General features: G+C 41.5%; 3 long non-coding RNA genes across 3 annotated transcripts; all 3 read left to right on the forward strand.

Moving 5' to 3' along the window:
- The first annotated feature begins 7,114 nt into the window (after positions 1-7,114).
- Positions 7,115-13,736, forward strand: LOC116993972. Its single transcript, XR_004417396.1, has 4 exons — positions 7,115-7,712; positions 9,032-9,094; positions 12,030-12,075; positions 13,423-13,736. It is a non-coding gene; the product is annotated as an uncharacterized LOC116993972 (long non-coding RNA).
- A 3,358-nt stretch (positions 13,737-17,094) lies between these two features.
- Positions 17,095-201,278, forward strand: LOC116993971. The gene is made up of 12 exons (XR_004417395.1): positions 17,095-17,773; positions 21,431-21,495; positions 21,614-21,698; positions 26,757-26,841; positions 27,789-27,828; positions 29,215-29,373; positions 31,387-31,444; positions 31,672-31,734; positions 33,339-33,454; positions 196,961-198,321; positions 198,733-198,805; positions 200,141-201,278. It is a non-coding gene; the product is annotated as an uncharacterized LOC116993971 (long non-coding RNA).
- Positions 38,581-41,385, forward strand: LOC116993973. The gene is made up of 2 exons (XR_004417397.1): positions 38,581-39,835; positions 40,649-41,385. It is a non-coding gene; the product is annotated as an uncharacterized LOC116993973 (long non-coding RNA).
- Positions 201,279-288,358: the final 87,080 nt, after the last annotated feature.

The raw sequence follows: 288,358 nt of genomic DNA on the forward strand, positions 1-288,358 counted from the left end.
TGGTTTTGTTTGGGTTTTTTTCCCCCCTCCCCACAACTTCTCATTTCTTCTCACCTTTTCTTCACACACACAGAGAGCACTAAGAGACTCAGAGAAGCAGCAGCTTTGACAAGCAATGCTAACATGCCAGCCTGCTCTGAGCAATTCCTTTGGGCGATTTAGCAATGTCACTCTGGCTCTCAGCATTTCTTTCAAGTCAGGAGCCTCACTGCTTACAGCAGCTTGGGAAAGGGAGAGCCCGGTGCAAAGGCAGGGAAAAGTTCCGTCAGTGGCTGGCAGCAACAGGAGAGTCTGGTTGTGCTGGTGAGTCAGCCGAACCACCCGCTCCGCTTGCTTATTCCAGCCACATACAGGCAAGTGCAGGCAGGGAAAATTCCTAGCTTTGATTGTGAGGAAAGGGCCTGCTTATGCCACCACAATAACCTCTGTTTTCCCAGAATGAAATCTCACCAGGCGTAATTGCAAAAATTCTGGGACGAAATACTTCTGCTTAACCCCTGACACATCTCTTTCTTTTCACTGGGAGAAAAGTAGTCATTTATGGTTTGGTGTTTTGGTTTTTTGGGTTTTGTTGGCTTTTTTAAAATTCAATTACCAGTTTTGATGTGTCTAAAATGGGAATAATGGCAGAGAATACAATATCTCCTGTCTGCACTGCTACCTGTACACTTGCATATAAATAGCACTTTTGTTTCATGGGTTGGAGTAGAGGCTGAAGAGACATACTGACAGTGTAGCAGCTCTTTTCCTTTGTAGTGGGTCTGATAGGTCTGCAGTATGAAAAATGCTACTTATGCTTTGCTTTTAGGCTGAGACTCACTCTGTGCAGAGGTCTAACGGAGGGCAGAGGCCCCACTCAAATCCTGCTGAGCCTTCAGAAAGGCTTTCCATGTTCCCCTACACTAGGTACAAGGATTCAGACAGTTTTGCATTCTGTTCATGTGTAAAGGCATGTAAATAATACCTTTATGACTCAGGTATGTCTTGAAATATGCAACCTGATGGCAGACAGTTCTACTTTTTTGTGCAGCTATTTGTTCTGAACCACATGGCTTGTGAGTCATGAAATATTAATGGCCATGCAAATCTTCTCTTCTGTATCACAAGCTTTTCTGTGTTCCTGACCCCTGACTTCCTTTAATCATCTCCTGGGTGTGTGGTCTGTTACTATTCTGAGATATCTTGTGAACAGGGGCAAAGTAATTACTTGATCCTTGCCTGCTGCAAGAATCTTTTTGAAAAGAAAATTGATAACTTCAGAGACACTTCCTCCTTGCATTAAAATCAGCCGCACCACCTTGCTTCACAAGATTTCTCTTTTGGTGGCCTGAATGCAGACCTGCAGTGTTCAGTGCTATTTTCATGACTGTAAAAACAGCATTCTTGGATCTTTTAAGTTGTCACCTGCTCCTCCACAGATTAATTGCAGTTTTTGGTCAGATGTTTTTTCCCCTTCTCTCTCACTCCCCCCTACTGATATTTTTCCTTAAGGCAGCCTTATAAATAGTAGTAGTGCCTGTTAGTTATAGGGTTGTCTTAGCCATCTCCTTAATAATTGGAGGCTGAATTCGTGCCTCAAACGTTATTTTTTTTTTATTTTATTTTTTTTAAGAACCAGGGCATGTATTTTTGGCATGTATATTTGTATCCTTTTCTTTCTCCAACTGTTTTCTAACATCCCAAACAGTAAGGACATTACCAATGTGGGGAAATATGGAAGTGCTCCTTAGCTCCCTGCCAAACATAGGAGAGGTCCGTAGTTTGGTGCCATGCAGGTCTGACAACCAAAGGAGAAGGAGATGTACAAGCTGGGGAATGAAAATGGCTGGGGAAAGAGAAAACCAACCATGAAAATGCATTTCCCATATGGGAGCTATTTTCGTAAACCAGTGTGATGAAAGTACAGACATGAGTAGGTATTTGTACAAGTGAGCTCGTAGAGACTGCCAAGAGCGTGGTGTGGCACATGGGCAATAATGACCACGCAGTTTAATGCAAGGTTAATAAATGTTCACCTACAAGTTTCTGATTTCTGGAGCAATTTTGCCCAAGTTGCAGGAGTCAGCAGTGCAGCACCGAAAACACTGCTTCTGAAGTGGTGGGTTTATACAGATGAGGAGGTGGGGAAGACTAGCTAAGGTCAAAACATTTATTATCAGAGCAGAGATAAAGGAGCTGGGATACCTCAGGTGTTTGTAATGTGCCACATATTAAAACCTGGGGTGACACATAAGAACCTTTCTGAGGCTCTGCAGATCTGTCCTCAGTGTGTTATTTCTGAGCATCAGGTGCCAGCCTGGGAGGAATCTGTGCCCTGGTATTAAAGGTGCAAAGAAAACCCACCTCACCCTTGATTTTATTCAGGAGCAGGTGCCTGTGTGTCTGAGGACATAGATGTCTTTCTTTCACACTTTTCTTGGAGCTTTCCTTCCCCTGAAATGTCCTCGGTGGTTTCCAGGCACTGTGAGAATGGCAGACACACATTTTGGCTCACACAAGTGGCTGTTGTCAAGCAAAGTTATTTGATGGCTTAAAGCCTGGCAGCCTCCAACCTGGGGACCACCCACACAGTGACTGTTTCCTGTGCAGAGAGCTGGAGTTCCTGCTCAGGGTGTGGAAAGCTGATGTGCCACCAGCTGGTGGGAGTCATTCAGAAAGCAGATGGGGCAGAGAAGCCAGAGCATCCCTCTTGGTCCGTCTCCAGCACCGCGGTGTCCCACCACAAGGTGATTTATAGGAGCCTAAATGGTGGTAATGAGCCCTGCTGCAGGTCTGGCTGCCCTGTAGTCTGCAAAGGTGACAATTGCTAACTCAGGTTTTGGAATGAGGTGAGTTCTGATCAGCTGAAGGGAGCAGTGAGTAATCCTCATCTACCTGGCTTTGTATCCAAGCCGTGAGTCATTCTAATGAGCAATACCAAAAGTGCTGACCTGGCCATCTCATGCTTCCTCACTTGAGACTCCAAGCTAACCTGCAGCCTTGGTGAGCCTCGGGGCTGCCTTTTGGGCAGAGGGGAACCTGGGACACTGGTTGTACTGCAAAACTTACCAGTGGAATAAGTGCTGCTGTAGGACGTATGTGTGCCAAAATACTCAGCATAAGTAACTGGGAAGCTTTCAGTGGATTTTCTGTATTTGGCATCCCTGCTAAAGCTGCAGAATTGGTTTTGATTTAAAGAACATTTCCTTACCCCTCGCCATCAAGATTTCAGTTTCACATCACTCTCTCTTGTGCACACCAACCTGGCCAGCTATAGCTGGCTGGACTGGTGTGCAGCGACTGGGTAGAGGAGCATGTGGGAGTATTGCTTTTAGTCCATGTCTCTGTGTTCCTGGGGACAGCATGAACAGCCCCTCCTGTCCTGCCTGCTCTACACTGTGCCCCCACTGCATGGTGGGGTGGTGCCTGTCCTACCTCTTCAAAAGGCTGCTCCTTTGAGTGTAAAGTCCTCACTGTCCTTGCTTGGCTTTAAGCTCCATGTGTGGCACCAGCATGTTGGGGATGGTGAGAGCTGTTTGCCTCTGGTTTGAATGCAAGGCATGGGCTAGCTTGGCTGCATGCAGAAAACTGCACAGGCTTCCCCTGGGTGCACGGCACTATTTAAAGTGAAAGGACTTTGATTTGGAAGAGGCAAGGATGAAGGTGAAGGCTAATAATGGAAGCTTATAAATGCAGCTGACATTCTAGCACCCTGTGTCTTTCATGCTGTCCTTCATTTACTCTCCTGGTGTTCTCTCCTCTTTTAATGCTCTGATTTTTCCCCTGTGAGCAAAGGGCTGCTGAGAGTAACTGGGGTAGCTGAGTTTGATCCATTTACATGCCTGTGGATATAGAGTGGGTAGTTATTTAACTCTGAAATGTGTGAAATGATCCATGAAACCTCCAGGGTGAACTATGCTAAGGGGCTGACTTTTATAATCTGTGGATTATACTCTATAACACGTATATATATATTATAGAGTATATATTTATAGTTCATGACTAATATGGAAACCCCTCTTATAGTTAATAGCTTCTAGTAGAGACCCATCCACATAGCATTCCTATGTGGGTGGGTGGCTGTTGGCACCAGCAGTGGGATGCCTGACTCTAGTCCTGATCTGGGCTTCTCAGCTAGGCTCCTGCTCCTTGTCAGCTGCAGGATGTGGGCAGCAATAAGGGCAGTTCAGCCTAGATTATAATAAAATCTCATACAAACTAGAACTTTTCTCCTCTGTTATCTGCCTGGGCTCTCCATGTGGGTGGCTTGGTTGGATGTGAACCCTTCAGAGAGCAAAACCAGTGTGAGTTTATTGTGACTCATGCTGAACATCTCCTTCAGCCCACAGCAGGTGAAGTAGATGGTGAGATCCTGAGTCCTTTCCCACAGCCTTGAAATGGGACCATTCCTCCTCTTCTGCCTCTGAAGCTTCTCTGTCCCTCCTGCCTTTGCTTTGCCAAGTGAAAGTCCATCTGGGAGGTGTCCAGTAATGTACACACACAGCCAGCTGGTTCATGATGAAACCTCATGTATTTCACAGATAGGCTGAGCTTCCCCAATGTAGCTCACTCATCCCTAGGGCCTTCCTATCTCACAAGAACAGGGGGAACTTCTCTGCCCCAAAATCCTCATCAAAAAGTACTTGCTCAGAGGTAGTGAAAGGCAAAACAGAGTGAGTTCTGCAGCTGAACTCATATTCAAGGAATTATTTCAAGCAGTCTGTACATTCTTTCTACTAATAAATTATTATTAACAGTCTGAGAGGAAGAAAAATAATTCATTAAACAATCAGCAAGGCATTCATAAGACATTATTGAGATCAGGTCTCAGAGAAACACATGAGCTTTCACAAATATTAAGTTTTATCTACTCTGTTAAGTCATTTTACATAGGAAAATGAAACTTAATCCAGCTGCTCTGTCTCTGTAGCTGCTGCTCAAGGGGAAACAAATTCAGATCCACCATAATCTGACTAATAGGTTCAATATCAGCTCCCTCTTATCAGAGGGAAATGAGCAGTTTCATCTCAGTTTTTGCAGTCTGCCCCATGCTTATCTATTCCCCGGTGGCCAGATTTCAGAGTGGACCAGTGAGAGAAATCCCCTGGCTGGAAATTAAAATGCCTTGCTGTGAGACCCTTCTCCCTTGCTGCAGGCAGTTAGCAGGTGCTTTCTTTTCCAGATGGGAGTGGCTTGTACTTGAGAAAAAAGGTTTGGAAAAGTGCAGTTTCTCCCATAGCTCAAGTCTACATTCTTGGTTTAGCCAGCATGGAAAGCAGTAAGGCACTGCTCGGTCTAGCAGCTGCTCAGGAAACCGCTGCTCTCCCTCCACGAAGGGACATTGGCATACTTGCCTCTAACCAGTGCTACATTGTGGTAGGATGATTTGGTTTTGTTGAGAAGATGAAGCTCACCCACATCCTTAGTTCTCACCCCCATATGTTGCTTTCTGAGCCTCTATCACTTGCTTGCACTGTGCAGTGGTGATCCTGTATGGGAAATTACTTGAAAAACATCATAAAGACATTTCTGCGAGCAGTGGAGCCTTCAAAGGAAAATTCTTGGGAAGCTGGAAATATAGTGGGAGGGAAAATATAATCTTTCTCTCATTTCAGATGAACTTCTGCCTTCCTTGAAATTCCTGTGAATTTCAAAGCCTTTGATAGTCGTGAAACATCAGAGGAGCCTTTATGCTAAGCAAAACGTGTGTGAAAGCAGCTCTGCTTCTGATCCCGCCAGGAGCTGCTGCACACCCCCTTCCTCTTCCCTATGTTTGTCTTCCCCCAGCTGATGCAGTCAATTTGCATTTGTCTGGGTGGTCGTGGCTGTGCCCTTACTCAGCTGTGTTGGATAACACCAGCGCAAAACCCAGTACAGGACTTGCCTGCATGGCCAGTGGCCACCACCACCGCTCCCCTGTGGGCCAGCCTTGCTGATCCACAGGGGTGGCTGCACTCAGAGCCCTGGGATGCCCTGCCTACAGCAGAGTGCGCAGTTTGGTCTTGTCCCAGCCTCCCTTTACAGGGTCAGCATCAGGCAGCGAGGCCATGCCACAGGGATTTCCTGGAAGAGCTCAGATGGCACCAGGCACAGGTGGCAGATTTATAGACAGACACAAATCACTGTGAATGCAGGTCACTGAAAAGGACAGCACAACCACCCCAGCTGGGAACAGTCCTTGGAACAGGTACAGCCTGTGGGGTGGGGTGTGGAATTTCTGCCACGTAGAAGACCCAGCCACAGGAGACTGTGCAGGGGATGCTGTAGAAATTGCAAGAGCTGCAGAACTGGAATATGGTCCCCACAAGGCACTCCTGAAGAGGAGCACAGATCTCTGTGAGTAGGTACAGGCCTCCCACTTTCCCACACCTCACTTACCAGCTGCTTCCAGTGGCACTCATGGGTGTTCTATCACAGACTCCTTCCTGAAATGAGGCTGCAGAGAACAGCATCTGGTCAAGCAAAGGGGGAGAGACATGACTGGAGAGCAGAATTCCCAAGCATAATGGGATTTACCTGTTTTTTCTACCTGGGTGATGGTTATCCTGTGAAGACTGATGCGTTCTTGTCTTCTTCATTCAGCTCCAGCATGCTCCCTGCCTGTAGCTGTAAGTTTTCTTTCCAACAGGTGACTTCATTACTCTTAAGCTGAAGAAATATTGGATTACTTTTGGAGTGATGTCATGTGTTCCACAGCAAGTGAAGCTTATGCTTTCTGCTGGAGCAGTGTTGAGAAGAAAATTCCTTTTGATGTGAACCAAATGTAGTTTATGAACATGTGATTGGCACAAAGTACACAGGCAGTGTCTTTCAACAAGGACAAGCTGAACTAAGGAGTAGAACAAGTTGAATATTTTTTAAGCTACCTTGGCTGAGTTGCTGCCTTTGAACAGGGTGGTTAAGTCCCAGGCAGGTGTGGGACACAGCTATGTAAGCATGCAGACACAGGTATGTAGGCAGAGCTGTGAAGCATGTTGTGAATAATCCAAGGCCTTGATGACTTTTGTTAAGATATGCTGCAGAAGGACAATGTTATGATTGGAGCTATATGGACCAAGGTCAGCATGTAACTGGGGCAGAAGGCTGCAATAAAGCAACAGCAACAGCGTTGTTCAGTTCTTCCTGTGAAATGAAACATCACTTGATAATGCTGATTGTCACTGCCAAATACAAGTTTAAGCACAGCTCCTGTTCCCACCCTGCAGCGTTTATCAAGCTGGTCCCCTTCAAAATGGATGCACTTCTGCAGAGCCTGCAGACATGATTTAATGATTAGCCAAGGGCCATGCTGAGGACCAAAGAAGCCATCACCTCAAATTATTCCTCATCCCTTCTGTGGACAACCTGTGACAATTTTTGACTGAACTCTTTGAAACCCAGTGTACTGATTTCAACCCAGAGAAGAGAAAGAGTGCAGTTACCTAATACATGTGAAGCAACAGCAGTAGAGCTGCCTTGACATCACGCTGCTTGTTACTGAGAGTTTTACTAAATATGATTTTCTAGTCTAGTCCAGTGTCTGAGGCAAGTGGACAGATGTGGCAAGAGGAAGGAAAATTATGCTGAGACCTGGCAGTATGGCAGGGTGGTTAGGAAGATAAATCCTCTAGAGGGGAAAGAATTCAGGAAAGCTCTACTGTAAATGAAGAAATGAAAAACTGTGGGCTAGCCAGAAAGTCTCCAAGACAAATTAGATGGCTATGTCATCACCAGCTTTATGAAGTTTAACAAAGGTAAGTGATGGATTCTGCATCTGGGATGGGGCAAACTTGGATGTAAGCACAGAATGGGAGAGTCTGGAGAGCAGTGCTGTGGGAAGAGACCTGCGGATCCTGGTCACTGGCAAGTTGAACATGAGCCAGCAGTGCCCTGGCAGCCAGGAGGGCCAACCCTGTCCTGGGGTGCATCAGGCACAGCATCACAGCCGGGCAAGGGAGGGGATTGTCCTGCTCTGCTCTGAGCTGGGGCAGCCTCACCTCCAGTGCTGGGGGCAGCTCTGTGTGACACAATGTAAGAAGGATATAAAGCTATGAGAGAATGTCCAAACTAGGGCCAGGAAGGTGATTGAGGGCCTTGAGGGGAAGGCGTATGAGAACAGCTGAGGTCACTGGGTCTGTTCAGCCTGGAGGAGACTGAGGACAGACCTCACTGCAGTTACAGCTTCCTTGTGAGGGGGAGAGGGGGGGTGGGCACTGATCTCTGCTCTGTGCTGACCAGTGACAGGACCTGGAATTGTTTCAGGGGAGGTTTAGGTTGGATATCAGGAAAAGGTTTTTCACCCAGAGGATGGTTGGGCACTGGAGCAGCTCCCCAGGGCAGTGGCCACAGCACGAGCCTGACAGTTCAAGAAGTGTTTGGACACTAGGTATGTGGTGGAATTCTTGGGGTTGTCCTGTGCAGGGTGAGAAGTTGCGCTTTGATGATCCTTGTGGGGAACTTTCAACTCGAGGTATTCTATGATTCAAGGAAAAGTCTTCTAAAGAATCTGAATGATTTTGGGACATCGGTCTAGCTGCAGATTAAGACTCAGGTAGAGCTGTAACCCCAAGCTACTATTCTTAAGCAGTAAAAATCAAGGAATTGTTGGCCTTTCAGTACCCAGACAACCACCTAACTGCTGTCAGCTTCCCCATATGCAAGATCATTTCCTTTTCACAAAAACCTCATCTGGGGCTTCTCATTTTTTCCTGACTCTCAAGCAGAGCATGGTTGTCTGATCTGTGTGGTTGCTTTCAGATGTTTTGGATCAGAGGTGTAACTAAAATGCCAAGTATTTAGCAGATCTCTCTATGGAGATGGCTGGACTTGACACTTCTTGCAGAGCTCTAGGAAAGGGAAGGAACAACCCTAGTACAGAGGTGCAGGCAGCTCCTCCAGGACTGGAAACGGAGAAAATCATTTTTAAGATGCAAGAAAAAATTAAGTCCTTTTTTTCATTAATCTAATATGGTTACTTTTCTTCTTCTGCCACACAAGAGATTTCAAAAGCACATGGAGCTAACATGTCTGGGCACCCATTAAACTGGTAGAAATAATTTCTTCACTTTTGTAGGGCAAGGTAAAGCGCGACTGCTGCTTGAAAGAAGAGCTGGTTGAAGAGTGCACCCATCCTGCAGTAAGTTTTAGGGAGATTTCTTCCTTGCCAGACCAAACACATATTTTCAAGTGTTTTTACAGGAGAGATGTTTATTGTCCAAGTCAAGTTTATTTTGATTTGCACCCTTTTTCTCTAGAGTTGCAACCAAGGGAACATCATCTGATCATTAGGCCCCATGGATATCTTTCAGCTCTGGCAAGGGAGTGGATGCAGGTGATCTGCTCCCTTCCACCCCCCACCCCCAAAAGAATTTAATCAGAAATAATCTGTATGATTTCTAGTGCAGCCAGAAAAGATGAGGGAAAGCATTCCCTTAATGGAAAACTTCAGCAACTTCTATTTAGCCAGTAAAATAAAAGTAATTGCAGCTCTAGATTTTCAGGAAATGACCAAATCTGGTAGGTGGTATTTGGAGGAAATGTTAAGGTTTGCCTGTTTTTAAAATCCCTGTATAATATTTATTATGTTTATGCTTCATAATTCCATAGTAAATAACCATAAATTCCCCATTTCACATAGTTAACAGCCCATGTGCCCACTTGCACACAGAAAAATTGATCAAGGTGCAGCCTGAGGAGTTTAGAAAGGTCATTTTCAAGACTAGAGAGAGGTTGAAAATGTTGCTGCTAATCGAAGAAGGGATATTTAATATCTTTTTGACAAGAAATGCAAATAACATTAGTTCCACTAACATCCCTCTGGCCTAGAAGTGCTGTTTAGACAGTTCTTGTATTTAATAGAAATATTATCCACTGCAGTGTCCTCTGTTGTTCTGGCTGGGTTGTGCAGTGTTTGGTAGTGCAAAGTTCCCACTAGTACTAGGGATCACATCACCACTGCAGGTGTTGCTTTTTTGCACTCCTGCTTCTTTCCTGGGAAGCCAGCTGGAGTGACTGCAGGCACTAGTTCCACCTTCTCCTTCCTCCTCCCTGTGTTTTTGAGCAAGCTCACATTTCCTGCAGTCTCTGGATATACCTCCCTCCCTTCTGTCCTGTAAAATCAACAGACATCCCCACCTTCCCCATCCCAGTCCCCCTCCTCTGGATGCTTAGAGACCTGGAAGCTCAGCACTGCTGGTGGGATTTCAAAACCCAGCCCAGGCTCAAGTGCCAGTTTCGGGCTAAACAGCTGCTAGGTACTGTCAGATCTACACATGACAATGATTTGTGCAGCCCATTGCTGAGGCAGTTAGAGCCATTTGTTTAAAAAATAAAGAGACAGATAAATTCAACTCTTCTCCTTCTCCTAGCAAGCTGATATCATGTGCCTATCTTAAAAATGGCTTGCTCCAGAATGCATTAGAGCTAAATTATCATTTATGTTTGTCACAGGGATTGCTAATGTGTAATGAGATTTTAGAGTTAATGTTTTGTACAAAGCACTTAGCAGAGCCAGGATGAAATTGGTTCAGGATTCTGATGTGGTGTTTTAATTAAAGATATTTTCCAATCAGGGCCAAGCAAACAACTTGTCAGAAGATTTTGTGCCCATAAGCCAATATACCAGTGCAATGTTGGTCTCACTTTCTGCTTTCAGATTTTCTTCAGGGAATTAGAGGAGAGAGCCTCTCCAAATCTTATGCAAAAGAACCTTTCTTAGCTGCTACCCTTATAGGAGAAGAAATACCTATTTGATTCTCTGAAATCTTTCACCTGGGTGTGAGTGGTCTGGTTCACTGCAGCATGACACCAGCCTTAGGCTGCCTTGATTTTGTTGAACTTGTAGCTGTAGGCTGGCAAAGGGAAGCCCAGTGCTGTGGGGTGAATTCTTGTCTGCTGTAGCAGCATCCTGCGCTCCTCTGCTCAAGGACTGCAGTTCCTCATCTTTCTCCTCTGCTGTTGGGCATGGTAGCCAGGGAGGAGACAGGAAAATGGGTGATGCAAATCCATTTAAAAAAAAAAAAAAAAAAAGAGGAAGGATTTCCAAAAATTGTACCTGGTAAAACCAGCATAATAATGACTGAGGTATCTCTGGCTTGTATGTATCTTTGGATGTATGATTCAATGTAAACACCAAATACATGTTAATAGGCACGACTTTTATTAATTGTTGTATAGTAAGGATCATTATTACCAAACTAACACATTTTTTTCTTAGCTATCTCTGCTCCATGCAGGGAACTTCAATCACCATCAGTTCTTAGGCTGGGTTATCTGCTTGAAACAAAATCCCACAATTATAACCAGACATGAAGTGCAGCTCTCAGGGCTGGTGCAATGCAAACCTCTGGCAGAAAACCAGCTGCCATCGTCAGCATTTGCTTTGCCCATCCTCCAGCCATGAGAAACTCATCTGGGTAGAGCTGTGGAAGGAGGCTGGGGGGATACAGGGAAGTGACTCCTGCTGGGAAGGGGCAAGAGGGAGGAGTTTCCCTACTCAGCGCTCCTCATTCTTATACCTTCTTCCTTTCTGTTCCACCTCAACAGCTGTGACCAAGACTCCCTTTTTCCCTGCACTCCCTGGTTTTTTTTTGCCCTCCTCCCTGTTCCCCAGGCAAGGAAGGACACTGGCCCCACAGCCTGGGGCAGCTCCTCTGGAGGCTGAGTCAGCTCCATGGATACAGGACAGCACTGCTGGAGACCCACCCTGCGGGGGTGTGCAGCTGTGACACCACAGCATCATTAACTTGGATAATAGGACTGAGCCACAGCAAACCACCCTCGATTTGTATAGCTCCATGCCGTGTTTGTTTTTGCAGTGTTTCTGACATAAACCCCCTCAGAGCTACTTAGCTGAGAACCTTTTGGTAGTATGCATTGAATCCTGCTTGCTATGATAATAGAAAAAAAATCCTTCTCTATACACTCATGATTTCAAGTACATTTGGTTGGTCAGTTTGTTCGCTTGTTTTTCTAAGAAGAGCAAGGAAAAAGCTTTCATTTTATAGACAGTTCTGATGTTTTAGCATATAAATGGATGATTTTTTTTTTTTTTTTGTATTTTCCTTTTCCAGGTTTGCCCATCTACAGGTTCCATGACTGTTTGGAAACAGATGAGCAGTAAGTAGGGATTTTAATCCCAAAAGCAAATTTTAATATAATCTCTTCATTAGGTGAATTCTTTAGCTCAGTATGGAAATGTGCCTGAGTGGTGTAAAAGGGTGCTATTGACTAGAATAGAGAGATGAAAGTGAATTTTGCAGAAAAAAGTCTCATGTTTTTACCTCTACTGTACAGTGAATACATGAATATGCTGGATAGGCTAACATTTTATAATTTCATTTTTTATTATAACATTTTGTTTGCATAAGGCTTACATCACAGGATCTCAAAAAATTACAAAGACAGAAGTAGACCAAGCTGCACATTCAGGTCAGTTCCTCCTCAGTGAAATAGCATCCTACTCCATAAGCCACAATACACACTGCAGCTTCATTGTGCACCTCTTGGCCAGCTGTGTGGGTGCTTTATCCCCGAGAGCACTGACACCCCCTTAATGAGTGGTGTCGACCTTTTCAGAGACAGCGAGGTACAGACATGCATGGGGCATCTTTTTCTGCCAACCCCAAACGTTCCAAAAGCATGAGTCAGATCTCTCTGTCTCGTAAATTATAAGACTAGATGAAAAAAATGTTAATGAAAACACCAGATAAATGTGTTGATGTCCTTCTCTGCCATGAATTTTATTGAGTCTATGGATTTGAGCCCTCAGAGGTCACTCAGGCTAAATTTTAAGTCTTTTGTTCTCCATAAGTGATAGAAAATTCTGCTGATTCACTAAATTACAGGACTAAGTTACAGACACTGGGGAATTATGGTGAACTCTCTAAGAGAGGCACCTTTGTGGTGAACTGTCTGTTGCAAATCTCTGCCAACATGTGCTGAATTGTATGAACTAAATTCTGCAAAATGTTTTGGTAGATACAGAGAGCTGGACTCACATCCAGGGGGACGGTGCTAAAGCTTCTGAGTTTCCTGCTCACTGCTGCCAGGACACTGAACCACTTCATAGGTGTGAGTCCCTGTTGTCGGTGATGCCCTATCTAGAATTGTGGGGTAGACATGAAGAGGAGGTCTGGGTTGGTGCACAGCAAGGATAATGAGCCATGAAGGGATTCCCCATTCTTCTTAGCATCTGAGAAGAAAGAGTATACTCTGTTGGAGCTGACCACTCCAATGGAAAGGCTGAGGTAGTATTTACAGAATTGTTTTGGTAATGCATGAGAAAGACCCACACCTCCTTCACTTTGGAAAAAGAGTGAGTAAGTTTTCTGGTGAAAAGGCACAGGGCAATGGCACCAGCACTACCATAACAGATTCAGCTCTTCTGCAGCAGTCCCAGGCTTGGTGTTTTTGAGAGGAATGATTTCACAGCAACGTGCAGGGAGTATGTGTCTTATTTTACAGTCACGCTTTTATCCAGCCTCTGTTACTGGAAGCTCAGTTCTCCTCTCCTCCTGCTGTCTGCTCCTGAGAGACCTGTCCCTGCCAACACGCCTTTGACACAATTGGTATTCCCAGTGTGAGCGAGGCACCAGCAGCAGCAGGGAGGTGAGTTAAAGCAGCGGGTGTGCTCAGGAACCATCCTCTGAGCATGGCCTCCCACTCTTTGCAGTGATGTTCCTGTGCATGCTGTGGGGTTGAAGCAGGACAAGTTGAGACGGATGTAGCAGGGACAGCTGAGTGCAGGAATTGTCTTCCCTAGCACAAGAAGAGGCTGAACATGAGGATGTGCTCCAGGTACATGTGCGCACATGAACTTTGAGCTGACTCCTGAGGAGTGATTTCAGAGAGCAGCTCAGGGTGAGTATATTAGGCACTTAGTAGGTCTGAAATATGAATAAAATTTCAGTGAGAATCTGCTTTATACTCAGGACTACTTGGAATCAGACCATTTTTTAAGCTGTGGGATAGCTAGTAGCCGCATTGCTGAGTTGTGGTTCTGCTGGACCCATTCAGGCAAGGAAATTTAATTGTATGCCTTCTTTTGAGCTCCCATACCTCATGATGCCTCTGTTCCCAATGCTCCTGTCTATTTTGACTTTATGTTCAGAGTCTTTCATATGTTGCTCACTCCTATAAGATGATTTTTTCCCTCTTCTGCACTGGCTTTATTTGTTCCAAAAGGCTTTGGTAGCTTCAATTTGAGATATCTCTCTCTCATCTGCAGAGACAGGGCTTTCAGACCCTCCAGGTGTCTGGCCTTGAATCCTGCCCCATGTTGGGGTGCCAGCACTGTTTTGGAGGCTGCTGCCATCAATTCCTCAGTATCTCACTGCTTTGGCACTTTTGGCTGTGACCTCTGGCAGCCTTCACTTGGTGCCTTAATACCACAGTTTTGATATTGAAAGTGGTGTTTCCTGAAAGCAAAACTTTGATTCTTCTCTCATTAGTACTAAACTTCTTATTTTACAAGTGGTGCATTTTCCAAGTCTCTGTAGCAGGACTCATCTTGCTCCAGCCATGGATTCACGGGAAGCAGATGCCAGTGGGATGCCCTGGTTCAGCAGCTGCTTGTGCCAGTGTGCCTGTTTAGCAAGTACAGATGGAAAATGCTGTTGTTTTCCTCTCATAGATCACTGTCCAAAGCATCTGAGCAACAGAAGAGCCAGAAGAGAGAAAAGTTTCTGTTCCCACTGTTTTGTTACTTCCTACCACATCTCAATTTCTTTAAAATTTACCACTCTGTACTTAGGCTTGGCATTGTAGCTGTGTTGGCCCCTCATGACAGTTCTGTTTTGGCACAGGGAGGGCTGTAGGGACCTGCAGCAAGCAGTTGAGCTCAGGTGTAGAGGGACACAGATTTGTCCAAGCCAAGAGGTTTGTTCATTCTTTAATTATCCCCTTTTTTTCCTTTCTTTCCTGTTGCTGGTGCAGGTGGCTGGAGTACATTGTGCAGTTCTGTTTCAAGCAGATAAAGACATCTGTAGCTGTCAGTATCTAGCAGCCCTGTCCCTCTGCCATTTTTCTTTTGTTGTTTTAACACTTTTACTAGTGGTTCCTTCTTAAATTTCCAGTGAAAGAAATGATATCAACTGAGCTTGTAAATCTTTCCCTCTGAAGAGGGAGGAAGATACTGTAGGCACGGGAATGCTGCAGGAGGGATTGAGGAAGACAGTTGCAATTAGGCTGAACAAGTACAGCAACTTCCCTCTTCTCCTCCCCCAGCAAGGTGCTCCTCTGCTGCCCACATAGGACTTCAGCTCCCAAATGTGGTTTCCTCCACACTCTGCTCTTTCCAAAAGCAGCTGAGCCATAATGGTGTGTTACCCACACCTTGAGGGTCCCCATCAGTCCTTGGCACCTCATCAGTCCAGGGTCTCATTGCTGCATTGCTCTACTTCATTGTCTAACAGATAAGGTTCCCTCCCCCCACCTTTGCTGGTTTTGCTGTACTAAAGCAGGAGTGATGCCATGGTGTCACTTGCTCCTCCACCACCTTCAGCTGAGATGGCTGAAGGGGACATTGCTGCCACCCAGCCCCCTCAGCTGTCAGTCACAGCACTCCAGCCTCCATGCTGGAGACACATGATGCTCCCTCTCGAGATTTTCTGGACCCCAACCCTGTGCTGGTAGCATTGCCACATCTGCGAGGTGGCAGGGACAGTGAGGTGGCAGGGGTGGCTCTCCTGCTCCTTCCCTTCCTTCCCTTCCTTCCCTTCCTTCCCTTCCTTCCCTTCCTTCCCTTCCTTCCTTCCCTTCCTTCCCTTCCTTCCCTTCCTTCCCTTCCTTCCCTTCCTTCCCTTCCTTCCCTTCCTTCCCTTCCTTCCCTTCCTTCCCTTCCTTCCCTTCCTTCCCTTCCTTCCCTTCCTTCCCTTCCTTCCCTTCCTTCCCTTCCTTCCCTTCCTTCCCTTCCTTCCCTTCCTTCCCTTCCTTCCCTTCCTTCCCTTCCTTCCCTTCCTTCCCTTCCTTCCCTTCCTTCCCTTCCTTCCCTTCCTTCCCTTCCTTCCCTTCCTTCCCTTCCTTCCCTTCCTTCCCTTCCTTTACCCCTGCACCTCATGATGTGTGTGGGCAGAAGTGCTGAGCAGAGGGATGTGCTGGCACAGCTAGAGCACACTCTCAGGAGGCTCCTTAATTGCTGCTTTGGTCACGATCATTCCCCAGAAACCTTCTCTTTGTTTAAAGGCCGCTAAACTTTGCTCAGTAATTGCAGCAGATGCCTTGCCTTCCTTGCTGCCCATCAATAAGTGGCTTTTCTTCTCTCTGCTTGCAATGGGCTTGCTGCTGAGCACTCATGGTGCAGGACGTCATGGAGGGCTGTACCAGAATCCCCCATCCCTGCTGTCCTCCTCTTCCAGCCCTCTGTGCTTGCCCTGGCATGGGCTTTTCTTACAGGAGATGTAGGGAATTTTTTTTTGAAGTGCAAAGCTGCTTCTTTTGAAAACCCATGAATTCCCGACTGCTCACGTGGAGGGGCCCAGCCTGGCTGTGCAGCCAGGAGTGGTTTATTATGAGAAATGGTCTGTCGGCTGCTGCAGACTCACAGCAACATAAATGTGTTGTCTGCAGAAACAGCAGAGCAGTGGGGAGAGGCAGGGAGAGATTAGCTGTGAGTGGGAGGGTGAAGATATGGGGAGTGGAGGTCACAGGAAGTGTGGGTTTGGAAACAAGACCAGAATGTAATGCCAATTGCTTTGTGATTTTTTTTATTTTTTTTAAGTGAAAAGGCAGATATCACTGGCAGGTTTCGACATTGGCAGGTGTCCAGAAACTCCTTCCAACACTATTAACTTATCTGTATCAGTTCTGCAGCCCACCTCCTGTCAGCACTGCTCACAGGGCCATCAGGAGAGTACTGTGGTGGTATTGGGTCACTTGCTTCTCAGCCAATGGATCACAAAACGAGGTTGCTACTTTTTGTGACTGAGAGTAGATTGGAGAAAAATCAGTGGGTCCATGTCTGACCGCTGACCAAATCAAAGCCTCACTTCAGAGTGGGAAGCATCAAAGAGGGTTTTAAGTACTGAATATTTGTCACTGACTTTGCAGGCTCCATCGCTTTTACCCCTAATCTTCCTCACTTGCTCATGCTGTGCATGCAGAGGCAGGGAGGGATGATAATGGACTTGCAGTTGTACTTGCTGTTCCCGTAACAAATGGCAGGATCTTCACATAAATTGTTTGAACATGTAACGCTGCTCTTATTTCTTAACGATAAGGGCTTAGGAGCTGCCCTTTTCCGAAATGAAAGAAATGAACCAAACGTTATCTCTTTGTTTTAAAAAATGATCCCTGCAGCTACAACAACAAAAAGCCATTATGATGATCCGTAAAGGTCTCACAAGCTTTTACAGGAGAGATTTTCTGCTCACCCACTCTGGCTACACTCCCGTTCCCTCTCCCTCTTCCCAACCCACATGGTTCAAGCTTTATAGGGCAGTTTAAGCTCCTAGATACAGCTGAGCTGAATGAACCTGGCCTGGAGGACATGTCAGAGCTCGGATGTATTTCCTCTGGATACTGTGCCTAAAACCAAGTTCTCTAGACCTTGCTCTGGTCTCAAGTGCATCCATCATTAATTATATATCTATACTCACTGTTTACACAGGTTTCTTGTTTATCATGACGTATTTGCTTCGAGGCTCTGCATCTGTTGTTAAGCCCAATAGCAGTGTCTATTTCTTATGCCAAGGAAAAAAAAGTCACCATAACTTTTCAGTACTATGGCACAGATCTATCAGGCGGCTGGTGTTGGACCTCTGGCAAGCCATGGTGAACTGCTTTTGGACTCTATCCTGAACCAGTCGACAGATTAGGGGTGAGTTTAAACTTGAAAATTTCTGACTTTAAAGAAATAACCCCCTCCTTTATCTTGCCTGTAATAGATCTGTGTTTCTAGGGGTAGTGAGGTAAAAAACCATGATGATGTGAAGTCTCTTTGTGACCATCTCATGACAGAGCTTGAGTCCTTGGAGTGGTTTCACGACCTCTGGAACAGGAGGCTTGGAAACCTAACTCCTTTGATTTCTGCAGAGCCCTCCTAGCTTTAACATGCTTATGTAGGCTAATGCACACATCCATTAACTTTCCCTCTGTCAACTGCTGTTAGTGTAGCTGCTTAGCACCCTGCTGGGAGGGAGATGGATGGACTCCTCCAGATGCCGTCTTGCTGCTGCGGCTTTTAGATCAGTCCCAGGGGATGCAGATCCTCTATGGCTCTCCTTGAGCTGTGTGTGGCCAAGCAAAGCAGTCCATACACATGCTCTCTCATATTAGGTTTTCTATTTAACAACACCCCATGCTATTCTCTAGGTATATTAAGTGGAAATAATGTTTTTTTCCAAAGTGGATAAGCATAACTTCTTCCCAGGTGGAGAAAAAAGAGCCACTGAGGGCTTCAGAGATACAGGCTGAGCCAACTGCAAAAGTATGAATTAGCTCCCCAGCTGTAAGAGCTGCCAGTCAACCTCGTACCTAATCCAGTATATCATGGCTAAAAAGTCAGCATGGAGAAGTGCTGGGAGTGGAGGGGGAGTCAAAGGATAAAGGAAGAGGGTGATACATGAATGAGAAAAATGAGACAAAGGCAAAATCCTCATATGTCTGCAGAGGCCTTATGAAATGAATAGCTGGTGGTAAGAGCAACTTCCTTCCATGCATTCTGTATCAGGTATTTAGCATGGCTGTGTCTCAGCAAGATGTTCCCCCACACAAGACAGAAAGGAGATGGTCAGCATCAGTATGCTGCGTATAGTAGAAAGCAGGTGGATTTGCTTAACTCTGTGGGTGGCAAAGAATTGGGAGCATTTTTTACTGCCCAGGCAGGAGTTAATGTATTTTTCACTGTCTTCTTTCGGATGCATCACAAAATCAGTCTGTGGAAGGAGAAGCCAGAGGAGACAGAGAGGGGAGGGAGAGACATCTAGAGCCAGTGCAGATGGGAGGCATGGCTGAGTGATGAAGAGTGAACAATGCTAAGCAGGCTCAGGCCACACACGAAGGGCTGGCTGCCCTTCCTGACCCTCCCTAACCGTGGAGAAAGACAGACCTTGCGGGACTGTGGCTGGAAGGGAGCACGCTCTTTTCCGCTCACATCCTCGTGCGAGTACCGTGAAACCGTGGGGTCAGTGTCATCTTCCAGAAGAAATCCCCTGTTGGCAAGGAAGAGAAATGGATTTTGTTTGGGCCCTTACAGAGCTGATGGGAGTGTTGTTCTCACAACTGAGCTAGACAGTTGGGTGGAAAGCCTTCCAGCTGCTGGACACCTGCTGCTGGAGCAGGTCCACCTTCACCGCTTGAGAAACCAGCCTGTCTTGGAGGTACAACCCATGGGTGGAGACAGGAGAAAGTATATCCAAGTCCTAAGCAACTTCTGCTTTCCTGAGGTGTTGTTGCTTTGTACAATTAATTTCTGATCTCTTGTTGGCAGTTACCCTAAATCAAAATGAATAATCAGCTGGCTGCAGTGCAGGGGTGTGGGGTACAGCCAAGGGTGTTTTGGCAGTGGATGAAGGGGAGGAAAGGGAGAGAGCTGCTGCATTCTGATCCAGACCTCATTGCTGCTGCTTAACTGGGTCTGTAGCAGAGAGAGAAGAGAGCAGTGCTGCCCACCAGCTCAAAGTTCCAAGGTCTCAGTGCAGTCCTTCCCTCTACACAGCCCAGGAGAAGACTTGCCATGGTGTGGGTCATCTACCCACGCTGACCAGAGCAGGCAAGGTGCTTCTCAAGGTACTCAGAGTGGATCTAAACTCCCCCAAGGAGCTGCATCAGGATGGAGGGTTTGACTACTGATCTGGCCATGAGGTGTTGCTGGGCTGCTGTGCCAGATTTTCACGCGCACAGCCTTGGCTGTGCCTTGGGGCTGGCTGGTAGGTGGGTACCACAGGGATGAGAGAAGGAAGACCAGGGGTTCTGCCCCCAGGTCTCTCTCAGGGCTCACAGGGCTCTATGCTGTCTGTCAGAAGCCTACTGTTTTTTAGGAGAGAAGTAGTCATCCTCACATACCCACAGCTGCCCTGTATTTGCCCAGCCACCTCTTCCCCAAGCTGGGAAAAGCAAAGGCTGGACAAATGTGTCTGGACTGATCTGTGGCATCCCAAATCCAGGACTGTGCTCTCTGGGGGGAAGCTCTATGCTGCCTATTTAGGCACTTTATATTGCTTAATTGGAGTTGCTGGGGATTGCATGCATCGATCAGTGGAGCACAAAGTGACATGACAACAGTTGTCATGTGTCTCTGATTTTCCCTCTCTCCCTGAAAGAAATCTAGACAGAAGACTACATGTGTTAGTTGGCCCACAGAAAAGCAGACATAGATGTGTGTTTGTGTGCCCTTGATGGCACATCCTTAGAGGAGACACAGTCGGAGCCCTTTGTGGGCAGCAGGAGAAGGGGCAAACCTGCAGCAGCCTCTCTCTGCAGGCTGAGCTCCGGCTTTGAGGCAGCTCTGACCCCATCCCGCTCCCCTGTGCTCTGAATCCAGTGAGCACAAACACGGGGGTGGGAGGGCAGTCCAGCTTTTATTTGTTTTGCACGGTGGATTTTGCTGTTTTCTGAGCTCAGGAATGCCGCCTGCTTCTCCGCCTCCTCTAGTGCAGCTGCACCTCTCTATCCCAGCCCCAGCTGCCACAGCTTAGCTTTGCCTCCAAACACATTCTTTTGCTGGGTGCAGTGCCTCTGTGCTCTCAGATGGAGATTGGCTTGTAGCTGTCTCTGTCTGCATGGCATCTGCTTCCCTCTGCCTTTTTAATCCTCTGCATTTTCCATAACCTAACATAAACGAGTAACAAATCTGGGATGCACTTCTTCAGCCAAAGGGACAGATCTGGGGCTGTGGCATTTTATACCTACTGTAATTTCTGCAGCAGCCCCTCTTTCTTTTTTTCTCTTTTTTTTCCAATACACATCAGACTTGTGAGAAATGTATTCTTATGTCAGTAACATTCAAAGGCAAAAAAAAAAAAAGCTGCCAGAAGAGAGCTTTAAAAGTCTGATATATTATCATTCAGAGAAGAATTTCAGTACAATTATTCTGGATTTTTTCCAATAAATAAATTGTGCAGACTTTTAGGGGAGAGCTTTTAGGTTAATGGAAATATTACTTAAATTAAAATACATCCCATTCAGCCACCAATTCCACTGACATTGCAGCATGTGTTTAATGTTAATGACATACACAAATAAAAAGGAAGAAACTGATTTGTTTTATTGTGTCCAAGGCTGAGTATGATCTGTTGTGGAAAGTTAAATACAAGCCAGAGGGGGCACAAGGCAGCATCAACAAAAGCATGGTTAAAACGTACATGCAGAAGGTATATTGCACAGTACTGTGCATGGGAATGCTAAGAAATATGTTTGGTCTTGTATTTTCAATGAATTGATTTTTACCTTTTGTTTTTGTTCTCTTGGTGACTTTATGAGGAAGCCTTCTACAGCTTACAGGTTCTGTCCCTTTGTTTTTTGGACCCTGACACAGGGTAGAGCAGATCCCAGACTCCAGCCTGGAGCAGGTTCCATGTTCAGTCTTTCTCCAAGGAAATGGTGAGCAGCTTGGAGGGGAGCTGCCAAGTTCAAATGACATCTTGAACTCTGCAGTTCCCAGATGTGCTCTCACCAGACTAGGTTTCATACCACCTGCATTAAGCCCTTCTGCTTCCAGTTGAGCTGGACAACACGAGGTACAACTCTCTGGGCCTTTGGAACCTGTGCTTCCCATTCTGGCAAGGGAACAAGGACATGGACAGGTGAGTGAGCAAAGAGGAAAAGCTAACTGGCTTCTACCTCATTTTCCTTTTTATTTATGATTTATGCTGGATTGGGAGGGAGAAAGGCAGCAGGAAGGTTTCTACATTTTCTAGCGTGTCACTTGTGAGCAGGGGACAGGACTCCTGCTTGGGAAGGACGTGAGCTTGGCTGCTCACCCACTGTAGAGGTTTGTGTCTTAACCACCCACTGTGGTGCAGATGCGTGTCCTTGGGTTGGTCACCCAGGTGTTGGGGCTCCTGCCCAGGGAACAGCGCATGCAGAAGAAGCCTGGGAAGGAGATCAGTTTCCAGCTCTGGCCCAGGTGATGCACACTGGTGCCATGTTGCATCCCCACTCTGGGACTCCTCTGGAGCCCATCTGCCCTTCTAAAATCCGGGTGCAGATATACCAGGGATTCTCCCTCAATCCTTGCTGGAATGCAAGTGGGCTGCCCACTCAAGGTACAGAGTACAGTATTTAAAACACCAATTATAAACGTAGTGCCCACAAAGTTCAGGCCTGAGGTCTTTAAATGGGCTTGGGAAGGGTTTCAAGGCAGCACCTACACAGGCCCAACTGTAGTGAAGATACTTAGCGGCTCAGGTCAGGCTTGAGTCCATAGACTGAAGCATTTTATTCAACAGAATAAGCCAGCACAGGGATCGAAAGGTGAGAGGGATCATCGTTCATTGGTGTTTTTCATACTCATGGCAACATCCATTATCCGTGTCAGGATAACTCCAGTAAAAGCAGTCTAGGTGATAGCTACTTCCCACCTTTCAGATGACAAACTGACCACTTTATTGAGGACACAGGAGTGCATCTTTGGAAACACTTGACCCTTTGGACAGGAGTGAGCAGGTTTAGCTGGGTTCAAGGGCAATTTTTCCTTGCTGCATTTGTCCTTCACTGAAGGTCTTAGAGCAGGAGAAGCACTTTCAAGTGGAAGGCACTACAAGACCAGGCCTTAGCCTTCTTTGAATCTGTGAGTATTTTACGTGGAGCTTGTTCTCCAAACTTTCCTGACTTCTCCATCCATTAGGCAATATGTTGGGAAAAGTACTGGTTCCAATTTCATGACGCTATGGGGCTTGGAGAATGTTTGTAGCAAAGGGAGAAATTACTCAATTTGGATCTTGAGGTGGCTTTAAGAGAACAGAACTCCCAAGCAAGTCACCAGCATATCCCTGGGCTTCTCATGCTCACTTCCCAGGCTTTGCCATACAAAATGAACAGTGCTTTTCTTGTGGAGACTAAGAATAACTTCCAGGCCAAGTTCCAAGGTCAATCCATCCCTCTGACTTTTTCCATCTATATGAATAACTGTCTTCAGCACAAACTTTAGCAGTGCAAATGCATCACTGCTAGAGCATGTTTAGAGAAAAGCTTCAGGATCACTGAGCACATTGTTACTTGCACAGAGGCAGGATTCCCAGACGTTACAATGCAATTGCTATTTGGGCTCTGTTACTGCTGTGGCTTCCCACTCTCTTTTTTCTTCCAAGGTTACTCGTTTGCCACAGAGAAAATATTTATTTTTCACCAGTAGCAAGGTGTATTTTCCTGGGATTCCCTTGAATACTCCTTGCTTATGACCAGTTGAAGAGATGTTTGTGAATCTGACTGTTGCATGTTGTCATGGCTACTTTTCTATCTTCCTGGGGTATGGGTAGGCTTTCCTGAGGAGCACTGTAGTTCGTGTCAAGTGGGTTTTGTTCCTTTTTTGTCCTTCTGCACATTCACATGAATTTGTTCTTGCTTTCATCTTTCTAGTCTGCTCCTTCCTCTCAGACCCTCTGTCTTGGTTCAAAGGGTCCTTGTGCCAGCAGATTAAGGCACACCTGGTGCGACCTAGGAACAATTCACTCCCAAGGAAACTATGGGCAGTTTGTGCATTCTCATCATCACTAGGGGCTCCTGCAATGGGAAATAGCTCAAGGTTTCTAAGGCTGTCTTCTCCCACAACAAAATAAGCTTGTGGGCAGATGTAAAATCAACACATCTCTATTTGTTTTGGCCTTGAGCCCACAGCTGCCAATATTGTCTTCATTGGGAAGTGAATTCCTTTGTATTACCCTCTGCTGCTTCCCTGTGCTTCCTGCTTTGCAGGACCCTGTCTGCTTAGTGCAGCCCCAGGGTGAAATTAGTGCTTTCCTTTTTTCAAAGTATTTTCTTCATATGACACTGCTTCTTTGGCTGTGTCTACCATTCCTCACACTTGCAGTAAAAGACCGCCTTGGTAAATACTGACTGCTTCCCATATGGGAAATGGGCATGGCAATTCTTCTGTCTCTCCTTGGGGTATTCTGAAGAAGCTGTGTTAAATTATCCTAGCCTCAGGTGTGTATGATTAGTATATGTGATTGCTGCCTGTCATCCAGGTAGATTTATGTAGACAGGCAATGTAGAATGTAAAACGGACCTTCTAAAAATGGGACAACTCATTGTTAACAAATGCTCAGTGGTCACTTTGACCCGAGAGCAGGGGCAGACCTTGTGCTTTCCTGGTTTACCAGGACCACCTGTAGTACCTGAGAGCAGGAAAATTTCTTGGGGGATTCTGCAGTGGTGGGAGGCATACATGCCATGAGGAAAGAGTTTGGACACCATCCAGTGTATCTATGGAGCAGTCACTTGTAATTGTTGCTAATCCGATGAGAGTAGTAAGTAGTTATGGACTCCTATACAGATTTATTGGTCTGCGGTGATATCAACAGGCAGAGATAAAGCAAGGGACAATATTTAGCAGAAATAAATGATTACATTTATGGGAAAAATATTATGTGTGATCACATCTATTTTGAATGTTTTTGGAAGAGATACTTAAAGAGTTTCCATTATGGCTATATCTTCCAAGGGGTACTAAGTTTTTCTCTTAAGCTAATATTCTAAAGGGATAGATTAAATTAAAGGTTCATTTAAAAACTATTTATTTTCTCTTGGAAGGTAAATAATTTTTTTTCACTTACACTGCTGCAGTCCATCATAATATTTTTATTTGAATGTGTAATTTGGTTATCTAGTGCTACTTCACACTCAGTATTATTCATTTCTGATGAATAAAGAACAATTTGAGCTCTGGCCTTTTACATTAAATTATAAATTAAACCCATCAAATAAATTCTTTCCCCCATTAATTTTGACATTAAAAATGCCATGGATGTCCCTGGGGACAGGGTTCTACCCAAAACTCTTATACTTAGTAAAAAACACTCAATAAGTGTTCGCAGAGTCCACATTTTACTGGCCACCTATGTGCCAGAGGCTCTCCTTGTGTTTAACAATTACAAGTGATTCCTGTGAAGACCTTAGTCTTCAAAGTTTTGTTGCAAAAATGCTGACCTGCTTTTCATATTCCAAGAGCAAAACCGGTTGAAGGAGAGAAATCTGGCTGTCCACACTGTTTGTGTGTGGTTGTTACTCAGGGTCAGTGTTTCCCTGTGCAGTCAGGCAGGGATAGATTTTTATTTGCCCAGGTCTATCTCACAGCAACAGAGAAAGACCTTATAAACATGGGAAAAAATTGACAGGGTAAAGCTAGCAAGGAAAACTGTCTGGTCTTTTAGAACTAATATACATGCATGTGGTTAAGGAATGGTATATTATGTAGCTGGGACAAAAATGTGTTGAAACATATCAGAACTGTGAAGTAAAACATTGGGTTATGGATGGATGCTGTTTCCTGACTAAATAAACATCCTTTGTGGTTGGCTTTGGTTTTTCATTTTATCTCTTTTTCACTCTCACTATTCAGTAGGGGGTTTTGGGTTCCTTGGACTCTGCAGAGGCTCTGTCATTTTCTCCCTGTGGCATTCTCAGCAGAGCATCTTCATCTTTTGTCTATTTACAGCTGACTGGGTGCACTGAAGTGTTCTTATTCTTTTTGCTTCCTAAAATCTTAGTTGTAGAGAGAAAAATCAAAAAAGAGAGTCAACTAACTGGGCAGGTCCCTGTAGGGAACTCAAGGACCTTGCTTTTTGTTGAAATTTCTTGGAGCTCCATGATATTAATATTTTCCACCTGATAAGTTAGCCATACACAAGAGGTCATGGCTAGTTTTTACTGAAACGATAGAAGTGCTTTCTTGGGGCTTGTTTGGTTTTGTGTTTTGTTTGTTTTAATAAAAATCCTACCAGAGCCAGAACCAAATGACAGTGTCTGCACCAGCTTTCTGCCAGCACTAGCACAAAATGATAAAGTGGTTGGTTTGTTTGTTTGGGTTTCGGTGCCTTTTTATTTTTTTGTCCTGGGCATAAATTCCCAGTTCTTGTTTCTTTTTTTCTATATTCTCTGCTTCCCTGGAGTATTGCCACTCTGCTGCAGATGCAAGGCCATAACCAGATAATCTCTCCCCTTTGCACCTGCATTTACTTGCAGCATTTAGGATGGAAGAAGTGAAGAGCCCTTCAAGGGCTGTGAGTGCAACTGCATCCAAACAGCAGGAGTCTCTGCACGTGAAACAGAGATCATCTTCCCTGTTTCCAACAGCACCTGCCTACCCTGCAAATTAATCTCTGGGAGCCTGAAAATGGGCACCCAGAAAATGAGGTACAGACAGTGGCAGTGTGTGACAAATTTAGATTAGTAGTGATCTTTCACAGCCAGAGTTGCTACTCATTTCTGAACTCATGGGCAGCAAATACTCATTGACATCAGTGGGAGCACAATGAGGGCTCGCCTTGCCCACACTTACTATATTAAATGACCTATAACTCAAAAGGTCTTGGATGAAATTTATTATTCTACACCAAACACGTCAGTTTACAGTGATGTTTTTTTCAAGACAAACTCTGAAGAATTGATAAGATAGTGGAAATCAGGAAAGGGAGAAAGAAAACGTTAAATCTAGGTTATTTTATAATTGACTTTTTTTTTTTTAGTCTAAACACCTGTGGATAATTTTGTTCCAATTCCACAGAAACAATCCCTCTTTGCAAAAGTAATTCCAGCTCCCACCATTTCCAGAACAAACCATGTGCTTAGAAAGTTTAATCACAGAAACTATGCTCACTGCTGAGTAAAGAGAAATTCCCTCTTATTTCTTGTCATTAATACAGGTCCTTAGGTGACCTGTTGGAATTTCCTAGTAGTCTTGTAGTTGATGGTGCTAGTCAAGAATATTGTGACTTCTGCTGTTTCCAGGTATGTGCCTGAACTGACATGTTTCTGAAATGGATTCTTCAAACACTGTTCCATTGCTTTTTCAGTTAGGGAATCAAAATGGAAAGTGCATTCACTCTTAATATAGAAAGAAAAATGGAAATTATATATTAAAATATTTAAAGTGGTTAAATTAGCAATCAGCACAAAGTGAATTTGGTCCATTTTTTAAAAGCAGCCCCCAATAGCAGGCAAATTACAGGTCATCAGACTCAGATCCATTCTCCCTTCTCATTTTGATGATATTTTGTGGCTCTTTCATTCATTTATGGTAATGCATCAAATTATGCTTTAAGAAAGTTAGAAATGAAGACAAGAGATGCTGCTTGTTTGAAAGTATTTTGCATAATGCAATGACTTTAAGTTTGGGTAATGCCAAAGATTGATAATGCAGTCTAGAAGCAAATAAAATGCTGACATATCCTCTGCAAGCTTTTCATCTGTAGATAAATATCTTTGCTGCCACTGATATATGCATCTTTGTCCAGCTTTGTCCAGCTGTGTGCTGTAGTACAAAGCCATCATTTTATTCTTTAGACAGCTGAAATTCTGAAATGTATAGGCCAGCAATTTGTTATACTTAGTGGCCTGATAGAGATTTCCGAATGTTATGTGGATTTATCCAAGCAAAGAGATAATGTGATGATCAAAATCAACATGTATGGGAGTACTTACCATGCAGTATTTTGGTTGTTTTTTTTCTAGCCTGAAACTAGCTAACCCTTCAGACATGTATATTGGTAATAACAGAGATACGCTTTCATAACTGCAAATGGCAACCCTGCAAGGGTTGTACTGCGCCTTGGCAAATTATGTTTTCACCAAAACCAGTTGTTTAGAAAAATCATTAATTAATTAACCTGTGCTTCCATGAACAAAAGGCCCTTCAATTATTATTTTCCCTTGTCTTTTTGGTGTTTTGTTTACAGGCCTGATTTTTTGTGATATTCTTTCTTCTAACTCTATTTGGTAAGTACATTACCCTCTATCTGACAAGTGATCTATAATACCATTCAGAGAAATGGTGGTTAAAGGAGTCTAGGAAAGAGTGTGTTTCTCTTATTTGCTGGGCCTGCTAGTAGTGAGATGTCAGGACAAAAAGGGAGATTTCACTTCCCTTGTTCCTGTCTGCTTGTAGGAAATTGGAAAGCACAGGCAGAAGTGTCACTGAGCCAGTGCAAAATCCTGTGAGGGCACTAGGACTGAACCCATCCATCCCTATGTAAATGCCTTGGGTCAACTTTTCAGGGAAGCAGGGAGCTAACAGCTCAATAGGAGCAACGGTCCATAGCAGTCCCACACTCTCCAGGTGTGGTGTGTGAGGCACAAGTTCTGTGACCCTTTCCCCATCCCCCCAAAACAAGAGACCCAGCTAAGTGGGTTGGGAGGCTGGCAATCAGTGTCCATGGAGGTTGGGTGACCAACATTCAAGTCTGCTGGTGAAGAAATGCTGCAGTATCCTGGGGTCAAGCACTGACCTAGAATAAGCTGAAGGTCTTGATGTGCCATGGTAGGAGGCCAAAGCACATGCCAGCGTTTAAAAGCAAACATTGCTTGTGGTAGCTCATAAATATTATACTTGTCATCTTTTCCCCTCCCAGTAGACCTAGATACTAGGCAGGTTTAACTTCATTTTAAATCTGCTATGTCTATGACTGAAATCATAATATTTATGCAGGGTAGTTTTTCAAGAAGCTTAGTGAATGTGAAAACAAGTTCCTGGGTTTTCCCCTTTCATGGAAGCAAGCTGAAGGTCAGATTTACAACATCTCAAGCTACATTCTGTGCTCATTTACACAGCTGTAATCTTGAGTTATGCCACTGAGGACAAGCAATCGCTCCAGACTTACAGGATATAACTGACAGCAGAATTTAGCTTGGGGTTGCCAAAGCTTGACAGAAAAGGAGCTGCGAGGGTGGAATTTGGTGCTTGTGAAGTAGCTTGTATATATTCAAAGAATGTATGAGCTCAAAGATTTATTAGTAGTGTTTCAGAGCATTATTGAAATTAGACTTAATTATCTGTGTAATTTGCTGGAACCAGCATTTTAGCATTTTTGATCAAGTATATGCCATTAATTTTAAAGAGATGTACCAGGCTGCTCTCAAAAAGTGAAATAAAACAATTTAAAAAGAAAGCCCATTATTTCTAAATAGTGTTTCATAAATTTCAGAGGTTGTTGTGGATTGAGTCTTTCTTCCCCCTTTGCAAAACAGTCCATTTGCAGTCTAATCATATGGAAAAAAGTTCATGTCAGTCCCGAAGGTTATTCCAGCAAGCAAAGAAAAGAATTGTCTCCATGTTTCCAGACTTGTCTAGCTGTGTCATTCCTCTCCCGCTTGTCCTTGCTGCAGCCCCATTATGGCACTTGGAAATGGTGCTGGCAGACTTTGGAAGCAGGAGCAGAAGACAAAGCTGCGAGCAATAACCAACCTGTTGCTTTGCAATGAAGAAAGTGCAAGGCTCCTGTTCAGACTTGCACCCCGTTCTCTCTGCTCAGACATGCTCCACAGGTACTGCTTGGTTTGAAGGTATCATCTCCATGCCTAAGCCTCTGTTTCTGCAGTGGCTTCTTGCCAGCCTTCTGGTGCCCGTGGTCACCTGAGCTCCTGGAAAAGAGGAATGTTCTTGTGCTGAAAACAACAACCATGCTAAGGTTCAGTGTGCCTAGCTTTTCTGCTGGTTTCTGTGGAAACTTTGGAGAACGTCTTTTGCTTGTCTCTGTCATGCACTTAATAGCAATAATGATGCACACCTCTTTCTGAAAGTGTGCTTTGAGGATACAACCATTATTGTGTATGAATAGCTTGAAGCTTACATGAGCATTAAAGTTGAAGGCAAGAGGAACAGCAACACAGCCAGATTATTAGCTGTCATTTTGCCAAACCTCTGCTCAAAGAAGTCTTTGGTTTGGGACAGATACTGTGTGGTGGTTTTTTTTGTGGTCAGCACTTTTCTAGTTCAGATTTTCACTTCCTTTTTTTTTTTTTTTTTTTTTAATTTATACCTTCTTTACCCCTGCCTTCATGGAGGTCTCCAGCAGCATAAACATGGTCAGCACGTCATTTTGGGAGGCAAGCAGTGGTGAACGTGAATGGGGGGGATGCTCTTATTGAAATGTTGTGCACACTGGCTCAAACGGTGGAGAAGCATCATCTCAGACTTTCCCAGTAAATGATTAACTTTTGTTTGCACAGAGGAGAGAGCCACAGTAAGAATGCAATTAATTACACTGGCAGCCCAGCCAGGCCAGCAGTCAGCAGTGCTCTCGCGTGCAGCTCCCGGCTCTGCAGGTCTGATTTGAGAGTAACTAATTAAACGCAGGTGCAGGCTAGCAGACTTGTTGAATTAATGCAGTGTCTTCTTTTCGGTGTTCCCAGGCATTTGTAGCTCACAAAAATAGAGCAAGTGCTTGATGCTACAAATAATAATAGTGCTGATGATGGAGGTAATTAATCCTTTATTACTGTGGTGTGATAGGCTGCTACTAGGACTGCCATTCAAGTACTTCTTATGCAAAAATATGTCTCAGAGGTGAAAGAACATGTAGGAGAAAGACAGAGGAGCGTTCTAATGGACTTGCTTGTGTTATAGGCAGAGATATATCTTCAGGATTTGGGCAAGATTGTCAAAATCTGGCGGTCAAAACTCAGGACCAGAAATTCACTGCACTATATTCTGGGTTCTACCTTTGACCCACAAGGGCACTTTTAGCAGGAAGCAGCTTAAAATAAAAATTCACATGCAGAACATGAAGGAGAAATGCAAGGCCATAACTGTAGACTTTCTTTTCTCTTTTATTGCTTCCTGAACATCCTCAGTTGGCCATCATCATTAACAGGCTACTGACTCCAGTGGACCCTAGGTTATTCTTTGTGATGGTGCAGGGGTTGATTGTCTTGCTTTAAGGGAGAGTGGCTTTGAGTGGAGATAATGCACGTGTTCAAGGAGCTGCAAAAAGAGCGAATACAGTTTAGGGTTATTTATTTCCAATAACAAATGCTGTTCCCCTTACTGCAGGACTCAAGTATCTCTTCCAGCTAAAACTAAGGCTAAACTATGAAAATGTTATCAGCCTTTTCTCTCCATTGTAATTTACTTGCTTGCAATACCCCTTCTTCCCAGACACGGGAATTTTGGGATTTTATGAGATGTCAAGGAGGAAACAACCTTCTGTGGTAGTGCCCAAGGAGTGCCAAACATTAAGGAACTTCAGCTTCAACACAAGGAAAAACCCCAAAACACCAATGTATGTGTTTACTTTAAAGACAAGGAGTGATTTCATGTTCTTCTTCTTGTTACTTCATGATGAAAATGGTCCAATGCTATTAGGAATGTTTATAGTGGGAAAATAATGCCAAGTCTAATAAATGATCAGATAGGACAGACCATGTTTTATTCAGTGTGGGAACCAAACACTGCCATATTGTACAGATTTGCTGATCTGGAAGAATTGTTCTTGCCTTACAGAATGCAGCTCAAAAGCTGAGTGCATGAATATGACAGTTTTCGCTTTTCAAATGCAGAAATTTTAAGACAGAAACATTGCTTGGAGAGCTTTCTAAGGGATTCTGATCAACTTACGTAAGTTCAGGAAATCAGCAATAGTTCGTTATCCTTCCATATTTTCCAGTGACTTTTGTTTTTCTTGCATCATATTCTTATCCCATTAGAGACATATAGTATTCAAGTATTTGAATGAGGACTAGTATTCTGCTACAAATATTAATGCTAACTCCATGGTAGGAAAATAGCTGAGACCAGTTCTTAGAGCAAGGATAGTTTCTGATTCTTTTCTTCTTCTTTGCTAGCTCCCTGTGGCCCTGTGGGACATTTACATGGTGGAGTGTTCGCCCTCACAGGGCGCATAAAAGGTTTGTAAAAACACTTTTCTATGACCATATGTATTTTACAACAGCAAGAAATGTTGCTGACCTTCTCCTGGCTGTGGGTCGTGATGGGAGAGAGTTGAGGAGGGTGAGGCCCTAATTGACTGCTTAGCTCATAGAAAATTTAGTGTGGAGAGTGTGTGTGTGTGCATAACCATATGTTCTACCTGTGACAAGTGTGATTTTTTCTTTTCTGAACTCCATGCCTCTGAAATTTCCAGGAAGCTTCTCTTTGCTGCTGAGAGTTGCTATAGGGGTGATGGCAGCAGTGAGGTGGTTTTTTTCTTCATGCCTTCTTGTCTTCATTAATTTCCAGTGTGTCATTTCAGCTGAAAATATGCATTTGCTGTTAATGTGTTCAAAAGCATGATGTTGGCTAGGTGGTTATTTAAATCACAGTAAATATTTGATGAGGAGGTGTGTTATTTTTAGCCACAATAACAACATATTATTGAAATTTATAGGCCTGAAGTAGGTCATCTAACACATGATTGTTTGTTACCTTTACCGTTTCCTGAGGGTTTTTTCCACTTTCCTTCACAATTCGAACTGAAAAGGTGCTGATTCACAGTTTTGGTATAGATTGTTGCACATAAGCTGCATAGTGGGGGCAAACATCAAGCCTCAAATGGCAGGACCCATGCTGATGGGGATGCTGCAGCACTGAAGCAATAAACCCACAGAGGCTGTGCAAATACATGAATGTACACATGGATCTCAAAGCTGTGATTTTCATATTCCAGCAATCACTGCCGTAGGAGTGCATGACTGACAGCACAAAAGGCTTAGATTTACTGTAGAGAGATGTAAATTGATAAGCCAGTAGACAGCCATCATTCTTCCTTTATTCTCTCTCTGTATCCCGTGTCTTTCTCTGCTGGTATAATCAAAGCTGACACAGTGCATTCTATAGCAAGTTATATTTTTCGTAATTATAAGACAGTACCTGAGATCTGAAGTTGTTATTCAGGAAATGGCACAAAGCTCACTGAAATACAGGTTTTCAGATTGATCCTCTGATAATATTGTTTTTCACATAGATTCTGGGTACTCAGACTCTACATCTATGTCTTTAAGCTGTCTGGGAGCTTAAAGAAGGGATAAGTACAGGAGAAAAAAGTGAGGGAGCTTTTCCTTTTGTGCAGAGGAAAGAACATACAAAGCACAAGATACTGGCTTTCTTTCTCCTTACCAGCAGCTGAATCTGAAGCATTTTGCCACACTATTTCTAAAAGTTTATAGGGAGCTGACTTGGGGGAGGACTTACGAGAATTCAAGAAACAAAAATAGAGAGATCACCTATGAAGACCTAGATGAGCAGCCAGCCTTCCCTCAGCTGACTGACTGGTGTGGCACACCTCTCCTGTCTTGAGGCCAACGGGTCCTTTTCCACTGATTAATCTCATTAGACTCAGCTGCCTCTGACCCGAATTGCAATGCTTTTAGATCTAAAAAGAACAGACTATGAGATATAATGGAGTTGTTATAATACAGATTCATTTGGAAACCTCAGGTCTGAAAAAGTGTAGTAAAATCTGAAGACTTATATTGCAGCCCTTTGACCTCAAATGTATATGGTGAAATTTCAGATCCCATCTGGACCTAGTGAATGTGTGACTGGAAAGAAGGCAAATGAATAAAGCCTTCCATGCTCTGGAGCTCCAGCAGAGAAGTGCTGCAGATCACCTGGGAAAATCCCAGTGCTGTAAGTAATTTTCCATATAGTTCTATTTTTAAATTCTCTGGTTCTTTAATTGAATTAATAAAAATAGCAAGGAGAAAGAAAAATGGTATTTGGAGAAAGAAAAATTGATTTTTTTATTAAAAGAGATTGAAACTAGTAGGAAAAATGGGATTATCTCACTTGATAGAGATTATTACTTTTCATAAAAAACCTGTTACTTGTTCTCAATGTCAGACTTTCTTTGCACTTCCAGAAACAAACTGAGTTATACTGACTATAACTATAGTTACACTTCATGGATGTTTGTGTGCAGGCCTTGTCTGCTCACTGGGCTCCAGACTCATGATATCTGAAGTCTTGCTTTGCCTCACTGACCTACATGCACAATGACCAGAAGGCAGAAAGCAAGGTCTTTTTCTCCCTTTCATCTTTCATACAGGGAACTTCTTATATCCAGTAGCTCCTCTGCTTAAATATAGTTAACACATAGTTTCAAACAGACAGAAATTTTTTTTCTTTAGCAATTAACTCAGCTTCCAGAATTGGGAGCCTTTTTATGTTAAATTGCTTCTGTAGTTGATGGATAAAGTTGCTTCTGATAGGAGATGTGGATCTTAGCTGTCCTGTGGAAGCACCTGGTCCTTGATGCAGATGGTACCTGATTTCAGCGTCTCAATTTCGAATGCTTTCAGTTAAGCAGGATGGACCTAGAGCTGTTCATGCTGCTGGGAGCTTGCTGGTCATGCACTCCTATCAAAAGACAGTTCCTTGTCTTAGGGCAACTCAGGGAATTACAAAAGAAGGAAAAAAGTCCAAATACTTTTGTCTGGAATTAGTGAGTAAGGCAAATTATTCTAACTACTAATAACTTAAGTGAGAGTGGTTGTCTGAAGTACTCTTAAAGATGAGCCCCAGGTTACTCCCATCAGTCTGATTTTAAACCTTTTGCTTGTATGTGCTGATTGATACATCATTGCTCATGTCAGTGAAGGACTTTTCACCAGAAACCATCTTTTGGGGGTCTTATAAGGAGTATATTGGAAAATACTTGAAATTACTCTGTAATTTGTGCAGTGGATACATAGCTCTGTAAGAGCTGCCCAGTTGGACACTGCCAAAGGATTTTACATAGGTCACTGAAAACCTCTTTGGAATAGCTATGCCAAGTTACTATGAGCACAGATTAGTTTCAGACGTAGAAAGAAAAATGCAAAATCCTATTACTAATTTCCTAGGCCATCCAATTCACAGGACACCCATACCAAAAATGTTTTTACTGGACTATTTTCTTAACAGGGTCATTATGTTTCCTTTAAGGTAATTCTTAAAGAAAGGATTTACTTCTTCTCACTTTTTCATGTCTGTGTCTCTGACAGGAATAGGCCTTTGGGAGCATCTTAGGAGTGAAAGTGTAAGAAACCAGAATGTGTGCTGCATGTTTGTTGCTGCATGTTCCTTCAGAATTTGCTTTTAAAATGCATATTGGTTACAAAATAAACCCGAATGAGCCATTATACTCTGGTGTGTAATTATGTATTTAGGACACATGCTACACACAGCTTTAAAAGAAATCTGTATGGAAACAAATTGCATTACATTTGCAAATAACTGAAGGTAGTTGAGCAGCAACACCTCAAGCCTTTCAAAACACTAAAGTCATTTACACCATTTTCTGAAGTAATTATCTCCCAAGCATCAGAGTCCAGTTATTTCAATGTCTTTGCTGCAGAGGTCTCAGTATAGCATAAAAGACCTGGGCTTGGCTGTCTAACAGCCTTGATGTGGATGTAGTGCTTCGCTGATGTACCATGGCAGAGCAGGACTCTGGCCTTTGGGAGGGAACGCTGCTTGGGACTAACACTGAGAGTGGAGACACGTGCCGAGCAGAGAGGCACTCCTGGGCAAGGGTCAAACCCAACCTCCCATCTCCCCAAAGATTTGTGAGGAGCGGAGATTTAAGTCTTGGTTGAAGAGTTCTGTGATTTAGTGGAGTGATAGATTTACTTATGTGGCCAGCCTAGAGGATGGAGAACCCTCTGGCTTCTTATTTCAGGGTTTTGAACTGCCACTAGAGCAAGACAGCACATCTCCTCAGCTTTGACAGTGTTGTACCACTTATTTTTCCTCTTTAACTGGTGCTTGGCAAAGTACCTGCCTCTCAGGGGGCCAATCCTTGGAAATAGCTGTGTGTGACAGAAATGGCAGCAGGCACCCGTAAGGAAGCTGTGTGCCTGCCTGGGCCGATGATATGGAACAACATCAAGTGTGCTTCCCTGCCTTGAGACAGCAGTTCCTGCATTAAATCTACAAAATGCCTTTCTGTGCACAGTGCAGTTGGAAATGTTAAGAGTCACGCTTATTAGCACTGGCACATATAAAGCAGAGCTGCAGTAAATGAGTTAAGTGTCCTGAGGATTTGAGGACTGGGGTGTTGCTTTTCCTTTTCTGGAGCTGAGTACTCGAGAGACTTTCATTAAACCTGGGACTTGGCAGATCCTCATGCTGATTCTGCCACTTATTTGTTGTTTGGCCTCAGGCTAGTCACTTAACCTCTTGCCGTCCTAATTTCCCCATCTGGAAAATTATATTTACTTACCTCTCCTGGGGATTGCACGGGGCTTAATGAATGCCTGTAAGGGATTTGAAGATCCTCAGATCTGAGATGATACAGAACTGCAAGAGATTCACTGCATGTGCAAGGAGGAGGGGATGTGGGCCCAGGCAGGAGAGCCTGCCTGCACTCCTGGCCTGGAATCAAGTCTGAAAATCTAATCAGCAGGGGAGGATCGTACTCTCTGTTTTAGATTAAATCCTCTTCCTTGTGGCCTTTTCAGATTTGCTGGTAGAAAAAGGAGGCAAGTGACTGAATGGGGAGGAGGGCAGCTGAGGTTAACTGCTTTCTCCTGTTGGTCCCCTGGATCTTTTTGTCAGTGCAATAACAGCTGGATCTCCCAGGAAGGTAATGATCTTCCTGGATACTTCGTCTTGCTGCAGGCTATTAGAGAAGCCAGGCAGCCCTGTTGCTGCCCATTTCTTTAGCAGGAAAAAATGAACCTCTAATAAAAAAAAAGTTCCTCCATATAATTAAGCAGCATTAGAATGAGGCCTGTGCCTTTGCTGATGAACTTGGGTGAAAGCAGATGGTCACAATGGTATTAAAAACTAAAGACTTCAGTCAAGCTTTTAATTGAAAACAATTGGACCCTGCTGGATGGTAATTACCTTGGCTGCTTGCAAATAATATCACAGCACTGCTACCTAGGAAGGAAGAATGAAGACTGAGTTAATAAGAACTGCTTAATCTGCATATAATAAACAAGGAGCATCCAAAACTATTTTCTCTGGTAGGTTCTCCCCTGCAAGAGGCTTTTTAAGTGGTTAGCAGTGTGAAAAGGAACACAGAGTGGCAGAAATTGAAACGTGTGAAACGTTTGCTGGCTTTAAAATAACTTGAAGAGCCCATCTTCCCTCATCTCCCTTCTTTTTTTAACAGCTGAAATTCCAGATGCAGCTGAGAAAAACAGCAAAATATAATAAAGTGGAAAAGCTCTAGATCATCCAGCATTCCTCCTCTTCTGAATGGCAACAGTAATGACAGGCTGTGTTTATCTTGTTTTATCTGCTTTCTTCTTCTCTTGCCTGATTGACTGGAAGGCTGGGGCCCTTCTAAACACCCAGAGTGTTTTTCACCATGTTCTTAATTGGATTTTAATGATCATTAACTTAATATGCCTCAGTGTCTAACAAAGCAAATGTAGTACGTGGCATATTTTGCCTGACAATTTTCTCATTCCTCTGCCTAGTGCTGGGATCAGATGAGGGTTAGAGGGCCAGACCACCTAAAAGGGTCCTGAGTCCTGTTGTACTGTGTATTTGCTGACACAACATGACATTAATCTGCTTTATGGTGTCTTCCCTGCTGTGGAGAAGGACCTGTATTGCTGTGCATGTGTGGGTGGAGAAAACAGTCCCAGCATTGTCTCTTTTAAACACAGGTCCTAGATGTATATAGAATTAACCAAATCTTGTCACCTTCCATGTAAACACTATTTTTCATGTGGCAGTTCTCTTGGGCGTCACTTTTTTGTTCCCCTATGAGCAGGCAAGATGCCTTGCTGCCCTGGTAGACTTCAGAAAGCAGCAGCTACTGCAATTTTGCAAAATTAATGAGTAGCTGTGAACTGCTAGTAAAAGTGATGCAATGATTTTCCATAACATATCATTTTAGAAGCAGTGACTTGAACTGCTTTTTCTTTTCCTATCCAAATATTTGTCTTTTCAAGGCACCAGCCAAGAGTTTGTCTTGTCTTGTCTGGCAGTATGATGAAATGAACTTTTCCAGTGTGTTTCATCTGGATTTGATGATTTTATGCCTGCAGTTCAACTTTCATTCACTTAACGCACCATGATTAACACAGAGTGAGGTCCTGAACCTGTGAAAGCCAGTAGAAGTTTTCACACTGTCTTTGCTATGATTTTGCTAATTTTTATGTAACCAAAATATGCTTAAAGCTTTATTGGTGTAATGCCTCAGAAACTGCTTGCTGACTCAGTCACAAAACATAGGTGTATTTCATAGAATCATTAAAACCGATGGTTTTAATTCCTGTACTGCCATCTAAGTTGAGATATTCTCATTTGTGCTCAGGACTTACCCTTGGTCTTTCCTCTGTCTGTTCTCTTGGTCTGTGGCTGATGGGTCTGGTCTCCTGCTCGGTCTCCTGGCTCTGTTGTTCAAGCTGGTGGCAGGGTATGAGCAGAATTTTTCTGGCAACTTTTCCAGCCCCTCCTTTGTCGAAGAACTTGGGACAAATTTGAAATTAGAAAGGCCGCCTTTCAAAAGTGTCTTATGCTAGTGGCCGTGGTGATTTTATCAATTTTATATCACCTGCTTTTAACTCTACAGAGTACAATCTTACTGTAATTACTGCTTGCAGCTTTAAGGGAGCTGGTGTGGACCATACTATTTTAAAGGTATAAGCTCTATTGATCTAAAGCATTCTGAGCGATAAACAGCTGCTCAGGTTGATTAAAGCTGAAGGGAAGCTGGAGCATTTAATCAATCTCCAAAGCTGCTCCAAGTATATTACAAAGCAATTGTGATTATTGCTATTATATGACAGGCTATATCATAATAAAGAAAGAGGGATCATTTTTCTTAGTAGCATTTAGAGGTGTTGTAGTGCTTCTTCTCAGCCTGCTCATGCTGTCACCTCTGAAGCTTGGCTAAGTGACAGAGCATGCCACTCAAGCAGACTAATCTTGAAGGGAAAATACGAGAGCAGGGCCTTTCAGCTCCCCAGAGCCTTCTCTTCCCTGTGTCTGTCTGTGGCCGACAGCAAGTGCTTGCAGAAGAAAAACAAGAAAGAAGGCCAGTGTAGTGCTGGCCACGTTGCAACCGGCTCTGATCCTTGCATCCTGTGTGGCTTGGGATGTTCTGGGCTACGGGATATGTTTGTGCCTGTCCAAAAGTCCTGAAGGCACCTTTAATTACTTTTTTTTTAATCACTTCTTGAACCTTCCTTTGGACAGCCTTGGGCTTCACACCATCCCATGGTGGTGCATCACACAGTGCTCTCAGGTGGTTTTGTAAAATAGTCCCTTTTTTTTCTTGTTTACCAACTTTCAACCTGATGTTTTCTTTTAGTGCCTTCTTACTCTTGTGTTAAGAAAAGCAATGGATAATAGTTATCTGTTAACCTTTTCTATTTCATACATGCAGAGCTCTCTGCCTCACTCTGCTCTGTTGTCTCCTTTTCCAAGCCTTATTTAGTCTCCCTTTTTCAGAAGGTGACCCATTCCTCTGACCATTCCTTTCACGTCTGCATCTACTGCCCTTCTCATTTTTCTGCATGCTTTTTGAAAGGGTGTAATCAGAATTTAATGTATTACTTTAAGATGTGGGCTTTTCTAAGTTTATTATTTCTTTCTTTTTCAGGTGTTCAGTGATCTGTACTTATTACATAAAACATACATATGTAATGCAATATTGAAGACACAGATATAGGATTTCTGAAAAACTGAGGTGCTGCATGAAATAATCTTAGGTTTAAAATTCATCTTATGTTGCATTTAAAATGTAAAAATGGACAGTATATGAACAGAGTAGGACTTTCCCCTGTAGAAAATATAATATTAAAATAAATTGACACGTTTATTAAACAAAAATTAATAACTAAATTGACAAATTAATAGATAAGTTGATTAAACTTTGTCCTTGTGTAATTGCAACAAAGATATTATAGTACTCTAGCCTGGAGAGGATAGCATTTACAGAGACTAACTTTTGTGGAGGGTGTCCTGTGTCTTTTGTCAGTCGTCTCAGTGCTGTCCTTAGTCTTTCTCCACCAAAACAGTCTCTCAAAACCAAGAAGTCCATGCTGTCTGAAGGGACCTCCAAGGGTATGCTATTGGAGCTTTTGCTTTTACTGAATGCACCCCTACAGGCAAGTCAGACCCCCTTGGGTTAGCAGGCAGAGACAAGATGTCCCTTCTTTTGTTTCTCTGTTATGATATCTCTTTTGAAACTTTGAAACATTTGAAGCCTCTCATGACCTTCATGTGAAACCTTATGCATGGTCCTAGTGTGCTGGAGGCTGAGCCTGGTGTAGTTATCCTTGTTGCATAAGATTTTTATTGCAACAACTGTTAAATCTTATTTATGGTGGTTTCACATGAGAGTCACAAGTCTTCTGGGAAATTTCTCCTGAGTTTCACTTTATAGTGGCATAAGAGTCTTGTGAGTCTTGTGAATGTAGGTTTTTAAGTGAGAGTTTAGGCCAGTAAATAAAATCTTAATTGGGAAATCCATGGATGGATTGTTTGCCCTGTGAGAGGAGGTGGTGGGTCCTGGGCTTGTTCAGCTGGGGGAAGAGAGAGCTACAGGTAAGCCTAGGAGCAGCTCAGGTCCTTGACTTAGCTTGGCTAGGGCAAGTTGCAATGTGCTGAATGGGTTGGATAGCTGAGACTACAGACCTAGCTGTCAGAGGTTTCCCGTTGGAAAGTGGGCCATAGCAGGCTACTGGCGGTAGCCTTCCTTTCCTTAGGATGCCATCTGAGGAGCGTTTCCTTTGCATTTCTGTGTTAATTTAGTGGTGCCAGCAAACCTCTGGTACAGCTACATGGCAAATCATCGGGGAACCAGTTCAGGTTAAAAGTAATCCTTCTTTTTTGTTAATTTGTTTTAACCAGTTTTAAAATTGATTCCTCCCACAGCTCCATGAAAATTCATCTTTGTGCCACTGAAGCACAGGGCAACAGTAGGAACAGCCTTAAGGGAGTGCTTCACCTGGTACTGGGTTTCCAAGAGGCATTTTTCAGACTGTGGCTTTTCAGCCGGTTTTTAAGAGCCCTCTGGAAATATCTCCCAATCCCATGGCTCCACAGGTTGCCAGCTAAAGATGACCATTTGTGTAACTGGACTTCGAGCCAAGTCTATGGCAAAAATAGACTGCAAAAATGATGAATCACAACTAAACACTACTGCACAATACTACATTTACACTGCTCTGTCATTTTCATTTTTTGGATTGCAATCTAACCATCTGTTAATTGGCTACAGGGTGCTGAGATTCGTTGTAGGCCTGTAGGATGATCAGTGTCTCCCAAGCCATTCAGGATGAGCCTTGCAGCTTTTCAGGTCCTGCTGCTGTTTACATCAAGTGCACTAAGACTGGCTGTCCCAGCTGCCATCGTCCCTCTGATTGCCTCAGCCTCACTGCTATTTTATGACCAGAGATTGTGTCTGAGCAGAAGGATGTGAGTGCCTCACCTGCCTTCAAGAAAATAATTTTTTGCCAAGGAGGACAGGATTTTTAGGCATTGGGACTGTCAGTTAACCCCACCTGGAAACAAAGTGTGATGCTTTGCTTGGGGTGGGACTGATCCTGCTCCCCAGCACTCAACTTTGGCATTGCTTTCACAGGGATCAGAATAAATCCTGGTCAAGCTAAGACCTGCTTCTGTTTATGTTCCTTTCTAAAACTTTCTAAAACTAATCTCTCTTTTCTCCACTGCCCATATTTTCACATTTGTGCTAATGAAAGCGCTGGATTGTTCCAGGGGATCACATGGAAAATATCTGTGAGCTTTGGCCATCTCTCTGAAATACTACAGTCAATTTGGTGTTTGCTTTGGCGTGTTGCTGTGAAAGATTGTGGAGTGCTCGTGTTTATACGCACATGGGGAAAGAGGGCTCCTGCTCATTGTGCCTTTGTGAGGCTGCCAGACTGTCTGGCCCCATCTATTCTACTGTAAGTGAAAAGAGCCTCACGAGCGCTCGCTGCGTGCTTGGACCAGGCTCTGCTAGGTACTATGCTTGGAAGCCGTTCTGTCAGCTTGAAAAATATCCTTCTGTCTGAATAGTGTTTACTCCCTGTTGTTACAAGTAACATGTAAGATTGCTTGTCAACGAAGAAATTTTTCCTTCTTCCCTTTGTTTCTTCCATGTACTGGGCAGCTTTGCATATGGTGCATTTTGGTGGCCCTCCTGTACTAGGGCAGCCCTTTGAGAGCAAGAGAGGATTTTCCATACAGAAGAATGAGAACTAATGTGTGAAAACCGGTGGTATGAAGCAACCCTGGTTGAAAGATTTGGACATTGCCCTTGACAAAGGACTTAGTTTCCTCCTGTAGCCCGCTGCCTTCCGAAGTAAGACAAGACAGAGGTCTTCAGGTAGAAGGCTTTTCTGTACAAAGTGGGATTTCTCTGTTCTGTGTAGAGAGATATTGTCCAGCTGAAAGCTCCTACAACACCCATTTAGAAGATGAAGGATGGCTCCAGCAACCCCTCTGGTCATTTTCCTGTCTACAAGAAAGCTTGCTCTAAAATTTAATGATATCTGTAAGCTTCTGCTGAAAAGTCATGGGACTGCACTTGACTAGTAATTATAGAGTGCTTTGATATTGAATTTGGAGTCTGAACAGCAGTTTGTAGAATTCAGGTCTCATTTCCTTTTTCAAGTGACAACAAATATTTATCTCATATTTCCTCTTCTGTAAGGAATACCTGGAAAAGAAATGTGCATTGGTTGGAATTGCCAGGTACCTGGACCCAACCTAGCCCAGCTATCCTCGAGTCCTCTGCGTACCTGCACTGAGTATTTGGAGGAAGATGCAAATACTGCTGGAATGGATGATTGCAACTTAACTGCAAACAAACCTCCCCACTACTTCTCAAAGAGCTCTGTCAGCTTTTGTTTCAAGTAGCAGCTCTGTTAATTTCAGCAGGGGAGGTGCAGTAGCTCTGATACTTAACAATTAATTTACAGTAATTTCATGATTATAAGCTGCACCATTTTGACTAAAATTTTGGTCCAAACCCAGAAGTGCGGCTTATAATCAGGTGTGGCTTATATATGGACAAAGAATGAAAAGTTGCTGTTTTAGTTTGGAGGACAGGTGTCTGCTGAGAAAGGCAGGAGCTTCTCTCTGAAATGGAGAATGTAAACACCCTCCCTCCAGATTATTATAATTTTGAAATAAAGGGACTTTCAGGAAAAGATATGGGAATTAGGAATAACAGTTCTTTTCTAGGGAAATTAAAATAGAAATACAGTACTACAAAGAAACAGACTCCAAACCCTGACAAAGTCAGAGTACAACCTGACACCCCATCAGGCAGGGTGCTGGTAGCAGTCCCATTAAATGGTGGCTGCATCCTCCTGCAGTGACAGATGTGGCTCAGTTGGAGCAGTGCTCCTGTAGAAGGTGCAGTTTCCCTCCAGAGGTCCAGTGGTGATGTGGAGAAATCTGGTTTTCCTCTGGAGTCCAGTGGAGAAAGGGACTGCCTTAGTGTCCCAAAATCTCTGTTTTTATCTTGGTAAGAAATGTTGGGCTCTTCCCCCTGGCTGGAGCAACTTCCAATGGGATGCAGTAATTTTATCAGTCACACAGTGGGACTCAATGGCCATTAGCAGGAAATGACTCACTGGAGGAAGGATGGGTTGTGAAAAGATAAAGAACAATGCCCTGCCTGGTTTCAATGGATGGCCCATTAGCAGAATATCTGCCATTGAGATAAGGATCACTGTCCCCACCCTCAACAGATGGTGATAGAATAGATACCTTTTATCACACTCTGTATTGTAACCCAAGACAGTTGTCAACATCCGGATGTGCGGCTTATAATCAGGTGTGGCTTATATATGGACAAAGAATGAAAAGTTGCAGACTCCTTGAAGTGCGGCTTATAAATAGCAAAATTACTGTATCTTTTTTTCTTTGAACTGTCAAACTTTGCCAGACAGTTTTGCTTTACAAAATCTCTAAGTAAGGAAGATAGGTGTTTTCTTTTGTACAATGGACATGAAGGAATTAAAGGATTCAAGACCAAAACCTTCATGAATAATTTAGGCTGTTTTTCAATACTCACTCCTGCTACATACGCATTGATACTGGGCTCAGATAAAAAGTAAATACACTTTTATTCAGTGTCAGGCATCAATCTCTTTCCAACTTTCAGGACATATTCTTGTCAGTTAGGGACTTCTGCTTGAGAAATCTGACCTGTTAGCTTGCAGTGAAAATAGATAGGATGAGGCACATTACCTGCACAAAGCTCCCCTGTGAAACTCTGTGCAGCTCAGCCTGCCTTGTTCCTCCTACTGCTGTGCTGAACATTGCTCCTGTGAATAAACAGTGCTGCACAACCTTAGACCAATATGCTCAGACACTTGGCTTCTCACTAGAGCGGCTGACTGAACTACCTGAGGCAGGAATAGCAGGAGCCTTCTCAAGAAAACCAGTCAGTGAGCTTCTCTGTGGCTTGGCCTGATGGTTTTGAGGGATATTCATGATATTATGGAAATTGAAGAAAGCCTTGACTGGTAGCCTACATCAGATTCTCTTAGTCCTGCCAGTGTGAGACCTTTAGGCAAGGATTTTCTTTGTTGTAGCCTTTTAGTTTTGTGGTGGGGGAGTTTTGCCTGCTATTTGGAAATACTGAAAACAAACTCTAAGAAGGCTTGCTTCATCAAGAAAGCACCTTGGCAAAGCTCTGCCTAGTACAAATGGATCAATTCCCCTGCTCAAGCGCTGTTTCATACTCTGTGCCTCAAAGCATTGACCACCCTAGCATCAACAACCAGCAGGGTGAGGAAGGATCAGCATGCCCCTAGATTTCACTAGTGCCAGGATTAAACGTTTGTTTCCACTTCTCAAACCACCTTGTCTGAGGGTTCAAAACACTGCTGTGTCTGCTTGCTTCCCCCCTGCCAGGGCATGGGCACATGCTTCTGTAAAACCTGTCAGAGGTAAGCTGCTGCTGAGAGCTACACAGCAGAGTGCAGCCCTGTGCATTTGAGAAGATGAATGAATCCAGAGGAAGAGGCTTTTGCTGTGCTGCTGCTATTTCAATGGGAAAGTGAGACCCTGAAATGTTCTGTTCTACTTCAATAGCTCTAAGAGGAGCCTTTCTCCAGAGGTCTCCAGCACCCAGACTAATTAAAATAACTCCAAAGGGGTCTTCTAATTCTTTACCTGTGTTTTCAGGTTTGGTTTTTTGGGTTTTTTCCCCTCCTGTCTACACCCTCTCTTGAACAAAAAGCTTTAAAACTCTTTTTTTTTTAAGAAAGGATTCAGATGTAATTTGGATGAAGTTAATGTGAAGCCAAGGTTGATTGCTCATCTCCCTGAAACTATCAGCAGTGGCTGAGTGCCGGCAAGTGTGAGACGGGAGTTCAAACATAGCTGGGAAACTTGTGAGCAAGCTGAACAAAGGGTGGCTGGAGGCTGGGGATCGCTGCTCCCCCTCCCCCCGTGTGACTTTCTCAGCTCACACTGAACCCTTTGATCACTGTCCAGCACGGGGTTACGCGGCAGCCTGGGCTGGGGCCAGAGATGTATACATGGGTGGAGGCTGCTGTAATCTTCATATGCCCTTGATCCACCCTGTACCCTTATTTCCACAAACACTGTCGCATATCACAGTGGGGTGCATCACTGCCGGTGCTCCTTCAGCTGAAACACGGGACTGTCCCAGCCAAGCACAGCTCCCTTTTCCAGAAATCTCTCTGATAGCAACATTTTGAAAAGTGTGCCTGTATTTTGTAACCATTACTCTATTTTAGCCGAGCACATTTGTATTTGGCACTGAAATACAACCCTGTGAGTACAATCGTGCTATTCAGCACACAGAGTTCGTGTCTTTCAGAAGTGGCTGTTCTGGGAGAGCTGCACAGGCGAGCATGGCTATCTTGGGAAGGTTCTGCTCATGAAGAGAACACTGCCAGAATCTTACCTCTGGAAGCACATTCTCCAGACCACCTGCTTTAAGACAGTATTTTAGCTCCATATTCCTCTATTAAGGATTTTAGTACTGTGCTTAGTGGCTATTAAGAACTCTTGAGTCCAAGATAAGTTCTTACAGATGTGCTGCCATTATCATTCATACTTAAATGTTGACATAGTAATCTGCAAAATGAGCTGAAGCTCTTGAAGAAAAAGGCTAACTGTCTCTAAAGTGGATGGGAATCGGTGGTGGAGAGGCAAGCTGTGGTCCCTTGTGCTTTTCAGTTGCATTTGTTTGTGGCCATTCACCATCAGAAAGTGGGAAGAGGGACCTGGTTTCTTCTGTCTGACTCTGCCACTGTGTCTTTGGATAAGCTGCCTTCGACACAGTGGCACAAGTAGACTTTAGGTATTTGAAGACTGAAGATCAACATGTGGCATGTCAGATCTTACAAAAACCTCTGATTTCTATTAAAACCTACAACAAAACAGATATGGGTTCCATTCTTCTGTATTATTTCCTATTTATTTTGGGATGGCTAGAAGACCTAAAGGAATTATGCCATTCCCTATCAAAATCTCTTTAGTTAATTCCTATAAGTACTGTTATGTATAGCCCCCCTGTTAAGTGACACCAGGTTTTCCCAGGTGGTGCATCCACTACTCTTAGCAGGTCACACAAAGGATGTTGCAACCCTGCAATTATTTTTCTAGTGCAAATGCTGAAACTGTTTGAATGAGATGTAGAAATCTAGTCCATCTCTCTTCAGCTCCCCTCTCCCACCAAAATACTTCACAGGTCAAAAAGCAGTGTCATGGAGTCTCCTCATTCCTCCACACTTCAGCACAACAGGACCAAAACAACACACAGGTAAGTGTTTGGAGCATGAGACCGTGAAACTGCCATGAGCCTGCCAGTGGTGCAGCAGAGAGTCCATCTGGAGCCACAAAGAGGGGCCAAGATGTGTAGGGGCAATTGCCCAGGGCTTGGGCATGGGTAGTGTTCCATGCTGTGTGATGGTGATGCAGAAAAGCAGGTGTGACTTGGTGCTGCTGCAACTGCCTGGGGACCCATGGGACTTCTGTCCTTCCTGTCTACTGCTTACAGGGAAGCTGTAGCCAGGTGAGCTCAGTCCCTGCTCTGGGACAGTACTGCTTGCTGCTCTGCTATATAAAAGCATATCCTATTCTGTTACTCTGGTGTAGTTACAGAGGTAAAAATCCTGTGTTGTAGATAAAGATAGACTATTTGATGCTCAGCCAGGAATAATCAATCTCTTTGTATCAGGTAGAAGATGAAGCTGAAGAAGCCTGGAGTACCTTTATGCTTATTTACTTATTACTGTATGCACACTGGAAACTGTGGTGCTGCATTAGGACAGAGGACAAATGCCTGGGGCTGCTTCCCCTAGAGTGCCCTGATGTCACCACCGGAGCAGCCCCCAGATTGCTGTGCAGCATCCATCAGCCCCAAAGCCATGGATGAGGATGTGGCCCTTACCCTGAGCCTGAACTGCAAGTCAGCCCTGAGGTGGGATGCTGTGGTGAGCAAGGATTAAGGGAAAAATGGATCTGGTTTAGGAAAGCTACCTGTCTTTAAGATTATTCTGAATGTTCACATTTTTTATGCAGCATTTTAGAACGTTTCAGCTGCTCCCATTTGGAATTCAATTCCTCTCCCTTTTAATCAATAGCAGGCCTTAACAAAACAATATCTCACAGGAGACACAAGCACACGGTGCTGAACAAAGCAAAAGAGCCACTGGCTTACAGCAACAATTGCTGCTACACAATGGGTTTTCAAAGCTCAGTATATATTTTGTCCCTACTGGGAAAACTATAACAAGACTGAATTAGTGGCTAGGCTTGCCAAAGGAGGAAATTAAAGTGTGACGACTTGTCTGACACCTTGAAGTACCTTTATTTATTTTGTGGGAGAGGACAGCATGGGGAAATAAAATGCCTATTAGGGAAAACTATTTTCTGTTGCTTTCCAAAGTGTTCAGCAGATTTGCATGCGTAAGGGCTTAATCCAGGTCAGGGATCAGAAGTACCTTCTGGTGCTCTTGGGAGGAGCTGGCAAGTGTGGGGATGCTGCCCACAGATCTGGGGTGGATGTAAGAGTGTGGCTTTCAAGGGCAGGATAGTCTGGGAGTCCCTTGTGCTTGCCAGGACAGGCTTGGGGTTGGTTTGCAGGTGGCTGTGTGGTGAGGGAGAGAGAAGAGGGAGATGCTATGTGAGAGCAAAGCAAATTCCCTTCCCTGTATGTGGCTGGTCAACCCTGAGCTTGCAAACTTGGCTTCTCATCTGTGGATCTTGACAGCTCCTTGCTCTGGCACTAATGGGTTTCAAGAGCTCCCAGTAGCTGTAATCACCTTGGTTCAGGGCTCAGCTTGCACCTTTACAAGCACCTTCACCCCTTGCTGTTAACCTGTGGTCTCCTCTATTCGGCAGCTAAGCTTGTAAATTCATGTAACCAAATAGCTGTGCTGTTAACTGCCTGCATGAAAGTGAACAACACATCCATCTTCCAGTGCCCAGCCAGCAGCCTAATGACACTGCTCACCGTGCTTGTGGGCAGCCTTTCAGACATAACTAACTCTGGCACTCTAAAAACAATTGTTTCAGTGCTCACACAGGCCACATGGCTCATCTGGGCAGAGGAGGGAGGTTGTGCAGGCAGAAGCCTTCCCACGGACTGTCCCTGTGCACCAGTGCCCTGTGCCATCGTCATCACATTCCATGGTCTGATGGCTGGCTGGGGACAGCTTCACCCTGCTGGTAAATTGTGCCTCACACCCACAGCAGCAGCTGCTTGCAGTGGTTTTGTTTTCGGTTGTGATTGATGTTTGAGGAGTCTTTTTTAAAAAGCAGGCCTCAGTTTTGCTGTCTGTAACCCGAGTGGAATTTTCTAAAGTAAATTGCCGCCAGGAGGACAGCCACTAATGAAACACTAAATGGTGCTGAGGTTTTCTGGCTCTTGCTGAAGTCCATGGCATGAATCCTCAGGTTGTGAGACTGATCTTGTCATGAAGATTATCTGAATGCAGCCCTGGTTTATATGATGGAGCGTGGAGGAGGCTGGTCTGCAAGTTCACCCTTTGCTGGAGACCCCACAAAGGAGCTCAGCTGGGGACACTGCTGAGGGAAACGAGGCATGCTGCTTCCACTGCTGCTTGTGTCACCACTTGCTATTGAAGGAGAAAAAGTGCAGCTTTCTGTCTGCAAGTAACTCGGACCTGCCATTGGCAGAGACCTGGTTTGTTCCGTTCCTCGCCCCAAAGCAATCACAAGCAATCAAATTCGGCAGCACACGAGCTGACAGGGGTTGAATGGTCATCGCTTTCCTTTATTTGCTGGCTGCTTACCTGGTGCAACAGGCAATACAAGAGAATTTCTTAATTAACCGGGCACTGTCCTGGCGGCACATGTACACTGCCAGTGGGCATTATAAAAGCGTAGTTATTGCACTTTGGCTTGGGAAAAGCCCCGGTGCAGCTGTATTGTTAGGGAAACAGTCTTGGAGGAAGGCAGAGAAGGAGACTGGTCTCCACTCCAAAGGCTGTTTGTTGTCTTAAACATCGCTGGGTCTAACCTCGGGGGAGGCGGAGGGTTAATTTGAGCTGCCTTTCAAAACAAATTCGAGCAACGCACAGCAAGATCTCAGGGAAACAATGTTTATAATCTGTATCCTGCTTCAAATTGTATCGGCACCACACTTCGGCCCCACTGCCAAAATTAGCTGCAGTCACCAGGAAGCAGCTGGTGTCCCAAGCCTGAGACCTTGCATTCAGCCATCATTCAGTAGCTTTTATACAGTTTTGAAGAGAGAGCTTTTCCTGGCTATTGAGCATCACCTACTCTTTGCCTTTGCAGCAGCAGCAGGAGGAAACTTCTCATATGTGGAGGCTGATCCAGTGTTCTTAATCATGCACAGTTCCTGCTGATTTTAGCAGAACTGTTTCACAGTGCGTAGTTGAAACGTGTTCCTCGAGAAGTGGACTGTCTTCTGTCCTCTCTGAAGGAGGGTGGGGGATGCATTGCTCTGCCAGCTGTGTGCCTGTGCGTCATTAGAGGCGTGCAGGTTATGATACGCAGCCCTTAAATTTAAACAACAATATCAGGGATTTTGTCAAACCAGGTAATAGTGAATCCAGAGTGGTTGTCGATTGGCTTTGCCATCCATTAAATCCAGGGTGCTATCAGCTTTTAATTCACTCTGCATAAATTAGTGCACTCCTTTCCTTCATCCTTTCGAAAATGAATAGCTGCTTCTCCCTCCAGTCTGGACCATGGAATGTTTGAAAAGTGGCAGTGCATTAATTTCTGCCCCAGCAGAGCTCTGCAGGAGAAACAGCTCTTTAGGTTGTTCTGTGGCCACAATATATTTCAGAGAGTTGGTGTCAGAGCTTTTTGTAATTATTTAAAATATTGAGTAATGCAAGCAAACAGAAACAAAGGAAAATAATTGGGAAGAGAAGGAATTCCTCTTCTCTCTACTGTTGCAGGTTTTACTCTGACAGGCCAGCTTTGCATTCCCCAAGGTAGACACTTTTATCCTGTCTTTGTGACTGTTTTACTTCCCTTTTCTCCTGGGGGAGGGGGAAATGAATAATTTTTGCCTTCCTCCTGTTTCTTCACCTTCATCAGGAAAGAAGAGATGAACAATGCCAGGACCCTGCCCATTTGTTTCTCTTTCCCCTTTTCTTTCTCATCACCAAAAGACAGAAGAGGGAAATGACGGCAGGCACTCGATATCCACTCATCCAACTCTTTAACTGCTTTTGTTATTCAGTGGCATGATGGTCTTTGCCTTGTTATTTACCAGCTGTTTAATTTAAATGTATCCCCATCAGGGAGCAAAAAGATCCAGTCTCAGAGCTCTTTTGCAGGATTTGTCTAAGTACTCTTCTAAATTATTTAACATGGCTCTGAACTGTTTGGAGATTCCCCGCCCCCCCCTCCCCTTTTAAGCACTATGATTTGATTCAAAACATCTGTAAAAAATCACAAATGACCTTACATCTGGGCAACAGCTCAGCTCTGTCTTGAACCTGGGTAGGGTCAAGTGTGCGAGCTGTTTGAAAAGCCTAAAATTCTTGACATGGTGAAATTCTTTTCCTACTTGTTTGTTGACAGAAGATGGGCAGGGAAGGCAAGGCAAGGCAAAGCAAGATCAAAATGCTCTGCTGCTGGGTCAGAAGTGAGTAGAACATCTTGTTACGGAAATAGCCACGAAAATGCTCCTCCCTGCATTAGAAAAGCAGCTATTTAAAGCAGGATCAATTGCCAGTCCTCTTTGCCGCTGTTGTCATTTGGATGTGGCATGTGCAAATAATATTTCCTCATGAGCAAGAACTTCCAGCAATGACAGCACTGCTCTGGCATATCCTCTCCCAAAGGGGAGAAATCAACTGATCCATTGAAATGGCATCTCCCTCTGAAAAGAATCCCCAGGATCTGGGTTTTGTTTTTCCTCTAAAACTTTAGGCAAGTGGATTTTGATCCACCATCAGGGTGGTGCAAATTCTAAGATGCATTTGGACATTGTAGTTATATAGGACAGTGCTCTTGCTAAAGTAAAAATACATGGAGAAAATGAGCAAACCTATGTGAGATAGAGCAAACCCCACTTTCCCCTAAAATATGCATAATTAAACTGGCAGTACATGCCTATGAAAGAGATTGCTTTACCTTTTATGATGTCAGTGAGCAAAAATCCTTTTATTCTCAGCTAATCACAGTGGGGTGTTATCTTTCAAAAAACTGGAATTATCAAACAGGTTTTCCAGGAGGTGAACCCATGCTTGGTTTAAGCACCCTCAAACTTTCCTCTAGTTGAGATTCACATCTGTATCCCTGCTCTACAGCTCAAGCCTGCTGCTGTTTGTTATTGTTTGCATTACTTCAGGGCCCACTTAGGGATTGTACAGAATGTTCTTTTAAAAGAAATAAATATTGAAGTGTCCGTACAGCATTTGAGAGAAACACACTCCTTTTGTAAGGCGCTGCCATCTGATCATTGCAGAAGTACAGAAGAGAAATCTTGGGGGCATGCAGGGTGCTGAGGCTTTGGGGATAAATGTGTTTGCAGTGTTGGGGGCTAGGAGTCATCCTCATTTCCATGTAAGCCCCTGCACCAAGTGAAGGGAGAGCATGAGACCTTTGAGGAGCATTTGTATGTCCTATGTAAGTGAACTTAAAGAATTTACTGGGCACAGGGATTGGAAGAGATTTAGACCACCTGAGCCTGGATTTTAGAGCAAAAGATCTCTTCTTGTTCTAGCAAGTCTTAGCTGAGAAAGGGTTGTTGAGCAACCCTGTTGCTGAGTCCTGAAGGCTGTGAAGATACAGCAGTTGATGGAGATGCCAGAGATACAAATCATCCTCTTGTCTCTCCTATATTTATCTCCTTCCTCCAAACTCCTTGTTTTATTTTTATTGGGATTTTCTTTGGATTAACCCTATTAAACGCATCACTAGCACTGAAATTTGCCGATGCCAATAAACCCATCTGTTTTATTAACTAACCACAGTCTCTGGAGTGTTTCTCACTGGCTGAGACATGAGCAGCCCTTTCTGCTGTCTCCAGCGCTGTGTGTCAGCCCAGGGAACAATGGGAGGGAACCCAGGAGGTCGCTGGCAGGAAGTGCTGCTTCCCCTGGATAATTAACCAACTGGGAGACTGAGGAATGAAGATAGCACATAAGACATACACAGTACAAACTGCTAAAACAATAAACAAACAAACCAACGACCATCACTTCCTTTTCTTATATTGTTAAGGCTGCTTCCTTAACTCAGGTTGCCCCAAACCCACCTCTCAAAAAGGAGCCTTTTAGGCTCATAAATTCTTAACCTCTTCATTGCCAGTTCTTGCTGAAGGCACAAATAAATTTTTGCCAAGGTGATGGCCAGCACAGAGTCCGTGGCTTCTCCCTGGGGCTTGCTGGATAAATTGGAAATTCCTTTTTCTGAAAGTGATAAAGGCACTTTTACCAAAAATTAAATGAAGAGAGACTTAGCTTGGCCATAAGGCTGCGAGGCACTAGGGCTGCTCCTCCTGTAGCTGTCAGCTTCCAGATAAGCAGGTGACACAGTCTAGCTCTGAAGAGGTTAATTTCCACAGAAGCTGGCCTCAGAGCCAAGACCTGGAGGAAATCTGGAACAGGGCTTTGTGTATCGAACCCAGCTTTCATATCAAGCCTCTAATGTGCCATTGTTTCACCATCTCTGTTAGAGGGAGGTCAGCTGCACAACCAGTGCTTGCTATCATCTACACTGGTGAGCATCTAATTGCACACTTCCACTGAGATCTTCTCCTCTGTCTCCAGGTAGACTTATTTGCATGGTTTTCTCCCATATCCAAACCATTCTTTGGAGAAGTTGCTGTTTTGTTTTTGCTGACCTGCTAACACCAGAATTATGAAAGCAGAAATCGGCAGTGGCAATGCCAATCCCCGCCTCCCTCCAGCTAGTTTTTCCAGATGTCTCGTTGAAGAGCAGTCAGAGGTTGTTTTTGTGCAGAGTGTCATGTGTGTATTTATCCCATGGACACCCAGTGCTGAGGTGACTGTGTAGCCCACATCCATCACATCTTGATACCAGTTGGTGGATCTCATTTCACCATGTTGTCAGCAAAACACTGCCAGTGAGAAGGAGCAGCCAAGGATTTCTGGGGATAATTAGGCTGATCCTGCTGGAACTGGGAAATTTGTTTTGCAAAAGAGGTGCTGATGTTTCTCCTCATCAGCCTGCAGATTCAGAGCAAGATGGGAGCAGTGGTACGCAGAACAGGCCCCCTCCTGGCAGCACTAGCAAAGGCTGTCCTGGGGCAGGTCCTGCCTGCTACTGAGGGCTCCCAGCTGGAAGCTTATTTGTTATCACTTTAAATACCTGCTGTTTGTGTTAGGCACAGCAATAAACCTAGCAAACTGAAAAGGCAATATTTAAAAAGTGAAATCTCTCAAGTATATGTTTAATCCCTCTAATAAGGAAATAACCTGTTAAGTATCATGTTTAACAATTATGAAGTAAGTCCATATCATACAATCATAGAATTATACACTTAGATAATCATAGAATCACAGAATTGTTTGGGTCAGAAGGCACCTTAAAGATCATCGAGTTCTACGCACTGTGCCATAGGCAGGGACATCTTCCACCAGACCAGGTTGCTCAAAGCCCCATCCAAGCTGGCCTTGAACATTTCCAGAGATGAGGTATCCACAGCTCTGGGCAAGCTCCCCCAGTGTCTCACCACCCTCACAGTGAAGAAGTTCTTCCTGATATCTAATCTAACTCTACCCTCTTTCAGTTAAAAGCCATTCCCCTTGTCCTGTCACTACACACCCTTGTCAAAAGTCACTCTCCAGCTCTCTTGTAACCTTCTCTTAGGTATTGGAAGGCTGCTGTAAGGTCACCTTGGAGCCTTCTCTTCTCCAGGCTGAGCAATCCCAACTCACTCAGCCTGTCTTCCTAGGAGAGGAGCTCCAGGCTTTTGATCATCTTCATGTCCTGCTGGGCTTGCTCCAGCAGGTTACATCCTTATGTTGGGGGCCCCAGAGCTGGATGCAGAACTTCAGGTGGGGTGTCACAAGTGCAGAGCAGAGGGTCAGTATCCTCCTCCTTACCCTGCATGCAGATGCAGTTGGCTTTCTGGGCTGCAAGTGATCTCTGCCAGATCATGTTGAGCTTCTTGTCAACAGGCAGCCTCAAATCCTTCTCCTCAGGGCTGCTCCCAAGCAATTCCCTGCTCAGCCTTTAGTTGTGCTTGGGATGTCCCTGACCCATGTGCAGGACCTTGCCCTTGTTGCACTTTACAAAATTTGAACAGGCCCATCTCTCAGATCTGCCAAGGTCCCTCTGGATGGCATCTCTTTCCTCCAATGTGTCAACCACACCACCCACACCAAAACATAGCTGGTGAGGCATGATTTGACACTTGGTATTTATTTAATCCATGAAGACTTTCCTACTTAATCTAAATTGCACTTACATTCCACAGATTAAGGAGCAGTGCTGGAAGTTTTGCCAGTAAAACTGTTGCTTTAAGCGCTGTGGCACCTGAGGCTCTGGGGTGGCTGGGAGAATGGGGGTGACTTTGTACATCAGATTGCTGCTCACAAACCCCTCAAGCTGGGTGAGGCCTCCCTTCTCCCCTGCCCTTCTCAACAGAGGAGCTGTGGCTGCTGTTGTCCTGCCTGCCACCTCCTCAGAAGTCCTCCCTGATGGTTTTGTACCCTCATTGAAGCACAGTTACAACATCTGCTATGGCCAGCTCTGGCATGCCATCATGTAGACAAAATAAGGCCTACAATGAAAAGCTTCAAGGCTTCCTGTGTGTCTAGCTGAATAGATGAAGACAGACATGGGACACCACATGGAGAATAATGAAAACTGGTTACAGAGATTAGGGAGTGTGTTAGGAAACCTGCCACCAGTGTGGATTATCACAGAAAAGATCCTCTGTCTTCTGCCGTAGATACTGCTGGATGCCCTTCAGCTCCGCTCAGAGCTGGAGCTCCATAACGCTCTGCATGCTGTCAGCCATGGCAGGCCACCCCAGAGCAGGTCCTCTGCTGCCACACAGGAACTGGGGGCCTGGAGAAATAGTGGGTGGTGGGAAGGGACAAGGGACTGTGGATTCTGCAGCAGACTGATGTCTGCTGTGAGCTTGTGAGATGCTTTTTTGAGACGTGGGGAGGGAGGATGGGGGAAACACCTCTCCCTCTCGGGGAGATCAGCCTTCCTCTCTCAGAGAAATGCCTCTCCTTGGCAGGTTTCCATCCTTAGTGCCTGGTATATATTGGCACGTTTTAGGACTCAGTGGTTTTGAAGCTTTTCTTTTCTATTGCCAAAATTCCTCTGTGTCACAGTGGGTGTCTCCAACAGTGCAGAGTCAAGTGGAGAAGTGATGGATTTGTACATTGAAACTTCAGTGGAAAGGAAGAAATGTGGCACAAACTCTTCCTGAACCAAAGTCCTTCAATTTCAAAGGGCTTCCAGCAGCCAAAGCCACTTGTATGGTGCCATTCTCCTGAATTCTGCAAAATGATGCTGTGTTCAACCCACTGCAGAAGCAAGAGGTGGAAGAGTGGTGATGTGGGAACAGTTTTGAAAGGAGCTGGGAAGGGACAGGTATGCTGCTACATCAGGGAGGTGCTGTAAAGCCCAGTTCCCGTTTTCATGTCATGAATCAATGCTTCCACCTAAATCTCTTTGCTAACTGATTCATTACTCTATGTCAAACTAACAGCAGGCCTTTGCTATATGCCTCTTTTCACAGTGTTATACAAAAAAAGAGGGTTTTACAGTTAAATAACAGTTCAACAGTTTACAGTTTAAATTAAATAGCTTTATTTCTTGCGGAAAAGATAGGATATGTGCTTACACAAGGCATGGATGGATCATTCAGAAGATTATGGAAACTCATTTTTTAGGCACCAGCAGCCCTCTTTTTTCCCTCTTTGTAAATGCTCAGTGATTCTGTGCAGTGAAGATGCTCTGAGAGCCTCAAGGAGCAGCACAATTAGACATGGAAACTAGCTCCCTGTTCTCAGAGGACCAAAACAAAATCCCTAACTGGCTGTGGCACTAAACAATATAAAACCACCTTCACCAGGAGCCCCCAGATTCTCAAAACCCTCTGTATGAAGTGCTTGAGAGACTCCTAAAAGTATCAAAACTTTACTTGCAGTGATTGGATTGGAAAGACAGGCTTCCTTTCTTCCTTCCTTCCTTCCTTAGTCCGTGTGAGTCAGCAAATGCCACTTGGGGAATCATTGGGTTAAGGGGAGCATGCATGTTCTGCTGCTGGATTTTCCACCCCTTGCACCTCTTACCGAAGAGTGGAAAAGGCACCCAACTTCAGAAGCTGAAACAGACACACACACTAATGTGTTTGCCAGTGAGGAGTCTGGCTTTCATACCAGCTCTGGCTGTAAACCTAATGGGATGGCTGAACAGGGGGAGGAATGAAGATTAGAAAATACAGTTGGGAGATGTACGTGGCAACTTGCTTCCCTATGGTTTTGGGCAATGAGACTATCCTGAACATTCCACTTTTGTCTTGTGTTGAGTGAAAGAGAAAAAGGGAGTGCTCAGATGTCATTTCCAAACAGACTAGGCCTCTAGGTGGGCAGGCTGCAGGGCACTGGTCCTATTAGAAAATGTTTGGGAGTATTGTACAGTCCTAGCCACTTGAAAGTTGAAAGTAAATGTCAACTCGTGTGTGGCATGCCAGAGTATTTTGACACAGGTAGAAAGAACATCATAACATGCTTCTTGATTTAGCCACTCTGTTTAAGGTCAATCTGGCCTTTTAATGTCTTGTCCACAGAGGGAAAAACTCATTCATAAGTGGAGAAACTACATTGTCCTGAAGTGCAGTGTCTGATAGAGTTGGGGTAAATTTACACCCCAAAAAATCCTGTTCTAATTGATGGGACTGTCCTTATTCAGAAGAGATTAACCTCATTTTGTGACACTTCTAGCATAAAGAAGACATTTTCCACAAAACGCTCACAAACTAAATTTTACTAGTTGTAAGGCCTTGGACACCTGCATCTTGTGTTTGGTGGAGTCAGGCAAAAAATAAACGACATGGTTTCACAGCCACTGCACTTCTATGGAGGAACCTTCAGGACCAATATTCAGATTTTACACTGCTTCTATGTAGATAACTAGTAATAATGAGTATAATCTCAAAAAACAAAACAGCAATGGAACAGATGTGCCACAGTTGCACTGGTTGGATGGAGGCAGTGGTACACCCCAGCTCTTCCCTGTATCTGCACTGGCACTGTGCCTGGGATTCACGAGAGGTTTTGAAGCTCTTTGACTTTCTTCCCCCAGGGCAGGGCTTGCAGGGTGGGCAGCAGGTGTTGGGTGTTTGCAGGTGCTGAGTAACTGTTATATAATTGAATGGGATGGGGCTGGAAGAGGTTGAAGGTGTTTTCTCATCCTATGTTCCAGCGGCAGGTAAATCATGCTCACACCAGGTCTGGGGTGTAAGGGCACATTGGGGTTAGTGCTCCTGAGAAAAATGGCTCTGTCCTGCTGCTCTTGGCTTCTTCCTAAGCAGTGACAGGGAGGTCTGCTGTAGACTTCTCAAGTAACTCTGACAGCAACCTAAGGTCTATGTGTGTTCAGAGGGATATAGAGGCAAATGTAGAATTTGCCAGAGCTAGTATGTCCACAGACTGTGGTGCAGGAGAGTTGTCAGAGCTGTGAGTGCTGGCAGGTGATTTCAGTTGCTTTCTGCAGCGTGTGTGACCACAGCTGCAGGGTGGTGGACAAGAGAGAGAGGAGACAGAAGTGGAAGAAGACCCCTGTGACTTTCTTGTATTCTACCCCATGAAGACACAGCTTGATTCAACTAATGGCAGTAATTGTAGATAGTACTTTGCTGAGAGTTTCCTATTTCCTTTATAATTAACCCTGGGGAGCTTGTATATATTTTTTACCTACAGCAGGCTATTATGTGTGTGGTGAGAATTTGTAGAGTTTTTCTTCATGTTTTCTTTTTTGCTTTTCTGCCTTGCATGCCCCACCTCCCTCTGTGCTCCAATTCCATGACAACATTTGGCTTTCTCCATTCAAAGATAAGTGGAACATCACTGATGGAAATTGCCACCTCCTATATCTGTGAGCTGATAAAGAGGAAGTGTGTTTTAGGCCCATGGCACCTATGAAGTCACTATTAATAGCTGCTGTGCTAAAGGTGTCACAGACATGTTAAGTGACTTGCTGATACTAGCTGCTAGAATTAGAAACACTTCAGGGTCTTGGTGTGGTCTGAGAAGGAAGCTTTTTAAGTTCTTGTTTTCCTGGCAGGGAGATTAGCTAGGACAGCTAAAGCAGAATTTTGGTTTAGATTTAGATGCTTATGCCAATTAATCATTTGCTCAGATTGCCACTTCCTTACCTGAGCAAGCATTAATGCACACAGGTCCTGATTTGGACCCAGCCAGGGCCCTACTTTTCTTTTGCTATCTGTCCCTGACCCCAACTAGTTCACACCATCTCTGTCCAGTGAGAAGGATGCATACATTGATAGCAGATGTAGGTGGATGTCTGCTCAGTGTCCTTCCTCTAGATATCCTGGATAAGCTTATGAATTTTCTAACTTTAGGTTAGGTCCACATCTTTGTATTTAGCCTCAATTTCTGTCTCTTTTCTGTGAATTTTTATAATTAGCACCTGAAGCTGCTTGTTGTTTTGGTCTTTGTGCTATTGATTGGCAATGAATTCCACAGTTTGACTTGGTCCTGTGTGAAAACGTACTTCTTTTGCTCCTTTGTATCTTGCAGCCTGATGATTTCTATGACAACTCCCACCTTTTGCATTGCAAAGATTAGTGAGTAATATTCCCTGCTGAGTTTTTAGAAGTAATTTTGATAATAATTCTTGACATTCTGCATGATTTTCCTCAATCACATATCTCATTTTTCAAGCTAAGGAGTCATATACTGTTTAATCTTTTCTCACACACCAGCTATATTGCCGATGATAATTCCACAGTTAGTAAAAAAACCCAGGTACTACTATAAGCTAATAAATTGCCTGAACAGACAGAGAGAAAAATCTTGTTTTCCAGCCCGCAGAAGCATCATTCAAGATAGGAGGAGATGCAATGTAAAATGCAACTGAATATTCTTCCAAAAATGGCTGCCTTAGCATAGTATGAAGTCTTGTGCTTTTTAGAAAGTTTTCACTACCAATTCAAAAGCACAGAAATCTAACCAATGGCCCTAAAATTATATCCAAGTTAATTATTTTTGAGCATTGTCCTTTCCCTGTAAGATCAGAAATGAGAATTAGTATTTTTTGATTGCTTCATATGCTACATGCTCATGAGGACAAATTACATGTGTTGTACCTACAAATACCCATGGCCATGTATTTTTAATTTAACTCAGATACTGATGTCAGTAACCAGAGAGACAACACAGATGCTTTGGGTCTCAGACCCAGATGTTTTGGTCGCTGTGACAGCACCTGTGCTGACTCTGTTGGCAGCACAAGCAGCCCCAACACGGCTGCTGTCGCTGCACAGTCCTCAGAGGAGCAAACAAGCCTGGTCCTCTCATGGCAGGGCCCTGGGCAGCAACCTGAGCATGATGCAGAGGTTTATCTTCATTGCAAAGTTACCTCAGAAGCTGAGGGGAAAGCATGAGTGAAGCTGTTAATATCTTACTTCCTTTGCTCTCTGAAGAACAGAGGGAAGAAAGACATAGTTTGTTGCTGCTTAGAACAAAGCAAGTGAGGTTTTTTCTCTATTCGCATTAGAATGTGCAACATGGGAAGGGGCAGAAGTAAGGGCATCTCAGTCAGGCACCTGTGCCAAAGTGGGGAGGAAATGGCAATAGCTCAGATGTTTTGGCAGCTGGTAATATGGGGAATTCATTTAAACTGTGACTTAGTGAGTAGGCTGCCCTGTGTAACCAAATCTTTCTCTGGATCACTGGAGTGATTTAATGTTTCATTTCACACTCGTTAATAAGTTAGTCTTTCTTTCAGTGACTTTGCAAGCGCACCTTAAGAAAGGCAGGATAGAAGCAGAGAAGTGCTTAAAATACTCTATGTATAGCCCAAATGTTTTTATTTGTATTTTTGTAAACAATTTATTTCAGTCTTGATGCATAATATCTGCATGAACACAGATGCCAGGCAGTGATGTTCATACATATATTCTAGAGAGGAGCCGTGCTTGATGGTTTGATGATGTGTCAGTGGCTTGTTAAAATTCTCTGGGTATAATTGGTGACTTTTCTGTAATCAAATGAGTAGGTAGAAGATACAGGGTTTTGTTTTCAGTTAGGTTTCGTTGTTTGTTTTTTGTTGGTTCCCCGCCCTCCCCCCCCCCTTTTTCTCTTTTTCACAGGCAGGTTGTTATTATTGCTGAGAAGATGGGACATATAATGCAAATGACAAAAATCTAGATGATGGCTGTATTACCAAGAAGCAGAAAACAATTAAACGGAAAAGAGAAACACTAGGAGAAGTCTTGACAAGAAGTCTTGACATAGTGCGTGGTAACCAAGAAGATGTATCACCCCTAACCCAATTAACAAGGCTATTTAAATGTGAAAGAAATCATGGCTCAGTCAAGGTTTGACTGAAAGCATTCGAAGAAAGGTAGCCATCAAAGATTAGCAACAGAGAGCAGGGAGGAATACATATATATTTTCTCCTTGTCAGTAAAGTATTTTCCAGTCATAAGAGTGTCTTGTGCCACATGCTGATCTCACAGATGGTGCCGTAAATCACGGCTAACTCTGAAAGTGTCAGTGGAATTATCTGTGTGTAAATGCTATCTGAATTGGTCCCTAGCTGTGAAAGACAGGGATTGCCTTGGGGCAGAAGCACAGATAGGAGAACTAAAGGGTTTGTTTTCCTCTCCTTCCTCCCCCACCATTTTTTTTTTTTTTTGCCAAAGCGAGTCTGACTCACTTTGATTTTGAGCATTTTGCATAATTCTTTTGCCTTGATTTCCTCCCTGCTAAGTCAGCTGATAGTTCCATAGGAGATCTTGAGTGGAAAAGTTTGATTATGGAAATTTCTATGGAAATGCTTGTTTATTACTGTTAATGGAAGCAATATAATACATTGGAAAATTTTAGCTCAGTCAAGGGAGTTTGAGGGCAAAGGGCTCCACAGGTTGACCAGTAGCTGGTTTTTGAAGTACCTGACATCATGACATATGATAAAGAAAACTTTCAGCTTTGAGAAAAAAATACCACCCAAGAGTAAAGGAAAGAATGCAATGCTGTGACTGCATGGGTCAGACTTCAAAATTCAGTAAAAATTGTTCCCTGTGACTCACATGTGAATTCCATGTCAGGCAGTAATGACCACAAGCCTTTCTTCTTTGATGTCTGTTCAGCTAATATTAAATTTGAGGGTGTTCTGCAATATTTCTGTAGATAAATAGGATTTTAGAGGTCTGTTACCTCAAGGAGAGATTCTGGGCTTGTCCAGCCTGTTGCACTCTTTCCCTACCCTTCATTCTTCTTCCAAAAGACACACCTTAATTTTAGCTAAAGATTGAAGGGTGAGATCTGTGCTGATTGTCTGTTCAGTGTCAGGAATATTCATTAAAACATGTGGGCTTGTTACCACAATAATCGTATTTAAATTTGAGGCACCGGATGCTCACACATCAAAAATCCTACCTGTGTATTACATAGGGGCTGATGTGCTGCCAGAAAGGGAGCAAGCTAGCAACCTAGTAGCAATGATAGATCAAAGCCAGTGAGTGATGTTATCCTAATGTCTCAAATAAATTATCAAGTGCTAAGTAAAGAAAAAAGGAGCTTCTGAAATTGTGAATTTAGTTTCTGGAAAGAAAAACTCGGAAGCCTGCTCACTATGAACACATCCTTCAGCTTTCTAATGGAGGAGGCTGGGATGTGCCAGCAACAGAAGTTTTCTGGCCTTTACTATGACTCTGGACATGAAAATGGGATTAATTTTGCCTAAATGTGGCCAGGTGTCTGGCCTCCTTCCACCATCAGTGGAGAAAACGGAGGTGATTTATCCAAGCTCTCCCTGTCCATGAGCTGTGGAGGAAACCTAGTTAGACTGGATAGTAACTTACAGACAGATAAAATTAGCAAGATGAATTGCTCTTTTACTGCTTCATATGTTTAACAAATTGCACTCCCTCCCCACAATTGTGTATAAGGTCTCTGTTTTACACAGAGAGAGGAATGTGAGGCTGAGGTGAACAGGCTTCCCCAAAACACAGAAAGCAGCACAAGTGAGGTTCAAACACAAATGCAACTGAGTTCAGTCCCCACCCTTCTTCCTCTGCCTCCATCCTACTGCCTTTTAAGCTTATACTGCCTCCCAAGGACAGCAAATAACTACTCTGTGCAGGAAACCATTTCCACTTCATGGGCATAAAGAAGGGTCAAAAGATATGGCTGAGTGGACAAACACAGCCAGCTCCATTAGGCGGGTTTAGAGATTTAGGATTTCTTGTGGGACTTATGGGGCTTATTACCGAACCTGGCCAATTTCAGTTTCCTAAGGTAGGGTGAAATTTTCAGAAAATTGGTTTTGTGAAGAATTATGCAGTGATTTACCTGCCTTGCCTGACAACAGCATTGCATTGTTGCTGTTGCTCTTTTTGCCAAGCATATGGAAGCTGAGAGCTCCCTGGCTAGTATCCAGACGTCCAAAATTGATGGGAATTGCCATGAGGGTTCTAGCTAATGGGAGACATAAAAAATGAAGCCTGTTTTATTTTTGCTTGTTTCTTTTCTTATTAGGGTTTTCTTCACAGAACAAACCTAGATATGACTGCATGCAGCATATTTCTTCTGTGTTGTCCCCCTGGGGATGACTTACACCAAGCTGTGATCTGTTCTGCTGTTCCAGCCCATTGGGCTCATCAGTTTAGTCAACTGACTTTTTAAATGACCCTATTCTTCCTGACTTTGGAAAAAGTGGCAGGAATCTAATTGCACTTCTGGGCAGGGGATGTAATGCCAAGGTGGTGGGATGAAGGAATAGGAGGATTCTGCTTCTCAGAAGAGGTCACTGGCCAAACCCAGGGAGGTGGCTTGGTAGATTTGCACGTCAGTCATCAGTATACAGGATATGCTTTAAGTGATGGAGCTGGTGTCTGTACAACCCAGTGTGGGAGGCTCAGTGGTTCCTTATCCACAGGGACAGATGTTACAGAGAAGCTTAGATATGCACCTGTAGCTAGATTAAACATTTGAGGGCCTTCTTCAAACCATTAGAGCCTGGGGTCCCTCTTCACAGACTGCTCTATTTGAACTCCCTGGACCAAACTGTAAATTAATAGCTCTGCAGATGGAGAAATATTTTTTTTCCTAAATCACAGTTCTGTTTCATTTCATGTTGCTTGCTAGATTAAGTTTTAGAGCTCTCTCAGGTTTTTTTTTTTTTTTGGTATGCAAAGTGAGACCAGAAATTTTTACTGTTGTATAGTTTTGAAAGCTTTTTTCCCCCCTTTTTGCCGTAAGCAAAGCTCAGGAAATCGAAGGTGATTCATCTTTAAGCAGCAAGTGATTTAAACCAAACAATGCTTTTTGATTTATGATAATGAAAAAGATTGCAGAGTGATGACAGGTCAGATGAAAACTCACACTGCACCGATTTTATGATAAGTATCATTACATTCCTGCACTCAACTAATGCTGCACTATCAGCTTTATTTGTGCGTTTTATTTATATTAAAAGTTTTTATTTTGAGAATTTATTGCCAGGCTGTGATTGACAGCCTTGGAAAAGGCAGTGTGCTATTCAGGGAATGGATATAAAATTTCCCCTTGCAGCTCTGCCTGTGTGCTGCAGCTCATCAGGACCACAACAAAAAAGTAAAAAAACACAAGACCATCTTTCTCTGGTCAGATTAGAAGTATAACCTGGTATCTTGTCTTCTACAGTGACCCATAAGATCTGCCTGGGGACTACCATGAATTAAAAAAGGAAACACAGGATACTATTTTCTCCCCAAAATTTTCACAGTCACCAAGAATTTGTGGCTCAGAGATTTCCCATGCTGGAGTCACACACAAAAATGGCATGCTCACAGCATTACATTGCACACGCACACAAAGAATGCACAGTATCCTGTGGCAAGATGTTCCCCTTTCTTAGTTTTTTTTTTTTTGTGATAACAGAAGATTTTTGGTGGGGTTGGTTTTTTTCTTTTTGTCTTTTTTTTTTTTTTTTTTTTGTCACCAGCATGTTTCTTCGGGTACTCCCCAGTTTTAGACTGAAAAGGGGATTTCCATATCCTTAGGTCTATGTCACTCTCTCTGGGAGGATCATTTGGTTTCCAAATCTTTCCTTAAGCAACAGAATTTCTTTTTGTGCTAACTTCCTGCCCAGGCTTGTAGACTTGACTTAGAGAATGACCATTAAAAACATTAAATATTACTGAACACTGAGATTTTGAAAATTAAATAATGTGTTTCACTTCTTTTGTGGATTTATGGCTGCTGGAATTACTTCTCTGTCATGCTTTTAATCTGTTTAGTTGGGGTTTTTTCTTGAAACGTAAATTCAGACAGCTTTTTGCTTATTTAAATGTAGCTTTCATGAATCTGTTTGACTGCAGGAGCCAGAGTTTTAAGAAATGGGTCAAGTACACTAAAACTGAAGACAAAGTCATAAGAGCTTTCAGCTTTAGGATATTTACAGTATTGTAGTTGTTGTCTTTTCTGAAAACTCATTCAGGAAACATCTAAACCATGCTGTACTTAAGAAAGTACAGCTCCAGAGAGTCACAGCTGGATTCCATGTTTAGGAAAGAGAATCAGGGAAATATAGGTCTGGAAAGGACCTGTTAATATCATTTGGCTCATACTGCTTTCTGAGATAGGATTTCTGTGCCATTGTTTGTCCAAGCTAAATTTAAATTTTCTTCTGGGACAGAGAAATTGCAACCTTGCACCTATCCTAGTGCTTATCTATCCTTATTGCAAGAAAGTTTGCCTCATGTCTAAACTAAGTCTCTCTTTAAGCTTATTATTTCTTATCCCACCCTCCACAGAGATGAAAACCATTTATTTGCTGGTTCTTAGCAGCAGCCTGTAGAAAAGCATTATGCTTCCTAGGTCATCTGTTGCCTATGCTAAACCACCCCCATCCTCCTCTTTCTTCTCACAGGCCATTGTTTCTAGCTCTCTGACTGTTCACGTTATCACATTTCAATTTCCTTGTTTCGGCACGTGTCTTTATTGAGGCATGAAAGTGGACCCAGGTGCTCCTTTGGGGAGAGCCTGGAGCCTGGGGCAGTGCTGCAGGGAGGAGATGGACCATTTCTCGCATCCTACTAACACAGCCTTTCTGCTTATTCCACAACAAGGTTTTATTTTCCCCACTGCAGGATGCCATCCTGTGCCTGAGCCATGCCCAAGGGCTATTTCTCCTGTTTACCCGTCCCTTTGTGCATTGCTGCCCTGCCAGCCAGTCCCTCCCACGTTCTCCCACCTAAGGACAGCATTTTGTACTTACCCCCACCAATGATGCCTTTATGTGGATCAAGGCCCCACACCTGTCTCATACCTCGACTGGGAGACCTTTGGACTTCAAAATGACCCCTGGGGATGATGCAATGCAGAAGACAGATGTTGCAGGGATCTGTTTAGACACAATCTCTTCATTACTAAAAGCACTTAAAAATACTGGAGGTCTTGACTTCTCCCTGTACCTTATGTTTCTTGCACCTGGTCAGTGCTACAGGATAAAATGTATTGTTTCTCTCCCATGAGACATAATTTCAAATACTGTCCAGTAACTTGTTTTTCTTACAACTACCTGTACCTATGACATGTATCTCTTTGGCTTGTATTCAGTCATGAATTTACAGCTCACATTTCAGTCGAGTTTGTTCCACCTCTGCACAGGGACTCAGCTGATAGTTAAGAGCACCATACTTGTTGTCTTTGGACTGGTGTTACTGCCTTTTAGTGAAAATCATCCAATGTGTTGTAGTATTTTTTGTGGTCCAGCCTTGCATGGAGTGCACTAATAATCACAGTCCTTGCATGTCCTGGACATGGGTCCAATATACCATTAGAGCTGGATTTCACTGATGAGTACCGACATACTGCATTCTTCACAATAATTCAATATGTTTGTAATTTTTTTGCTTCATGAACAGTGACCTTAAATATGTGTTGAAACAGCGTTTTTATTATATTTGTGATGGTGTTGGCAATATCATAAACCTATAATTCCTTCTTTCCTGAACTGGTCAAATCTACCCAGCCCACTGATGTTTGACACACTTTGCAGCTTATAAAAGCAAGGCACTAAAAAGATTTACTCTCATGTCCTTTAAATGAGGTAAGCTGGTTTTGGCAGTCAGTGGTTTTCACCTCTGTCTGACCAGCTTTCATCAGTAACTGCTCCGTGCTTGCCTCACACTGTGGAGCACACGCTGTACTTGGCACCCCTTGCTACTACTGTACAATGCAGATCTCCCTGGGCAGTTGATGAGTCACTTTGGTATGACTTCTCCCTGCTCCTGCAGCTCCCAGATGTCAGCAGAGCCTCCCAGTAGTATGATGTTTGGAGTTTCTGACAAATCTGAAGGAATTAAATGGGGACCTGTTATTACTGTCCATTGCCAGGGCACCATCAAACTGACACGATTGTCTTCCTACACAAGTACAGAGCCTGCAACCTAATGCCAAGGATTAAAGGAAATCCTGGAAAATTAATGTGCTAGTACTGTCTTGCCATTTTCTTCTTGTTACTCCCTACAGCCCTCTCTTCTCATCCTCTTCCCACTCATTCTTCAAAGAGGGCAGGGCAGAGATGAGGAAGATCTGGCCAAGAGATTAAAATGTCTGTTTGAAAGGCACCTGATAAACTTTATTTAGTTAAGCAGATAACCTGTCACTCACAGAAGGAGCATTAATGAGATCCATCTATGTGCTGCTCTTTATGATTAATTGTTTATTTGTTTATTTTGATTTTTTCTGGGAAGACCATAGATCTGGTGCATGGGTAACAGGAAGGGAGACTGGAGGGTGGAAGAGGTATTTGTGTTTAGATAGGGCTACCTGGAGCATACAGGTTAAAAGTTATTTTGTGCAGAGATTGAGACTGAACTGGCTGAGACAGCAGCTGGATTACCTTGATTTAAAACCATCTCATCAACAGTTGTATTCTGCAAGCCTGTCAATTGCTCAGGCTTGTCAAATTACACCATGTCATTTTTATTAGCTTGATATCTGGAGAGCTATTGCAGCCATTAGAAAAGATAGTTAAAATTACATCAAATGATTTGTATGTAACATGAAGTTGCTGTTGGGTTGCCAGCCACTAAAAAACTTTTTGACATCACCTCCAGTGTATCACTTCCTGCTGAGTAACATCTTTTAATATAAAATAGAAGCCACTAGCAATGCTATATGGTAAAGTGCTCAGAAACTGGCCTTACTCATATTTTGTTTGGCTGCCAATAGCTTTAATCAGTGTTACCTTCTCTGAGTCATCAGTGTGACTAGTACCCTTGTGAGGCCACCTAGAACAGACCTTTTCTGAAACTGCTTGTCCTCTTCCCGTAGAGCTACCTCTGATCCATAAAGACAACTTTGGCAAACCCCTTTGGTCTTCCATTGTATCACAGTCTACAGCACATAATTAAATCAAGTAAGTAAAAACATTGGTGTGTTTCCTTGGGGACGTCATTAAGTGTTCTGCTGAAAGGAGAAGTGCTTTTCATTTCTGATACAAAATAAAACTGGTTAGGTGACTTGCCCAAATTCCCATTTTGAAGCGGTGTCAGAGCTAGGATTAGGATCAATCACCTGAATCCCAATAACAAGATTTATTCACTAAAAGTAAGAAAAAAAATCTTAGCTTCTCTAAACCCATTACATTGGATTTTCAGACTCAGTCTAATTGGGAATATTGACATATCATTCCAAACATTCCACTCCCTTTATACCTCCCTCTGCCAGTACACCTCAATTACCACATTTCTGCATGTATGGACCATGGCTTAATTGTCAAAAACCTTTTAATTCAGCAGAATGGCAGCTAGTTTCTAGGTATGGCAAAGAGAAGAGGTGCATTGTACTACCAGACATGGGCCTTTTCTTTAGAGTCAAGAAGATTTAGTCAGAGTCATGACCCTTTCTGTCCTTGGTGTAGAATGCAGTAGAAACCCACAAGCAGGTTGTTTGAATCTTAAGGATATTTTAGGGAATGTTATTTCCCATGGGGTTCAGTTTTTCACGGAGGTGAGTTGTATGTGTTAAACCCAAGGCAGCCCAGCAGATCTTGTTATAGTCAAGGTATTTGCGTACTGTGAGTGGTTTGATAATTTCTGATAGCAACCTATGGATTTATTTAATTTTTAAAATGAATTATGATGAAAAGCTGTCTATGAGCACCGTGGCCTCACATGTCTAGTTGCTTTGATACAAAATTTGCTCACATGGATTACTAAAGCCTTTGAAGACCCATACTTGTGTGTGTAATAGCACTGTTTTACAAGGATCAGTCTTCATAGGAGTATTGTGTTAAGCATCTTTCTCCACACCTTTGTGTGGGTGCCAGCCAGTACAACCTTGGGATTACTAAGGCTAACATCAATTTACTTGTGTTCTGCTATTAATTTGTCAATATTCCCAATTAGACTGCATGTGTTGCATTGGCATGCATGACCTCACAAAATCAGCTGGGCAAGCAATGCTGAGTCGGGGTGCAGGAGAATGAGGACCAGGAGAAAGTGGGAGAGGGAGACAGTCACAGGGGAAGGGACTCATAATGATGGTTAAAGATTCTCCATTCTGTTACTTTGTGGACTCACACTAGAGCAGTTACATCCTATTGTGTTTCAATATTCAAGTGATGCAGGCTCTGGATACCTTGGGTCATGAGTAGGCAGTGTGGCCTGAGAGGCCTCTGTGGCACTTCTGCCACATAAGCCAACATAGCGTGGATCAGTATTCTTTAACTTAAATACTTATTAAAGGATTCCTTAATACTGTCTGATATAGATACACATGTAAGTGTGTATGTACATGTGTATATAGAGATGCCACTTAAAGAAGTTATATGTCTTCAGCTTCACACTCCAACAGAAACCTGCAGGCATGTCTGTCTCTAATTAAATAGTTTCTGATCTAGGATTACATATTTTTAACTTATATTTAATGAGATTTCTTTAGCAAGATCTGGGAAAAAGCTTTTTTCTTTATGTTTTAAGTAACATTTATGCTTCCATATGGATTACATGACTCAGCCTTTATCATTTATAGATTACAAAATTGCAATTAAAGACCTAGATAAGACTAACAAGTTGAGTGTGGCAGACAGAAGCAGTATTTTCTTTTCTCAAATGAGATTCTAACTAAATTTTAAATATGCAAGGAAGGCATAAATTCACAGTGCAATATTGATTACAAAGAGTTAATTTGCCTAATGAGTCAATTCTGAGAAATTCTGCAATGCCTGAAAAATGAAGCTTGCCTGGCTCTGTGTACTCATGTCCTTTTGCACTCTCTGCTCCACCATGCCATGAAAACTGCATTACTCTTGTTATGGATGCTAAATAAGTTTTTCAAGGACTAATTCTTTAAAGCAGGAGATTTTTTGACTGCAATTTACCCTGGATCTTATACATTGTTTATGCAGTTGTCATTCAACAGTTTCGTATTTTCTGCTCATGGTGGGTGATGTTCACCCGGCTCTGTTTTAATATTATTTATAATTAAATTGTGCTGTTCTTCAGTAGAAGAATATATTTTCACAATAGTCATCTAAGACATGCTTTTCACTTTTACCTTAAGCTTTCAGTATCTGAAGTGCAGTAATTCTGACCAGCCAGTTGTCCTTTGGAGCAAAATGAGAGAAGGAGAAAGGGTGTACTGTGATAAATTTCTGATAACCTACTCAGCATTTGTGTGTTTGGTTGAACCAAGATACTTGGAGATTTTCAAATTTTTGTTCTCTTGCTTTTGATGTATGCAACCTTATGTCAGCAGCTGCTCTCAGAATCCACTCCAAACCTTACTAAGTGGCTGAACAGTCTTGCTTGTTTGCTTGTTTATCTGTTTATTTATTTATTTGTTTGTTTGTTTGTTTTTCAATGAGTTCAGATTAGGCAGGGAGAAGGAAAACTCAGAGGAAAAGCTAATGGAAATTCCTGTAGTAGAGAAGGTTTTGTGGTGTGCAAACCTCTGAATTTCTACATGCCCTGGCTTTGGCTCCCCAGAACCACAAAAAGCTCCAACTTAACTTCTAGGAAGAGGTACTACAGAAGAGAAAAAAATCCTTCAGGAAAATGTATGTGTGTGACTCTCCATGCTGCCAATTAGAGGGGAGAGTTCTGCTCTTCTTGCAAGTGCAAATCCCTCTCCTCAGGCCTCTGGAGTGCTGTGGACCATCCATGTGAGATGGTTGTTTCAAAAACTGCTGAAGTTTGACTGCGAATTTCATGTTCTTTCTCCTTCAGATGAGCATGTATTTATTCAGGTTGCTTTAAATTACTTTCCATTGATCCAGATATTTTATACTCAGGATCTGTCATACTCAGGCTAAAATATAGAAAGGTTACATACAGTAATTAAAAATATTCGTCTTGTGAAAACTAAAGGAAAAATGTAAGACTTAATTAAGTTAGAAAAATAAATTGAAAAGCATAATTTTCTTATTCAACAACTTTTCCTTGAATGTATTTTGTTTTAGGCATATGCATTCAAAGATACTGTAATGCATTTGTTTGCTTTTTAAAACAACTATTAAATATTTTACAAATTCTTTATCTCTGTGCGCAATCAGCAGAGCTTTCACCTTGTTCATCTTTGCAAAGTCTTTATTGCTGGTAATGACGTGAGCATGCAGGAACTGTGGTAAGAAATTTGAAAATTGCTGTGATCTAAAGCAAGTGACAGACATTTCATAAAACGTACGTACATGGGATAGGTCAGTATAAAGCAGAGGGATGCCTATTATGTATATGTTTAAAAGGAAGTTCTCAGGTACTTAGTGTGCCGTGTACAGTAATTTCACAATTATAAGCCAGATTGAGTATAAACCACACTTCTGGGTGCCAGCAACTTTTCGTTCTTTATCCATACATAAACCGCACCTGATTATAAGCCGCACGTTACAATACAGAGTGTGATAAAAGGCGTCTATTCTATCACCATCTGTTGAGGGTGGGGGCAGTGATCCTTATCTCAACGGCAGATATTCTGCTAATGGGCCATCCATTGAAACCAGGCAGGGCATTGTTCTTTATCTTTTCACAACCCATCCTTCCTCTAGCGAGTCATTTTCTGCTAATGGCCCATTGAGTCCCACTGTGGGACTGATAAAATTACTGCATCCCATTGGAAGTTGCTCCAGCCAGGGGGAAGAGCCCAACATTTCTTACCAAGATAAAAACAGAGGGTTTGGGACACTAAGGGAGCCCCTTTCTCCACTGGACTCCAGAGGAAAACCGGATTTCTCCACATCACCACTGGACCTCCAGAGGGAAACTGCACCTTCTACAGGAGCACTGCTCCAACTGAATCACATCTGTCACTGCAGGAGGACTACAGCCACCATTTAATGGGACTGCTACCAACACCCTGCCTGACGGGGTGTCAGGCTGTACTCTGACTTTGTCAGGGTTTGGAGTCTGTTTCTTTGTAGTACTGTATTTCTATTTTAATTTCCCTAGAAAAGAACTGTTATTCCTAATTCCCATATTTTTGCCTGAAAGCCCCTTTATTTCAAAATTCTAATAATTTGGAGGGAGGGGGTTTGCATTCTCCATTTCAAAGAGAAGCTCCTGCCTTTCTCAGCAGACACCTGTCCTCCAAACTAAAGCAGCAACTTTTTGTTCTTTGTCCATTTATAAGCTGCACCTGATTATAAGCTGCACTTCAGGTTTGGACCAAAATTTTAGTCAAAATGGTGCAGCTTACAATCGTGACATTACTGTAATTTTTTAAATGTAACTGTATATGACCTGTCTCCAGGAAATGGATGGTCTTAGATTATGTGGAGCCTCAGATGAGCACTCTGCAGTATTTTAAACAAAAAAATGCAAAATTTACCACTCTTTACACCCTCCTAACCTCCTGGGGCCATGTTTCATACCTTTGACAGCCTCCAAATGCACACCTCATTTCTGCAAAACCCAATCGGAGACCTTATCTAGCCCTCTTCCTCATCTGATCAGTTACAAAAACAGGTTGCTAATGCCTGTGCCCCCAGATTTTGTTTTCATAGGTCCTATCCATTTGCTTTGCTCTCAATTTCTGTTGGAAAATGGAAGAACTTGCCTCACACATGAAGGAGATATTTGCTGAAATTCAGCCTAGGGGAATTTCTGAAAGCATCACTTATTCCTTGCCTATGACCCAGGGGCAGCTGTCTTCTTTTCCTTATCTAGGAGTTGACTGGAAAGAATCTGTTGCTTTTACAGCTGTCAAGTGCATCTGACAATATTTGTCCTTGTATTCATGTGCATGCTGCAGAAGGCAGATGCTTCATCCTTTTGTTTTCCTGATCTCAGATTCCCAGGAGGTTAAATAGAATTAAATAAAATGTAGAAAAACTTTAGCATGGGAGGTTTCAACATTATTAAGGAGTCTAATATACTGTAATTATTCAAATCTTTGATGTTTTCTTGTGGGCCTGTTTCTCCCTCACTGTGATTAAGTTCATGGTGAAGTCTAGATAAATATGACATTTAGTGCAAGCTTATTCTTGCTGCTATGGAGACATGCCTTGTTGAGTGTGTCTACTTCACTTTGGTCTGGAAAGCATGATAAGTTCAACATGGTTATGCCAGATCTTCCTGGCTCCTGTCTTTGTTGTTAATAGCTTAACATGCTTGTAAGTATAATGATTGCCAACTTAACACATTTTCATTAAAGCCCTTCACTAGACCTCAGTTAATGAAGCCCTATCATTGTGGGTTTGCAAGGGAAAGGCCTTTTACAATACAGGAAAAATAGTGAAATTGAGGGACAGAGACACTATAAACATACACATCTTTTGAGATGTCCAGCTACCTAAGATATTGGTTTTGTGTTAAGGTCACTCCAGTGGCAAAACCATTTTGAAAATTTTTCTGTTCCTCCCCACAGTTCCACCTGAAGTTTTTTTCCCTCAACCAAAGTTTCTGTGTTTGTGAGTTCTGAAAGGCTGATCATCAGCAATGTGTTGCAAAGAGGATATCCTGGCCCCATCTCCTTATCCAGCCCTTAATGAGGATGGATACCAATGGAAATTTTTCATTACAAAGACGGAAAGAGAACCAAACTAAGACTCAGGTTTTGCTCATGGTGGCAGGGGTCTTTCAAAACAAGCATCTGCTCCTTGCTGTGCATACATAGAGGGAGACAATTTCTCACCCTGCCTAAGGTGAAGAAATGTCATGTAAACAATGCAATCAGACCTTTTCTAATTTCTCTGTGCTTTGTTTGTTTGTTTTTGCCTTTTTTTTCCCCAATCTGCATTTTGTAATGGCCTCCTTAATCCATGAATTCACAAACAGCCAACAGGGAGGAGTAGGGATTAGTTCCTGAGATCAGAGGGAGGACAAGAGCTTTGCCAATAAAGAATTTGTATTTTGGAATAATTTCCATGGAGATTAATAAGACTTTAGTGTAGAAAATCTAGAGGTATTTTGTGTGCATATCTGTCTATAATAAGACAACTTGAATACTAAAGCCGCTGTGTTCTCCAGTTGGTCACAACAGGCTGGAAATGGGGTCTTGCACTTGATTTGCTGTTTAAGAGTGGAAATCCCTGTGTCCACAGGAAAGAAAGGTCAAACTCCCTTCGAGCCAATGTGTCACCTACCTGCACCGTGGGGTCCAGGGTGGTGTCAGCTTTATGCACTCTTTTGCATAATTTTTATTTCTGCCCTCTCTACATAGGTTTTAATAAAGGAGATGTTAATGAGCACTAAGTGACATTTATTATCCAGACAGCTTATCATGGCCAGTTAGCCTGATGGATTGGTAGGAACATGTCTTAGCTCTGTACCATTATTCAGTCCTTAATTAGTAGTTTTTCCTTAGTAAGTGCTGAAAATCATGCAAGGCTTTCAGATTTACCTTGTTATTTGTAAGGAGCAAGTGCTTCTTCTGCACTTGCGCACACTCCAGAGGACACAGTCTTCCACCAATATCCGTGAAGGGCTTTGGTCTAATTTCTCATTTAGAAGAATTCAGTGTGCAGAAGCTGTGTCTGCATGCAGGAGAAGACCCAGGCAAATATAGCTCTGCCAGTCCTTTAAGTCCTTTAATTTTAAAATGTGTTAGAGGTACTTTATTTCTCCAAGTATGGACATCAGGACATGCCTGTCGTTTATACCTAGAACTTACCTTAAATGGGTTCATCTTCTTTATAGCCCTAGTCCTTTTTCCTGGACCAGTACACCTCTAGTTGCATGGTCAGAGACTTGCCAAACTGCTGTAAGAGCTGAGCTCCCTCTTCTAATGGGGTGTGAACAAGATGTTTTTCCTCACAGAAAAACAGTGTGGGCATCTCTGGCCAAAATAAAGCTCTGGTGGCACAGACAATCACTGCATCAGGAAAAACCTCAAAGAGAATTTCTTTCTGCAAGTAGTGGAAGCAGAAGACCATAATTGCAAACTGTTAGCAACCACTCAGTGCCTTCTATCAAGTGAAAGAAAATTGTACTTTGATCCTTTGGGAGATGCATTTGGATGTAGCTAGTCATGGAATATTTAAGGGAGCCTTGGGGAGAACTTCTGGTGAGAGAGTTTACTTTGCAGCCGCTACCTGTGGTAGCTGCAAACTCGTGTTTATTTTTCCTCTCCTGGGGAGATAAAAACCATGCCTGTTTCCAGTGATGATGGGAGCTTGCCCTGTAAAACACCTTTCTCTGTATATTGCTGCAGTGTAGTATTTGTGGGGAGGTAAAACTGAGCAAATCAGCTTTGTTTACAACAAATAGAACTTGCTCCTCAGAGGCTGCTGTGGTGCAGCTTCCCCAGTTCAAAATGATGCTAATTTGCTCTCACCTAGTTACCAAGGGGAGGCTCTGTGATTTCAGATATGTCACCTGCTGGAAATGACTAGAACACTGAAAATATATTCAGTTCCTCAGGGAGTGTTTTTTATCCTTTTAAATGAGTTTTTGTGAGAAGTATTTGATAGGCTATCCCCAGTGTAAGATAAATAGTTTTCCCAAGTTCAGGACTAATTATCCTCAGGGACACAACAGACTGAGGAGCTAGATGAGCCAGAAACAAAATGGTATCTTTTTGCTGTAGTGGGAAGTAGGCATTTACATTCCTACCATCCACAATTAGGTGGCTTTTGAGCTTGTTATTGCTGGAGAGAAAGTGGATGGCTTTCTCCTACAGAGCCTTCACACGTGACAAAGAACACGTCTACTGCAGCAACACCATCTCCCTTGTGCACAGGTACATGTACAGCACTGGCAGCACTTGCTGGCTGTAGGTATTTCTAACTAAACAGGCTCTCAACACAGCCAAAAGAGAGAACTTTTTGTGCATGTGGCATTGCACATGCTTTTCTTGTTTACATAACATACACATTTAAAACACATTTCTTACAGAATGATGAGAGAGTATGCTTTTGTTCTTTAAAAATCCAGGAATAAAATGAGGTTTTGTTGTGTTTCCCCAGTACTTGAGATATTTTTCTGTTTTCTTTATCTCTTCAGTTTTTCTCAGATACTTTTCACTTTGCTCAACACTTGAGGCTGCTGGTTGTGACTGGAAGCAGAAAGGTAAATACACATTGAAATTGTTCTTGTAGTTTGGACCAAACCAACCAAAAATCTCATGAGAATTTCAAAGAAAGTTTAATTTTTGCATCTTAGGGTTAAGATGTTTGGTTTTTTCACCTCCTAAGTAAAAAATCCTCTTAAAGCCAAATGTTGGAGGTGAATTTCCTGAGTGAGTACTGCGAGATCTAGCCAAATTTGGCAGAATAAAAAGTTAGTTTGCTTCTTAGACTCTGAATGAGAATCTGAACTCTGTGCCCATTCCTAAATTAGATAATTCCCTGTGCAAGCCTTGCTCCAGGAGAAACCCAGCCAGGCCATGCTGTGGGCTGTGCTGGGACAGGCTGCCACAAGGTAGAGTTCCATGTGTGGAGCCACAGGGGATGTGTGGGGAGCAACAAGACCTTGCTCCTTGCAACAAGACAAGAGGGGCAGAGGGAAGGGTGAGGGGAGAGGGTGAGAGGCAGAGCACTGGTCCAAGGTGTGCAGTTCAACCTTTTTGTCAGCATTGCCACGTGTCCCCTTGCCCACAAGCAGTGTGGTGTGCAGGCAGGAGGTGAGAGAAACCTGGAGCATGGCAGAGCTGGCCCCAGCCAGGAGGGATGGGTGCAATCTCTTGGCTGGCGAGGGCACACCTCACTGTGGCTGCTATTTATAGCTGGGGGAGATGAAGTGTGATAGCACTCACAGCCCCCATGCTCACCTTAGGTGTTTGAAGGGCAAATGCCTCCAGGGCAGAGGGCAGTTTCTCTGTGAGCTCTTTCAGGTGCTACTCAGAAACTGGTTTTTTTCTAATGAAAGCTCATTTCTATCAGTCTGCTAAAAACTGGGGCTTGGGCGAGATTGTAGCAGTGCTGGAGCAAAGACCTGCTCAGTGGTCCTCCACCCCACCTCCTGGGTAGAGCAAACACATCAGTTCCTCTACATCTCTGTTTGGAAGTGCTCGCTGATGAAGTTGCCAAATAGAGAGACATAAAAAGGAGAAAAGTCATAGCTTTAGTCAGTGGATTTGTGCTTAGCATGGTATATTAACTAACTGTCTGAGAGCTCAGAGTACCTTTGAGAGCAAGGCGTGCCTGGGGAAGTGTGAAAATAGGGCTTGTCTAGCTGAAGGAGGTCTTGATATTATCCATTCTTCAGTGCCCTCCAGGTGCTGTGCTGTCAGCACTGGGGAGCTGTTTGCCAGCATCCCAAGGATTCCTAAATTTTAAATTAGCATTGTGAAAGCAAAGGTAGCATTCATAAATTGGGATTCTTTAAACAGAATGTTTGTGACTTGTGCATTCACAACTTGCAGTCACAAAGCTATGAATTTTCTGATTTTTGTCGCATTCTGATAAGATTAAAAAACTCCACAGTTATATTTGATCCTGCTGACTGGGTTGCAGAAGTAATTGCTTGTTCAATTGGAATCTAAAACTTTGAAGATTTCATGTCCATTGGGATGTAAAGTAATTTATCAATTCCCATTAACTTAAACCACCAATCAGGGAAGTTTTTCTTTTCATTTTAGCAAAAAGGATTATGTACAGCACTGTCAATGTTTACACTAACAGAAATTTCAGAAAGCAAGCAACTAAAGTTAAGCCCTCTGCCTGTTTGGAAAAAAACACCCTTTTTCTAAGAAAATCAGAACTTTGTATTTGGTCTGCAACTTTTACGAGGAGTAGCATTTAAAAGTCAAAATCTGTGTGTTTTGAGATTTGCCCACTTTAAGTAACTTTGTTCAGCTTTATGGGAGCTTTTGGCCTTTCATGCCTCTTGTTTTTGAATGTGCATATCTGCATTTATTTTGGGAGTTGCTCTTCTAAATTGCAAACATTTACTAATGGTCTTAAAATAGCTGCAGATTACATTTTCTCCTGGCCAAGTAGGCAGAAAAGGAGCACTTGTCAATCACTTGCAAAAACAAGAACAGTGACGTGAACTGTGTCCATTTCTTGTAAAGATAAAGAAAGCACAAAGAAGAAACATTTTGAAGGTTAATTCTCTGAAATTCCTACGTTAGAACATTTGAAGGAGAGACTTTCTATCAGTCAACTGTATTGATTTCTGCCACTAAGGGAAGTGGGAGAAAAAATATTTACTGTGCTAAGCAGCTGAAGCTTTCAACCAGTTCACATTGAACAGTGTGTCCTGCTGTCTTCTCTTGGTGTTCCCTCTGTGGAAGACTGAAAGAGACACTACAGTAGAGCAATGAGAGGGAGCTGCTCTGTGCCTGTTAGCCTCCTCAAGGGAAACAATTACCTCTTCTCACTGTTAGCAATGGGTCACAAAATAATTTTCATGATGGTGACAAATCAAGTGCTGCTCCAATTAAAAAGGGGTCATTGATTCTTTTTGGTCTGGTTCCTCTCCATGGCCTTTTCAAGCGCTATGAGTACTTGCAAGTACAGTTACTAACATGGCAAAAAAAATTAGTTCTAGTTGATTTGTTTCAGGTTACTTGATATTTAGGCTGAGTTGCACGACAAATTTTGTTGTTCCGTGTTTGGAAAAACTGTTAGGGTGGTTTTTGTGATTTTCTTCTCTTTTGTTTACAAACATTAAACCTTAAACATGAACTGTTTGCTTCCTTAACAGAAGGCAAAAAAAACAAGCTCAGACTTTTAACTAAACTCTTAAACTTGAAGATTAATAGTTGGCTAGATGTATTTTATAGTAGGGCTCTACTCAGAAAAGTGGCTGGGTAATGATGGTGTCTTCTTCCTCAGCATGACATCTACTTGTGTGCATTCAGTCAGATCTTTAACTTTATGGCTAAAATAAGTCTTGACTGCTTTTTACTCATTAGCCCTGCAGAGGCTACATAGCTAAGCAGCAAATATAGCTAGGAGCTAATGAGCTAGATTTTTCAGTGGTGAGCACTGAAACCTCAGCAGCTGAGACTTCTGCAGACTATTGATTGCTCCTTACAACAAGGCACAGCACCATATTTCTCAAAAGAAATTAATTCCAAATAAACCCAAACTGGCTGCCTGTGCACTTGATTTTTAAGTTTTAATACAATTCTAGGTCTGAAAAATCAAAATGAAAGAGAAGGCTGAACTTGAAAAACCAATTTATGTTTACCTTTTCAACGCTATAGTTTAAGACACATTTATTTTCATCATTATTAATTTTTTGTAACCAATAGTTCTTTAAATGCAAATTAGATTTCACATTAACACTAAATAAATTATATATATAAGACTTCCTAGATTTGATTATTAAAGCTTTTACTGTAAGAGTTCAATGCTGAATCATTAGTGTTTGAAACTGCAGTATGTGGTAAGTTGCTCTAATAGATTTTCTGCAATGTTCCTGAAATTAGTCCATGAATTTGTAATAGATAAAAATGACTGCTGTGACTGCAGAAATCTGAAACAGAAACTGAAAATAAGATGTGATATTTTTGTAATTTTTGAAAATTATGAAAAGTGTGGATGGGAGAGCATGGGGAGCTGTAATGGGAACTGCATATGCTAAGTCCATTTTTATTAATAAAGTAGTGAAGCAGATGTTAAGGTATGAGAGCTGATGAACAATAACACTTTTATACATATATAACATAATCTCTTACATACTGAATTGATAGATATTTTTTAACATTACTGAATTTGTAGTCAATGGTAATGATGGCATGATTGAAATACAGTTATTTCTCAATATTATTAAAGAATTTGACAAAATACCTGCAACCTGAACAATTATTTTTTAGAAACTTGGGTATAAACATTGCCTCATGCATAGAAAGAATCTAAATAAATGGTGGTGATTTGCAGTAAAATATTGAATCCTGGAGGTGCCCAAGTGATGTGGTTCTGGACAGTGTAATGTAGGGTTTTTTTGGTGGTGTTTATTAATTTTTGTAAGAGAAGTGTAAACTGCACACTAATTACATTCCATATGGACTAAATGGGGAGGTGTAGCAGAGGATGGACTAATCACTTTATCACTGAGCTGGCATGATTTAGTATAGTCCAACTAAAAGTGGGAATAAATTCTCCCTGGTAGGAAATTTATGTCCTGAGCTGGTATGTGGATCTGTGCTTTATTTCTTTCAGACACTATATATCTGTTCTTACATGTCAAGCCTACTGGCTTTTTTGTTATTCTGGATGCTAGGAACACTGAATGATTCTTAAACTGCTTGTAGGAGATAACCGCAAATAAAACCATTTTTATTAAGGCTGAAAAGAGGAAGTGGATAAATACTGAGGATCACACAGCGATACAACAGTGATCAGAAAAGGCTGGCAGAGCACGGACAGGTTGCTGCTGAGCCAGACATTATTGTTTGGGTGTTGTATATTTACAGGGTGTGCTCGGGGCCATCCTGAGGAGAATGAGGAGGCTGTACCCACCCATGGAAAAATCTGGCACAAAGGATGTAATCTGATATTTTGTAAGAAAACTTCTCTAGTTATTTTAGTTCTGTTTGACCTGGTAAGGACCCTCAGAAACTGAGGAGAGTCAGCTCTCTCACAGGGCAGAGGGTGAAGGAGGGGAAGACAGAAAATCCCCTGTGTAAGGTAGGCATCAACTTTTTGGGTCTGGAGAGTGGATGTGTGTTTCTCAGTCGGAGCCTTCTAAAAAGGAGGTGTTTTTCTCCCAGAAGGAGTTTTAAGAATTTTAATGCCTGCACGAGAGCTCAGCAGACTTTGGGTGTGACTGGAGGATGGCAGAGCTGAGGTGTGACTTCTGTGAGAGCTGAGCTGGCTTCCATCAGGGTGTCTCAGGTGTCAAATGTACAGAAGTTGCAGGGTAAAATCTTCAGCTATTGCTGAAACTAGCCAAATTAAAATGAGGCAGCTTCTTGTGCTCCAACTGCATGTAGGGCAAGTGCAGGCCAGCACAAGCTTCCTTCCCCTAGATCATGTTTTCATATAAAGGGAAGAGTTTAGAAGGGCAAGTTCAAAGGCAGTCTGGACAGGCAGGGCCGGTGCATCTGAGGCTGTGAGGAATGGTGCCTGTAATTGTAGCAGTATTTATCACATTGCAGTGGAAATGAAAACCCTGTAACATCTTCCATGGACCCTTAAGATGCTTGGAGGCAAGACAAAGTTTTGATTTAAACCATTGGCTTAAGTTACTTAAGGCAAGAAGAGTGCCTTGAAATAACTTAGGTATGGTAACACATTTTTTCCTCTTGCCACTGGTGTCTGCACAAAAACTTTTTGGAGAGTAGGAAATGGGGTGGTGGTAGAAGTGAGTATACAATAAAATTATAGAGGAAGTTCTTGTCTGCCAACTCCTAAAAGGCTCCATGTTATCAGTGGTTTAAGCTAGTGAGATGTCTTATTTATTCCTTTAGAGTTTTCCATATTGATTGGGCCTAAATGTGCTCCTTTTACAAAAATGTCCATGAGGGTGATTAAGTCTTGCATAAAAAGTGCTATAAATTCTTGCAAGCTCTAGGAAACTCTTTAGCAGTCACTCGGCACCAGCACCTCCTTGCCAGGACCCTGTAAATCAGGTGCCATCTGGCAGTTTTGAGTTAGCTCCCCTACTTTGTCTATTCTTTGAGCAAGTGCTGGAGACAGCTGGAGTCATCTGTGATGTCCTCTGTCAATTCAAGGCTGGAAAGTTTGAAAAATTGAGGGCATTGGGATGGGGATTGAAACTCTTCCTCCTGCTACCTCCAGCCTCAAACCCATGGAGAGGCAGCTGCTGGAACAAGCAGTAATAAAAGAGGGTGGATTCCCATTTTGGCAGGTGCAGGATGATGTTACCCTCGCAAAACTTGATTCACATCCACCTAGCAGTGCTGGGAATGTGCCTGGGGTTTTTATATGTACAGGGGAAGTTCATCCTGTATAATACATCCTCTATGGTGTCTTCTGGGCTGCTGGCTCGGATCTAGGGAGGATAAGTGTGATCCACTTGCTCTTGACTGCCATGTGGGACACTACCTAGTGAGGAAGGAGATCTTCATGTCTCAACATGGAGATTGCAATAATTGTTTTTTGGACCTCCCAAGTCTGTAGTTACCTTGTTTCCTCTTTTCTCACAGACAAGATCATCAGACTTTGCCTTTCACTCATGAGAGTGGCATTTAATGGTGGGCCTTGTCTTTTTGTTGATGGAGAACCCATCAACCAAGGTGCCTGTGCCACCCGATTCACTTAGACATCCCTAAGTTACCCTTGACAAGAAATTAGTGTGCTGCCAGCACCTGTCTGATTTGCTTCTGCTTCTCTGCTGCTGCACCATAAATTATATGGCTGAAAATATTACATGGTTCTGAACTCAGATATATTCTCTATGTGTCAAATATGATCTGATTATTAAATGTTGTTAATTAAATGGTCTGATTTGCTCTCTGTTTGGTACACAAACCTCTTGGTGACATTGAATGATTTCTTCAGTGAAGAAAAGTGGGTTTTAGGGGACAAATTGTGTGAAACAATTATTGGGAAGCTAGCTTGAAAATAATGTGTGGAAGACTTTAAATTCCTGACTAAAGTATATAGCAAATTTAATTTAAATTTTTTTCATGTATCTTTAAAAATATGTGTTATATATATACATTTTTTTTCTCCTCTTGAAGACAAGACTTGGGAATTTCAAGACTTGAAACAGTTCTTTCTGTCAAGGGCACATGTCCATAAGTTGTGATTTTTGGATTAGTGTGCTGCTGAGCTAGTCAGGAAGGTGGTAAAAGTTTTAAACTAGCAGGGGTATGCCTGAGGCAAGCTTCAGGCACATTGGCATCATAGCTGCCTCTCTGGTTTGCCAGCAGAAAAGTGGTACCATATAGACTGATTAGAGGAACATGGACAAGGGAAAGAGCAGATTACTCCAGATAAAATAAACAGATGAAACCCTCATGAAGAAGCAAGATTTTTAGCTGATTTTTTTTTCTCCCTGGAAAGGTTTTTTTAGTGCTCTAATTTGAGAGTTTGCTATCAACTGATATGCTATTTTTGCCTGAAATCATGTGACTTGGCAAGTTTTAAATAGGACTGTTCCTGGTTTGCTCCCATGTGAATGATACACCTTGCCTGTGATATCAAAGGCATTTCTTGTGGAAACCATAGATTTATATCAGGTTCTTAATTCCACACAACAAGAGAAGAAAAAGTGCATTTTGTACCTTGTTCTTGATCACATATTGCAGCACAACTCATTTGTGAAACTTATATCCAGATTATGCTTTCCAAAACTTGGTATCTTCTAGACTTCATACTCATTGATTTGGATTTATCTTAGTATTAAACATCAACTTATAATGCTTTGTTTGTGTAAACATATCTTTACCTTTCATTTTCTAGTAACCACAGGGAGGTTATGAACAAGACTGAGCCAAACTCCTCACAGAATTTCCTACTGGGTGGATAAGGGATAATAGACAATAGTTGAAATGAGATGTTCAAGTTAGCACATAGTGAAACAATGGAGCAGGTTGTCCAAAGAGGCTGTTCAGTCTCCACCCTTGAAGGTTTTTGAGATGCAGATTGAGAATGCTCTGGCCTGATACTGTATCTGACCCTGCTTTGAGCATATGGTTGGACCAGAGACTTTCTGGGGTACCTTGCAAGCTGAATTCTTATGATTTTTAATTGCTAGTTTGCCCGGGCTAGTTCCAAATGATATTTTGGACAGTGTTAGATGAAGATGGAGGCCCTTTCCCAAACCAGAAATAATTTATAAATATAGAAGGGCAACTAGGATGTTGCCATTGCTTGATGAAGGTTGTTTAGGAAGACATGATTATAGACCATAAGGATGGGAGCTGAACTCCCTCTGGCACATTGGATTTATACATATTTCTAATGTAGTTCTTTGGTCAGTGACTAGACTTCATTCCTTTTCATTTCATGGTCTGTCCAGAATAGCAGTGCAGTGATGATTCAGTTGTGAGCAGTTTAGTTGGGTTTAAGTGGTAGCAAAAGCAAGCACAAACCAGGTAAGCTGGAGTTTACACTGACAACTCTTTACAGTGTTACAGTCATTCCCCTGGGACTTCTTTCATTACAAAAAAAATCTTACAGCTTTTTGAAGAAGCCTCTCATCCACTTTTGACTCTTTGCTGATTGTGAAAAAGACATTCAGATCCCACTTTTGAGGTTTTCCCCCCTCTCTCATTTCACTTCTGCCATTTGAGCTATGATTTCCCCTTCTCTTAGCAATCTTCCAAGAACTCAAACTCCTTTCTCTGACCCTGCAGGCAACACAAAATGAAGCATTTGCTGAGAACCGCTTTTGCAGCAATCCAGTTGATACTTTCAGGGATACATTCAGGAAGCCCACAACTTTCTTGTTTAGTTGAAAATCCCTGTCCTGAACTCTTGTCCACTTCCAACCTTCACACTAACTTTTTTTTCCAAAGGTCAAGTTGATTCTAGCTCTTACCCCACTGACTTTAGGGGATTTACTGCTGGAACCTGAATATCTCATTGTCTTTCACTTCTGAATACCACTAGTACTGAGAAAACTGCAGATTTATGAGCTTTTTATTTTGAGACTGCCATTAAAAAAACAACTCTTTAGTGCCCTCTGATATTTGAGCTTTACTGTGGTATTTGTAGTATTCTCCTACAGTGAGAACAAGAAGTATTGCTGTATAGACAAAATTTGAGGTACCATAAATGTTACATTTATTTTAAATGACCCATTGCAAGCCCGAAAGAAAGATATACTTAATATTTCAGTCTGTAAATATAAAAATTGATCCAAGACTATGTCCAAGGAAAGTGAGAAAGTAACATTTCTTTCTCTCAGAGAAGTTGCTTCTTGTGTGAATGAGTTACCTCTAGACCTTACAATTTTTAAGTTTTTTCATGATTAGAGACCTTAGGTGGCTTGTTGCTTCTGCCTCAGCTATTTTTTTTCTGACCTTGACACATGGAGGGGAATACCCACCTCTAAACTGTGATGGCTCCAAGCCTGAAGGAAAAGTGAATTGTCTGAGGTTGCCTGAGTCTTTCAACCCAAAGGTCTGAGCAACTGTAACTTCTGCTTACTTAATTCCAAGTATAAATAGGAAAGCCTAAATTGTTAAATCTGCCTACCAACTGAGAGGGACTAATTTTTAAAGCTGCTGACATAGGTGGAAACTTAGAGAAAATTCCCAAGGCTTTTGAAAATTGCAAGGAAGTTTGCAAATGTTCTTCATGGGAGGATTTTTAAAATATATTCCTGTTTTGAAGGGAACACGAAGCGGTTGAGTTAATAAAGGAAAAAGGATCCTGTTTAGGAAGAAATTGCAGCTCAGCCATACAGCTCAGCTCCTCCCTATGTTGACCCAAGAATATGACTGCTTTGGTCAAAAATCCCAGAAGAGTTCCGGTATTTTTCAACCTGTACTGAATGTGTGAGGAAGAAAGAAGGCAGATAGGAGCCCTGTAGCCCTCCCTTTGCTGCTAGTACCTTTGAGAGTCACAAACACCACTCTACTCTGCAATGCAGCTCTAAGTGCAGCTGGGGATGTCCTCTTTTAGATCTTTGCCTTCTGCCTCAGCCTTGTGGCATATTGATATTGCATGGACACGTTGGAAGGATCAGCGTGCTACCATGGACCCACCTGCTCAGCCACAGCCCAAGGCCAGCATCCAGGCAGCCACAACAGCATGTGCTAGCAGCTGGGCAAGTTTAGTAGTGCATGGCAAACCCTGTGATCCATGTTTGTGCTTCTCCTGTGGCATAGGATTTTGCCACCTGTTTTTACCCAGTGCTAAAATGTGATGAGGCAGGGTGTGCATAGAGATGTGAAAAAGCTATTGCAGTGCATCACTGCTTCATGACATGTTTGAGTCATGTCTTTAGCGTGCTAAGAGGTTCTGTGAAAAGCAAATTAAAATAAGTACAAATTGGCTGAAGAGGACATTTTATAAATGGAGTGCTGATTTCTACTTCGCTTTATTTGCAGTGTCAGGAGCAGGACTAAATAAAATAATCTTTCCTGGTTTGAACTAGAAAGGGGCTTCTTTTATGGTGCTTTTGAGCCAAGGTAGTGAAAAGTGACTAGAAAATTTTGGTGCTCAAATGAAGAAAAAGTGGAGAAGTCTAATCTTCAGAATAGCAGTACAGATCTGTTTTGGAAGCTGAACAGTTAGGGGCATCTCAGTAAATGCTGCCATCCTTTCAAGAAAACCTAGACCATAGGCTTTTGAGGAGAGGTGTCTGTGTTTCTTTTGTTTGCATATGCAAGTTGGCTGGTTAAATAAGCTACACAATTTCTCCAGGATTCCTTTTTAAGCATTTGAGACACTGTTTATTCCAAAACTGGTGCAGAGAAATGACAAAGAGCATACTTGGAGGCCAGAGAGACTAGCCAGCTTCTGGAAATGGTTGTTAGGTGAGTGGGCAGTGCAAACTCATCTGAGGAGGTACATGAGTATCCTGGATATAAGCATTGTTGCTTTTTGTAATTAATTATACAGTTATGTGTAAAACTATTTAAATATAGCTATGTGTCCTTGAATTAGGAAACACAATAACTGTAGATGGTATTTGAATTTTACAGTCTGCTTAATAGTCCTCAGTCAATAAGGAAATTCTCTGAGTGTTTCTGTGGGTATGGATGCACATTTAGCTCTTTCTTCATTCCATCTGATTGACTATGTTGTTTCCTCAAAGAGTATAGTGTATCTTTAAATCTCTGTCATGCCACATTTATTGTATTTGCCACTTTAGAAAGGAAACATTCTTCTTCTAAAAACTCTGACTTTTTCAAGTCTCTTTCCATGAAGTTCAAAGGTGGTTTGACATGCTTTAAAAGTTCAAACCAACTGTAACAACAAAAGCAAACGCAGATTTCCCCTGAACTGGAATATAGAGAAAAATATTTTCATTGCAGACACAAATCTCAGGTGTATCGTGTTCTCAGCCCTATTTTTTTTCTTTCCTATTGGATACCTAAGGAAATAAAGGTGATTGTAACATGAAGGAGAGAAAAGATAGTTCAAGTTTATATTAGGAAAACATGGGAAGAGAAGCAGGGAGCGCTTTCTGAAGTCTGAAATTCTTTTTGGAGAGGACAACGACAACTTTGTCACCAGCAAATAGAACACATTTTAACTGGATGGTTCTTCTGACCGAATGCTCCTGTAGCAAGGCAATACCTTGAATAGCAATTTTGCTCTTCTGTCAAAGGTTCTTGGGTTCATGTATTTAGAGGCCAGAAGGGCCCATGATGATTTCCTAAATAAAGCAGGTAACAGAATTCAGTTTGACAATACCTGTATAAAGTCATGAGCTCCTATTCATGTATAGGTTTTAGTAGACATCCTGTTTTGTTGTAAACATATCCTATAATGAGAAATCTACTGCAACCTAAAGGAAACTGCTCACATAGTTATTTCTTTTTCAAAAGCAAGCATTTCATGTTCCATTGAATATTTCTAATTTCAGCTCTCTGGTGTTTCATATCTTATTGTCCAAAGATGTTAACATGTATGCAACATCAGGCTCAGATGAGATCACTGGAGTGATGGCTATCCTATCTCCTCACCCACCCCTTCCCAGAGGCTGCTGCCCACCAGAACAAGGATGGCTAAATGTCTCCTGAAATGACACAGTTTACAGTGATAAACTGGTCCTGGGCAGCGATTAACAAGAAACAAAGACCTAACTGGTTCTTGTTATAGCCACAGAGTTTGATCTTTGGTGGCATGCATATCAATATTTTAATGTACAGTAACTTCATGATTATAAGCCGTACCATTTTGACTAAAATTTTGGTCCAAACCTGAAGTGCAGCTTATAATCAGGTGTGGCTTATATATGGACAAAGAACAAATAGTTGCTGTTTTAGTTTGGAGGACAGGTGTCTGCTGAGAAAGGCAGGAGTTTCTCTTTGAAATGGAGAATGTAAACCCCCCTCTCTCCAAATTATTATACTTTTGAAATCAAGGGGCTTTCAGGCAAAAATATGGAAATTAGGAATAACAATTCTTTACTAGGGAAATTAAAATAGAAATATGGTACTACAAAGAAACAAACTCCAAACCCTGACAAAGTCAGAGTACAACGTGACACCCTGTCAGGCAGGGTGTTGGTAGCAGTCCCATTAAATGGTGGCTGCATCCTCCTGCAGTGACAGATGTGATTCAGTCGGAGCAGTGCTCCTGTACAAGGTGCAGTTTCCCTCCAGAGGTCCAGTGGTGATGTGGAGAAATCTGGTTTTCCTCTGGAGTCCAGTGGAGAAAGGGGCTCCCTTAGTGTCCCAAAACCTCTGTTTTTATTTTGGTAAGAAATGTTGGGCTCTTCCCCCTGGCTGGAGCAACTTCCAATGGGATGCAGTAATTTTATCAGTCCCACAGTGGGACTCAATGGGCCATTAGCAGAAAATGACTCACTGGAGGAAGGATGGGTTGTGAAAAGATAAGGAACAATGCCCTGCCTGGTTTCAATGGATGGCCCGTTAGCAGATAATATCTCCCATGGAGATAAGGATCACTGCCCCCACCCTCAACAGATGGTGATAGAATAGATACCTTTTATCACACTCTGTATTGTAACGTGCGGCTTATATTCAGGTGCAGCTTATGTATGGACAAAGAACAAAATGTTGCCAACATCCGGAAGTGCGGCTTATAATCATGAAATTACTGTACTAGTCTGAGGTTCCTCTTATCTCCATGGATGTAGTTATGATCAAATATCTCCCTAACCTTCTATTTGAACAGACTGACCTCTGAGGTAAAGTATGCCTCTGAGACCCTTAATTTTTAAACTCTTTTCTGAGATCTGTTTCAACAGTGGACATGAGACTTAGATAACCATTTCTGAACAATTTTCCAGCTGTATGTGTTAATCTACAAAGACCTCTTCTCACTGAATAAAGATAAGCCTGTCACACAGAGGCTTCTTTGCAAATAAATTTCTCAATTCTGCGAGTGTGACGTGGTGCCAGACTATGCAGAAAAATGTGGGTTATGAAGCTTTCATATTTAAACACCCCATTTAAATACCATTGAGAAAAAAGAAGCAAATGACAAAATTAAGGACATTTGACTTACATTTTGTTTCTTTGTTTTTCACTGCTGTAGTGGAAAAGTTAACAGAATACAAAACTTTTGCATTGAAAATACTTCTCTTTTTTAGAGAAGTACTTTCTTCCAACATGGAGTTAATAGCTTAAAGCAAGATATTAAGGCTGTCCATTTCCGTTTTTGAAGTTCACTAGAGTAGCTGTAATACCTTGGGTGACCAAATTAAATGTTTGAGAATGTCCAACATATACATGCAAAACCTCATTGTTTTTATGGTAGCTCATTGCACAGCAATTCAGTGAAGTCAGCAGTGTAGGCTGAGTTCAACTTACTTTGCTGTGGATTGGAAATCAGGAGAAGCATGAGCTACCTTGCATTGCTGAAGTAGGTGAAGTTCATTAATGTTCATTTTGGGAATGATTTAATGATGAGCAGTTGATACATTGCCAGCTCCTAGTCAGCTCAATATCAACTCATTAGTAGGAAGCTGGACTCTGTGTGAGTTGTTTTGAGACTTCTGCCTCAAACACACATATGGGAGAGTAATGATTTTACTAGAAGAAAATAGTTTTCAATATAAGACACAATGTTTTAAAAATAAGGTGAGAGTTTATAGAAATAATGTTGGAACTGCCCTGAAATTGCTTTCCAGGAAAGCTCTCTCCCTTAAAAAATACAACATGAATAACAAGGTATGTCAATGTCTTTCTCATTGCTAACATAAAACCACTATTCTTTGTAACTGCTAGAAGCTGCTTATGTGGAAGACTTGCTATCTTATACTTTAGATCTAGGAAATCAACGCTGAATTTAATTTAGACTCAGCAGAGAAAAACAAACCAGTAGCACCATATCAAAAGCACAAACTACATCTGGTCTCAATCAGTTTATGTACAACATTCAACACACTTGAAAGCACACCACCCACAGCAACATCTCCCAGCATGCTAAGAGCTTCCAATGCTACCATCTCTGCTTTCTTCTCCTCATTTAGACTGTGCTCGTTAAAAAAAGACAAATAAACAAACTGTGTTTTCATGATTCATGTTTTCCATAATCTTGGGTCTGAAGCATTATCTCTACCTATTGTTTAGATATTCCTGTGTTCCTTCATTTGCTGTCTCAAGCATCAAACAAGGTGATTTGTATGCTCCATTTATTTGGCATGTACTTTGCAGCTCCTGAGACATTTGGATCCCACAGACTCACATCTCTTTCCAGATGTGTTATTTGGGGATGATCCCAAATACCTGAGATTGTCTTTTAATTGTTTGTATAACCAAATCACTGATATATTGACTTTTGTCTGTTTTCATTTATCTGCTTAAACAAGCAGAAAATACTGAAAGATAACATTGTTGATTGATTTGACTGCACAATGTTTGATGCACTCCTCATGGGCCACAAAGCCAGCATTAGGTTTGCAGTCACAAGAAGTCATCTCCAAAACTCAGGCAGGAGGAGAGCTGTTGGTGCTGGGAAGAAATTCAATTCCTGTAGTAAAGAATCATTTGTTTTGGTTTATTCACCCCAGTGACATATATGAAGGCAATGACAGTAAATCAGCTATCAGCTGACAGCAAAAGACTTCACTCCAAAGAAAAAAATAAATTGCAAACTAGGATCTGCCAGTTTCACGCCTGGTAGTTTAAAAATACTAATAAAAACAGGAAAACGTGTGACAGGAAACTGATTTATACAAAACCCAGCAAACCTCTGTTATTTGTAATGTAAAGTTTTCTGCCTCTTACAAATGCTCCCCAAGAAAAATTCATAGCCTGAAAATCTCATTGTCCTATGGATATTTTGAGATGACCTTGCTCAGGTCTGGACTTCGCGGATAGATCCTGCTTTCCCTAGCCAAGTCAAAGCAGTGGATTCTTGCGTGGTTTTTGCCTCTTAGGTGCCTAGTCTACTCTTGTGGCTTAAGAGGAGAGAGCAGAAGTTGATCATGTTTCTGATGCAGAGGTGTTGCAGTATCCCTTTGCAGGCAACCCAGTAGCTGTAAAAGAATTGTGAAGAGAGGAGAGAAATGGAGCCAGAAAGTCTCACAAACAATGCAAGAAGGAAATTCTTGAATTTTTGGATGATTGTATCAATTTTGTATTCCTAGGAAAAAAACTATTTCTCCTGGTTTATTGCATTTGTTCAAGTAGAGCCATTAAAAGCATGGGAACAATAATTTGTGAGGTAGCTCATGATCCTTACAGCTCTTCCCTCTCTTCTTTAACCTAGCTCAACTTAAAAAACTTCATACATTATTGTCAAATTCTTCTTGCAGCTAAGAAGATAAATGCAGCAAATCATCTCCTGTTAACAAGTAAATTACAGGTTCTCCCTACTGGAAGAGAGAATAAGTGTTTTCTGTACAGGGTAAAAGTTTGTTTTTATTGAGTTGGGACTGAAAAATGCAGCTAATCTCTGTGAAACAGTTTACAGAATGGAAAACTGGGAAAATTAGGAACTTAATGTTTCACTTTTTACCAAGAATGGTTGTCATACTATGCCAGGCACTTTAGTGAAGAAATTAGCAATAAGCATTTAGGACTGTATCTTCAAGAGAATTGTAACCAGCTTAGGTGTACAAAATATTTGCACTGGAGGACGGAAAAGTTAACTTAATGAACAAAAGGTGTGGTATTACGTCCAGACAAAGTAAACTGTGCAGCTAAAGAGAGACTATGCATTTCTATACTACCAACCACCACTGTTTTTTAACTTGTAATTTCCTTCCTTTGAATAGTCTCGTGTAGGCATCTGGGTCTCTTTTTAGGTGATGGCAACTACCTCATGCTCAGGAACATATTTTAGAGTAAGGAGATTTATGCTCACATCTCTTTTTCATGCCTTAAGTGTGCAGTTTTTCTAGAAATAACACAGGGTTTTGATGACGGGTGTCAATGTTTTCTTGAGGGTGTTTGATGTTGTGTTAAACACTGCATTCAGGGCTGCTGGCTCAGCTATAAATGATACCTGGCCATTTAGGGCCCCAGAAAGGGTATGGTACCTCCTTGTCTGCTCTGCTGCTGCCTCCTTGTCTATCTTGTGCACTGCAGCCAGGCTTGGCCACAGCTTTGACCTCAGCTTCATCACACAGTGCTATTTTCTTGTCTGCTGCAGGAGGCTCTCATAATGAAGCTAAATACTGCTTTTCTTAGTTTCATGAGCTACTCTTGTTATTCAGGGCAAAGAAAGCAGAATCTCCTCCAATTTCTCTGCTATTTCCCCTTCTTCCTTTATAATTTTAAACTTTTTTCACTATTCCATCCCAGCTTGATCTGGATGGAAAATCAGCACTTCCTGCTTGTTAATGCCAGGCTGTGATGAACACTTTGCTCTCCATTCCAGCCTTTCTGCTGGATTTGGTTCTGACATAAACTGTTAGGACAGGCTGTCACTTGTCACTCTCATGATGTTTTCCTTGTGAATGGGTTCTTCGACATCCTTTTGCCCAAAGGACAGTCAGACACTCTACTCTTGCCTGCTCTGTTTGTTACCTTCCAGTGCTTATTGCTCTGATCGTGCCAGATGCAGAGAGGCAGTAACTGCCCTGTAGAAATTTGCAGTAGGCTTTAACTGAGGACATGGACACAGGTATTTTTGTGGTCCAAGGAAGACATTGAACAGCTGAGGTAGGAGGGAGATGATGGCACCTATGAACGAAGGTGGTGCCCTGTGGAAACCTTAGCTAATTGCCTATGGATGAAGAAACAGTCATGGTCCACTGGCCAGACTGTTGGAGGCTGCTACCTGAGCAGTTCCATGGGCTCTGGGCAAAGAGCCAGTGCAGCTTCCAGCCTTTGCCAGTCCATTAGCTGCAAGCTACTAATATGACACATCCCTCACGACTTGTGTCCTCTAAAGACAGTGCTGGATTCAGTCCCAGATCCAAGCTCCTACATCATGTGCTATTTCCAGATTTTAATTTTTTTATTAGAAACAAACTAGCAGAAACAAAAGCCTAACTATTTCTCGCTGATGAGAAAGCACAGACAGTTGACACCATGGTGACTGCTTCAGTGTGCTGCAGCACTGGTGGGAAGTGTCAGCACACTGGAAACCTCACTGTGGTGCTGATGCCATGCCCCAAAGATCCATGAGAACATTCCCAAATCATCTGGAGAGAAGCCTGCTGGAGAAAGATGTGGCAGCCCCAGGCCTGCACTTTCAGTGAAACACCGCTAAGGGCCTGAACAAGCACTGATGTAAGTGGAGAGGAAAAAGAGCTTGCCTGGAATGTGAGGGTGACTACCTGTGCTAATGCTTACTTGGGGGCAGCAGAAGGCAGCAGCCCCTGCACCCTATCCCTGGGCTGTGCTGGCAGCAGGAGGAGCAGCTTGAGGACAGGTGTGTGCTCCTTGCTGGTACAAGTAACACTAACACATTCACTTCCTTAAAGGACATCTCCACCTGTGTGAGACAGCCCAAAGCTATTTTAAGCAGGCACCAGCCTTGTCCATCAAAGCCCAGACAACACTGACATCTTCAAGTGTGGGAGGAAAAACATCTGAATGAACACAACAGTGAAGGGTCACAGTCCCAGTCAGCCAAAAGCACAGCATCCATCCCTCACTGGCCATTAATCTCACAGAGTGATGAGAGTCTTGGGAAACTCCTTCTTTTCCCTGGTGGAGACAGCTGAGCAGAGCCCTGCCAGAATCACAGCACTGGTCATGCTGTGGGTGACAGATGCCTGCTGGACAAGTAGAGGTTCCCTGGAAAAGCTGACCTGTGCCAGGATTCAGGACTTTGCTGGAGGACCATGGCATTGGCTGGCAGTACTGCTAGGGCTGTGTTGCTTTGCTTTGAAAAGGAAAAGAGGCATTCAGCAGTCTGCATGACAGGTGAAACAGCCAGGAACAGCCCTGCAGCCATCTGAACCACTGCCATGTCCAAACATCAGTAGCTTTTGACTTTTGTAGTTTTGCTCTCTATGGACTTGTTTTTTAATGAAGGATAAATTCCTGCTATAGTCTATAGCAGGAAAACTACTCCTGGAAAACTACTTCATAGGAAACCTCACAGCAGTGATGAGAGAAAGATGGAGCCATGTCAGCATGCTGGCTTCAGACACAGAACTTTCACACACATGCCAGCAGTTTTGGCCATAAGTGCTTTCTTCATCAGTCTTCAGAGCCCAGAAAAACTCATTCTACAGACTTCATAGCAATGCAAAGGTGCTGCTCCCTCTTCACCGTGGAGGGGCAACTCCAGGTGGGTGTACTGTGGCCCTGCCACTGCAGTAGATAGGCTGATTGCCTTCTGTATGGGCAGCAGGGGCCACAGATGGCCAGAGATCTCTCACCTGAGGCCATTCTATTGTTAATGGTGGAAACAGCTGGATCCACTTCCTCAGGCTATTTGTTACTGATCCTCAACAGCTGGCTGTCAGTCTGCACCTAGACTGGTGAAAGAATCTAGGAAGGCCCCTCAGTGGTGCTGCCTTGGGTTCCTGAGGCGCTCAGGTGGTTTTTCCATGGTGAGTAAAGCTTTCCTAGCTGGGGTATGATCAGAACTGCTCTTACAGTCTGTTTTGAAGCTCTGTTATGTCAATTTGGACGTTTAACTTGTGCACCACAATTGATGATAACTGCAAAAATAACATTTTAGCCTTGTACAGATGTTTTTGCAGTAAGTGATTGTGAGCTAAGAAAGGAAGGAGTTTGAGCTACATGTTATTTTGATTTTCCTGAATACCCCCATGTTGTTATTTAACCTTACTTTTGATTTTTTTGGTACCTAGAGTGTTTTAATATTTGGATGGGTTGGCTTATACTCAGAAACAGACTTGGTGCATAGTTTTTCCTGTATCATGACCATTGTCATACACCCTTCGGTTTCAGTTGACTGTGGTAGATTAGACTGTAAGCACAGACAACTTGTAAAGGTTATGTGCTATGTTCACCCCTTGCTCTTCTGCTGTTGGTACCCTCTGAGGAAGAAACAGACTGGCAGCTACTGCTGCTATCAGGGTTACTTTCTGCCTCACAGCTTTGTTATGCACCCAGAGTTGGCAGCTGGGTCACCAGTACGGGACAGAGAGTGCTGTAAGAAATGCCAGCTTCTAGCCAGCAGAAGCTATCAATGTTCCCAGCTGCCCATCAACCAGAATAATATTCCTCCTGTTTGCTTGGTGGAAGTTCCCTACTTGACTCCAGCTAAATCAGGTTCCTGAGTCCTCTGCTCGTGCTATTTGAGGAGATGGAAAATCTCTGATGAAGGAACTTGTGAAGTTTGTTGGTGAGCACCAGGGCTGAAGGGCAGCAGGGTTTGCTGTCCTGAAGTCTGCTCCCTCAGCTGTACAGTACATAACTGTAGTCCTACAGGCAAGTGGCTGAGCCTCAAGAACTAAGCAACTATTTTTGCCCTTCTTGAAATGATATTTCGGAAAATAATAACCCATGAAAATGTAACTAGTCAGGTTATGACTACACTCTAGAAGGTGCTTTGGTATGCAGATAGCCAGGAGAAGAGCACTTACAACACTTTGTGCATGTATATTTCTGAGTGTAATGTTCCAGTAGCATTTTTCTGGCTGTGTGTACAATTAACTTTTTGTAATTTTGTACAGTTTTTATAAGACCACTCTTCTATTTTGTGTTAGCTTTCCCAATTCTTACACTTGCTGCTTTGTTTGGATCAGGCTGTAATCTTTCTGAAGGAACTCAATGTCTTAGAAAAGTTATGAGTCTATCAAAAAGCAGCAGTTTAATTTTATAGGCACACCTGTGAATTTAATTCTCTCTCTAAAACTTCCCTTAAGTCCTTAAAGGGTCAATCCAAACTCAAGGTGGGAAGTTTTGATTGCATGGTCTCAGTAAACTATGTGATATATAGACACAGTGAACCAGACAAGTGAGTGGTCACTAATCCTGAAACCTGGCCAAGTCACTTGTAATTCAAAAAGCTACTGCATGTAAAATGAAAAGTTCCTCTTATGATAAAAGATATTTTATTATTTTTTATTATATTTCTTGGTGCTGTCATCTATTCATAACTGTTAGCAGCTGCTAGCAAGGTCATTGGTAGCTAAACGTTTTCCCCACCTTGGGAAATGTCTGTGAGCTATAAATTCTAGTACGTGGCTATTCTTGCCCCACTTCTTTCTTAAAGTGAAACAAAATATTTTTATACGTTACGTCGTCCGTCGTCTCAGCTCATACAAAGAGTAATCTCTACCTTCAGGAGAGTAATGCTAAAGGGGAGCAGGAATTCTGAGCTGGAGAAAACCTGCCTACTAGTGGAGCTTGCTTTCAAATAAAATGCATTTGGTGTTATTGTTATTAAGTGTTACACATAACAATGGTATTTCTTCCTAGTGTTTCACAAAAAAACCCAAACCCTTTCCTATTTCATCCAGTAGCTGAGATGCTAAGCCTTTGTCTTAAAAATTGGAGATAGCTGTAGAATATATGTTAAAGAGTGCTTTAAAGTGATCTTGTTAGTAAGCTTTTAAGTTTTCTCAACAGTGGCCTTAGCCAAGCTGCACTTCAAATTTATCCAAAATTTTCTAGAAGGCAGGAAAGAAGAAAGCAGATGAAGTGGATATCAGCCCAGGCAGCTCTTTAAAATATGGGGAGGATGACAATGACAAGACTGACAAAGTTACTTGAGCACTGTTTAAATTCAGGCTAAAATATATTTGCTTTACTGTTAATGCTTGTATGTCTCTTATTGTGTGCTCCTTTTAACCTAAATCAAAGCTGTGGCCAAGCTTCTTTATGAAGTACTGATATCTTAAAAGTTCCTGAAATCTCTGGATTGTCTGTTCTTTGGGATATTCACGGCAATTTTGTAATTTTTGGCAACTTGAGGAAGGTAAAATTGCTACTCTGAAGTCCATGTGAGCTCTGACATTTATTTCAGTAGGGCCAGTATTTGAGAGTCCTTTACCTGAGGAGCTCCCTCTTTATGGATGGTGGGTAGCTCCCATGTTTACCTGAACCTGTTACATGCTTATCTAACCCTTTAGAGGTTTCTGTGTCATTAAATGTGAAGCATAACTATCCTGATTATTCATGGATTTTTACTTTTTTCTATTGCTGAAAAGGCAAAGGAAGAGATTTGCTATGACTAAACATGCACCTTGGTGAAACCTGAGTGCCAATCCACCTAAGTATGCTGGCTCAGATTCAGGGGGTGTCTGAGACCCTCTGCAGGACAATCCACATGCTGTAGGCAAGGCCTGCACTTACACAGCTGTGTTAGATAGAAGCTCATTAAAGCTATTACTAGGTAGAACAATTTAATTTGTCTTCAGTGACAAGGAAGCAGTTTTTAATGTTACACAATGAAAGGGCAGAGGATGCACCAAAGCATTTTTGGTTTTACTGCCAGGTGAATTAGCTGAGGTTGAATCATCAACCTCTGTACTAGTGCTGACCTTGTCTAGCTGTTAGTAAATCCTGCAAACACTTGTGGCCCCTTGCAATTTGCAGCAAGGTAACCATCCCAATTTTAAATAAATAAATAAATAAAAAGGTGTACATCCTCTCCCTGCCCAATACCTTTGTGTTAGAGAAGACAGTAGCCTCAGTCCTGAGAGACCTTTTAGTCATCTGGCCTCAGTTAAATATTATCTTTGTAGTGTCTGTAACTGAGTCTTGTCTCTGGGACAGAAGAAATAATGAAAGAGAGACTACAGTACATGGGAAAAACAGAAGGAAAGTGCAAAGGGATGGTAGAGAGGAGAGATGCAGGAAACCTGATTAATAGAAAAACTGCCCTGGAAAGCCCTGAAGTATTCTGATTTCTACTTTGTCTTATTTATACATCTTCACATTGTTTTATATTTGGTCCTTAACTCTAGAAAATGATTGCTCCATACTTTGCAATTACTAATGGCTTTAATAGATTAAATCTGTGGTAATGTCTCTGCAGCCTAGTAAAGCTGGGTAGTTTGCAATGCAGAGCATTAGGATTACTGTTTTTACTGTATTGGCAAGAGGGAATATGACAACAAGGGAAACAATTCATGTAAACAAAACCCAGGAAAGATTTGTGAATCTTCTGGCTCAGAATAAAATGAATTTATAATGAGAAAGTCTTCACAAAGAGAAGCCATTATTGCTTCAATGAATGTTATTTTCCAGAGCTGTTTGTCAGTGTTGCTCATATCAAGAAAACACAAAGAAATTATTTTCATTTCTTTTCCACTTAAACATTCCCTTGATGTTTGGGTTCAGTTTTGATGATGCCCTAATAGATTGCTGCACTTTTATATACAGCTATTTTAAAATCAAGAGTCTCATATGTATCCTGAACCCTCACATACTTGCATGGTGTTGGACAGTAGTGATACCCTTGAGTCACAGGAGCAGAAACTGAGACAGTGAATGTGATTTCCTTAGTATGCTTCAATACATCTGAGGCAGAATTGAGAGAACAATCCAACAGCTTTCATCCTGGTTTTTTTTCCTCCATGTGTACTGTGAAGCTGGATGTCCCCTCGAATTACTGAGACCCCTTCCGCTTTTCCTCCAAGAGGAAAAGCCTAGGTTTTCAGAAGCATCTCAATGAGATGAATGGAAAATACTGATAAACATGTCTGTGGGTTGGTGCTGTGTTTGTCGGAAGACAAAACATGATTTGGGGATCAGAATTTTCAGATAGGTGTGAGTGGGACTTCCTATAGAAATTTAGGGAAGTACTTGAGCTGTTCATTTAGTCTGCACCACTAAAACTGCTCTTATTGTCCAAGGAAACTGCTCTTACTGTCCATGGAAACTGCTGTCTCTTGCTGTGCTTCCTATGCCTGCGAAGGGGAGGACTTAGCCTTGCCTCAGCTGTTCCTGTGCAAATCACGTGGAACAGAACAAAAGGCCAGTTTGCTGGCAGGTGGGGCTGAGCAGGCCACAGGACCTTGACAATACGCTCCTACAAAAGGGGCAACTTCTGGCAGAAAGTGTGGTTAGTTGGAAATAATAGCGTTTCATCATGCCTTTTGTGTATCTGTGAAGCTTGAAAAGTTGAAAAACTATGTTCCCCCCCACCACTGAAATCCTGTGTGTTATATCTGAATGAATTGTTTCATCTTGCGCAGGTCTCCTGGGCTCTTTAAAGTAGGTTTTTGACTTTTTCTTTGCATAATTCTGAGGAAGAGCTTCTAATCAGCTTTTAGGTGTACTTGCTCCCTGCTATGTGTTTGCATACTGTAAGCTGCTTTCACTTCTAATTAAAATAATTGTGATTGTTTTATGAAGCTGCTTTTCAAAACCTCTGGCACTGAGCTGTGGACAGAAAAAAGCCTGAAAACTTCAATATGCTACACAGTGTATTTAAAGAAGCTTCTGAATTGTTTCTTCCTTGCCTGTAAATCTTCCCATCAAATCCCTTTTATATGCCCATTGCTAGGCACCAAATAAGTTACTATTATGCTTCTTGCTTTCTCTGCTGCATGCCTATAAATGGCTACTGCCTGTCTTTCTGAAAAGACAAGAGATCATTTTGTATAAGGTCCAACACAGGCAGGAAAGAATAGGTAAAACCATGTGGTCTCTCACACAGCTTCCTTTTGTGTCATCTAACATACTTATCTTAGCAGGAAGAATAATTTTGGTCTTTTGTGTGTGGATAAACGTGACAGGATTGAAATGTGAATCTATATCCACAATAGCTTCGATGCATTGTCCTAGAATGCTGCAACGGATTTAATAGCACATAGGACTGGATGGACAAAGACCTATTTGATCTTCTTCCATTAGCTTTACTCTCAATGGGACCCAAAGCAGGAGGTTTCCTTTCCTCAGACTTTAAGGGGCAGTTTTACTGTTTTTGCATACTGGTCAGCTGCTATGGCACAAGTGGATGCCAGCACTCAATCTTACCTGCGAGCTGAAGGATCAATGAGAAGAGTTAGCAAGAAGTTGTTTGTGCTGTGTTAGACCTCATTATGAGTTTGCCCCACATCCTGGAAATCATAACCCTTAATGGAACAGATCAGTTTCAGCAAGGAACAATTGCATTAGGGAAGCTGGAACACACATTTGGCTGTTGGTAGGTGTGGGTGCCTGAGTTTTGTCTACTGTCTCTAATTTACTCAGTTGGAATAACATTGGTGAAAGAAGAAAGATGCAGCCCCTCACAGGAAACACAGAAGTGCTGATTTCAGTGATTGCTCTTTGTGTATCTGTTGGGTGGTCTCTTCCATCTCTGTTTTTTCTGCTGGTGTTTACTAAGGAGCAATGGTATGGATGCCTCCTAGCTGAACCAGGAAGGAGCTGGGGCTAGCTAGTGATGTCAGTGCAGGTGTAAAGCAGTGGTTTTTGTTCAGTGAAAAATGCTTCTTTAAATACACAATTCCTGTGCTTCACCTGACCTCTGGCAGTATTCTAATGGTTTTCCATTTGTAAAAACCTAAGCACAGCAAATTTTGAATTCTAAAAAATTCCATTCAGTAGATTCCAGTTTCTTTGCTACATTTTGTACAGTTTGGTTCTCATATTAATGAGAAAGAAGTCACTTAGCATTGTTAATTCCTTCGTCTTATGACTCTTCAAATCATTGAATAATAAGAACCCATTGTGTTCCTACAGTTATTCTGGGTAATAATAGTCCTAATAGTTATTTGTATAATTTATTTCATAAATTCCTTACCTCTACCTCCAGTTTTTAATGCTTGGATGACTTGGGAAGAAGTGACTCACCATTGTCAGGCTAACACATTTTATAATAACTTATGAACTTCTTAAGCTTTAAATACCTTGTGGCAGGACATACATATGTATCCTGTAACTATATTTAAAAGTTTTCTGCTTATTCTCTCCTGCTTTTATACTTGATGATATCTCTTGGATAGCCCAGCTGTTTGCAGGCCTAAAACTGGAAAGTGCACATGACTAGATACACTTTTAAAAAATCGCAGCTGTGTTATAAATGGATATTCATGCAGTGATTTTTGTCTGATTGCATCATCTCAGATGATGAGTATAGAAGGGCTGAAGCCTGAGACAGGGGAATGTACAACTATGGACCTGGAACAGAATAATGCAAATACCACAGGAGTGCCACAGGGGCAGGGTTAACTACAAGGTGAGTGGGGGTGGGACTGCAGCCTCTTTCCTCCTTTCATTCAGTTCACACTTTAGTGTTAAGAAGTATTCATAAGTTAGGTTTTTTGGTGTGTGTTGTAGTTGTTGTTTTTCTTAAAGGAAATTCTAAGAGTATAGTAAAGTTTGGTTCTGCAAGGGAAACAATAACAAAACACCAAGTCTGCTACATAGGTCTGACTATTTTCTTGGCCTTCAGATTCACCAGAAACTCCGGTCTGACATTGCATACTAACTGGCCAGAGCTCTTGTAAAGCTCTGTGATCCATTTGATAAAAAAAACTCTAAAATAGTGATGTTTCTCTTGCTTTAGGATTTTGCTTTGAAAATTTCATGTTGTGGTTGTGTCTTTTATTCTCATTTTTTGTCCTGCCAGGAAAGCCTAAAGTGTAAAGATAAATGGCTTTTGGGGCCCTCAATGGAACTTTGTTTGATCTCTCTATTGCAGTAAGCAAGCCAGAAAAGTCTTGGCATGGTTTCTCTTCCTGTTTCCTTCTTTTGGCAGCAGTAGCTGATGGGAAGCAGTGGAAACATCAGGTTTGCTTTCCCTTTCCAATCATGCTGTCTATCTCAAGGCCTAAATGTTGTGATTCAGTTTGTTGTACCTCTGCCTTTCTCCTCTTTACACCATCCCCTCAGGGAAAACCACCAAAGGGCTACCTTTATTATGCTGGACCTCTGAAGGGTAGGATACCAGTGCTCAGGCAAACCACAGGTCACTCATAAACAAGGAGATATAGCCTTTATGTTATAGCTCTTTACAGTTATTTTGCTATTGTTCAGCTCTACTATGAAAATCTTAAGGGTACTAATAGTATGATGCAGGACTGTGCACTGACAACAGTGATTTAGAGCAAGCCCCTTAAGGATGACTTATGAAATGGAGCAAAATTAGTAAAGCAAAAGACTGCATTATGTTTAGAGCTGAAATGAAGCCTGCACCTTCCTATCCTTTGGAATATTTGGAAAAGGAAATTTAAAAAACCACAAAAACAACCCTATTCTGGATTGAAGCAGACCATTTGAAATATTTGTAGAAAGGAAAATCTGGAAAAAAAAAAAAAGTCTGAGAACTTGGAAATGGGATTCTTGCACACCATTCAAGGCTGGGGTTTGATTCTTCTGAAGTTTCTGGGCTGCCAGGTTTATGATGGATGGGCAGGAAAGATGTCCAAAAATCCTGAGACTACTTGCTCTGTCTGCGATCTTAGGGATCCTGGAAAACATTTCACCTTGCTTCAGAAGCACTTGTCTGCTTCTACTAATTGCCTCATTGTTTTCTGCTCTGTTTTCTTTTTATTGCTGTAGTAAATACAGCCTACTCAAAGACCTCTTTTGCAGTCCTTTCTGAAAGGAGATGTAATTACTGAAAGCTGGTTCTCTGCTATTTGCAAAACTTTAACACTGTACAGATCTATAAGACCTCAACATCTCTCTTGTCTAAGGTGAAAAATGAATTGTTTGATGACTGACCTTCCTAGGAACAGAAGTTTCTCCAGAAAGATGTCAGATCTATTGGTTTCCAGCTGCTGCTAGGTAAAAATCATTATAGGAGCTCACAAGGGAAACCTAGTTGCACTGGCTGCTTAGCTCAATGAACATATTTCTTAGAATATTCCCTAAATGGGTATGAACTAACATGGACATAATGTGATTGAATGTGTAGTTCATCATTGACAGGATTTACTGAGTAGAAGTCAAGTAGTTATCTATATTAGAAAAAAAAAAACAAAAACGTGACACATTTTAGACTTATTTTGTTGTCTACCTGTTCTGGCAAGAGGAGTAGATGGGACAGGGTCAGAAAGCCTTTGCCTTGACTTGGTAGTCAAGTGGCTCACTTTCTCACTTTGTGTACAAATGGACTCAGTGTGTGCTCAGTCTGCAAAATGGATTAATTCCATTAATCAATTTAATTCCTCATTAATAAAGTAGCTGATGATTGGCTAGCAACACCTCATACTGCAGTCAGATTTTTGAGGTTGGAACAGAAGTGGCATGTGACAGGAGAATATCCTTGGATATATTTGGCTGAAATGCGATCCTTTCAACACTTAATTTAAATGGCATAAATTTCTTGATATCATTGAACTGGGCTGTGACTTTACAATGTTTCTGAGCAGTAGATTCAGATGAGACTTCTCAGCCTTGGCATTGTGCCTCTTGCTCTGACAGTACTGTGCTGGAAAAAGTACCCTGAGAAGATAGTTTTTACCATGCTGCCCCAGTTGTGTTGGCTGCTAATAAAAAGCAGGAAGAGACAGCAATGAACCAAGACCCTCCCCACCCATAAAAGGAGACAAGATTGGTTTCTCCTTCATTTGGAAATGCAGATTTTGTCTGTGGGCAGCCTTTGAAATAAGGAGACTTCTCACCAAAAGAGGTCCTAGTGGATATGCCCAGTCTGTCTCAACAGCTAAAAAAAAAATTTGGAAATCTGAAGACAGTAGATAATTACCTTCTATTATCACACCTTATGTTTATTTCCTGCTCTGTCCAAAACAGCTAAAAGGAAAAAGAAAATATTTCTCTATGCTTTTAAAAGAAAAATGTTACCGCCACTGGTATATCTGAGACTAAAATGAGAAGCAGCCATTTGAGAAACATTTGTAATTAATGCTCACTTGTTCTCACCTTATTAACATTTCCCACCCCCAACATCCACACAACTACGCATGTAACCATTCTTCCTCAGCTCATATTACATCCTGTTTTCTGGTGAAATGCAGTACATAGTAGGATATAGAGCATGAATCTAGTAAGACTTTACTTGGTAATCCACTTCTGCATTGTTAGTTTCTTATCTTGTGTTGCTCTATTTTGTTCTTATTGGAACTACAATATGTTGGCTGTATTATTTTATATTCCCCAAGTTTGATCTTTAATAGGTGGGTATGCCCAGCAGTTCCTGACTCTGTTCTGTTCCTTTTCCTTCAGAATAGAAAGTCTGGGGTTTCTGTGGGCTTCCATGCACTATTTATTTGTTTATGATTGCAGTAATCACCTGACTTTGCAATATTGGGGCTTGGATGAAAGCATCTTGTGAAGCCCATGTAGAGTGGGTTTCTCTAGATTCAATTTGAATAAAATCCTCACTCTTACCTCTTACATGAGAATGTGGTTGGTCTTCAACTGGTTGCTGAGTCCTTAGATGAATTCTCTGTCATTTTGTATAACATTACATTTGGTATTTTTTTTGTTTCTGAAAAGCAATTCAAGTGGTGATCTAGGATATTCAATATCAGGTTCAAAAGTACAGCAGATGATGTCAGGAATTCAGATATTAAATGGATGGCACACTGACAATAAGGTTTTGTAGGTAAGTTTAAGGAAACAACCTAATTTTAATTAAAATAAATTATAATGAAATTGAAGTTTTTGATCACTAATTGTCCAAAAAATGATTGGATGTTTAGAAACTTTGAGTTTTGCACAACAGCTCCGTCCACTGGTATTCAATAGTACATCCCCATCAATTACTTTGAGCCAAGGTTTTTTTCAGTATCTGAATTTACACTGTGTGGAATCGGTAAATGCTGTGGAAAAGAAGAGGAGGATAAATGCTGAAAGTGTGCCATTGTTGTGAAGCTGAGGTAGTATATCCTTAGAATAAGTCAATACAGCTCAAGAGATTGAGGTTACCCTGACATTACTTACACTCGAGTGGCTGCATCTATGTCAGAGCTGTGCTCACTCATTTACCAATGAAACTGTGATTTCTGGGGCTCTTCCTATCCCTGTTGGTAATGATCTGAGCTCTTTTGTGGTGGCTTCTTTCTCTGGTCCCACTGGAGGATTAGGGGAGGGACTGGAGCTGGTGGCTTTGCAGTGATGTTTGTTTCCTTGTCCTCTGAAGCATGATTATGAAAATGGCTCATTTGTACTTTTTCAGCAGGACTTTGTAAGTGAAAAGTTCTTAACAACACACAAAAACACAGGGTTTTTTTAAATTTTATTTTTTAATTGGCAGCTGAATCCTTATAAGCAAGTTGCTCAAGGGAGCTTGATTGGAAAGACAAAGGCTGACTTTGATGCCTTGGCATGGCTACCTAAAACAGAGGCTAGACAAAATTAAATAAGTGGGTATTTATTAAAGGCTTTCAACAGCTACACCTTGGGCAGTCAGAAGCCTCTGAGGGGCTACACTCAAGATGGATGATCGTCATGAGCTTTTCACAGAGTTTTAAGTTTGGCTCATTTACATATTGAGGTTAATCCTCCAATTACATCTTCAGGTAATGAAGTAATTTACTCCAAGTTTGGCCCCCTCAATTCACTGTTGTTTACATCTCTTGGGGCCTGAGACAATAAGGGGTCCTTGAGTTTCAGGCCTAGAGAGGAATTGTTTTGTCTGAATAAAATGGGAGAACAGTAGCTGACAGGCTATGGAGTTATACACTAAAGCAGTACAGGATCTGAAAAATATAAAAGCTAAGTCCTAAGGCATCACCTTTTTGCTGGGCAGGAACATTAGCAGAGATACCTGAAACTCTTCTTCAAGGAGAAGGGTCAGGATTGTGTTTGGAGGAGCAAGTATATTCTCTCTCATCATGGCTGCTGTGTTTTTGTTTTTCCTAGCTTTATTCAGACCTGTGAGTTTTGATGTTGCTCTCTCAGGAGAAGTTTTGTTGTCATTACCTGTGACTAATTACGGTTCCCCTGCAGCCACTGGCACACACAAATTTTTTGTAAAGTTTGTGTGTGGATCTCGCATCACATTGACAAAGGCCTCTTAGACTGCCAACCTCAGCTGTGCCCTTAGCATGCCTGCTGAGCTGAAAAGTCATGACTTTTTTTGAGAGTTTTTTTTTTTTTTCCTCTGTGCTTCATAGTTTGATGTGTATTCATTTCATGTTTTCAACTCTTCTTTCCGAGAGCTTAAAAACTTACTAGGAAAGGAACATGAAAGATGCTTATGCAGGTCCTCAGCTTCAGTTGTGATTAGAGCCTTAGATTAATGACATAATAATGATATAATGAGGTGCAGTGCCATAGAAGTATGCCCACATCCATTCACCAGACCTAGTGAGGGAAGTAGATAGAAGTGTGGGGATAGCTCCAGCAAGAATATTGCTCATCATTATGTCACTGTAGAAGCTGCCTCTGTGGGTCAACAGCTTGTGCTATGAAGAGAGCTTGAGACTTGAAGGTGTCTGTCCAGATTTGAAGACCACCATGATATCTCTGTGCTCATCTCCTGCATAATGCAGCCCATGCTGGAAATAACTTCGCTTTGAACAGGTGTAGCTCGTTTTCCAAGCCTGCCTCCTTGTCTTTGTCTCCCTGAAGGCAGTACCCTCCACTGCCTCTCTTCCTGGATGGGGTTTTCCTCTTAAGCCCAGAAGAGCCTTTATCTTCCACCCTCCTGCCCAAGCCCTGCTCCCCACTGGTGCAGCTGCCAGGCTGGAAAAAGACTGGAGTGCAGGGCTTTGTCCTGCTGTGCTGAAGAGGAACAAAACTGCGATACTAGCATTAAGCAGAGATCTCAGGAACTGCTGCTGGTAGCACATGACAACCCCATGTGTGTGACAACCCTTCTCTTGGCAGTAGGAGTTCTGTAGGCATGTTAGGTGGTTATTCAGGCTGTGGTGAGTATTTGTTGTCCCTTCAGATACAAAATAGGCAAATTACTGCTCACTGCATGGTGCTGACCTGTGCAGCTCACTGCTGTGCTGGTGTCCTGCTCCAGGTTTATGGTTTTTTTTTGTTATTGTTTTGTCGTTGCCATTGTATTAATATTAATGTTATTTATTAAGGAATACAAAAGCAGCAAAAATCCTTTGGGTCACCAAGTCTAGTCTCTTGACTGCAGGCAGACAGAGAGGATATGTTGATCTGGAGAACATCTGCTTCTCTGGCTTCACAAACAACCTGTCGCACGCAGGGTGGCTTTTGGTAATGAGGGTCAAGATTCACTTCTGTCTAGAGCACAACAGCTCATAAGGATTTTGCCATCCAGATAGTCTGTTCATTTAAATGCTAATAAGATTCCTGTTTTGTTTTGAAATGGAGAGAGGATTTTTCTTCACCTTTTAATTCCCTTTCTCCTGTTTACAATCTTGCTTTAGTGGTTCAATCTGGTATTGCAGATAAGAAACACTTGATGTAGCTAGGGTGAAAGTATTTTCTAGGCATACTTTTCAGAGTAGCGTGTGCTGTATGCGAGCAGTTCAAGCACAATCAGGAGAACTCCACCTTTTTGGACTTGCTCCATCAAGAACATCGGCCTTTGTTTTGCTTTCAGGGCTCTAGTACTGAGAACAAAGGCCTATTCTACTCAGACAGGCTCTTATGTTTTACCCAGGCAGTTTCCTACAAAGACAGCGAATGCACCTTTAAGGGCTCCACAAGTGGCCACTGGGGACTTGCTGCTCAAAGAGGGCAAATCCAAGATAACGGCATAGTTTCCGTGGGAGCCTGACTCCACTTAGGAAAGGATGGTGCTTTCCCCACAGTGTTGAGCTGGACCAGAAATAGAAGCAGACTGCCTCTGTGTACCACGTGGCTTTAATGACTTCATAACAATGACACGAGTAACCCTGTGAGTATGCTGTGACATGACAAGGAGCTGGGGTAGTGCTGTACATGGTCTTCTCATTATGTATTCTAGATGCAGAACGTAACGGGACATGAGTTCAAAAGCATTTAAGTAATGCTCAGCTCTTTTACATTACTCTGGTGTGTGTCTTGGGAATATATGTTAGAATTGATAGAAAGGAAATTAGAAAGGTCGTGCTAATATTATTTGTTATAGTTTTATTCATTACGGCGATTCAGAGGTTCCACTTTATCTTGGCCCAGTCTCTGGTTATACACATGCGTGCACTAAAAAAAGTTCCTGATATCACAGCCTCAGATTGTAGCATGACCCAATGATAGCTCTATTTTGAGTTTAGGGACAACTGCTGTCCTCCTTTTCAAGTAGTAGAAGTGGTTAAAACCTTTGGGGCATAGTGATGCTCTTCAGATGATTTTCTATGTGCATATTAGTGCCCAGGTCAGTGGAACCTGGACTCTTCAGGTATCCATGATACAAAAGAACCACTGAGTGAACCTCAGAAATGCTGGGGTAAAAGACATGAAGGAAAGCTTTGAGCACTATCTGAGCACTCACAAGCTATCTTGAGTAACCCTGAACAGACTAGAAGAGAGTCTTTTTAGATTGTGTGCTGATAGAAAGATGCCAGTGAAGATGAAAGCTCCTGTCGTGTGACACCCTCAAACATGGCAAATAGGACTTGGTATTCCTTGTCAGAGAGCAGAGTTCCTATAATAGATACCAGGCTCTACTGCCAAATGCTTCTTCCTAATAGAACAATTTGCAAGATCCCAAATTTTGGGGAACTGTTGAGTTCAGAGAGAGTAGCAACACAGCTGAAAGTGTTATGTAAACAACATATGTTAGATGTCTGATGTGTGGTGCTGGTTTGTTCCACACAAAGTGCTAGAAAACTGCATAGAACATAGGAGCCCAGTGTCCCATATACCAGAACAAAAAAAGAGCTAAAATGCAGAAAAGTGAATCTCTATTGAACTTGAAGTAAGACTGTGTTTTTTCTTATATTTTTTAAATAATTTTGTATGGTTTTTTTTCTCTTTTTTTTTTTTTAATTCTCTTCTGTTGAATGTTTGTTGAAGGAAAACAGTATCCGAGTTGTACTTGAATGAGAAGATCCAGTCAGAACACAAGCTCAATAATTAGGCTTTGAATGTTCTAAAATAGCTTTTGCAATCAAAAACATCGTCATCAGGTCTAAGCCAGTTGTCTAGGTACCCAAACTAGCTAGAAGAGGGGGTAGCCCATATGCCATGAGGGTAACCTGGCCCTTTTTAGAAGGGCTTTTAAAATGAGCAAGATTGTGCCACCCAAAGATGATTTTCTGTCTTTGCCACAGAGAAATCTTTGGATGACTTGTTTGCTCCTACACTTAATGCAACTTTGATACCCTATATATACAACTTATGTTTCCTCTTTATATAATCAGAGTTAACTGAGAGGGATCTTGTCCTAGAGTGTCCAAGAAGCCTGTGTTTAAGAGACTGTCTGGGCAGAACTGATCACAGAGCTGGCCATGTTACTGCTGACTGAGTGGCTTTTTCACAGCCCAGCCTCCCCAGGCCTTCTGCAGCTTGGGCAGAGCCCTTTGCTTTCATGGCACCCAACAATGAGTTACTGCCACACTGAAAAGTCCTCTGCAAACTGTTATTTTTCTCAGTCTTGACTTGAGTGTTCTCAGTTGATTGCAGTTTCTGCTTTGTCTTCAGATTCATATTCAAACACTGTCACGTTTACTGATTTTTCTTATGAATTGTGCTGCTGGTGCTCTGACAACTGACTGCTGCCTTGGTGGTGGCATCACTGCAGGGCATTTGAGCTGTGCCTGCAATGACAGGGCCTGACATTCAAAGCTTGGCTTCATCCAGTCGCTTGAGGGGGGACGAGAGTGAATTCTTGCCTTCAAGCTGCAGCCTTGATGCCAAATCTTTTAAGGAAGCCTGCATCTCGGATGTGAGAGCTCCCCTTCTTCCTGCTCATTAGGTGGTAGGATCTGCTACAGTGGTTTGACTTTTACAATGCCACAGGCAAGAGTTGCTGCTGCTTCTTACATTTTTACCTGGATCATTGGCATTCTGCCTCTCTGCTTTTGAGACTCCGATTATGTATCAGATTCAGAAGGAGGCTATAAGGCACAGAAGCATGCAGACTGCTTTCCAAATCAGCTCTGATTAGAGATGAAAAATTAACTTTTCTTACACATAACATATATTTGTGAAAGCATTGTCTCTCTGCAAACATTGCCATTTTTACCAGCTTATTATAAGCTAGTCAAAATGGATCATTCTTTGTGTGTGTACTGTTAAATATTCCTGCAATTTTTAATTTCTGAATGTTTATGTTATGTGGGTAGGCTTTTTTCCTCTTTTTTTTTTCTGATTTGATATAATTGATCTTAGCGCCTTGTTTCCGATACCTAGTGCTTGTCCTGCAGAGGAGAGAGACAGAAATAGAATGTCAGATCCCTGCTTGGCTGGGAAGGCATTTGTTCCCTTGCAGTGATGAAGAGGGTGACAGCTACTCAAATGGTGCTGCGAGCAGACATGTGAGGGAAAACCCAAGCCAGCTGTCATTGCAAAGACACTGTAGCAACCTTATGCACCAGAGCAGTATAAAGTGCTAGAAAATGGTTCAAAAATTCATGCATTCCCTCCACCAATGGATAAAAATCCCATGTAAGTATGTAGCTCTAAATGGATACCTAGCCTTGTGGTCACAGGCCTCCCCAGTGAGATAGCTTGCTGCCTTGCTTCCTCCCTTTGCTACTTCATCCCCCTCCCAGGGCAGGAAAAAGGGTTTTCTTCCTTTCAAGTTGCCCACACCCTACTTTGACCAGTTAAGTCTTTAATAATTCCCCATTTCTTCTTACTCAATTGCTACCCTCAATGACCCATACAAATATGGATTTTCTCTTTTTTTAAAAAAACTGCTGAGACCAATAAATAGACAATTTTACACCATAAATAATACTTTTAAACTTTTCAGAACTGTACTCAGGATTAGTTCACTACCTCTTTTCTTATGGTCATTCTATTTAGCCCCACACAGTATGTGCTCAAAGACAAAATGAGAAGTTGCTGAATACCTGCATGTCTTTTTGTATTAGCATTTTGAACATGTTAATATATTTTGAGTCTACAAGTGGCCTCACAGCTTATGTCTTTTGGGTATTTACAAAGAGATGGAACTTCTGGAACTCATGCCTTTGAGCTGTAGAAGTTGTGCTGAATGAGTGTGTGTTTGTTTTGTGTAAGGTGGTCTGTGATGGGATCTGTGTGAGACCCCTTTTGCAGGGCTTACAGTAAATCATGCACAGCTCCACTCGCTGTCCTCTGTGCTGATCCTGCCCAGTCCCAGACACAAGACTAAAAGCTGAAATTCACCTCTGAGATGAAGAAGTACCTGGAAGGGTTTTACTGGAGCAGCAAGAAGCAGAGGTGGCCAGACACTCCCTTGTGTTGGGGATCTGAGATGGGAGCACCCTACAGTGGGAGTGAGTGGCAAATGGATTTTGGGCAAAGTAACACTTATTCATCCATGGACCTCTGAGACTAGCACTGGCTGTGGCAGAACTTTAGTACCTGTCACTGGTGCTATTTGCAGGGTTTGGCAGTAGGACTGCACAGAGACTCAAGAAAATGTGAGTTCCTCTAGCTGTTGCTAGGTATTATCAGTGGGGCCTTGGGGCTGGTGTTTTCAAAACTTTCTACCCTTCTTCCAGTAGCTCAGGAACCTAGAGTCATTTTTGCATCATGTCTTCAGGACTGTGCTCTTCAACAAGCTTTTTTCCAAGCTATGGTACAACATCTGGAAACAAAGAGAGGGGTAAAATGCAACCAAATAGTAAATGCAAAAGGTATCAGAGAGCAATGAGCCCAAGTTCTCAATCATACGAGCACTTTTGGATGCTCAATGACAGGTTGATGGGGTCAGGGCAGAGTTTGTTAAAATGCTCGGAGGTCCCAGTTGGGAACCAGTGCACAACTGTGCAATCCAGCATTAGCTCTCCCAGATGGATGCCCCACTCTCACACACAAAGGAATAGGCTCTGCCCTGGTTTCATCCAGGTGAAAATTTGTCAGAGTTTCCCCTACTGTAATTACATAAGTCTAAGTAAAATATCTCTTTGAGCTTCTCAGAGGCCAGGTCCTGGCAGAGGCACTGTCGGTTTTCATTCCTATTGAACATCATCAGACAGTTTTCCTCATGGCCCAAAATAGCTACTCTCAAAGCACTGCCCTACCTAAATTTACTCAACTTGTGTTATGAAAGGAACTGGTGCATAATGGCCTGTTTCAGCCTTTGTCAGCAAGGGAAAGTTGAATTGTGGATGAAGTGTATGAACAAGGAGTTGCATGAAATCAAGATAATCCAATATTTGCTGAGTGGTGCTTGTGTGGCTTTTGTTGGGTAGTGTGTGTGCAAAACGCTTGCAGCCCCAGTGAGATTTTGGAGTGGTTTTGTACTATCAGGAGGGCTGCTGGGATCTTGCCTGAGAAGCAGAATTTCTGTGTTGTGTTTATCTTCTCTTTGTTTGATAAGCAAACAGAGATATTTTAAACTCTGCTGTATCCATGTGGTTTTCTCATGGCTGTGGTCTTTCATACAGAGCAAAAGGTTCAACAGACTATTTGTTCCTGCTGTCAGATAACAAGCAAGGGCTGGCTGTACACAAGGATATGGGGCTGGGGTCAGCTTGAAATGAAATTTGCACTTATTAGGTCCCTAAATTAGGACAAACCAAAATCACTTCTAGTGTTTTAGTTATAGAATATATAGAATAGGGAGAAGATGGATCTGTCCTTATAAGACTTAGTGCTTAGATGCTAGAAATCATCTTGTCTTGGGAGCATTTTTTCACCCTTGGCACTAAATGATTTTTTTTTAGTTTCATTTCTTAAAGCAATTTCATGCTTTGATAAAATATAGTAATTTTTCTATGTTGCATGTAGTAGCCACTGTTGAGTAGAGCAAATATATTTTGTTGCCTCCCTGTCCTTGCTGCAATACAAAATACCTGCAATTACAAAAGTAATTAGTCTGCAGTATGGATGAACTGATTAGCTTTTCAGTTTGGAGAACAGATTTTAAAATGAGAGCCTCTGGAGCCATATCACCCTCTCTAGGCAAAAGTTGACTTATAGAAACACAGGGTTGTTGTGAGTATTTATTTATTTATTAATTTTTTTGGCGTGTGTGTCTTTAATTTACTGTGCAATTTAACAGAACCATTTAAATTCACTGGATTTGATTTATCATGTGCTCTGCTCCACCTGGGCAAAATGGAACTGTACAGAGTAGGGGTTCATACAGTGAATAGGTAGCAACAAGCCTTCCTGATGGAAGGGGTGGTATAACTTGGGGCAGGATGGCAGGAGAGGAATTAGTCATGAGAACCCCCCCAGTGTGGATTCTGCCATCCCTTCTCTGTCTGAAGTGGCTGCTGGAACAGCTGGATATTGCAGGGCAGCACGAAGAGGCATGAGCAGCCTGTTTGAGGGAGACTCAGGCCAGCTCCTTGCTGGTCCTGCTCTGGATTGAGTGTAAGGGGGAATGAACTTCCCCACTGTGCTGTGCAGCTTATGTGATGCCTCAGTACTTAAAGATCTTTGGATAAAAGGTACAATTAAGTTCTGGCATGATTCTGTAACTTAAAAATGGGTGAAACTCTACTTAAACCCAAATTTAATTAATTTTGTTTTAAACAAAGATTATCATAAAACCTTTATCCAGCTGAAGCTTTATGTGCCAAGTTTCACTGCAGGCTATGCATTTGCATAGCAGAGTTTTACACACTCCTGAAATTTGTGGTTTGTAATAGAAAACCTGGCAGACTTGGTTATATCAACATTAACAGATATTCAGTGTAGTTGGAAGTACTATCCCTTGCTAAAAAAATATATCCTAAAAGCCTAATAGATTTTTTAAAAATCTTTTTTGTTTTTTTTTTCTTTTTTTTCCTTTTTTTGTTTTTTTTTCTTCAGGTCCCTGTACTTTAGTAGTGGAGGTTGCACCTGAATTTACCTGGCCATACATGGCTATGAATTCCACCTCCTGCATCTTCCACCCATGAGCTTGGGGTGAGAATATGCAACCCACCAATTTAAGAGTAGTGCCCAATTTCTGCCCGATTTTCCAGCATGGCCTTGTGTATGTGAGCAATGGCCAAGGATGTTTTGGAGCACCCCCTTTCTCAGGTCAAGCAGTATGATGCCCTTTGAAAATCCCTATGTCAGGGAAGAAAGGCAGAGCAGCGGTGGGAGGGATACTCATGTTTCACAAAGTCCACAAACTGCAGCCAGACTCAAAAGTGCTTAAGAACAGGCTGACTGCAAAAGGAATTCAATATTCCATTCTCCAGAGTGAATGACGCTGATCAGAGAACCTGTGTCTGGAAAGACAAACTCTCTCCTGTCCCCTTCACTTCCAGACTTGAAGGAAAAAGTATAAGAGATCACTATGCTGCAGGAACTGCCAACCCTCATTTCCATGGGGAAAATACTTTTTCATCTGCCAACCTTCTTTCCTCATAAAAAAATGGTGTTTATTTTTATAAAGGGAAATGCTTAACTTTGCTTGCACTGTGAAACAGGATTCAAAAATAGTAAGACAAATACAGAGTAGAAAAAAACCAAAGAGCTGCTAAAAAGCTCTAAAAAGAGCTGCAAATGCAATTTCTGGATAAAGCGGGAAGAATAGAGCACAGAAATGCAAGTCTGTTCCTGCCTCTGAGCTTCCAACCATACCATGGTACCTGTGCTTGTCCCCAGGCAGCTGCTGCTGTCAGAGTCTGGCGAGGCAGACCTCTGCTTTGACAGAGGACAGACATCGTGTTGCCTTACCCTGCTAAATGGGAAACAAGATGTTGTTCCTTGTTGCAAGGAAAGTCCAGGTGCACCGTGTCACGGTCCTGCCCATACCATCACTCCCCCTGAGGACTCATCCTGCACACTTGGCTTTCAGCTGCTAAAGCTATTGCTTAGGGAGCATCCTGCTTTCCCTGCAGAGCAGCTGCTGCCTGGGAATGCTCTTTGTGGCCGTGGTCACCTCTGTGATGGCTTGAGGTGGATGTTTTCCAATCCTCGTCCCTGTAAGAGACAGGAGAGTATAGGAAATGCTTCTGTGCAGGGAGAGAGATACAATCCTCCCGGCCTTTAGAAGAATCCTCAGAGGAGTTTACATTTGAAACACCAAAGCTGAAAATATAAAAGTGTAAAACTGCATCAGATCAAATAGTTGTAATTATAGCAAGCATATGAGACAAAACCCATTGTCATTTTATCTCTCTAGGGACTCTGCACTTTTGTTTGAGCCCTATTATTGGTGAAGTATGAAGTCTAAAATTATAATAATTAAAATGATTATAAAATCTTGGGGATTGTAATTTTTTTTTAATAGCTTGGAACAGCCTGTTCATTACTGAACCAAAGATTTGGCTTTAAATTCACATCAGTTTAAAAGATAGCAGGAGGGGGAGTGTGTTGATGTGAATGCAGTGAGCATGCCTGAGGGCTGGGTCCCCTTTTACTTCTCTCAGGCATCAAGAGGAAGGGAACTATGGTGAAGGACAGCCCTGAACAACAGGCTCAAAATGTGTCACTGCTTGAGCTTCTGGGAACCTGCTGGTGACTTCTACTTTGTAAACACAAAGTGGATGGCTCCTGCAGCCCAAGGCTGGCATACGGGAGCAGGCAATACGTTATTTTCATTTTCTGGAAGGAGAGGCTGAGGGTGAAAAATTGAAGAGAACCACTGGAGGCAGCAGCAATTGGAGCACCAGAGCCCTTAATGTCAAACGCACCTTCAGTGTGTTACTTTGTGTGTTTTGTGCTGGTGCTGCTTCTTGCTGCAAAGTCCCATCTCATTCTCATGGCAGAAGGTGGGGTGTCTCTTGCTGGGGCAGCAGCCTCTGCCAAATGTGGTTGCAAATCTCAACGAGCTGAGTCTGAACTTTGTAGGCTGCCAGGGCTCAACTGGGTAGCTCAAAGAGAGAACATATTGAATGCCTGATATTCAAAATGCATTTCATTTTCAGATTGGCGTAACTTCTGGGATGAAATGGCCCCAAAATGTCAACCATGTCAGTTCTGTGTCAGAAACAAATGAAAGCTGAGATGAGTGTTAGCTTTGGGCACTCATCCAAAGCTGTGGGAGAGAGGAGGAAATCTATACTGTGGATTTCAAAGAGCCCATATGCCTCATCTAGGACTCAGTGTCTGTCCTCTGCAGAATCGGGCCCACCTCTGAACAAGCGACTCGGTAGCAACAAGGGGATGGAGGGGAAGAGAAGGAGAAAGGAAAGGGAATCAGAGAAACACTGATAAATTCTATTTAGTGAATAATACAATACATGTAGCAGCACAATGGCCTTTTCTGCAGGCAGATTATCCCAGCTAGACTCTTTGCTATATTAAAAAGGGGGGGGGAAATAGAGCACCAAAGAAAAGGAAAGGCGGGCTGTACAGCAGCAATCAATGCTGCCCTTTGTGCTGGCTGACATTTGAGGGACTTGTTATCAAGGATTGCTGGCTGCTTTATCTCAATGTATCTGGCAGGTGCCAGGCGCAGCGCTGGCGTGTGGATGGCCCCAGCTGATAGCCCGATGCACCGCCAGCCCTGGTGCCAGGGCAGGGCTGCTCTGTCACAGCCTGGCACTGCTGCTCTGACCCCCAGCAGAAGGGACAAGGGCTATTTCTTCCTCCCCTCTCCTCCCTATGCTTGTCAGCTGCTGCTTTGTCTTCTTAGAGGAGAGAGAAAGGAAAAAAACAACCAAAAACTAACAGTCTGAACAGGATTGAAATTTAAAAAGAAAAGAAGTCAAGAGACTTGGGATGAGAGAGGGATGTTTTGGGGAAAGGAAAATTTACTTCTTTTTAATTTTTTTCCTGTGACAACTCAGTCATCTGCTGCTCTGGCAGAAATTCCCATGTATGTGCTTGCCTTCCCTCTCCTGCTTTACTGAAAAAGAGTGATAAGAATAATCTAGTGCTTGGCTGCTAGGTTGTCTCTCAGTGTTAAAAATGCCTGTCTAATGTTTTTTTGTTTGCACAACATATATACTTGTCTTTGTAATGCAAGGAGCTATAAGCACCAGTTTGCCTGCAATTACTGTTAATTTTTATGACTGGAAGATGATGAATGGGCATAAAATAAATGTTAGCTGGTGGCATTTCCTAAATCCTGGAAGAGTGTATATATTTAAAAAGAAATAAGTGTTGCATCCACTTCCATCCAGAAACTATGTGATATTAGGTGTAAATGCTACTTAAAGCCAGTTTAATTATTCCTGAAGTGTAGCCAGTTATTGACATGTTCTAAAGTAAGAAAGCTCTGAATTTGTGTGGCCTCTTATTCCAGGAGACAGCTTAAATTATTGCCTTTACAGCTAAAAAGGTTTTGAGGTCTATGTGGAAATGTCAGCTTATAGGTTTGCAAGTATATTTACTCTTGCTGGGTGCTAATGAAACCATTAAAAATGCAATATGGCAAAGCTGAAGGATTTCTTAAAAATGACCATTTTCTGATGTCTGTGATTCCTTCTGTTGAAGCATTTGAAAAACAAAGTAACCTAGAAGCACAATAATAGAGGGCACTGTATTAACTGATCTACTTTTAATGATTCTTTGCCAAAATCTGAAAGTAATTAGAGCTCTCAAAAAGCAAGATTCCAAGAGAATAGAATAAATTCTTATGTCTCTCATGTTCATCTGTCATATTTTAATGTGTGCACATTGCTACCTTGACCATAGTTTGAATATATTATATATGCACGTAGTGGAAACTAATCTTGGCAGTGCATTTTGAGGAAATTTAGGCCTAGCTGAAGCATTTTCTTCTGCAATCACTTGCAGCTACTTGCATAAAAAAAAACTAAGGACAAGAAAAGTGAACATGCATGAGGGGATGTTGCAGAACATAAAAATCCCTCAGGAGAACCAGAACCAAAGCCCAGGTACCTGCTCAACAGAAGAAGGGTAGGATATTGATAAAATACAGGATTTGCCTTTGAAAAAGGGCACATTTGAATGTCATCACTCCAAATGTCTAAGCTGAATATGGAGAATGGTGAGGGATCTTTGATAAAGCTCTGGCTGAGAAAACATCATGTTAAGAATCTAGTTCAGAGCTGGACACCGTCACTCACCTCTTCAGATCCCAGTTTTGGCAGGGTCACGGAATTCTTTGTGGAACCAATGCTACTGTTCTCTATAAGAAACAGGAAAAAATTCACTATGCAATGTGGAGGGATCTTAAACAGAAGCTGTTCTGCCTAGCTTCCTTCATAAGTTATCCAAAATACCGCAGAAGTGCCTTCTGTGAGTACTGCCTTTGCCTCTCTGCCTTACAGCACTGAGCAAGGGGAGAGCATTCCCCACACCCTCTGTTATTCCTCAGCCTTTTGCAGATGCAGGCAGCACAGCTCACAGAGCACAAGCTCAATGTGCACGTAGTATAACCTTTCTGAGTGTTTCTCTTTCTGTGGCATTAGGAAGCCAATTCCTCCCAAGAGCATGTTTATATCAATCTAAAATTCATTTTAGCTGAAATATTTATGATTTTGTGGGGCAGGAGGTCTGGGTGTTGAGTGTGGTCAGATCAAGTTAGCTTCAGCTGGCAAGGTTGACATAAGTAGTAATCTCTCTGTTCCTCCTCCCGTACCTAAATGAGCGTTTATTCCAAGCCCTTTCTTAATGCTGTAACATAATTCATTAGGACAGCCTTAATGAGCTGGTAATTAGTCTGGTGGGAGGGGGTGAGGAGGGGAAATAGAAATGCTAGACAGAGAGAAAGTCGAGCAGGCTGGGACACCTTAAAGAGCCCTGAGAGAGCTTTTTGTCAACAAAATGGATCGGGCTTGCAGGCAGTAAAACTTTCAAATGACCTTCGTGTCAAAATATTAGGCAGCTATTTTTTGCTAGATGGTGGTTTCATAAACATAAAAAGCGCACATATCATTCAGAGTGTCATAAAATTTGTCGCAAAGATGTGGTGTTTCCTTCCCTTCTCTTTTCTTTTTTTTTTTCCTTTTTTTTGTTGTAAGACAAATCTCACCTCTGTATGGCATGAGTGGGGGATGGGGTAAGGGGAATGGCATCCAATATCACAAACCTCTGCTTAGTCTGAGCATAATGTTAATGGCAGCTCATCTTTGTTCCAATGGTTTTAAGTGATTGATCTTTTTAGAGGGAGGAGGGAAGTAAAAAATATACCATGGTGTATATGCTAAAGACAGATATTGAGATGGTGACATTTTCACTTGTAAAATTCAGGAAAATTACTTAGATGTTTATAATTTATGGCAAAAGCTAGATGTTACTATTGCTCTATGATTTAGAAGACAGATGTGATATAATAAATACATTGAAGACAATAGCTTATTTCTGCAGAAGTGAAGCATCAAAAACAGTTGGCCATTTAAGTGCTTTTTCTTCTGTGAAGTCTTCATTTCCAAGGTTAAATTTTGACATGAAGTTGGAGGGTAAAGGGGTAACTATTTTCTATAAGGCAAGGAAATGATTACTCAAAGCATCCGCTCATTTTGCATTGAGCTTGTCTTTAGCTCTTTCTCCTTTCTTTCCCCTATCTAACAAGCCCCAGAGCAGTGGGACTTCTGTAACTTGGATAAGAAGTAGAATGCTGATAAGGCATCACTTGAGTTGAACCACAGGAATGTGCAAGCAGAAATAACCAGGGTAAATAGCCAACTTAATAAAGGCAAAAAATGAGATAGTAGAAGGACAGAAAAATTGACTTAGTGATCTGTTGTGGGGTTAACTATTTCTTTCTCTGCCATCAAATCACACAATGCAGAAATGACCAGCTGCTCCTTCTCTGCCCTCTGTGTGTCAACTGTGTTTCCCCTTTGAGCACCTGAACTATTTATCATTTGTGAACAGCCATTGCAGATGATGTACTGGTGCCAGGCCACTGCTGGGAGCCCAGATCTTCCCCCAAGAAATGGTCATTACAGGTGATCACAGAGCTTGAATAAGGAAAAACCATGGCCATCTAACCTAGCCAGCCACCAGCTTGTGATTGGGTGTAACTGCTCAGAATTTGAACTGATATCACATGAAGTATTTCTTATGTGGCTAGAAGGAACAGGGCTGATCCTCAGACTTCCAGGTCCTCGTAATTTCCCACCTCTTTGGTGTGCCAAGCACACTTGCCTGTGGCCAGTTAGTGGCAAAGGCTGGAGACTGGCTGTGCAAAGGCCGCATGGGACTGCCTGCCTCAGGGATCTGCAGGTTAGTGAGCTTTCCCTTTGAGATCTGAAGGAAATCTTTCCCATGTGAAATGTGAACTGTAAAGATAAATTTAAACAAGGATAAGATGATGCTTGACTTCTCATAGACCAGAGCAGAACAGAAAGTTTTACATAGACTTGTTTAACCCTATGTGGTTTCATACTGCTCTTTTATTCACTGTGTGAAAAAGAAAACACTTTGGGCTTTCTTTTCCTCCCCTCTCTCTACTTTAATTATTTTTATGTACTTTGCTATTGTTATAGTGCTCTGTTAGAACTGAATATGGATCACAATCACCTCTGGAGGACAAGTTCTTGAGTTAATAAATGAGGTCCTTTTTAAAATTTATTTTTAAGCTAAGAGAAAATACAGGGATGCTGTAAAATACAGTGTAATATACAGGAATATATTCAGGAAGATTCCAGGTGTGATCATGGGGTAAAAAATTGCTGTTGCCCTCCATTGAATCCTGCTGCCTGGCTATATTAAACCTACCAGTGAAACTTTATTCCATGCCTCTTTGTTATTTTATTTCTTTTCTTATTTTATTCTTTTTCTCACCTGTTTTCAGAAGAGACAATTCCTTTTACCCTTTAACATATTCAGGATGATCCAGGCCCACCAATAAAATGCCAAAGCTCAGTAATGAAGCTGGATCTGTTCATAGAGTTCAGTGCAATCTTTCTGGTACTCAACACACCTACAACATGACCCCCAAAAAAGTGTCTGAAAAGTGCTTTTTACAGCACAGTTAAGACTTGTGTTCCATCACATGGATAACTGGTGAGGCTGAAATCTCTGCTTAGCTCTTCTTATTAGAAGGCTTAGGATTTTTCTTATATTCTTTTTTTTCCTCTTTTTTTTTTTTTTCTTCTTTTATGGAATACATTTACTTTTATTCTTCAAACCTTGATTTTGGGAAATTGATTGAAATTTTCTCTGCTGGGTGCCTGCTGCAGAGTGAAGTTCATCATTCTCAAGAAAAACAAATTTTAGCAGGGTTAAGGGAAAATTACATGCTAAATTCTGGCATCTTTTCTTTGCAAAGACCAGCCAAGACTGAAAGCCAGTATTTTAAGATGAGCCTTACATTGTTTTTAGAGGGATATCTTCTGCAGCTTTCTCTCTGCTTTGAGAAATTTAGCCAAGCTCTTCTGTTTCTGAAAATCTGCAGAATGTATATACTCAATACACATTTCTCAGGTGATAGGAAGATGTCTTAAGGAGAGGAAAAATAAAGTTGGAGGGGAGAGGAAGGCTGAGAGAAGAGGTCAAAGGAGTTGAAATGCTGTGGGAGGGAGGTTGGGGCAGCTCATGTGGGATCAGGCAGATTTTGAAGAATACACAGGGAATGGAGCTGTGGACCCAGCTTGCCAGACAGGAATTAACTAACTGTTTAAGTGCCTGAGGAATGAAGGAAGGAAGGACCTTGGTGAACAGAGAGGGTTTGTGACGGAGAGGTTGGAGAGATTAGAGAAGACGGTCTTGTGGTGGTAATACAGTTCTCTGTCCATCCCAGCAACTGCCTCCCTCCCTGCTCTGGAGTACCTGGAAAAGCACCTCAGGTCCTTGAGTTTCAGGATTTGTCTGCTACCACCAAATAGCCATCACATCGATTGACAAAACCTTCCACCCCCTCTGAAAAATCAAATTGAGCCCCAAATTAGTGGTTCCTTTTAGCTCAATATCCCCATGACTTGCCTCTATGTACCACGGAAGTAAATTAACTGTGAATTAGTGCCAGAGCCATAAGGAACTCCCACAGAAGTTAATAGTTCTGTCTTCATAGCAGGGAACTGAGTAATGTGCAGCAAAATAAGAGCTAGGCAAGTACATAGAAGAATACAAACAAAATGTAGACATGTGGTCTGTGCTGAGGCAAGAGTTCCCAAGGCAAAATATATGATTATGTAATTTAGAGTGGTATCCTAATGCAGTGGCAGTGAGGAAAGGCTCTGCAGGCATCCTTCATTCTATTGTGTCCTAACTCTGCTCTGCCACTGAATAATGACCTTTAACTTAACCATTTTGTGGGATATATTTATCATTGCACTTTCCACCTACCTCCTGCACAGTGTTGAGTGTCAGAATTCACTGTACACCATTCCTCAGTAGCAATGTTATTTTTCTTGCTCTGGAAATTCCAAAGCTAAAGTTGCCCACATAACCACAACTGTGGTCCCCTGTGTAAACACATTACAAGACAGTCTTTAATTACATGAGTTTGCATTTATTTTTTCTCTGCTGCATGATGCTCAGAGGCATCTGGTCATATCATTCAAAGTGTGGCCCAAGCCTTATTTACCTCATTGGAAGAGTGTGCTGAATACAAAATTATTGATTCACTCTTGGGTGTTTCAGCTGTGCTTCCAGCAGAACATTTTGAGTACTTAATAGAGGCATGTGGATTCAAATTCACAGCACCCCTGTGAGACAAGCAGGTGACAGTATTCCCATTTTACACATGGGGAGCTGAGTCACAGGGAGATTAAGGTCAAAGGACCCACTGATTTTGGGGCCCCAGTTTGATGTTTCAGAGTATTTAGTGATTTTATAGCTCGATATATGTTCAAAGCACAGCTCCCAGAGACTTCAATTACAGCTTCCAGCACTCAGCACTTTGCAAATCAGCCCCCAGGGTTTCAAGTCAGGCATCCAGAAAATGAGGAACACACAGTTAGTGACCACCTGTGGTTTATAACTTGGCCAAATGTGTGTGGATTTTCATGGTAATAGCAAAAGGCACCTCTTATTCCTGGGTGATGCTTTTTTCTCTCATTTGAGCCAACTGATCCCTGCAGTAAAATAGAGAGTGCTGCTAAGGTCTCTCAGTGGAGCAGTCTTGCACCCTGTGGAGGAGAAATGCAAGGGGACCACTGTCATTACTAGCAAAACAATACTGCTCTCTTTCGTGTAATCTGTGGAAACAGCTGAAATCTCCTTTGTTAAAGTATTAACGTGGTTTTTCACTTTCTAAGACACAGCAACTTGCCTTCAAAGTCTTGTCTGAAAAGCCAAATTGTGAAAAGTTATGTGAGGCCAAAGTGTGACCTTAGACTGGGAGGCAGTGGGCATCACACTGCAGGGGTTGATGCCTGGTCTACTTCCGGTGCTCTCTAGCTGTATCCTGAAAGTGAAGGGGTGATGCACTGGGCCACTCTGCTTCTGCATAGTGCTGGTGTGAGAAAAAGGAGTACTTTTAGCTGGGCTCAGTCTGGGGCAAATTGTTATGACAGTCTGATGAAACCCATGGAAGTGATAATTTTAATGGAGACCTCCCTGGTAGACCACAATTACAGCTATGCAAGCAGTTTTCATTTAAAAAAAACATTTAAAATTTGAGCAACATGGAGCTGAAATGCCCAGGCATGGATCACTGCCTTTGATAGTATTAACAATAGAAAGATAATGGTGAGCATGGTAGGGAGGATGCATTTTATGAATGAAATAAGAAATATGATTTATTTTCTTAAAATGCAGAGAGGTGAAATTGAATTAATCTCAGGATTTTATCTACATCCCACACCTTGTTCTCTGTACTGGCAGATGCTTATTACTAAATAAGGTGAAACAGATAATGAAATGAGTTGTTGGTTGCTTCAATTTCACAAAGAAATATTTGAAATACCAGTGTATAGAATTGTGTAAATTGGAATGAGTTCTGGTGTGGGGAGAACAGAAAGTTCTGAAGGGTGCAGGTGGTTTGGACTGAAAGAGGAAAAACTCTTGAGAATTGGTCCTTAGGAACTTGTGAGATCCTGGAGAAACTCAGACGTTATTTTAAAAGTCAGTAGAGCTGAAGAAAGGCACAAGACACTAGGAATGGGCCACTACGAACTTACAAGAATCCAGTTTCCTTAGAGGAGCAGTATGTGTGAAGTAACGGCTGCTCTTAATTTGCTGGGTTTCTTGTTTACTGTGAGTTCACAGTGCTGATGATGAGTCTGTTCCTTAGCAGCAGCATACTTCACTTGTTAGTTTTCCACTGTTCCACAAAAAAGCAAAAGGGATTGCTGGTGGACAGAGTCAGATCTCAAGGCAGTGACTCTTCCTGCATTGACAATACTTAAAATCCAACTTGTATATTCACACTTGTCATTACCATCACAGGCCTTTCAAGGTACATGGACTCTCCAGTGCCATATTTATGATCATAAAAGCTTGGTTATAAAGAGGAAAACTTTGCCCTCAGAGAGAGCAGTAGACAGATTTCTTCCTGTTATTTCCAAATAATTCCCCTTTTGGTCCCTAAGTTGGAAGGAATGTTCTGAAGAACAACATGTGAGACCATCCCTTAAAATTATGGAAAATGAGAAAATATATCCACCAGAAATTGAACAAGGAAGAAAACATCTTCCTTGCTGAGCTCTGCTGAATCCTGCTCACTTTTAGTGAGCAGCTACCTGAAATTATTTGCCCTGGCTAGACAAGCAGAATTTGTTCCCTGCCGATGTTCAGAGGACTTGGAAGAGAGGCACCCAATACCTGAAGGAAATAAAACTAAGCAAAATAAACTTTTTAGCCTCTCTTAACAGCAGTCCTTTATGGGTTGCCTTTAATAGGCTTGCATTTATGACATTAGTATTTGAGCTTCCTTTCTGTGTAATCTGTGCATGTAGGCTCATGCAAGACTTATGAGTGCCTGAAAAATGCAGAGGCTAATTACAGCAGTGTGAAAGTAAAATAATGAGAGCTTGAGAATGTGACTGATAAGCAGTTAGATAATAGACTAACAAGCAGGATGTCTGTAGTCCATCAAAGGGCTAACGAAGGTCTCTGTGTCCTCTGCTATTGCCTGAGGAGAATGTACAGAAGGAAAAGATCCATACCCAGAAATGGCATTTAAGGATATACACCATCTACTGACTGCATGGTGATATAATGATTGGATTCAGTGAGTGCTTAACCTATGGATAAAGTAATTACTTAATTATAAAGTGCAGGCTCGATGCTGATAACCAAGTGAGATAGGCTTGAAACAAATGTTTACAAAGGAGGTGGTGCTTGGTTTCACCTGCCCCGCTGAGCTGGGCTTGCAGCCTGCAGTGCTGCGTTGGTTTCAGCGCCCCAGGAAGGTGGCACAGCAACACTGGGGTGGTCTGGTGCTTGGGGGTGGCTTCTTGGGAACAGGAAATGGAGCTGCTGCTCTTAGAGTTAATGGGGGCATCTGGCTTACATGCTCACGTGCAACCCCTCATGTGTCACAGTAATGCAAGAGGACGTTTACTGATAACAGCTCTGTGAACACTGATGTCTCCGCTGTATTTTCAACCTCTGTTGGACTGCCTGGCTTTTGTTAGTAAACATGCAAATTCTGACCCTTTGAGGTGACCTGTTTCAGACAGGGAAATTGGGGAGCTAAGCACTCTGGCAGGCTCAGAAAATGTCAAGAAAACAAAAGAACGAGCAAACCCATGACCAGAAAAGATTAATAAAAAAAGACATTTTTGCCGTTTGGTCATAAATTGTACTGTTCAATAGCACAAGAAATCATGTAGGCTGTGCAGGGAGACATAAAGCCACTGAATTATGTATTAATATGTCATATAAAGGGAAAAAGTACTAAAGAAATACTGTTGGAAAAATAAATAAAACCACCATTAAAAGTGAACATGTCCCATTTGGTCAGTTATGCCAAATATAAAACAACAGAAAGTACCATTGGAAGTTAACAACACTTTTACTACTGACTTTTCCATTATAAACCATACAAAGGTGTGGTTAGGCGGTAGGCTGAGGAATTGATTTGATGTCTGTGCTCATCTAAATCAGTAGGCTTTCAAAATATGTATCTATATCAGTATCTCTCTGTATATATGTATGAAGGAAGAGAGGAAGAAAGGGCTGGAAAGCTAAGGTTGTGTGATCTGGCCAATGCTAAACTGGAGCTGTTACCCTCTCAAAGGGACTATTTGGGTAAAAGAAGGTGGAGCTGAAATCTGCTGGTGGTGGCCACACGGCCAGTTCTCTCCAGCCCTTTGGTCTGCCCTTTGGGATGTGTGAACATGTGGAAAAGCCATGTCCTGCATGCAGCAGCCAGGCTGTCCAGCACAGTGGGGACACTGTTCAAAAGCACCCAGGGGACGGTGTGGCCTCGCTCGGGTTTCAGCTTGAATTTCAGTCTGTCCCTCAAATGTCACTGGTTTTAACATGACATGACAGGTGCCATGGCAGGCCAACCTTGCAGAGCCTGCTATGGAAGAGTGACAGGATCTGGGAAAGGGGCTGCCCACATCTACACAGCTGGGCCTGCTCTGGCAGGGCACCAGGACTGCCTATTTGTCCGAGCAGGAGGGCAGCTGGGGGTGCCTGTGGAGTGTCTCCATGAGGTCCAGGCAGCTCAGGTGTGGGCAGTGCTTTGAGCCTGCTAGCCCTTGTGAGCCTCTCCCTGCTGGGAAGGGCAGGGACACGGCCGGCTGAGGAGCCTGCCTGTGAGGGTTGCTTGTCTGCACCTCAGGAGGGTTACAGTGAAAACAAAAATAGGGATGGAGAAAATATTTTGCTGGCAGAAAGCGCAAATGATGTGGAAACTGCTGGGCTGCTGCTTCATTAAATACACTGGCCTGCCAGAACTGCATTGCAGATATCCTCCCAATGTGTTTTGAACAGCAGAACTCCCTTTGGTCAACTCCAGTGCTCTTTGCTTGCTCTTCTCTGCCCACCAGCCACGGTCCCAGCTCTGTTGGGAGAGGAGTGGCTGGGAGCAGTGGCAGGGACAGCTGGGGCTGGGCACAGCGCTCCAACACCTGCCTGCTCCCCTTCCCCTGTGCTTTCTGCACTGGTGCAAGGCTCCAGACCAACACCTCCAAGAGGCTCAAAACCTGCCAAACCTCATCCTTCCTCGTGGGCCATGGAATGCCTGCACAATGCTCCACAGTGTCACCTCTGCAGAGGGACAAGGGCCTGGTTGTGGCTTCAGTGTGTGGATTTTCAAAGATAATGCTGCACCATCACTTTCAACAGAGCCCATCTCCAACATCAAGAAAAACACGGAGCTTTGGTTTTGGTTTTTTTTAAATGTATAGTCCTGGGACAGTGTTACAGAGCATGAGAGGGGAGAGAAAGAAAAAATAGGAGGCAAGTATGTAAATAATCACAATTAATCTGAAGGTCTAATGGCCTGCCTGCCTGCCTTCCTGCTGTAATTTACCATATGCTCTAGTACTTGTGTGAGGTTCCCTGGCTCATGTGTTGTTAGCTTATGTAAGTGTGCACAGACCTTTGGCAAATTTGTATTTTTATTATGTAGAAGCTAACATTTAGCTTTCTTGTTGTGTGTATGTTGTAGCATATGTTAGTGTTTATGTTGCAGGGAAAATGAATCTCTTGACTAGAAAATATCTTCTACTATTCTAGTGATTTGTTGTTTTGACCTTTTTTGTAATGATGTTTTGTCAATAGCAAAGCTGAGTGGGATGGACCAGGTAAAGGCTAGTCATTTGTGTGTGACACACATGGTATATCGTTTCTTCTGGGTTCTTGAGGGGATAATCACATCCAGATATGATTCAGAAGGTCAACCTGAATTGGAGGGAAATGATTTCTCAGAAGAGGGTATGAAATGGGAAGTAGTTTGTTTTTCCCTTGTTTTTCCCCCTCTAGTTTAAGTTGGAAAAACCTATGTATGACAAAGACACTATGGCTTTTTTTCTTAGTTTTCTGTGTATATATGTTACCATCAGCAAATTTTTTTCAAGACAATTTTATTTTTAGCTTTTTCATTGAAGAATCTTCAATGTTTTCAGTGGGAAATGTTTTTACATCATTGATATCTATTTTCTCCAGGGCCAGTAAATAGGATCACACAATATGTTATTAATGGACCAAGGCCAATATGACATGCTGTGAATTTTCTGCAGTTAGTGAGAAAAAAGTGCCTTAATGTTAGCAGAAGTTTTAAGTGCTACAAAAATTTGAGGTCTATCTTTTTTTCCCAAAAGCCTGTGTGAAAAATGAAAAAAAATTCTCTGAGCTCCATGGTACCTGGATTTGGCATAAAGCTTGAGCCAGCCCTATGGCTGGCATGCAGCCAAAGAAAGAAGGAAGTCCCTGCACTGCACTTCTCTTGTGTCCTGGGTCTGAAGTGTGTTCTCTGTAATCCCATGACTGGAGCAAGTAGGCACAGCTCGGAGTAGCTCTCTGACACTGCTCCCATGTCTGGAAAAGACATCTGCATGCTAAAGGGGAGAGTGGGAGAGGTCTGCCTTTTCCCTTGGTTCTCACTGATTTCATTTTACATTGTTCCCATGTGCTCTGACCCTTGGTTTATTTTTGAAAATCTCTCTCCCGTATTCACAGAGAAGTCTGATTTTATTTTCTGCAGTCCTGTGACTTTGTATGCTGTGTGCAGGTCAGATTCAGTAATTATTGTCTATAAGTTAATAGCTGTGGGTTTTTATGACCTCATGTGATGTCTCAGGCAATGCATTTGAATTCATAATGAACAGTGATAAAAAGTGCTTTTGCCTGTGCGACTATTTGCTTCTGCACTTGAAACACCATGAGTCTTGTTGCTTGTGAGTAGCATGCAAACCAGATCAGGAGAAGTGGGGAAACCTTTTCAGCTCAGGTATGAAATTTCCTTGGTATCCATGTCTGTATGAGAAATTTTCCCTGTATTTTATGCAACCTAGATTTGACTGTAACAGAGACACATACATCTAAAGCTATACTGTCTGTCTTGAAAACAATGGGACATGTTATGATGAATATTCAAAATAATTACTACTACAAGAATCAGAAAATAAATTGTTGAAATATGCTTTTAAGCTTGATGTGATAGTATTTACAGAAACTAGTGTTTCCTGGATCTCTACAAGTCATGTTTCAGAACTGCTGAACATAGTATGAAAAGACCCTGACACTTAATAATTTATAGCACCACAGTGCTTCTATACAAGCTGGAGCCTAATATCTACCAAGTACAGAACATGACCTGGGCAACAGGGAACCAAAACCTTATTTAGTTATACAGAAGCCTAAACTGAACAGTGGTTGAAAAATCAACAGGATCTTAGAATGAGTCTTGCAGACAGCTCAGCAGCAAGTGAAAGATTTTGCATGTGAAGAGTGTGTTTTTGACCAGATTTAGGCTGTGCTGAAGCTGGGACAGCTGGATTATGTCAGCTCCCACTCTAGGGAAGCCTGTGAGAAAAGACACGTCCATAAACTGGTAACTGTCCCTTTTTCCATTTTTAGCTGTTTTGTGTCTTTGGATGCATCAGAAGATTGGGAAGCAGGTTTTTGTTCCTTTCCACATGGTTTAATTGTAGCCACCCCTTCAATGCTTTCTACTGCGATACCAGAAAGCAGAAATATTGTTTCCAAATGATTTATCAATAATTGTAAAAAAACCCTCAAAATTTAAAGTTCTCTGGCATGAAACCACACATATGGATTCCCATTAGATTGTATTTGCTGGATTTTGGCTTTCTTTCCCTTTAAGTGAAAAGTTTGTTGACCCACTGAAAATAAGATGTCATGTACTTTCCTAACTGACATATAATGGGAATGTTGGCATGAACTCTGTGTTTGATGGGCAAAATTACATGGGGGAAAGTATCTGCACAACAGCAACAACTTTTTGTATGGTGCATGACTAGCCCGCATTCACATTGTGAAAGCATGAGAGTAAAGAGGAGGCTTGAATACTTTGCTACAAGGGTGTCCTACAATTCTGCTTTTTCTTACTTGGGTGCTTTCTGGCATGCAGCACAAAGAGGGATGTTTACCTAGGAAGCTCTAGGTTATTTTGTGAGTAAAATACTGAGGAAAAAGATCATATCTTCACTGTGGCAGCTGCACTGTTCAATCTCCAGTGTCTTCTAAGCACTTACCAGATGCTGCAAGGGTACAGCTATTAATAATGCACATATTAATACAACCTGCTCCTCTTGGATATGAGTCGGCACATTCTGGGTGTATTCCCCAAACTGGAGCCGCATACCTTCAAGCTGTCTTAATCTGGGCTTCAGGGATTGGCTGCTACCTGGTTTCTAGGAATGTTTTCTTGTGACATGGAGTCTTTGCAGGACTGCTTTATAAGCTGAGATCCTAGAAACATGGAGGGTTTTTTTTCCTGAAATCTGCAACCCAGCGTTCTCCATGACCAACTCCTGTTAGCTTTCCTGTAGAAAAAATGGTGCCCTGCAGTACGAGCCAATGCCTTCTGATCTCTCTCTCTGCTGCCTGAGATTTATCTCATCTCCTGCTTTCCTTGCCCTATCCTTTTCTTGAAAGCTCTTGGAGAAAAATGTTTTTTTATAATTTTGCTCCTCCTAGTCAGGGTCAATGCTGGTGCTGATAGTCCTGACTGAGCAATCTATTCTGAATCTATTCTGAGACAGAGATGTAGACACTACTCAAAATAAAAAAAGAAAAAAAAAATACAGGGTAAGGATTTACAGCAAATATCCACAATAGTTTCAATGTACAAAAGTTCTGTGATCTCAGAATTCACAAGCTGCACCTTGATTCTTTGATCCGTGGCAGACACACTTATCCTATGTCTACACCACAGTAGCTATGTTTTTTCAGAAAGCTATATTTGTTGACAAATTATTCTATGCTTTCCAAGCACATATTGAAGAGGTTTAGGGTCATTCTGAATAACCAGCCACATCAACAAACCAAACTGTTACGCACATCTCTACTTCTGTGGAAATATAGCGCGTGCTGGTACATCTGACCTACTAGGTGTCATTTAATGCAGTTAAAATGTTCACATCTAAGATTTATTCTGTGCAAAATCCAGCTTTCTATGGAACACAATGCATTTGAATTGTAACAGATTGTTCCTACTTAGTCTAGCAGTAAAACCATTGCACTGACTGGGAACAGCTTTCTTTAATATCTTTAAAACAGAAAGATCTGAAGTTGACAAAGTGTTAGTGGCATCTCTTGTTTTTTGCTATTTTTCTTGATAACTGGGCTCTGGGGAAAAGTTTTCAAATCCTTAAGCAAGCTAAAGAAAATAATTCCCTCTGATTTGCACTGCTCAGTGGAATGTCTTTGCTACTAGCTCCATACTTGGCAGTGGATGACCCACACAGAGGGCATCGAGAACTGCTCTGTTTGCAGGAAGGGCACTCACTAGGGAAAAGGCTCTGTGGCTGCACTGGCTGGAGGAGGGATATTTGTCTCCCTGATGAAGCTTCACTGGCTTGACCAAAGGTATATGTATATTTCCAGAAAAGCCTGGAAGGATGCCTGGTCTGGAGGGGATAAAAAAAGGCATTCCAGATTCTGGTTTCTTCTCTTTCCAAGGGAAAAACTGAGGGATCCATATAATTGATGCTTGACACGTTACACAGCAGTGTCAGACACTAGCAGCTATTCACTCTCCAAGAGTAAGTGTAACTGCTATGATTTAGCACAATGTTGCTAAATGTTCCCATTTTTCCTTTTTATGATCCATCTAAACATTCATACCAAATTTTCTACCCTGAACTCTGAATACAAGTTTGGTTGTGGGCCAGATAAGTACAGCACATATAGCCGCTTGGAAACTTCAACTACAAAACACTTGCTTAACTCCTTACTGCACTTGTGCTATTAGAAAAAATGAATCACAGTAATATTTTGCATCATGGTTGTACCTGGCAACCAAAGATCTTCAAGCATTTTTGAAGTAACTAGATTTACTGTATATTTTGCTAGACATCTGTTTTTTCTAGTTTGTATGATACCAAAGTGAATAATTCCTTTTACAGATTTGAGCTTTTTCTCATTGTGATGAGTTGAGCCCAGCATTTCATCCACTTGCTGGGTGGGTCTTATGTAAAGAATTACTGCTGGGCAATTTTTGATCTTTTTGTTGGTCTTGGTCTTTTACTGATCATCTGTGCTCAGTCCATGGTAAGACCCTGGAACAAGTTTCCCAGAGAAGTTGTGGATGCCCCATCACTGGAATTGTTGAAGACCAGGTTGGATGGGACCCTGAGAAACCAGATCTAGTGGGTGGCATCCCTGTCCATGGTGGAGAAGTTGAAACTAGATGACCTTTAGGGTCCTCTTCCAACTTATTTACAGAATCCTAGTGTGGATATGTGCCTAAAATTTCCCTGAAAATTTAGGATGCGTCATGAAAAGGGAATGCAGAAAATGTACACGTTTTGGAAGTGTTTGCATAACGATAGTTACAAAACCTGTGTTAAAAAACCTGAGGCCCAATCATAGTACTCCTTTGTTTGTCCTTATATCTTTTAATGCCACACAGCACCTTTGTGACAGAGAGCTGGAACTCTCTTCAAACTCTTGTCGCTACATGATAGTTCCTCATGTGGTAGAACTTGAAGGAGAACAGATGCATGCAAAAAGGTGCAAGGAAAGGTGCAAGGAAAGGTTTCCAAATGCTTCTGTGCACATCCAGGGCTAGTGATGTGTTAGGGGCTCTGCAGGCATTCTCCAGGCAGCACTCCTGCTCTACCACTGAGCTGATCTTCCAGCTCTCACTGATGAAAAATTTCTTTCATGTGACTTCTCCCCTTTTTCACCTATGGAAAGGCACACTCAAAACACATCATTAAAATCTCTGGAGCACTTGAACATTTCTGAAAAAAAAAAAAAAAAGCCAGTTAGTAACAATACCTCATGCAAGCAGTCATATGTGTGTGTGCCCTCGATGTGTATCAGAAACCTCAGAAAGCCATTCATACAAGTGCTTCTCATTTTTCCTGGAGGCAGAGAACATACTGCAGTTTAGCTTTTACGAATTGCTTTAAGTTGGAAAGAGTCAATGGACCAAGCTGCATCGTGCTGTGGGTGGGTAAAGCTCCTGTGAAAGAAGCATTCACTCTCTTCATTGATTTTGTTCTTGCAGCAGTGAATTTGTTCCACTGTCCCTAGCTCATGAGACCCTTTTCCCAGTTTCTCTCTCTTTCCTATTTATGTCTTAATTCGCTGCTGTCATGATTTATGCTAGCAATACAATGTGCAAGACATGAAAATCTATATATCTATCATGCCCCTGTCTGAATGCTGGGATATGACATTTCAAAATTATTTTTTCCGTATACATTTATCATAGTTTTTTATTTTTTCAAAAGGAGACACTGTGGATTGAAACAGACTGAAGATGGCCCAACATCTCTGCTCTCCTATTTAGTGTACTCCATGTGGTTCATGGGCTAGAATTAGGGGAGTGTTGTGGTTTAACCACAGCCAGCAGTCAAGTTGCACACAGCCACTGGCTCACTCCCCCACCAGTGGAATCAGAAGGATAAAAGCTACAGTACTTGTGGGTCAAGATGAAGACAGTTTAATAGGGGAAGCAAAAGCCATGCACATAAGCAAAGTAAAACAAGGAATTCTGTGGGCAGCCAGGTGTTCAGCTACTTACAGGAGAGCAGGGCTCCATTGTGTGTAAGAGTGATTTGGGAAGACAAATGCCATCACTCTAGATGTTTCCTCTTTCCTCCTTCTTTCCCCGCTTTACACACTGAACATGATGCCATATGGTTGGGAATATCCTTTTTGGTCAGTTTGGGTCACCTGTCCTGGCTGTGTCTCCTCCTAACCTCCAATGCACCCCCAACTTCCTCATGAGTGTGACAGAACAAAAAGCAGAAAAGGCTTGGCTCTGTGTAAGCTCTGCTCAGCAATAACAAAACCATCACAATATTATCAACCCTGTGTTTAGCATGAATCCAAAACCTAGCCCTGTACTAGCCACTGTGAAAAAAATTAACTCTACCCCAGCAGAAACCAGCACAAGGAAGCACTGCTCTGTTGCAGTTCTATGCTCCTTCAGCCAATACTGTGAGGTAAATATTTTATGATTCTTGCAGAGATTAAGGCAGGTACGTTTAGTGTGTTATCCATCAGTGGCAATTTGAGGTTTAGTGTCAAATTAAATTGTTCTTTAGGGAAGAGTAAGAATCTGTGCTGGTTTGTACCTGCTACTGACTGATCTTTATCAGCCTTCTGACAGTCCCACAGGGACAACTAGTTGTAATTAGCTCATTTAATATTGATTTAGTCTTTGGACAATTAATCAGAATTAATCAGGGTTCAGTGGTGTTTTAGAATTCTGAAAATATGTACATAAGAGCTTGAGATTCCTGAGTGTGCAGAAAGAAACATGACATGAACACTGTCCCAGGAACTGCTTGCAATTTCATCTTTTTTGGAGATTTCAAAATGTGTAGAAACTTTTTAAGGAAATATTTTGCGTCCTCTCCCTCATTATCACTTCTCTACACAGTGTAGCTATGGGAGAGGTTGAGCATAAATAACAAAACACACTGAGACAAACAGTTCTTAAAAATTTTCCAGTCCAGTCTTAGATCTTTCTTCTCTGGTCACTCTAGCAAAGTCCTGACTCCCAGAAGCTGTAAGGCACTGGAGCCTGAAATTAGGTGTGTGATCTTATTATTGAAGCTCTTGTGCTTTTTTCCATACATCCACGTATTGGTAGTTACACTTGTTCTTTGTAATTTAATTTTAGACATAAGATAATCTTGTTGGAGTAAATGCTTGTCTCTCTGTGTGTATTTGGTTTTTAATTTTTTTTAATAAAACATGAACTGTAATGTCTGGATGCTAGGAAAGAAAGTTGGAGTACTAGGATCAGATTTAAATTTGTTGTAAATACTTTTATACTTTTAATGTGTGTTAAAAATGGTGAAAATTGTTGAATAGGAAAAACAATCCTTTAATATAGCTAGAATCTAGTTAGAAATAATTTTCACCCTTTTTTTTGTTTGAATTGTTTTTTATGTGGATCTTCTAAACACAGTAGATATCTATATTTTGTTTTCTTAGATATTTATGTGTTTCAGAAATGAAATTCTTTACAAGTGTAAATTGGTTTTTGAATTAGAAAAATAAGTCGACCCTTAAATTTTAGGTTGTCTCTTGCAAGACTTTGTAATGTACATTTTTCATGAAAGAAATCACCTCCTCTTCTCCCTGTTCCCAACTATTTTTTGACTAAGTTTTACTTGGATTGGAAATATTATGAAGAAATAATTTGTGATTTTACAGACAGTGTAATAGATAATTTAGAAAGAAAAAAAACGGACAACTGATTAATGCTCCAAAAATAAGACGTAGCTAAATGCTGAATATCTCCTGCATTTGCATCCATTCTGTTTACATTAGATCTAAGCTAAATACTAATTTTATTAGCAACAGTAAGTCTAAAATTTAAATATATAGTAATGTGGAGCAGGTCAATTACTTATCAGAACAAGAGTAATTAGGTGAGTAATTAATTGGACTGTGCTTGAGGGTTTTTTTCAGTCAAAGTATTTAAAATAAATATGCTGCTCTTTATCCTATTTCAATGAATTGTTCACTGAATGTATATGCTACATTCTGCACTGACATATGGCTTCTACCTAATGCCATTCATACAGTGGTTAATATCCACAATTAGTTAAATATTTCTGGTACTCTATCTCCTCCAAATCAATGAGTAGATATGGATAAAATTTGAAGATACAGTGGATTCTCCTCTGTTTTTGAATTTTCCTTGGAAGTAGGCAGAGATACCTGGGTTAAAAGGCTGAAGTTTTTTTGAACTTCCTCCATTGTTTGGGTAAAAGTACCTGGACATGTAATTAAGAGTGAGGCGTTTGTACATTCTAAGCATTTAGAAATTATTGCCAAAGAGATACATTTGAGATCTATTTAGCCATATGTCTTATTGTCCAAAAGATTTAAGAGTAACTTTTAGAGTCCTAACAATGTATTTAGATTAGATTTAATATCACAATTCTTTGTTCTGCTAAGAAAAGGTCATGGCATATGAAAATTGTATTAATTGAGGAGTAGCACAGATGTAATAAATTTAGAAATCTTTGATGAAAACATTGCAAAGCGTCATTTGTGATTACTGAAAATATACTAACAGCATTAATACGACCATCAGCAGATTTTGTTCAATTCAGAACAGTATGCTTCTAGGGCTATGGGCAGCCAAATCAATTGAGCTTTTTTTATACAGTGTTTAAATTATGGCCATTTCAGTGCTGTAGGTGCTCTTACTGCAGACATACACTCACTTTCCTGGCTTGTGAATGGAATAGGTAACTGTGCACTGACTGTGGAGATCCTGTACGTCAAGTGATGCCTCCCTGCAAAATAAAGGTATCTCAAAACAGACATTTCAGTCTCTTCTGGGAGCCTCCAGTGATAAAGTGTTTGTATATTTGCACATGCATAGTGATTGTATTGCTCAGCTGAATGTTGCTACAAATTCCTTGTTCAGTCTGGGGAGTCCCACTTCCTAGAGTTCCCTTCACTGACAGTGACATCCTCTGTGCTCTGCAAGGAACACAGTTAAGCCTTGGGGGAGCTATCAGTGGTGTGCAGTTCACAATTTTCTATTAAGTATCTGCTGGGGAAAGCCTCTGCCATGCTAATTGGCAAGGTAAGGCCAAGCAGAGCTGTTGATGGTGTCCCATTTTGGACTGTGCTAAACTGATGCTCGTTGCTCCTGTTCTCATCTCTTTGGACAATGTGATTTATGATGCAACTTGCTCAGGAGAGGCTGAGAAATCTGAGCTCTGAGGCCAATCACTGAAGGATGCCTTGGCTTGAAGGCTGCTGGAAGGAAAGGGAAAGAAAAGGAAATGGGACTGACTACATCTCTTCCAAAAGGTCTTTTCATGGAAGACTGGGAAATAGAAGGGTGGGCCCAATGAATTTCTTCTTTGTGTATATGTGCAATTGCTTCAGTTGATTGGCTTTTTTGAGAGATGGCAGTCGGTATGAAGAAGGATCTGCTTTGCCAGCACCATACTCTTCTGCTTCTCTTTTAGTATTTTAGGTAGATAATAGAAGAGCAGACTTCATGGTTATTCTGCTCTGTGTATCCAGTTGAACTTGTCCTCTGCTTTCTGCCTCAAACAAAGAGAAGCCCTGTTTGTCTCTGCTGGTCAGTTAATGCCTCAGTGATAATCTGTTCTATTATTCTCCTGCTATTCCTGCCAATTTCTGGCTTCATTTTTCTGATGACAGAACAATTCCCTAGCTGCTGCAAGGAATTGGATAAGCAGTACACATGGTGTCTTGCCTTGAGGGCTGTAATGCAGCCTTGTAGTAGGATCTAGTAAGGATGTACTATTATAAATCCTTATCATGTTTATTTCACTTTTCATTCACATTCCTTCCAATCTTTTGATATTTAGCCGTGGGGCAGATTCAGTTGTATATCCAAGGATGCAACTTTACATTGAATTAATGGATATCTCTTTGCTGGTTAAGAAGTTAACAAAAAAAGAGTAGGTGTCACTATTTTGCTTATGGTGGGAATTTGACAACGCACTGAACCAAGCACAACACACTTCCAGAATCTTAACTAGTTTGATTGCACCATCGACACTGTTATTTCGACAGTCCCACTCTCCGGCATCTGGCATAATTGGAAGCAGCAGCCAGCAGGTATCAGATGTCAGTATGAATTGTCTCCTGCTGCGTGAGCACTGACTATGAAATTGATTTGCTGTCTTTTTTACACAGTTTTGTAATGAAAGTAATGTAAAGTCCCAAATAGACAAATTCTGCATTTGTGTACATACAGTTAAATGAGCGTATGTCTGAAAATTAGAGAGAGGGAAATATATCAACAGAAAAGCAGTATGACACCTTCAGGCCGTATTTCGTCACAGGTGGTTGTGGTGGCAGTCCCTGCTATGTTTCTGAAGAAACTGAGCAAAATCAATAGCTGGAAACCTATTTCTTTTGGGTACTTGTATGGATCAAAAGCATAAAACATGAGAAAGAAGAACCCTTCAGTGAGTGAATTTATCTCTCTACTCACTGGTGTTAATAAGGCAAGTGAAAAAGACTGTGGAAAGCAAGTCTTCAACCTGGAGCAAATTTTTCCCTTATTTGTCATCAGGATGATCAAGGCCCCTAAGATGAAAAAAACTAGCCTGAGCAAAATCATTGGTAAATTTCTGTGGATTTACTATTTGCCAGGATCTTGCCTTAGGGCACATCAGAAATAAACGACTGTCAGTGTGTTCAAGATGCTGTTGTGTAGAGCAATTTCATGTGTATAAAGGTAATGTTTCAGTGACTGGAATCTTGACTACCAATTTGAAGAACAATAAGGGAGAAATTAGACCAGGTATAAAAGAGGGGCTATCATCCCAAGCCTTGAAAAAAGCCTTCAAGCGCTCCTTAGGTATTGCTGAGGTTTAGATGATGGCAGTAGGAGTACAGGATGCTGGCTTCACTGGCAAGAACTGGTGCCTTTTCTTAAGCAGAGTTACAAGTAGCTATGAAACAGCCATGTTTATGGATCTCTTCCTCAGCTTGATGCAATACTTGGCTTTGAAACCAGAAGGCTTAATCAGCTCCTACTGTAATCAAATTATTCAAGATTTTTTCAAAGAGAAAATCACAGCAAATTCACATCTAAAAAAGTCAGGGTCAAAAGCCTATTTAGAAAAATCAGCTTGAGCGTTGATTACTGAATGTGGCTGCCTTTTAGAGCAGCACAATGGAGAAAAACATTCCCAACATCTGGTTCAATGAGGCCCAAGACCAGTGTTTAATTATGTTTTTGCTCTGACAGCCAGTTGCATAGCAATAAGGGGGAGCATATGATACAATAATCTATATATAGGATAGGTGGGGCTGAACCTTTGACTTGAGGCCAGCTAGTCTGGTATTCCAATCTTGGTGCTGACATGAAGGCAGCCAGTAACCTTAGGCGGGTCGCTTGAAGTTCTTCCTGGTTTTCAGATCCTCTGTTGATGAAAGGATCGGTCTGTAACTGTCTTGGGATTGACAGTTGTCATAATATGATCCATTTCATACACAACCAGGGCATGGGTGCCCAGAAAAACTTTCCACCCATTCAGGACAGGCACAAGTTAATTTACAGGTTACTTGACTCAGAGAATAGTTTTCCCATAGAAGCAGAATTCTACTGCAGGCTTCTTCCCTGCAGAAGAAAACCACCCTTGTTTGAATCTGACCACAGGAAAAGATGGAGGGCAGCCCCTTGAGCAGCTGGTCCTCATAGCAATGGTGCTATGGCTCATCATGATGCTTCCTTTCCCCAGTCCCCTCCTGCCCTAGGTAGCGCCTTGTTCTCTCTATTTCTGAGGCTAGAAAAAAGAAGCAGATTCCAACAGCAAGAAGATAATCAGATGACAGACTCAGGTCCTTTTCCATACAGCCAGAATTTCTATCAGGTTATAAACCTATGCTTTGACCACCAGCATGAGTTGCAATTCCACCTGCAAGAGGATGTTTTTATATGAATGCTCTCTGCAGCTCACTCCCCAGAGGGATGTGGTAGAAAAAAATCCTCCCACCTCTGTGGTGGAGCACTGTGTAGGCTTGCTCAGACAGGATGTTAGTGATTCAAACAGCCAAATTTACTGTTATATTCTTCCCCTTATTTTCTTGGGAAGATTTCCTAAGTTGTGCAGGTCTCCAGCAGCAAGGAGGACGAAGAGGAGTCTACTTACTGCAACAGAGAAAAATTGTGTGTTGTGCTAGAGAAGCTGTTGCCTTACTACTGTCTGTCATTGAAATTAGAAGAGGGACCCAAAACCATTTGCTTTACTTAGTTAAGGAAGAAAAATCCCATTATTTGTTTAAAAGGTGCTGTTACCAGAATCCACAAAATTTTTCATGGTGATGCGTTCATTGGTAAAGAAAAGAATTCCTGTAAGAATTAATTAGAAACCTAGATAAATTGAACTTCAGTCTTAGAGCAACACATTTTATAATGCATTTAACAGACTCTTCCAAGCTACATTCTTCCGGTCTGTTTCCTTCCCTTCATTGTTGTGCTGTGAAGGCAAATGAGCTGTAATGCTGGACATCATGGTTTCTGAGACCCTGCTCCCACTGCTCTGCACATTATTGTCATTTTACAGGGAATTTTCCTGCTTTCCAGTATTCTCAGACCCTTATGAGGATTCAATAACCTTTTTTCAACAATGGTGGAATAGCTAAATCCAGTATGGCAAGTCAAGTCCCTTCCAGAAGGGCCATTTCCTCACTTCTTTCAGGTGACAGTTCAACTTTAGCTTTTTTTCTTCAGTTTCTTTCTCTTAAAATGAATAGGCTAGTTCAGATCTTCTCCTGGGTTCTCTTTAAGAGAAATTTCAGGGGGAGTAGTGCAAGCAGCATGGTTAAAATCCTGTCTGCTGCTTGCTGGAAATGTAGTCTTCAGCTATTATTTTAGTAGTAGTAAAACTTTTGGAACTGCGTGGCTTTTTTTGAATGTTTTACTGTTTCTTTCACAGCAAGTGTTACAGCATGCACATGTGATGTCAAATTCCTCTCAAGAGCATTTGATTTTTAGAGAGATGACTACGACACAGAGGGACATGAGAACCGGCTGTTGACTCAGTCTCTCAGTGCCCTTTTGTTTGTCTGTGACCTGGTCACGTAGTACAAAGAGTTTCCTGCTGAACTACATGCAGCTGCCTGGCTGAAAGGCATGTGAGAGCTTTATTTGTCCTGCCTGCAGCCCCAGACCTTCTTGGAACAGGCTCCCAGATCCTTCTCAATGTGGGGACGGGTGATATCACTGTGCAGCCTTCCAAACAATCCTCTCTGGAACGCACCACAAAGGATCTGCAGGGCATTAAAGCCTGCATTTTGGTGTACTGCTCCAAATGGACTGCCTGAGTAAGACTCCAGGCTCCCTGGGACTTCAGAGCAGAGCCACCTATTTTTGTCAAGGAAAACCAATGTAACTAGGGAACATAAACTGAGGTTTGACTGGTTAATATCCTTTTTTCTAAAATTATTTTAATAGATTTATACACTCCTATACTTCACCCCCCACCCCTTGGAATCCCTTATGCTATTATGAAAACTACTCTAGGCCTGCTTTTCTAGTTTCCCATTTTTGGGGATGGGAAAGACCTACAGATCTGTATTGATCCATCTGTTTCTTGAGATGACTGCACCACATTGCACCCCAGCTGCAGCATGGCAGGCGTGCAGGAGGAGTCAGAAACGTTTGGGTCATACATTGCCCTGCGTGTTCTGGGGCACTGGCAGGCTGGTTGACAGCTTTAACTGCAAGCGAATTGCACCTTGCTCTGGCACAAACTCAGGTGCCCAAACAGCAGTGGTGTATCGCTTGGGTGACAGAGGTATTTGGATGCATATCCTGGAGGTACCTCTGTACCACTGGGTGTCTGACCATGCTTCCTGGGCCCAGGACTCACCCTCACAGCTGAGCAGAGTCACACTCCTTGGTACAGAGTATCTGTGTATGACCCAGAATAAGAGGAGGCTACAGATACAGGCAGTAGGGAACATAAATCCCCAACAAATCATAAAAACAATCTATATACTTTTCAGCAACCTTAATTGAAAGGATACACTTTTCCAGTACACCCCATTGTTTTGCATTATCTGTTTTCTCTCTGAAGTAGGAGCCTGGTTTTGCATCTCACATTCTCCTGAAGTCATCCATACCTCCCTTTACCATTTCCCGATGTGTGGAGCATCACTCTTCCACCTTTCACATCTTTGGATTTCTTACATCCCCATTTCAACACTAACTAGTGATCACATGAAAATGCAATATTAGGAAATTATTTGGTGTATTTTTAGCAGGGCTCTGGCTAAAATAGCAGCGAGAATGGAGGAGTGCCAGCCACACATGATCAACCAGCTGTCTATGGCCCACATTTTGGAAATCACTGATTCAAGTAGCTGGCAATAGTTTATGGAAAGTTTCCCTTTTAGATTGCTAGTTCAAATTGACCCCGAACTATACAAGGTAAGAAGGTCGTCTTGGATATACATAACATTATGATGTGTGAGCAATCTTCACCCACTTTCTTTGCCTTTTAATGCAAGAGAAATGTTTCAATTGGAAGTGAAATTTCTACTTTGTGAATCTTAGCTACAGGGGCTGCTGAAATATGGGTATGGCTGGAATGGAGAGGCCGTGTGGCTGCAATGTGCTTCTTCCCAACTCTTTGGCACTTGGTTGCGTTGTGATAAGTGCTGAGTGCTTCTCTCTTGAGTAGAGAGAGGGAGAATCATCTAGCAGATTTAGTTCCATAAATTTTAATGTGACAGCCATGTAAAAAAACCCTCCACATTAAAAATGTGAATCTTCTTCCTTTTCCAACCTCTGTCTTACATATCTATTGGCTAGGACTTCTAGCTTACCTCCTTTCCTGTCTTCTTAATCATGAGTATTTTAGGAGCCAATAAGTCCTTGTCAGCTGGTACCTATTGCTATATATGCATCAAAGGCAGCTGCCTGCTAGAGTTCTGCATGCTTCTGGGGTTATTTAACTACATATATGAGTAGATCTTGCATTCCTTGTATGCCACCCATCTGTGAAATTCCCTGCACCGATTTCAACATTCTCTCCTTGCCAGCCTGGCAACTTGCTCTGTTTCCTGTCCCAATGGGGAAGAGGAGACTGTCTTTAATGTAAGTTGCCTGGCTTCTTATGGTTTTCAGCTTCATTTCTCTTACTCACCCTCAGACCATCACTGGGCATAGCAAAAAGTGAGATTGGGACCCTTACAGCATGGGCATAGGGCTGAGTGAAGAATGACTGCTATGTGCTAACCTCCCCCAAATCCTGAGACTGATAATCACTCAGGTCTGCTTAGGAGAACAAGATTCTATTCCCCAGATGTCATGGGGGAGCAACTAGAGAATTACAGGGGGTACCCTGCTAGGGCTGCTCCATCCCATTGGCAGACTTGATCTTCCTTGTAGATCTGAAGCCTTCCCATGCTCTCTGGTCTGCACTGTCTGCCAAGGAGGTGACATGCACCATACAGCAGCTGTGATGAACATAGTGGAACTGAGTGCTATGTGTTTTGATTGGACCCACTTTGACGCTGAACAAAAGCTCCCAAAAATAATCTTTCAACCTCCAGGGAGGCTATTTATTTTGTTTTTTTAGGAATGCATTTTGTAAATCACTCAGGTGATGGCAAGTTTATGTATTTGTATGGCAAATTTATGTTGTGCTATTAGTATCGAGGAAATCTAACTGAGTGTGTAGATTTCAGACTCCTGACCTCTAAACAGAATGCATTTTTTTAAAGGGTGTGAAATTAACTGTTCATCTCCATGAGCTGTACACTCTGTTGAATGAAGATGTCCTCTGTAGGAGACATAGGAGATGTGAGGGGTGGGAACTGCCATTCATCGCAGTCAGTGGTGCCTCCCTTCCCAACCCCTTGTCAGTGCCTGGGATACTGTGCTAAGCACTAGCCCAGTACATTTTCAGTCTTGTGCTTTGTGTTTTGTAGAAAGTACCAGGAAGGTGGAGAGTGCTGCCCTATTGCTGGTTCCCATGAGGAAGGGCAGCCACCATCCTTTGGAGATGGGTTGCAGGGTGAGGGTTGCCCAGATCTCACTGAGGACAAAGAAGAGGCAGGGAGGAAAAGGAGAAGTTTGTTTATTTGCCTTGGACCTAGTTAGGACTGGGAGCATGTCTGTGTCATTCCAAGTCTTGTCCCTTTTCTCCTCCTCTACCACCCCATTACCCTTTTCCTAGACTTCCCCTGCCTTTCTACACAGATCCAAACTTCTCCCCCATCCCTGCCATACGTGCTATTTATTTAGCTTCAGTGCAATCTGAGCTTTCTGCTCTGTTAGTTTGATGTCTATCAAACTGCAGACTCCTTTGACAGAGGCAGACCATGACAACATGCTTCGCTCCTCTTCCCGTTTTTTCCATGATTTCTGCCAGCGGTCAGGTTTGAACTGACATTGGCTGGTTGCAGGTCAGGTTCAAAAGCATCAAGCACTGTCTGAAACATCCCCTCAAGCTATCAGCTCATGTGAAAACGAGTAGTCTAGGAAACCTCTGTGACTGCACAGAATAATCCACTTTATGCTTGAGCTCCTAGGGTTGGCAGACCTCTCATTTAATATGGGGTTTCCCATATTTTAACTTGAAATCCTGCATCCTATGGTAAAGGACAGGCTTACTAACTTCCCTGGTCTTTTTTTTTTTTCAATAAATCATGTCAATTTTTAGCCTAAAATATGGAAAATAGTCCCACCTTACCCTTTTTCTCAGTTTTCTTGGTTGCCTGAAAGCTGCTACCTTGCCCTGCAAGTGGAAGTGTGTATAAGGTGGCAAGAGGGAAGTGTGTGTACATGAAAGATAAATGCAGAACTGCATAGAGAAGTGCTGTGGCAGTGCAGTGGGAGCATCTTGTATTTTTTAAATGCCAATTTTAAGAATACTGGTTCCCATTTTATTTCTCAAAAATTAATGGATGCAACAGAGCATCTTGTGGATATCTTAAGTGATTAAGACCCAGATGTAGAGGGAGAGACAAGGGCTATAGCAACAGCCTGAAACTGGCCTCATGCTCTTCCCAATTTGTTGTACAGTCTTCTTAGGAGCCACTTAAATAAATGTTCCCAAATCTGGTGCACACAGCCTACACCACTGCCCACAAAGTTCCTAACCTTTGTCAGCATGAGGATTTTAAAGCCTTTGTAGAACTGAATATTTAAACAAAGATGAGCTTTTCTGCTGTAATTGTGAAGGAAAGATTGTTCTGCTTGAGTCAGGGCACACATCTTTAGCCTGTTTAATTCAGCATCAGCTTGAATGAGACTCTGTTAATTGACAGCTGCCAAGAATCTTGCTTTTTTTAAAAGGAACTTGTGGGGTAAAGGGAAATTATGGTCAGTGGCTTAGAATTCATAATACCCAGCTCCTGTGTGTTTTCAGTATGCAGCACTCATAAGTCATCACTTGATGAATATGGCCTGAAGTGATGCAGGCAACTTACTGTAATTTTTTCTGTGCTCTGTTTGGATTTATTTCCTAGTCAGTCAGGTGGGACACCCTGTAGATTAAGACTTAGCACATGCATTTTGAATCTGTAGACTAGTACTTAAGCTGAAATAAGAATTCTTTATGTTTCAGAGAAGAAATAGCCTAAATTGCTAGAAATAACCATAATAACAAACTGCTTGTTTCCTGAGTCAGGTGCATAGTGTGAACAGCCATAGTCTTGATGCACCCTGTTTTTTAATGAAAATAACAGGGATGGGAAACTGTCCAAGAAGAGTTTGTTCCCTGGGCTTGTCTGATATTCTTTTTAAAACTGTCTGCTACTATAAAGAAATATAATTACAGAACCATTTAAAAAGTGTGGGTCTTCTGAAGAGGAAAGTGGATGGGGTTGTATGTAAACATGGAGATATAGAGAGCCCTTAGCCAAACCAAAAAGCATGTGGATGCTGACATTCCCGGTTGCTGGGATGTTTTTGGGTGACTCTCCTAATTTTGTTAAACCTGATATATGGAATAGGATTTTTCCGCTGACAGTCCCTCTCTTGTTGTGTGTCTCTTTCAGACATCCTCCTCCTGTATCCTCCTTCATCCTGTCATCAGTTTCAGAAGGAATTTTCAGGGTGCTCTGTTCAGATCAGCAGCTTGGGTGGGTTTGGAGAAGTTTGCCAGCCTTCTGTAGAAGGGCTCACATCAGACGCTTTCTTTGCATTTCTCTCTTCAAAGCCCTTGCCTTATCAGAAAGTTCTCTCTGACTCCGTGCCTTTCCTTTCTTTCCAGGACCTTCTGCTTCCCTGTCTCATATTTCACACAGGCTGTGAGACTTCCTTCTTTGAGCCACCAAAATGTCTATAGTGTTTGCTTAGAAAGGCTTGTGAAGACACTAATAAAGTACAGGTGTAAGGATGCAGGCCTTAGTCTCTGCTGACAAATGTACAGTCTAAAACTGTGGCAGCAGTGATGGAGATTGAGCAGTAATGCAGAGGTGCGGCGTCAGATGTGTTTATCACTGTGGGGTAAGGGCTGTGTGTCAAAGCACCACTCAATCCTAGCAGAAGCAGGGCAGACCTACCTGCTTTCCCTAAGCAGCCTAAGACTTGCTCAGTGTGCACTTTGTTATGAGATGACTTCGCTTGGTTTCTGCCAGCTTGAGACAGGAGTTTTTACTTGCCCTGTGGCACACACTGCGGCAATCAATAAGTCTGATTCCCCATGAACATGAGTTTGTGCCAGGTAAGCCCAAAGCACAGGCTGCCATGACAAAGGTGGTGGCTCATGTTGACTGGGAGCGAGGGAGGGAGGAGCCCCAGGAATGAGCTCTCCTGTCAGCCGTCCTGTTGATTGTGATCGGTCAGCTGCTGCTCTTGATGAAATGGGTCTTTGGGAGATTTCACTCTGCATGGCTGGCCAGCTGGTATGTGTTTCTGTCTGGGGTCTGACAGGCCTGGCCCTCATTTGAGGAGGGAGGGCCCTCCTCCAATGTTTGCTCTGTATCAGGCTTCAAATAGTTTGGCATCTGTTGGTTTGTGTTGTCTGCTCGACCATTTGTTGCACTAGCAAGCTTCCTTCTAATCACAGCTCCTAAACAGTCTGTTCCCCTGAATGGTTTCTGCTCTAAAAAGTAAAAGTAGATGTGTTGTAAATACCCAAACCTGCTCTGGTTGGAGAGGTGAGGAGATCTGCACACAGAGGATTGAAACCAGCTGCAAGACTTTGCTTCTGATTGACTGTTTGGTTACAATACAATTTCTTACTACCAGGGCATGTTAGCAATGAAAAGTACAAGTTGTGTAATCCATACCTCCACAGCTTTGCAGACAGCAGAGCTGATGGACAGAAAAGACTGGTAGTGATTAGATCTGCAGCAGTGATTCACAGCCCAGGATTATAGTTGTTGCAATTTGCGTGAATTTGTACAACCCAAGTATCAGATAACATTACAATTTACATTTTCCATGGAATGCTGTCTCAAGAACATATTGATTTGTACTACATCAGATTACTCAGGGGTTGGAGAAAGCCAAAAGGAAAATTTTACTTTTTTCCTGCTGACATTTGAAAAACAGGATTAAACATCTTCACACCTAGCCTTGTGTAACCTTCAGCAACCAGGCTTGGAAAGTTGCATAAGAGTTACAATTTCTTTAAGCTTTCCTTGAACAATTAAGAACTCTCTTCAAATCCCTTGAAGGCAAGGATTAGTCTTTTCCTGCCACCTTTGCCGCAAGCACTACGCGGAGTGAGGTGGGGGAAAAGATGAAAATCTCACCCTTTGGGTTCAGTATCACTGTCTCTGCCTCAGATGAATCCAGGTTTGCTCATTTGCATCTCTGGACTCCTGGATGACCAAACCTGACTGGAAAAGCTGCCACCTTTAGTGTTAGCGAGCTGCCTGGAGAAGTGAGGGTACTGCCAGGTTTCTGAGGTTTGGGTGTGATCAGTCATGCTTTGCCCTCCCTACTGGTACTATCTGTTGTAGTGCTTGGTCTGTGCCACATAGATGGGAAAGTGGTCCTGCCATTGCACAGCCTGCTGCTCCCTCCCCCTCAGTGGTACTCAGTTTGGTAAATGATACAGAGACTAGACTGAGTGTTTGATTTTTTTTTTAATGGTTTTATTGAGCATTCATTTGCCCTTACTCTCAAATGAAACAGTTTCCAGGAGAACAAATTAAATGAAGTACTAAAAACCTTAATGTTCAGGCCCCTACTTGAATGTATCTAATTTTTAGAGGAACTGAGCCTCTGTGTTCCCCAAGAAACATGGTTTTGAAGCAGTGAAGTCCTTGGGCAACACCAGTGCTCAGTAACTCCCCAAAATCAGGTCACTCTTGGTTGTATGCCTAGTTTAGTCATTGGATTTTGGCCTCAAATCTAACATGTGTGTGGAGATGAGTGGGGAGGGGGAAGCTGAGATATATATTTTTTTAACTTCTCAGCTGCTTTACTTAGAAGCCACAGACTGCTCTTTGTAAGCGTGCAGCTGTGGCTAGTCCATCACAGAGTATTTTATTTTAGGATGAGACAAGCACCGAGCCAACGTAGCGCCTATTGTTACTTGTCTGTCACCCTATGTTAGCAGAATTCAATGCACGCAGTGTTCACCAAGGAGATGTGGCATTCGAGATGCATATGCAGATGAAGGCTCTCCAGATGTGTTGCACTGAAAAGTTCAGAGCCCAGAGCACACAGCAGTTCCTTTTCCTCCCCTTGGAATCTGTATAATTCGATGAGGCACCACAGACTCGATAAACTCAAAAGAAGTAATAGCCTTTGCCACAGCAGGTCACTCTCTGATGCAATGGGAGGAGACATCTTTGCAGTGCTGCGCCAGGAGTTATGCAATCTAAAATGTCAACTTGAAACATGTCCAAGCAGTACTCAAGAAATAGCTGCAGCATTGAACACTCAGGTGCTAGAGATGCTTGGATACTCAGAGAGTATGGAAGCTCAGCAAAATTACTTTTGTCGTGCCTGAGAAAACAATGGCACTTGAAGAAATTGAGCTATTGAGAGATTCAATTTGCAAGGAAGGAGATGGAAATTACCTAATTGTTTCAATGTACTAGAAGAGGAATCTATTTCTTGGTAGAGAGAACTCTTTTCTTCTTGTAATTGTGTTGTTAAGTCCCAAATCTCTCTTCCGGGAGGGATGCCATAGGTCTATCTGGGATCAATGAGCTTTCTGCTCAATTCCTAATGGTATTGTGGGGTACATATACCATCTTTCAGGAAGGATGGTGATGTGTGGGCTCTTGTAGCATTAATTTGTGTCCTATCTTGCTTCCCAGTTTCACCTCCTTAGCATACTCCATTGCAAGAACCAAGCATTGGAACCCTGTGTGGAGAATGATTTTGGGGTAAGATGTGGATTGTAACAAGCCCAGATTTGATGCTCTTATAACATCAGTCTCAGTTTTGCAGCATAGGCATTTTCCTGGCTACAAAGGATTTGGCAGGGTAATGAAACTGCTCCATGGGGAAAAATGTTTCTGTGATACTTGCTTCTGTATACCAGATATTACAGCAACATCTCTCACTGGAGTAACTATAGCCAAATATTTCATCATAAGGCATTTTTTACCCTTCACCAGCTCTTTTGCAGGGTGCACAGAACTACAGGCAACATTGAATTGCCAGAGGAGGGCATGGACAAAAGTCACTGTAAAGTCAGCAAAAGCCGAGAATTAAATAAATAATCCCAAGCTAAGATGGGTACAGCTGGCTCAGGAAAGCAGAGGAAAAGCCTCAAAAAGCTTGGACTATGGAAGCCATTTAGGAGGTGCAATGGTGAATCCAAATCACTAAAAATTACTAATTAATAAAGAGGATTCCTGGAGATGGTAGCTGGGGGTGGAGGAAGACCATCCAAGACAGCTTATGCCGTTCATGGATGGGTTTGAATTGGTCTGTGACACTCCATGGTGTAGGACAGGCAGAAGGAGGTCTCTTAATGTTCTTCCAAAGCTCTGGCACAGGAACTTGGGTAATTAAACATGCCAGAGTAGTCAGGTTGTGTCATTGGCAGACTGATGTTAATCAACACAAATGACTTCAGAAGAATGTGAGGGGAAAAAGAGAGGTAAAAGACACAAGTCCATAAATGTGATGTGCCTCTTCTCCTATGATGAGTTATAGAGGGATGCGCTTCTTGGGGATTGGGCTGCAGGAACAGGCTGTGTGACAAGGGGTTTTGTGTGGAAGGACATAAAAAGACATGAAATTACATTTAGTTCCTCAACTTTTCTTTATCCCTTTTCATTATCCAGAATGAACCTGAGAGATTCAAAACTCTGGTGGATACTTTTTTTTTACTTTGCAGTTCAGGGAGTGAATTACAAAGTTGAGCTAATAATACATATGATTTTTAATTCCAATTGATTGGCAACTCACAGGAGCTAAGCTTTTTGAATGATTAGTCTGTAAATTCATTGTCTAAATTTGTTTTCAGAAACAATCCCTGAGGCGATTAGAAACATGGGAATAAATTCATCATTAGAATGACCTATTTGCAAATAATTTCTTTAAATAAAAAAATGGAGTTGATTTAAGGAGAAAACAACTCTTCTGTAGTGAATTATTTGCTCATATCTGTTTCTGAGGTTTCTCATCTCCTTCCATAGATTTCTAAGCCTTTATGCATGAGTCACTAGCGATATGATGAAACAAGGGATTTGCATTAAATAAAAATTTCCTCCATCTTTTAAAGACACGTTTCATCGCTCCTGTGCTTCTATCTTTTCTTTCTACAGCAAATCAGAATAGAAAAAAATATGTATAGACTATGTACATAATGATATCCTCTGCAGTTGTTTGTTCCCACCAGACATCCATATTATTCATACTGTTATTTTTTGAAGCTGTTATTGATCAAGAGATTTTAAAATATTTTTTTTCATCAGCAACAAGTACGCTGTTTTAGGGACATGTTTCAGAGAGTTTGTTTTCTGTGGCAAGGTTCCTCATCAGCAGATCTTTTTAAAAATTATAATGCGAGATTTTTATTCTTTGCCAAAGTGCCTTTTTTTTAATAGAAGACTGACAGTAACTCAATCTCCAGTTATCTGTTTATATAGTTTCTAACTGCATTACTTTCATAATGATACGGTGTATGTGCCATGCATGGATCCAAAAATACAACAATACAATAAATTAGAGGAAGATGATGATTGATTTAAGAGACCTACTATTTTTATCACACTCTGCTACTGGCATACCAGGAATGCAGCTTTAACCAGGCATTCCACTGCTATCAATATCTTTTACATAAGCTTTAAATAACCACTGGAAAAACACTCTGGACAGCTTTATGGAGATAATAACAGCAATTAAATCATGATTCTTTGGGGAGAAACCCTTAGCAAACCACAGATGAAAATTTCTCCATGCACTCTCCTCAGCCACGTGTGCAGTGGCAGAGGAGCCCACCCCACGGGCAGCATCAATAGGGCTCCTTGTTGGGCTGCAGCTGGCATTGCACCCCAGCAGGTGTGCAGGATTTGGGCCACGTGCCTCTGGCAGATCCCTGTGCTCCTGCCTGCCTCCCACCCCATCCTTCTGGCAGCTGGGGGAACTGCCCCGCTCCTCCCCCTGGCACCAGCAGCTGTGCCACGGCTGCAAGGAGCCCCACTCCCACCCACACAGGGATTGCTCTTCATGGCAAAGGCAGAGGCTGGCTGCTTGGGCATGGGTGGTGTCCATGTGCCAGATGCTCTGGGCTGGGGCTTGGGAGTGCCCCTGACTGTCCAGCCAAACAGGGCACAGAGCCTTCCCTGGGTACTGCCTTGCTGAGTGCCAGGGTGATTTTTTTGAGTAGTTTCTTTCATTGAGGGATGGATTGCAAGTCAAACAAATGCCCCACTGCAGTGGTGCACCACTTGTTTTCTGGTGGATTATGCTGGGCTTAAGGCACGCGCAGCTCTGATTTGCAGGTGTGAGGACTGTGCAGTGCGACCCACAGCTTTTCAGGAGGCTCTTTGCTCACAAAATGTGAGGATGGGCATGGATGTTTAGGGCCTTTGGGTTTTCTCTATGTATCTTCTTTGAAGGGTTGCCCCTACTCAGAGCTAATAGCAGCAAATATGTGGTGGTTCCACCCCAGTGACAGAGAATGGGCCAGCCACAGGGGTCTATGCTAGCACTGACTGGCACAATGGCTGCTAGAGAGGCAGCATCCCCCTACCCTCCACACACAGTCCCAGTGGGAGAGTGTTGCTGTGAGCAACAGGGGCTGCATGTATCCTAAAATGCCTGTTGGATTGACAGCGATGAGGCATGGTGGAGTCCTGTCCTTGCCTGGGACTAACAACCTGAGAGCTTTACCTCTGGTGAGGTACTTGGTACTGTTCCTCCAGGAATGCGTGAATCCTGTCATTTGCTCTTTATTCTCCCTAGGACAGCAGTGGAAGAGGGACTCACCATCTGGCTAATCCCCCAGGTCCCTGGGTCCCCTGCTAGCCCTTGCAACCATCATTTGAGTCCCAATTAGCATTCCTGTTCAGAGACTTCCAAATGTGTGCCCTGCTCGCAAAATTTGATGCCCACTGTCGCCTTAGCACACCCTGGGCAATAGCAAGTTCCCCTTGGTACTAATGTCCTGCTGTTCTCCAGCATTTTATTGAGAGGTGCTGCCTATTCCAGCCAGCAGCCCGGGCTGCGGACCACTTTCTCACTGCTGCCAGTCAGTGGCTGCTGAATAGCTGGAATTTGCACAGAGAGCAAGTAAAGCACTGGGAGTGACTTTTCCTGCTTTGGACACTGCAACCCCACAGAAACAGGAAAAGCAATGACAAGTTGCAATCTTGTTTCAGGCCTTATGTGAACACTGAGATGCAGAACTGTGGAAAGAGAAACCAGAAAAGCTTTGGTAGAGGAAGAGGAGAGAACATCATGAGCAGAGTGGGAATGCATGCCCCAAAAACACAGATAGCTGTGGGTACAATTACCTAAGTCATTGCTTCATTTGTATTCCTCCCATACCTAGCTGAGTGCTCACCACTTTATGGTGGCCTCCCAAATGTCCTCGAAGTTGTCACTTTGCTAGCTTCCTCCAGGAATAAATAAGCCAAGCAGCTAACATGGATTTGTGGCTATCTGAGGACTGCTATTTTTGTGGGAAAAAGCTCAGCATTATGCATGTAGACAGCGAGCCAGCAGTGAAGCCAAAGTGAGGAATAATGGTGCCTTTAGAGCTTCTTTTCCAAATGCCTGCCATTAGGGTTTTAAGTTCTGAAAGGAGCTTATTGCTTTCAGGCAGGACTGTTTTACCACAAGAAAATTGGAAAAAGGAGGAAGAAAGAAGAGGGAGGGGAGAGGAAAAAAAGGAGTCTTGTATTGTATAAAAACAATTGAGACAGTGGAAAGTGGAATTGGTTACTAATGATCTGTGGCTAAGAAAGCATTAAACACATTCAGACTCCAGCCTCTGTGATGATAATACTCAGTGGGTGAGAGGAAGGCAACGTGAATGTCAGCGAAGTCGGAAAGAGCTGTAGCATGGTATGACTGCCACCCTGGTTTCCGCACTCAGCCGGAGCCTGGCTGCCTCATGCCCACTGGGTACCAGTGATAGAGTCCTGCATCAGCCTTTAGCAACTGCTTTCCTGGCTCTTGGGAAAGCAAACAAACAAGTTTTTGTCTAATATCTGCCCGTTTCCTCTGGAGTCCTGCCGAGAGCTCATTTGCAAGTGGGTTGTAAGGAGCCTCATTGCAGCAGGGAAGAGGAGGTGTTACTGCAGCAGGAGATGCTGGGTAAAATTCTATGGCTTGCATTGCACAGGGGTCAGGCTACGTGACTGTTGTAGCACTTCTTGCTGCCCTTAAGATCCACGTCATTGTCTGCATCGGCAGGGCTGGTTTACAGCCTAGGGGCTGCAACACAGGTTCTTTTTTTGTGAAATGCTGACGTTTTGTTCTTCCTACTGCTCACTGCCTGTGACTTTAATTTGTGCTGCTCAGAAGAGTCTATCTTATGCACCAGTTTCATATGAACTGCTTTATTTAAGTCTTGTTTTAAATATTTGTGATGGCAAAGAACATCTGTGACATGGGTCCTTGCACTCCATGTCTATGGGACGTGTCCCTCATTCTCTCAGTAGACCCTTTGTCCTGAGCAGCTGAGTAGCCTGTCCTGAGAGTGTCCCTGCCCTATCCCAGTGTTCCTGCACTGCTCAGCAGCAGGGCAGTGGGAAGAGCAATCTTTCTTTATGTCTTTGTTTCCTGCTGGTGTCACTCAGCAGTGAGGAAGGTGAAGGGAGGGGTCTCTGCTTCCCAGCTCTACAGACAGGCATGGCTGCCCTGGAGTTGAACAGGGAAAAGTGCAGAGTCTGGCTCACATTTCCATGTCAGCCACTGCATCCTCAGGTAGGAGATAAACTCATGAATAAATAAACAAGTAGATAAAACCAGTAGCATTTCACAGTTCACACAATGAGGTGCTGCCAGACAGACAGGTTTTGTGTCAAAACTTCAATCCAGTCCCAAAACCTGAGAACATCTGGGTAATTTCCTGTCCAGGACTCAGCCCTGCAAGATGGCCAGGCTGGCTGTATTTCATGAGCCAAAAGTGAAAGAATACAGTGGTTCGGTAACGAGGCTCCATTTGGAGAGTCTAATTTTATTATTTTGCTAAAATATCCTCTAGTTTGATGACTTCAGTCACAGACTGCCTTGTTTATTTGCTCTGCCGCTAAACTGTGATTTCTGAAATCACTCCCTGTTGGGCCTTTTATAATTCTCAGCTTCCCTAATAACCTTAATTTTCTGTCACAATTTTCTTTTTCAGTGTTAACACCTGCTATTTTATTCTTCTTTGTTAACTAGAAACTCTTATGGCAAGCCTCTCTTTACTAAAAGTGGTTATGGTGAACTGACATATTCTAATAAAATCCTGTGCTCATATGGAGCTCAGATACTGAGGAAATTCAAAAGATGTGTGAAACACTTTCCTATTAAAACAGTGAAAAATAATTCGTCTTCAGTAATATTGTATAGGAAAATTAACAGTAAAAAATGGTATGGTCATTCCAGTTAGACTACAGCTTTTGACCTTGCTTGTATATTTGAATTATTAAGAAAGGAAAGGACAAATATGTATATAACAAAAATTAGATAAATTTTAATGTAATTAATATAAAATTTATTTAATTTTTTATGTGGTAAATAATGTAACTATATGACTCAGTAGTCTGTGACCTGTTCTTCCCTCACTAGGAAAGCACTTTTGCTGGGAAATTTTTTCCTTATACTGTCTCAGATATAAAAATTAGTTTTTCTTTAACAGACCTGATATTTTTTACTGTTGCAGATAAAACCACCCTAAGCTTATGTACCATACTACATTTCTGCATGAAATTGTCACCATCTTGGTCTCATTTGCTCCTATTTAAATTAGTGAAAACTGCCTGACAGTCCCAGGCATCACTCATTTTATAGTCAGGATACATCAATCAGAACTGGCTCCCAAGATGGAATACTGCATCAGTGTAAATCTTGGCATGATATCAGTGGCATGACTGAATCTGCATCAGTGGATGGTAGAGGGCATTTCCTTCTTCTTTTGAGAGTTCTCCTAGTCTTCAACACAAGTGCAGTCCCATGGGACACTTGTTTAACTTCTTTGGCTAGCTCTGAATTAGGAAAATTATTTCCTTTGAACAAGGATTTTATCAGGAGTGGATTCCCTCTTCCAGTTGTTTTGTGTCATAACCAGTAGAGGAAGAGACTTCCCAGGGTATCTTCCATAATAGAAAGATGATACAAGAAATTGGAGTGCAGAGGATAATGAAAAACAAGACATAATGAAAGTAGTTTTTGTACAGGGTGATAGTCACTTCAAGCCGGCACCCTGGAAATAGCTACCTTCAGCAAAGTTCAAATACTCTTACTTTGTGTGTCTTTTCTTCATGTTCACGGGTCCATCATTGATGTGCATGCATTGCTTGTGATATAAGAATTTACAATGATTTATGGCTTGTCTTTTCATCATTTGTTTTTACCTTTGCCATTCCTGTTCTAAACTGAGACCAATATGATGACTGAATTTTTGCAAAGAGGGAACAGGAAGCTATGACTAGTCTAGCGTTTTGCTCAAGTGAATTTCCCTATTATGAACTGACTCCTAAGAGTGTAATCAACCCAGTCAGGAGGTAGGCTGAATGTGTATAAATAATGATTTGTACTAGTATGCCCAGGAAGTCCAATTTAAGGGCTGTGGACATGAAAATATAGATACAGAACAAAGCAAACTCTTTAGATATCCAACATGATACACTAAGTGGTACAGATTCCCTTCTGAAAAGGTCATCTCTTTTTATTTAAGTTTAGCTCTTATGAACTTTATTTGGTACTATCTGCTCCTTGCAGTGGATGGACAGTGAACAGTCATTTCCTGTCTACTGACTCCACAACATCACAGATTTTCAGAACTGTATAAACCACACTATATCATAGTTTGTCTTTCTCTGAGATTTTGCCATCTCAAATACATCCTTTGTGTCCTTTTGTTGAGATAAGGTGACCCTAACTGAAAAAATATTCAAGATGCGATGAACAGAGTAATCAGTATGTTATTGAGGTTTTTTTTTTTTTTTTTTTTTTAACTGCTGCTGAGCAGAGTTGATGCTTGTGTGGAGCTGTCTATTGTAACCTTCAGTATGTGCTACCAAATGGTAATTGTCACCTCAGAGTCCATAATTTTATTTCACTGTGAAGGGTAGTTGTTCTACTGTAAGTGCAGGCCTGTTTCATGTCTTTTGGCCCTTTATCTGTCCCTTCCAGGTCCTTCCCACTTACGCTATGGCTGCTCAGTTTCTTTAAAAAACATTCATAGGAGTTTTTACCCAAAGAATTTTGAACATCCAGTAGTATTTTATTTGACTGTCTCACCTGACCCATATGTTAATTAACTTCAAAAACTCAAATGGATTTTACAAGGCATAATGTCCCACTACAGAATTGACATTGGCTCTTCCATATAAGTTGCATTCAGACACCTATTTGTCCTTTATTGTAGCTTGTACAAATCTGTACACTAGAGTTACAAGCTTGAAGGTCTGTAGCTCTCCAGATCCTCACTGGTGTCACGTTTGCTAACCCTCAGTGCTCAGTGCCTAGAAATCAACATGGAAAGTTAGGTACCCCTATCAGTGATTCAGCTCTTACTTCCTTGAGTTTTCTCAGAACTCTTGATGAATGCCATCCAGTCCAGACAACTCATTAACACTTCTGTTAACATTACAACAGACTCTCCGCAGCCAGTTATGTTTCAGATGGATCCTCTGTAGTACTGCCTTCAAAAAAAAGCTTCTAGTGGAAATACCAGCTGTTTCTGCTACAGTGATCCTAGAAACACAACCATAGAATGATTTGGATTTAGATGCTAGAGATCATCTAGTTCCAAATCCCCATGCTATGGGCAGGAGCATGTGTCTCTAGAGCAAAATGTCCATCCAACCTGACCTAGAACACTTCCAGGAATGGGGCACCCACAGCTTCTCTGGGTAACCTGCTTCAGTGCCTCACTACCCTCACAGCAAAGAATTTTTTTCTAATATTTAATCTTAACCTGGTATGTTTCAGTTTGAAGCCATTCCCCCTTGTCCTGTCATCACACACTCTTGTAAAAAGTCTCTCTCTATCTTTCCTGTAGGCTCCTTTCAGGTACTGGAAGGCCACAAGAATACACTCTGCTTTTCTGCAATAACCTTATACCTTGAGAATTCAGCCTGTCATTGGGCTCCACAGACTGCCTCGCGGGCTTTTTTGGGCATTTTTTGCTCTGATGCTGATGATTTCTATGGAAGAAGAATTTACTATTATGTTTGATTGCTCCAGCCAAATGTTCTTCAAACTTTTTTTTTTTTTCCCCTTGCCTACCTAATTATATTTTTGCATTTAATCTGCCAGGTTTTATGATCCTTTTTATTTTCTTCATTTGGATACAGCTTCTGCTTTTTGAATGATGCCTTCTCAATTCTAATAAACTCTTTTACTTCCCAAATCTTTAGCTCACTGCTCCATCACGCCTGCTTTTTTTATTGTTTCTCAAGTTTTTCCTAACAGACAGTGTGCACTGGAGCTCTGCTTTGATAGTCCCTGTGCTATTCCATAAGGATTTTGTTCTCTCAGATAACTCTTTCAGTTTCTTTTTAAACAAGTTTCCTCATTTTCATATACTTCAATTTCTTGAGGTTTAGCCCAGTTGTGGTGGCTTTTTGATCTTTGATGCTCCAAAGAGTATGTTTGATCTAAGTATGTTATGGTCATTGCTTTTCTGTGGTGGCTTTTCTATGAACTTTTGAACCAGAACCTACATAGTCTTTACTGTCACGACACAAAGTATTTTGAAACCTTGAGATGAAAAGATTTCAAGGTGATAAGGTGACAGTTCAGGTACATGTACCAGTGTCAATGGGATTGATTTGAAGGCAAAATGGTAGAAGAGGTTTAAGAATATATTTTGAAGTATTTAACTGTTATGGAATTTATCAGAGATCAGGAAAGAGGGTAGTGTGGAAATGGAATGACTTAGGCTGATATCACTGGAGCAATAGAGCTGGGGTCAGTAAGATACCATAGAGTGATTTCATGCAATATTGAGAACAAGTAGAGGAAAGGAGATGATAGACCAGGAAGGTAATTTCTGGTAGCAGAACTCAGAGTGGATTTGAAGAGTAATCAACAATATTTTGGTTGGATGGTGTGGCATGAGGAGATAACATGACCTTTCTCCATACTAATTTGTTCATGCAAAGAAAACTACCTCTATGCAAACTGGGTCAACATCTTGAAGGCATTTGGAATCCTGTCTGCAGGAGTTCATATATTAAAAAAAGATGCAAACCTCAGAAAATATTAATGGGCTAATGCATGAGAGAAATTAAGGATTAGAAGTTGTGAGTAGTGCAGATGGTCTTGAAAATATACCAGAGTCCTGGAACACCATATTACTTGTGCCATGCTACTTTGAAGAACCTCGGGTCAAAATTGTAGCAAAAGACTAATCCTTCAATTAATCGAATCATTGTGGATGAACTTTTTCATGCAAAGGGAGCAGGAATTTTGCATTACTTTTTTGCACATGTAGGTTTTATTCACTGAGGAAATGTAATCATCAGTCCAGGCAGTGCTTTCTCCTTGCCTCCCAGCTGCTAGCTTAGAAATAAATGTGTGCAGAATGGATGTGTGTGGTAGTAGCTATATTCTTTCCCTCTGATTTATTTGGTCCCATACATGCTGAATACATCAGGCATTTGTTTAAGTGTATCTTTCTGGGTAACTGTGGACTGGAGGAATATTGAACTTGGTATAATACGAATCTCTCAATAAATAAAAAGTCTCCCACTAAATCTCCCTTTATAAAGGCTGAGAAGAGAGATCTGTAGCAGTCCACCTGCGTATGAATCGATTTCAATCAGCCTTTAGGAGGTTTCAGGCTGTGTTAGCTGTAGGATAGAACAGCACAGCAGTGAAACTGCCCTCACATCCCTTATTGACAGGTTTGTTATGAAACATGGAATATTTAGATTGAGGAGATTCATCCCAGTACTGCAGATGCCCAGCCCTATTATCTTCATTTCAAGTCTGCTCTGATGCTATCCACAAGCACACCAGCTTCCCCATCATATGCAACTGGACACTAACTTCTCCAGACAGGGTTTTTCTGCAAATGAAAGAGCTCTTAGCTCTTTAAGGGAGGGAGAATGAGGGGGATATTTTCTGGTTACTTTTTTTAAGGGCAGTTTCTGTATTTAGGAGAATGGGCCAACTTTCCCATTTCAGAATCCTCTGATTCAGACATGGGCAAGGTGAGAGGTTAGAGGCCTCATTGTTAATGAGTGAGGCAGCCTCTGATTTTTACACTAATTGAAGCATTTACATTTTTCAGCAGAACTAAAATGCAAAACTAACACATTCCTTGGAGATTTATAACCCCACAATGGATTCTCCTATCCTCTCTCCCTTAATTATCCCAAATTATCTGAACTCTCATGAAGAAGAAAGAAATTAATATTAATATTCCATTTAGAATATACTCTAAAATGCAGTAGAAAATGGAGGCAATAATAATGATAAAGAGGGTAGCTAAGATGATTTGGGATATATAATCTTTCTTCTCTTCTTTGCAGCTTTCTTATACTAGAGTAAGCCAGGAAAACTCAGTCTTGCATTCATTTAGCAAAGCAATTTTTTTCTGCATTAACTTCCAGTATATAAGTAAAAGCTTAGTAAAATATTGTTCTGTCTGTTAAATGTAATATTTTGGCTCTGTGCCTTGATCAGAAAAACAAATAGGGATAAAAGAAATTGGATAACTCTTTCTGAATAACTCTTCGTATGTGGGGGGCAAATATACAGGTGTGACTCATCACTGGAGAGCAGACAGGAAAAATAGCTAGAAGAAAAGAGCAGCTATAAACAGGACATGAACTGAAGCAGAAATTAGAGTTTAAGTTGAAAGAAAAGAGGACATTATAGTTACCAGAAGAGGAAACAGTGGGGCCAAACTAATAAAAAATTGCAAATGTTGAATTTGTGTCTATGGACCCGTAGGTTAGAGAGAGGAGTCTACTTGCATGAAATTGGTAGAGGTAGCACAGAGATGGGTGGAAGTGGGAAAGGAAGAATGTCTCCTCATTTGGGTGGTGAGATCAAAGTACCAGGTAAATGTCCAACTGGCCCCTGACTGACTACTGTTGAGTTACAGGTTTGTAATTGGCCTTTGCTGCTCCGAAGTGGCCACCAGCTGCTGTGCCAAGTTCCTCACTCCCAGCTCTAGGGCATTGACTACAGGGCTCTCACTGCCCTGGAAGTTTGTAGTTACAAGACATGAGTGGAGGATTGGTTTAGTTTAGGTTTACAAGTGCCCTACGATGAAAAACACCCTTGAGAAATGGTCCTTGATGGTGGGATACCATTCACACTGAATGCAAAAGTATGCCCAAGTTCAGCTTTAAAATTGAGGGCATATTATATACGTGAGTCCCATAATCACTTCTACATTTTGTTCTGTAAATTTGTTCAGTGTTCCCACTCACTGAGAGAAGTCAGGGATTTTCAATAGACCTGCCACTTGTAATACTGGCTTACATACACTGCCTTGGTGTTGCATCATGGGCTATGATTAAAACTATATTATTCCATGAAGTAATGTTTGATTTTTCAGACAATATTTTGTGTCAAAACTCCAACTTTTTAATAGTGGGAGGGATATGGAGTTACTCTACTCTCTTGTGCTTATAAACTCTTTTTTTCTCCCTATCTTCGTACAATGTTAGCAAGTTGTAACGGTGGAAGACATCAACTACTTTGAAGCCTATTTGCAAAGCTGTTGCATAGGGCACCACATATTGGGCCTGAGGATTGATTCTGGGTGAAAAGACTGTCATATTTTAAAAAAAAACCACAAAAAACCCACCAACAATAGAGAATGATACTAAAAATAGTGAACAGACTTGAGCTCAGCTGTGAATTAAGAAACCCATTTTACTGTTTCTTTTTAGCTTGAAAATAACCTTTACTGTTTTTGTAACAATTTGCCTGCTCTCTTTTGTTTGGTCAGCTTTCAGAGGCTCAAGACGTGTTTGTCTGAAGTATTAAGGCATGGAGAAATGTATAGAAACTGGTCATGGTCCACATGCAATCCAGCTGCTCAGAGCTGTGCATGGCTGCAGAGAGTGGTAGTGCTGTGTGAATGTACAATTGTAGCGTAGCTGGGGTTGGATATTTTGGGTTCTTTTTCAGTACAGAGCTTCTGTGAAAGGAATTGGTGTGTCTCAGCCTTCTCCAACAAGACAAAATATTTGGGAAGGAACACTAGGTCCCAATGAAGTGTTTTGCTGTTTTGTTCAATATAGCAACATTCAGTCTCAGGAAAAGCAATTTTGTGATCCTGCCTCCTTGATTTTATTTAAAAGTTAGAAAAAACCCAAAATCAAAACGAAACTTGTGGCTAAAGATGTTAGTAGTAACTACAGGTTTTTGGTGTGAATGTGTGTTTTGAATAGTTAATAGTGAATATGTGACCTTTAAACATAATGGAATGGGGAAACTAGATTTTATTTCATTTAGCCAGATGTAACAATCAAGAACTCTCGCAATCCACCATTGAGAAACAGTAACGTGATAGATAAAGCACTGGACTGGGATTTTAATCCAGGCATTGCTGTAGAATTTCTACATCAATTTGTTGAAGAAAATTAACCAGAACATTTAACCAGGGCTTTCTTATCTGTGAAATGAATATGATAATCCTACATTACCAGTCTGTGACAAATCCATGAATATTACTTGTATTTACTGAAGAGTTTCAGATTAATATTTTCTCTTCCTCAATTATTTAAAAAAATAACTTTCAAAAAAAACTGGCTAAAGATATGAAAGCTATTACATTCCATGCCTAATATAAATTGGCTGACACATGCTAGACTGTTGAAAGTCTCTGGATGAGAAATTAAAATAATTTTTAAAAATTATTGAACAACTGGTTGTCCAAACCAAAATATTACCAAAGATATCTCTTAGTGACTTCATGATCACTGAAAATTTCTGCAGCAGTCATAAAAAATTATGCATGTTAGTTACATTTTGCATTAATTTCTTTCAGTAAGTAAGAGATATGGGACTAAAATGACACGATTTTATTATTAAAACTAGGGTCTGATTTCCAAATATATTTTTATGCAGCAAAAATTTTATGGATTGTTTTCTTGTTCATCATTTAATGAGCAGCAAAATATTCTGCAAACTGCCACAGAATAAAATAGCACATACAAAAGGATGAAGAAGGAAATAGAATAGCACATGCTATAAATTGAACAAAATAAATACAAGGTATCTCCACATGCTTTTTATTACATACCTTTTTCTCTTTTAATTTGGGTATAAATACTCTACATTTGTTTATAGGAATTAGGATAAGACACTGATTTCCAGTGCTTGATACCTTTTCTTAATTTGGAAAACAGGAAATGTGGGGTTTTTTCCATTCTTGTTTCCATTTCCTTACAGTTGTCTCCTGTGCATCACATATCAAATCTGCAGTGGTGCTCATTTGCAAGAAGAGTGCCACGTGTGAGTGCATGATGATCTGATTGTGAAAGACTTGCTTTCCTTTCCTTTGCTGGAGATCCCAAAAGCCACATTTGTCCTACAGGCTCTTTGCTATGGGTGTAACTCAATGTAAAGCACTTCGGGATGTTCAGCTGTATAAAGTATTTCCATTGAAATGCAAGCTGTTTTTCTGCAGAAAAACACAAAAGGAAAAAACCCCAAATAAACAGCCACAAAAAGTAAATGAAAAGGTTTCCACGAATAAAAATGTGAACACCGTTAGATAAATAAAACATTAGGAAGAAGGGAAAATACTTCCGGAAAACAAATCAATAAGATTAAAAAAATTATTTGAGAAAGTTGACAGGCTTGCAGAAATTTCTAGCTTACAAGGTATCTGCAGAGAGAAAATATGATGAATCAAGACACTATCATCAAAGTAAAAACCCTAAGTATTAAAATTTTAACTCTAACTTGTAGAGACTCCAAATCTTTTCCTCTGTGACATAAATTTGCACAGGCAGTAGAAGCTTCCAATTACAGAGTTTCTTCTGTATTTTACATCCTTGGAGAGAGTGTTTGTCCTTTTGTAGAATGAGTGTGAGATTCTGTCTTTCCCAATTTATGACTTCTACATGGCACATTAGGAACTGGAATTATTTATAAAAATAGAAAGAAAAGAAAGCTTAACAAGCTCATTAATGGATATTCCTATTTATTCATTGCAAAAGGACACTTTTGCCATGGTGAAACAGTGACAGGACTTACCCTGAGTTGTCATTCTGCCATGGACTACACTCTAGGTATTCAATCTTTCAGGTAAATACCCTGATAACAAGGGTGTAGAAATATAGGCATAATCATGTTTTTTTTTCTCTCCATTGATTCTTGTGGTTTGTGCCCAACACAACAGAATAGGGAGCTGCAGGGAGGTCTCCCCTTCTGGGGCAGTGCCCCAACCCTCACATTGCTAAATAGCAGTCCAAGAACAAGTATCACCGTATCGAACTCTTCTTTGCTCTTTCTGGAAAGATAGCCTCTGTCTAAGCCCAGGAACACTCACCTGCTCCTCTTTCTATCCAGGTTGTTTTAGGAAGTCATGGCTCTACCTCCTTGTAGCCTTCCTCATAAGAGGTTCCCATCCCCACATGATTTTCTGGAGGAATTTCTCTGTTGGGAAGGCAGTGTTTGAAGCAGAGCAGAGGCACATGGTCTCTTCTGGCTCCAGTTGTGCTGAGCAAGTCTTTTAATTTATTTTTTTTTTCAATTGAAAGTTTCTGGAAAGTAAGTGAAACTCTGACCAAAACAGTTTTGCTTTGCTAGAGATCTGATGTTTGCTGTACACATATTCTCCTGATAACTTAATAGTCTCACCAAAAAAATCAATAAATGTTCTCTATTATACTTCTAACTTTATTTCAGTTTCCAATGATGGCTTCTCATCAAAATTCATGTTCTGAAGGTCCAGGGTTTGAGTTAGCTTTTATAGCTTTCCCATACCAGATCACATTAACTCCTGTTATAATCTACCAGGCTATGCTGAACTGAAACTAATGTGCTGATGGCTCCCTCTTTACAAAATTCTAAGGTTTGGATTGTTGTTTGTCAAAGAACAAGGAATAACAGAAGTGTGAATTGCCTTTTAAATTCGCAGTTATCCTCTGCATTTTAGTTATTTATGCTAAAATGTCTCAAAGGCATCAACTCACTTTGTTTTAGATGAAAATTGGGTCTTCTCCCTGGTTTAAAGGACACATATCAACAAACATTTCCATGCCAGATGTACTTCAGAGTGAGAAGGTGTACTGCTCTTTAAAGTTGGACTAATTATAGTTTTGCTTAAACTTACTCGGTTTGGATAAACTGGCTCTCCTGACATTTGATAGTTTGCTTCAGTAATGCCACTTACTCCCACTTTTTTAGTGGGTGTGTGAAATGATTTAGGTAAGACTTGACAAATTCTGAACATTAGTTCTGCATTTCCCTTTGTTTGGAGAAGTAACCCGGTGTATTGGATTTCCTGAAACATGTATCTATATGTTAAGAAAACATGTCTTGCTCTTCTTCTGCCCTGGACTGAAATGCAGTAGGAAGGTGGGAGAAGGCCTCAGTGGAGTTGAAACTAAAGAGAAAAAAAGAAATGCACACGCATCATTGAAATCTGGATCCAGAGAAGGTAGTTTTTATGGCAGCTTTATTTTTGTGAGTTTCTAACAACTGTCTTATTTAATCTGATTGTGAATGAGGGGAGAAGATGTACTGCCATGAATGCTAGCACATGGTCTGAGCTCCAGCTTTCCTTATTACTTCCATTATCACAATGGATCTTCATTGGCCTGAATTGCTAACGTCCTTAAAGGAACGATAAGACTAAGATGGTTCTGCCTGTCATTCACTGATGTGTGAATCGACAATCAAATGATTGATCAATTTCTCTGTGCTTCAATAGCTACTTTCATCCTGATTTGCTGTATAAAATGCTGCAGTTTCAGCTAAGTTTTCTAAGGGGTAGGTAAAGTAAATTAGGCAATTATACATAATCTTAGATTTAAAAATTGAAAATCCATCCTCATCTCTGTCTTGCAAAGAAAATACATTTCAAAATCTGAAAATACAAAATCTTTTGTAAGGAAGAAATGTCCTTACAAAAGAAAACTCCTGTAGTCCTGGCAGTCTGTGTGTGAATGGCTTTCATGAATTTCTAATATATTTTTCTTTTGTTCATTTTTACAAAAAAATCTTTGGACTCTAGAAGCTTTTAAGAAGAAGTTTTTAAAGTGGAGCAATAGGAAGTGCTAAATATTTTATTAGTGATTTGCGATAACATGCTTTTCCTTTATTCCTTTAATAGAAAAAAATCATGACAGCTAGCAAAATGATGAGGATTAATGTATGAAAATGTATTGCATGGCAACCTCTGAGTAAGGTATTTATAAACAGTTTCTTTAAAAAAGAAAGTATGTCAAAATAGATTACAAGAAGACTGGGAAATTATTGTAGTCAGATCAAACAAATAGACAGTCCATGAGTTTTTTTCTGTACTATCCTGAGATCACCCAGTCTTCATCTGCTTCCCTCTGTCACAGGAGTGTCGCAGTGCTTTTGTTCACCTCCTTGGCTTAAAACAGAGTAAAGTCAATGACTCTCCCAATAATTTAGTATAGGAAAAATGCTTCATGATTTAAGTGAGGTTTCATCCCAAATCACTCCTCAGTTTATTTAGTCCTTTTTGCTGCTATAGGTGAACCTGTGCCCTTCATGGTCTACAGGTAATCATTTACTTTTAAACATTAATGTGACCAGAGTTGTATGTTCTACATAATCTGTCAAAAATAAGGAGCAATGAAGAGCTGCAGAAACAAAAAACTCCAAAGCCAAAAATCCAAATCTAAAGATTAAAAACTGAGACAGAAACCATCAAAATAGAAAAGCTGAGGCAGACAAAGGCTGAGTAATAGTTTTGACAGGCTGACTGGAAGCCACTGTGCTTTAGGCTGCGAGGGCTTCATCCAAGCTTTGCTGGTGGCAGTAGAATGGCTTCAGCAGGCTTTGATTCAAACCCAATTCAGCCAATTTATTGAATGATTTCTTCATTTTTGTCACACCAGTCTTGTTGCTGAGCAGGAATGAGGAGGAAGGGGACAAGGGAGGCCAAAGGAAAGTTGACCACACAAATGTAACGTTGGAAGCATTAGACTGCATGGGGTTGTTCAGCCTCCACAAAGAACCAAACTTATTCCCATGGAAACCAATGTTCAAAGATGAATAAGTAGCCTGGCTCTCAGCAGCTCCCTTTCCTTTTTTCTCTTTTTTTTCTCTCTTGGGATGTTTTGTTGTTGTTTTTGGTAAAGGGAAAGAAAGAGTCTCTTCACCTCCAAGCAGCTTGAGAAAAGACTGGCAACATTCATTCCACTAATAAGGTGTCAATTAATGCAAAGAGGAATGTCCTGGATTTCTCAAAGAGATGCATTTTTCAATAGGAGCTAGTCAAGATGTTGATGAGGTTTTGTTTCTCTCTCTTTCTTCGTTTTGTTTTGTTTAAATAGAACATACACTTTCTCGAAGAAGGGGGCTGCTAAACTGGTGTTGTAAGTCTGCCCTCACGTGTTGGATTTTAACTCTTCAGGAGAGAAAGTGTAAGTGAGCTCAGAGGAATCTACCAGATGTATTGTGGCACCACTCAGTACAGATACTCAGGTCTGCTTTTTTTAGTATTTAGGTTTAGATACTGATGTAGGTGTAGCAATGGGTTACATCCACAGGAAATACACAGAGGTATGCACCATCCATTTAATGTGGCAGATATGGGTCATTGTAATTCCTACAGTAAGTAGATAATGAATTCAAAGGGAATGTTACAGAGCTGTTACTGATGATAAGTATTATCAAAAAAGATGAAAAGTGGACTGAAAAGCACGAGAATGATCAATCAACTTTTAGTAAGTAACGAAGATAGTCTCAGAAATCTGAAGGGAATCCTTTCAGTTCTGTGTCTTGCGAGGAGGGTTTCTGAGAATAGGAAATGCCATGGATATAGCGTCATATGGGAAATGTCCAGTGTGAGTCAGCATGAATCAGTGCTTAGATGGGGCATAAGTGATTCTTTGGAACCAATGAATCCAGGTCTCCTGCAGGCTTCCACCTGGGCCAACTGAGCCTGATGTCGCTAAAAGTGTCAGTGCCCACTTAATCTTTGGCATTCTAAGCATCTGCAGAAGAGCTTTTCTGCCCAAAAGAGGACCTCCTCTGTGTGGATCCTCTGATACCTAAATGATGATCTCATGCTGCAGCCTTTCCTTTAGTAGGGAATAAATTTTGGTTGCTGTCCCTTTCCCCTCTCCAGACATCTGTTTCTGTAAAATTTAAACATAATGCTTGTCTGTCTATTCCACTTGGCTGACATCAACCAGTAGGCTCAAAATTATTGGTGAAACCAGCCAGAAAAAATGATTGCCTAAGCCTCATTTCCTTAGCAAACTCAGCTAAAAAGTTAATATTGCCAATAACTTGTGGATTGGAGTTACCACTGGGGGAATGCAGCGTGGCACTGAAGCTGCGCATGTCCAAGTGCAGCCTGGTGTGTTGCTCCCATTGCACTTTTGCTGTAACCTTTCTCCTGGACCCTGTTGGCAAACAAGCCTTTCTCCAGCTGCTGTGTGGGTGAACAGTCACAGCAGAGTCCTTGGCAGGGGGAGTCAAGGCCTCATTGCTTCTTGGTTTACCTGCTGGTTTTTTTGGGGTGTGGACACCTGCTCACCAGAAAGGATAGAGACCACATATCTATTTAATCTGGATTTTCTCTGGCCTTCTGCACATTTGGGATCTGCACTCAAATAAGCAGTTTGCAGTGGGTTTCAACTCCTGTTACTGAGTAATTCATTTCCATGGCATTTTTTTAAAGTCTTTGAAAAGACCTGCATGATGTTCTTCTCCTGAATATATGAGTGTCAGTTTGGTTTAATGAATCTATCTGGAGTCCTTAAACTTTTTTTTAATTCACTCTCTTAAAGTTTAGTCTTTTCTTTCTAGATAATGATTCATGGATGTGGAGTGTGAGAAATGTTTTCTACTGCAATTGGTAGAAACCTGGGTGTCTGATCCTTCACTGCTGTCTAGGGTCTTCATTTTTACCTGCATGGTGTTCTTCTTGCTGGTTATCCTCCTTTCCCTTTCTCAGAACAGTGCTTTTTAAATTGTATTTATCTTTTCAGAACACTGAAATTATAATCCCCGTTAAAAAAAAGTCCTTAAAACCCCACCACGTTTCACAGCATTTCACAGCAGACTCTTCCTTCTCCATCACATATGGTCAGTGATAGTTACCTCACTGTGATCCCTTCAGCTCCCAGTGTGTTATGAAGTTCCTTATATGCTAAGAAGGGTATACACCCAAAGCTGCTTGTGCTGAGATTTGTTCTTCTGTGTGAATATGAAGCAGGACAATGGCATTGGAACTGCTTTGCAGTGTGAGCTCGTTTTCAGTGTTCTCTTTTATCCTGAGGCGATGACCTTTCTATTACCAGCCTCTCTGAAAGGAAGGAGTAAACCATGTCTTGTCTGTGTCTTCCTGTTTGTGGTTTATATGTGGCTCAAAGTTGGGCCAGAAAATTAATGCCATTTTACTGCCTGGTTTTACATTCTGTCTGTGATGTACTAATTATCAGGGTGTGACAGAGCACTTATTTCCTATCATAAACCAGGGCTGTTACCCAGGAAGAAAATTTTGTCTGAGTCATGAAAGGATGTAACAATATGAAATATTCTCTGAGGACCATGTTCTGATCCTGTTGACATTGATGGCAATGTTGGTTTTGCCTTCACTGTAAGAGCCACCTAATGAAAGACAAGGCATTTCTATGCCTGCTTCTATTTTATTTTTTGAGAGCCAGTTCCCCACAGCACAGGACAGTTGTATACCTCAGCTGAATACCTGGTACAGTATTAGCATGGGATACTCAGTATGCTAGAGAGCCACAGTCTTTGTGGATGTAAATTAGTTAGCTCCTTTCAGGGCTCCATCAGGGGCAGTGCGCTGTTTTATATTACAGGGAAGTCTTGCTCTCAGCTTCAAGCTGCCATTTCCTCCTGCTTTTAGAAGGGAAAAGCAAAGAGTCTGCACTTTTAATCTTTTCTTAGTAAGGGGAAGATGGGAGGAAAGAAATAAAACAATTTGGAGACTGTGTAGCAGTTTCCTAGTTCCTTACTTGTAATACACAGTTAATGCCCATGACTTAATGGGAATACACTTGCACTCAGCCACACTTGCCTACGGCAAGAGAGACAATGAAGTACTTCTGCTGATACCATCACAAAGCTTCACTTGAACAGCAGAAGCACAAGTAGAAACCAGATTCAAACCAAGGGCAAGGGTGAACAGAGGGCAGCCTCCAGCCTGGCCAGGGCTCTGAATGCCGTACTCAGCAGCACTGGTTGTTGGGCACTGTGCATCAGGATGAAGCCTTGTGCTGCTGTTGCTATCAGTTTTTCGTACATTTGCTGCCTGATGGCTCTTTCTTCCTTCTCTGTGGAAGAGATGGTAAAATTTAAACACAAGTAAGAAAGCTGGTCTTTTTAGACAATTCCAGCAGACTATACAACCCACCATGTTCAGAATATGTGTGATATTATATTATACACATTTCTGGTTGTAAGAGCAGAATTCAGCCATGAACTAATTTACGTGATTAACATGAAGACAAAATGTCCCACCATAATTTTATAGTACTGGAATGCAAATTATGATTTACATTCCAACTCAGTTACTTTTCTGACTGATATCCTCCCCCTTCTTATCCTCCTCCTGAAAAAAAAGGGGGAAAAAAAAAAAAAAAGGCAGCATTTTCATATTTAAATTTTATCTTAAATACCTCTTTCTGATTTTCTGCAGACTGAACCTTGACAGTTTTCAATGAAATAGATGGCCCCTTCTGTTCCACATATCCCATAATTTACTGGCGTCTTGCACCTGTCCAATGCCACATTTCCTCCCTCTGGGAGCATGCCCCTGTTCACGTAACCCTTCTTTCCTTGTAACTAGAGAGAGAGCTACAGGTGTCAGTTAAGTCATGAGTATCTCTTTGATCTTTCCGAGATATTTTTGATTGGAATTTTTCTTCCTAAGGATTTTTCCTGTGTAATTCAACTTTCAAATAGAGCAGCATTTGTTTTGTTTTCAGAAGCCTGGAGCCCAAATTCTGCTGGTGCATCCGTGAAAAACAGAAGTGATTCCCCTCATTTTGGCAGATCACGCTGCATTAAACCTTATCCACAAAATAGTTTTGGTCTCCCTTTCATCTTCATTTCTTGTTCAGAAACAAGATCCCTATTTATGAATAGCCCTTCAATGAGTGCTTCAAATCCACTCCTTATTTGATAAAGTGCTCAGATAGTTTCCCAAATCAGGAATATAGAAAATACTCACTTCTCTGTCTGGAAAATTTCATGATGCAATAAAAATCAGGTATTCTGAAGGAAAAACAGATACTTACTTATTTTCTGTGGAACTGATTTACCCTTTGTCAGGGGAGCAACTCTTTCTAACTGATGTTCTGCAGCTGAAATGGAAGATGAGACTCTAAAGCACACTTCTGTGTGCTATCCAAGAGGCTAGATGTAGTCACTGCTGGCTTTGTCTGCACAGCTGATGTTCAAACTGAAATTGACCTGATCTCTGTGTCTTCTTTCAGAGACTTTAGTAGTAATAAATCCTAAAAAGTGCATTTTAAAAACTAACACCATCAGCCACAGCTGGTAAATTAAACAGCTCAGTTTGGGATAGCTAACCCGATTGCTTTGATTTTTGATTCTGACCCTTCCTTCTCCCTCTTCCTGTCTTCGCAAAAAGACTTTGCTGCCTGTGTGAAATGGTTGGAGACTGTGTTTCTAAAATAATCCAGTACCTGTGAGGTTTCAAAAAACCATTTCTGCATAAATATATGGGTTTTTTTTATTATTTATTTCTTGGTAATGCTTTCCTTTGTATATCAGAGCATTTGTGTTGTGGCAGAGCCCAGACCATCCCGTTTCAGGCTTTCTTGTGCTGCAGCTAGTGATCCTTTCACTTTCTGCCCTGCCTAAAATGCCCCTGAACAATACTGCAGACCCAGAACAAGCCCCTTAGGCTCCCAGCCCCCAGTCCCACATCCCTTACCCAGCCCAGCTTCTGTCCTTCCATGAGTCAGGGGGACCACACAGCACCTTCTGCCTCTACCTAGAGGAGCCGTTCAAGGTATAGATGTATAGGTGTGTGTGTATGTATATGTATATTTTAGCCTGTGTAATAAATTTCTGTCTCCTTCCAGTGTGACATGATAGAATTTAGAAAAGTTAGAAATTAGTTCAACTGTATTTCCCTATACTTTAATACCCCTCATACATCAGACAAGGTTCCTGTAGTGTATGCTTTCTCATCTCATCCTATTGAACTATTGTCTTTAATATATTTCTTGCAACATCTCTTTGGAAGTACATGTTTTAAAAATGTAAGAAGAATGCGTGAGCTTTCTGCTGTATTTATTCAATTCTCAACCCTCCAAACACTTGAGAATTCAAATTATTCAGCTAGGCTTAATGAGGCTGACTTGGAGTGAAGTTATGTGCATAAAAGTCAAGGATAGGAGGCCTTGATGTTGTGCATTTTTAGGTGGTTATGGGGTTTTCAATATTAATGTTTATTACTGAATAGTCTGAGAACTCAGGCTGTACCTTTTCATCAGTGCTTGCTACTAGTTACCTTGCTGCAAAGGAGCTCCTTGGGGGCATCTGAAATGCAGAAGTTTGTTTGTGGAAGCACTGCCATCTGCCAGTGCAGATCAGAGGGCTTCATGCCAGCCACTCCAACCTCAAACCTTGCCACCAGCTAAAGCTGCAAGCTCTGTGTAGGTTTGTGACATTCACCTCTAAGCTCTTAGACCAATGGCTTTCCCTTTGCCTCTATTTCCCAATTAGTAGAATGGGAAAAACGATTTTGGATGTTCAAAATGACTAGCATGAAGCATCACTTTGCTGTACTATGTTCCCTAACACAAACCACAAAGAAATGGCTGAGAAAATTGGACTAGTCTAAAAGCCCGGCCATTTTCCCATCCCAGTTTGTTTGGGTATTGAAGGTTGGTTTGAATTTCGTTTTTTTTCCTTGAATTGTCTTTGACCCTCTCTTTTTATGATCCCGAAGAATGTGAGAAGGCAAATTTGCCTGTGGCCTTGTCAGTTTTGGGCAATGGGACTGCAGGAAGGACTCCTGACCTCGTGCTGGAGACCTGAAGACGACAGATTCCCATACAGCTCTGGAGAAGAGATTGTTCAGATAGTCTGGCAAAGATGCACAAGAGCTTGGGGACATTTTGGTGCTGGTCTGCATTAAACAGCCAGGGACCCCTCACAACTAATCTTACAAGCTTCTCTAGGGCTTTATCCTGACCTCATCTTTGCTCCCATTCATAAGTATAGTAAGAAAGATTCCTTTTGAGTTACCCTAGGGAAATGTTTAAAAGAAAACTCATCCTTTTTTTTTTTCCTAGATGTGTCCTTTGCTCTGCTATAGCATCCTAGGCTTTCTAAGTAGTAGATTTTGCTGAATGCAGCTGTGAGAGCAGAGGAGTAGGTACCTTTTATTTTTGTAACGATTTTTATTCTGATTTTACTCAGACCTTCAGATATGCATACTTGCATGTCTGTCTTTACAGTTTTGAACTGGTATAGGGATTTGGCCAGAACATGCTGACTGCAGGAAATAGAAGACTTGTTCAGAAAGATCTCACTTTAATGAAGTAAATATGTAATACTCAGATCACTCCCACAAAGTTGAGTATTTATCCTCTACAACACAGTTTTGTGTTTTACACCATGTTGCAATATTCATACTACAATTATTAAAAATGCATAGGCATAGAATTGCTTTTGGAATATTCTATTTCACAGTAAAAGTATGATTTTTTTTTTTTAATCATCATGCTACTTGAAGGAATCTTGAAGAATTTGAGAATTCCCCACCAAATAAAAATTCCAACTTCTAATTAGCTTTACTAAAATGAATGTCATCCACACTTAGCACTTTGGGATCTTGGGAATAAAGTCCCACCTGTTTCTTCAGAGCAATTTGGGGAAGAATGAAAAGTGGAAGTACAGGAGAAGGAGGTATGCCTGTTGGTGATTTGAAACGTAAGCAGGACCCTCCATTCCAATTTTATCTATAAAACACTCCCTGGTGTGAGACAGCTGTTGCCTCTGAAGCCTTCTACATATCTCTTGAAATCCCAAGGGTCCTTCTTTTTTTAACCTGCATTGTATCCCTGCTGCCCTTGAGATCCTATATTACAGCTGCTTTCCTCAGAACGATTTGATAACAATATCTGTTTTGGACCATGTCAGTGTTAGAAAATTGCTGTCAAGCATCAAGAGATGCTCTCTCTCTCTCCCTGTGGGGCTTTAAAGATGCTATTCTAAAATTAAAGTGTTTGGTATAGATAAGATGCTTAGGGTTATAATGAGGTCAAGAGTTGCTGGCAGTTTCTAACAAGATTTTTTTAAAAATATGTTTATCAGATCTCTTTCTGTGGTTATTTCCCTTTTTCAATAGAGAAATATAGACAGATCAGGTAGAGAAACACTCAGGAGCAGAAAGGTTTAGAAAAATATTTGGAAATTATTCTGATTGCATTGTCTAATTCAAATTACCCCATTTTATTATGCTGGCATCCTCTGCAATGCAATGTGACATGGAGTATGTGATGTAATGAGATATGCCCACCAAATGCAATGTGCTTTGTTTTAGTCAGAATATATTAATCCACTTACTGAATAATTGACCCAAAGAGATTCTGTCAAACAGTATTAAATTATTCACTGGATTTCTAAACCAGCAGGCAGTGTCCTTTAAATATTTAAGAATAATGTCAAATAATTTTCCACACCAAAATTATTCTCTTTTTTTTGTGTTTGTCGAGGTTCCCTGGCTGTTCTCTGTTGTTTAAGGAGAGCAGGGTAATTAAATAAAAGCCAGTGTGCCCTTTTGGTGCTTTCTCATCTACCAGCACCCCAGAAGAGGAAGGAAACACTCACCTGCTTCAGCTGTCAGGCCCAGCCAGATCCATTAGCACTTTCTATGCCTCATCCACGAGTTTTTAAGGAAATCCCAAACTCTCCAAATACCTATACCTTTTTCACCACATAGCCTGTTGCCTTGGCAGTGAGTTCCCCCAGAGAGGGTGCAGCACAGAGGCTGTGAAGTGTCCTGCTATTTCCTACCCTCAGGCCTCATAGAACCTCTCTAGGTGTGCATTATGAGATAACAACCTTGCCGGATCAATTTTGGTGTGGAAAATAGGTTTCCTTAAAAAAAGGGCACTGGTACAGCAGCATTCAAGTTCTACCAATTACAGTGTCTGACACCTTTCCCCTTGAAGGTTGCATGCTGAATGAGTGCAGGGTATATTTCTGGCTTGTTTAAAAAGGATGAGGACAGGCATCTGATAGCTTACCTTAATTATTCCATTTCCTCCTCCCTATATACATTTCCAAAATCTAATTATAGTGCTCATGGCCCCTGCTATCAGCCAGTACCCAGATTAATATAAAGCCACGGGAAGGACAGCTACCTCCCTTCACGCTTTCCACAACATTGCAAATCTATTCCAGCAGTCTTTTGATACTAATATTTTGATACATTCATCATTGTGTTAGCATCAGCAGTGAGCAATATTTACAGTCTATAAGCTCTTCCAGGACCAACTGTTCATATTACTCCTGTTAAGTCCATTCAATTTTCCACCTGAAATACCACATTTATCTAGTCAGAGTTTGACATCTATTTTCAGGGCGGGGGGGCGCGCTACTTTTAATAACAAGTTTTATTTAATTGTATGTTTTGCTTCTCCTAAATAATACACTAAGGCAATCTGTTATGTATTGTCAATCGAGTTAGATGCACTTGGCTGCATCCTCAGGTTTATTATCTAGGTCCTGATGTGGGGACATTTTTGTGCATATGCATCTGTGTGTATTGAGATGGAATTGCTTATCTGTTCTGTAGCTTTATTTGGACTGGAATTTGCTGCAATGTCCTCACGACTGCAGGAATGTTGTCCAGGTCGGTGTGCAGTCCGGGGACAGCAGGCAGCCCTGCTTGATAATATTGCTATTGCAAGCCACAAATGTTGTCACACTCTGCTTCTTTTAGTAAACAATTCGATTCCAAACACACTAAATATTCTTTATTTGTAAAAAATAAAAGTAATGATTATTTTGTATCTGCTCTACCTTTAAGGCCTTTAAATCTGACTTTAGGAGACATCAAACCCTATGACTCTGCTCAGGAACAGTGAAGTAAAGATGAAATGGAAAAAAAATATATAGGAAATTCTTATAATCATCATCATCTTCTCTGGGCAAAAGAGAAAATTGTAGCAGCATTAAAAATAAACTTTGCACCTCCTGCAAAGACTTACATAGCTCTCTGAACTTTAAATTCCAAGATTGTCACGGACATAATGGATTTAAATGTTCTGGAACTTTGGAACAGTAACCTCAAACCAAGACTTGGCCAAAGAATGCACTGCTCCATTATATTGCCTAATGGACTCCCCTGCTATAATCCCTACTCACTGCACAGGGAAATTTACCCCTTGAGCAAGAGCTTGTGAGAGACTTCTTTTGGTGTAAAACAGACACCTTTTTCTCATACTTCCTTTGTGCAGAAACACCAGGGTTTGTGCATGGTGCTGGTGTGAGAAGAGCATGTCCGAGACTTCTGTTAGCAGTCACCACATGCAGCAAACGTGATGGAGAGAGCTAATTGGGAAGGAAGTTGCTGTTTTATGAGAAATTCTACATTAAATTCTGTTAAATGGAACAGGAACAAAGAAACCCATGGTAATTTTCAGGAAAAAGAAAAGAAATTAGGGTCATACTAAAGGCTTAAGAGAATCAAAATCTTTGATTCTAATTTCAACCTTTCAAAAAATCTGTATAGTAAATGTGCACATATAAAGGAATTAAAAGCCATAACTTGAAGGAGAAACGATAAATCTTCTCTTTTAGAAATAAGTGCTGTTATCTTCCTTGGATAGTTAATTTCTCTGTGCTCCAGGTTTCACTTTTTGCAACCTTTTCCCTTATTGGTCTATGATATCTCAGGTGGGTCAAGCCCAGACTTTTCCCCCAGCGTGCTGTTCATACTGTGCCTGTTGAACAGGGCAGCACAGAGAAATAACTGCTGTTTTGAGATGTAATTCCTCAAACAGCATCCATCACTGTGGAATATCAAGAAGGCAGGACAGAAGGTGACCCTGTCCCAGGAACCTGCCCCAAAGAATATATCTTCCTGTAGGATCTTGTCAGGTGGAAGCTCTCCTGCAGACACAGTAAGGAGAAAAGTGAAGGAGAAAAGGAAGAGAAGGGCTGATGAAGGTCTGGATATGGTTTCACTTACTGCTCCTTTGGGTAGAGAACCACCGGTGCTGTGCTTCAGCACAGGGGAAAAGCCCTGGAGCTCACTGACACTATAACCTTTCCTTGGTGGGGTTCTTACAAGTGAAATTCTGTCTTTGTGTGAACACAGAGATCTGGAACGCTTTCCCCAGATATGCAGCTAATGGCTATTAGAGCTAGGGTAAGAACCTTTCCCTTCAGTTTCCAGTCTGAAGCAAGACTGAGTTTCTCCCTGTGGCAGTGTAAGTGGCAGAGTCTGTGGTGCGCCGCTCTGCTGGTAGCGTTCCCTGTGCTGACATTACTGCACGGCTTACACAAAGCCAATGAAATGAGTGTGGAGAACTTGCTTTGCCTTGGCTGCCGTGCTAGCAGGATGCTGACATGTTGTTGACGCTGTGCAGTCCTGCAAACTAATTTTTGGGAGAAAGGCTGCCAAAGCTTTACAGAAAAGCATCTTAAACCTCAGGTGCTTGCAGCATTATCAGGCAGGGCAGTGATGTGCTGGGATGTGCTCTGTGTGTTTGTGTGTGCATGCTGGGGGCTAACACCAGTGTGAAGCAAATGTCTTTTGAACGAATTGGTGCCAGAGGGGACATGCACAGCATCCTGAGGCAGCCTCAGCGAGACATTCGACTGATTAGATATTGAGGTCAGGCGCTGAGATACCAAGGTCGTGCCACGTCCTGCTTTCCTCATCCAACTGGGCCCTGATAAAATAGCAGCTGGTAAGACTACCAATCAGATAAGGTGACCATTTTCAACAGTCTCAAATTATTGTTGCAGCCAGGGACGTCCAGATAAGATCAATCAAATGCTGGAATGATTTAGCCATTTCTGATTTCTCCCCAACCCCTTTTTTTTCCTATTCTTCTTTCTGAAGACACAGTCATGCCAATGTGAACACAGGGAGAGCTCACAGAGTCCCTCACCAATCTCAGAACAAAATGTGAGGGCTGATTTATGGGATGGATTACTTGGAAATGGTAATTCTTGGCTCTTTATGATGTTTTGTCGGAAGGTGCAGTACCCTCCAGTCAGAGCAGCTGGATTGCACTGAGGTTTTTACAAAAGGAGTGAGAGAAGGGGGGTGGTGGTGAGTACAGGAACTCCTCTAACACAGCAGTTAATAAGACACCAGCACATTAATCATGTGACAGATATTGAATCTAACAGGGCAAGGCAACAGCTTTTAAAAACAGCGAGTTAAGCTACTACCTGGTAGAAAAAGGCTGACTGAACAGCACAGATTTTACACCACTATTTGAAATTAGAGTTGTTTTTTAACCCTTTTTTTCTTCTTCTTTTTTTTTTTTTTTTTTTTTTTTTTTCCCTCCCTGTTTGAAAGTTTTAAAATGCCGTTTTAGACTTGTAAGAAAATAAGAGATAAACTATTCAGGGCTGTAACAGAGCCCTTTCCCCCTGTCGTACCCTGGGCAACACCTCTGGTGTTTACACAGGACCCTGCTGTGGTCTCTCTCCTGAGCTGTCCTGCCAGGGCTTGACATGGGTGAAAGATTCCTGAGGGTCATGGCACTGAAAAAAGTCTCTGATGCTGATATATCCAGGATAGATTCCTGATTAAAAGAGACATGATTATCAACTGCAGCCTAGAGATGTGGTTCCCTTCTTTCATGTCACTCTCCAGGCAGTCTTATCCTACCAGACCATCTATACCTTGGCCTTTTTTATGACCTCCTGCCTGACTAGAAGTGGCAAAGTGGGGGAATTTTGGTGCACAGCTACACATGAGCCCCCACCTCCTTGGTGTCCTTTATTTGAAGGAGCTTCAGTTATTTTAATGCTGTGGTTACTGATGTTATAGTGAAAATTATTTTTCATCACTAAACATTGTTTCTTATCAGAAACACTATAAAATGAAGGAAACATTACTAAATGAACCACTCTCATGAGTTTTTAGGCTTTCAGCATGTGCACGTGCCCTTCATTTTGAGCCTTGGTCAAAGTGCTTGCCATAGCAAACTGGGAGCACTGGGCAAGACCAAAGCAGACAGAGTAGTCATAAATAGAATCACAGATTTGTCAAAGTTTGAAAAGACCTTTAAGATCGTCTAGTCCAACTGTCAACCCTCTACCACCCTGTTCACCCTGAGAGTGATTAAACTCCTCACTTCCCTTAGCAGTCTGACTAGATAAAGTTTTGCCTTGCTTCCCGTATGACAAATACAGATTTCCAGGGACATGCCTCTTGGCCACTACTGTATGATGAAATGGGCCCTTAAAGTAGAATGCAAACAGATGTCACCACTGTAAATGAGTCATAAGAATTGCCTTCCCGGAGGACATCTCATGTCCATCTTGCTCATTAATCAGTCCCTGACAATGATCAAAGCCTGAATGTTACAAGGGAAGATGAAAAAATAATTGTAATAAACAGAGAAAAAAATGCTTCAAGCCAGTGCTATGGGAAAAAATTGTTCTCTTAACTCTGGGCAAATCATTAGCAAATGCCAAGCAACAAAAGGCAAATAGGTGGTTCTACTGCGGAGAATCATAAAATGGGGTTTCATGGTCAGAGTTGGCAATAGCTACAGTAAGTGCAGCTTCCAGGGCTGGCTGTGTTTGTAAGATGAAGTCCATAATTTTTGAGGGTAGATCATTTAGATAAGACAGCTGAATTGCTGGAGAATCACTAGTTCCAGGAAGGCTTGTGAGGAGTTTCCTTTATTTCAATGAATACTGTAACTGGTGCAACTCATTGCAGCTTTTTGTGGTTGATGTGTGCTTTGCTGGACTCAAGGAAACCACGGTGTTTCTCAACAGCTGAACACCTGACCCACAGTTTTCAGAGCTGATGTAGTTTTGTTTTGCCTTTTAAAGGTCACAGATTTCATTTGGAGGTCTTTGTGTTTGGTTTTACGGACTTAAGAAGACATTTGGTAGTAGCAGTGCTGAATAATGTCTGCATGGATTTCCTGATGCTAATCAGATTAATCCTTTCTAGTTTTCTTTTTAACATAATTTTTGAGCTAAAGAGGTGAACTGAGACTAAGAAAGATGTGCATAGGAAATAATTTCTCTAGCAAGTTCTGATGTATTTTTCTGAGAAATAACTTTAAATTTATCTTACGGTTTCCCAGCTGATTGCTCTCTGAAATTTCTCTCTATGTCATAGCATCAGAATATACTGCAGGTTACAAGGTAACCGAGGGAGATGCCTGAGCTAGTTCTAACTGAGTGGGAGTTTGAAATAATGCTGCTGCAGACATATTTCTTCTAGTATCTAAGCCAATTTAGAGTGGTTGGCTATCTCCACCTCACACTGCTGTCTGGGATGTAGATACATGCTTTTAATCCTTAGTCAATTAACAGAAAATATTGACAAACACTCACTTTAATATTTGTTTCTCAGTGAAAACCCTTCCCTAAGTACAATATGTTGTATTTCACTTGCAGCTGACTAAATAGAAATATAACTCATGAGATGTGCTTGCCACCCACCTCTGTCTTTGCAGAGCTGTGGGCAAATCCTGGGACACACCAGTTCACAAGAGCAGTGTGGTTGACTGAAGCTGCTGCTACTGGCCAAGGGAAAAATCTTTGCCCCATTGAACTTACTGGCAAAACTCTTGTTGACCATATTTTTGAGACCAAAATATGTACTGCAGTAAACACTCAGCACATAATGAACAAGACTGCCTGTCTTCTCTCACGGAGGCCACTGGACTTGGCAGCTGGACTTTCACTTTGAACAGTGCTAAACAAATCACCTCCTGTGATATCTTCTCACTCTAGAGGGGCACAGGTCTTTTTTCACTGTGTTGCTCTAGAATAAGATATAATTACCAGCATTAAGGTAGGTTTTATTTCTTTTCCTCCATACTTGGCACTTGGATTACATTTGCTTTAAGGTGGTTGAATTTTTTTTCCCAACACAATACAGAAACACAGGCAAACATGAGGTTGTTTTCTAGTTGCCACACATATACACATAACTTGAAGTGTTTAAGCCCACCTAACTCCCACCTATGCAGTCTGCATCTCATCTAGAATCCCCATCTGCGGTCCAACACTGACTTCCTAGGAGTCCTTTCCCTGCAGACCCTTGCAAGTGTTAGATAATTTCCTAATTAGCCTAAATGCACTATGATGGCTCTATTTTAGTTGCATATCTATTCTTGGAAGCAGATGCTCTGGGGCAAGGTCTTTCTGTGAGCCAGAGCTATGGTACAGTGAAGGGAGCAGTGGACAGGCAACTCACTTAAACCTCCTTCCCCAGGGGTGTCTGTGAAGCTTCCTGAAGGATTGTGCTGTGACACCAGGCAGGAAGGCAGAGCCCACTGCTTCAGGACTGAACCCAAAAGGCCAGCAGGCAAATACTAGCTCCTGCTCCTTCAGTCTCTTTCTTTTGCAGAGGAATATTTGTGGCTTAAACCTCAGGAATAGAGTGGAGACTGAATCGGTGATTAAGTTATATGGATAGATTGCCCTCACCTGTGAAGGAATTTAATTATTTGTAGAAATATTTAATTTTCTTGCTAGAAAATGTAGGAGCCATAAGACAACAGAGAACTAAAATTTTCAGAGGCAGCACCTAAACAGGATGCTCAGAGTAGATGGATTGGGTTCCACTTTTGGTTAATAGGCTGACAAATGGTCTATAAAGAAATAATAACAACAATAAGAGATAACAGTAATAATAAAATAAAAATTAGAGAAGAAAAAGAAAAAATCAAATATTTTAGCAACAAAAGTCACTTTGTCTTTCTTTTTTTATTCTCAGGCCTTTCAAAATGCCTCAAACTTTCTTTTACTAATTGCTATGCAAACATTTTTGATGTCTGTGCAAAAACATCTGGAAGCTTATGGTGGCATCTGGACATAAATATTAAAAGATCAACAGAAACATGATGTGAATTAGCCATGTGGATAGCCATAAAAACCACAACCACAAAACCCTCCTCCACATCCTTGGCTGCAAACGTGGGTGCTTTCTCACTCAGTTTTAGTGTGTCTATGAACTGACATCACAAAGTGAGTGGTCATGACTAATGATTTGTTTTCCTTTCATTTTGACCACTCTTAATCACGTTAGAAATTCCCTCACTGAGTTAATAGGAAATAGGATAGGGAATGTCCCTCGTTCCTTTTCCAAGCCCTCTTCTAAATTTTTGGTGCTCTGTATGGAAGTTTTGGTTCAGTTTGTGAAACGTGTGCTTGCAAGGCTCCTTCTCCTGCTGGACACAGTCTAGACTTGCAGTGATTTCTTTCTGTGGTGGGCAGAGTTGCTGTGGGCAGTCACTGCTCTGTTACAAGAACACTTGTTTTAGTGTACTCAGGTGTCACAACTTTTGAGCCTCTCGGGTTGGCAGTGTTGCAAGTCACTTTTTCAAAAGTGGCAAGGACATGAAGGCACACAAGCCTCTTTGCTTTTTAATGAGTGTGGTGCAGGCAATCAAAGGTTTTAGAAGCTGACTGGAGTCAAGTACATATGGATTTGATAACTCAGGTCTTATTACCTTGATTTTGTCTTGGTAAAAACATACATAATAGCTTTCTGCCTCCTGAAATGAATACACGAAAGATTGAGCAGTGCTAATGCAATAGAAATCCTTTAAATTTTCCAAAGAGGACTGGAAAATGCACAGTTCAGTGATATGGATCAGCTAAGCAATGCTGTGTCTTCTAGGTGCCATCACTTGCTCTTATCTTTTTCACATTCTTGTTGTTTTCTTCCTGGTTTTTAGCTTTGTTTGCCCCATTCATTGCAGACTTCAGTGCTATTCACCTCATCCTAAGGAGAGTGTTCAGATACAGGTCATATATATCCTACTACCCAATCTGGACTGCTTATGGAGTGGACTTGTTTTTAAATGGTGCTTCTGTTTCTTAATTATCTGAAGACATGCATAGTATTTCACTATGAAAACAGAAATGCTCTAATTGGCTGTTGCTCTCTCCAGTTGCTAAGCCACTGGGATATTCTGGATAGGACCAACTGCAAGGTGAACAAATTGCTCCAAAAGACTCTCAAGAATGGAAACACAGATGTTTGTATTTGATTTCTGCCCTAATATTTAGTGAGGACTCTATAATTTAAATAAAAGGGCTCATTTTTCCCCAATTTAATCTCCTTTAAACAGTGTGGGAGTTATAAACATTATAATAATGTTACCACTTTCATATTTAAAAATATGCCCTCTAAACATTTACATTCAAGATTTGTTTTTCTTCAGATGTGTAAATAACGCATAGCAATTTGCATCTCATGCATAAATCTTTCTCCTGTTGAATGCAAATTAAAAAATAAAAATAATCTGGCCCCAACCCCATTCATTTGCTTCTTTTCCCACCTCCTCATATTTACAGCAAGTTAGTTAGCTAATTCTTCCAATGAGAATTTTGAGAGTTTATGTGTGTTTAAAAAATTATCTGACTGAAGTTTTCTTCCACTGAGTAAAAAGAAGCCTAGAGCTGATTAATAGTGTTTCCTTTTCCAGTCCTAATGAATGCTTTTTCAGGTTGTATGCATCCCAGATGAATCTCTTTTAAATGGTGTGTGTCTGTTGGAGTGCATGAATGTTGCTCTTTCTTGGGATTTATCCCAAATGAGTTTAGCTTCTCTGTACCTTGTAGGACAATATCGATGTTGGCTTAATCAATTTCAATTTGCTGTTAAACCAGAAACGAAGCATTTATCAGGACGAGCCAGGAAGGGCTGAATGGACTTTTCGTGTTGCTGAGGTCTCTGTGATATCTGCTCCATGAAGTTTTTGGGGCTCAGAATTGACAAGAAGCTCTTCTCTGACTTGCACTTACACCTAGTGTGGATGCACCCTCAGGGTGGTTTTACTCTACGTGTTTCCCTCACCGGCAGCCTGTGTGTGCCTACTGATGAGTATCATGGGACTCAACCCACCCAAAATAACTTCTCTAGATAGTCTTGCTGCCTTCGTAAAAATGCAGCCGAAATATCTCATTGAATCATCTTGCTCAGCTCAGCCCGGCTGTGCTATTTCTGATGCAGAGTCACTGCTGCCCGCCCGGCTCGGAGCCAGCCCCGGCCGGGCAGACGCCAGCGGAGCCGGCAGCAGGAACAGGAGCAGGAGCGGGAACAGGAGCTCTAGGGTGGGTGACAGAAAGAGAGAGCCTTCTGCTCGCACAGCAATCCCTCCCGGTGATGCAGACACGGGGTGCTGCAAACTCCCCGGCTCCTGGAGGCAGGCGCTGCTTTAGCGAGCGGCTCTGAGCCGGCGCATCGGTGGGTGAGCATTTCTTCCGCTGCTGCCTGATCGCAGCGATGCTAATTTTAAAGTGGTGAGGAAGCGCAGGGAGGTGACAGCAGGATGGTCCCAGCTGTTCATCCCAAGGACGTGAGTGGCACTTCTATCTGAGAGGGAAGGCACGAACTCCCATTTCTCTGCACAGACTGGGGGAGTGGGGAGAAGAGAGTAAAACCTTCCCTAGATTCCTGTTTCACTTCAGAAAAGTGTTTTCAAAGGCTCATCCGCTCTTTGCCTCCTGCAGGTTATATTTGGCTTTAAGCTCTCCTGGCTCTTCACTGATAGCTCCTTATCATTTGCACTGCAATTAATCAGAATAGGGTTGATTATGCTTTTGTCTCTGATTGTGTAAATCAGGATCCCTCTGTCTAAGGTGAGGAGACCTTTGCTGCCTGGGTACCCTGCTTTCCATCCCATGGCAGCCCATCTCCTCAGCATGGCCAGGCAGCCAGGCATTCCTGGATTCACATGGCATATGCTGCTCCTGTGTTGAAATCAGGCTGAGGAGGACTGAGGTGAAGGACTAAGCAAGCATCATGGCTTTGGTGAGAGGAGCTGTGAGATGGATGAAGTCACCATTTAGGGGACCTGTTAACCCACTTGCATCCTGTAGTGCAAGGGGGAGATGAGAGGGGTTGTGCTTACTCTGCAGCACAGCCAAGCTCATCACTTCAAGTACACTTCTTCAAAACCTGCTTGGATAGAGTAGTGCTCATGCAATACCAACTGAGAAGAAAATGTAGGTTTGGATATAAACACATGGCTGTAAAGAAAGCAGCTCGAGGTCCCAGCAGTCCTAGCCCACAGGCTGCTTCCATCCCTGCTTCACACAAAACATCCTAAGGGCTTTGGTCCCACTGTTGGCCTCTCTGGGTCACCTTGAGGCACACAGGCTCTCACCTGAGATCACTGGTCACGTTGTGACAGCTTGAGCACAGCAAGAGCAGTGAGGATGTGTGACACCTTCTGTGTGTTTGGAGAGGTTAATTGAAAGAACCAACTGTAATTTTAGGAGTTCCCAGCACTATGGACAGTAGTGGCTTTGCTTGCTATTCAGCATTAGCTCTTTTCCTTCCTATCCCACAGCCCATGAGCCTGGCCAGATGGGTTAAAATTATTTGCTCAAGGACTTAAGATACAGAGCTGAGCAAGGCAGCAGGACCTAGGAGCTGCAGTCCTTAAGGGGTCACTCCAAACACTTGTCCATAATCCCTTCTTTTCAGTTAGCAGCAAATGATAATTTGTAACATTGCCTCTTAGGAAAGCAACTCCAGCCTTGCTCTCCAAACCAACTCAGGTCAAAAATCTTCCAGTTACACTAGGTAAAACAGCAGGAAGTATTTCTGTAGGACAGACACACTATGCATGTTTTTCTTCCACCTGCCTAAACACTGGACTGTTTCTGTTCTGGTCTTAAAGAGGAATGATGAATTGCAACTCCAGCTTGCAGGGTGTAACATTTGATTTTGCTGTATCTGTGGTTAGGAGATCACATTCTTAATACGCTCTTACTTGTCAAACAACAGCTCTGTAGGCTGAGATCAAAGGAGCTGGAGAGAACACGTTTCCTTCAGTCATACAGGAGAAGATGAGAGGTAACATGATCTTGACCTCTGAAAGTCAGGGACAGCTCTGAGAGTGGGTGACATGAGCCAGGACTTCTGTTGATCATATAACAACAAGGAATACTGGTGCCATAACACAGACGTGGATTAATTCCTTGGAAGGAATTGTATTTTTGCAAGTCTTAATCCCTGTAAAACCAGAATTTAATGAATAAATGTATCCTGTATTGTTTGTTATTTTAACTATTTTTTTTTATTATCTATAGATGAACAAAGCAAGCTGATTCTTAGTAGATTGCATTGCTAGATTTTGGGTGGAGAAGAAGCAACTCCTTGAGTGAATTACATGTTCAGATTACATCACAAAGACTGTCTCTGCAGGGTTTTATTGCTCCCTAACTAATGTACCGTCTGCCCTTTCCCAGGAAGGTTTTATACCATCAACAAACAGCAGGGGAGTGAAAAATATCATCTGTAGGACATAGTAAACTCACAACAGTAAATGTGACTATAAACTATAAGTAAGCTAGCACATTTACAGATGTTCATTCTAATCCAGATGCAGCTACTGTACCTCCAAGGCCTCACAGACGTAGTACAGAAGCTGCCTTGCCATGTTGTTGAGAATTAATGAAGTCACATGATGGTGTTTTTGCCATCTTTTTTTTTCCCCCAGCTGTTAAATTACATTAAAAAGCACTAAATAAACACTCAATATTTTCCTTAAATAAATTTATCGTGTACCAATTATTGCAGTCAATCTCAGTGCGGGTATGCGACTGTAAGTGGGAGGTGTCAATCAATGTAATTAGGAAAAATGTGCCTGAAAAACAACCTCTGCATTACAATATTTCCCCCACTATAAACACCCTACCACATGGTGTGTCCCTTCTTAGTTACACAGTGTAAGTCCTGTGTTGATTCAGGCTTGAATTACGCAGTAAATCTTATTTGTGAATTTATAGACTGTCCCTTTGAAGGCAGAGCTGTGCCAGCCTATTTATTTAAAGTCCTTTTTTCACTGCAGCAGTGTGCTTTGGAGATGTAATACCTTATATGCAAAATCCCTGAGTGACAGCAGCTCTGCAAGCTCATGATACTTATAATACATTACATATTATCAATAAAATGTTGCAGACATGTCATAGATCTTATTAACATAACTTTAAATTATGGGTACAAGTTTGACCTATCTATTGATGGATTAGAAGCAAAGCTTAGATTGTTAAACAGAATTAAAAGGCTCAGGGCATCATTAAACAAACTGTTTCAAGTAAAATGTCTGCATTTCACCATAAAAAGTCAAAGCATACCTGAAATGCTAGTTGTCCCCAGGGCAACTTATAAAGTTTAAAGATACCTATAAATAGCTCTCAAGTATTTTTTAAAATTACTTTTGCCATTGCTGTCATATTAATTACGATCCAAATTTCTCCCAGAAACTTTGGCCACCCTAAAACATTTTGGTTAGTGCCTCTCCCAGTCCTCCAAAGCAAACCAGAGCTCTGAACTGCCAGGAGATCTAGACAGCACCCAAACCTTTGGTATCAGTGACATGTAGATTGCCTGCCTGTTGTGAGCCATTCTGAGTTGAGGTTCATTGTGTCAAGATTGGAGAGTGCAGTGACAATGAGGCTCCAAACAGATTTACAAGTGACTCCTCAGACATGCAGGAGTCTGTGCTGGCAGATCCAGCTGAAGACTTTGTACATTAGGTCACAAATGACTCCTCTGCAACTTTTCAGAGACATTCTGTAGGGTTTGTTTGTGCATGATTAGGTAGCTTGACTAATTTTTATTCATGGAGTGGGTTTTGGCATTTTAACTGTGGATTCTTTGCCACATCTTTTTATCTTTGTGTTCTCTATGTGTTAGCACTTTGGCAACATGGAAAAAATTAAGGCAAGTCATTTAAGTGACTTGCCTGAAGTTATGTAGGAAAACAAGGATAGGGCCGTAAACAGCTCAGAGATGTCCTGTTTCCTAGCACTCCACTTATATCCTCGAAATATTCCTTTTTTTTCTGAGTGTCGTTAGGATTGACTGTCTATAACAGGGTAAATCAGGTTTCTTCCCTCCATACTTTAATTCCTTAAAACACTGAATTTTATTTTTTGGATGTGAACTTCTGCCTTGGGGGGGTAGTGGGATGTGCTTAATCTAGCAAGCAGATGGAAGGCAAGAAGCCCGGCAATTGCTGCCTTTTTTTCATTATTTCTATAATATAATTTCTGGATCAAATACAAAACCATGACTGAGAGAGAAAGAGGACTTTTCCATTGACTTGAGGGGGAATGGAGAGAGACATTGAAAAGGAATGTGTCCAGTTGATGAGTAAGCTGGCATGCATCACTGAGTCTTTAGTTTATTCTATTAGAGTGGACAGCATTTTACTGTTGATTAAAAAAAAATACTAAAATTACTCAGTCCATTACACATGCCCCATAATCACAATTCTCTCTCCCTGAGCACTGATCAGTCAAAGTGACCTTTTGGGTAGGGTGTGGAAGGCAGTAGCCTGAAGTTTTGTGTTAATTAGCACTCCTCTGCTCTCTGGAAAATCCTAAAATTTTAACAAGTTTGCTGTGCCTCAAGTCTCTTGAGATCTGACATTGGCTACAACAAAAGAACATACATATTTGAACAACAGTGCTATAAGTAATTCTGCTGCTTTGTGTTTGTTTTGATTTAGGTTTTTGTTTGTTTGTTTTGTAGTAATCTCTTCTAGAATGATAAAAAAGCTTTATTTGACAAGTCAAAAAGTTAGTTTTTGCTCCTATTTATTCAGTCTCATATACTGAATAAATAAAGGTAGAAGTAAGAGCAGCTTGAGCTCTGCATTGGACTTCCCTGACTCTTTCAGTTAACCTTAAAGTTCACTCTGCTGAAAACTAATAGCATTTAGTTGTCAAGAAGCCAGAATAATGACATTTTGTGCCATTATTCTAATGCGTTTTTCACTGTGCATTTTCTTTAATTATTTCCATGAGTAATATCATTATGCATTCATGCCAATACAATTCTGATAATTAATTTACATGATGGCAATTTCTTAATGATTTTGATGTCAAAGTTAATAGCAACATCTGATAGTTGATCTGTTTGAGCTGACATAAATTTAACTTTTAATGTATTGATGCCAAAACCAACAGCAGCATCAAATTACATTGCAGAAAAATAAACATCAACAGGGTAAAATCCTCAGTATAAAAGTCTTGATCCTTACCCAAGGCTTATAGGTTCAAAGTAAAACCAAGTCCCCTAGACACGATGCATACCAGTTTTTTACTTCCTCTTGGTTTGTTTATTTATTTATTTACACATTTATGGTATTGACATCTCATATTTAAGAGATCAAATTATATGCTATCATATAAAAGATGTTGTGCTCTTGCCTCTAGCTTGGTGAATATATTCCATATATTAATAGAAAAAAATGCATTAATTAAACTTTTATCTTTCTAATTCTTTAAGCATGTAGTTTAAACTGCTCTGAATGGGAGGAATTTAGGACTGATGTCTGAACCTGAATTTGTGTCTTGGCTTGTGATTTCAGTTTGCATCATGTGGTAATAAAACCAGCAAAATAGACTTTATGTGGAGGCAAATATTTTTAGTATCAATAAAACAAGAAATAGAGCAATGCAAAATAATGTTTGAGATCAATATTTTTAGTAAATTTTTTGCTGTATGGAAGTGATGCATAGATAAAGAGATAATTGTTTGTGCTATTATATATCTGTATCTATCTTTTTAATATTGACTCATGTAAGTATTACAAGTCAGTTAACATAAAATAAATCCACATGCTTCAAGTCTTTGTCCAGGAGATTTGAAAATCTCTTTTCAAGTCCATCAGTATTTTTATTTACCAGTTAAATATTTTAATACACCTTAGTATTGAAAAAATGTATGTGAAACAAATTATGATAGCCATAAAATAGTGATGGTTGTTTCCCCTTTATTTTTTTAATGAAAAGCAAAGCCTCATTCCATGACACAGTCACTAACATAGTATTTATTTCCCCTGCTTCAGCCTGTTAAATATATAGATGAAATGTTAAAAACCATTAGAAATAAAATTGATCCTGCTGTATATCTCAGCCTTTTCCTGAGCTGGCTTTTCATCAATGATATTCACCAAGGGAGTGCACATTTCATTTTATATCGTGAGGAGATAATTATACAGCCTCAGTTAGACCTTTCATTGCTGGAGTATAAAGGGATGCTAGGGCAGACCCAGATCATTTGCCTCTAAAATGCACTGCCTTTCCTTCTTCAGACTCGACAAGCAAGGAGTCTGCCCCTACCTGCTGAACAGGAAGATATGTGTGATTGCTTTTAGCATCTCTTAACCCTGTCTTCACAAACATGAGGACACATACTCACTTGAAGCCAGCCCCCCAAGATCCAGGCATGTCAGTGTCCATTTTTCTGTGTCCATCCTGTGGAGATGAACACTGCTCCACCCAGAGACAAAGTTTGTGGAATGATTTTAAGTCCCAGTGGTGATGGTGAAGGCACAAACAACAGCAATAGCTTAATCCCTCATCTGTGTTTCTGGGGAGCTGTACTTTAAAGAAATCTGTGGGATGAGAGGGACTTTGCTCAGAATTTTTAACTTTCTTGTGCAGTGTACCATGAGTGCACATGTTCAGTTACACACCTGCAAGTTCTTGTAAATGTAGTGCTGTGGTGGAGTATGTGAGAAGAACATGGATGGGAAGAGATGTCTGAGACCCCCTGAGTTTCAACCACCCTTTGTTAGGACACACACATCTTCCACACATTTGGACATAAGCTGAGTCTGTCTCAGCCTGTGGATCTTAAAAAAGCATTGGTCTGAGACGATACTAGTCATACAAGTAAGGACAGTGAGAGAGGAGACTGGAAAAGAGTCTGATATGTGGAATGGGAAATTTTTGTTATGCAGGCTTTATCAAATGTGTTTCCTGCTCACACATTTGTGATGAAAATCTGGGATACTTCCTCTAACTTAATTTAATTTCAGAGCCTTTTTGGGGGGTGGATTAAAGGGAGATTTCTTTCTCTGTAACATTACTCTATATTAATTCTACTTTTTTTAAAAAAATAATACATTTTAAAAATAATATTTCATATTATGGAGACTGAGAAAGGAGTGGAATACTGACTGTCCTTTTTCCTTGGTCTGCAGAAGGTATGGGTTTTAACTGTTCAAGTTTCCTTTGGAAATAGGGTAGTCAAGAACACATCTTGGTTTTAAGAATAGCTGCTCAGTGAGAAAGAGCAGTGTAAATGTTGTCTTTATTCCAGGTGAGCAGAAAATCTCTGAAAAGCATTTCTGAGGAGTGTTAGCTTTGTGGGTTGATTGTTGGAAGGTGTAAGAAATATGACTGTGATTGTGGTTTGTACACTGAGAGACTCTCCCCCACAACCCAAATGGCTTTTTTGTGTGGCATTTCAGAAACCCCTTTTTTCTGCCTCCAGGCATGTGGAATGCCTGTGCAGAAATTTTTTTTTTGTTTGCTTTTTTTTTTTGTGCAAGGCTTGTCATGAGTTGGACGCAACCTCTTTGGGATGCAATGTAGGAGTGTGAAAGGGAGGTTTTAAAAATTCAGAGCTGCCTGAGGATTGTGAGCATTGCTAATGAAAATCTGTTTGATGTTGGAACTAAATATCCCATAGAACAGAATGAAATTACCTTCTTCCCTCCCCAAAACTCATACTAAAGTTTCGATAGCCTTAAATCTGGCCCAGATAACTTAGCCTCTGAGTCAAAAACTGTTCCCTGTGCCTCGCATAAATACACACACCCAGGCATCTCGTATTATCTTCCATTTCTTCAGCCCGCCAATTATTTGCCACACCCTGTTATTGTGGACTATTTAAAATTAGCTCCATAGTGACTGAAACATTAACTGCTCAGGAACCAGGAGTTTATCTTAAGAAGCTCCCAGGCTTTAACTGTTTCCATAGAACTCGTGTAGGACACTGATGGTGGCAGTGAACCATGGCAGGGACACCACCTGGCAACAGGGCTGTGTCTCCCAAAGCAGGGATGTTCTACTCATCCCCTACACCAGGGAGACATGGAGTGCTCTACAGATGGTGGGATGCATCTTGTAACAGTGTCCCTTTGAGTCATGAAGCCTGAGGGATGGCAGCAACAATCACTACTCACTTTCTTGGATCAGGTGTGAGTGCAGAGGTGTGACTGTGGGTATGATCTAGCTGCCTTGGTCCTTAGTGCAGAGGCAGAGAGCACAGGTCCTTTCTTCAGGAGCTGTAATTAGTCAGAAGGCAGCCTAGCTACCAAGTACAATGCTCACTGTTTCTCTCCTTGACAGCATGCTCAGGCTGGTTATTAACACACAAAAAAGCTTTCACTTTGAAAGTAATTTTATTCCCTCCATCCTCCAGTGCTACATTTCCTTTGCAAAAACCGTGCTGAGTCACATTATACTGTGGCTAAGTTTGTGGGGCCTCTTTAAGGTGCTACTTTGGGGCACTGGTTCAGAAATCTCAGACTGGACCAAGAACAGAAAAGCAAGTGGTGGAGGTGGAGGTGGAAGTAGCCTCTCAGTTCCCATGGCACGGATGGCTGTTCAGTGAGCTGGGAGAAAAGTTTTGTGAGAGAAGTTCCACAGCACATTACATGACAGCTTCTTTACAAGAAGGAAATTATGTGCTCTGTTATTGTTGCACTGGGGTTGATTACACTGAGTCCTGTAACCCTCTGGATATCGTAAGTCTGCAGAGCACAAAGAGCTTTCACTGTAACTGGACAGTCACTCGTGTCCATTTACTGCACTGTCCCTGTCATCCAAAGCTTTCAGTCATACTGACTAATTTCAGTTTACTGACTAATTGTACCAAGCAATGTGTTTTTAACACAATGGGTATTTACAATCTGCAATAGTTATATATAAGGCCTTAAAAAATATGCTGTCTGACTACTAAATCATACGATTTTAAAGGAGGTTGTGTATATTTTTACATCCACTTTAGACTTACACACAGAGAGTATTTCCAATTGTTTACATATGTTAGAATCTCTTGCATTTAAATAGCTCATTATGCAAATATTTACAAAATACATGGATATTTATTTTTACTGTACCCTCTATTCAATCACTGAGCTAAGATTTAATGTCTAAACATTGTCTGCAGAGTCGTATGTGCAGTAATGTATTATGACTAATTATGTACTATATACAGTTATACAACAAAAATAACAGATTCAGAAAATATTAGCCTTGCAAAGGCAAGCACTCAAATTTATGGAGCATCAGAGGTAAGGTGCAAGCCTATTTCAACCCCCAGTTATGCACATGTGCCTTATACCATGGTCTTCACTAGCCACGCTCTGGTTATCCCCCAGCTGCCTTCAGCTGCAATGGGTGAGTGTGTCCCAGGCTGTGTCACAGACTCAGGCTCTGACCAAGGCTCCAGCCAAGCCTTGGGATCAGACCAAAGCATATTTATAATGTTTCCTAGGCAAGGAATTTTTCCTGGATTTGGTCACCTAAGCAACTGACCTGGCTCAGCCAGCTTGTTTCTGATTTTCCTACTCCAATACAAGAGCTTGCAGAAAGAGAATGCCCTGCACTGGTTCACCTCTCTGACTGGGGCCGTACACCAAGCAGGACTAATTCTGCATTTGAGACATTTGAAAGAGCACTGTGTTCTCATGTAATCAAAGACAGCCTGAAGTAATTGTGTTGAAGGGTTTTCCTCACCAGAATATCTTCCACCAGGACATGCTACTTTGTCGGAAGTGAAACACTTAATGGAACCTTTTGTTTGCGATGATATTTTTGACAGAAAAAAATGTGAGCAATTCAAAATCTGAAGAAAGTTCTTCTCACTGCTGGTTGTTTCAATGTAGGCCTGATTTAATTTTTTTTTGTTTCAGACCATATGTTATTTATATTCACTATTCATGAGTTAAATATTATCAAATCCCCACACAATGTCCTTGGAACATTTCAATCCTGTTAATTCTGACATTGACCAATTTGATTATTAGAAGGTTTCAATAAGTTTGAGTTTTAACAGTTATGTGTTTATCGGCCTTTCTGCATGCAAGAGGCTTTCCTATAATTTAAGAATACAAGAAAATTCCAGAAACTTTATTTAAGGATAAGTGAATAAAGTTTTGCCAAGTTATAAGCAGCCAAAATAAATCTAAAATTTATTGAGTGATCTCAATAATAGATGGCAACTCTTCTTCCATCTATTACATTGCAAACGATTTGTCCTTGGAAGTTACTCTGAAAACAGTAATTGTATTTCATTTTTTAAATAATACAATTTATACAGAATTTGTAGCACAAAGAGAAGACACTTGAAGCCAGTTCTTTTTAGGGTTAGCTGAATCAGTGATGAATATGATGTATACAATTGCCTACAGTTAAAATTTCCTAAAGCTAATTTATAGCAATATGCATCCTGTATATTGATAATGTCCTAATAAAAATCAGAATAAATAGAAGTTATCTTAAACTGAAGACAGGTTGAACTACAGTAATATAATTTGGATAAAGATTTCTCAGGATGATTAAATGAATCTGATCCCAAATATTTTATTTCTAGTTGGCAAAACTTCCTGGGTATTTATATTAATTGATGTGTGTCTCAGTACATTCTGATTATGGGAAAAGGTAAAGCAAAACAGTGATGGAGAAGACTCATGTAGACAAGGAACAGGAAACGTTAAGAGTTTTCTTAAAAGGAAATGCTTTCATAGCATATTAAATAAACAGTGCTCAGCTAGTGCCTGACATAACAGATCAGGATTCTTCAATTCATTACTCACTTGCTCTCTTTGGAAACAAGAGTGCTCACAGCAGGTGTGCTCACAAGTGTAATGTGGGTAGTAAGAAATCCACCTCCATACAGTGCAATGCAACAAGACCTTGCTTAGCTGCAGTCTTGACTACTTTTTTTGTCAAACATTAATTGGTTGGGCAAAAAGAGATCACCCGGGTTTTCCACAGACCCTTAGCCGAGGTGGCTACACCACCTTCCATGCTTTTTTACATTTAATTTTCTACTTGCCTTTTGTTGAGGATCCTAATAGCGAAATCAACTTCTAATCTTCCAGGGACTGGGATTTTTGAACAACTTTCCTACAGACATATTGAGGGGCGAGAAAGCCAAGCAGGATTATGAAATGGATCTCGTAAGTGTGTTTATGAAAGGGATTATAGACCAAGTTTTCTGCAGCAGCAGCAGCAGCAACCAACTTGTGGCTCAGGAGTTTCTTTTGTTTGCTGAAGCAGACTTGTCCAAACTCAAAAGGACCAATGTCTTTTCAAAAGCTTCAGCTCCTTTCTGGAGACCAACAAAAGCTTTCTAAGGCATAGGTTCCTGCTGCTAAAACCCAGGGCCAGAACTCAGAGCAACCAGTCTTCACTGAAATGCCACTGGGGTCTTGTCTCTCCTGCTGGCTTCCTTCTCCTTCCTCTTTCCTTCTCCACCTCAGTCTCACAAAGTATTCTAGGGAGAGCCAAGCAATATACACATTGCATTTTCACATCTCAAACAGTCAGTGAAACATTGCATAAACCACTCTGATGAGGACAATGTAAGGCTGCACCAGAGTCCACTGCTTGGAAGGCACCAAGCCAAGCAATTCTACAGTCTCAGCTTACTCTTCTCTAAACTTAAGACTTTCATTCTGTTCCCATGACCCCCTCTTCTATCACTGGAGATATATTCCATCACACCAGCTCTGTTTGAGGTGGAAAGCAGAATGCCTTTAAAAAGAAAAAGGCAGGCAAAAAACAGGACACACCTGTGCATTTCACATGAGGCTTCCACCCACCTTCTGCCATATAGCTACAAAAATGTTGAGTTTGTTTATATATAAATAAATGCACTTTTTCATCACTGCAACTTGTAAATAGGAAATGAAGTCACAATCCTCGAAATTATAATGGCAGGCACACAAAGACACAGTTACTGGCACGGAATTCAATTAACAGATAGCAATCACCCTTGGGTGACTGTGTGAGGTGGAAATATACAGGCATGCTAATAAGTAATATCTTAAAGCCAAGGCGTTTATCAGCCAGCAGCCAGACATGGGCATAAGTGTGGGCAGACAGCACTGCTCTGGGATATTTAATAAAACCTGCTCTCTTCACTTGAGGATTTGTGTTTAATCATTTGGTAACATTTTAGAAACATCTAGCCTGGGAAGCTTCTCAAATGGAACTGCTTAGGTCGGAAAAGGTAGAGAGTTATTTACTGATACTAAAATAGCCAAAGGAACAGAGTGGATTCTAGGTAATATTAACAAAACGCTTTGTTGCCATCTTTTTGACCTTTTAAGTTTCTGGGGTATGCCTGCTACGTGAATCACAGCCTTATCTGGGTAAACATGCAGGAGGCGTTCATTAATACTGGAAAAGTGAATGATTGAACTACTGTTTGAAATAAAATTTTAACTCTTTTTTGCTTGGTTGAAAGCCTAAAGCTAAAATAGTTTTCTTCTAGGCTCCTTGAACTTTAATTTGCATTGCATTTTGGCCTTTCAAAGGCTTCAGGCAGACCAAGGTTTGTCATCAGCTGAAAGATGTTCAATTTAAACTTTCTCATCAGGGCTGTCTTTGTGCCACAGCAGCAGGGTGAACTCACAGGGCTGTTTTGCCTGGCTAAATACGACTGCTTGGAGGAAAGGCAAATCCAGTAGCAAAGTCATCCAGTAGCAAAATCAGTAGCAAGAGTTTCTTTAAAGGAAGGCAGGTCAGCTTAGGGAGACATTTGTTAGGAGTTTCCTGAAGAAGAAATGTAAGGGATGGTGTTAGTACATTCTTGGGTAACTCCCCAGGGTTAAAGGACTCATAAAATTAAAGTGGTTTGGAGCAGGACCCAGGTGCCTAGTGATGGGACATGCAGGAAGCATCACATGCCAGCCATTATCAAGGAAGGCTGGAGGGTGTTGGCTGTGAAGCAAACAGTGTTGCTGGTACGTGCTCTCACTGCTTTTGGTTTTACCTGGGTATGCTCCCTGCTTTGCTTTTTTTGGAATATTTCTATGCCCATGCAGACTCTGGTGGCCACGCCCAATAGTTGTGTAGCAGCTGAAGCAGTGGGGTGATTGTCCAATTTGCAGAGTCTTAGTCATTTTGCTTTGTCCTAGGAATCATCAATAGGTGGGCTGAAACAAATGTTGAAGATGGGCAGTGACATGCAGCAAGCATCCTCTAACAGGTGCTCTCAGTACCTGTTCCCTTTTCCCCTGGGGATTCACGTGACCTACAAATCACTGGCCAGAGCCTCTGCCAGCCATTTTCCACACTGCTGGCATGCAGCCCAGCCTGGGCTCTGCTCAGGAAGCTGCAAAGTGGCTCTGAATAGCTGCTGTGAAGCTGTCCCTGTGCTGCTCCTGTCACAAAGAGTTTTCAGTGCCCGCCTCACTAATGGATGGGTTTCTCCTATACAGAGTGCCAAACAATGCAGTGATACATTCAGGTTTTATTAGTGTGAGTTTAGCATGGCCACATTATTCATAATGGAAACAGCACAAGAGAACTGCACCGTTCATCCCAAACGCGAGACCATAAATCCTGTGAACCACGCAGCACCGTCAAATGATGTGTTTTCACCACTTATTTAGCAGGAAAGCTATTTGTAGTCCCTCTGCGTGTAAACCCAAGCTGTCTTAATATTGCAAACCCAAACTGTGTTGGAGGAGGTAATAGCAACAAAAAAATAGCAACCAGTACATTTTAGAAAACTCAGTTGTAGCTCTGCGATACCAGGGCTCAGTGAGAGGGGAGCAAGTGCTGTGGATGGGTACTCTGCAGAGGGGGCTCAGCCCTTGCCCTTCTCTGGGCTGTGATGGTGGGGTGCTTCAGGACTGGACATGGTTTGCTGAGGAGTGTGTGTTTGTGTGGGACACGGGGAGACCTTGTGCTGCTGCTCACTTGGTTTGCTTTCACAAGAGCAGCTGCAGCAGTGGGGTGTGTGAAGTATGCCCAGTGGAGGTACATTAATGGCTGAGTGTGGGTAAACTGGTCAAGAATTAAAGACAATTGTAATTTACTGGGCTGAGGACACATCATCTGCCTAACATAAATCAGGCTTGCTGGTGTCAGGAAGTATTACCAGCTATATGCTGATTAATGTGTTCCTTGGGAGACTGTCCCAGAGGGAGTCAGCCTGGGCTCAGGATGGGAGCAAGCAGTGGCTTGGGAGGAGCTAGGCTGAAAGCACTAAGGGAGTCCTTCATGTGGGCACCATGTGACTGTGAGAGAGATGAGGCTGACTTTTGTGTGCTTCTGCATTCAACCTAGTGACCCAGAAATGAAGGGCTGCAGAAGCTATTATCAGCCTTTTCAACTACTGCCTCCTGCAAAACTGCTGTCACCCTGCTTCCATCAGCCCTCACAAGGCCTGGAAGCTGGGCAGTGGAAGCCCCCATCGCCTGTGGCCTAAGCACTGTTACTTTGATGCTGCGCTCATTGAGGGAAATGTTCACAAGAAGATTCATGAGCATTTAAAATGTGAGTATTATTAGCTGACTCAGATGCAATGGCTTCATGTTGTTCTTGCACGAAATTTTACCTGAACTTGTGGAAACATCTCCCTATCTCTCTTCCCCCTTTCTCTCTTGCATCCATAGCCTCTCCAGTATGACCATTAAAGCAATTCACCCTGGGCTGAGAGAGGAATCTCTGATTTCCTAAGCTTCACATCTGAAGCAAGCTCTCCGCACTCCTCCAGCTACTTTGTTCACTGTTGTTATTAGCACTGGAAATGCTGACAGCAGCTGCTAAAGGTTAAATGTGTTTGTAGAAAATCAATAGTGTGGTGCCCCATTTTCCCTTTCCCCTCAGCTTCTCAGGGGGAAAACGGCCCCTGGATACATGAAGAATATAAGTTCACATTTCTCCATCTCAGAACATGCATTTATGCAAGAGGCTTAAAGGATATCTTTTATGATCCTGGTACAGCGACACTTCTCTTAATTCAGTGCTTCGAAGAGTGACAGAGGCTTCTGGAAGTGTTGGTTATTATGCGGGGCATGTGTTTTAAAACGTTAAGTACCTTGATTGTCTCTCACATAGCTAATGCTGTCAGCAGTTTGCACAGTGCTTTTATGTGCCTTTTTCCTCCCTGAGACACCTGTGTTAAGTTCAGAACTGATTCTGCTTCTGAAGCAATTTATTAAACATCTTCAGTGCATCACTTCTGTGAAGAGGTCAATTTGTTCTTTCTGCCTAGAGATGCAAAACTCTGGGCTTCAGTTGGTAAATGCAAGTATTAGGTGAATTTCTCGCTGTTTAAGTTAAGCTTTTCTTCCATCTACTCTCTCTAGTGATCCCTTCCTTTAACATAGGAATTTTTATTCATGAAATGTGGACACATGCTACTGCACCAGTCTAGGGCAAGTGCAGTTTGGTAGCCTGGCATGCACACGGTCTGCTCTTCACCCTCTTCTGGAGGACACATTTTCCAGATGACTGAAAACATCTGTTTCTTTCTCTTATGTTCCTTTGTCTTGCTTGCAGGGTGCCAGTATGGTGGTGGGTTGGCACATGCTCATGTCATGAGGCTCCTGGAGCACAACCAGCCTGAAGCTGGTCCCTAAAGCAGTTCGTGCACAGGCTGCTGGATACACGTGAGGAGCCTCTGGCTTTTGGTTCTCTCTGAGGTAGCCTCCTTGGAGATTAAAAACAGGACTCAGGGAAGGAGTCCTGCCCCAAACCCCAGTTTTGTAATGGTTTTTACTTGTCTTACTGCTTGAAGAGAGGTCTTCAGGGAGGTGTTATCTGTAAATCCTCACCCTCACATGTCCAAATGTGGGTGGGCTTTTTATGTTTGTTTGTTTGTTTGCTTTGTTTTTAATCTGGATATTTCTGATATGTAAATTGACCTGGATCACATTTGCACATACTAGATACAGCAGGTTTAATATTAAATTACAAATTTTAGGTGTGATGAACTGGATCCAAATTAAAATTTATTTTGCAAGGCTTCTGCATAAACTTTTTTCCCCCTCTTTTTTTCCACCACCCATCATTCTTATCATTGTCCTGGGATCACTTTTGTTTTGCCATTCCAGCTTCGAATATGGCTTATGGTGTTTGGCTAGCCCACCAGTTCTGGAGGGAACATGTTTGCTGAAATAAAAATTGGTAAGTATTCCTAAAGTTACCCCTAAGACCTTGGTCAGTCTTTAATGAGTAGATCTGAGACAGCAGATCCTGAAGTAAGACGGACCATTTCTATTGGAATATCAAATGTACTAATAAAACTGTCATCCCAAGACAAATATGGACATACAAAGTCAATATTTCCCTTGAACGGGGAATATTTTGGTAAAATCCTTATATTACTTATTACAGAAGTTGTAGCTTTTTAGAAAGCTTTTTATTTAATGTGATTTAATATATTTTTCTGGACTGCATTTTGCATACAGTGAGGTTGCTTTCAAAGTTTTCTGGGTTTTTTTGCAGGGAGGGGATTCTGTTTGGTTTGGGGTTTTTTTGGTTTTTTTTTTGTTTTTGGGGGGGGGGGGTTTGGTGTTTTTTTTTGGTTAGACAAAGTCAGACTGTAAATTTAAGAAGCAAAACTGATAATAAAAAATACCTGGAGAGCATGAATCAGTGGGAACTTGAGAAGTAGCAGACTGTCAGAGCTAGGGGTAGAATAGTATTTTTCTTCTTTCTTTTATCATAGAATCATAGAAAGGGTCTATAGAAGTATGTACTTGAATCACTAAAAATGTTCAGTTCTCAAGGTTGCTGACCAACTTGGTATTCTTAGTTTTGATTTAAATGAAATATTTTCAGCATGTGGTTCATTTCCAAACAAATCAAACCAAAGAAATCTTGAACTGTTAAGTGATGCTTCACATTTCCTGTTGGAAAAGATTTCAGGAGCTCATAAAATGTCTCCAGCTCTTACAATATATCAAGTCATATTAATTTATGGTAGTCAATGAACAGTCAGAAATGGTGGAGGAGAGAGACGGAGAGCCTATAAAATTTACTTTTTTTCCTGAACTGTATATCAGAGGGCTTTTTTTATTTTTTTGCCTTTATACACAACTCAGGCACAGCATCTCTTCTTCCTTGCTTCAGGAAAAAAAAGGAAAAAAAATGAAGGGAAAAAAATCTACATATTTGTATTATGTTCTCCAAGCAGCAAATTCCCTCTGCCAGCTATCTGTGGGTGTGCAGCCCTTCCTCAGGAACATACTGTATCTTCTGAGTTCCTGTGTTTGTGATATCACTGTGCTTTTGCTCTGAAGAACCATGAATGGGGCCATTATGAGGGGCCGACAGATAATTAAGATTCTGAGAGGGGTAGGCTTCTAAAAGCGTGTTTAGTGAGGAAATTACAAGGCCAATAAAAAAATGTCTTTGCGAGTTCCGATTGTATTCTTTTCTTCAGTGGGTCTAATTTTTCAAGGTCTGGCTGGATCATGGTGAGGTTTTCTTTCATCCTTTTTTTTCTCTCTGCAACAGGAGCTGCGGCTGGAATGTAAGTCCAAGTTAATGAAGCAGCCTCAAAGTTGAGGAGGAAGAGAATAAACTGCAGCTCTGAGGCACAGACCATTGGAGATTCCTCTTTCAAACCCTGCCTTTGCCACTCACTGGAGTTATTTGATTTGGGAACAAGATAAGAATTCACAATATCTGATTTGTACAAATAACCTGGAGGAAGGAAAAACAGTCAGAAATACTAATTTCAGATATAATTTTCATCTCTCTGTTTCCTAAAAGTCTTTCTCATCTCTAATAACATTAAGCAAATACAGAGCACAGATTTTGGGGAAGTTGTGCACTGACTGACAAATGCATCTCCAAATAGCCCACAGTTCAGCACTTCTTTTTCTGTCAATATTCCGTGACCGGGAAAGGTTTGGGCATAATTCTCTCCCAGTAATCAATCTTCTCCCTTTCTCTCTCTCTCCTTTTTTTTTTTTTCCTAGTAAGAAATAGACCTGGAAATTCATTGCTGATTTCCCAGGAGTGTTATTCATGCCAGTTTATTTATGTATTTATTATTCAAGTGCAAACTATTGCAGTTCCTTGTGGTAAACTGCAAATCAAACTGATGGAGGTAGAGGGCTGGCTGTCACACCAAGTGCCATAGGGACAAGTGCCAGTGCTATGGCTGCTACTGCCCCTGAGTGATGAGGTGTGAGGACAATTCTGCCTCCTTGGTGCTCAGGTCTGCCCAGGCCTTGGCTAGAGCTGGAAGAGAACAGTATGCCTTCACAAGGATTTAATTGTCTTCAGCAGGACAGCTCATTACAGCTATGTTTTAACATGTGAGCATCATAGTTTATGATGTTAAAGTGTTGGAGCTGCAGGTAGGAGAAATCTATATTAAGGCTGATAAAAAAGTGGCAACTTCAGTTTGGAATGGGGTCAATTGCAAAAATTAAAGATGCCTCTAATGTAGCATTCTTTTTAGGCCTCCTTCTTCTTATTCCTGATTTTTCATGACCATTTCTCATAATTTATTCACATCCATATACACAGTCCTTTGTTACTGTATGAAAAGCCTACACAAAGGCAGTTCATTGATTACACAGAGGAAAAAGTGAAATTCTTGTCAAATGCTTAAAGAAATCAAATTAAAAGAGTTGTCATTTTACTTTATTGACTTAGTATTGTTCCCTTTCATAGCAAAGGATAAAAATGTGAGTTTGAAATGGTTGTGTTCCTTTGTGTGATATATTGATTTCCATACAGATATGCTGATTTACACTAGCAGAAGTCCTAATTGCTTATTCGAATGCCATCTTCCTATGTTATCTTGGTGGAGACATAATGTTTCTGTATTTTTCATGTGACCTTGTCTCATGTGCAAAGCTTGAATTTCATTGCCACTCTGGAAAACGTTACTGGTGAGAAATGTTTGAGCCTTAAATGGATTCCTAAATTTGAATAAGACCCATTTTTTTATGTGTTGAAAACCAGGCTTAGGTCCAAATACCTCAGAAACTTGAGAAGATTTAATCTTGGATCTAAACTGAATCGTGCAACTTAAATCTATTTCAAGTACATAAATAATTCTGTGTGCAAATAATATAATTCACATGGACATGTGTGTGTAGACTAAAGAGGTACAACATATGTATGTTGATATGTAACCACACGAATGTATGTCTCTTGCTTCAGTCTCATACTTGAAAATAATAATTGACTTTCACCAGAATTCCATCAGTGTTTACTTCCTTAAAGAAAATTCAATTTTTAAAAGTTTTAAAATAATTTCTTGAGTAGATAAAGTAATTACTGATGGGAAAGAAACCAAAACAAAACAAAATAAAGGAATCCATTTCAGGTTTTTTTTTAAATTTGTCTCATTGGCCATGAACTAGATTTTAAACATAAATGTAAGTAGAGTATTTTAAAATGTTTATTAGTTCCTCATTGTTCTATACCAAGGTCAATATAGATAATAAGAAGAAAACCCCTTCTTAATACAAGGTAAATAAATTTTGGAAGTGTGAAGTAGTGATTGGCAGGCAAAGGGAAAGGATGTTGTGTGGGATGGATGGCAAACCAGGGAATCAAAATGTGGAAATGAAGTAGACATAGAATCATTCTGGTTGTTTTGGAGAAGATCACTGTCTGACTCCTGGTTCTGCAGAAACAAAGGCAGGGTGGCCTGGATTCTAATCCTTTTTTACCAGCAAATCCAGTCTCCAGGATAGTTTGCATAACCCATTCCAGCTTTGGCTCATGTCTGTTCTGAATAAGCACTTAAACAGTTTGGGTATTTTTCAGTTCCCTGTGGGCTGGCAGAGAAAAGATATGCAGCAGAGAGGACTGAAGGAGATGATTTGTTTAACTTTTGCTGGCCTGGATGGATGCACCTCCCTGAAGGCAGCGGCGTTCAGCCACCCTCATTTCCAGGACTGACTGGTGTACCAGGTAGAAGCTGCTGGTCTCATAGACAGAAAGTGTTTGGTGCTCAATGCTTCAAAAACTTATTTACAGGGATTTTACATAATTTAGGAGCATAACAGAAAACTCGGGGTACTCTGAACCTGGTGCTGGTTCCAGCTTGGCAGGAATGGCTCCAATGAATACAAGAAAAACAGAGAAAGCAGCCAAATGTTATATGCCTCCCCAAACTCTTGTTCATAAGCTGATGCTAAACCTCTGCTGTACTGCAGACTCTTCCTATGAAAATATCCAAATGTGTCATTAGCACACCAAATCACAGGAGCCAAATTTCATGAGCAGGTTTGTGGCTGAAGCAGTTTTTTGTGCGTGTAATTTTTTCCACATGGATGTGATATTAGAACAGGACAAAAGCCATTAAAAAGGGAGAAAATAAAATTTTGGCTTAATTTTGTCTCATCTGTGGACATACATAAGTTTAAAAAAATTGACTGAAAGTACAAGGCTGGTGTTCCTCAGTTTACAAAGACAGGTATTTGGTTAATGCCAGCATTCCAAAGACCTGGACAAGGCTTCAGCCCTTTGGTGCAAAGCACCCTGCAAATCCAAGGATGAGACAGCTCCTGTCTTCAGGAATTTGCCTTCTCTGCTCATAACTTGCAAAGAGGGAGGATATCATGCCTGAGGCATTGCAAGTGGCTAACTGGAAAGCTGAAAGCAGAACCCAGTGCTCCAGCCCAGTGCCTTGCATGATGAGCTTCACTCTGGATTGGTTACTGTTTTCCCACAGCAGTGCTCTGCTGCACTAATTGGGATTAGGTCCCCATTGCACTTAATTCTTCCTGAGCACAGAGGAGGAAGCAAACTCTGTCATGAAAAGCTCGACAGTTGTAGCTGCTTAATTGATGGGGTTATTTTAAATCCAGTCAGTTAAATTGTTACGGTCACCCTTTATTATAGCCTAGGCAATTTTATTTCAAGTTAGCTTTAATCAATTAGGAATTGATTTTAGCTAAGTCAGTATAAGAACATCTGATCTGGTTTAACAAAATTGGGTTTAGAGAAGTGAAATAGGTGCAAATTCAGCATGAGCCCAAGGAAGGCTTGCTTTCTCTTTTTGCCTGCTAATGATCAGGTACAGGATATCCCAGTAAAACCCCAGATCCTGCAAAGCCTCAGAAGATCCTATCCCAATCTTAAGCTCTGGCAAAATAACACATACAGAAAGGCAGATAATGATGGTTGCCTGAATGAAGGACTCTTTCCTCAGTAACTTGCACACATGTGCACAAGCACATCCTCATCCTGTCTGCACTGGTCAGTGGAGGAGTTTTGGGAGCAGCAAGAGAGATGCAAGTTAAGAGCCCAGGCTGCAGCCCCCCAGGCCACGGAGGCAGCAAACCATCTTGGTCTTCCATTGTGTGCTTTTAATGCATTTGTTTTCAGCCAGTTTAGTGTTTTGAAGAGGTTTGCAAAGATGACTGGGCTGGAAGTATGGCAAGGAAAGTGGCTGGGAGCAGGTGGAGGTAGGAGGGGTAAACAGCAGCTCTGTTTCTTGGCAGAGGTGTTGGCACTATATTGTGAAAATGGAAATCCCAGGAGAACTTAAAATTATCAATGGAGAATTTTGAGATGTGACAATTCTGAATGATGTCTCGCTTTCAGAGCTATGAAACATTTGCAAGGTTTTATTACCCTTTTGAAGCGTTTTTTCTCCAAATGATTTTTTTGATATTTTTACCATGCTGTAAATAGATACTATGTTTAAAAAAAAAAAAACCTATCTTGCTCTCTTCAGTTTGCTGCTGTTGTTTTTATCATGATTGTTATAAGTTCTCATATAGGAACTCTTCATCACTGAATGCTGGAATCTTTCATTTCTGTTCTCATAAATAGTAAGAATAAAACTACTGCAGTCAAGGACCTACTATTTCTGGTACTATCAGAAGAAAAAAGCAGTATTTCTGCCTAGGACTTGTTTACTTTGTGCCAGAGCCATTCCCATGCTTGACTTCTTCTGTAGGTACAAGTAGTGTTAATGAGGTGTTAATGTGTATGTAGGCGTCGAAGACATGGATTTGCCTTTGATCAGTTGGTGTTATTTCCCTTTTTTTCTTCCTTTTTTTTTTCCTCCTAACCTCGAAAAGCTGTTTGCACTATGAAAGCCTTTTGACTTAACAGAAATTTCTCCAGGAGCTGAAAGAACTTCTGAAAACAATGTCTAGTGAAACTCCCACTGACTGCAGTGGGGTCAGTACTGCTCCTTTGATTACAATTGTTTGAAGAGCAAAAACATGCTCCCAGGGGTTTGCCTGCATGCAGTGTTTGTACTACTTTAAATATAAGCTTGAAAGTAGTATATTGAAAGCAGTATATAAACCCTACTACAATGCAGTTGTGCTATTATCAGGAAGTTATGCTGATCTTGTTTGATCCCACAAATGCAGATCCGATCACAGTGTCTCCCTGTCTGTATTAGTATAGCTAATAAAGTATAAATATATATAATAGTGTAGTATATATATGTATATAACTTCAATGTTTTTTTTTAAAGTGCCCACCTAAGGAGCTAACTTGGCACAAGAGACTGGGTGTGTTAGTTTCTGGGTTTATAATTATTAACACACAAGAAAAAAATGAAAACAAGGCATTTAAAGTAAGAAAGCTCCAGAAAATAGAAAAATTATTCTTTCATCTTATTTATGTGGGCTTCCTTATCCCATTGCTTTTGTTATCTCTCTTATTCACTCCTGCTGACTTAAAGCAGCATCACCTCCTGTTTATCTGAGCCTCATGAAAAAAACAATTGATTGGGGCGTGTGTGTATATGTGGCTTTCGTAAAGCGAGCACGTACAAAGTGAAGTTGAAAAGGTGTCCAGTTCAATGCTCACGTCTCCTTCCCCAAACTCCCTAGGCATCCACTTGGGACTCTGAGGCCTGGCACAATCAAATATTCGAGTGGAAGACTGCGTGGGTTTCTGCATATGTCTCTCTTGGGGCTGCAGTGCTGCCTTACAGCAGCCAAGAACAGACTCTGCTGTCCCAGGTGCTGCACAGTCCAGCCAGCAGACAGGTCCTGCCCTGCACAGCAGCCCGAGCCGTGGTGTTGGCCTGGCCACACAAAGCAGAAGGGAGACGTGGAGCTCACAGTGGGAGACAACAGCGTGCCTGCAGCAGCCAGTGTCCTGGCACTGAGGCTGGTGGAGGGCTGAACATGGGAGATTTCCCAAGACGAGAAGCTGAAATGGAAAAGGAGGGAAAGTGAAGTGAGAAGGAGAAGCTGGGAAAGATGTATGTTCCAAGAAAACTGTGATGCAGCCTGGAGGAAGCAGCCCACTAGCACAAATTGACAACCCAGTCAAAACTCTATAAAAGGCTCCAGGAGCAGCTGGAGACTCCCAGTGATGATGGCTCTGTAGCTTTCCCTCCTGGCTCTCTACCTTTTCCTTCTGGCTGGGGTCTCATTCCCAATTCAGTTTTCTCCCACAGGCCACATGGCAGGAAGGGGAATTAGGCTTGAAACATGGAGAATTGATTTACATCAATCAGGCTGGGCTCCTGTTCCAAAATCCTGCTTTAGAGGATGTCTGTCTCTCCCTTGTAACTATAGAAAACCCTGGTTTGATTATCCTTGCCAAACTTCAGTCAACCTTTGGAAGTGCTTCGCTTCCTCCTTTCTTCTAACTCCAAGAAAGAGGTAGGAGGGTAGGAGAGGTGGCTTATTGCATAAAGCTATGTCCAAGGGTTATAGAGTAGCTGGAGGACTGGGTCCCAGCCCCATGGGTCCAGAGGTTTCTGTCTTACCTGCCTGTAATTACTCCAGTTCTGTCTATTTGTGTTTGGAAGAGCACAGCAACCCCTAAAATAGGAGACAGAAAATATAAACATACTAGCAAAGGAGAGGCATAGCAAACTGTGCACAACTCTGTGCACAACTCTTATTTATAAGGTTTGCTCCCTGAACCTAAGCAAAACTGCTGCAGCAGAGGTAAAGCCTGTGGCCCTGGAAGCATTTGCTGTTTCCTACATAAGCAACAGCTCCTATTTCTTCCTCCCCCACCCCAGTTTATGTTTTGCTGTCCCAGACAGGGTTTAATGTGCTTTGCAGTTTCCTCTATTTTTCTTTTTGAGTGTGTTTTGATTTTTCATGTTGGACTCTCTGCTGACAAAAGGTGCCAGCCCATTTAACAGCTGCTGGGAGACAAGTGCTCGGTGGATACAGACAGCATGGCAGTGTGGGAGGCCAGACGTGACATCCTTTGGGCAGGCAAGCACCATGTGTCCCTGGCCTCTGTGTCCATTTACCCCTTCAGCTGGGCTGCTTAGAGCACATCATGGACTGTGCTGATTTTTGGATGAGAGCTCAGTGCTTTGGATGTGAAAGCATGCTGTATGTTTTCACACCTGAAGAAAGCTCTTCAAGGAGAGATCTGAGATCTTTCCTTTTATGCGCATACATTGAACTTTCTTTGACTGGCTTCTGACTATTTTTTTTTTTAACCGCATATGGTGATTGCTTCCAATGTGTGCTTATAGAAACTGGAGATATTTACATTCCTAATTTAGGGAAGACTTGACAGATATTTGATTTGAGTTGGTTTGTTATTCCTAGTTGTGGCTTATTGCAACCACAGTGCCTACTGCTGTATCTCTATTGATTGCAGACAGACATCCTGAGGGATAACTCTGTCTTCCCTTTCATTTAAAAAGGAAAAAAAAAGGCACGGCTCCAGCCCTAGTATTTGTGAAGAAAGACACAAATACCTAATGCAGACTGTTTAATGAGACTGAAAGTGTGCAACTGTGAGTTCTAAAACATCATCATTTATTCACCCTGACTTCTCTGTCATTCATTGAGGTGCCCACAAAACTAACGTGCAGAACTGTGCTGAAAAGGCTGCAGAAGTAGAGTACCTGCAATTTTTGGGGTTCAACTAGCAAGAGAGTGCTGAAGTGGAGCCCTGAAGGACACCCAATCTGAATCCAAAACTACTCCAGCTCTAAAGCAAAATTGCATCTGATACCCCTACTCACACTGCCTTATTTCTGTCCAGCCAGGCAAATTCCATTTGACCCCTGGGTTTACCAGGTTTGGGATAGTTTCCTTGAGCCTTATCCAGAGAAGGAACAAGATTTGGTTTATATTTGCATGTCTAGAGCACAAGAGTCTCTGGGAGTTTCTCTGGCAGCCCAGACATTTTTTTCTATTAGAAAAAGGCCCTGAACATGTCCCCATGTCTCAGTAGACTAGGGGTGAAGGACAAGTATGATTATTTGCTGGCACTAAAGATCTTGCTTTTGTTATTATGGAAACTTAACCAAAGAGTCTGTTCCAGTTCTTCAGCATTGCATTCTTTTGCCTGACATACCTGGGCTGCTGTTCTGACTTTCCTTTAAGACACTGCAGAGTTTGACTGCAGTCTGAAAATGAAGGCAGTTTGCACAGATAAATGGGGGCCGGAGTAAAATCCTTGAGCAGAGATAAAGTGGGTAGCAGAGGCAGTACAACTCCTGCAGCAGGACACTGAGCACAGGTGAGTAGCCTCTGGCCTCTCTGTTGCACATTGCCTAGGCATTTGTGGGGGTCTCTGATGTATTGCCCCATGCCTTCTCACTTAAAGCCAGCATGGCCAAACTCTTAAAATCATTGAAGATTCCCACAGAGGCAGGACTCTGTCTCACAGGATGAGAAGACAGCGAGTCTTCAGCTTTTGTTACCTCTTTTCTACAGCTCCTAGAAGTGAAAATGAGGCTAGGAGAAATGGCAGACATCATACTCCAAGCCCTAAAAGTTTGCGGTTGCCATGGTACAAACCTTTTAAAGCAACACGCTTGCTCTATTTCATTTAATGAATTGATCTGATGGCTTGTGCTCCTGAGAAGCCACTTCCTCTTGCTCATTTAGTTTTCCTTCCTCCCTCTAAGCCCCAGAATTTAGACCTTTCTCATCACACTACCTGTCTGTTGGAAGGAGATGTCTGCTCATTCCTGCCAAATGAGAGAAAATCAATGTCCGTGCTGAGCAGCAGTAAAAGAGCAATGTTGCTGCCTGGAATTACAGCAGGAGCTTCTTCCATATTAGAACGTGTAAGTGCCACAACAGGAAAACAAGTAGCTGAGCCTGTTCAAAAGCCTATGAATTCTTTCTTGCATTAAGTTAATTAGTGAGAAATGAAACAAGAAGCTGGTGCATGAAAGAAAAGGATTAGGTATCTTGTATCTTAGTAGCTCAGTGGAATTGCAAGGAAAAGGAATCCAAATTGTCAGTGATAAGAAATAAGTGTTTTATCCTTGTTTCAATTTTGAGCAAATTTCACTGTGTGTTTTACCTGCTGATGGACAGAGAACATTCAGCTGCTGAGGCAAATGTGATAACAGATAATCCAGGGAAATTTGGGTGACCAATTAGTGCTCAAGCCCAGTCCTGTCTGAACCACTTCCTACTGGCTGAGAAACACCATCTAATTTCCTTCTGTTCTCACTCTAACTGGCGTATTCAGGGAGCAGGAAACTCAAAAATGAACACACTCACTCCTCCCCAGCACTTAGCAGCAACAGGAAAATAAGGCAAACAGATGGGAGTCAATGTATCATCCAAATGAAATCCCACCCTTCATGAAAATGTGCCAGCTGAAGAGGAGACAGGATTCTTATTGGTGTCCTTTGCCATAGATAGCACATGTGAATTTTTTGGCTCAAAGATAGCAATGAGTGCTTTGCCTTTTTCCTCCTTTGGGTGCTTGTCATCTTAGCCAGGTGGTCTTTGAAGCTTGGGACATGCAGAAGCATGAGACTTTCCAGAGAAAGCTCCAGATGCCCTTGGCAAACTTGTTTCTCCTAAATCCTACTTTCCTGCTGTGTCTGTGGCTGAAATTTTCACAGAAAAACTAGCAGGGTAGTTAGGAAAAATCCAATAGGCTCTTGAGCTGTATTTTATGTGGACAAGATGTATTTCCATCTGGAGTTGGGGTGGCAGCTTTTCATTTCCTTACTGACAGACTTCATGTTGTCATGAACAAAACTTGCTTTTTATGGGTATTGGGATCCCTTTCCCCTTCATGTGTTTCAATTGTGACATTTGGAAATATTACTCAGGAAATCTCTTGCCATCTGGGTCTCCAGTAGCCTCAACACCTGCACCACTGACGCACCCTTGTCTCTCTCAACAGTAAGCAAATCTCGTCCCCTGCAGCTGTCCCCTTCAGATTCTCTGCCTCAGTCTGTCAGCAGATTATCAACAGAAACCACCTTATGGATCCTGGTCAGTCCTTTTTCCAGCCTATAAATGTGACAGGAAACTTCTCTATTTGCTCAGTCTCCGTTACTTGCCACAAGGTGGATAATGCTCCTGCAACATTTGAGGAGGCACAGATTTACCTGCAAGTCTCCCCTCTCACCTGCTCATAGGGAGCAAGAAGTTCACTTATCCTCAAAACTCACATGACAAGTACTTCTTCAGTCTGAGTTTTGAAGGGGGCATCTTAGGGCTGCCTCTTTCACTTGTCAGCTACAGTGCAGTCTCACTATGCCCATACAAAAGGCTCTTACCCTCAGCTCTAGGATGACATCTGCTTTGCTGAGCATCTCCACCAGCAGCTAACAGCCTGCTGAACAGCCCTCTTCCTCCTCTTCATCCTCTCAGGGGTCAGGTGAGGGTGGCTGGGAGGAAGTTCTTCTGCCACCTCTGGAACAGCACTGCTGATCTCTTCTCAGGGCTGATGGTGCAGCTGAGGTCACCCCACGAGGTACAGCTGCGCACTCATGCACTGCTGCTAACCTCAACAGCCTGCTGGCACCTTCACTCACTGTGCAAGCTTCCTGGCCTAGTTAAGCTCTGAAGAGCTTGTTATCTGCTCCAAAATAAAACTGGGGACTGGCAGGAAATTTTGACTAGTTGTGCTCCTTGATCTGCAGTCAGAGTCCCAAGCAGGTAAGCTAACAGACTAAAAGTGAGTATGTGGGCATGTGCAATGTTAAATTTTATACATATTCATAATTATTAGTACTATACTTTATATTTATATATGTATATAGTTACATAGATACATAAAATATTTGTGTATAGTTGAGGAGAACTGTGAGCATATCACTCAGAAACCATCCAAATTATTACACCACAGCAGAAAGCTGGATCAGCTCAACTGAGGCCAATGGAACAATGAATCAGATTAATGTGCCATTTTCCTTGGGTAAAGAAGGATATTTACATGAAGTACAGCACTTCAAGATGGTCAAGGGTGCTTTTTAGTCTGTGAAACACTGTTGTTTAAATATATGTGTAAAATTTCCTTTTTTAGCTGGTAAGACAGTTGCTAGGGAGTTTACTAGCATGAGTGGTCTTTTCCAAATGAATTTTACCCTTTAATTAGAGTAAGTACTGTACAGCTAGAAGACAGAGAGAATATGGAAAGAGCATTAAGTTCATTCCAGTTCTAGGTTTCACAGGTAGGTATCATATGTTGAAAGGTGGACATCCTGTGGGAGTCCTAAATACTGTTAGCAATTCCATCTAGCTAGTGAGTTTATGTAAAATCATTGACCTTGATCTGAGGATAGACCTCTTTAACACAATCAATACAGGTGCAATCAGATAAGAACATTCTACTGTTTTATTAAAGTGCATCTAATTCAAAACTCAATAACTCTCACAAATCCTTAATCAGAGAAGACATCCTGGGAGGTACTTAGGTGAGTGATCTTATAACTCTTGCTCTCTCTTGTTAGGATGACATTTTACAAATAGACATGTCTGTTTCCTCTTTACCCTCCCTGCCATAATTCTTTCACCATACAGTTGTGTTGATTATCATGCATTTATCAAATATTTTTTGCCTTCATTTATTTAGAGAGACTGAGTCAAGTGACAGCTTCTCTTTACCCTGTCGCCCTGTATCAGTGTGGCCAAGCATACAAATGCAAATGTGGCTCGATTGCTGGCATGCTGGGTCTTGTGCTGTAGTCCTTGGCTTGGATGTGTGAAGCTATAGGAGGTGTGGTGTTAATGCATACTCTCTAGCTAGGGGTGGCTGGGGATAATGGAAGAAAACAGTCCATGTGCAGCATTATGTGATAGTTTAAGCAGAATGAAAGCCAAAGGCAATGACTGTATTTTTGGAAATTATTTTAGATCAAAATGATGCATACTGAATAAGACAAAATAACCACATGGTAGAGAGCTCTGAGACCACTGCTTACAGTGAAGTAATTATTATTCTTTCCAGGTGATCCGCAGCATGTTCCACAATAATGCAAAACAAATTGTAATTTGGAGCAATTGAGCTGAAGGCAGATTTCTTTTTAGTCATTTAAGTTCATATATGAGAGACTGAGGGGATCAGGTCTTTAGTGTAAATGTGAATGGCTACACATGCTTAACTAGACCCCTGGTTCCCTGTATTACACAAAACAACACTTAGTCAGTCCATAGACTAAAATAAGACAAAAATTCAAATTGGTTTGTAGCTATGTACCGCACAGAGAGACTCAAGAGGTTGCAGCACTGCAACAGTCTCCTTAACATACAAGTCCAATGGAAAGAGAGGATGTCTGTACTGCAGCTCCTCACAGTCAGGAATCTTCCAGTTTGATTCTGATCCCATTACTCCCTCAGACTCAAACCTAGCTATTTGTAACTTCTATTTCAATAACTAGATATTAGTTATTGGAATTAATTTCTATATTATGAAAAAATACTGTGCAGATATTTTGGGTCTTCCTCAGCCTTGTTCCTCACTCTATTTGTACCTCGGTTGTTTTAAGACTTAAGTTGTTTGTTATCTTCAAGATAATGCCTACAAAGGACAAAATTACCAAGTTCCAATTCCCACATACACAAACACACCAATATCTGTGCTTTCCAGGAGCAGAATTCTGTGTCTCCTATTCCAGGTGGCCAAAGTAATATCTCCTGTGAGATAGGGGATGGACCAAGCTGGTTGGTTGTGTTCTGCTCAAGTTCTACTCTCTGGGAAAAACTCAGTTGTCATCTTTCTCTAGCTAGGAATGTGGCCTGAGTCATCTTCTGTTCTAAGGAGACAGATTGAGGGCAAGAGTGGTGAACAGCAGAGAGCCAGGCAACCCTCCTGAAACTGGTTTGGTGATGCTACTGCAGCTGATGGCAGCAGAAGGAAAGAGTTGATCCTTGCTGCCCAGCCAACACAGTAGCAATTGCCATCATCATTGTTCTGGGCTTCCCTTCTGTTCACACCAAGAGCATGAATTTTCAGGACTCTGGTTTAGGCAAAGCAGGGCTCACAGTTACTTTTCTGTTTCTGGCTGCCTACTAACTTAGATGGCTTTCTGCTTGACTTGTGCTTCATCCCTGCAGTCCCCATTGTTCTCCATGTCCAGAAGTGTGCTTGCTCCATGCAGTGATGTCTCAGTGCTTCCTGAGGCACTGCAATACCTCTCAGATACAGCTATGTTGTCTTAGCTTGAGTCCTGAGGTCACTGAAGCATGAGTACTGCACAGTGCAAGACCTGGTCACTTTGTCATTAGCATCATCTTCTCCAAAATGCTGAGGTGATTTATCAGATTTCATACGACAACTGGAATTAAAGTACTGACGAAAGTGCTATGTAATTTTGTTGGGTTTCTTTGGTGTTTTATTTGTTTGTTTATTTGTTTTTAATTACTGAGCTTTTGATTAAGCTCAAATATCTCTTTAAAACACAGTTGTGAAATAAGAAGGGCTGGACAGTGGAATGGTTAAATGCAAAGGCATGCTAAGTATCTTGGCCTTTGCCACAAAAAGCATTGCTGATTCAAGACATTACATAAAAGCTTCTGCTGCACTGCAATCTCTCAGTAGTTACTTAGCTAGCCTTTTCACTCTCCTTCTGCAAGGCTAAATAATACCCTCTTTTTATTTTTGTAATCAGAATTTATTAATGTCTTGAAAGGTATTTTTTGTGTGTTTCAACTTTGATAAATGCAGCCCCCATCACCAGGAAAACAGAAATAAAATTAAAATTTGTTTCTGCACACTTCTGTATGCTGGGCCTGCAGTTCAAAAGCAGCTTTATTTTGGAGAGCTTGGGGAGGGGGAGGTGCTGGTGTATGGATGTACACAACACTTCAGAAGAGTTAAAAAGGAAAATGCTATTTCTTAATGATACAGGGAGAAACAACAGTGAAAGAGAAAGAAAAACTGTCCAGATGCTGCATTATATCACAATGATATGTAACTATTCTGTATTAATGAAATAAAACCATAGGCTCTGAGTAACTTTGTGCTTTTTAGTGATGTGGTGGGCTCTGAAGGATTCCCACCCCCAATGGAAAATAAGGATACAAGAGATCTAATTAAAAATGGGAGCTTGAGAAGCACAAGACTTTAAACTCTTCTACTTAATGGAATTTGTTGTGGTACTAAAATAGTATTCCCCCCTGTCATCCTGACATGAAAAACATTAGTGAATATTTGATTTTATTGTGGAACAAATTATGGTAATAATGAGTCTTTGAGGAAAAAAAAGTGCTTGAAATGGTACAACCTCATTTAAAATGTGCATTTGTAAAATAGAGCACATATACAAAGTGCTGTCTGCTGCTTCACCAAGAGACTTATTTCATGAGCTGTGTGCCCTTTCAGCGTAGTGCTCAACATGTACCCTTTGCCTGTCTCAACCCCACTCTTACTGCAAACTCCTTTCGTTATATAATTTGGGCATTGGGAAGGTGTGAACCATCAGGTTTCGGCTCCTACTCAGCAATCCAAAACTGCAAGGTCAGCTATCAAGGAGAAAATTCTCCTTATCTTTTCAACTGATTCTCAGACATTATGGCATTAAAGACTAATCACTTTCAGTCAAAATGTGAACAGCCAAGTAACCATTTATGCTGGATTTGTTAAATTTATTATTTAATTTGCACTTACTCTTATAAGAATGATTTAATTCCAGGCAAAAAAGTAAGGAAGAGACATCAGAGATGAATGGACCTAGAAGGATTACAGTAATGTCACGATTACAAGCTGCACTGACTATAAGCCGCGTCTCCGGGTGTTGGCAAACATTTCGTTCTTTGTCCATAAATAAGCCGCACCTGATTATAAGCTGCTCTGTGGTTCACAGCGAGGACCTGCGTGCAACAAAGTTGCCAAATAGTAACAGAACCGCAGGATCGGGGGGGTTTACGGGCTTGGGTCGGGCCGTGAGGGCTCGGCCCGCTTAGGGCTGCCGACAGGGCCAGGTGACCCAGCTCGGCGGGGCCGCTCGGGGCTGGCCGCCGCCTCTGGGCTCGCTCACCCTGGCCCGGCACTGCCCCACAGTGGCAGGGGACACGGAACCCACTGGCACCCGCAGCGGTGGTGGGAGGTGGGGAAGGAGACCCCCAGCTCCCACGGCAGGCGAGGACGGGAGCCCGCTGGCACCCATGGCGGCGGCGGCAGAAGGGGAAGGAGCCCCCCCCACTCCCGCGGCAGCAGGCGGGGACGGGAGCCCTCTGCCTCCCCCTGAGCCGCGGGGCCATCAGGAGGGAGCCCTTGCCTCCCCCTGAGCCATGGGGATGGCAGCACGGAGCCCCTGTCTCCCCCAGGCTGCGGGAGAGGAGGGAAGGAGGGAGCTCCCCTGCCTCCCTCCCCATCCTGCGCTGCCAGCAGGGATCCCAGCTCCACCTGCTGCACAACAGACTGACCAATTTGTAACAATTGCGTAAACTCTGGTTTTACTGGCCGGTGCTCGGCTCAGCACCTTGGTTTGCACTTCTGGGGTTGGAAATGTCAGAAAATTATTCACCTATTAGCCGCCCATGAGTGTAAGCTGCATTTGCGGTGTGGGAGCAAAATTTTAGTCAAAATGGTGCGGCTTGTAATCGTGAAATTACTGTATTTAAATTTTTTTCCTTTTTTTTGCTGTAAATACACTCATTGCTGAAGTGGGTACTGAGCGATGTCGCCTTCTACCTTTTGCTTTTAATTTTAGAAAAGTTTATGAGAAAACAGCTTTGGTTTGCTTGAGGATGAGATGAAGAGTGACTAAGCCTCCAAAATCCAGCTCTGGCAAGGACACTGTCTATACCCTTGATCAAAGGTATTTTGACCTCCCCTTGACTTTTTCCTTGGTAAAATGAAAATAACCCTGTACTTGCAGGATTTATTAACAGGAATATGTCAATGAAGATAAGAGACACTTTGATGCATGCTGGGATCAACAGGAAAATTTTCAGTCATTCCAGTAGGTCAGGTCACATTGTCAGTATGGGAAGGTGTAAAATAAGTTTTCTTCTCCAAATGAAACCAGTGGATTACTTGGGACATTTTCTGGGAAGCAATGAGGTGGTTGTCCTGTCGCATCTTCTCAGGAGCAATTGCTTCAAGGTTTCATGGGAAATTTCTGTAGAGGAATGTACTGAATTTATATTGTAGATATATTGTTTCTACCTTGGAACACTCTCTTCAGCTGACCCCGCCCATTTTTCGGAATGCCCTGGCCCTTTTAGATGTCTGTGAGTATGACTTGAGGAAGGTGTGTGTGGCAGGGGTTGGGCGAGAGCTACTTTTTTGCTCCCATAAACTCTTTCTGTCATAATGCCCTTACGATGGCCTTTATCAGAGGACATCTCCAGAAAACTCCAAGGTGAATCTGGCTCCGCCGTTGCAAATTTCTGTGTTCATCTTCAGCATTACTGCTATTTTTCTTTTGCTGGTTATGAATGAAGATTCCCAGAAAGTCATAGCTCAAAAAACAATTATAAAAAAAAATCACTGAGTTTTTCATCAGCGTAAGAGGATAATTTTGTTTTTCTGTCTTAAATTCAGAAGTATGTCCATACCTTCTATGGTTTGGGTCCCATAGTTGAACGTGCATACAGGCATTACAGCAGGGAAACAATTTTTCTGCAGATGTTATTAAGGTGACTTTTAGTTTGTTTTGTGAGCCAGAGATTCTCAATGTCACTACTTAATGAAAAACGAATGCCAATGATGAATGTCAAATGAAAGATCTTTTTGTTATAGCTGGATTGTCTTATCTTTATAAAAGCATCTAAAAATCAGAAAAATAAAGCAGAGTATAAGTATACATTCCTTTCCTCAGAATGCATCATATAAGCCCTTTGCACTCTGTTGAGTGATCAAATGAAAATTACTTGGGCCAGCAAAGATGTGAAATGGATTTTTGTCACTGAGCAAGCCTATTGAAATGACTCTGTTTCACAGAGCTAGCAGCATGATGTTTAAATGGAGTTTGTTTTGGAGTATGGGTCACTCTGGGGCAGGTTTGCTCACATAAGGTACACACAAATGTAGGCTACACAAATGTAGGCTAAAGATAACAATAAATGTGAACTGTCAGGAGATCTTACTAAGAATTTGCAGAAGATCTTACTCTTAAATAGGATGGAGAAAGGAAATATCTCACAGTCAAAGGATTTACTATCTTCATGGTTAGCCTTTGTCCCAGCCAAAAATGTAGGACACATTTAATATAATCTCACTGTATAATGTAATCAGACTGTCTGAGGGATATCTTATGCTACTCTGATAGTCAACAATCAAGTGTGGTCAAGGACAGTCAAATTGTTTTATTGCACATAACTTGGCAAAGGCTAAGGAAAAATGTGTATGAATTTAATGGCTCAAGGCTTTTATTACTTCCCCAATAAGTGATTTTAAAAATGTACTTCCTTGCCTTCACGTCAAATACAAAGTGAAATGGATGGCCTTAAAAAATCATAAGTTGGACGGAGAAAGAGAAAGAATAGTATTCCTTAGATGTGAGCCTGCAAATTGGTCTAAAGAAGACCTGAGGTCCAGCAAAGAATGTCCTAGAAAACAGCTGCAAAGGGTGACACTACAGGACACGTCAATTCATGTTCAACAGACCTGATATTAGAGAACAGGCTTATGGAAATTTCAGTAACCACACAACTGAGGAAAGACACCTGCTCTACTGCTGTAAAGGTACTGTAGATGTCCTGTCCACCTCACTTAACCTTCCTTTAATGAAGTCCACAGGGATGAAACAGGATGACAAGGGATTTGCATGATTCATGTATGAGAATGAGAACAAATATTTGGTTTGGGAGGGAAGTAACAAGTTTGGGGAAATGCATTCCCATTCTATGGAACTGAAGTTTTTTCCCTAAATCATCATCAGACTGAGGATACAAGAAGCAAACCAGAATTATTTTTTTCCCTTTGATTACAAAACCCAGGTTACAATGTTAGTAAAGTGAAACTTGTGTGATTTAATCTTTATTAAAATTTTACGAGCACAATAGAGCTAGAAATATTGCTGATACTAGATTTGGAAATAATTATACACTGACCAATATACTGCACTTTTAAAGTATTTGTACATATTCTCTCTTGTGTAGCCAGAACAATTATTTTGTCAACCCACAGCAGTGTCCCCAAGTATAGAGATTATTTTGTTGATCTGAGATGGCAAGGAGCATGACTAGCTGGAGTACAGCTATCCAAAGTATGGTTTAAAGAGGAGGTCATAGCAGGTATGTTACAATTGAAACCTGATTTTAATTTCTGTCACAAAAAGGCACAGCTCTGGTGCCCAGCCACAGACAAGATTTGCCATTAAGTCAGTGTTGGTCAAAAAAACAGAGCTCCTGCAGCCAGAACATGACCTGCAGAAACAACCCAGCTTTTCAAAGACTGTTTGGTCTTTGACCAAACCCCATGCATCTTGTAAAACTTGTCAGGATCATGTTGGAAAGGATTTAATGCAGGATTTTGTGGAAGTGGTCATTGACTTCAGAATATTCACACATGTGAGGTAGATTGGCTGACTTCTGTCAGGAGATATGTCCTGGAGGCACTGCTAGAGATATTTATTCTAGTGGAAACAGACAGGAACATTGAGGATTAATTTGTAGTCCAATTATATTTTTTTCTAGATTATCTCTGACTTTTATCATGAGCTCAACATCTTTCATATAGTCTTCATAAATTTATACCGCACAGTTAAAGTTCTTTGAGGAGTTTAAGTTTAAAGCAGGATTGAAATATTTTAAAGGACTTTATAATGACACATTGGAAGTACAGCAAATCCCTTGATAGCATAAATGGATGGAAACATTCTAGGGTACAAATGAGTTAGAGATTAATTCATGGCACCTTGTACAGGCTTGGGGAATTCTGTATTTGAAATAGTTCCACAGCACAAGCAATCTGCTGGACAGTAGAAATGTCCTCTCAGACTCTCCTCACTTCCCAGAATGAATGGTTAGGGGAAGGAATCTTTTTCCTCCGCTGTCCTCCCAATTGCAGCCTTTTTATTGTCAAAGAGGTTGACGAAGTTGAAGGACATTCCACTGTGTACTGCAAGTTATGGAAAATGTGTCATAATAAGAATTCAGAACCCAGGAAAAATACTGGTCCATATTTAAAATATTGTAGACTAAAAATGGCTAAATGCAGCTGGCCATAGAACGAGGGTTTAGGATCATGCATCTGCTGGGGCAAGTAACCAAAATGCCCAAAATGTCTCATGGTAGTTAGAACCAGGAAAGCTTGCTATATCCTTAGATGCCCAGTTGAAATTAAATCAGGACTTGGAAGCAAGTTTGCATCTTTTGTTCAAAAGAACAGCTTGAGATAAACAGGATGTTTTTAGAATCAAAAAGAACCTCTATATGGTGTAATTGCTGGAGAATCTTCAATTGTCCTTCTCTCTGCTTTTTATTTCTAACATAAAGGACAGCAGGACTGGGGATTCGGGAATGATTCAGATGCCTCCTCTTCCTCCAAATGATCAGCAAAAACTGAAACTGGTATTTCCCCTGGAGAATAATCCTTTTATTTATGTATTTATTATTATGTTTGTAGAAGAACTCTGTGAAATATCTTCTACCTTTCTTTGACTGAAACCAAGCACATCCTCTTGCAGAGGCTCCAGGCTGAGAAAGCCTATGTGCTGCTGAGTTTTTGGCATATTGTGATGAGCTCACTTTTGTGGTGGGTTAGCTTTGGCAAACACAAATTTCCATACAGCTGCTCACTCATAAACCCTCTCCATGGGGCATGGGGAGAAAGAAGGATAAGAAAGCTCATTGGTCAACATAAAGATGGGGAAATTGCTCACCAGTTACTGTTGTAGGCAATACAGACTTGACTTGGAGAAAGTTAATTTATTACCAGTAAGACACAAAGAAATCCTCTCTTCTCTCTCCTCTCTCCTCTCTCCCCTCTCCTCTCTTCTTGTCCTCTCCAGACTCCTGTACATGGTTACCAAGTGGTGCCAGGAGGCAGTTATGGTCAGAATGTAAAGGTTTAGTGATTTCTCTAGCCTACTCTTTTCCTCCCACACTTCTCCTGTGCTTTGATGTGGATTCTCCTTCAGTCTGCAGTCCCCCAGCAAATATCTCTTGCTTTCTGGGGTCTCCATTGGCTGCAGTTCCTTCAGGTCTACCTGCTGCTCCTCTGACCTTGATGTTCCCTCTGCTGTTTCTCATTCCTCTTAGTTCTCTCTCTTTCTGTGGTACCTTATCACAGAGACACCATCTGATGGGCTCATCTGTGTCCTGCAGTGGGTCCGGTGGAGCCAGCTGGAGTTGGCTGTGCCTGCCACGGGTCAGCTCCTCATCTCTTCACTCAGACTCATCCCTGTAGTCCTGCCTCTGCCAACAACTTGCTGCAGACACCCAATGCAACTTTGAAGTCAGGAAAGTCAGTAAATGTTTGTCTGTTCTGACCAGTTAGCTTTGGAAAATGAAGAGTTTTGCTCACTGCACTGTGACTGTTGAAGACCTCTTTAAACAGGAGAGCTTTTTGTGCTACTGGTAACTGTCCTGTTCAATTCAAAGCATGCAGTGGCTCACCCAGCCTGCACCCCTTGTCCTACTGTGTTCCAGCAGAGCTTTTGTTTGTCCTGAAGCCATGGAGATTTGGGCAGGTGGCACACAGCTGGATTTCTTGGCATTCCTATCTGAAAGCAATCTCTGCTTTTCCTACTAAAAAAAGATATAGAGCTCTTTCCTAAAACAGTGTTGCCCAAGCACCCTTGGGTGATGGTTTTAGATTCTTCATGAATACCACTTTCTGAGCACTAACCTTCTACCCAGACTGTGCTGGATTTATCTGGGCTGTGAGAGAACAACTGGCAGACAGCTGATGAAAGAGTTGCTGTGAGATGGGCATAGGAGCTCCTGCCTCACCATTTTCTTTGTGAAGACTAAAGGTGCAAAGTTGTCACTCATCTTCTATGTAAAGGTCCGAAAAGGCTCTCAGAGCTAAGTATTTTTAGCTCTTTAACAGCTTATGTCTTTTATTTTTAGAGTTAACAATAGCTCTTAGGTTAAGAGGGAGACAAAAGCCTCATTAATTTTGGAATTTCAAATGTACTCAATAAGGTATTGAGGAGATTTTTTTTTCCCACAGGAACCTGAAGAATTGCTTAAAGGATGTTGTGAAAAAGAACAGCTTAGGGGGTCTCTGTGCTCGTAATATACAAACACAAGCAGCCTTGGTATGCCATGGAGCAGCTCAGGAGCGCATTGTGCCTTAGCCAGCACAGCAGCAGCAGCCCCTCTCTGCTGGGCTGAAGGCAGTGTCAGAACCACAGAGAATCAGATCAGCCAAGCTGAAGCCTCTGTTCTTGGGCAGGTCGAGTTAAAGGGCTCGTGTAACTTGGGCAGAGACCGTGCAGGGTGTGGCTAGACCTCTGTGGCTTGAGCTCCTCAAGAGTGTTACTGCAGCTGCCAGAGTGGTCTCAGGAGGTCTCCCATGTCCCACTCATAAACCAAAAAAATACATTCCTAATTTGGTCAAAATCGAAAATCAATATAGAAGATATTTGTTGATTTTTTTTTTCCTTTTTCCCTAGTAGAGGCCTTGCTAAGGGGATGTCATCTCCTTACTCACCTCCAACACTCCTTCTGTTCTGTCTTTTATGCTTACTTCATCCAGATTTTTATTGTTATTTATTTTGAGGGCTATTAAGGTTGTTATTTGTCTGAGTATTTTTCCCTCTAGGATATGATAAATGTAACCACTTTCTTGCACATTCCCCATATCAAGAAACTGGATCCTCCACTATGATGGTATTTAGGAATGGAAGCATTTTTTTGTTTTTTTTAAGTGAAAACCTTTGTGTTGAAGCTAAACTTTTGATGACGCTCATTACTGATGCATGGTGCTCCTCCAGCAGATCCTAAATGTATCAGTAAATCAAATGGCTGCTCCAAGATGGAACACTTAGGACAGAGAGCACCAGGCACTTTGGAGTTTACTCAGGAGTATTGCATTTCCATGTGGCATTTTGCTTTTCTTGGGGAATGCTTTTTGCAGGACCTTCATCTGCTTAGTTTGCCATAACTGAGTTACTATTGAAATCTTCTTCCTTTGCCCCTTCTATAACGTGCAAGAGAAAAAGAAAGGAAGCATAAAAACGTATATTAGAATTATACTGAGCACTTTTCTTTTGAAACTATAATTTATAAAAATGAGTACATATGATTTTGCAATTACAAATGTATGAAATAAATGCATTAGTTAAGAAGTTAAGCTTTCAAAGGCCCTAATTATTAACCAAATGCATTTTACAGTGTTTTAATGATAATTTTTCCACATTGTGTTAATATCCATTAGCTCTGTTCATACTAGTAATGCTAATATTGTGCAAAGCCATTAGTTAGCTACAAAGTCAATAATGGATGATACTGATTCCAAGCCTCCACTGCACTAAAAGATGCATACTTTTTGTTGGCATTTTTTTTTTAGAGTCGGAAAGGCAAGCTGAGTTTTCACTTGGATATTGTCAATGAAGCTGTTTATGCTGATTACACAGACGAGGGTGGAGTCAGTTTTTGAGAACCTATGGACTGGTCTGCTTCTGTCTACCTAAAAGCAGAAATTGAGTTCAAAATGAATTGCCCTGCCTCCAGAGGAGTGCTCTGAATATATCTCTTCATGGACTTTATCTCAGCTACCTCTTAGATACAACACCTTCACTAGTAATTTCTCATTAAGAAGTTTCAGGAACACTCCTTAGACAAGATGTTTTTAAGGATAACTCTGGAATATTTCATTTGCTACATCATCTGAATGGATTTTAAGACAATTTATCCTGTTATTCTTCCTCTCAAAAACATTCACTGTCATTTTGTCAAATATCTCTCTAAGATGTAATCATTGTTCAGGTGGTGGATTGAACTAGGAATGTTTATGTATGTGCCACATTTTGCTCCTTGTTTAAGGAAAACTTTTATAAGATTATTTGCAAGTAAAATATTTTATTAAACTAATATCACAGCATTTTATACTACTAGTAAAATGTGTGCATTGTTTTAGAGGCTGGATTGTAAAACTAACCACATATCTAGTAAATCAACAGAAAGAAGAAGCCTGAGTGGTTGTCTCAGATAGTAAGCATACAGATTGTAGTAATATGGTGTCTATATTTAATTTTTAATTTATTTAGCCACAATATCTATTCTAACTTAAGGCCTACAAGATACAAATATTAAAAAATTTCTTTAATACAGAACACATACACAGACATTTGACTTCCAGCTTGACATGTTTCATCTGCTTCATCTTCTTTTGCAGGGTGTTAACTTCTGGAATAAGCCGCTCTCAGCTGTAAAAATGAACCCTTAGCCCATGTGTTCATGTAACGGATTGAGTGCATTGTGGCACTGATTTACTGTAACAAGATGCAAGATTGATGCATCCAGGAGAAATCATTCCACGTATCTCATCTGTCTCTGGAACTGCCCCTTTAATCTCTTTACTAGATTTGATTGTTCTCTAACAAACCACAAACCAACAAATACCTCTAGAGCATGTGAGATTTTTCTTTCAGTGAAAGACCAGATGGGATGAGCAGAGTTATTGTGGACAGAACAGATTAAAATTTCTCAGCTTAGTGTAAGCATCACCAGAAATGGGTTTGGGGCAAAACTCCTTTGTCTTCTTCTTCTTGCAGCAGAGGAAAGCAACAGAAGACAAGAAAAATGGTCTTGAAGGTAGAAGCCCGTACTGCATCCTCTTCCTGTGGTCCTGATGCTCTATTTCTCTGTCCCCCTTCAGGCTGTGATGTGAAGACTGACTTATGGTGGGACTTTTGCTGAGGCATAGATTTGGGTCTAGGAGGCCCTGTAAAATAAATGCATTGTGCAGCACAATTAGAAAGTTGATGCCCAGTAGCGCTCTGCAGAGGATCATGAAGTGATTCCTCACCAAAGTGAACTAAATCAGAAGTAACTCCATTGAAACAAGCAGATTAAAACCTGTTTGGAGATCAGAAGTAGGTCCTGTGTGGGAAAACACAAAGCACTTCAGATAATTGTGTGGAGAGCAGGGAGCAGAAAAAAAAGTAATATCCTACCTGACAGGAATCTTCTTAACCTGGAAAGCTAGGGGAAAGCCAAGGATGTAAACATCCTGTCTTGAAAAACCAAAACTGCCCCCCCAGACAATCTCTTGACATTTTAGGAAGACTTGATCTTCTAATGAAATAAATACTAAAGAAGACCTAACATATCTGAATAGTGCTTGTGAGGGTTCCCCAGGGAAGGAAGAGCATGTGTAAGAGCAATCTGCTTTGGTGCTGTTGAGGAAGGGACTACAGGCTTGGGAAGCTAAACTGGAGGACTCAGACAGAAGAACAATGATAACCTTTTATTTCATCCTGTGAAGTCAGTGGCCTGGACTTAGCTCCGTTGATCAGAGCATGGTTCTAATAACACCAAGGCTATGGGTTCAATCCAGTGTGGTCCAATGTGTGTTTTCTGGCTTTCTGAACCCTACCTAATCCCAGGTGTAACCCTAGCACTTGGTTGTGAAGAGCCAGGCTGTAAGGATAGTGCAGGAGGGAAACTTTGCCAATGAATTGCATCTGCACTGATTACCAAGGAGTGGAAACATCTGTGTCTGGCCAATCAGTTTGGGGAATATAAAGGAGTGGGTTAGGTGGTCATTAGTTAAAAACACTTGCAGCTGGGATTTGAGACTGCGAGTCTGCTGGAGTAAGAGCGGGAGGCTGCTGCCTGTGTGGAGGTAAGGGATATGTGCTCCTATAAGGGACAGCTAAGGTAAGAAGATGTTGTGTGAAGGATAGTCAGGGTCAGGCAAGGGACGGCTTGGAGCTAGCCAGTCATGTGGACTGAAAGAAGGAGTCAGAGCTATGTGGAACTGCCTGTAAGAAAAGGAATCAGTACAGTGCGAAGCTGCCAGTACAATGAGGAGTCAGAGTTACCAGACAGAGGTCTATAAGAGAAGAAGTTGGAGTTGCACAAGAAGCGGGTCTGTAAAAGAAGGCATGTAGAGTTTATGAATAAAGGATGGTGGGAATGTGAGTTAAAAGGCTGGGGGTGACACCAGCCCTGTCTGTCTTGACCTAAAGGTGACAGTTGGTGTAGCCCTAAACCTAGGCAAAACCCTAGCCATAGGCAGAGAGGTTAAAGCAGCATTGGGGTAGGGATTGTGCAAAGAAAAATGTTGTGGAGGGAGGTATGTTGTGGCACTCTTGTGCTTCCATTGGCATTCCTTTTTGAGCTGCAGAGTCATTGGATCTCTTGGCTTTGTGTTTTTCTGAACCCTAGGCCTAACCCTAGGTGTAACCCCAAACCTAGGCAGAGCATTTGAAGCTACATGGGGTTGATGCAGGTGCTAAGAAGAAAGGTGTTGAAGGAAGCATGTTGTAGCATTACTGGTTTCCTCTCAGCATGTCTTTTGTACATGCAGAGTCATTGGAGCTCTGGGCTTAATGGTTTTTGGAACCCTATCTAAAGCTTGGCCTAACTCTTATCCTAGGCAGAGCAGCTAAAGCTGTGCTGGGCTGAGTCTAGTTTCAAAAAGAAAGGAGTGAAGGTAGCCATGTTGTGGCAGTCTTGTATTCCCCTCAGCATGTCTTTTGTACCTGCAGAGTCATTGGAGTCCCAGGCTTTGTGCTTTACTGAACCCTAACATAAAGTGTAACCCTAACACTAGGCAGAGCACTGTAAGTCTCATGGGGTAGTGGTGACGGCAAGAAAAATATTGTGGCGGGCATCATGTTGTTGCAATTCTGTGCAACACTTGGCATTCACTTTTTTGCCTGCAGCGTCATTGGTTCTCTCTGCTTTGTTTTTTTCTGAACCACTACCTAATTCTAGGCATAACCCTAACCTTAGGCATGGCAGTTGAAGCCCTGTGGGTTTAAGGCAGGTATCAAGTCGAAATATGTTGATGGAAAAGTATTATGGCAGTACTGGTTTCCCCTTGGGATACCTTTTGTGGCTGCAGAGTCATTGGAGTTCTGGGCTTTGTGATTTTGTGGACCGTAACCCTAGGCAGAGAAATCATTGCCATAATGGTGATAGTGGTGTTGCCAAAGAAGTTGTGCTGGGAGCCATGTTGTGGCACTCCTGTATTCCCATTGGCATTCCCTTTTGTGCTGTGGGGTCGTTGGATCTCTGGGCATAATGGTTTTCAGAACCCTAAGCCTAGGTGCAACTGTGACCCTAGGCAGAGCAGTTAAAGCTGTGCTGGGCTGAGTCTAGTGCCAAGAAGAAAGGAGTGGAGGAAGCCCTGTTGTGTCAGTCCTGTGTTCCCCTTTGCAAGCCTTTTGTAGCTGCTGTTTTATTGGACCTCTGTTTCTGAACCCTACATGAACCAAGGTGTAACTCTAACCCCTGGTATAACCTTAAACCTAGGCGAAACCTTAACTCTAGGAATAGAATCTAAAGCTACATGGGGGTTGAGGTTGTGCAAAGCTAAAATTGGCGAGGGAGCCATAAAGTTGCACTCCTGTGTTCCCCTTGGTGTTCCTTTTTTGTTTTGGCTACAGAGTCAGTGAACGTCTAGACTTTGGTTTTCAGAAACCTGCCTAACCGTAGGCACAACCCTAACACCTGGTAGAGATGGTAAAGCTGCATGGGGGTAGTGGTTGTTCCAAGGAAAAGTTGTGGAGGGAGCCATGTTGTAGAACTCCTGTGCTCCCCTTGGCATTCCTTTTTGTGCTGGAGAGTCATTGGAACTCTGGGAATAATTGTTTTTAGAACACTAAGTCTCCAATGCCTTACTCTTGCGACCATTTACTTAAGAGTTGGGCTTGATGATTCTTGTGGGTTCCTTCTAACTCAGAATATTCTGCAAATCTGTGAAAAATTTATTGACAAAAAAATCCTCCTACAGAAAAAGGAGGATGGGTATTAATCTCCTGCAGATCAAGGAAATACTTCTGAAGCAGAAAGCAAGTCTCCTGGAGTTTGAGTTCTTCTAGAAGTGAATTCCTCTTTCCAAAAAAAAAAAAAAAAATACCCCTGAGTTGGGTTTAATCCATGGTACTGCCATTTGGGGACCAACTGTAATCTGTTTAGGCTCATATTCTGCATTTGCAAGTACTGGAATCAAATGCTGACAGTTCTCGCTAGTGCATAATTAAATTCTTATTCCCAGTTGAAACCATTGGCAAAACTTTCACTGACTTCAATAGTGCTGGATTAAGCTTTCACTGAATGTCATGAGAATTTGAAAAGCAAAATCAATCCAGATTTTGCAAAGAGCTCCTTTTCTTTGTTGTGGATCAAACCAAAACCATAAAGAAAAAAACCAGAAAACTTTACCATGAATGAAATAAGAATAAGGAATCACATTTGTGTCCTGAATACTTTTCCAGAAGATAGACAAACTGAGTCACTTGGGGGTCTATAGTGGCACTAAGAATGCTCTAAGTACTGTGTAGCAAAAAAAATATTTCTTGGTTAGTCTGCTCTTTTTGGCACAATCCTGCTGGCAGAAATGTATACACTTATTTTGTTGTTGCTCAAGAGCTCCTGATGAGTAATTCTTGCTCTGCAGATGGTATATGATGTAGATTTTTCAAGTCTAATTTCAAAGTGCAGTGCTCTGGTTTATCACAAAATGGTTTGCTGTAGTCTAATAGCAAGAACTCTGAGAAGCCAGTTTCCACTGGTAATTTTCAATTAAATCCAGTCCCTTCCTGGGTGTATCCCTCATTTGCATTTTTAAACCAATGAGAAACAGGAGTTTCTGTAGAGGAAGTTCTTCCCTTCTAAGCTCCATACTACATCATGTTAGCAAAGGCTGCAGAAGTTTGGGAAACTGGTAAGACTGCAGAGATTTTCTCGGGGAGAGTGATATAAAATAATTATTATTCATCTGACAGTAACTCCTCTCCAAAAAAACCAAACCCAAACAACAGAACAAATTCAATAGAACAGACTAACCTTATGTAGAAATAGTAAATGTATTCAGTCTATTAATAAATCACATTTAGAGATGTGTGGAATGGAAGGTGACCTGAGTTTCCCTTGGTAGTTTAGGGGATTATTCTGGTGCTCACTGAACAGAAGCTTGTCAATAAGTGCTGTTCCCAAACCTATGCTTTGTCACAGCAGTGACCTCTGATCCTTGCTACAATTCCCTTAGGATTGGAGGGAAATTCTACTGAAAAAGATGAAGAGTCCATTTCTTCAGAGATGCGAAGGCTAGGAGAAACAGTTCACCCCATTAACAGAATTCACTCCCGCTCTGCTGTTACAGCTCTGAGAGAGGACTGGACTTTGCACTCTTACCAACCGATCTATATCGGTAACACTCCATGCTTCAGTCTTGTCTTTGAGTTGTCAACATTTTTATTTGGCTTTAGTAGTGACATAATGGGCTAAGTAGGGCTCAAGCAGATACTGCATTTCTAGGGGGGGACACCAGAATAGGACTGCAACTGCTGTGATCACTCATCAGCATGCCAGACCTGGACTGCCCTTCTCTGGCTACAGGCTTTCTCTCCTGTCCCCCACTGCCCCAATATTCCCAGCTCTCCATCCCTTGGATAGAGGGAATTGTCTGTTTTAGCCACACCTCAGACTGCTTTTGCCTTCTGCTTCTGCCTGTCATGGTCCAAGGGTTCTGGGTACAAACTACAGGATGTAAATATAGTTATGCTTTCTGATACCTCCCGTAAAACAGCAGTAGCTGTATGGTTTTTTGTCAGTAATTTCTGATTATATATCTGAAGATTGGAAAGCATGCATCCAGTCAAAATGTTTTTACTTAGTGTGTTTTGTCTTCTAAGATACTTTATCCTTACTTTTATTCCTATTACATTTCCACAGTTTTCTGGCAGGTCTGTTTTTCAGGGTATGTGAATTTTACGTATCAGATTGCACTGGAGAAGAAAACATTTATTTTCAAGTGTTTATGGGAATAAAATAATAATGCTATTATCTACACTCTTTATTACCAAGTTTATCTCGTATATATACAGATCCTCCAGATAGGCAGATTAAGTGATCAGAAGGTTCTTAGTGTGCCCCAGGCTCAGAGTGTACACTAAAGAGGATCAAACCTGCTTTAATTCATGTGCTGCTTTGCTAATGTTCTTGCTCTTTCTCAGGAGAATTTCTGAAATGTTATCTGGGTCCCAGAGTAGTCCCGTTGAGTCAGATAGACAGTCTTTGGCTTTGATGATCAATAAACTGAGGCTGACTTGGAACAATGATATGTGCAGAAACATGTATTTTGCTCATCTGGGGCTTGAACCATCTCAGTCTTTCACATGCTGGCAGACCTTGAGTATCTTGTTTTTACTTGCTCTATGTTGCTAACAAATGCCTCTGCAATCTAGTGAGCATGCCTCTTTGTAACCATTCACAAATCCAAGGTGTTTGAGGGAGCATAGGAGAGGGCCAGCTGTGTCCCTTAGAGAATGAAAGGAAGTGGAACAAAGGCTCTTGCTAACTGATTGAGCAGTGTTTAGGCAGGCAATGGGACTTACTTATAAAGAAAGTTTCTGAGAAGCTGACATTTCTCAATGGCCCAGCTAGCATGTAACAATTTGAACAATGAATATAGGAAACCACCCGGCAAATATGATTTATCTACCAGGTTTTTTTTTAAAAAAAAAGACATGATTGCTTTCTGACTAGGATATGTGCTCTGAATTGCTTAAGAATTTTGAGAAAAGTCCTTTATAGAGCTTGAAAATACAATAACGTAGAGATGAAAGACTCCTTTAGAATTAATGATGGGGACAGAACTGAAGTGACATCCATGTTGAAATGCCACTATCTTAAATTTTTTCAGTTACTGTGTTTGTGAATGTGCCTGTGGCTCCCAGTCTTTGTCATGTCTGCTAGCAAATATTGGAGCTAGAAGATAACAAGAAATGTGCAGCAGTGGAGAGTGTTATGGGGGGGTGGGAGAGAGCTTTTGACAATGAGTCTAAGAAAAAAAAGATCTTTTTACTTAAGAATATGAAGTTGCATGAAAATTTGGGCTGATAAATGAGAAGCAGACAAGAATAGATGAATAGATAAAGTACCTTGAAAGGAACAATGGGGGTGGATGCAACTGTTGAGGAAGGCAGGTCCTGTGGATGTGAGAAAAACTTCACTGTACCTCAGAGGTAGAAGACTTGAGTTTAAAATTCAAGAGTAGGAAATCATTGAAATAAGGCTCTAGAAAGTTGAGACAGCCAAGAAGAAATGACAGTAGTGCGAGTTCAGTAGCAGTGTTTTGAAAAGATTAGACTGTACTGATTTCAGCGGGTAACATTCTTTTCCTCACTTCTCTTGTTTCACAGGGAAGGAGGGTAATCTCTCATTTATTTATAACTATCCCATGTGTGAGATGAAAGTCAGAGCTGGTTATGTTTGGCTCCAGAGTCTACCACAGGTATAGGATCCTGTGAGAAATCCTTACTTGTCAGGCCTCCAATTTTATGCTCTGACAACATTATGCCATAGCAATAAACTCCCTTAAGACCCAGCGACCAACCCAGTTGCAATGCTCAGCTGCCCAGTTTAATTTGATCTTCCATGAACACTGGCTTTTGGTGTAGGAACAGTGCTATGAAGCAGAGGTGCACTTGTATGACTACATCTCAGAGTGGAAACACAGCCTTCCAAAATAGTTTGTGTTTGTCCTTTTGGTGGTCTGCTTAATGACCTTGCCCAAATAAAAGGAGCATGTCTTCAAAAAATATTATAATGGAGGCAAAAAGCAGTGTTCTATCCCAAGGGCAAAGTTGAGAATAAAAAAACCAAAATACTGTCAAGCAAGACCCTTCTTTGTGTTTTTAATTTCAGAAAGACTGGTTTGGTAAAGCTTGGGCTGGATGGCTTTCAAATGCAAATCCTCCAGGCTACTTTAGGTGAACTTGATATCGTCTTTGAGTCAGACTAGTTTCTTAAAATGCAGCAAGACTAAAAAAGGACTTGTGATTAAGGAGGCCGCACATCCTTGGTGTCCTGGAAGCATGCCAGGGTATGAGATGATATTTCAGTCCTTTGCATTCCTGAAAATGTCCTTTTGTCCCATGAAAGGCTGACATCTTCCTGTGTCCTAACGAAATGATGAGGCAGGGAGGGAGGTGTCTGTCTAATGAATCAGTCTAGAGACCAGCTAGCAGGCTGCTGGTAGGGTGATTGACTGTTGCTTTTCTGGGCTCCCCAGTGAAGACGTGGTGCTCTCTGATGTTCATTTCTGTCCTCTGGCTGCCCCCTGTTGGCTTGTCCACCACGTCTGCAATGGACCTGGCTACCCCCATGCACAGTACTTGGAAGGGCTGAACGCAAATGAAAAGGATGTTCAAAGGAAGTCATCACCTAAATTACAAAATCGTCTTTTTTGTGTCCCTTAATGTGACATGAAGTGTTGTTTTTTTCCCGTCTCTGTTTTTTCTCTTGCCAAACTCTGTATGGTTTAAGTTTAAAAGCGTGATGACTACAGAGGTAAACTTTTGGAATGCTGTGCTGGAAGCTGGCAGCTGCTTTCATTTCTGCTTAGATTTACTTTCATTTCTGATTCATATTTTCTTTCAGTGGCTTTCTTGCACACAAAACCCCCTGTGCCAAAATCATTGCTAACTTTATAACTATAAAACAGCTACATCTGCTAAAAATCACCCTTGTATGAAATAGCTGCATCCAAAAATTCCAGACAGGTAAACTCTTCTCAGGTTATATTAAATATAGGGAAATGTGAATTCCAGGAGTTCCACCCTCAGTTGTTCAAACACAAGTTGTACTGTGGCAGGTGGGAACTTGAACAAGTTTACTGAGGGGAGAATTGAGGCATTTCTGCTTTAAAGGAGCTGGGAAAGATGTAATTTTTCTGCTACCATAACCTATCTTCCCATAGATCCTCCTTTAGAAGGACGTGAGAACTCTCTTAGATTAGAGGGCCATCTAGCTCAGCATAACAAGGCTGACAGGGCTACCAGCAGATTTGTAGGAAAAATATATCAGCACAGGGCACATACAGCATGATCTTTCCTTTGATGCATCCTCTTACCATGCAGATGGCACTGTTTTTCAGACTTATTATGCAGAGGCTGGGTAAGTTCTGTCACTTTTATAGCCACAAATGAACTAAACCAATGTTTAAAAGTTGCTCTGTTACTCAGAGATATTCATCTGTAGCCTTGCAGCTAACTCCATGCAGCTCTAGATGCTTGTCTGTACCATTAGTATTTGACTAAGACATCATAAGTAATGTGGTGGAACAGTCTCCCATTCTGGAGCACATTCCAATTCTATTTTCTCAACTAAGATCCTCTCATGCTCTTCCTCCTCCTCACCATGGTATGTGAGGGCAAGTCACATCCAGCTGTGGATGGTAGCTGGCCCACCTCACTAGACAGCTGTGTGCAGCTGTTTTTTTTTCAAGAGATGCCAGGTGGTCAGTCACTTGACAGGCTGTCCATATTATTGTTAGCTATGGGCAGATGTAGTGTTCTGTGAGTCTCTGCAGTGGGGAAATAGAGGGAATGTCAGTCCTTTTGGCCCTTTAAGCATGAAGCAGGACGATCTCTCTTCATGACTCCATGCTGTATGTAATGGACATCTCTCTGTGGTGGATCCTAAGGTATCCTGATCACAGTAACTTAGATGTTAACCTTACCAACCTTATCCTTTGTGACCACATTACAAGGTATACAAGTTGGAACTATTTTTCAAGCTCAGTTAGATTCTTGGGGACAGTAGCAATCCAAGATGCAAAACTTTCCCAAGCCTCCAATTTAAAGCGATCATGAGTTGAAATGAAGTCAAGAAGAGCCAAGTAAGAACCTCCAAAGACTCAAGCTATCATAAGGACCATGTCCTTTTAGCAGAGGATGCATAGAGGCCATGAGAAGCAGGATAAGTGACAGTGCTATGACCCATTTTCCCATGAGAGGCACAACCCTGCTTCCCAGGCTTTCTCAGAGACATCCCTGGTGGCTGTGCCAATACTTTCTGCACTGCACCCCAAGCTGGAGACTGAGTAATCTGACCTACCTGGTAGCAGTGTGAGAGTTCTCAGCAACTGTTGACTGCAAAAGACAACGATCATGCTGTAAGGCAGAATTACTCTTTTGAGACAGAAAATGGGTAGAAATAGGAATCAAAGCTGATGCCCAGAAAAGGTAATGGAAAAAACCCATGCATGCAATCTATGATCGTGGATTCTTTGGTCCAGCAGGTGCCAGTCTGCTGCATTTGCAGATGGCATATCAAGGGAGCTCCAATGGCTAGTTAGAGCAATTCCTGCACTAATGTGAACAGAGATTTTGATTTCACGGTCTGAAATAAAATGACCCAAATATAATTATGCAAGCTTATTAAATTATTTGCTATGGGTCGGTAACCCTTCATAGTCTATAGCAGGAGGTACATGAAGGGCCAGGGGGATTAAAGCTCAAATTTAGCAGACTCGGAATCCTATATGGAAATTGGAAGAAACGAAGCACTAAATTGCATGTTTTATGATGATATCTTATTAAGAAAAAATTAATGCCCAACTTTGAAGGCACCAAATCCATTCTGAACAGAAGCAGTATAAAAAGAGCAGCCTCGTGAAGGTTTGAACTAAATGATATATAAGCAAGTTATATCCCCTTGTCCAGTGCTGGAAACATAGACAAATCTTGAAAGGTATGAGCTCAGTATGGCCAATATAACATGAGATTTCTGTTTGCAGAGGGAATTTCTACAGTGGTACCAGAGGCATTACTGGCAGATTTAGTAAAGCCAGGGTACTGCATAAAGCACATGTCTTGGTTTTGAGACAAATTTCAGGAGAAAATGTCCTGGAATGAGCATTTCCTCTAAAGAGAAAGAGTTTCAATTATTTCCTCTTGTTTTATTGGTGAGAGAAATGGATACTAGGGGGTGAAAGTGAAAAAAACCCAGTTTATTAACAGAACAAAAAGTGTGCCTGCAAGGCACAGAAAAAAGGACAAAAAAATCAAGTAAATGCTAGATATTGAAATTGTGCATGGCAACCTATGTTCTCTTGATGACATCTGATGCTTTGTCCTCAGGGCTCTGCGCATTTCAGATTTCAGTATATGTATAGCCCCTTTCCCTTCTTCTACAAAGCAGAAAGGGGGTTACTGGATCAGACTTCTGCTATTCCCAATGTATTAGGCTGTTATGATATAAGGTGTGTGCATTGAGTGAATGACTATGGCCTAAATGCACTATATTTGGAGGTTTAAATAAGACAAAGAGCCTGTCCCACACAAAGTCAAAGAGAACAGGGATGAAAAGAGTTGGGCATTAAGTCTGGAAGCAGCCAAACACATATGAAGTCTTTGCTGACACTCTCAGGAAACCATTACATCTGTGAGCCAGAGTGGAGGAGCTACTTGATCAATGCATAGATCAGAGTCCATTAGGATCACAGAATGTCCCGACTTGGAAAGGACCCCAAGGATAATCTAGACCAACTCTTAAGTGAATGGCCCAGATATTACAGTGTAATTTTTTCACATGCAAAAGCTGGTCCTGTAGGCCCTTCCAGCTGGGCCTAGAGGTAGTCAGGATCTTCACTTAGAGCACCTCACAAGGGCACGAACTTTGACCACTGTGACCTTGATTTGAGCCTGAGAGTCAGAAGCAAGGGAATTGTACACCTGCTTCAACTCTTCAAACTACCTCTTGAGGGCTTTTATTTTACATGGTAATACAAAACACTACTTCCTATTTCTTCCTCCAAAACTGTCTTGATATGTGTGGTGGAAAATCAAGGGAGCAAACTTTCCCACAGGGATAAAAATTAAATCTCATTCATTTTTTCCATTCATTTTCCTCTCTATTTTCTCCATTTATGAGGAGGATATACATGATGGCTATGTCAGTGTCAATGATGGAGTTCATGGCTTCACCTCAAGAGACATTTCATATCTAGGTGACATTCTGGTGGCTCCATAACATAGGCCTGTTCATAAACTTAATATTTTATTTTTTATTTATAAAGAATATTAAAGTGGAACTCGCTTCCTGGATAAGTGTCCTAAGGTGATGGGAAAGGACTGTGCCTGAGGTGTGATAATGTTCCATTTCCTCTTCCAGAGTTACTACTAGATTCCTTTTTGTGGTACATACAGCCAGTGGGGAATAGCAAGTTCCAAAGCTCAGTATACCCATTAGTATTTTTAGAATTTTTTGTGCCATATACTGTAATTAGGACTATCCTTGATAATGGTGATTTATCTAGCATTTTGATGGAAAAAAGTCTTGCTATGGGTCATTAAATTAAATGACTGCTGCTTTTTTTTTATGAGGGTCTGAACTACTACACATGGCTGTAATGCTCTCCTAAATTGGAGTAAAGATTATGCATTTGACTTAGGCAATAAAACTGAATCCTGCAGGTAAGTATTTGATTGCAATTCATAGAAGTTTATTATAGAAATGTATGAAGGAATAACAGCATCACTTTAGAAGAAGATAAAAAAAACCCCTGACCCTAATCTTCTCTCTGCACTGAAATGAAACCCAAAGTTATTCCAAATTAATTTTATAGAAGGAGTCTTATCAGGTCTCTACTCATGCTTGACATTTTACCAAGTTCTCTCCCTCCTGGTGCTTTTCTCACAGGGCACAATGAAATTTAGCATTCATAAATTGCTCAAGGCCTTTCATAAAATCCGAGCCCATGATATCGGGACCTTCCTTCCTTGTTCTTAAGATCTTGTTGCTGAACTCAGTTCTTCCATCAGTCTCTAGCTGGGGTCTGCTTGCCATTTCATCCAAATCCCACAATCTTCCAGGGCAGATAAATTGCTGAGGCTACTTCAGCATCACAAGACACAGTGAGCTTTTTGTTAGTGGTGATAAGGGGCATGCAGAGAATTGTGAAGACTGGTTTATGCCTCAGTGGCTTCTGTGCAATATAGAATCATAAGATAGAGTTATTTGTGTTGGAAGAGAACCTTAAGAACATTGAGTCCAAACATAAACCTAGCACTACCAAGTGTATCCCTAAACCATGTCCCTAACAGAGCATATCATATTCACTAGTGGTAATTTACCTTACTACAGTAGGTAGCACAGATAAACTAGTTTTGCAATGCCAAGCTTGAGGGATGCTCAGTGCAGCCGCAGCAGAATGCAGTGAGGCATGGATTGCACCTTAGGCTGGAGCTGCTGAAGTAGCTCACACAGACCCATGCTATACCAGCTTCATCCTTTAGGGATATAGAAACTGTTGGGTTTAAAACTCTGCCTGCGTGATCTCTGCCTTCACTGCTGTATACCCCAAACTGTAGAGAAAGAGTGGGAACAGGGGTAATAGAAGGCTTTGGTTAAGCACTGAGCTAAGGAATAGATGTAAGCCTTCAATTTTCCCCTGACTCTTGAGATGTTCAGTGGTACTGCTCAGCTTGTGTGAAGGAAAACTGTAGGAGAAAATAATCTGATTCTGCTAGGGGAAGAGGTTGGGTTGACAATGGTTATGTTAAACCCCTACTCTGAGGAAGACACTTAGGAGAAGCCCACTCACCATGGCTGCATGGGCTGGTCATTTTAAAAGTGAAGTTCTTATCTGATAGCCTTTCCACAGTGTTTTCCCTAGAACCTTCATTGGTCTGCCAAAGGAAAGCTGATGTACTGGCGCTGTTGCTCCCATAGTGCTACAGTAATGACTCTTCTATTGCATAACAGAACTCCTCATCAACACCTCACGGCTGCAAGGTCAGGATTTAATTAAAACATCATCAAGATTGTCTTTGGGGAACTGGACACAAGATTATTCTAAATGCAATGCTATATTGAAGGAAAAATGTGACTCTGTCTACTTGTGTGCACCCAGTGCACAATTCAGGTGACCAATAGACTATCCAAAACATATAGGATCAAGTAGATGATATAGAGTAAGCTTGGTTTCATGAAAATATACGTATGGTGTGCTAATTTCCAGTATGCTTTTGTGAGCAACATTTGCTTGAATTCTGCTAGGAATTAAAAGGATGGTGCCAAAATAAGAGTACTGAAGCCTGAGAAGAAGGAGCAAAATCAGTCCACCTACTTGAAATCTCCTTTGAAACACCTTAAAAGGTCTCTGATGTTGGGTAAAGTTGCAACCAGAACTTATTCTAAAAACTCCTATGAACATAATTAGTGACAATTTAATTAGTTTCATTTTGTTATAAAATACCAGAGCATGAAGTTGAGAAGAACAGAATACTACCACAGTTATCACTGTGCCTTCACCTAGAAAATTACAAGAACTGCATTTACTTCTGTCTCTGGTCTGCTTTTGTTAAGTTGGGTATGTGGAATCTCCTGCACCCTTGTTTTTGAGCTTTATTCCTGAAAGACTTGATTCACCACCAGATAACTTCCATTTCATGCTGCCATAATTCCACTGATTTCAACTAAATATTGTGAAGTTATTTAGCGATGATAGAGCAGTAATGTAAAAAATCCTGTAAAAGTCTTATGTATCCTTTTTAATTTTAAATAGCTTATTTTTGTTGGTCTAGCTCTTAAAAATTAAAATAATCCTATCAACAGTTTTACAACAATGCCTTTATCACCTTTTTCTGGTCTGTGTGTGTGAGAGAGGGAGGGGATGTGGTAGAGAGGTGTCCCCGAGTTATCTCTTTCCAGCCTGTCTGGGTTCCAGCTGCTACCACTGCTACTGGTTCCAGCAGCAGTGCTAGTTCACTGCCCATAGGATATGGCACTTTATTTATGGTTTTGAGCCAGAGCTGCAGACTGCCAAGGAAGAGAAGGATCTGACACTGCCTGCCACTGCTGCAAATGGTGATAACTCTATTGATTTCAGTGGCATCAGGCAGCTTCAGAGCCAGAGAGAATGCCTGGCCTGACAGGATTGGTTCCTGTGTGAGGAAGGACAATTTTAGTCTCCCAGCATCCCTGCATCATATACAAAGAGTTACACAAAGAAATGCTACAGGAAAGAGAAGGCGATACATCAGCTCTTTAGGATTGGTGATGCATTTTGTATGACGTTTGCTATTTTTCTTACAGGAAAAATTGGAGAGCAGTGTTTCCTATCTACCCCAAACTAAGGTTCACAGCCAAGTTTTTAAATATACATATTCAAATTGACTACTTAGGAAATCTGTAGCATAAGTCAGTCAACCCTCACTAAGCCATATTTCCTCTAGTAGGAAAAATCATATCTCTGGGGACAATATTCTATTTATTAGGTTCTCAGGAGAAATAAGAGATAAGAACTGTAAAGATGAAGTTGGCAGCCAAGGCTGAGGATAAAGACTCAAAAGAAACCCATCAATTCCTGAGGGAATGTGCAAATTCCTCTAATAGACCTGTGTCATCTTTACTGGAAGCTGTTCAAACGTGACTAAGATTGTGAATGTTTGGCTGTACAACTGTGCCTCTGTTAGAGACTAACAGTGGTTTCAGTGGGTCAAATGCCTGACATAATTACTGCCTGAGTTCAGGGTGCTTGGGAGGGCATTTCTCATCCTTCATACAACTTCTCCCATGCCATGGTGATGAATGGCTGCTTCACTTCCTCAGCACCACCAGTTCTTTGCTCACACCAGCCAAGGGACTTTCTCTGCTCCATTGAGTCTGAAGGATTTAAAGTGCAGGCTTTTATCAGATGTCTACGAAATGCCTTTCTGCTCCCTGCGCTTCTTCATAAACCATGACTGGTCTAGTTGTCTTTCATCACTTAAAACTCCATTTCCAGTGCTTAGATTCCTTGGGTCTCAAACAAGTGTGTGTTCTGAAGCATTAAAATGCAAACCTCAGCATGGGACTCATGAGGGTCACGTGTCACCTTGCTGTCATTGTCTTCCTTGGGCTTTTCATGCTAATAACTGTAATGGTTTTAGCAACACTGTGAGATGTTAATTGGAGTATTAAATATTATATTCACTGCTTGGATTTTTTTTTTCTCCTATCTCACCTGTGGCTAATTTTCACAAGTTGTTGTTTGTTGTACAAAATATTCTACCTCATTTTTTCCTGAATATATTGCTGTCCTGGTTAATAGGCAATGTTAATTATATCAGCATAAAGAGAAGTACATTTTTTTCCCTTTCATATTATACATATTTCTTAACTGCATTTGGCTTGTCTCTAATAAGAAGCTGGTTTTATGTGTTCCTTAAGGAATAATTAAAAAGTGGGATTTTACTGTTTGTTTGGTTAATTGGTTTGATGATGGGTTTTCAGCAAGCAGCAAGGAAAAGTTTTCTCCATCCCAAAGGCTGACTATGAACTCACCTGTACAGGGAATGCTTATTTATCTAAATTTGTAATTAATTTTATAGACATGAGACATTCATCTGTCTGTCTATCTATCCATGCATCTATTCTTTGCTACAATTATTTATGTTTGAAAGGGTTGCTATGAGCATTTAAGTGACATGATATTCTCACTCTAGTGAGAGGGTTTGTTACTCAAATGTGGTTGGTAGTGTTTATTGCTGTGCAGAATATGGATGCTTACCCTTCTCTTCAGCACCCAAGAAGATCCCATATATTTGATAGTTCATGGTCTTGCTGATTGAAAGTAGTTAGAAATCTATTTTATGAGGTAATCTATTGATAGTGTTTTCATCAAGATTTTTCATTTTGGTGTGTCTTCTTGAATTTGCCAGAGAGTAAACAAATCATACCTGCCTGGTCTTAGCTCCCAACCTTCTGTCCCTCTCTCAAGACAGATTCTTTCCAGTCTCTGCGTCTCCTGTTCCTTTCTTCTGATTTTTGTGGGAGTACAGAGGACAGGGAGATAAAGACATGGGTGACCACACTTTCTGAGATGAAGAAAAAAAAAACCTGCATTTTTTAAAATATAGGCTTGGAATAAAGTGGCTTCTTTTCTCTATATGTAAAGGGAATTTGGGATCTCATCCATCCCTTGTGGAACTACATTTTTATGACCTCTGAATCTTTTTCTGTGAAGGTTCTCTGAAGATGAATATGGTTCTGTCACAGGAGTAAGTTTTGTTTCTAAGTTGTTTTTTTTTTTTTTTGTTTAGTTTTGGTTTTTTTAAGAGAGTGTGATATGACATCTGAAGTCTAAATGATGCAATGGTTTCAGAGGTGATGACCATCAAGTAGTCTAACTGGCTTCATTTGCAATTCTGATGCTCAAGGGACCAGACTAATTGAGAAAGTCACCTAAGTCCTGAAATGTGTAACTGAAGCCACATATGCCACATATATTGGAAACCTCAACTCTTGATGTTTCTGGGTCATCAGCAAAGTTTTACCACATGAATAAAATTAAAGAAACTCCAATACCTAGAGAATGAAACCAAGCACTTTCCCTAGATGCTTCTAATGCATTTACCACTGCAAAAATCCACTCTCAGCAGTGAAACATGGAGTAAGGGTTTGGTAAAGATTTTCTTTAATGTTTAAAGTTTTTATAACTTTCATGAAAAAAACAAATCCAGCAGCAAAGAACTATAAGAAAAAAATAATGTTGAATGTCATTGCCAATCAAAATATAAGATGCTTTTATTGTACAATAAGGCAGTGATAAAACGAACAGAATAAGTCAGACATAAAGAATTAAGTAAAAGAGTGTCTGGTTTTGGTCAAGGGCAGGTTAATTTTTTGTAGCATCCATGCAGAGGCAGAGCCTGGAGGTGTGTGTGTGTGGCCAAAACTAATACTATTCCATACCATCTTAAATCATTGCCAGGAGCTGAGGGGAAAGGGATGCTTTTGCGTTCAGGAAAGAGTGTTCCATTACGGTCATGGGAAAGCATGGTGGGAAAAGGGTCTGTCCAACATTTTTTTCCATTATCCCAGGTTTGGTGAGCATTTTGTATGTAAATCACCCTCTCTTTGTACATTTTTGTTACTAGTATGTTGCTGTTACTGTTAGTTTTCTCACCTCATCGCTGTTTCCAGTAAATTGTGCCTATCTCAGGCCAATATTCCCCAATTTAGTACTATCCCTCAAAGAAAAACAAACCGTAAGCTGCTCTGCTCCTGCACTTCAGTCTTTTTTGCACAGTGACACAATTTGTTTTTGAGCAACAATGGGCAGTGCTTTCATACCCACACAGTCAAATCTAAGCTGCAGCATGGCAGTCGGGGCACTCTCTAGCCAACTGCAGAGTGAAATGTCATCACCTTCCAGCCTCTCATCCAGCGTGCAAACAGTATTTTGTACTGCTGGAGATGCTGTGTTTCAGATGAATTTAGGGTTTCTAACAGGTACAGTGTGAAATCTTGTCACCCAGCCCCAGTGTGCCTGAGGAATAGGCACCCTGGAGCTGCTCTCATCTGCACACCCTGCCCTGGGCACGAGTAAGCCCTAAAGTAGGAGCCACGGGAGAGTGCTCCATGGAGTGACAGTGCCAGTTGGTCAGGGGTTTTCCAGAATCAGAGGGGATTGCATTGTTCTGTGTCACCCTGGGGCAAGGGACGAAGTCTGGTGTTTGCTCTACTCCCAAGATGAAGTGAAACTCTTGAGAGAGCAGAATTGACTTCTCCCTGTCTATTCATATAACATGAAACTGGACATTGTCTGTCAGTACTTGTATTGTAGCTCTCTCAAGCAGAGCCAGATACCTTTGCATTCTACGTAGATACTCAGAGTTTATGTGGATAAAAGCTCCCTAAGGGGGGGACCATGGCCCAGATCCAATAAAATATTCAGGTTTCTCACTTCCCACTTAAATCAATGATCAGCTATTAACTGCCAAGCATTTCAGGAGTACTCCTAGTACCATGCAAAGATCAAAGAGGAGCAGGACCTTAACTTGGTAGTGAGATATTTGTACAAGGAACTAGGCGTTTCTGGAGACCGAGACATATACAAGGTAGAAAAATAGACCAATAGAAAGAAAAGAACTATAATCTAGGTTGAATGAATGAAGGAATTCTATGCATCCAGAGTATTGTCTGTGTGAACAATGATTAGAAGAAGAATGAGAACAAGGGAAATCAAGAGAAATATTACTTTTAATTTAGTTCAATTATATCATTCTTGCATTACCACAGAAAAATCAATCTGAATGTAGATTATCAAAAAATTGAATTTACATTAAAGCACAAACACAGCAGCACCAATGATGACAACAGTAAAAATCTTAATCTCAGATTGTTTTGAGAAAAAACACAGAATAATCTGGAATTACTCAAGTACACTTGAAAGAAGGTGATCTGAAGAACAGTATCAGAGATTTGAAGTTTATCAAAAATGAAAAGTTTCCAGAGAAAAAGTGGAAGACTGAGGAGATCAGAGACATAAAAGCCAAGGGAGAATAGGAATTGAGGTACGTTGAAATCACCTGAGAGAGCCAGAAGGGTGAAGTTTTTGGCAGTTATGAGATTACTAAGGGGTGGGGTTTTTTTGTTTGTTTTGGGGTTTTTTTGGTTTTTTTTGGTTTTTTTTTTTGTTTGATTTTTTTTGTTTGTTTGTTTGTTTTTGTGGGCTGCTGGAGGGGTGATGGAAAGAGTCTAGGGTAGAAGTGGAGGAAAGGACTTCTGATGTTTACTCTAAGAAGCATATTCAGTAAAGCCGAAGGGAAAAAGGAGAGGGTAATGAGAAAGTAGGGAGTGGAGAAGCAGAGCCAAGATTTTTTCTTTCTTTCTTTTTTTCCTAAGACTCACTGTGAAAGAGGAGTCAGAAGAGACTAAGCTACTGAGGAGTAAGCTGCAGAAAGGTCATATAAGAGTCTGTATAATGAAGTTACAGCATCTGTGGCAGGTAGATGGGCTGTAAGAATAGGGGAAGCATCAGTGTTTGGCTGAGAGGAAGTAAAGTAGATGGTCCTTTCCATGGACAAGAGGATCTCTGAAGGAGCTACAAATGTGGTAAAAACATGAGGGAACAACACATGAAGCTGCAGATCAAGAAAGCTCATTGATACTGAGGTTGGCATCTCAGAAGAAAGATTGAGATGTAAAGAACCAGGAGAATCCAGAGATAAAATTTGAGGGCAAGGCTGATGGAGAGGAATTGGGATAAGAGATGGCAAGAAGGGTTGAGGGTGAAAAGAAGTATCAGTGAAGGACAAAGAATGTGAAAGGGAAGGGAATTAGAATGTGAATTAAAGGGGAGGTCAAACTTTTCCACCACAGCCAAAACCAGGAAGGGGAAAGGGAGAAAGCCTTCTGTAGTGAAGGTAACTGCAGGCAACAGAGAGAGACTTAATCTTTGCCAGAAGGAGGTTTTAATACCTCCTGATGGAAAATTGGGCAAGCCTGCTTCCTCAGCTCAAAGGGTAAAGAAAAGGAGGGAGACAGAATAAGCTTAATGGTGTCTGTGAAGAACTTAGATACGAGGAGATAGGAATGTGCCATAGGGAAGGAAGGTAGATTATAATACTAAAGTTTTTGTTTTCAAAATCCCATTAACCATATTCACAGCAAAGCTGTGAGTTAGAAGCACAGAAAGGTTTCAGGAGACACTACTTTAAAATATACCTGCCAGGATCCAGCTCTTAGAAAATCATTTTAATTTCCCCTCATCTTGCCTGGATAGAGTTCAAGAGCCTTTTAAATCTTGTTTTGGCCTTCTGCCTTCATAAGTGTTTATTTCCTATGACTTTTATCCAAATCAAACTTTGGGAGCTATTTCACTGTTTAAAATTTAGCTGAGACATTCTGTCTTTCTTAGACCAATATCTCAAATGACTGGAACTCCATAATGGTATGAACCTTTCTGTGACAAGTGAAAGAAAATGGTGATGCTGGTTGCTTACTAAAAGCCTGGTATCAGACAAGACAGTCTGACTTATAGACAACCTTCAAACAGAGCTGACAGCAGACAGGACCTTCTGTCCTGCAGACTTTTCATACAGTTCTGCATGGCTTTTTATCTAAAATCAAGACTAAAAAAAATAAAAATATAAAATTTGAAGCATCATACAGTTGTAAAGTTCTGTGGAAAGTTTTGTTGTAACTCAAATTTTCAAAATGTTAACCTCTACTTAGTCACACATTTACCTCCAAAACCGAATTGATATCACTGGAGCCCTTGGGGCACAGCACTGTATCTGCTGACACCTCACACAGAGCTTCAAAATAGAGGCTTCCTCAAGTGCCATGGTAGGCAATTGTTGGTACACAGCAGACATGTGGAAAACCCAAGGCTGTTCAAACAAAGAAGGGCCTTCTAAACAGAGCAAAATATTTTTCTGCAGAGGTTTGTGGAAACAGTGTTTTTGTGATCTTTCCTGGATATCATCACCTCAGAGACGTTTCTGCCCAAGAAAGAGCATTGCTTCCTGTGTGGGCTTGGCTCACCTCAGGGCTGGGTGGCAGAGGAGGGCTTTGCAAGCACCTGGCCCATTATGCTTAGAGTAGGAAATTGGAGGTGACAAGGAAATAGCTGTGCCCTTTAGATTGTTACTTTTTTTAATTTTTTTTTTTTTACTTAGTATGTAAAAAAACCTCTGAAAAGTAATTTCATTTTTCAACTCTTTACATTGACAAATCTTTTTTAAATTGTTCACTGAAACCTGTTGTAGACTAGAAAAGAACTAATGAAATGGAGAAATTTTAAGACTCACGTGGCGGGAAGCTCTGAAAAAAACATCTCAGGCAGGGAGTTAGCATTCTAGTGATGCCTTTCTTAACACCTATTTATCTTGAGTGGCTTAACAATTTAGGTAAATGGCACCAGGGTCAAAGAATTACCACCTCAGTCTCTGCAGTTGTGGAGACACAGAGACCACGTAAGTTCTCAGAGGGCATGTCCTCCTGATTGATGATACTGAAACACCTGTATCCATTGTTAAGTCCTGCTGGTTTTTATTTTGGCTGAAATCTGTATAAAGGAACTTTCCTGTTGGCACCGTGTAAGTTTATTGAAGCCAGTGAGTTGGTTTGTAATGAACTTGAATGTACACATTAATGTTATTTGTACCAGCCTGCACTAGCCCAGGAAGCAAAAGATGGCTAAGGGAGGATTTCACAGTCAGGGGAGGTTCATGGGAGACTGTCTTGCCATCGGGAATCATGAGCTTACCTTCCACAAGCAAAGGCACAACTTGTGTCCAGGACTGAGTGCCCCTTTGGCAGCAGTTTAACCACAGACTGGCTTAAACCACCCATGAATCACAGCCTCATAAGCTTTCCTTGGTCTTTGGGTTTCACTACATGGACAAGATCTGAGACCTGGAGTCCCCTGCTAAATGGAAGCAGAACAAGATAAGGTGTTGGAGTCTTTTTGACCAAAAGAAGGAGGAGGAAATACTGCCTCAGAGAAATAAATGTCCATCACTTTATCACATAAGATTGGTTAGAAATATGCTTAGTGAACCCTCTTTGGGACAGGAGCTTTCAGAAGAACTTCAGGAGCTCTGGAGTACGTATCTTGTCAGGTCAAAAGGTGAGTTTCATATTTAGAGGCTAACTGCAGGTGGCTCTGCACGTGTTGATAGTTTTGAAAAAGGTAGGGTTTGTGTTTGCCTTCTTAAGCTATGGTATAAAGGTTTGATTTGGTTTTATCCAGACGACAGCTAATGTGGTGAAAGTACCTCCCTGCTAAATCCTGTCTTGAGACAGGGAACCTTTAGTACAAGAAAGCCACAGAGCTTTCCTTTTTAGGCCTAAAAAGCTGTGTCTTTTACAAGAATTATTATACAATAAAAGCACAGTGTAGACAGGGTTTGTAAGTTTTCATCTGGTAAAACTTACTGAAATGAGCCTCATAGTGGGTAGAGGGCTGATCTTAGTGAATTTACCCTATGGCAAAACTACAGCACACTGCCTGTGCTGTGCTTTTACCTCTGGCTGCACAGAAATGTTGCCTGGCCGAGGGTGGGTAACAGAAAGGACTGATACAAAGACAGTTTAGGTGAAACCGGACGTCTCTCCTCACCTGTTTTGTGGGAAATCAAACTGTCTTGGTCTCTGCTACTACTATTGCAGCAGGATTGGGGATTTGTGCCATATTATTCATCAGCAAAATGATCTTGGTGCAGCAGGGTTGCAGCTCAGGCAGAGGGAAGGAAATCCCCATGGGGGATTGCTGCTAAGACACGCTTGTGTGTGCAGCACGTACATCTGTGTTCTTGGACATGTTGAAAACAAAAAACCCCAGCCCACCGAGAACTTAGTGCGGGCTAAGCTGCAATGCCCGATCTCTGCGCGGTGCTGTTATCCTATAATTTTGCCTCAGGTCAGGCTCAGCCAAACCTGCATACATTTATCCGTATGAATAGCAAGTATTTCATGGAAAGCAGGAAGCAAACCAGGTGGGCTTGCTGGCCAGGGGACTCATGGTTTTATTTACAAGGAACGAGTGCGTATCGAGTGCCTTGCTCCGTATTCCCTTGCTGCTTACAAGTCCATCTGGTTTTGCAAAGGCACTCTTCAGGGCTTGCTGCTGGAATCCTGCGTGCTGCTGACAACGGGGAGGTCTGGGAGGGTGGGCCACACCGGTTTGAAGTATGTCAGCTTAGCTGCTGTTCACCAATACCATGGGTAAATGCACTTAGGAGCCTTCTCCCTCTTTCACTTCTCCACTATTTCCCCCCCCTTTTTGGTCGTAGACAGAGGAGCCTTTGAGAGCTTTTGATAAACTTATGTAATTGGGTATGTTTTCCAAAGCACGTCTCTGTTCTTTCCGAGGGCTTAGCTAAGAACATTATTCCAATTCTTCTCTAGGCCTTCAAAAGTGCCGATCCTTTCAAACATGTGCAGTGTGAAGGATTACAAATTTGTTTTTCAAAGGACCCCAAATCCCTGCTGCTTTCATCAGTTCCCCTCCTTGTGTTCCCAGTTTTCTCCCCTCACCCCAGTCTCATAGCCCCAGCTCTGAGCTGCAGGATGCTGACACTCCCTCTTCTCCTGTCCCTTCACCTTTCATTTTTTCTTCTCCTTTTCAGCTCCCCTCGCTGCCCATACTCCCCAATATTTTTTTCTTAAATATGAAACAAAAGTGTGCAGAAGCATTGCCATGGCAGCAATGCTGCAGCAGGCCCTCCCCTCTGTGTGCATGTGAGCTCTAAACTTTTCATATAATGGCCTGAAAAGAACAGGAAGGGGACAGCTTGAGGCAGAGAAAAAGAGTGAGGGAGAGTGCAAAAGCAATGAAAAGTGGGACAAAACCATTGGAAATGCATTCAGGCTGACATCACCACCCTTTCCCACAGTGGTCATTCACTTAGGAGGCTCCAGTGTCCATTCACTGTCTTAAAGCTAGCTTTCTAGAGCCCTGGGAGACCATCTTTCCCGGCCTGAATGCCTTTTTTGTTGTGAAACAGTGAACTGTTTCTGAAACCCTGCATAAAGGGCTGAGTAATTCACTGCAGTTGCCAGGAAGTCTGAGCCACTTGTGAGCTAACAATAGTTAACTTTATCTGCCGGCCCGAGCCCCCCTTCCAGCTGTAGGTCCTGAATTCTAATAAGGGCTTTACTCATGCCTCTGAGGTTATGGTAATATTTTATACATCTTTTTTCATTAAGACACAGTCATAGCTACTGTTGAGGCACCGGAGGCAAGTGCTGTCAAATGATGTGGGGTGGGGAGGAAAGGAGGGAGAAGAAAGAAAATAGCTTTTTACATCAGACAGGCAGTTTGGTCATTTTATAATAGAAATATAAACTTCTTTTGGGCAAAACCAGGGATCATAATTTTTAAAAATTCACATTACAAGCCCCAGAGTCAAGCAAGATGTTCCGATTGTTTTCTAGCTGTGCAACAACCTCAAGTTTCCTTAATTTGGGGTTGCTGGTTTTATTTTTTGCTTTCCTTTTTCTCTGTCCCTGCACTGCGGGCACGATGGTGACAAGTGAGTGAATCATGAAGGAAATAGATGAATCTGTTTGGGTTTCCCTTTTAATCCAGATTTGGATGTTGATGTGCAGAAAAATTCTTCACAGTGACAGCACAGCTGTGTATAAGCAGTGACACAAAACAGTGATTCATGCAGTGGTTCTGCAATGCTGATAATGACAGTGTGTCTTTGAAAGATGTGGATCATCAGTTTTTCTTTACCTTCTGAACTAGTTGTTTCTTTGAGAGCTGAAAAAAATCAAGTGGAGTTCTAAATTGTCCCTTTGGCCTCCAGTGTTATGAAAAAGAAAAGAAAAATTGCTTATTCCTCACTTTTAAGCAAATGATCGCTCAGAGTGGAATTTATTTCAGAGCATCACTGTGACCATTCCTGTTCAAGATAAAAGACAGCATAGCTTGAACAACTTCTCCATGTCTTTGGTGTCTGTGCCTTACTCGCTGTGCCTTAAGAAACAGCATTAAGAACACCTGGATGGAAATAAAAGCACATATTTCAAAGTCCCACGCAATACTTCATTAATGTTTATGAAAAGTGATTGAAATATGCATACAGGTTTTGTAAAACTAAACCACAGAAATGTTCCTGATGTATCTTCCTATCACAGCAATACGTTTTTGTCATCGGTACTCGTGACACCAGCTGATGCCGGTGGGAGCTGCGTGTGTTGTGGATGAGGTCGCTGCAGGGTCACTGCATAGTAAATAGGTTACTTGGCTTTTTGGTTAAGTTCAAGTGTTGAATCACTTTCATATCTTGCCTCCATGTGACCCTTACCAGGAGGGATACCATGCTCTGACGGAGTGACAGGTTTGAACTGGCCCTTTTACTGTCTAACAGCAATGACTTCTGAACTCTGCCGTGGGTTTGTCTTGCTGAGAATGAAAAGCAGCATTTGGCAGGTGTGGAGGCTCACGCGCCATGCACTGTGTGTGCACACACATAGGTGTGCATACATCCACCCCTCTCCAAAAACTCTCTTTTTCCCTAAATAGATGAACTGTGAGAGCAGTCAGATATCAGAATGGGCAGAGCCTGCAGGGAGAAGGGAGAGTGGGCATGCAGGAGAGATGTTTTGCAGAGACTTTTATTTTTTATTAATAGTGAACTAACTGTAAAGTCATCAAAGCTATCCCCATGGTCCTGACTAAAAGCTCTGATCTACTGGTAGTGTGACTTTCTCTCAGCATGGACTGCTTCTACTCTTCAGCTGAAACATGTGAGCTGAAGCTGACTCTGTTGCATTTTGACAACCCATTTAAATAAAATTAATCTATTTGCTAATCCTTTGAGAGGAGGGAGTATAAATTAGACAGACTAAGAGCATATGATGGAGAGAAAAGGAATCCAGCTTTCTAATTTACAGTGACCTTCAGGGTTCACCATAAACCTTTACTGTCCACAAATGAACATTTCATCTCATTCTGGAGATAAGTTTTGAAGAATTAAAAAATCTGTCCACTTTTTTACATGTCCAAATGCAGATCAAGCACTTTTGAAAGTTGTGACCTGTGATCTGGACTTAAAATTTGTCCCTCAATATATTAATGTCAGATGTGTCTGTATGATGCAATCCCTCTCTAATCACCTTCTCCCTTTCAGAGCAATGTAAATGCTCCAAGCAACTACATGCCTCAATTAGATGCAATATGATTTCATTCTCTCACTTCATGGGCTATCTACCCACCATAAAGTGCAATATTGAAGAAACACCATCAAATTTGGGTGTGATAGAGTAGGAAAAAGCCAAAAGGAATCCTAAAATTATGCAGTAGCACTCCTATATTTCAAACTGATAGGCGTGACTTTTTCTGGAAAAAGATAGTGACTGAGAAATTTTTTAAAATTTCTTCATAACCAGGTCAAATATTTTATACCCTGTGTTGTGAAACCTCAAAACCTCAGCTGTGCAGTCACTTGGGATGGAATGTCTCCAGGCTTTTATGTTTCACTTGGGCTTTCAAATTCCATAAATCAGTCTCTTTTATTTCAGGGCCCTACTCAGCCCCTGATGCTTTGTCCCCTGCTTTTAGTGACTTCTTTTTTCCCTATTTCTAAGCCTGGCCTCTCTTTCTTTCTGTTCTGACAGACCTTTCTCTCACCCTCAGAGTTTTCATTACTTAGCAGGATTCTTTATCCTCTTCTGCCACCTGGACTGTGTCTCACTTGTTCTTGCTCACTCCCACTTCAAAGGCTTCTTTGTTTCTAGGCATCTCCTGCTGGATCTGGCTTTCTGTTTTATTAGAAAGTTCTGACTCAGAAAGCCTCAGCATCCTGTGAAGGACTATCTTAGCTCCTGGCAATGGCATTCTACAGCCCTAGAACTGCTCAGAGCTACCTTGGAATCCAAAGTTCTGGGAGGGCAAATAGCTAACAGCTCACTCAGAGCTCTTCTCTTCTGACAGCTTCTGTCCTGGGAGAGGTTGCAGGTTTACTTTTCCATGAGGCTCCTGTGGGACAAGATCCAATAGCTCTCCACCCATCTGCGGCTTGGGGACAGCGTGGGAGCCCAGAAACTGAGCTGTAAGAACAAACTAACTTTACTGGCACTCTTTTCCATCAGACTTTAGTGGCTCCCCAGGCTTTTCTACCTCTGGCTTAAGAGAAATGGACTCTGAGCCAGCAATGGCAGGGGCCTCTTAGCCATAGTACTTGACACTGAGAGCCACACCATTCCTTCTCACTCTCTTCCTCATACAAGGACCAAGGAAAAGCAAGTGTCATGAAAGCTATAGGAGAGTTTTATACATGAAAAAATGAGTGTTTCACTCTATGAAAGTTCTTAGCTAGAACGCCTCTTACAAGGAAAGTTGGGGCAGGAAGAAAGGCTTTTCCTCCTTTTACATCTTTAGAGAGTAAATACTCTAAAATAAAACTGCTCAAGAGACAGTAAAGCCAGTGAAAGTCTCTGTTATATCCAGCATTAGCATACCAAAGTCACTGGCATGAACCCAGCATGTGGAGTTTGCCTGTTCATTAGCTAGATTGCTCTATTTTGATGGTGCACTGGTTTAGTACTGATGTAACACCTTCACAGTGAAACACTGTGAGCCTGGTTTGAAAGACTATAAGCATTTCCTTCAGGTGGCCAGGCAAGCAAAGCAAAATGAAATCTACTGGTGGGTGACAGGAATAAAAATACAGCATAAGAGAGTGTGATATTTCTCAGAGCCACACTGGGAAAGCTACAGGAATCCTAAAGAACATATCCAAACTGAAAGAAGAGAGGAAGAATTTTTGGTGGGAGTTGATGCTAATAATTACTGTGCAAGCACCAAGAACAGGTCTGTCTCTTGTTGTTTGGGGTTTTTTTAATGGCTCAGGGTGTATATTTGGCAACTCTGTTTTCTAGTTTTTGGTGCTCTGTCTGTGTAACACAACCAGAAAACTTGCTGGAAAATGCCATTTAAGAATTGAACCATTGGTCCTTCATTGAGAAACCTGATGTTTGTCCAGCCAGTCTCTCAATTCATCTTTGCCAGTGAAGTTTAATTTCAACTGTATGTGTCTTTATCCTTTCTGAAGCAGGAAATATTAATCACTAAATCTGATTGGTCTCACTGCTGCTTATACCAGGGCAGATTTTTTAGCTTATGAAAACTAGTGTCATTGACATTGTCATCCACATGGCTTGATAACTAAGAGCTGAAGATAGGCTATTTCCATTTTAACTAGACAATAAAGCAGAGAAGCTGATAAACGCTGAGGTAGGGCAGGGAGGTTTTATGAAATGAAGTTTCTCATTGGCGTCATACCCACCCTATCACTGAAAATAGAGCTGCCTATGCTTATCCTTTTAATGTTTTTATTAAGAGATATCAGCAAAAGACAGGAGAAGACTGTGCAGCCAACTGAGAAAATTAAGGGGAAAAAGGCTTATTGTTATATAAATGTCCTTTCCTCCCACTTTTGCAGAGCTGCTCTTGATCCTTTCAAAGCAGTCTCCCTTCGAGAAAAGAAGATGCTGTTAGCTGGAATCATACAAAGAAGAAATTACAACAGTTAGTATTTTATGTTAATATTTTAGTCCATTAATGCTATTATCACTTATCTAGCACAAACTGAAGGCTTTTCAGATAGCAAACTCTGTGTCCTGGTGTATAGTGTAGGGGTGATATATGCAAGAGGATGCGTGAACTGGCATCTAATTAGGTGCTGGCATGTACCTGAGGATATGGGCACTGGACTCCTGGCTCTGCAGCACTGGGCAAGCCACACTAAACAAGATTTTAAAGTTCCCTGCTCTCAGCTTTGAGGTCTGAGGCCTGATCTTGGTGTATTACTTTTCCTGCTGATAGAAGAGAAGCTACTGTGCTTTGTTGCTGTGTCTTTAGATTTCATGAGGAGTCACGAAACGTAACTTCCCGTGTAGATAAGGACTACTTAGCATACTGAGACATGCTCTCATTAAAGGCCTTCGTGCACTGCTACAGCATGATACCTCAAAAATGCACTTCTTTCTCTGCCAGAACACCTTTTCATTTTCTGTACTTGGTTCCACAAACAAGCACTGAAATTTCACCTGTATTTTTAGTGTCTGCTCCATATCTCCTTTCATTTTTATTTTTTTTGTTTGAAGGATCAATGTTTTAAATTAAAGAGAAATGGAAAGGGGCAAGCCAAGTATAGGGGCAAGGCTTACGATGCTCAGGATGAAGTTTATTGTAATTTCCTCCATTTTTCCCCTCATGTGCTCCTTTGGAGAGAAGTTTGAATGGAAAATCAGGCAGAGTTGATTCTTGATTTCTCTGGTTACCACTGTAGAGGAAAATTCATTACTCCTAATTGCCTAAGCAATTTCTTAAGCAGGTAATACTTTCTGCTCTCAATAGACAAAATTTTCTAAGATGATGCACTCACCTGTGCGCTAACAAAATCTCTGGGAACTGGAGATGAATGGTTGACCTGGTCCAGCAGGTCTTCACCATTTTCCATGGGAGAACAGAAATTAAGCACCTCCACTTACTGCCACACATTCACACTTGAGAGAGGCCCCCTTTAACAGAAGCACTAGGTTAAAAACAGGGCAGAAAGGGAGAAGTAGCTGTGTTTATGAGCCTTCCCACCTGCTCCAGGCATTGTACATGCCAAAACAGAGGTGACACAGGAGCAGCAGGAATGGACTCTTTGCTTTTTGAGGAAGATCAGAGCTGGTCATGATGAATTGAAAAGAGGTTTTCCAAGTGCCCTAGGGCATCGTGTGGCTTCACAGAGAACAAAATGCTAAATAGGGATGTATTTACAATATAAATTATTATTACAATGCTGAGTTTTACGCAGCCCTTTCTGAAACATGACATTGTGCTATAAATTCTAACATTAAAGACCCTGAGACCCAAAGTCCTCTGTCGGGACAACTGTGAGCAGTCATCTCTCACTCCTAAGCTAGTCCCCTTGGGATTAGTTGCTGGCATATTGGGGAACAGAGGTTGGGTGGTCAGTGGGCCTGACCACACCACCTCTATACAGATCTAGGAGATACAGACATATTTATACAGAGGCTGTCCTTAAACTGAGCATCTCTGAAGTCTTTGGGTATATAGTGCAATCCAGGCTTTGTTTTAGCTCAAACAAACAAACATATTTGGTTTGGAACACCTGCCTATGGCTGAAACACAGTATAGTTTTGGCCCAGGATTGCTGACTGCAAACTAATCTTCCTTTATATGCAGGTTGACGCCTGTGTGTACACACAGGCAAATGCAGAAAAGAGCTCTGGGGAAGGCAAGCAGTCAAGTGGGGAATTTTGCATGTTGGGAGCCCACACAGAAACCAGTTGATGAATAAATAAAGGAATGCTGACTTCTGACTGTGCCAATTTCTTAACCTTTGGGATCATTAATGACTTCTCTCTTCCATTGGGGAAAGAAAAAAAAAAGCCAGCAGTTCCTGTATTTTTCTGAGACACAAGTAAAGCATTTAGCACCACAAATAAGCTCATAATTTGACAGGCAAAATGCCTGGAAAAGTGAAAGCAGATTTGTCCCTCCAAGTCCCTGAATATCTTAGTGATTCTTTACTTGGTTTTCAAGTGCTGTTTCCTTTTTGTTCAATCACAGGTTTGGGTCAAACCACTCTTCAAAATATCATGCTCTGTCCATGTGCATTTTCTTAACCTTAAGTATGTTCACAGTTTCCTGCATTGCCAGCAAAAGCAGGCACCACACAGAAATGCCTACACATGTCCAGAGCTGCTGCTGAGTAGCTCTCACTTTTAATTTACCTACCATCCATCCATGTATTTTTTCCCTTATGTGCAAATCCAGCATCCACAGAGCTGGCATAACAAATATTGAAGAAGCTGTATTTATGTGAAACTCAGCAAAGGGAATTAGCTATGGTATGTGAACAATAACTTTATAAAGAGCTGAGGCTGATAAAGGCCACAGCCAGGCAGAATGTTCAAGCCTCTTGAAAATGAAATATTGCTGTGTCTTACCCAAGAGACTTCCAGCCAAGGAGCCCAGTGGATTCTCAAAAGGGCTGAGGAAACAGGTGGCACCCTGGGGTAGGGCCTGCCTGCCTCAGGTTCCTTGTTGGAGATAAGCCTTTGGGTGCTGTCTTGGAACTGCTCTGAGAGGATTATTGTACATCCCCAGCCTCTCTGAAGGACCAGCTCATTGGGTTTCCAAGGGTTTAAGTTACCCAGGGAGCTGGTTCAGGAAAGACAGTGACAGAGCATGAGGCTTTGCTGCCTCGCTGTGTGGCTGCTGTTGCATCAGAGAAAGGTGATAGCTGCATTTGCATCAGGTCACAGTAAGTGAAATTCTGGTTGAGTATGGGGGGAAAAAAGGAGCAATGTGAGAATGGTCCAGCACTGAAGCAAGTGCCCACCAAGGCTGTGCATTTTCCATTCTTGGACAAGCAAAACTCAACTGGACAGGCCTCAGTAACCTGCTTTAAGGCTAAATTTAGCCATGCTTGAGTAGGGTTTGGACTGAAGACTTCCAAGCCCCATACCAACCTAAATTGTGTCGTGATTCTATGAGACAGAAGGACAGGATCAACATTTCCTCTCCTCTCCATACATCATTTGGATTAGCATTTAACTACTCCTCTGTTATGAAGGAAAGTTTTGAAGGCAACTCATCACTCCACATACACACCTGCTTTTGAGGAGTAACCCACATCCCTATAGCAATTTTTTGCAGAGATTTCAGTATTAAATGACATACTGAAGACCATGCAGTACACTGGCAGCCAAAGTGACTCTGACCTGGTAGTCAGAGCACTAATGCTTTTAGCCAGAGGATTCACATTTCCTTCTGTCCTTCTGAGCAAAGGAGAAAGACATTTCTCTGGACAGCCTCTGTGAGGAGCCTGTCATCATGGTGAAATGCCAGTTGTAATTATCCTGTGTAAATCACTTGAAATGCACATGTAAAGGGGCAAAAGTTAACTTTAAAAGTAACCCCTACCAATCACATTAAAGGGAGCAGAATGGCATATTTAATTTTGTTTAATAGTCGTCAGGGAAAGAACAGACTCCCGTCTTTTCCATTAATGTTTAATAAAACCTTTATTAATTTTCTTAAATAAAGGTTTTAATGTCTCACACCTACTTCTTGGATTCCAGATGAACTCATCTTCTTTGTTATCAGCTTTTGCATTTGCTTTTGGGATCTCTTTTAAAAAAAATTTTTAAGCTATTTTTTAGTCTTCTTTTTCTTGCCAGTAAATTCTAGAGAAGTTTTCAGGCTGCAGGACATACCTGCAGTCAGGACAGCTGTAAGAGTGAGAGCTGCATGCTGGTTGAGTTGTGAGCAGATGCGGAGCAGCACCACGCCATAATTCATTCATTAATTAATCGTGCCATAATGAGATGCATGGCTGAGGTGACTTCTGCAGGAGTGCTTTAGGGAGCAGATACAAAGCGGAGCCCTGCTGCCGTGCGGGGATGCCCATGTGCCTTCTGTGTCCCAGCTTGTGACAAGCACATCCAGAAGGGCAGGGAGGGAGGAGCGGTGCAGCTGGGGCTGCCCGAGCACAGCACTGCCTGGAGCCGCTTCGCTTTCCTACTTCCCCAAAAATATTTTCTTGAAATGAACGATAAGCACCTCATGGTGGGTCACCGGGGGTAGAGGGAGGGCAGGAAATATTTTTTTTTTGGATCAGTGTTAATTTTTGTATTGCAGAAGAATTTGTAAGTGTCTTCTTGCCACTCTGGATTTTCATGTTTTCCCCTTCCTTAAAGTTGTGAAATTTCCTGAATTGTGAAAAACACAGGTCCTTACTCAGGTTTTCAGGTCAGCAAGAAATCTGTGATGTCTAAGATGAAATCACTGTGACTCTTCCTGGGATGAGTTAGTGATATGCCACATTCAGAGTATGCAATGCCTGCACCTTCGAAGCTGAAAGATGAAGTGGAGGAAATAGTTCCAGATTTGCCTGCATGTAACAGTGGCTTGTTTGGCCAAAAGCTTGTCATGAGGGGAAATCACAAATGATTTCTGAAGTTGATTATATTATTCTGTCACACAGAAAGGGGAGAATACAGGCCTACTTCTCTTTCACGAGATGTGGTTAATTCCCATTGATTTAATCATTGCTGGGATGTGTGTCAGGTGGGGATAGAGTGGGGCAAGGAGGAGAGAGGTCCCAGTAGCAGGCAACCATTTATGATTCTGTCTAATGATACATTTTTCTCACTGGAAGTCACTAAAAGGCTTGGCTACAGGATAATGTTCATACCCCTATTTTTTCCTGCTGTAAACAACAAAACATTTTATATACACAGTAGGGAATATGGATTGTCATGTCAGGACTCCAGATTACTTCACTCCTTACAGTAAAGCGCTGCAAGTCTGGACTTGAGAGGTAGCTGGTATCGTGCTGCAGGGTCTTGATACAGCAAACAAATCTCTGCACAAATGGAGACACCTTCCCTGTGACAGGAGAGCCACTGCCTACACAGCTATTGGCAGTTTGCAAAGCCCCTGTAATCGGTCATGGGGATAAAGGACAGAAATATTTCTGGATGCAGCACTTTCCTGCTGATTTCAGGATTGTCCTACAAAGTCATATGACCAGCCTCACCAATTCAGCCCTTGCATGTTCCCTTCTTCTTGAGAACTCGCCTTTTTTCAAAAAAGAACAGTATCTGTCAAGGACAACTAATCCCTATTGCTTGCTCTCAGGGGGTCCTTTCATGTGGCAAGAAAAGACCACAGCTTAACTGAGTGAAAGTGGGCTGATGTTCTAATTTTGTTCTACTTTCCTTTTGTTTTAGAATCTATTTAGGATTAGAAATGTACTTAGGAGATGTAATTCTCCTGAAATGGAGTTTCTGTCAAAAAACTCCACAAATGTCATGACAAGGAACAATCTTAAAAAATTTGAAACTTCTTGTTTCAGCAGTCTTTAATGGAACAATGTTTTAAAAAATAGCCCATGAAATTACTTTGTTTTGACATTTACCAAATGAAACTTTTGGACCTTTTGTGTCAAAATGGCATTTTTCATTTCAAAAGTGACCTAAACTAGAAGGAAACAAAGTTTAACAAGAGAACTAAACACTGGAGAATGAAGCACTCATTTCATTTTGATTGAATAGTTTATTCTGAATTACCTAATCAAGAAACTCAAAATAATTTGCTGTAATCAGAATGGCATTTTCCTAATTTGTCAACTGAACAAAAAAATAAAACCGCCTTTTATACACCTCTTAAAGTTAAACTGAACTTTTAAAAATTTGATTTGCAGCAGCAGTAGAACATGGCAACATAGAAAAAGAGCTGCCTAGGATGTTTCTAATTTCTGTGGTGAGTAGGAGCAGGTCAGTTGCAAAAACACAACAACAACTTACCCAGCCCCACAGCTTTTGGTGATGTGGGAACTATAACTGCAGACAGTAAAGGTAACATTAAGAAAAATTAGTCTACAACTAAATTTCTGAGCCAAGAGGCGCTACCTCTAGCCACCAAATCTTTTCAGCTGTTATCTTCTTCCAGCAAAACACAGCCCTAAGACTGTCCTGGTCGCCTCAGCTTCCTTGGAGCTCTTACCACATGTTCCTCAGTGCTGTGGCTGCTGCCCATGTGCAAGGAGCCTGGGGACTAAAAATACCCACTACAAATGCTATGGCATAGCCGCCGCAATTTTTTCTCTGTATGAAATCCCTCCACGTGGATTGTGTTACCATTCCACCTCAGCTAGCACATGCCGTCTGGGATTAACTGGCCCATGAAATTTAGCCCTGGCGGGGACCAGTGCAAACCCAATTCTGCTCACACTCCAGAGCTCCCCTTGAGGGCATTTGGGAGACTCAGACGTGCTCTTCTCAGGTGCCTCTTCTAGGAGTTATTCCTTTCAGGGGTTGGCATCGATTTTACTTCCCCTCTTCAGGCGCAGTCCAGACTTGGCAAGAGGTGGCTGTCAGTGTCCCCCTACCCAGTCCTCATAGTGACTTCCCTTTCAGGCTCCCTGGCATTTGAGCTCTGTTGTAACTTAGTGCTGTCACACAAACTTTCATATGAAGAGTTTTCTCCTTCTCTTCTTTGGAATCCTTTCTCATTTTGAAGGAATAGGGAGGGATTTTGGTGAGGCAGAAGTATGCAGATAGAGCATGGAACAAGTGTGTAAGAAACTTAACTCGGTGTAGGTTATTCCATCCAGACACTTTGTCACTCCAGACACTTTGTCACACTTTGTCACTCTGTAAATCTAGTGCAGTCTTACCAGCATGAGTAGAGGTTCCTTTTATATCTGTGCACGAGATCAACATTTGTAATGTGATCTGTCCTTGCCATTGTATATATATGTGTAAAAGTAGCCATATAGATGCTTATAAACTAATCAGGTTCAGCAACACTGCAAAATTAGGAACATACATGTCGCTGTAGTAGGTGGGAAAAAAAGAGATGTGAGGCTTAGCCCTTTCAGGCTATCCTTTCTTGTTTCAAGAGTTTCTGTAAATAGGGCGGCAGCAGGGACAGGGTGACAAGAAGCTCATGATGAGGTATGGGGCCCTTCAGCCTTGGCTGTCTGGTTGAGGTGTGACTCTATCCAGCACTGTCTGCAGCTTTCTTCCATCAAGAACAGTTTTTTATTTGTGTTATTTCTTCTGGACAGAGACCCCTCACAAACTGTCAGACCTTTGTTCTGAGCCAAGGTTCCCTTTAGAAAAATGTTTGTGAATAGAGTATGGGAAAGATGGCATTTCTTTCTTTTTTGTAGTTAAGGGCCAACATAAACTGGCATCAAGGGCACAGCATCACTTCCCCTGCCCTGTGCAGTGAGGGCTTTGGGATCCTGGATATATTTGCAGCATGTTTCATGGACACTATCACTGCATGTATAAAAGAGCAGTTTATTACAGCAAAAGCTCTGCTGATAGCATGGTGCCCGTAGTGAACTCACAAGGATGGCTGGATTATTAAGGGATGTAAAAAGAGCCTTTTAGAAGTGTCACTCCTACACTAGGGTACAGCAGGAGGTGCACAGCAGCAGTCTGTGTGTCTCTCACAGCAGGGACTGTTGGCACAATGGCTTCTGTTTTTGCTGCCTGTTCAGTATTATTTGTTTTATGTTGATACTGTCAATGCACTTAAAGAGATTATATATTTTTCCCATGGCATAAACAAAATGACTTGCATTTTGCAAGGAGAGTAATGGTAATGAGAACTTGGGCTTCAAGGGGAAATGATAGTGAGGCTGACAGCAAGGAGAAATAAATCTTGTACATTCAACTTAGTCTGAACTGACTGTCATTTCCTTAAATAAATTAATAAACTCAAGTCCTGATGTTCTTACCTTATGAGGATGGGGAGAAGAGAGAATGAGCAGTGACCTTGTAGCAGGCAGTGTTTTTAGTAGGTGATCTCTTACCATTAGCTCGAACCAAGCTTCAAGCAAGACATGAGTTTGGTGGCTCTCCTCAGGCTGATGTCAAACCTTTGCCCTTCCCCTTCCATCTACTACCTTGCAGCAGCTCAGAGCTAGACATGATTACAGACAGAGGATGATGTAAGGACTCTTCTGAAGCCAGCTGGGCTTAACAGGTCACTTCAGAAACATCTCTGGCCCTTCTCCCCTACTCGCTGTCACCCCTCCCACCCCTTGCTAAGTGTGCAGCCATGAGCTAGACTGAAATAGGGAGGGGGAGTCATGCTATTAATAGCTCTGAACCACTGCTCCCTTGAAGATGCTGAGCATTTGTTTATCCTTTGTTCCCAGGAGACAACATACTGTATGTTACAGCCATTTGTTGGTTTGGTGTTTTTTTCCCACCCAGATACAGAACAGTGGCAGCTGAGCCGCTGTATGAGGATAGCATTAAAATGTGTAATGCACCATAAATAAACAGAAATAGACAGCCAGGAAGCTGTGGTAATCACTGCTTTGATGTAGCATGAATTATGATGTGTGTATATATGTGAGCGAGTGTGCGGGCGTGGGGTTTCAGGGTTTCATGTTTCTGGCTGTGGTTGTTTTGACTCAGCTGCTGTTGCTCTGGGAAGAGAGTGAACCAGTCTGTCATTTACCTATCTCCACCTTCGCACTGACAGCTGAGCATATCCCTTGACTCAGAGGAAAGGGATCTTATCCTTCACTGCCTGATCCCTTGGAGTCTCTCCCCCCGCCTCCTCCCTGTCCCCTTCGCCCTGGTAGCAGGGCAGAAGGGGTGATCCTGGCTGTCTCCCAGGACCGGGTCACTCCTCCTGCTACATAGAGAGAATCCTCTTACATCCTGGGCTTCAACATCACCTTCCAGGAGTAGCTGATTTATGTTTCTTGGGTCTGCACTAGGCCACTGGGGTTTCTTTTCTTGCTGATTTCCTGCTGCTGCTGGGATAGGGAAAAAGGCAATGGTTGTGTTAGCACAGACAGGTGAGGTTATTAACAACTCGGTGTCATGCTTCCCTCAAGGTACCGAAATTAAAAAGGTGGCTGTTGCAGCCTAGTGCTCTGAGATCAGTAAGATACACACAGTAGGTGGAAAGAGAGGAAAGCCAGCAGAAAAAAAAGTAGCACGGGTGTCTCCTTGTTGATTATCTCCTATCAGCTTCCTAGGGACTCCTTTAGCTGGCACAGCAAGCTGCTTGTTTGGAATTATCTCCTGCCCATCCCTGCTACAGCGGCAAGACAGCTTATTAAAACAGCCTAGCTTTCTTTTTGTGCTCTTTGAATTAATTTTTTACCTGGAGCCAATAGCCTCCCTCTGAAAAACTTGTTTGGTCTGAATAGCCACAAATGAGTCTAACAGTGCTTAAGTGCTGCTCGGGTTCAATGAATTCTCTGACCTTATGATAATTTCGGTGTCACAGGGCACCAATAAACGCCAAAAGCTGTCTGCCAGTCCGTAACTAGCCGCATCACCTCTGCCGAGAGCTGCGGTGCTCGGGCAGCCTGAGAGGCCAGTGAATGAGGCAGGAGCAGCAGCATCCCTCCGGCCCCGCTTCCATCCGCATCCATCCGCGCCCTCTCGCGGCTCCCGGCCGGACAGTGCCCATGCCCGCCCAGGCATCATCCCGCCCTGGAATCCCACTCTAGCATCATCCCGCCCAGGCATCATCCCGCCCTGGCATCATCCCGCTCTCCTGGCTCAGCTCCGGGCGCTGCGCTCCGCCCTGGGCTCAAAGCATCAACTGAAAGGTTCATTCTTCTCAAGCAGGAAGCGCCATTTCCTAGCTGGGGTGAGGCAGGGAAAGCTCTGCTGAAAAGCAGTAGTCTCGAGCAGGGAAAAGGTTTAAGAACTCAGAAAACTGGGAGCACTTAAATACCTAAAAAATTTTCAGCCGAGTCAGTCAAGTCTGACAGGCTTAGTCCTAATGAACTGCTGAGCATGGGCAAAATTTTCTCTCAGCAGTGATATACTGACGCAACCAAAGACCGTGCAGAAACTACCTGAGTGAAGGAGTGGTTTTTAGCTTGACAGTTTCAATGGGAATTTGGTGTCTACTTATCTCTGAGCATCCAGAGGTGTATTTTTCTCATTGTTATCATTTAATACCGTTGCACTTTATTTTACTGTAATTTTAGGGAAGAGGAAAGGTTGTACATTGAAGTCTTTCTACATATAGGGACTGCAATGCATAAAAGCAAGAGGCAGCCCTGCAATTTTACTCCAAGCAATAAAGGTGCACCTTGGTGGAGCTGAGTTAAAGCTGTAACTAATCGCTCTCTCCCTGACTCAGCAAGGAACTGAGGGATGTGCTTTACTTTATTCTCAAACTTTAAGAAGTTTGTGAAACAGATGAAGCCTTGTTGCTATGTGGCATAGCTGCACACTAATGGATGCATTAAAAAACGCTGTCACAGCGCACCTATATTGCCACACATGGTAATTAGTCAAATTGCAAGACAATTATCATTCCAATGCTGAGATTGCTGACTTGCACTTGCTTCACAAATGCTGGGAACACCTTCCTCATTCAGAACTAGCAGGCCTAATTCTGTGTTATGTTGTAGCTCCATTGCCCTCCAGCAACAGAAAAGGCCTGAAGAGGCTAGAAATAGCCTCTGGAGAGCAATCTCTGACATAAGATGTTCATCCCAGCCCATCTGTTGGCACACCACAGCTCCTCAACACTAGCTCACTCCAACTGTCTCACAAACCTCTCTGCCTGGGGCCCTTGTTGGGAAGGGGCCATGTGTCTGACACGTACAAGCAGAGAGCACTGCCTAGCAGTAGCTCAAAAGCAGCTTATGGTCCTAGGGGCTAAATTAAACTCAGTTCAGGAGACAATAATAATTCATGAAGCGCCCCTTCCTGCACTCCTAAGTGCCAAATAGCATCTCCTCCTCCCCTTCTGTTCACTGGCTGTCCCCAGGAGATCCTTGCTATCCTTTTCTCCTGCAGAGAGGTTGAGCTAGAGCAGGGGGATGATGCAGAACTGGGCAAGCAGCCATTGATGGTGTATTTTGGAAATGGTGGTAAGCAGGAGAGGGAAGGGAAAAGCAGGCTGTGTCTCCTTCATCTCAGTGAGCATCTCCATGCACAGAGTGGCAGGATGAACCCTGGGAAGCCCATGGTGAGCCAGCTCCTAACCACTCCCTGCCTTTTGCTCAGGACCGAAATGCTCTCCTGTCTGGGCTTTTAGGTTGCCTGTGGCTCTGTCCTCCAGCGGGAATGGAGCTGTTGGTTCTCTCCCACCATGGGGCCGTGATGGCCCTGGGCTTTCCAAAGCTGTTGGTGAAGTGCAGAGCAGAAGATTGCCCCGCTGTCCACCCACCATGCACCAACAGTTCAGACACTGGGTGCCCACTTCTCCTCCTTCGTTTGGATGTTGCCCTCAGCATAAATCCTACTTCTGTTATGCCCGGCATTTTCAAAACAAAAATTATATAATCATGAGAAATAGCAACTGCCCTTGACTTTAGATTGCTTTTAACTCGTAAAGATAGGACCTGGTAAACTAACAATACAAAATAGCTTCTCCTAAGTCATATCTCTTTTTATGCTAGCTTTACAGGCTCAAACCACTCAAGAAGAACACAAGGGTTTTTAATGTTCTTTCTTGATCAGAGGAAAGGATGAACATAAGGGGATTCTGCAGTGCAAGAATTATTTGACAATGCAAGCCTGATATAATAAATTATTCTGCTCATTTCTCTAAGTATGTAAAGCATATGTAAACCAGCCCAAATGTCAGCATATTCAGACTTGTTAGAGTTTTTCTTTTGCATTGCAGAAGAAAAATACATTTTATTAAATGAAAAATTATTGACACTTCTGTTCTCACCAGCTGAAATTAATGGAAGGTTTGTCATTGTCTTAAATGAAGTGAGAATCACACCATTGCAGTCCTGTTTAGTGTCATAAAGTTGTCAAGCTGCCAGTTTCCTGTTGGCATGTTAATGGCTTTTTTTTAAATGATATTTAAAGCAGATAAATTATTTGTATAGTGATTTATTCTATTTTGCAATTAATTGCAGTCATTGAAATATGTTTTATCTTACTCTGGGGTTTTATTTTATACTGTGAGGACATTATACTTCCATTTTTTGTGGTATTTGAGAGCTTTATATTTGCCCAAAAGATGTGAGCATAGCAGTTAATGATGATGCAAATTCAGTGTTCTGCTTTCAGACAGTTTATGACATTCAGTCAGTGTCTTTTCTGAGTAGAGATTTACATTTTTAAGGCTTTTTTTTTTAATCTTCTGACATATTATTGCTAGGATTCCAGATAAATCCAATATTTTTACATTCTACATTTTTTGTTCTTATTTGCTGTGGGTTTTATTTTTAAATTTTCAAGGAATAACAAGAATGAAATGTGTATATAAAATGATACATCATAAACCACATAATATTTGCTTGAAGATACTGCTAGCATGAAAATATTAGTTGTTATAAATCCATCTCCAAGAGAAATGACTGTATTTCTCTGCATTCAACCTTCTGTTCATTAAATGGAAAGATACTTTTTTCTAAATTGTCTAAATTTTAAGGTCATGTATCTCCTTATAATGACTCAGTCTTTGAAGGAGCATTCTTCCAGTTGCTAAACTAGCTCTCAACATACTGTCTTTACTGTTTATGGGCAGGAAGATGAAATTTATATTCATAAAGAGAGCTAGACCTAGGCTTTTATTCTTTTTCCCCTGAAGATCTACTCTCCCACCTTTTAGATGCTTCTGCTTTTGAGGTGTGGAAGTGCATGTGAATCCCAGCAGTTGAAAAAGCACCCAGAACTGCAGATTTCTGGTATTTGTCTTTCATATTTTACAGTGCTCATTGGTCTCCTGAACTTGACAGAAACTTGGTCACTTGTGCTGTGAATACCTAAATCCAGGAAAGCTAGAAAACGTGAAAAATAAGATATACTTGAATAACTGTTTATAATGTGTGGAGGGGAATAGAGCATTACATTGTGGGGGGCTTTACTAGTGTTCCCAGGGCATGAAGTGACTGACCTTAGAATTATGTTAATACCACTGGCATTGCAATCCTGTTCAAAGGCTCCACTGGCAAACAGCTGGGCCTCTACCTAATCAGATGCAGCCCACCTGGTATAACTTAAAGCACTTATATTGATGCAGGTGACACAAATGCAAAAACACTCCTAGTTCTGGCTGTCAATAACCCGTCTATAATCAGTCTAGTGTCTGGGTTTTGTTTCCTTAAACAATGTGGGTGTTTTTGTGGTATTTTTATAATAAATATTGTTGAATGACAATTTACCCCCAAAAGTAAGATTAGAATTTATTAAGGAATGCTCTTCTATTTAGTGGTTTTTAAACGAACACATAAATTAATAGATAAGCTTGTTAACAACTCTGAAATAAAACTAATTTGTTGATGTAAATTGTTACTCATAAGGAATTTCAGGTCTCCAAAATAGCTGCAGTTGTAGCTGCTGACAGTCACAGTGCATTAAATAAGTCCTTTAGACAAGTTCCATGAAACAGCTTATAGATGTTTTTATTTGATGTCAATATTTTATATTATTCTGATGGTTACATTTGCTCTTCTTTCATAAAACAACTTTTCCTAGACACCAGACTTGTGGGAAAATTGGAAAGAAAAACAGAAAAAAAGAAATCACTCTAAAGCACCCACTCATCAATCCTGCATAGGGTTAAAATTCAGAGATGAAAATAAACTTTGCTAAAAAATAAAGCAAGTTCAGCCATGCAACAGAAACTTATGTTTGAATGTTGTAGCAAATGGATGATCTCTGAGTTAGAGAAATTAAAGGTCAGTCATTCACATAACAGTTGTTTTATTTGACTCACATAATTAGTGGCCATTACTACCTATTTCAGCTGACTGGTAAATGTTTATTTACTTTTGCATCACGTCCCCAGAGCAGCACAAAATGATCTCAACACACTGATGTGTCTAGCAGCAGAAAACACCCACACTGAAATCAGAGGTGTCATTGCAGCAAGGGCAGACACCTCTGGTGGGGTTAGCCTGGGTGCCACTAGAAGGATGCTCTGCATGTGGTCCTTAGGGCATAACAGCTACCTCTGCATGTACGTGTCATTTCTAGGCAGCTCTGTCCAATTTATCCCAAACTCCCAGTGCCACAGTGTGCTGCTGCTGCTGCCCAAGCTGATTTCCTCAGTTCTAGTACATGTATGTGCCTGCTGACATCATGACTCTTGGCTCCATGAACATGCCCATGGAAACAGAGATGCACCAACCCTCCCTCTTTAAAATGCTTGCACAAGATTTGCAAAATTGATGCAGTGGAGAGCACTGATGAAAGAAGTTTTCTGTTACTGGAAAGTGCAAACCACAGAAGCATGGATGCAAGTACAGGAGGTGCAGCCTCACCTGTGCTCTGGGGAGTGCAGTGACTTCCCTGCTGGCCATTCCAGCTTCCTCAGTGGCTTATCCACTGACAGGGTGATTGTGCAGGTCCTTGTTTGTGAGGACAGTTCAAAAGCCTCAAATGAAACTGCTTGCTAGAGGGTGGGATTTTCCTGATACACACAGCTGAACTTTAGGAATTGAACAGGATCCAAAGTCACATGAGATTGATCCAGTCATATGTCCAGTGGATGAAATGCTGTGAACTCAAATGCTGCTCTTTGCTGGTGGGAACTTTTTATGAGGATGAAAGGGCAAGAAATTATCCTTTTTATATAAGAAATATATAGAAATAACTTGTTCTTTATAAAAATGATTATTTATCATTAATTGTTTTTGTTTTATTACCAGTAGAATGTAAGGTGAAATAAACAATTTATAAAGCTCACCTTCCCTTATCTCTGCAAACCTTTCTTGGACTCACTGGCAATATAATTTATGCTTGTTTCTCCACTTGCTGCAATTGCCCTTTATCAGAATTCAGGTAATACTTTGGTGGCTGATTCTGATAGCTGGAAGTAATGCAAAGAGGATGTTTTAAAAGCAGATTATTACAGGGAAAAGAAAGATTTTTCTATCACCATGATGATGTTTGCAAAGGGGATCTAAATTTTCTTTCAAACAATACTCTAACTGCTTAATCCTCTCACTTTTGTGAATATTTATAAATACAAGAATCTGAGTTATCTTTTCTGTCACCCCAAAATCAAATATATTCATAAGGCAATAAGATATGAAAAAACAGTTTTGACTTGAGAATTTCTCCCCTTGGTAGAGAAGCAGATATGAAAATAACTTTATTAATAAGCTGAATAAACTCAGCTTAATAAGCTTCAATGTCAGGGTCATATCTGCACCTGGTGCTAAGAGGGATAGTATTTGAGGGTGACAGGTGAGCATTCTGTTTTCTTCTAGTCTTAAAAATCTATGATATCAGATCTCTCCATTCTGGAAAAGCGCAGCACTTTTTTCTTAACCAGACAATGCTACAGAAAAGCATGCCAGACCAAATCCTTTCAGGGGACCTTGCAGGGCCTGGAGGGAACTGTGGTAACACCATGGTGGCTCAGTCAGTGGGAATACTGCTAATGTGATACTTGCAGAGCTGAACGTGGCCTTTGAAGGCAGCCCAATGAGAAGCAGTCCTCAGTATTTTGTGGAAACTTCCTTCCCCAGCTGCTGCTGGCAGGAGTCCCGTGGATTGGAAACTGGTCTGGCTATGAAGGTTCGAGATAAGCACCTGCCCCATGAATGTGCTTGCATTTACTTGCATCTGAATTTGTTGCTCTGAAAAGTATGGAGATGCATCCAAAGCTCAGCCTCCCAGCCCAGGATGAAGAGGGAAGCCAGCATGGTGCAGGTGGATGTGGCCAGCCCCATGCTGGGGAGGAGAGGCTGTATGGCTCCTGTCCCAGGCTCTGCACTAAGAGCAAGGACCTCTGGACAGAGGCAGTGCTGGCCACCTTCTTCCTCCTGGCAGGGCACCAATTTGCAGACATTGTCCCCAAGCAACAGGAGGTGAACTAAACCAGATGAAATTTGGCCAGTTCAGGTGATAAAGCACTTTGCTGCCTCAGAGCTCATTATGAACCTCACAGCCCTTTCTGGACCTAGGAGATAAACAAGGAAATTCATTAAATGCATTGGCTTATTAAGAGTGACTGACTTACATTCAAGATTTAGTCTACTTCATTTGTTGCTCATCATAGGTAATTGTAGATGATTAAGGATATGAGGGCTATCAATTTTCCAGATATTGGGTAAACACCACTGTCCTTGTGTCTTGTCCTAATTATTTAGATTTATAAGTACTGATTTACAGTGACACACAATATTTTAATTTTTTTAAACTGGCTTGTAAAAGAGAAAGGAAAGAATTTTCCAAGAAAAATTCTGGCACAGCAAATTTCAAATCTTTAGTTCACTTCCAGTAGCAGAAAGGTCCTTGGAGTTTGAGGTACAAATACAAGAATCAATAAATAGGTAGTTGTGGGAGCAACTAACCCAAAACCACAAAAGGAGGAAAAAGAAAATTTCTCAGAGCAGTGAATGGGTGCTGGGTCAACCTTTAAGTATTTACATCATCTGAGCAATACCTAAAATATGAAGAAAGTTGATGATGACCATGTTAAAGCTATGAAAATGGAGACCAACATGAAAGTGAAGAGAAATAGTTAAAAGGACTGGGGAAAATAATTAAATGCTTAAAAGGCAGCATGTTAAAACAACAGAATAGCAAAGGGTATTAGAAGTACAACACTCATCCATTTAAACGTGAAAATCCTATCCAAATGTGGAAAATAAAAGGCAAGTTAAACTCATCCTATTGAACAGAGAACTCTAATGAGGCAAGCCAAAAAAAGATTTTGAAGAGCAACTTCCTACAGGCATAAAAGTGACTAATAAGAAATTTCTCAGAAACAGGAAGCCTTTTGGAAAGTCAATGGTCTGAGAGATGATTAAGGTGCAAATAGGATACTTCAGGAAGCAGTGCTGTGGTGAGAAAGCTAAATGAATTATTTGCATCAATGTTCTCTTTAGAAGAGGTCATGAAGGTTTCCATACCTGAACTATTCTTTACAGGTTCAAGCTTGAAGAGCAGTCAGAAATCGAACTGTCAACAAAGGAGATTTTCAGAGCAATTCAATAAAATGAGCAGTAGGAAATCTCAAGGACCAGGTAGCATTAAACTAAGCATTCTAAAGAAGCTAAAATATGAGACTGCTAAACTACTAATTTTTGAAATCACTCTTGAAAGCAGAGAAATAGAAAGTTGCAAATGTGATGCTATTACAAAAAAGTTTAAGGAGCAGAACAGAAAAACTGCTGACCAGTAAAACTGATTTCTGTACCAGACAAATTGGTAGAGATCATAGAAAATATAATTGGTAAACACATCATTTTGTAGAGAGCAAACATGCCTCACAAATCCATTACCATCCTTTGGAGGAGTTAATGAGAATCAGACTAAGGGCATACTGCCTGATATGCAGTAGACCTGGCTTTTCACAAAGTGATTCACATCCCCAAAGGTCCTTAAAGGAATTAAACAGTCATGGGATAAAAAGGAGGTCTGCTCACATGGTTTGATACATGACTAAAGAAAAAGTAACTTAGATTAAGGATAAACTGCCATGCTTACAAAGTGGAGAAATGGGACCCAGTGGAGAATAGGACCCCACAGGGCCCCTGCTGGGACCCATGCTGTTCTGAATTAGATTTGATACAGGAATGGGGATGAAGCCAGGCTATGCTCCAAATTTCTAGCTTTCAACTGTTGCCTTTGATCAGTAATACAGTTTAATTTGAGTACAGACTGAGCAGGTTGGTGCATAGGTCTTTATGACCAGGAGACCATTGCCAGGCTTGTGTTGTTGAGATATTGTGGATTTGCAAGCAGGCTTGAAGAGAAAGGAAGACACTTTTCCTTTCTTAGGTTAGAAACTGCAGTAATGGCAGGCATCAGGGAATACATTGTGTATGCCTTGGACTTGATAGAGCTGGTAGATATTCCTCTTGTGTATGTCAAGCAAATTAAATGCTAATATTGACCCACCACCAGCAAAGATACTTGTTGACTGAGAATGGGAGAAAAGAAATGATTTGCCAATCTATAGACCAAGATGTCAGAAATATAATACTACAACAAGAAGCAGCTTTTTGTCATTGAAACATCAGATTTTCACAAATTATTACACTTAGGCAGTTTTATTACTCTCTTGTATGATTCAAAACTCTCTATATGTTAAATGTGGCTATCTGAGAAATCTAGGTAATTTTTTACTGCAGGTATATGGAGATAATTGATTGCCAAAAGCTAAGTGGTCACAAGTAAAAATTATTTTCTCTGCTTTGATTAGTGAGCCTTTTCAGACACTCTGAATCCTTAACCCATGAGAACTGTAGGGCAAAAACAACCTTTGCATTGGCAGGTACACATTTATGTTCCTTTTTGATATTAAATAACTGCAACACTTCTCCTTTAGAGATGTTATGGTCCCATTAAATGAGATGCTGTTTCAAAAGTTATCTTTCAAATAAACTGCACTATAACTGTTGCATACAATGATCGTAACTCTGAACTACGAATCTATTCACAAAGTGCATTGATGATGCTTAGGGTTATATTTCTAAGCCTTTTGCTTGCATAATGGCTGTTTTGGGGTATGGCAGTTAGTGGGGCTGTGTAATTTTTACTTCCAAGTATCATAAGAACCTAACATAACAAAACAGCAAGTCTCTTGTGTAAGAAATACCTATATCTCACTTTCAGTGGAGCCATGAGTAAAGAACAGGTAAATAAAACTTTCTGTGTTTTGGTATGGCTTGCATACATACACACTCCCATATCTTCATATGTACTGCACATCTTGGGCAGCAGGACAGGCTGTAGGGTATGTGGCAGGTATGTGGCACTGCATATGTGCATTGTGTAATCTACTGGGGAAAATTCCTGTATGGGAAAATAATTATTTACAGACATGGAATTAGTGAAACTCCCAAGAAACCACAGCACAACACTGTCAAAATAGCTGTAAAAATCTACTTTCCCACTCTTAACATGACAGTGAAGTTAGTGGAATTGAGGAATTTAATTAGATTGTCTGCTTGTGCTGTTTGGCACTGCTTCATGTTTTGTGAAATAACAGGCCCTCTCATCAAATTGCTCAAAGCTCTGGTTAGAACAAATCAGTTCACATCAATTCACATGAACGGTGCAATGACAGGTTACACCATTGAAATGTGGAGTTAATGTGCAAGGCATTGCCCAATCTGATCTGACAGTGGTATATAGTGATGGTGAGCAGCTGTCAACAAGGACACAAGTGCATGGAGACAGAAAGCCAGGAACATCCAACAGATTCTTCTTTTACTTATCCTCCTTTTGTACTGATTCAGTGAAATTGCTTGCGTTTGCAATGATACCAGGAAAAAAAATAGGTCAAGTAGCACAATATTGTCCCTGAAGTACTTCCATTGAAATGGCTAGAATGATATCCACTTCTTTATTTCAAGGCTAAATTCAATGCATTATTATTTTTGATGCAATTTGCATAAAATGAATTAATCAGTTGACAGGTTTAGAGCAGGAAGAGATTAAAAAAATACCAAACTAAATCTGTTTCATGATGTTCCAAAATTTTCTTTAGGCTGAAAGAAACTTCTGTGACATCTCTTTCTATCTTTTCCTTGTTTGTATAGTCTTCCACAGATACCTGTTACCAATTACTGTTTATAACATGGTGCTGGAAGAATTTTGGGTTGAGCTGTACCGTCCATTCCTGTATGTATGGAGAAAGGCCAACACCTTCCCCCCACATACAATTTCTGAATCAAGACTAGGATACTAAAACCATATAACTTCAATTCTGGTTACCTTTCTGATAGATTAGGGAGCTACAAAATGACTAGAGCAAACAGCTGCCTGAGATGATATCACATGGCTGAATTTTTCACCATTCTTTTTCTCTTAGTGTATTTATTAATTTCTGCCCCAGCAAGACTATAAATGAAGCTCAGCTGACCAGTGGAAAGTGAGAATAAGCAAGTCTAGGGGACAGAACATTTATTCTGCTTGGACAATGCTCTTACCATTTTTGGAATGAGGTGAACACGTAATAAGTACAAATCCTGGTTAATGTAACCATAAAGTTTTACAGCTAAAATTGAAAAGGTCAAGCAGTGCAAAAATCAAGGTTTCTCTAGGTATCTTTAACTTGGCTTCATTCCACAGCTGGAGTATTTTCTTTTCTATTTTACATTGTTAAATGTAAATATTCCTCTTTGACGCTAAATGTGTATGATAAGTATACAGGGCATGAATTGTGGTAGAAGTAACTGTTGCCATGGGAACTTTGACTTTTGCATATGCCAAGTTTGAATTGTAATAGTGAAATCACAGGACTGCAATGAATGGGGTGTGGCACATCCCTCTGACCTTGCCCTTTGAAGCAATCCCTTCTTATGTACCTCCCTAGCAGATCCATGCTCCCACATCTGATCTGCAGGTCCCTGCATGGGGGTGGGGAAACATTGGACTGTTCTTCTGCCTCTCTTTTTCAGAGAGTCCATTGAATTTCTCCCTGAAACTATCCACTAACAGCTGTGCCTCTAGAGGCTCGCACACAGGATCACATCTGACCTGTGTTGCCTTGCTCAATGAGTTCATTAGCATGTGTTTAGCAACGCTTACCAGTTCTTTGGCAATTCCAGATGCATTTTCCCTTAGCTACAGAGTTATGAACCTATTTTATGTTGTGAAGAGCAAGGGCATTTATTGTATGGAAACTTCTACTGGACTCAGCTAGAACCTGGAACAAGTACTCCAGGGGCTTGAACAAAGTTATTTGTTCCCTAAGCATTTATGCCATCAGTTTCCTAGAGAAATACACTGCACAGAAACATTTTTCCTTTAGACCCTTTCCCTAACCTAGTCCTAAAATGGGAATTGCTGTCTTGCTAAAATTCTGATGCAGCAGTGTTTGTTTACTCCCAGATACACCTCAAACCCTGAAATATCAAAAGCATGAAATAGATCTGCAGAGTGAAACATGATTGTAGATAAAAAAACTGTTAATTTAGTCAGTCTCCGAAAATGCTCGTCACCTTGTGGGCATTTTTTCCAATATCCTTTATTTTTTTCCCTTCCTGTGGTCCAGAATCTCTGGCTGAAATATAGGTGATCCTGAGGGATTTCAGTTTGTAGTGGGGAGAAGTCTAAACTCTGTGTCCATCGCACAATTCTGTGGACCTTTTCTTACGGGAGATCCAAACAGAAGTGATATAGGAATACATTTCCCCAGGGAAATGCCAAGCCACTGTTCAGGCATTTTGATACAGGCTGGTGAGGTGATACCTCCACAACCTCTGTTTGTTCTCACCACTTTTCTGTCCAGTGATTCCTCATGGCTTTAGATTCAGGAGGAAGAGACGTGGGGGGAGGTGTGGAGAGAGAGAAGGAAAGAAGGGGGAAAAAAAGAGAGAGAAGGAAAGAAGGAAAATAAAAGAAGGAAAGAAGGTTGGTCTAGCTTTCTTCCACAATACACAGAATTATCAAAGGAAAGTGACAATCAACAGAAACTGGAAGGTAGCTTCCCAAGCAGCAACATGATGTGACATCACTTGATGAACAAAGAATTTATTCTTTTCTTACCCTCTCAGGGTGATCACCCATGCCAAATACTCTGGCACGTTCTCGAGCCTGCCATCCAAATAATATTCACTTACTAACAGGAACATTTGTTTGCGGGTAATGCTCTAAGTTATACTGCTGGGGTTTGCAGGGCATGAGAATTTTCAGTGTTGGAAAGAGCATAAAAGGCCACCTCCTCTCTCTGCAGGCAAGCAGAGACTCTGCGTTCTCTTCATGTGGGCTCTTTGTCTTTAGTCCGGAGATTGTCTTAGATCCAAGTCAACTAAACAAAAGCTGATTATCTCACCTTTAAATAGAGGGATTATGGAGGAGAAGTTGAAGCTGTGTAACCAAAATCGCACTTGAGCAGCTGAGGGGGATAACCCTTCAGATGAAGCAGACTTGAAGGAAGAAGGGGGGGGGAAATTTCCAAATTGAAGATTAATGCAGAGCCATAGCTCCAAGCGTCACGCCTGACATTTGACTCATCATTCATAGTTATTTGTATCTGTATAAAAAGAGAGCACAAATAAATAGCATTTTTAATTCATTCTGCAGCAGCAAACCTGCTTTTTCCTCTAAAAAGTTTGCCATAAGGGGAACTTTCTTGAGAAGCATTAAAAAGAAGAAAATACCAATGTCAGCATTGACATCTTTATCTTTTCTCTTCCCACAGCACCACAACAAATGTTTAGGTTTTTTGTTAGCAACATATATTTCCTCTCACTTCTTGTGGATGCCTTGAAACTAAATGGGCTGCAATTAAATTATTGAGAATACCCTCCCTAGAATGGCTCTCTTCTAGGAATACTGTAGAACAGGTCCCAAATTAGTACAAAGAAATGCTCAGCAGTATTCTGATATTAATCTGTGCAAAGGTAATTTTGAGCAACCTTTTAAATTTCCCAACCCTTGTTTACTTATTCTGGTATCCTGAAAATTATTCTTTGTCTTCACTTTTTAAATACTGTCAAGGAGAAAATGCTGATGGTAGCCTGGGCTTCCTGAAGGAGGTTTAGTGGCTCCTGGGTTTCCCTGGGGCACAGGAACACACAGACTTTCTCTCTGTCTGACCACAGTCTCTCTCCACGGTCTGTGTGGGTTATCTCAGCATTAGTGTGCTCACAAAGGGTTTTCCTGTGCTGGTACAAACTCCCTGAGTTGCCATGTTAGCAGAGAGATGGAAGCCAGGTTTTGCCTTCAAAATACACAAAAACTGAAAGCAGTTTTCTGGCATGACCACATTAGCAATGTTTTGACTCTGAAATGGGTATATCATTGAAGATCATATGGATCAAGGGTCCTGGAAGTAAGATGAACTGGATTCCACAGGAGCTTTTTTCTGTTCTCTATCTAACCTACAAAATTTAGTACTTGGAGCTGTAACTGCTGAAGACAGGTTTTTCACCAGATAACATGTATGGAAATGGGCCTGATTCTGCTTTAAGCTGGTACAATATCAAAGAGGTGATCCTGATTTACACTCAGGTAACTGAGAGAAAAATCAGTTCTATTATATCCATAAGAGTGCTCGTATTTTAAAAGGGCTGGAGTTTTAAGCTGTCATTTCAGCCAAGACAAATAGATTTTCTTGTCACCCATCCTCAGAGTCCATGACAGCTCAGAGCTCTTCTAGATGGATTTTTGAGTTGGAGGAGGATAGCAACAAGCTACAAAACCACTGAGTGTCTTTCTAGTATTTTACTTTTTCCTCTGGTCTTCTTTATATCATCATAAACTAGATAAAACAGCAGTGCACAGCATGAGTAGCATTTTGATGTCATTCAGGCTACCAAAGAAATAGAAGATACAGCTTAGTTCAAAGTGCTAGACATGCACTGGCAAGATTAATTTACAGCAAAGTCAGAAATCTGAGTAGGTTTGAATTATACTTCTCCATAGTAAAAAAATAATAATAAAAAAAAATTTGCACTACGGAAATTATTGATGTGGCAATCTTTCCAATTCAGGCCAAATTGTACTTTTTTAATTGTTGTGGAGAAATACAGATTTACACCTGAACCAATAAAAGCAGGATGAACTCCTTTACAGCATGCAAGAAGAGAAGAGATACAGATCACTCTGCAAAGCAGAAGGAAAGAGTGCAAAGTAATTTGCACCACCAAAACACATTTCCCCCTCCAGTATGAAGCAGTGGGGAGCAGCAATCAAAATTGATTGTTCCAGTTAAAATTCTAATCCTGATGTTACTGAAAAAGTAGCATGATGAGCTCAGCTTTTCTACAATGTGCCACAAAAAATATAGGCAGGAGCCTGTAAAGATTAGAGTTCTTTGGCACATCATACGTTTTCTTGATTCATTGTACATCATTAAAATTTCTTTTTTTTATAATGATGTTTTGTTCACTTCATGGACAAGCCATTAAATTAAAATTACATCTGAAGGAAGTTTATTTTATTTGGGCCTTACCATGGAAACCTCTCATGCATTTATATTTCTAATGTGGATGATCGGGTCAGATCTAAATAACACTTTAGACAGGTGTGAAAGTCAAGATGTATCAATAGCACTACTCTTTTTTTTTTTTTTTGCTTTAGCAGTCCACTTCTATCTTTTCTGTGCAGAAACTCCAAATATGTATGTAAATATGTAAATCAAGGTGATAAAAATGATAGAAAACCTTTTTTTCCCCCTCCAGCTCCTAAGCCATAATTTTATGTTTTACTGCTGATTACAGTGACATTAAATAGTCAGTAAAACAAGTATATCTGCATCACACAGTGCATAAACAGCATTTTGGATGACTAAGTTATTTCAAATTTTTCAGTGGCATGATATTTAGAATTGTACCCTTTCTTAGTAATCCTTTTCCTTTTTTGACTTCGCAATGGCAGTGACTTTTATGAGTAAGAGACTAGGACTGTGTAATCAAATTCATTACACTGAAGTAGAAAGTCTTTATTTGCCATTAATTTGAAAATAAATTGTGTCAGTAAGTCTCTCCCTTCATTGAAAGGTAAGCATTTTGTAAAATTAAATAAAGTGCAAAGGTGTGTATTGGGAGGCTTGTGCAGTTCTTGAAACTCTTCTAAATATGATCACAACTTCTCTGATAATTTTGACTTATGGTCTCCCTGTTAATCCTCTGTCTCTCCCTTCCACCCTTACATTAGGGTTTGCTTTATGCAAGTTGGACAGCAAATCTGCCCAGCTCAAAAATGAATGCAGGTTTGATTGTTTTGCTTTGTTTTGTTTTGTTTTGTTTTTGTTGTTGGGGTTTTTTTGTTGTTTTTGGGTTTTTTTGTTGTTGTGTTTTGTTTTGTTTTGTTTTTTGTCAATGGAGTTTCTAGTTGGAGCTCGTTCAAACCCTTGCTGGGTTTTCAGTAACCAGTGACAGAAATGACTTCTGATTTGTGCTTTGTTACCTTTCAAAGCATTTGTTTTTGTAAGCTCTAAAGTTGTTGTAAACTATCTCAGTGTTTACTACGTGCAGATGCCATTATTCAAGGTGTAGATCTTCAACATGAGCAGGAGGAGTTCAGCATCTTGGAAGATGTTCACAGCAATTTTCAGGATTGTGTCCAAACCCTAGAAACAGTCTTCTTTCTGCTTTCACACAAACCATTGATGCTGAGAGATCTTTGTGATAATGCTAGGATTTCATTTTAACTAGCCTGTAATTTTTATTTATTGTAATGTTTTGCTGTTTCCTGAAAGTCCAGTAAGGTTTTGCATAATAAAGATATGCATTACCATATACCATCTTTACCATTATATGATGTTATTGTGTCAGGAAATAAAAACATTCCAAGGTTGCTTTCCAAGATGCACCAAACTATTGAACAGAACTGCACATGGGCTAATTACTTCATTTGATACATAACCAGGATGTCAGTCTCAGTGAGGGCCTCTGTGAGAAAACTTGTATTTATGCAAAAATGTTCTGGAGATCAGCTCCAGTACACCCACTAGCCATTTCAGGAGAAAAGTAAAAAGTATTCTCATCCTTAGCTAGTAGACTCCTCTAGGGAAATTATGAAAATACATGAGTAACTGTCTGTCAGACCAGAAAGTTAATAAACATAGCAGCTCTTCAGATAGACACTGATTTTCATTCTGGTAAAGAAAGTCATGCACATATTCTCCAAACTATCTTTAAAAAAGTACTTATGGTATAGTCACAGATACCAGTTTTCACCTTAGCCATGAAATAGTGCCTCTCCTTAGAATCAGTCTGGTGTATCCCAAGTAGCTTAGTAGCTAATCATACTTCATAAATTGTGCCTCTGAGATGAGATGCAAACAGCAAACTATGTCAGGGTAAACACATATTTAGACACAATTGAAAAGAGGGCCAGTGTTTGGGGGAAATGATAATTTTAAATTATGATGTGCCACTGGCACTGCTCTGGGATATCACACCAGAGTCAGCCCACCTGCTCCTGAGATTCATCAGGCTGGTCCACTTTTTCATAAAATCACAATTTGTATTCCTTCATAAGACTGTCATCTAATATACATATTTCAGTAAAATCACCAGCTCTTAGAGACTGAGGGAAGCTTAGAAAAAATTATAAGGTCTTGTTTCTTGCTCCTAGATTTTCCAAACGTGCTTGTCTCTCTTTTCCAGCACCCAGAATGCACATCTTATTTAACTACTAACTGTTAGTCAGAAACGAGCCTTGTTTAATTCAATGGGTCTTTTTACAAAATGTTAGAGATGTACTTGTACTATGGCATAAATATTTTTGCAGGTGTACTAAAAACAGATTTCTTCTCCCTCTCTCCGTGGTTTCAGAGAAACTTTTCTGTATTTTTCTGAACGTAATAGTGCCTTCTTATTGTTTCTGAGGCCAGTGGTTACATACTCACGCACACACTTGCAGATGCAGTCATACAAATAGACAGCTTTACAAAAACTTGGTGTGCATGTAAAGGACTGGATTAAAGGACCTTTCATGGAGATTAAAAAACCAGAACAAAAAAGAAGTAGTAATTAGTAGAAATAAAAGTGAATAGAAAACTTCCAAGTTGGTGTAAATTCTGAGAAATATTCCTTGCCAAGTAAAACTAGAAATTAAAATCTACTCTATTTTTAAATATCTCTTATTCAGAAAAATAATACTGATCTAAATGTCTTGATTTTGAAAGTACATTTTGATTCCTATTTGCTAAAATCTTTTTGAAGAGAATTTACTGAGAGGTCAACATTGTCCCAGAAATAATTCCAAACTGAAGAGCACAATGTTTTTTTTAGTGAGGTTGAGACCTGGGGTTGAGGACATAATGCTTCTTTCTGGATTAGGTTTCTGTATGGAGTTAGGATTTCTGTCTAGAGGGATATTGGAATGGAGATGCCTCACTCCAGACTGGCCCCTACCTCGGTGGACACTGATGGCTTGATGAGAATGCACACACACTGTAAAGAGCAGATGATGGAAGTCCAAGCTGTCCCTATCTTAAAATGCCCTATGCATGTGTTTTGCCCTCATGCCTGATGTTTTTATTTGTGCTGCAGTTCAGCCCAAGAACGAGGACTTAGGGAACCACCTGGCCCACAGTATCAGATCCACTTCCCACACACAGGTCTGAACCTCTCCTGGATTATTTTTCAGGAAGAAATATAAATGCTTCTCTTTTTCTGAACATACTGAAGCACTGGATTACACCTCTGGTGAGGTGGTAGAATTTTCCCAGACCTTGCAGAGCTGTCAGGGACACACTGACAGAGAGGTGCTTCTGTTGCCTCAACGTAGGCTGTACCAAACCTTTGACAAGACACATTTAAGAGGATGTCCCAGCCACACTAGATGGGCACGTATTAGTGAGATTAGTATGTCAGTGTAGTGTTCTATAGTGGTTTGAGGTGTATAAATGACTTTTAGGCATCAGAAAAATTATTCCCTCTTCAGGCAACTATGGAATGGTACACCTTTTTCCAGAGTTCGATTCAAAGAGCACAAAAGTCAGTAGGAGTCACAGTGTAACTTGAGAGATTTAGATCTGGCTCACCAGGTGGGCTTTTTTCCCTCTATGCTTGGATGTAAATTCAACAAAACTGTGAATCTTTTGCATTGGGAAATCTATTCTCACAGCTAGAGATCTTTTCTGTTAAAAAAGACTAAGCTTGGAAGAGAAGAGGCTGGTCTAGGGAACAAAGCAAATGCTGCAATTTTTTGTGAAGTTTTCAGCAGTGCAGTGGATGTTTTCCTTTTGTTAGAGTGCCAGATGTGTGGTCTATTGCACAAAGCAAAATATGTCCCTCTGCTCTCTTTTACTAGAGAAAGCTACCTGTAAGGTATGGCATTTCCTTGTATTCTTGGAAGCCCTGGCTGTGTATGAAATCAAACTCCAGACCGTATCTTCAGTGTAAGAGTAATGTGAGGATGTTGCATTCAGAGACACAGTGGAAGGTCTTGATTTCACAGGAAGGAGGATCAAGCTGAAGTGATCCTGTGCTAATTGCTGTGATATTGTGCAAGACACCTTGAAATTTCTCTGTAATGCTATTTTGTTCCATCAGCCAGTATAAAGTTATCATGAACTGTCACAGCCATCTGTAGCATAATTTTTGATGACTGTGCATCATTGGTATGTATTCCCAGAAAGTGTGAAGTATAATAATTAATAGGCCTGATTCCACACTATTGAAGTACCTAGGAGGATTTCCATCAGCTTTAATGAAAGTTGAAACATGACTTTAGCTGAACTATTTGGAGAAGGAGAAGCTTTCTAAATTACATATTTCTTTAGCTCTGAAAAAGGTTCTTTGGGGTCACTGTCTGCTCTGGGAGGAGCACACATTTCCAGCCATAACCAAAAAGGACTGCTCATTTCACCTGACAAGCATGATGGCAAGGTAAGGAGACAATAAAATAAACTCCATCCTCTCCAGTTCTCAGACTATTTGTTTTGCAAAATCCAGGAAAAAAGGACATAGTTTGTGACATGGGCAAAGGTTTAATAACTTACAACTCCTGCTGTCCCAGAGGCCTTGAAGAAGAAAAAATGCCAAACTCAAGGATGCCCACTCCTTTAGCAGTTTCCTGCTGTTGCAGCAAAGGAGCTCCAGCCTAAAGGGATCATTTAATAGCAACTGAGGGCACAGGATGCCTCTGTGGAAACCAGGGATAAAAGCAATAGTAGAGTTGGGTATAATGAGTTATCAGGCAGGATTAGGACTATATTTCCAGACAAAATAGATGCCAATAGTAATAGGAATAGGAAAGTCTAACAGAAAAGAGAAGACCTGTCTAACAGAAAAGAGAAGTCTACTCCTCCTGAAGAAACAAAGATTTTTTTGGCAATGCCTAGGAGAAGAAATTCAGTCTCAACACATGCATAAATTGAGCTGATTCCATCTGCCTCACTCACAGCAGTTGCGTGCTCCCTCAGCGAGCAGTGGGGATGGAAAATTTGGCAAGACTTCTCCCTGCCCCTGTTCATCCCACCAAGGCTGCCTCAGTCTCTTCCACACTCATTTGCAAATAGCCAGCTCCCCTGAAAGCCTCAAGTGTGTCTAGACATTGGCTAATCCCTTCCCTTGTGCCAGCTGGGTGACATCAGCATAGTGAATATTGCTACAAATCTCTGCACAAGCCAGGTCTCTTGGCACACATCACCACGTGCCTTTCCCACGCTACTGTGCTGGAATCATGGCAGACAGGGAGCACTGCCAATGGATACCTGCTCAGGTCTTTCTGGAGCATGAAGGTGACAGCTTCAGAGAGCAATTCATGGGGGACTCTGAATAAGTAATCAAACCTCATGGTCATGGCTATCCTCCTCAAAAGGAACCACTGTGGATTCTGTTTCTTTGTCTCTACTTAGCAGGAGCCAATCTAGATGTTTCAAACTTTTCATATCACCATTAATTTCCTTTTGAGGTCTACAAGCTTTGATCCCGTCCCAATAAACCCAAGGATTCAGGAAGTTACCACTTTGCAGAGCAGTAAATTCAGTGATCTCCTGCCACCTGGCTGATTGCTCACCACTGCACAAGGCTGTCAGCCTCAAACAGGCTGCTGAACATTTACTTCCTAAAAGATAGTCAAAGTTCGATGACATTCTCGCTCTCAATTATGTATGAAAGAAACAAAAGGGCTTGTCAGAATAAAGCCATTTACTGCATATTCAGAAATACCTTTAATTGTTGCATGGCACTTAAATACTTAGAAAATCTTGAGATCAATAGATTGATCTTACTGAGTCATCTGTCTCCCACCTATTCAAATGTTCATGCTCAGCATTGTAATTATCTCAGCACCTTTAAATTAGGAGTATCAGAAAATCACAGTCACAGAAAGATTCAGGTTTGGAAGGGACTACTGGAGGTCGTCTATTCCAACCTCCTTGCTTTAGCAGGATCCCCTAGAGCATACCACTCAGGACTGTGTCCAGACAGCTTTTGAATATCTCCAAACAAGGAGACTCTATGGCTTCTCTGAGCAACATGTTCCAGTGCTCAGTCGCCCTCACAGTAAAGAAGCTGTTCCTCATGTCCAGAGTACCAAAATGGTGTCTGCATCCCTCTTTGTACGTAAAGCTGTTCTAGACCTCTTTGCTGTGCAAAGTGCAGCAGGGAAAATGCTGCACAGAGGAAATGCTTGGGAACAATGTCATCAGCTTTCACAGGCATGCGGTGGGCCTCTGCCCTTCTGCTGAGCCGATAAACATTTCCTTGTTTTCTAGGAGATTCTGTCCAGGCAGTACCTGCAGCACTTGTATGTTATACAGGAAAATGGAACTTGCCACTGTCTGCTCAGCATATTGATCTGTCTTTTAGTCCTGTGTCCTGGCTGCAAACACTGACAATTTCAAACCTCTCAAAGATGAAAGATTCCCACCAATGGATCCTCACCAATTGTGCAGCAGTGCATAATGAAATAAAATTGCCTAGTTGATCACCTACCTGATCAATTCATGCCTTGAGGCATGAGATTTAATTGCTTTAATTGCTTTTATCATTGTCCGTGGTTTAAAAATACATACACTTATTTCAGCTTTGGTCTTAGTCCAAACTGAGAAGTGGTAGACACTAGCAACACCATTCAAACACCACCTTCTGAGTAGAGTTAATTACATTTTAAATGTGTACCACCTTAGTCCAATAAATAACAGCTGACTTATACATCCATGTGACAATAAAGTGAGGTTTTATATCATCTTCTGCATCTTTAGACCAATCAAAAGTCACACATACGGTTGACTGAACACTGCACTTTACAGTATTAACAAGTTTGTTCCCCCTTCCTTTTTTTTTATATCAAGTTCTCAACCCTGGTTATCCAAAATCTCCGAAGTAATCCATTTTAACAAACAAAATTAGGCAGATGCATCATCCATTGTGGGATTTGAACCCATTGTCACTGGGGAGAAAGCTGCAATTTAATAGATGAAGATGTCAAACCATGTTATAGAAGCTCTTGTGACTGCATATTTATTACAGTGTCATTGGGGTCCCTGGCAAACTGAAAGATTTCACTGTTTATTCACAGTGAAGACACTTAATTAATGACTAGGCCTAATCAGCCTGTTTTATTATTTACAGGGATTCCAACATGGCTTAGCTCAACTGATATGCAAACAAACCACCCTCAGCCTGCTCTAATTAATAATTCTGAACCAGACTCACAGAGTGGCACTGTCAAGTAGCTCTTTGGTGATTTACAACACCTCCTCCGTGAGATTCACATTGCTGCATGCAAATGAGCTGCCACCCCTGTGAATCCTTCATTTTAAAATACAATGTGCCATCTTGTTGACTACAGGAATGCCCTTATCTTCACACATGACTTAATGGAGACAAATGTCTGACTTGGGCAGGTTTGTGGAAACCTTCATGGACACACACCTACACAGGATGGCATTTCGGAAATGTTTGGGAGGTGAGGAAGAAAAATCCCCTTTTGCCTCTGGCACAGTTGCTGCTGCTGAATTTTTCCACTGAGTTGTCAGCCTCAACTTCTCCAAAAAGGGAGGGATTACCCATTGTTTTGCATTTGCTAAATTATTTTCTATTGCTGCTAAGTAGATGAAAGGCAAGAAAAAATTGTCAGAGATGTGGAAAGTTGTTTTGAAATAAGTTGACTCCAATGTCACACATAGGTACTCGGTGATCTCACTGGATGATTACGTGCCATAGTGGTCTGAAGATGAAAAGAAGCAGATTTTCTTATTCAGGAGGTTAGGGAAAAAATCACCATAAAAATACAAATAGGAATTAATAGAGAGTAATTTTAATCTACAAATGACTGGAGAATATTTTTAGGTAAATTTTGAATTCACAGTGCAGAAACTGAGGAAAAGAGAGGATCAGAGAAGGTCAGGAAGATATGCTACCAGCTGGGGTAAGCAGCAGTAGATTCATACCAGCAGACCTCATTTTCTCTGAAAAAGACTTCTAAATACAGAGGGAAAACATTATGAGAGAAGCAATATAAGCCAGATGAAAATAGCTCATGAGTGTGAGTCATCTCACTTGTGACTGCTGTCCTATTCCATTGTGAGCCACACTTGAGAAACACTGTGAAGCAGAACATCAGGAAGAGAAGAGATCTCCCTCAAACCTATTAACTGAAATGCAAACCCTGTGGTACTTAGCACCTGCCATGTTTGTTCAGCTCTGGGAATGCAAGTGGGCTTGGGTCGGAAGGATGGAACTTCTGCACCAGGAGCACATGTGCACATGGTTAGCTAAGAGTGCACATGTTCCCAGGCAAAGCTGGCTTTAGAGCAGGGGCAGGTGCATTAAATTGCTAATGCAAAACATACTGTAACACAGTATGCAGTTTCCCTGCCCTGGAAGGCAGGGAAGCTCTGCAGCTCACGGATAGCAGATGTGTCTCCAGGCTCCACGTTGCACCAGACACCTCATCCTTCACAAAAACGGGACTGAAAGGAAGTAATTATCAAAGGCTCACTGTCAGCTCGAAATGATGCTCCCTGTGCTGGTGCCACCAAGGTGTTTCTTATTCAGTAATCTCATTAATGAGATGGATAATGGAATGGATTGAATTTATTAAACATGAGGATGATACAAGCTTGGGAGAAGCTGCAACACAGAGGAGTACAGGATGAAACCTCAAGTTTATCATGACAAATTAGAGAAATGGTCTGAAAAAGAAAAAAAAATCAGTTAAGTCACTAAAAGTGTGGAGTTCTACATTTATTGTACAGAAATAACGAACCACACTAGTACAAGGTAGGAAATTAATTTCTCTGCAGTCGTTCCACAGAAAAGGATCTGGTCTTTATAGTAGACCAAAAATGAGGCAATATTAGCTGCAGGGAAAAAAAAAAAGAGAGGAAAGGAAAGGATCACACCTTTCTAACCTCAAACTGTTAATGATTCCAGGCCTTTTGTCCAGAAGATAGAGTATTATTTGGGAAAGACTCTCATGTGTCACTGAAAACTTCCTTTGTTTGCGCTATTGTTGGCACAGTAAGGGTGGCTTTCTGGAACATATGAGATGGGCTGAAATACCCCACAAGAGCCAAGGGATAGCAGTGAAAGACACTTGTAAGATAAAGGTGTTGAACAAAATTACAAATAGCAACAACATGAGAAAAAAGACAAAAATAAAGAATGGGGAAACTATCTATACATACATTGTTATTTTTATTCAGAGGCTCAGAAACACTTCAAATAAAATATGTGAAAAGCATTGGGGTTTCTGGGATTTTTGAATAGTTTTTTCCATTAGTCAACTTATGGACAGAGTTTCCTTAGATTTAGAAAGCAAACAGGGCATAGCTGGATAAAGCAGATAGGCAAATGGACAATTTATCAAAATGCTATGCACTCAACTAGATAAAAATTATTAATTTGTAACCTGGCTATTAAGAACTGTCAAGCCTTAGTCAGGTTGGCAATTCTCAAGTTTGAAAATGCAATTTGTAGTCTGCAACATTAAATTAAAAAGTCCCTCTTTGTGTCAATCTTCACTAATGTTTGTAAATGTAGCAAAGACTTCTGGCATCACCAAGCCTGCTTCTCAGTTATTACTCTTCTTGGCTTGCAATAAGGTTGAGAAGGAAGCAGAAATGCGAAGATATCTCTTCTGCTTGAGGTTTTCGGTATTCTGAGACACTGCAGATAGCTACCTAAACCCCCAGGCGAACTCAAGGTCTGTCACACTTATATTATGATCCCTGGGCAGAGCTCTGTTCCTCTTGGAAGACAAGACATGGGCATTTCTCTACTGTCAGGGATGTCCCACATCCAGGGTGTAGAAATAGAGAGGCAAAACTTTCCTGCTGTTTGTTGTGAAGAGGTAAATAGCCATAGGTCCTCCAAATCCAGAGACAAAGGCATTTCCAGAGGTACTGTCCATGCTGAGTAAGAGAGAGAGTAAAGGATGAAAGACGGAGACTTTCTCCTGTGTGACTTTGTGATGAGTCTTCCTACAAACTGGTGAGTTGTCTTCAGTAAAGGTTTGGGCTTATCAATTCCTCCTGCATAGTTGGCAAATGATTCTAGGTATAAAGGCTAGGTAAAGAGTTGCAATATTAACAGAGCTTGCATTTGTAAGATCTGCAATTATGTTGTAAACATGTTTAGGGTCCTTCTGAGAGTTAGTGTCAAGATTTACATGCATTATTTTAAATACCAAATTATTTTATTTTTATACATGGAAGACAACAAACAAGGCAATAACAAGTACTTTTCTATCCTGTGCAAAACGTGGCATGGCAGCTCTAGATTGTGCTAGCTTTTGCAGGGATTCTGGGAGCTTTTAATACTTCACAGAAAGACAAAACTCTTTGGTGTGTGCAGGATGACTCCTTCCTTGGGAATAATGGATCTAACCCCACCCAGTGCTTTATAAAATTCTCTAAAATATTTTTTATCCATTTTGCCCTAGTAGTGCTGTATATGTGTTTAACACACAAATTCAGTATCAGCTCAAATGCTTTTTAGCTGGTGGAGATCTCAGCATAAAATTTTTGGTGTAGGTGTGTTTCCATGCATGTTTCCACAAACACTTGGGCAAATAACACAATGAAAATTTAAGGGAAGACTATTGCCTGAAATGAGGATAAGCAATGTAAGGTGTTCAATACTTAGATCATATTAGAAGTTACAAATACCCAATTGTTACAATGAAAAACAGAAAAATAAACTTGAAAAGATTGCTGTAACTTTTTCCACCAAGACCAGAGACCATTTCAGAATGAGGTTCCCTGCCAAAGAAATTGGTGCAACTACACTAGTTTTAATAAAGCTCTTCTGGTTAGAACCCGCATACTTGATGCATGCTGGAGGAAGTGGTGAGGTAGAGAACAATTATTCTTAGCTCTTATGTAATTTCCTACATGAACACCCAGGTTCTAGGTCCTCACACAGACAAGAACTCTCTGTGTGAAAATACCCTCCTTTAAACCTTTAATTCAATATATGAAGTATCACCACCACTTTTTCCTCTCAGGCTGTTATGTATCTGATATGATATACAGATATACAAATGTGTGTATGTAATAAGTAAGACAGTTCTCACTAAATTCTGTTTATCTGATTATAGTAGAAGTTAACTTCCAGGGAAAAATAATATTTAATAATATGCTCGTTAAAATATGTAATGCAGTTTCCAAAAATAAACGGACACTGAATCTACAGGAAATTCTGAGTTAAGGCTTTCTCTCTCAACCTTTAAAAATCAGTTACTCTTTTATACATAAAATTCAATATTAGTATGAAAAGAAAAATTACATAGCAACCACAACTGAGACTATATCAATTCTGTATTCTACTTTTCTCTGCAAAGCATGATTATAGTTGCATGATTATGCTTAATCATTCCTAAAGAAATGCTGTCTTAAAAGTTATATTCTTAGGGAGCCTTTCAAAATTGCCTATGTAAAAATACTAAAAATATTCACCCAAAGAAATGGCTGTATCCATTTAATCCCACAGAAGACAATAATGCATAAAATGACTGGCGAAATCAGTCAAATTTGAGGATTTCTTTCATAAAGATTAAAAAAAGTCAACAATAATTTACATTTGCTCTTTCAAATGTAGCCAATACCTCTATTTTTTACGTGATTGATGACAATTTAAATGTCATTTCTCAACTACCTGTAACGAACTGTTAACATCTGGCTGTCCTTTGGAGGGATTGCCCAGAGGATGGGGAAGGACTGAGCAGCAAACTTGAGAAGGACGCAGAATCTCTGAGGAAACCTTGTTCTCTGAGGGCACACTTCCTGATGACCAGCCCAAGATCAAAGGCTATAAAGTGATGCTAGCAGAGTGCAAGGAGCTGCCAGACAGAGCTGGCAGAGGAATCAGAGTAAGATCAAGAAGGCTGGAAAGTGGGGGGCCAGGAGGGAGGAGTGAGCAGGAGAAGGAGGAAGGAAAGAAGAGGCTCTAAGGGACTCAAGGGACTAATAGAGCCATGCTGAGCTGCAGGGCAGCATCTGCACAAATCAGTCTGTCAGCAATGGGCAAGAAGCCAGATAAGGCCTTGTCTCCTCCCTGGCATGGGAAATGGTTATCAGACCTGAGTGACTGTGATGGGTGACTTGAAAAGTACTTCAGAAGAAGATGCACTATTAATCAGAAAGCTCCCTGCCCAGGACTGCTGTACCCAGATGCTGGGGGCCCTATGAAGCAGTGCACTTCAGCAGGTCTGTGTGAGTGGCCAGCACTCTCAAAGCCCGGAGCGTGCCTGTTGGATTCCTGATGAACAAAGGCGAAGTACGGGTCTTTGTATGGAGCTCCAAGAACAGTTTATCGCCTCTAAGGGGGTACAGGGACAAAAAACAAGGCTGGTTGAGGGCACAGGGTTAAACACAGGGAAGAAAACGTGTATCTGAGGGTCAAGGGCCATGGGAACAGGGGAAAGTTGTGTAGAGGAGGGGCAACCAACTGGGAGAACCAATGGGGTAGCAGGGGTGGGGCAATGCCACAAAACAGAGCCAGTGGGGATCAGTAGAGGGAAGAACATTCTAGGGAAGGTACTTAACACGGTAAGCAGGGGCTGAACTGGGATGAACAGGGGTGACAGCAACTGTGTACACCAATAGAACTTAACATAGTCCCATATGCTTGCAAAGGCCCATGGGAGGGAGGCTCTACTCACCCTAACCTCAAAGGGTGCTTCCCCTTGCTTACCTCTGCCCCTCCAGGGCTAGGGTATCGTAGCTCTCTGAGCCTGCGCAGCACTATGGTCTGCAAACTGGGAATTGTTTGAACAACTGGGAGAAACCTGACCTGTGAGTTGGATGGTGGTCTATCACAGCGCAATGCAGCAATAACACAATTTTGAAAACTATGTACTCTGAAGCTAGGAGTCAAATGGAAGACAGTGTCAGGAAAAAAAGAAAAAAAACCCCACAGAAAACAATACCTACTTTTTAACAGTTTTGGTTTTGAATCCATGTGAGAAAATCTATTCACTGTTTTGCCCATATTGAATTGGATCATCAGTAGCAGGTGATAGGAAATGTAGAAATTTTTGTTATAAACTCTATATATAAAACTCTGATTTCAAGCACATTTTCTCCCATGCAGGATCAGGAGTTATGACTACTTCAGCAATTTAGGTTTAGTGAATGGTGGAACATTTGGAT

Source organism: Catharus ustulatus, chromosome 3 (genome assembly GCF_009819885.2).
Source record: "Catharus ustulatus isolate bCatUst1 chromosome 3, bCatUst1.pri.v2, whole genome shotgun sequence".
Taxonomy (NCBI): Eukaryota; Metazoa; Chordata; class Aves; order Passeriformes; family Turdidae; genus Catharus; species Catharus ustulatus.